The sequence below is a fragment of the Haliotis asinina genome, chromosome 7 (assembly GCF_037392515.1).
Source record: "Haliotis asinina isolate JCU_RB_2024 chromosome 7, JCU_Hal_asi_v2, whole genome shotgun sequence".
Lineage (NCBI taxonomy): Eukaryota > Metazoa > Mollusca > Gastropoda > Lepetellida > Haliotidae > Haliotis > Haliotis asinina.
In genome coordinates, this window is record NC_090286.1 from 62,000,973 (window position 1) to 62,289,330 (window position 288,358).

The following is a 288,358-nucleotide window of genomic DNA, read 5'->3' on the forward strand; positions in this document are numbered from 1 at the left end:
GTATAAGAAGTCAAATTGTCTTATAATTTCAATTCTAAAGTTCGTTTTTATTCTTCTCAGTTTGTATTTTAAGATTAGGATTTGAAAAAAGCATTTCAAATCTGGAAAATACACACTAGTCATAGTAAAGGACTGCTATTGAGGTGAAAAAGGGCAGGGTGCAAAAGTCAAGGGGCAGGGCGCAAAAGTCAAAGGGCAGGATGCTGCGCCCTCCTAAATGTGCCTAGGGGGAACACTAAGTATATACCACAGACTTCCACAACTCTCACTTCGCACATACTAACAACCAATTTAAGCACTAACTATGGGGTCCGGTGGAAATCTGTGCATAGTGACACCATCACCTGACCCCAAGGAACAATTGACGGCAACACAACAATTCGGCATGTCTTTGGTGACGTCAAGAAATCAGGAAAATGACGAGCTTCCTACACATTTTCTATACATTTAACTGAAAATCGTTCCTTCTATGACGTCACTGTAGGGCTCTGGCGACAGAGTTACATAACCTGTCTGCGGTTTCGTTTGCGGGCAAGAGAGAAGCAGACAGTTTTTTAGCAACTTTTAAGCGCTTGGTATTAATTAACCACAAGTTGTTTTTTTTTAAAAAATGGTGTTTCGTTTATGACTAACCAGAAGTCTTTCATATGCAGTGGTGAAAAGAATACCAAAAAATTGAGTTTAGTTGTTCTTTAAATTTTGGAAAGTAATATTTGCATATTTAGAAAGATGTTGATACACATGACTACTTCAACAGATGAACCACAGTACACAATCAGTATCAGTTTTTCATACCATATCCTACCTCCAATAACAGACTTAAGACTGTAGGTAGCTGTCCATATTACACTCTACCCATCTACTCTTTGCAATAACATGACTATCTAATGATGATTTATGAATTATGAATCATTAAATTACTTCGAGTTTCCTAATGCATATTTTGAAAACACATTAATGAACACCAGGGCCTGAAGGTGTGCTAATGTTCAACATCACCAGGTCAGTATTTGGTTACCATAGTAATTCAGATAAACTAGGGGACACAAAAAGTGAACACCATCATTATCATGATCGATAAAATATAGGCAAAATGTGCAATAATTATGGAACATGGTGAATCAACTTTCGTCTGTAAAAAACACTCGCTGCTAATTGTTTTATCAGGTAGTCTTTGCCCACTGTAATCTACGACGACAATATTCATGGGTCACCATGATGTTCCTGTTTTCCATGCAGGTGACGTCGAGCTCCAATACCTGCAGCAGGTGGACGTCATAGCACTGTACCCTGACTTATGACATGTCTTAGGGCTGTTGCTGCTGTTTCCGTTGCCGTGATAAACCAGTTCCGCAAATAAAGAGTATGCAAATGGTGGTCTTCCTATAGGGTTGTCACATGTGGTCTGCCGGGTCGTGGTCTGTCTCGGGTAATGCCATCCTCGATATCTCCAGGGTATACATTCCGAAAAGTCTCCACTATACCCTGGATGCATCTATGCTCATCCCGATAAATTTATTACCTCCCTTTGCTGGCTCCACTTTCTCACAGTAGCCAATCAGAGTGGTCGCCGTTATAACCGAACTTGCCAGTGTCAACAAAGGTAGCAGTTGCAACTGCGAATGTCTGCTCGCCGTGTGACTCACAATTTGGGGAAATCATACATGCAACTTTATAGGTCCGAAACCTTTTTTAAAACATATGCAAGAAATTCATCTACCTCTTTCAGAGAACCTACGCATGGTTTGTTTGCCAAGTTTAATCGGTTAGAGAATTTAAAAAGCGGAAGTGAGTTGTGATTGGTTTGCTCAACTTCCCAGCGTAGACACCTGATTGGATAAAAAGCCAGCCAAGGGAGGTAATAAATTTATCGGGATGAGCCGTAGATGCATCCAGGGTATAGTGGAGACTTTTCAGAACGTATACCCTGGAGATATCGAGGATGGGGTAATGCCAGTCTGCCTCTAACGCTGGAACAGCCTGATGATGGTACCATGTGTATAGTTCATTATCCTGGCCATATGACTGTTGTTGGCGCTCATCTGTATCATACCTATGGATCTGTCTCTCTCTCTCTCAAGCTGCTACCCATTTCCTAACTTCAGTGGTTTTCTGTCACCTGAGTTGTTTGGCCACTGATTTGCTGCCTGTTTATACCATTTCTTGACAAGTATTTTGCAAAATCTCTGAGATGCACATTTTGCCATATTTCTTAAATTCACATGCTTCCACACTAACAGCCTGCTGCATTTGGGAGAGTTGTTAATTGCCTGGGTGGGCCATTTCAGCCTAAAAGGATTTACTAACTTGGAAAACTTTTCCTAAAATTCAAAATAGAAAGTGTTCACTTTCTTTTTCCCATGAGTTTAACTGAAACTCTTAGACTGAAAATATGAACCTCTTTTTTAATGTTTAAAAGACATTGAAAAAATAGAATTTCTAACAATTAATTGGAATGTAGTAATACATGTATTTCATTTGTTGTGTAAATGTTTTTACTTAGCAGAATACAACTATAATTCCGGACTATATTTATGAAGTAAATGAAATAGTAATTCTGAAGTGACTAGAACTGAAGACTTGCTATATATCTATAATGTCTTATTTCCCATGTCTTGGCTGTATCCAGGATATTTCAATCTGAAAATCTACCGGGTAAATCTAAAATATTTATAAAAAGAATTATTTAAAGCCATTTCATAGCTAATGAGTGAGTGAGTTTAGCTTTACGCTACACTCAGCAATATTCAACAGCTCATTGATCAACAGCTTGAGCATTGATCTATTCAGTTGGTGTATGATGACATGTCAACCAAATTAGTCGCCTCATATGACAAGCATGGGTTACTGAAGATCAATTCTAAACTGAATCTTCTCGGATCTTATAGGCAAGGAGATGCTAGTTACACTCTTGATATACTTTTTATAAAGAAAGACATATTTTGTTCAGTGCTTTTTCTTTGAAAATTTTAATTTGGATATCTAAAACTGTCTACATGTGTGTTTTCCTGTTCATATTTATGAGTTGTTAGGATAGTCTCTCTGATCCCCTCAGAATGACCTTCATGTTGAAATGAGGGAAGCAAGGTGTTCAGGTTATTGCCTGATGAGCCTTGGTGTAATGTGCCACATCTTGTCAGGTAGGGCATGATGAACAGATTGCTTGAGGATGTCTTTCATTCGCCTTACCTATTAAGCCTTTCCGTTGATTGTAAACCCTTTCCGTGGGGTGATATCAGTTTGTGGTTCGTAACCAGATACTTTTCTTCTGTAGCTCTCTTGCTCAGTACTGGGACATATGTTTGACAATATTCGAAAACAAATATGTTAAGAAACATAGTTTCTAATGTACAGGGCCCTTATTCTTAAAAAGTTCATAGCCCTACAATTTCTTAACTCTGATTGTTGTTAATGTGTTAAGAATGGACTTCAGAAGATCATAGGGCTATGAACATATCGAAAATGGCTAGCTAGAAATTTTAATGTCTTCGCTATACTCTGCTTGTTTGTTGCAAATTTGAATTAAACGGTTTTAGAGAATGCCAAGCTATGAAAAAGTGTTATTTGTAGAACTATTTTCGGAACAGTCCTAGTGGCAAGTTCTTCTGTGAAGATGTAATTAGTGTCAATAATGAGGAAACTAACCTGTTTGGACTAATGAGATTAAACTAACTAAAATGTGTTTTGAAAGAAATCAAGGTAATCAGCATTCCAGGATCATGTAGTAGGTGACAGTGAAAAAAGATGTTAGCATTTTAAGATTGTCATGAATGTAAATGCTAGCAACTGATTTTTACAAGGCACAGGTGTTGCAAGGGACCAGTTTTATCATGTAGGGAAGCCTGTGTGATTCTGAAGCTCTATTACTGGCTTATCCTTGAAGCCTTGTTGTGTCAAGGCTCTCTCCACATATTGGCTGATACAAATTGTTTTCTGTGTGCACCATGACACCTCTGATCTATCACCAAACTGTGATCTGTGACTTTGAAAAGGCTTTAGAGTTAGTCTGTCCAAAAACAGTTGGAAATGTTTCATAACAAGATCTTGTTAGTCGGCTTATTATTTGATTGACTGTCCATGGTGAATGTACAAAATATGATATTCAAATAATCTTAACTTTTTCCAGATACTTTCCAGTGTGGCTTGGCTAGTTAAACTGAGGTATCACTGAACTCATTTGGAGAAGCCTCAGAGAGGCAATTACTAGAGAAAAACACAAGAGCTATTAGGAATTATGTGTCTTTAGTAAAGGACATATGTCCAGAGAATTGGTGGGGGAAACTACATAATTCATTCAAGAGCTGTCCAGAGAATGCTCCAAGACATTAGAATGATGGTTGGCATTAATGGTGTAACACAGTGACTGGTGGGTCCACACATATCTGAGTGTTTCAGACCCCTATATATCCATGTCTTACAGTCTGACGTCAGGCATATGAGTATCACAAGTAAACATTGAGAAAGTCATGGATGCTGTCCGTAATGATTTTGCTACTCAGGCCCTGGCTGACTATCCAGATCTACTCTAATATTCCCATGAGAAATCTGGCATCAATGTAACTGAAACTGAACATGAAATTTATCAAGTTTCCAAACAATTTAACCTAATAGTAACTCGAAAACATTATGCTTCCGCGAGGATGAATGGATTGAAGGGGAGGCAATTTACTGATAGTTTTATGGGAAATAAATCTCTGGAGCATTCGCTTGACGTTGTCGACTAACTGCACAGTGATTGGATGTTTTTCATAGCGATAAGATAGCCAGAGTGTCCAGTTTGCAGCAGATGAAGACTTTGTTAAGAAGGATAGAAAGACAAGGAAATATAGTTACAGAAGAGAGTATTTGTCAGTATAATCTTGTACATGAAATGAACATGCTTGGCTAAGGCCTGTTTGAGGATTGGCATATGATGAATGGATGTTTAGCTTGGTTGAACCTGGAGGGACAAGGATGAGCCTGGGGGATTGTGCACTGAATAAACTGAGTGCCTTTGACTTGTGGCTGATGACAAATGCAGAATTAATTTCTTCAAATGGAGTGAAAATTGTTAATAAAGAAAGTAGTTGGGTATGAAATTAGGGAGAAAGTTAAAAGCCAGTTTGATTATGGTTTACAGATTTCATGTCACAGTGACCTTAGTATGTGGTGCAGAAAGATCTGCCTGACAGCCATCAATACTCGGTGATTGGAAACTGTTGAAACTATGCTCACAGAATATACAACACTTGAGCACTCTTTGGCAAGCAACCTTAGCCTTGTTGCTATGGAAGCCCTAGTGGAAAATTTGTCAACAGGGACTTTGTATGGGAATATGCATCCTTGTTCCTGGGATAGCCTGGAAATACGGATGACGACTCACTATCATTGTATGCCTTTCTTACTTTGACAGCTTTAAGTGAGTGAGTTAACTTTTACGCAATACTCAGCAATATTCCAGTGGTCTGTAAAAAATTGGGTCTTGACGAGACAATAAAGTGATCAACAGCATGAGCATTGCTCTACGCATTGGGATAGGACCCACCCAAGTGTAAGGCTGAAAATCCTGGCAATTCTACATACTGTGTGAGCTAATCAATTTACATGAACAGTACTTTTGAAGGTTTTCTAAGTTTGGAAAAAAATATCTTCCACAGCTTTTTCTGTTACAAATGTTTGAACCAGGATTGTGAAAGACTTGTCATGTGAAATTATGAAGACTCGGCGAGGAACATGATTGATCAAGTCTAATAAGCTAACTCTGATGTGACACAGCCAAGTGTTCCCATGCTTGAAGCCACAGGTCAGTGAATCCTCAAACCTTAGCTCCAATTAGACCCACCATGAACAGAGACTTATTGTGTTGCGTGCTCCCACGTCCCACCTCTGCTGCAGGTTGCAATGAATTCAAACACAACTGAGTTTACAGATTGATACAGCTGGATAGAATTGTTCTGAAATATTACATCTCTTACAACTGTCATGGTCTTCTACACATACAGATAAGAATCAGGGGACATCTGGGGGTATTCGGGGTCCATGCAGTGTTAGATGGAGTATTCATCCACAGTGCTCATTGTTGTGTGTTGAGGATTCAAGATTTTAGATTACAGAATTCACTGTAATTAATAAGAATCTTAGTTGCCCTAAAGCAAAACTGAGTGTTAGATGTTATCTAAGTGTCACTTGGCAAGGATGCTTGCAGGTAATTAAATCTTAGCATTTAAAGAAGTTAATTCTAACCTAAGAATTATGACTTGGTCACCCTAGCACCAACCAATACAGTCACACAGCCACCATGTCATACAGTCACAATTACAGTTACCTTGTCATACAATCACAATCACACAGTCACCTTGTCATACAATCATAATCATAGCCACCTCATACAATCACCATTACATAGTCACCATGTCATACAGTCACAATCACTCAGTCACCTTGTCATCCAGTCACCATCACAGTCACCAATTTATACAGTCACCTTCACATAGCCCCCTTGTCAGGCAATCATCGTCACGCGGCCACTGTGCGGTACAATCACTGTTCTGAATCATCACTCCTATCCTAACCCTTATCATACAATCACTGTCTTGCATTCTACTTTGCAGGTTTTGCACAAAAAGGAAGTCTTTTTACCTTGTGTTATGTGTTTTCAAGCAATGCAAAGGTTGATTGGATTTATGTAGGCTGGCTGTCACTTACTGCTGTTATCACTTTGTGAGTTTCCCGCTGAAATCTAAAGATTCTCACATGAAACGGATTGCATAAGATTCATCTCATTTTCTGAAAATTAGTTTAATAGTAACTTTAAAGCCTGATGATGCAGAGAGTATGGTCAGATTGGAGTAGAGGCAGTTTACTGATAGTTTTATGGGAAATAAATCTCTGGAGCATTGAGTTGAAATTGCCTACACTGACTGTGTTGTGATTGGATGGTCTTGATGGCGACACAACGGGCTAGAAACTCCAGTACAGTGGCGTTGAAGACATTGTGTGAGACAAGCACCAAAAGTCCTGATAAATTGAGAGCATGGATTTATCAGTCTGCCGGAGGAGAAAAAGATGTTGTATGGAGAGAAGGCTGGTGCCATACCTTTCATGGGCGATGGATGCTGAATGTTGGAATGTTTTCAATGCTCACTCTCATGCACAGATTTTGAGTTACTTGGCATAATCCAATTGTTGAGAGAAAAACATATACCCTGGGCTTCTACACCACATTGAGTCTCAAGAAGTGATTCATTTACTGTGAAAACATTTTCATGTAAATCCCTGCCTGAAAGAAAGAATAGATTTGAATAAGAATATCTTTGATTATACCCTTTTAAATGGATGATATAGTTTTTTGTATTATTTTTGCAGAATAGGATTTCAAATAGACAGCTCTGAGGGAGTGTGTTATGTTTTACGCCATACTCAGCAATATTCAAGCTATATGGGAGCAGTCTGTAAATAATCGAGTCTGGACCAGACAATCCATTGAGCAACAGCATGAGCATCAATCTGCACAGTTGGGAATTGGTGACATGAGTCAACAAGTCAGCGAGCCTGACCACCCAATCCCGTTAGTCACCTCTTATGACAACAAAGTCAGTTATTTGTGGCAAGTATGGATAGTCCCATGTTCGAGGGACTTTGTTTCTTGTGACAATCACTGATAGGTTAAGGTATTTACTGAAACATGGTTTCTGGAACACGCAACAGCATTTGGTCTTCATGTGGCAGGAAACATGAGTCCCAGTTACCTTCCAACATGAAATCTGTGTCTGTGCAATGCACAGTATCTAAACACAAGTTGCAGGGTAAGTTAAGATGCATTTGTTGCCAAATGTAATCAAATTTGAACAATGTTCCTTTGTAGCTCTCAGGGGAAATCTTTTCAACACAGTAAGATTGTTGCCATCTTGCAAAGAAAGAGGAGACTTCTATGTTTTTGTTGTCTTTGTGAAATGGCAAATTCATTAGGAGTCTTGACCGAGTTGTTTCGCTGAAATTCTTCAGGTGGTACAAGTCAATGCTTATACTATTAACTTCAGTCTGCTTACCCACAAGCAAACTTGTGCCTACATTAAATTATCTTCTCATTTCCTTCCAATTACACATAAGGTATTTTTGGTGTATTATGGTTAACAAAAATTACTAGAATTTAAGTAAAATGTTGCTTTTTCAAATTGTACCACACTAGACCAATTATATATGATTGGTTTATTGTGACAAAAAGTGTTAGAGAAACATAAAAATGTTAGAGAAACATGTTACTTGGGAACACATTACTACACATCTGTTGATGGAGCAGTAACTGTTGCCTATCAATACCAGATCAGTTGTACTGAGAAGCATGTGCCAGGAGGGAACTCTTAGGTTCTACATAGAAAACATGTGAAGAAGTGAGTGAAGTTGAGTGAAACACTAATTACTAGCATTTTGGTCAGCATCTTAACTTGCTCACCTGAAAAATGTAAATTACAACCAAGAGTAACGTCCACAGGGTTGACATTGCCTTATGTGTTGATATCAGTAGACAAAGAACACAGTACTGAAGCTGGAACGTCATTCACAGAACATTCTCCCAACACGTGGTAATAATGACAGTTCTCTTACAGGAATAAAAAGTAAATGATCTTGTAACATGACCTCATGTTAATGACAGCATCTTGAACAATGTTTGGATCAGATATTGCCATCTCTTATGGTGTGGTTAGTTTGTTGTTTAACATCACACCCCTCAGTATTCTACTATACCTATTATTGTTGTTTTGTCCACTTGTTATCAAACTGTTACTTTCACACTTTCATTAACACAGAAACATGGTGTACATATTCTACATCCAAGAGCAATGTATCAACAGTTTCATTCAAGTACACTCTGATGACTCTCAGTCCCTTTAATGCAAAGATAAAATCTTCATGTTCGGTTTGTTATTAGCTGTAATTTGTCTGCAGCATATGGATACCAAACCTAATAAGTAATATGATAAAAGTTTTTTTTGATAAAAACATATATTGTGACATTAAGTTTATTTGTAATAGAATGGCTGTATGAGTTTCACACTGGATATATTATGTGTAAGATATATTGTGTGTGAGAGGTGTGCTGTTGGTGGTGCTTGTTTCTCACTGGCAACATCAGCTGTACAAGATGTCTTACCTGCACGACAGGAATGTAGGTGAAAATCTTGTCACCGATTTTCTGATCTGACATGTCTACATCAGACCAAGAAGCATGTTTTTCTACATTCCCCATGAAAATGAAGCATATTTGACTGAGTTGATTTGTCAATGTTTGGAAGTTTCCAGAATTGATTAGCATAAAACAGTATGTTTGTGTTCTTTCTGTCAGTGTGTTGGCTACTTTTGATATATTGCTGCATTGACTCTTCAGTGGAACCTCGTTTCTCTGGTAACCTTGACTAACAGGTTATATCTATATGAAAGCAAGATGTTACAACAATAACTCTACTTATTTACTTTTGTTCATGAGAAAATATTAATCCTTGCACATAACACAACGCAGGATATGACTAGATGCATGGTATACTGGACCTATGTGCTACTGGATGTAGTGTGATTGTCTGTATAAAAAGACAATATGAGTAATGTACAGGATATACTGGATACATTTGGCCATCATTTAGATAAAGAGGTTAACACAGGTGTAATAGGGAATGTCTGCATTTACTGGTAAACACACCCCCCTTTAAGCTTCACTGTCATATGAGACTGGCACCCTGGGACACAACTCAAACAGTATATACAAAACCTTCCCATGAGCACAATCTCAAAAAGGTTTCAGTGTTTCAGATAACAGATGAGAGCTGTCCTATTGCCAGGTGATATATGAATTGTTTAATGGAGCCTATTTATTTTAATGTGTCAACATTACAAGGAGATATGGACCACTCTCTTCAATGCCTTTATTATCATTAAATAGTGGGGCATCGAACCATGGAACCATTTAAAGTGAGAGAAATAGAATCTGTTGATAGCATAGTCTCAAATGAGAAACCACTTATCAGTGTCCGATAGATGTGGAATGAAGAGCAGTTAGCCGAAGTGTGGCTGGCTTCACAGATCTTAAGTGGCAGCCCTCGTACTGTAGACCAGCCCTTGTACTATGGACCAGCCCTTGTACTGCAGACAGCTGTTGTACTGTAGACTAGACCTTGTACTGCAGACAGCTGTTGTACTGTAGACCAGCCTTTGTACTGCAGACAGCTGTTGTACTGTAGACCAGTCCTTGTACTGTAGACCAGCCTTTGTACTGCAGACAGCTGTTGTACTGTAGACTAGACCTTGTACTGTAGACCAGCCCTTGTACTGTAGACCAGCCTTTGTACTGCAGACAGCTGTTGTACTGTAGACCAGTCCTTGTACTACAGACAGCCACTGTAGTGTACACCAGTGCTTGAACTGCAGACCAGCCCTTATACTGCAGACAGCTGTTGTACAGCAGACAACCATTTTACTGTAGACCAGCGCTTGTACTGTAGACCAGCCATTGTACTACAGACAGCTTCTGTATTGTAGACCAGCTGTTGTATGGTAAACCAGCTGTTTAATTGAAAACAAGCCATTATACTGTGGACCAGCCCTTGTACAGTAGACCAGCCTTTGTACTGCAGACAGCTGTTGTACTGAAGACCAGCTGTTGTTCTGTAGACCAGCCCTTGTACTACAGACAGCCACTGTAGTGTACACCAGCGCTTGAACTGCAGACCAGCCCTTATACTGCAGACAGCTGTTGTACAGCAGACAACCATTGTACTGTAGACCAACGCTTGTACTGTAGACATGCCATTGTACTACAGACAGCTGTTGTACTGTAGACCAGCTGTTGTAAACCAGCTGTTGTACTGTAGACAAGCTGTTATGCTGTAAACCAGTAGTACTGAAGACAAGCCATTGTACTGTAGACCAGCCATTGTATTGTAGACCAGCCATTGTACTGAAGGCAGCTGTTGCACTGTAGACTAGCAATAGATGTTATATTGTAAACCAGCTGTTGTACTATAGACATATACATATTTATATTGTAGACAAGCCTTTATACTGTAGACCCATTGGGCTGTAAACAAGCCATTATCACTGTATGGTAGAAAAGCCATTGAATTGTAGGTATATTGTACTGTAAACCAGGAGTTGTACTGTAGACCAGCTGTTGTACTGCACACAGTTGTTGTTGTACTGTTGACTAGATGTTGTACTGTACTCCAGCCCTTGTACTGCAGAGGTCTGTTGTATTGTAAATAACTCATCATATTGCAAACCGGCCATTGCACTGTGGACAGACATTGTACTGTAGACTAGATGTTGTACTGTGACCAGTGGTTGTACATTACACCAGTCATCTTTCTTCACACCAGCTGTTGTCCTGCTGACTGCTGCAGATGCATTTTACTGTCAATGTGTGCACTGTGTGCCAGTTGTACTGTTGGCTGAATATTCTACTGTTTGTTGGCTATACTACTGTTGGCTGGATATTCTACTGTTTGTTGGCTATACTACTGTTGGCTGAATATTCTACTGTTTGTTGGCTATACTACTGTTGGCTGAATATTCTACTGTTTGTTGGCTATACTACTGTTGGCTGAATATTCTACTGTTTGTTGGCTATACTACTGTTGGCTGGATATTCTACTGTTTGTTGGCTAAACTACTGTTGGCTGGATATTCTACTGTTTGTTGGCTATTCTACCGTTGGCTGGATATTCTACCATTGGCTGGATATTCTACTGTTTGTTGGCTATTCTACCGTTGGCTGGATATTCTACCATTGGCTGGATATTCTACTGTTTGTTGGCTATACGACCGTTGGCTGGATATTCTACTGTTTGTTGGTTGGATATTCTGCTGTTTGTTGGCTATTCTACCGTTGGCTGGATATTCTACCATTGGCTGGATATTCTGCTGTTTGTTGGCTATTCTACTGTTGGCTGGGTATTCTACAGTGGACTAGTTGTAGATTATCTCCACATATTCCAGAATCAGATGATCTGATACTTGCATGAGACAGTTTTGACCAGACTGACACTCAGTCTCTAAATACATGTGATTTTGATGGAAACAAAGAATTCCTTTTAAACTGAAAAGGACAAGTGAGATGGGAGATTCAGAACCTGAAGAAATCCAGACTTTCATCATTTAGAGCTTTAGCATTGAAATAAGGCTGTGCAGCATGGAACATAATGTGGTTCAGGGCGTGGAGTCAGACAATGTGTTGACCCCTTCCCCTGTTGATGTGCAACAGGTGATTACAGCCTGGAACTGATGGAGCTATCAGTGGAGGGCAAATTGTGCTGATGGGGTTGTCCAAGGGAGATTAATGTCATTTGTGCTTTATACACCATGAAAAACTCTTCCTCAGACTTGCATTTTGTCCGGCTGATGTCGCACAGACAAATATTAATGTGTAAATTACTGTTCACACAGAACTCCATACTTGTCTCCCAGGTTGTAGGTCAGAATAGGTCTTCAGGAAACTAAGCTATAACGTCTCTTTGTAGACATTCTAGGTACAAATATGTCCATAGCATATGTCATACAGGGAGCATATTGATAATGAGGTCTGTGACATTACTGTGGGTGACCTGATTTTTGGTCATTTTTCCCAGTTGGTATGCATTATTGTTCATGACCCTAAACACCAGTTTGCCACAGCTGAGTATTTGAAGATCTCCGTGATGCAGAAAGACAATTGTTCACATTTGCATTCAACAGTTTAAGTAGGTGACACAGTGACTTGATCCCCAAGTATGTTTCATGACACTGACAAACTGGTAATGACAGAGCTAGTGGTTTAATCCCTGTATCCAACACTGACAAACTGGTAATGACAGAGCTAGTGGTTTAATCCCTGTGTCCAACACTGACTAACTGGTAATGACAGAGCTAGTGGTTTAATCCCTGTATCCAACACTGACTAACTGGTAATGACAGAGCTAGTGGTTTAATCCCTGTATCCAACACTGACAAACTGGTAATGACAGAGCTAGTGGTTTAATCCCTGTATCCAACACTGACTAACTGGTAATGACAGAGCTAGTGGTTTAATCCCTGTATCCAACACTGACTAACTGGTAATGAAAGAGCTAGTGGTTTAATCCCTGTATCCAACACTGACTAACTGGTAATGAAAGAGCTAGTGGTTTAATCCCTGTATCCAACACTGACTAACTGGAATCTGCGATCCATAATGGAGATTGGAATTTGTGGTCACTAGAACTCTCACACAAACACATACACACATACATGCACACGTGCACTCGCACACACACACGCATGCACACATGCATGCACGCACACATGCACACACACACAACATGAGGGAGGAGGCATATCAGTTTGAACAAGCTCAGCTGCTAGAGGGAGAAATACATTCTTTAACCTTTGATAAATCTGTGAAGTCTAAGCAATCTAATTTGCAACTAGGATGACCTTTGTTGAAGTCAATATTCCAAGAAGTTGTACAACTGTCAGCCAGTCATTATGGTATCTGTTCTTATCACCTGTCCCTGGATGGATTACTCTTCATCTTATTCAATCTGACATTGACAGATTACCAAGCACTCCAATAGATGCTAATGGGCTTTGTTTGACTCCATATTTCAAGGTTGTAGAATTGATTGGAAGTGATTTAATTATAGTTTGAAAGTATGTCATGAATTAGAAAGATTTGATTACTGAAACAGAATGAAATGATATGACACACAGACTTATCTAGAGAAGATTGGTGAGTTTGGGAGTCAGTGTTTAACATCTGTATCATCCTTAACAGTTAATGAGAACAAATGATACAGTTTTTTCAGTACTGCATTAAAGTTTGAAACATGAAGCCATCAAGTTACGTTCTGATCAGTGTAATGCATCACTCAAGTATTCCCCTTCATCTTGGCATGTCCTCACTCAAATATTTATAGATCAGGACCATGACTTGATTAAGTTTTCTGGTGTTCACCAAGCACATTAAAATGCCAGGTGTGGAGGACCTCATAATAGCGAGTTGTGATGTCAGTGACTTTGATGATGAATGATTTCATGGTGGAGTAGCTTGGTAGGTACTGTGTCTGGAGTCCGGAATCCAAAGAGTGTGCATTGTCTGAAGTGGGTACATTCCTTGTGTTCTCAGACAGTGATACTCATAAGAGAGAGGAACCCATCACTCACTCAACCATCCACTTATCCATCCACCAAGAATTTTTCACTAAAGAATACGTCCTCACTCACTCACCCATCCACCCACCAATAATGCCCCTTTAAGGAATGTCTCACTAAAGAATACGTCCTCACTCACCCATCCACTCACCAATAATGCCCCTTTAAGGAATGTCTCACTAAAGAATACATCCTCACTCACCCATCCACCCACCAATAATGCCCCTTTAAGGAATGTCTCACTAAAGAATACGTCCTAACTCACTCATTCACTCACTTATGCATCCATCTATCCATCCACCAAGAATGTCTCACTAAAGTTTACCTCTTCACTCACATTATCACCCGCTTACTCACTTATTCACTCACTCACTTGTTAATTAGAACACATTCTCACTCCCTATTAATGCCACACTGACTCATTTGAGCATTGATATCTGCCCAGATGGCCACTACCGCCCACCAGTGTATGCCAGTCCATCTGGCTGTCACAGGAATAAATATATGACAGGTCTTACAAAGCTGATCTGTGTCACTCTTGAAACAAATACTGTTATTGTACAGTTACATTTTCACAGCTATGAAAAAGGATCCAAATGCATTGTAATTTCCATCTGATATATGTGTATCTCTTACTCATGCTCTGTAAAGCTTTAACTGTCATCAGTTGAATAACATGTGTTCCCAGGGGAGATGTGTTTATTAGGTCACCATGTTCAGGTCAAAGTGGCCTTTTACTTTCAGACTCACTATGATCCATTCGCAAGGCTTACCCAAACTTTCATCAAGAGAATGGCTAAACCTTTTAAGACATATTTCATGAGATGAATCTATCACCACTTTCTCATTAACTTTCATGTGATATAACAAAGGCATCTATGAGCATGTTTATCAATATTGAAATAGTTAAATGTACTCAATCAGCACAGCAATGTATCCTTGCCATCCATCAGAGGCTACTTACACTGCAACAGGAGCAGCACCGTTGGCTGTGCACACAAGCCAATCTGATCTTCTCCTCCTCTCAATACAAACCATGGCAATATTTGCACAATGTCATTTAGGTAATTCGTCTTCTCCTGATGATTGCACAGAAATATCTGAACTCTACTGCCTTCATCTTGACCTGTGATGGAAGAGCAGAAGGCATTGACCCTAGCTCTGAGAGGCTGAGGGTGATCCATGGCATTGTGGTCAGGCTGTGGGAAACTGTTTGGGCCTAGACAGTTGGGGTGGCATTGGAAGAACTTGGAGAACCATGAGACAAACAGAATTTCTGTGTGTGTTTTTTTCCACTTTTTTATTTTTCTTTTTTTTCTGAAGTACCAAAGCACCAAGATCAAAGCGCTAGGACCAAAAGTGTCAGGACCAAAGAACCTGTGCCTGAAGTACCAGAACAAAATGTGTCAGGGCCAAAGGTACCAGAACAAATAGTATCAGGGCCAGAGGTACCAGAACAAATAGTATCAGGCCAGAGGTACCAGAACAAAAAGTGTCAGGGACAAAGGTGCCTTGACGAAAGGTACCAGAATAAAATGGACCAATAGGACCAAAAGACTAGGACCCAAAGTACCAGGACCAAACTACCAGGACCATACCTGTACTCATTATTATATCAGTGTCTTTCATTAACAACATCCAAATCTTTCACTGAAGTGCAGAGTAGTGGCATTTGGATAGTCGGCATCCTATGTTCATGGTTCAAATTCCAGTTCACCTTGATATTTGTCTGTAGGTTTGTCTGCACCACATCCTTGCAAAGTGGCAAATGTCTGAGGCTTCTATCACATGAGAGTTTCCCCCACTTTAAGCTGACATGACTGTGGTATAACTGTAGTGGTGTTACACTCACTCATTTACTCACTCACTACAGAATTGGCATGTTTACTGGTCACAGATATATATTGTCAGGATGACAAACACTTCCCAATAGACGATTGTAGCATTTCTATAACATCAAAACATTGCCTTTTATGCAAGTAAGTTGGTGTTAGCAGTTTTCTGGAGCAGAATTTGTGAATTCTCACTGCACAATGCTTTTATGAGCACAGCGTGTGGCCATCTTGCATGTCATATTGTTACAAATGCTAGCTTTCATTGAGGGATATAGCTATACTTCGTACAGTGGCTCCGTTCATTTAATCTGATTAATTTTTCATTGTTTGGTATTTGTGTAAGAGAAGCACTGCATAGTTTATTGGTTGCAAACAAATTTTTCAGGGATAATTGGAAATGTTGTTTGCTTCAGTATATTTGTTTTTAGTTTGGATTGGACACAAATAGATTTAATGAAGTTTCTGTATTCTAGTACAAATATAAGGCAAAAGCCTTTCCTTGGTGTTACGAAATCTTTGTTAAAAGCGGAGTGCATTGAACACTTGAGACAATGTGTGTTGGATTACATGTCTTAGTTTAACAAATTATTAATTTTTGTATTGATAATTTAGACATTTTTACATTTTTTTTTAATCCTTCTAAAGATATTTTATCCACAGAATGATCAAGCATCAATTTCTTTGAGGCGCTGCATTTTTTCAGAAAGCTGGAAGTACTCCCTTAGCTTCTCTGAGTTTTTTATGACAAATTATCATTGGTACTTTGAGTCCATCTTCATCATTTTGAAGAATAGGGTTTCTGATGATTTTGGTTTGTTTCCTTTTCCATGCAAGGAGAAGAGGTTGGTCTTGGAGGTGTTTAATTATGTCAATTAAGGTTTGGTCAGACATTATTTGCAATAATTCTTCTGTATGGCATTCACCTTCACATCATTAAGTCAGTTATTTAAATTGTCTGAATAAGTATAGTATACACTTGATGTATACTGGAAAATAGTGGCATTTTACGAAAGGTAACCTATACACAATACATGCCACTATCTAAACACACAAGGACATAATTAGTATATTTCTTTAACCCATAGGTATATGTGCAAGTCTGTTGAACATGACACTGTGTCTCACAACATTTGTCGCCCAAGTACCTGGATAATTGCATGCCTTAATCTAGTGAGGGCTTATGGACTGCCATTTCATTTGAAATCAAAGCAAATTATATATTCATGATTTACAATGATTAAAATGATCTAATTTTTGACACTGGTGTTGGTCTTAGTGCCACAAGCAAAGACCATGTTACAGGACCATACTGAGGGCATGCCTGAACATGGCAGAGTAGCTGCTGTCCTTAAAGGAGGAAACTGACCATTTACCAAAGGTGCTGATGTTTTCAATGCAGGGTTGCCTCTCATAACACAATGCTTAACTCAACTGGTTGTGAGTTCAAATCCCAGAAATATTTTTAGCCTGGGGACATTAATCAACACAAGGCAAATTTTATGACCCAGACACAACTCTGATACCTGCATGAAATATATTTCCATTAAATAACTGTTTCATGTTTCTTATAGATTCCATGAAACATGGGAGAGCTCTTTTTTTTGTCTGTTAAGCAAAGTGAATACTAAGTTTGTGATGCATTCAGATCCATCTTATTGGTCAGTCTATTTTGGAAGTTTCCATCATGGCATCACATCATCTCCAGAAAGAGGGAGACATCAGTTAAAACTGGGCTGAATATTGAAGCATATTGGTACTCAGTGAGTACCAATATTATATAAGTCACAACATATTGGCTGACAAAATGTGTCCTTGAACTTATCACATTCATCTGCTCCCCATCCAGATCAGACCCACTTTTCCGATATGTCAAAATGGAAGGGACTCTGTTCTATATCACATCCCCAGGGCTTATTTTGATTGGATTTATAAAGTGTAATACAAACAGTCCCTTAGCACATTATTCAGTGTGTATATTGAGCCATGAAACGACTCTCGATATGTTTCCAAAGATTGCTTAATTGTTGGAAATCGTGTGATGTTAGTGACAATAATACCTCAGGCCTTCAAGACATCGGACCAATGTTTGCCCCCATGACGCCCAGCTTCCACGCCTCCAAGGGAGATAATTGTGCAATATTTGTCTTGCTACATGTATGAATACCACATAGAAAGACAGCCAATTTTGTTCGTGTTTATTTACTTATCTTTATACAGACAAATTGGCCTGACGGAATTAGATTTTGCTGGCATTGTTGGAGTCTGGCAGCATGTATGAAGAATCAATAGTGATGTGGACTCATAGGGATCACTCTCTTGGCAATTAGGAGCCCAACAGAGCCAGGATCCCGTCGTGGGGTGAGGGGCGAGCAAGAGATTCTCACGTCATGCTCCACACTGTTGGAACACTTTCGCTAAATTAGTTTCAACACCAGCGGGACTTGGTATAATTTGGATCTTTATTTGGTAATTTAGTTCATTGTTTAAGTGAGGTAGTTCAGTGCATCCTGTCACAAATAAGGGGAGATGTTTTGAAATTACAATTCCAAAGTTGTTGGAATGATCCCCAAGAATGAGAGATTCATGATGTGTTTAAGATATACAGATACTTGGATTCCCACTGGTGAGAATCCCTTGAGACATTTAAAATCTGTTTTCAACAGCCTGATATTTGATTGTGATGATGATCAGCTCATACTCCCAGTAAATACTGGACTTGATGTAGTATAAGATTCCTGACCACTGAATCCCTTGTGTTCAGAAACATTAACTCAACAACCACTTGAGGGGAATTCATTCGAGTATGTGCACATCTATTCTTGGGAATGAAAGTTAGATCCTAGTTGCTCACAACTTGAAAAACGTTCTTAAGTATGAATAGCTAGTACAGCTATGAGATGCCTCCACACAGCAGTCTGTGTTTTCATGAAGTGGATGTGAAATGTATGTGGTGCGGGAGTTGGGGTGTGAAGAAGTTCACGTGGGAGAGTGGTAGAGATTTTTTTTTCACAATCAGCAATATCAGAGTTGAATTATTCTTAAAGTACAAGCTTAGGTAGTAGTAGATGGATGTCATACAGTACCACCCCAAATGTCAGTCTGCTGGTATGACTACCAGGAAGAATCAAGCACATCACTTCTGTGACTAATGGGATCAGGTTGTCTAGCTCGCTGACTTGATCATTAGATTGTCTGGTCCAGACTCAATCATTTACCGACCACTGCTAATTAGCTGGAACATTGCTGAGTGTGACATAATAAACAACAAACAAACAATAACAAGAAACTCAAGATACATCTGGTCAAGCATCAAAATAAGCCTAGTATCCTAGAGGTATATGTTGCTGTGTCTCAATGGTCTAACAAAAAATGTTGCGGCCTAAGTTGCTGAGTTTTAGTGGTCTGTGTTGCTGTGTTTTAATAGTCTATGTTGCTGTGTTCCATTGGTCTGTATTGCTGTGTTTCAATGGACTGTTTGTTTTAGTGTTCTATATTGCTGTGTTCCAGTCATTTATTTTGCTGTATTCCAATGGTCCATGTTGCTGTGTTCCTTTGGTCTAAGATGCTTTGTTTCAAAGGCCTATGTTGCTGTGGCCTGATATTGTGTGGCTGTGGTCTGTGTTGCTGTTGTCTGTTCTTGTGTGTTCAGCATTGCAGCTGCCAGAAACTGGGCCATGGGTATGCAAGAGTTACCTACAACAACCACATGCCCCTGGCCCACAACAGGAACTTGGGGGGATCCAGTAACAAGAGCTCTATTACTGCTTGTCAGGGGCTAATTAGGCCTTGGCTCCTGCACTGTTAGTTCATGTGTTTTTCATTTTGCAAAGGTAGCTACACTTATTTTCCTCAGGGCTGACTGCACATTATATTTAGCAACTTTGTTGTTGTATGACCACAGAATCAACTCTCAACGGGTAGAAATGTCTTCTTGGGCAGGGCCTGTAGGCAACCCCATCAGACACATCACAAACACCTCCAGCAGCAACAAACATGGCCATCACTTGTGTACACTGTACAGTCTAGACTTTAATGTCACTTGTTCAATGCAGACAATCTATAGCATCTTTTCGGTGTATGTCTGTGAGTGGGATAAGAAAGCAAAACATCCAATGATTTATGTGTGATGTAATCTGTATTGATCACATGGTAAGTGAACAAAGCATGTTCTTGAGTTGAGCCTTACTTGGTACAAAGTCTCCCATTGGCTGATTACATACCACTGTGTATCATTGTATCTTGTGACAAAGATGCAGGGAGGATACTGTAATATTAGTTGCGATCAAGTCAACAGACTGTAACTAACTAACACCACTCACTGAACCTTCAATATCTGTCTGTTGTGGGATTTTCAGGGGCCTGACCCATGTTCTTGAGTAGAGGGTTATACAGATGTTCATTGCACATGATCAGCATGTTGTGTGAGATTGGATTATGAATGTTTATAACCAAGATTGTACATGGTAATGATTCTGAATGCATCCACATCTAAAGTTACATCAAAATCCATGAAATTCATCTCTATGGTAACCATATGTGTGACATTTAAGTACAGCTGTTCACTTTTGCTTGATATCCCTAGTGTGCAATGCAGCTAGTCACTACTGTTATTTTCATCAGTTCAATGCAGTGTTTGGATTGACACATGACAGTCAAACTTAAGGTTTTAAATGTCAAGGTATAGAATTTTTAGACACATGAAACTGACTCATAACTTTGCCAAAATATACTGAGGCAAAAAGAAACTTCACTAAATGTAATTTTTAAAAATAATGAATAATTTTTCTCTGATGATGCATCTATGTAACGGAAATGGGATCCCTATCTTTTGAAACGTTAGCAAAACCCACTCAAACCCATCCATTAGTTGTGCAAATGACTTTAGTCCCAAATCAGGTTTTGCCAGTGCAATCGATCAGTTGATCTTCGTTTTCTTCATTTGCATGTTTTTGCATTGGCCTCAAGAATTGAAAACAACATTTTTAAACCACAGTTCTAATGGTACTTTAAATGCCACGATTGTCAAATATGCAACATGAACATGCCATTGGCATGTTGCAAGTGGGACGTCACAAGAGCAATGGGATGCAGCCATCGTACTATGTATGACTTGTGAGATCGTCTACATCAAACTGGCACAACTTCTGATCACCCAAGGTCAGGTCGTACACGTGTGACGTCACAAGCAGAAGACCATCAAACCGTCCTATGTCACCTATGTAACAGATTTCCGCAGGCTACACAAACCAGGGTCCTCACAGACCATTCGAAATCGGTTGTGGGCTGCCAATCTCCATTCTTGATGTCCAAATCGTGGGCCAATATTGATGCCGTTACATCAATGTCAACATCTGCTGTGGGCCCAACGTCACCTCCGATGGACCAAGAAAGACTGGAATCGAGTCATCCTTAGCGATGAATCCAGGTTTACCCTCAGATATGCGGCAGGCATAGAGTCCGGAGACGACTTCGTGAACGGTATGCCCAATGTTGTGTACAGGAGTTGCATGGTGTGGGGTGCTTTCTGTGGAAAGAACCATTCCTGACTTCTGGTCATTCGTGGAAACCTCACAGCTGCTGCTGCTTACTGTATATTCAAAGACACCCTAAACATAAACCGTATATGATCTATTCCAACTCTCTTTCTTGCCTTCAGGCTATTAAAAATATTTCTTGTAAACATCCACTTTTAATCGAAATTATTGAATTGTATAATAATCTTGCTACTGACCAATGTGACATCGTCTTCTGTTGGTTACCCAACCACGCAGGCATTTCTGGTAACACAATGGCAGATCTTGCTGCTGAGGCAGCACTCAACAAATCTGTGACACCGCTTCTTATCCCATACACTGATTACAAAGCTAGCATTAGAACTTACATCTGATGTAAAAGAAGTGGGACACCCAAGGAGGTATAAATAAATTACATGAAATAAAACCGTATATTGGTTTCACCTACTTGGGCTGTCAGTCCAGATTTGAAGAGGTCATCATGCGGCGATGATGGCATCCATTGTGATGAAATAATCACGATCAAGCATGTCTTGCTTGACTGTATCGAATGTTCCATCACGGGGGATAACTATTTCAAATCAAGAACTATGAAGGACCATTTTAGTAACGTAAGATCTCATTTAATTATTGCTTTTTTAAAAGAATTAGATTTGTTGAGTGACTTGTAAATAAATAGGTATTTTATGATTGTAAGTTAAATTCGTAACTGTGATTGTTAGTGGCTGTATCCTCAAGGGGCTGTTGAAGTACTGTAAAAGTATTGTACTCCTTAGAGGGTACGTAAGTCTCAAAACATTTGAAGTCAAATTAAATCTTCCTTCTTTTTAGCTGTAGTATTTCTGTCATTTTAATTTTGGGCTTATCTAGCATATAGTCACCAGCAGCTGAGGGGATTGTGTACATCCAGCTAGGGACCATGCAGGTAGCAGAAATACTGTAAGTCCCCATGGCCTCTAGTATGGTGATCTACCTCAGTTGTTGGTGATCTGTAGCCTGTTGTTATATTGTATTGTCTGAATATTGATATTAGTTTTAACTTTCCACGCTAGTTTATATTCAGATTGTGATATTCTAGTTGTTTTACTGTCCTGCGTTGACAGATTTTACAATATACATATATTCCTGTTCATTGTTAAATGTTTTCGTCATAATATGGCCGAAATATTGCCGACGTAATGTTAAATATTAACTCACTCACTCACTTACCGTGACAGGGTGCTCACCCCTGAACTTGTTCCTTTCATGGCAGCTCATGGCCCAGGTCTACAGTTCCAGCATGATAATGATCGGCCACATACCGCGATGTTGACACAAAATTTCCTTCAAAACGCTGGAATCAATGTCATGGACAGGCCATTGAGGTCCCCTGACCGTAATTCGATAGTGCACGTTTGGGATGCACTTGGGAGAAAGTTTAGTGGTCTTAGAAACAAACTCAGAATTTGCAGGAACTTGGTGCTGCCTTGCAAGAGCATTGGCCCAGAATCCCCAATCACATGTTCACAAGCATCATTCAGTCGATGAGGAGACGGTGTTTTAGCAGTGGTGAATGTGCGTGGCGGCCGTGCACAATGTGAAGTTTCTTTTTTGACTCAGTATATTATGCAAACAATATTGAATAAAATTTTAAATAGCATTGATAAAAAAGTTGAATAATAAAATCCATTTGACACTTTTTCAAGCCACATAGGGTATTAATGGGTGTAAATTTGAAAGTAAATTTGTAGAAATGATATTTCTGACCTTACAGGCTCACAGCAATTGGGATCAAAGTCTCACCAGTTCTCACCTGTTTCAGCTGCCTCAATTGTACAAAAGTTTAAAGCATTTGGTTTTGAAACTGTCAAATACCTGTGACAGTAAAAGAGATACAAAACATGTTGCGAGATAAATAAGTTTCAGTTTCCTTCTTTTGGCAGAGAATCATGAACATTTGGCAGAAAATCTGGTCAGTGTGAAATAGATGTTTCAAAGACATTCCTGCAAGAAAGGAACCTATGAAAATACAACAGGAGAGGAGCTTAACCTTCTACAGGTGTGTGTGGATGGATAATGACAGTGTCAATATTGCTGTAACACCATTCCCAGATGGCACTGCCTTCCCAATTGTCTGCTGACAATAGCATACCATAGGCGCCAAGTTGTTGATTCTACAGCAACATAGGTACACTTGTTAAATATGTCTGCAGTGAGCGGAAATTTATTTCTTCTACCTATCTGGAGCTCCTCTGCTACTCAAATGTAGATGTGTGTTTCCAAGATAATCTATACATGTTGGTCTTATGGAGAGCATTTTGTACAAATAACATATCTGTAGCTTGCATTATGAATAAACACTTACTCAGATAATTTGTTGCTATGACACCATGAAGTTTGGCAGAGAGCTATGGGAAGGAAGGCTACGTTGGCGAGATGTTTCTTGAGCAGACCTTGAAACCATGCAATAATTTAACCCAAAGTTGGCAAATTGATAGGTCTAGTGTTGAATGGGTGCCTTTTGGTAGTTTTGGATTTTGGAAAAGTACATCTTTCTTAAAGGTATGCAGTGACTGAATGCATGAGCACTGACATATATTACAAAAGTTATACTATCTAAATCCATGACCCTACTTGAATACTTGAATCCATAGGGAGTAAAGCTTAACATATTGTCCAGAAATATGGAGGTTGTGATTTTTTATCTATTTTCACTTTCATTACACAACAAATTGATATTTGACATCAGTTTCAAGACAAGCATATGGAGAGGGCTTGGAGTGATATTGACTCTTATACGTGGCCAGGGATAGAGATCGCTTAAACACCTATCCAGACACACAACCCTCACACTCTTGTCCAGGCCTCCTCTCACAGAGCACTAAGGTGATCATAAGCCTCTAAAGTAACCTTTATTCAGTGTTAAAGGATGGGAGTTAAGGTTAACCGTAGTAAAGACTGCTTTGTGAAAGGAGCCCCTGGATAATAATACCTTTCACCACACCCATGTCCACATCTGCACCCACAATGACCATAATGCCAATATCAACAAAAGTACACACAATTACTGTCAACGCACGCATGCACGCACGCACCCTATTACCAGCCACACACCCGTCCACATCTGCACCCACAATCTCCATCATGCCAATATCAGCACTCACACTCACATGTACACTCATACATGCACAGACACACTATCATATACAGTCACACTGTCACACACACACACACACTGTCACACTCATGCCAACACTCACTCCCATATCATTATTATACCCATACCCTTGTGCAGATCCACAGTTCCAACATTGGTAGACATCTGATCATGCACACCAAGACATTCTTTATGATACACTGTAGGCAACTGAATGTTTTGTCTGAATCTAGCCTATACATATTTTTAGCCAACATTTTGACACCTTTATGTTGACATTAAGGAAAAGGTTTGCAATATCCCTCATATTTTGCCATATACATGAATATTCTGGCACTTCTTTTGTATCTGAGGAACCAGAGATCCATAGAGATTGTGCTTATGACATTTCTCTCTGATATGATGAATGTTATTGTAGAGGTGAACTACAGAACCTACTGACTCACTTTTCGATCATGTAGAGGGAATTCATGCAGGCATAGTGGTCACTGTGAGATAACCCTTTTCTATGGCAGTCATTTTATCTGTGACCAGGAAGCTGATACATACTGATACGTAGAATAATACCAAACTGTGTTTGTGTCATTATTAGCCATGCATCACTAGAATGAAGGTGTTTGTCACTGATGTACCACTTGGTGGTAACCATGCATCACTACAATGAAGGTGTTCATCACTGATGTACCACTTGGTGATAACCATGCATCACTACAATGAAGGTGTTTGTCACTGATGTACTGCTTGATGGTAGTCATTCGTCACTACAATGAAGGTGTTCGTCACTGGTGTACCACTTGGTGATAGTCATGAGTCACTACAATGAAGGTGTTTGTCACTGATGTACTGCTTGATGCTAGTCATTCGTCACTACAATGAAGGTGTTCGTCACTGATGTACCACTTGGTGATAACCATGCATCACTACAATGAAGGTGTTTGTCACTGATGTACTGCTTGATGGTAGTCATGCGTCACTACAATGAAGGTGTTCGTCACTGATGTACCACTTGGTGATAACCATGCATCACTGCAATGAAGGTGTTCGTCACTGATGTATCACTTGGTGATAACCATGCATCACTACAATGAAGGTGTTCGTCACTGATGTACCACTTGGTACACTGATGTAGTGAGGAATGGTGTATGGTATGGGATTTTGGTATTGTGGAACAGTGTTGGTATTGAGAAGAAGTGTATGCGGTACCAAACAGCCCTGCCTCTACCCAGATCCTATCACACTAGTAACCAAACACTCATCCTCACTACCAAACACCACACCTTCCTTTCTTCATTACATTCATATACATAGCTAAGACAAATTGCCTGATTAACACAGCATCTTGCTCATCACAGCTGACCAGAGCACACTGTTATCCAAATGAAAGTATTTACCCCATCCTCCGCTGTCTCATTGCTAAATCAGCATACCAACGATATACAGCTAATACAAAGACATTAGGGGCCTAATTGGCCCACTGAGCATATTTCCTTGCCGTAACCTTATATGTTTGAGCTGTGACAGAAGCGGTAACCAAAAGTGCTCTTTCATATTATTTAAGTACAGAAACAAAGAAAAAAATTATATAACAGATCATCTTTCATAAAAAAAAAAAAAAAAATTTAGAAGTATGAAAATGTTATTGAAGTTAACTTGTTGTTTTTCTTCATTCTAGAAATGATTACAGATGTATTGGGTGCACAGCTTACTGCATCATGGAACTTTTCCTGTTTATCCTGGGCTGCTCCTCCAAGCCTACATAGACAGAGAAATTAGCTGTCAACAAAATACCACAGAGCTTACAAAACACTGACGTTTTAGCCTATCTTATCTGACAGGTTTAAAATATTTCACAATCTCCTTGAAGCATGGTCAGCCTCAATCATGTGCAGGATGTGATGGGCCTGTTTGGGAGGTGTGACAGTTTGAGTGTTTCAGCCCTGGCGAGTCTCACTCCACTGTTGTGGAAATGAATGTTTTGTATCTGCAGAAGTAGCACCGAGCATAGGGCAGGTATAAACATCCTGGTTCATGCACTCCATGAACCCTTATGTGGCATATGTTCATGTTGGGCATAATAGTCAGGTGGAAATTGAGAGGAAACTGTTAACTCTGCAAAACCTCATGAGTGAGTGAGTGAGTGAGTTTAGTTTTACGCCGCACTCAGCAATATTACAGCTATATGGCGGCGATCTGTAAATAATCGAGTCTGGACCAGACAATCCAGTGATCAACAACATGAGCATCGATTTGCTGCGCAATTGGGAACCGATGACACGCGTCAACCAAGTCAGCGAGTCTGACCACCCGATCCCGGTAGTCGCCTCTTACGACAAGCTGAGTCGCCTTTTATGGCAAGCATGGGTTGCTGAAGGCCTATTCTACCCCGGGACCTTCACGGGTACAAAACCTCATGAACTTGAGTCCTTCAGAAAATCTTGCATAAAGTACAACGTACAGTTACAGTACAGGAGGGTGACTATCAGTCCATTGTGCAATATAGGGACATTTATGTTGCTTTGTTACTAATAGTCTAGTGCTAAAGAAGAACATCCATGTTACATTGTAGCCTGAAGGAGAGTGACAATAGTAGTCCATAGTGTTATACAAGAACAACATTACATTATAGTTAAAACAGCATGACAATACCAATCCATAGTATTACAGAACAAAACAGTGTTACATTATAGCTTGAAGCAGAGTGACAATAGTAGTCCATAGTGTTATACAAGAAAACAATGTTACGTTATACCTTAAAACAGAGTGACAATAGTAGTCCATAGTGTTATACAAGAAAACAATGTTACGTTATAGCTTAAAACAGAGTGACAATAGTAGTCCATAGTGTTATACAAGAAAACAATGTTACGTTATAGCTTAAAACAGAGTGGCAATAGTAGTCCATAGAGTTATACAAGAAAACAATGTTACGTTATACCTTAAAACAGAGTGACAATACTAGTCCATAGTGTTATACAAGAAAACAATGTTACGTTATAGCTTAAAACAGAGTGACAATAGTAGTCAATGTTACGTTATACCTTAAAACAGAGTGACAATAGTAGTCCATAGTGTTATACAAGAAAACAATGTTACGTTATAGCTTAAAACAGAGTGACAATAGTAGTCCATAGAGTTATACAAGAAAACAATGTTACGTTATACCTTAAAACAGAGTGACAATAGTAGTCCATAGTGTTATACAAGACAACAATGTTACGTTATAGCTTAAAACAGAGTGACAATAGTAGTCCATAGAGTTATACAAGAAAACAATGTTACGTTATACCTTAAAACAGAGTGACAATAGTAGTCCATAGTGTTATACAAGAAAACAATGTTACGTTATACCTTAAAACAGAGTGACAATACTAGTCCATAGTGTTATAGAACAATGATGTTACATTATAGTTTGAAATGGTGACAGTAGTAGTCTGTAGTGTCACAGAAGAACAGCAATGTGATATTATAGCTTGAAAGAGGGACAAAGTAGTCTATAGCACAATCTGTAGAAGAACAATATTTTACATTATTGTTCAAGTTGTTCATTGGTCATGAGGGTATATCACACCATGTTCCTCAAAGGACCTGTGAACAAAATATTTATCTTACCGAACAATGTTAATTTTGAACTGTTTGAAGCATGGGTATCAGATCATACACTTCAGCCAACCTGTGTGAATCAAGTGATTCAATCTTACATCTCCCACAGTTATTGTCTTAGTAAAGTTGCTGTGGTGTAATTCCCCTTCTTAATATTCTAATACTACATTTGAACATTTTGTCAAAATTTATTTATTGGAATGCAAGGCAAATCTTTTCCTAGACATCACTAGATTTTGCAGTCAACACAAGAAAAACAGATTTAGGGTTATCTCCCTTTCATCAATTTGCATTCGCAGAACATCACAAATGTTTGTGCATTATGTGTGATTTAATGTTATTTGAGTTAAAGAAGTTCTACCATGAAGTACCGAATGAGTTGCCATTGGCAGCGGAGTACACTTGTAAGTGGGGTACACTGAAAATAATAGAGAGTGCTTAGCCAATCAGAAAAGGACATTTATGTTTGAGGTGAGATAATTCTGCTTGAAACAGAATGACAATAGTAGTCCATATAGTTATAGTGCTATAGAAGAACAGCAATGTTATATTGTAACTTGAAACAGCTTGACAACTGTAGAAGAATTAGAAGAACAACAATGTTCCATACTAGCTTGAAATAGGGAGAGTGATAGAAGTAGTCAAGAGTGTTATAGAAGAACAACAATGTTCCATACTAGCTTGAAATAGGGAGAGTGATGGTAGTAGTCAAGAGTGTTATAGAAGAACAACAATGTTACATACTAGCTTGAAATAGGGAGAGTGATAGAAGTAGTCAAGAGTGTTATAGAAGAACAACAATGTTCCATACTAGCTTGAAATAGGGAGAGTGATAGAAGTAGTCAAGAGTGTTATAGAAGAACAACAATGTTCCATACTAGCTTGAAATAGGGAGAGTGATGGTAGTAGTCAAGAGTGTTATAGAAGAACAACAATGTTCCATACTAGCTTGAAATAGGGAGAGTGATAGAAGTAGTCAAGAGTGTTATAGAAGAACAACAATGTTCCATACTAGCTTGAAATAGGGAGAGTGATAGAAGTAGTCAAGAGTGTTATAGAAGAACAACAATGTTCCATACTAGCTTGAAATAGGGAGAGTGATGGTAGTAGTCAAGAGTGTTATAGAAGAACAACAATGTTACATACTAGCTTGAAATAGGGAGAGTGATAGAAGTAGTCAAGAGTGTTATAGAAGAACAACAATGTTCCATACTAGCTTGAAATAGGGAGAGTGATAGAAGTAGTCAAGAGTGTTATAGAAGAACAACAATGTTCCATACTAGCTTGAAATAGGGAGAGTGATGGTAGTAGTCAAGAGTGTTATAGAAGAACAACAATGTTCCATACTAGCTTGAAATAGGGAGAGTGATAGAAGTAGTCAAGAGTGTTATAGAAGAACAACAATGTTCCATACTAGCTTGAAATAGGGAGAGTGATGGTAGTAGTCAAGAGTGTTATAGAAGAACAACAATGTTCCATACTAGCTTGAAATAGGGAGAGTGATGGTAGTAGTCAAGAGTGTTATAGAAGAACAACAATGTTCCATACTAGCTTGAAATAGGGAGAGTGATGGAAGTAGTCAAGAGTGTTATAGAAGAACAACAATGTTACATACTAGCTTGAAATAGGGAGAGTGATGGTAGTAGTCAAGAGTGTTATAGAAGAACAGCAATGTTCCATACTAGCTTGAAATAGGGAGAGTGAAAGAAGTAGTCAAGAGTGTTATAGAAGAACAACAATGTTCCATACTAGCTTGAAATAGGGACAGTGATGGTAGTAGTCAAGAGTGTTATAGAAGAACAACAATGTTCCATACTAGCTTGAAATAGGGAGAGTGATGGTAGTAGTCAAGAGTGTTATAGAAGAACAACAATGTTCCATACTAGCTTGAAATAGGGAGAGTGATGGTAGTAGTCAAGAGTGTTATAGAAGAACAACAATGTTCCATACTAGCTTGAAATAGGGAGAGTGATGGTAGTAGTCAAGAGTGTTATAGAAGAACAACAATGTTCCATACTAGCTTGAAATAGGGAGAGTGATGGTAGTAGTCAAGAGTGTTATAGAAGAACAACAATGTTCCATACTAGCTTGAAATAGGGAGAGTGATGGTAGTAGTCAAGAGTGTTATAGAAGAACAACAATGTTCCATACTAGCTTGAAATAGGGAGAGTGATGGTAGTAGTCAAGAGTGTTATAGAAGAACAACAATGTTACATACTAGCTTGAAATAGGGAGAGTGATAGAAGTAGTCAAGAGTGTTATAGAAGAACAACAATGTTCCATACTAGCTTGAAATAGGGAGAGTGATGGAAGTAGTCAAGAGTGTTATAGAAGAACAACAATGTTCCATACTAGCTTGAAATAGGGAGAGTGATGGTAGTAGTCAAGAGTGTTATAGAAGAACAGCAATGTTCCATACTAGCTTGAAATAGGGAGAGTGAAAGAAGTAGTCAAGAGTGTTATAGAAGAACAACAATGTTCCATACTAGCTTGAAATAGGGAGAGTGATGGTAGTAGTCAAGAGTGTTATAGAAGAACAACAATGTTCCATACTAGCTTGAAATAGGGAGAGTGATGGTAGTAGTCAAGAGTGTTATAGAAGAACAACAATGTTCCATACTAGCTTGAAATAGGGAGAGTGATGGTAGTAGTCAAGAGTGTTATAGAAGAACAACAATGTTCCATACTAGCTTGAAATAGGGAGAGTGATGGTAGTAGTCAAGAGTGTTATAGAAGAACAACAATGTTCCATACTAGCTTGAAATAGGGAGAGTGATGGTAGTAGTCAAGAGTGTTATAGAAGAACAACAATGTTCCATACTAGCTTGAAATAGGGAGAGTGATGGTAGTAGTCAAGAGTGTTATAGAAGAACAACAATGTTACATACTAGCTTGAAATAGGGAGAGTGATGGTAGTAGTCAAGAGTGTTATAGAAGAACAACAATGTTACATACTAGCTTGAAATAGGGAGAGTGATAGAAGTAGTCAAGAGTGTTATAGAAGAACAACAATGTTCCATACTAGCTTGAAATAGGGAGAGTGATGGTAGTAGTCAAGAGTGTTATAGAAGAACAGCAATGTTCCATACTAGCTTGAAATAGGGAGAGTGATAGAAGTAGTCAAGAGTGTTATAGAAGAACAACAATGAAATAGGGAGAGTGATGGTAGTAGTCAAGAGTGTTATAGAAGAACAACAATGTTCCATACTAGCTTGAAATAGGGAGAGTGATAGAAGTAGTCAAGAGTGTTATAGAAGAACAACAATGTTCCATACTAGCTTGAAATAGGGAGAGTGATGGTAGTAGTCAAGAGTGTTATAGAAGAACAGCAATGTTCCATACTAGCTTGAAATAGGGAGAGTGATGGTAGTAGTCAAGAGTGTTATAGAAGAACAACAATGTTCCATACTAGCTTGAAATAGGGAGAGTGATGGTAGTAGTCAAGAGTGTTATAGAAGAACAACAATGTTCCATACTAGCTTGAAATAGGGAGAGTGATGGTAGTAGTCAAGAGTGTTATAGAAGAACAATAATGTTCCATACTAGCTTGAAATAGGGAGAGTGATGGTAGTAGTCAAGAGTGTTATAGAAGAACAACAATGAAATAGGGAGAGTGATGGTAGTAGTCAATAGTGTTATAGAAGAACAACAATGAAATAGGGAGAGTGATGGTAGTAGTCAAGAGTGTTATAGAAGAACAACAATGTTCCATACTAGCTTGAAATAGGGAGAGTGATGGTAGTAGTCAAGAGTGTTATAGAAGAACAACAATGAAATAGGGAGAGTGATGGTAGTAGTCAAGAGTGTTATAGAAGAACAACAATGAAATAGGGAGAGTGATGGTAGTAGTCAAGAGTGTTATAGAAGAACAACAATGTTACATACTAGCTTGAAATAGGGAGAGTGATGGTAGTAGTCAAGAGTGTTATAGAAGAACAACAATGTTCCATACTAGCTTGAAATAGGGAGAGTGATAGAAGTAGTCAAGAGTGTTATAGAAGAACAACAATGTTCCATACTAGCTTGAAATAGGGAGAGTGATGGTAGTAGTCAAGAGTGTTATAGAAGAACAACAATGTTCCATACTAGCTTGAAATAGGGAGAGTGATGGTAGTAGTCAAGAGTGTTATAGAAGAACAACAATGAAATAGGGAGAGTGATGGTAGTAGTCAATAGTGTTATAGAAGAACAACAATGAAATAGGGAGAGTGATGGTAGTAGTCAAGAGTGTTATAGAAGAACAACAATGTTCCATACTAGCTTGAAATAGGGAGAGTGATGGTAGTAGTCAAGAGTGTTATAGAAGAACAACAATGAAATAGGGAGAGTGATGGTAGTAGTCAAGAGTGTTATAGAAGAACAACAATGAAATAGGGAGAGTGATGGTAGTAGTCAAGAGTGTTATAGAAGAACAACAATGTTCCATACTAGCTTGAAATAGGGAGAGTGATGGTAGTAGTCAAGAGTGTTATAGAAGAACAACAATGTTCCATACTAGCTTGAAATAGGGAGAGTGATAGAAGTAGTCAAGAGTGTTATAGAAGAACAACAATGTTACATACTAGCTTGAAATAGGGAGAGTGATGGTAGTAGTCAAGAGTGTTATAGAAGAACAGCAATGTTCCATACTAGCTTGAAATAGGGAGAGTGAAAGAAGTAGTCAAGAGTGTTATAGAAGAACAACAATGTTCCATACTAGCTTGAAATAGGGAGAGTGATAGAAGTAGTCAAGAGTGTTATAGAAGAACAACAATGAAATAGGGAGAGTGATGGTAGTAGTCAAGAGTGTTATAGAAGAACAACAATGTTCCATACTAGCTTGAAATAGGGAGAGTGATGGTAGTAGTCAAGAGTGTTATAGAAGAAGAACAATGTACATACAGTCATCCCTCGTAATAATGATCTTTACGAGACTGCAGATTCAGTTAAACTGTGGGTTAGTCTGTGGCTCCCATAAACAGTTGAACTGCAGTCACACCCCGTCATGAAATCAAAAATAGCCCATTGACATTTCTGCTGTTGAGCTCTGGTAAATCACGTAAACTAGCAAAATTCAGTGCGGATGGCAACATATCCATTGTTTTTCAGATGCTTAAAACTTGCAGGGTTAACACAAGGCATCATAACATTGTTATTTACAAGCTGACAACCCAGTTACTCACTCACTCACTCACTGACATACATGCTTATCCGTAACGATATGTTAAAAGTGTGGAAATGTCAGCGCTTACACCTGCTGAATTTAGAATTAGGTTCCCCTGCAGCTTCGTTGTTCTGTTGATATAGAAACAACAGTCTAAGTAAACTTATCCTCAGTACTTTCCTTTACACTCCACTACAGAGTCTAACAAAACCTTATGGGAGATCGCGTCAGGTAACCTTTGAGATTGACCAATCAGAACACAGCTTACCTAATCGTGAAAGTGGACATTCGCACATACCTTTTGAACTTTTTATCTCGAAAAGGTTCGTACCTAAACGATTCTAAATACTAATTAGCGTACGCTCTCTTCCGGCTGATGCACACAGTGTACGTACAACCATGACAACAGTGAGTAAACTGTCGCTGAAAATAATGTTTTTGGCAACATTCAAGGATGTCATCTTGTGGAAATATTAACTTATGGTAACCATGTCAACAGAAACCCCAAACATATATACTGCAGGTCAGTTGTCTGTGTTATATGCTGATATTTGTTTGTGGAGTGATCTGTGTCAGTGACCTAAATATTTTGAAAGTTCCTCCAATCCCTAAATAGTAGCTGTTGTCTGATTGGTTAAATCTATTTAACTGTCTCACGTTTGACTGGACGGTCATTGGTCACTCAAACGTTACCTGACGCGACCTTCTACTTGAGTTTGTTAGACTCAGTGGTGGAGTGTAACAAAATACACTGAGACTAAGTTTAGTTAGACTGATAGAAACTATTTGTGATAGCTTAACCCAATTTGATACGTATGTCAGGCATTTTTCCTAGATGCCTTTTGGGGGTTATACCCAGCACTGTGGTTAAAAATTAGCCATGACAAAAGGTATAAGAAATCCACAAAGAACCGGCAAAATATAACACAGACAAGTCTAAAATATTCAATGATATACACTGATCAAAGAGCAAGATACAATGATTCACAATAGAGGCTTTTAGTACAATCTAGGGTATTTGGTTTTCAGTGAGAAACAGTTCTAAGTGTTTCACAGCTAGCGGTCTTGAATGTAGGTCAAGTGTTGAGGAAGAGGCCCACAGATGTAGGTAGGCCAAACGATGACACGACTCCAGTATAACTCCGGGTATAAGTTCATGTGTGTGTGTGTCCTGTCAACACAACAACCAGCTTTATATATACAGTCACAGATTCTTGAACATTTGAGCACTGTAAAGGCTAAAATCATTATTTTTCAATTTTATGCAAAAATGCTCATTAAGTTCATTTATTGACAAATTTATGTTTTCATTTATTATCACAAAATAGGTTAAATTCAAAATATTTCATTTTCAAATTCATATTTCCAAATAATAACAGTGATCAAGCCACTACCTGCATAATCATAACAAAAGCACATGGCAATGTTTATAAACAGTAGGTCAGGTGACCTAATTTGGTTACCCATGCAGTCAAGAAGGTCACACCATTTTGAAAAGGTTACCAAGTCCATGTGGCTACACAAGATGTGAGTAAAATTTTGTCATATGTCCTATTTAATTGCTTTCAAGAATGTTTAATGTAATGAATATTTGCCATTATTGTCTTAGAAATGTTTCTGGTGTGAAATATGTCATTTGAAGAAAATTTACTGTAAATTTGTATGTTTTTGTTATTTTCATGACTAAGCCTAAATGAAATGTGTAAAATGGTTTTGAAATGTTGTTTAAAGCCCCAAATAAGTAAAATTATGTTAAATAAGGTTTATTAACATCTGCATATGAATTTTGATATTTTTGACATGATCTGTAGTACAGAGGTTCTTTGTTTGTTTTTATTGTAGTTTTTGAACCTCGCCACTCCTCGGCATGAATTGTTCAACGCTATACTTTTATTGTAAACGACCGTACAACGATGAAACGAAAATGATTAAAACCTGTGGCGCGAGTTTCAAGTCTTGTGTTCTTGCTGCTACAAGCACTGTGCCACCACATCGCCATTAACTTCGAACTGCCTCATCCGGCATCGTTTTTACCAACAGTCAAAACACATACTCACATACAGAAGAGCCCCTAAAGGGAGGCAACTCTAAACCGCTACCCTAAGGGGCGTGCCACTAAAATACTATTACCATGATACAAAGTGGGACCCGTAATAACTATGACTCAAAACTGTAAACATTGTGATGCAACAATAACTATTCCTTAATCAATAATAATACAAATTACAGAAGACACACTTTCGTAACAATATGAATTTTATGTTTGTATGGTTTTCATGGAAATATGACTTAGATTGTGGCTTTGAAGATGTTATCTTGTCCGGAATGGATCTCCCAAACTTTAACTGTATCAAATTTTATCAATGTGTGATTGTTTCCTCAATGAAGCTTTAGGCCATCATGTTGACTTTCTCTGTCTGAAGACTGATGTCATTTGGTGCCGGGGGGAAAAAGCAAACGTTTTGAAAGCTTATTTCATTCATACCACTTATAAAAAATACGGTCGGCAACAGAATTCCGATCAGGTTCTCACAACAGAAAAACTGTCTCTCAAACTATTCCTGATGTGAATGACATATTTAAGGGGTTGCTGTTCTCACTCCCCAATTCCTGTAGCTTAACTCTCTAATCCTGTGAAGTTAGATATGTTGACTTTACAATGATTTTGTTTTACAGCATTTAAAACTTTGCACATAATAGGTTTGGTTTTACAAATAACTTGGAACTGTTGGTTGTTTTTTTAACTTGGGCACCACTTAGTAAGTCAATTTGATAATATTACTTAACATTGCATCATACTTTGGTTTCTGAAATGTGATTATAATTCTATATTATAATAGTACTATAATTATAATATTATAATCCTTTCATTTTCAGACTTGATTTACAAGAATAGGGTTCTTTCATCATGGTTTGGGGATGAAATAGACGGCTGGAATAGGCTCTTACCCCATTTGTACATAATGTAAAGATTCCACAGTGCAGGGACAAAGGTAAATATGGCCTGAATTACTACTTCAGTCATCTGGCATGAGGTGATGCTCCCAAAGTCCTTGTGGATGGAATATTATTTATTTGAATTCAGTGCACTTGCATTCTTCACCTTTATGCAAACGTGTACCCAGTTCTCATGGTAATCACAGGTGTATGAAATATCTTCCTCTTTCAAGCTGACAGATGTTTTCAGTACATTTCTTCAGCCCTGTTTTGGTAGCTATATATAAATGTGTAATCAGACAAATATTCAGGTATTGTATTCAGCATGGGCTTTATCAATGTACACAGACTCTTCCCACTCATTTAAGTCAGTGTTAACAGGCAATATAGAGGCATCTGCTCTCGTTCTTCCACTGTATAGCTCACAGAGAGCACTGATTGCGGCTGATTGATGGGGTAGCAAGGATTGGTTGGACAAGATATCCTCAGTTTATGCTCACCATCGGTGCCAGTTTGGTTGCCTTGTCTTCTGTTGTGGCCCCTCTCTGATGGCACTGTTACTACAAATGATCAGGATGTACTGAGTGTGAAGGAAGGTAAGTGGTGCCAACTGTCTGTGTAGTTGGGGTCAGTGTCCTGGCTGGCACAGTACATCATCAAACTGCTCATTGGTGCAGAGACAACCAATTATGTATGCATTGAAAGTCATATATAGAATTCTGTTTCCATAAAATTGCCACACTGATTGTGTTACAATGTCATGATGTTGTCGCAGTGGTTGTGTTACACGATCTTGATGTTGTCATACTGATTTTGTTACACCACCTTGTAGATTCCACATTAATTGTGTTACCCTGTCATGATGTCATGTTAATTGTGTGATATCATTTTGACATTGTAACATTTATTGTGTTATTCCATCATAATGTTGACACATTAATTCTGTTACACTATCATGATATTTTCATGTCGATTGTGTTACACCATACTGGAGATGTCACATTGATTGTGTTACATCACCTCACATTAATTGTGTTACACCATTTTGACATTGTGACATTGTCATATTGATTGTGTTGCATCATTTTGACATTGTCAAATTGATTGTGTTACACCATCTTGATGTTGTCACATGGATTGTGTTGCACCACCTTAGAGATGTCACATTCATTGTGTTACGCTATCATGATGATGTCACGTAGATGGTGTTACACCATCTTGACATTGTCTCACTGATTGTGTTAAATCACTTAGTTAACCCACAAATGAAAACTATATCAGGCTAGACATTAGACTAAGCTACTGTTTCTATGTCTAATGAAGAAAACCACATCTTTCTGTATTTCCTTAGACAAGATGTAATGTGGTGCAAAATGAAAGAAGGAGTGTGCCAGCCGCTGATCTGAAATTAGCCATCAAATGAAGGCAAAAATCTGTACCTTTTGAAATGTAAACACACAATGTAATTATTCAGCAGACACTAGAACTTTTGAATACCAGGACATGGTATGGTATATAAACAGTATAATTGGATACAACCATTAATCCTCCCAGCCAATGTGTTTTCCCATGTGATGTTTTTCTTCAAATGAAATCATGTAAGGTATAATGGGGGCAAGTCTTCTCACACAGATTGTAATGATTCTGTATGCCGTTACACAGGGCTTTTGTACGTTCATAAAAATGTGATGTATTCATTAAGCACCAAATAAGTTACCTGTTACCAGACATTGGATGAGCAGTTGTGTGTATAATAGTACAATCATACTTCACCAGTCATGCTTCACCAAGATTCGGGATGTACCAGACTAATCAACTAATCAGCGATTTGTTATAGCCTCCTACTCATCTGTGTTCCAGGTTTCATCACAATTCTGTTATGCAAAACCTTTCTAAGGCCAGGCCAATGTAAATTCTTGCTTTATGGATCTGCCTGTCATATTTTTTTAAGAATAAGAAAACAAAGTAAACATCATATTTCCTCACTCAAAAAATAAAATGCTAATGATTTTATTAGCCAAATTGCAAAAAATGTCTTTTAGACTGATTCTTGCCCCATATGCACTTGATAATTACCCCAAAATAAATTAATTTTAGCCTATACGCGGAATGTTACTTTGATGATTTTCTTTCATTTATTTTTCCTCCTGTCTTTAGTTTTTTGGAGGACAAGAATCTGTAAAACAAGAACTAAAATTGTGGCCTAATAATGTGAGTATGAGTTTTTGTATGGTGGTGATGTACAACTCCCATAGCATCCCTTCAACATCACCTAACTTGATGCTGGTTCTCACCAAGTTCATCCAGGCATGCTAACTTCAGTCCCTGGTTAGTCTCTGTCACCTGTGATTGGTCCTTCCCACATCAGTGTTTTCATGATACTGACATTCATAACTGCAATTAACTGTTGAACAGTTTCACATTGCACTAATTGCTGTGTCTAGACCACCAACAGTTTTGTGTCCCCACATCACTATCTGCAGTGTCTAGACTACCAGAAAAGTGATTTTGGCAGTTTTTTTGGCTGATATTGGACATTATGATGCACATGAGACATTGTCCAGACAACAAACTATATCATGTGTTTATGAATTTCTATGAAATATTGATGGTGCCAGTTGCTTCCTGAAAGAACAGTGTAATCCCACATAGCTGATAACACCAGTGTTGAGTTGGAGAAGTCTTAAAAGATAATTCAGCAAACTGTGCTGTCTGTCAAAGCATAATGAACAAGTTCAGTGAGTACACTGCTCCAAGTCCTTGCACATGCTGCACGTGAGTCACACACATCTATCCAGTACTCACACAAATAGTGCATTCTCATGAATCTTTTGAATGCCTTCGGGTTGTTTGATAATCTGCCCAACCAGTCACAAAATGTGGAGAGAAGTGATCCGTTCACCTGAAAATATATGTGGTACATGTCAAATTAGGGAATCGTATCAAACATAACTTTTGACACTGATGCTGCAGATTTGGAAAGTTTCTCAAAATGTCTTCTATAAAACCTTTTGGCAGCTTTACTGAGACTTTCAGTGTTGTAGCTTTGATCAAACAATTTTTTAGCAAGAGTAATTTGATATTATTTGTAATCTTGGTAGAAAGAGCATGCAAGATTGTACCTAAACAGTTGTGAAACATAAACACCAAGTATAAACACCAAAGGCTACAGGTGGTAACACAATGCTCTAAGTCAATGCACAGTTGACTACTGATGAGTTGATGTCATTGCTCATGTCATCCAGCCATGTTGGGAGTTGTCTTCCCCTTCTCGCCACAACTAGCAGAAACTAGCACACTGCATAAGGGCTTGTAAGTCATGAAATATCTTTGTGGGAGACCTGAGTTGAAATCTCCATTGTCACTACTACTGTCATTCCTGCTTCATAGTGATACAAGAATCTCTATCTAAATGTTGACTAATGAAATAAACAATTTGCTGTCTGTAAACTGTGTCTACCTGAGTTTTTAGTCTGGACAGTGGTCATTGATTGCAGCTGTGAACAAGTAGTGTAGATGGTAGACTTTTTAAACATATTACTGTCCAAAAGACCAAAAGACAAAGGGTTTAGATGCCAGAACAGCACTTCTTGCCTTTTTCTTAAAGACTATGGTTCGTACAGACTATCTGTAGGGAAACATCCAGTTTAAGTAAACTTGGCCTCAGTACTTTTTGTTACACTTCACTACTGCGTCTAACAAAACTTAGTAGGAGGTAGCGTGAGGTAACCTTTGAGATTGACCAACCAGAACACAGCTTACCAAATTGCAAAAATGGACAATGGCACATACCTTTTGAACTTTTTATCTCAAAGCGGTTTGTACCTGATCGATTCCGAACTCTATTTAGTGTATGCTCGCTTCCGGGAGATGCACATGGCACACGTTACAACCATGACAGCGGTGAGTAAACAGTCTCTGAAAATAGTGTTTTTGGCAACATTCATGGATGTCATCTTGCAGAAATATTAGCTAATGGTAACCATATCAAAAGAAACCCCAAAGCGCATATACTGCAGGTCAATTAACTGTGTTATATGCAGATTTTTGTTTGTGGAGAGATCTGTGTCAGTGACCTGAATATTTTGTAAGTCCCTCCGATCCCCATATAGTAGCCGTTGTCTGATTGGTTAAATCTGTTTAACCGTCTCGCTGTTGATTGAGCGGTCATAGGTCACTGAAAGGTTACCTGACACGACCTTATACAAGGGTTTGTTGGACTCAGTGGTGGAGTGTAGCGAAATACACTGAGACTATGTTTACTTAGACTGGGGAAACATTCTTCTTTTCTTCTTTCAAATACTTGAAATGCAGTATTTGAAAGATCATTTAATGATAAGACTGTTATAATATGTCTCTCACCTTATTGTGTGAATTTCAACTGTCTCTCATTGATATATAGAATTACCAACCATGTATTTGACCAATTTATCATAACCACTGCCAACAGACTTGCACTTTCTGTTAAACATGACCAGAGATGGTAATGAGGTCAGCAAATACTTGTCATGATCTAGTTGAGCTTCATGGGCTGTGGGCTATTTTCAGCAGATCCTATATACTTAGTATTGGTTGTGATTACAGAACAGATTACACCTCCATTGATCTGATGGGCCTGAAGAGTAAGACCTTGGACAAAGAAATCTTTAAGTTTGAACTGGAAGATGGTTGGCTCAATAACTTCAGCCTCAGCCACATAGTCCTGAATGTATCATCAACCTGCCTGTGGCAGACATATTATTTGGAAAAAATAAGTGGCACTCCACATAGTTTTCATTACAACAACTGGTCATTCAATATTGAAGGCACAGTCAGTTTGAGTTTTCTCATGAGTGTTTTCAAAAACCTACCTGCTCATGTCCACCTCATGTCCAGCTCATGTCCATTTTTTTCATTGACTGTCTCCAAGGACAAATCCTGTGGAAATCCGGTGGATAACAGGTATCCTGCTCCTCACTAAGTTTTTGGTTATTGCTTCCTCTGTGACCACTGATGGCATATTTCAACCATTCTGAAATCCAGACTGGCTTTTATCAAGTGGTGAGAGTCTACATCCTCCAAACAAACTGAAGCTGACTGCTGTGATGAAACATGCTGTTCGGAAGTGGCATTAAACCTCCTTCCACTAAGTCACTTGCTCACTTAACACTGTTGTGGTGGAATGGGTGACACTCTCTACCTGTCACTACATATCCGGATCCAGATGACTTTTTGTTGAAAAAACATACTAGATATTTTGGGTCATGTTGACAAAGTGTCCGACTTTAGAACAGAGGGTTCGTGGTTCAAATCACAGGACACAAGGCTGCGGAAGGGCCTTGCGCACAGGGAAGGTGGTGGTGCTTGTGTGCGTGCGCCTGTGTCTGTGCCTGTGTCTGTGTGTGTCTGTGTCTTTTTGGGGTTTGGGGGGGGAACTTCATACCATAACTAATGTTCCTCATATCACAGCTCACTGCTGTTCAGGGATGTTCTTTTTATACCGTAACTCACTACACAGGGATGTTTTTCTTACACCGTAGCTCACATTACAGGGGTGTTCCTTATGTACCATAGTTCACTACACAGGGATGTTCCTCCTATGCCAGACGGTGGGGTAGCCTAGTGGTTAAAGCGTTCGCTCATCATGCCGAAGACCCGGGTTCGATTCCCCACATGGGTACAATGTGTGAGGCCCATTTTCTGGTGTCCCCCGCCGTGATATCACTGGAATATTGCTAAAAGCGGCATAAAACCAAACTCACTCACTCACTCCTCCTATGCCATAACTCACAGCACAGGGATGTTCCTCTCATACCATAGCTCACAGCACAGGGATGTTCCTCTCATACCATAGCTCACAGCACAAGGATGTTCCTCTCATACCATAGCTCACAGCACAGGGATGTTCCTCTCATACCATAGCTCACAGCACAGGGATGTTCCTCTCATACCATAGCTCACAGCACAGGGATGTTCCTCTCATACCATAGCTCACAGCACAGGGATGTTCCTCTCATACCATAGCTCACAGCACAGGGATGTTCCTCTCATACCATAGCTCACAGCACAGGGATGTTCCTCTCATACCATAGCTCACAGCACAGGGATGTTCCTCTCATACCTTATAAACCTCCAGTGACATCACTCTGTTGTTCTCAAGGGAGACTTTTTTCATAATTTCCTACAAACCTGATACAATCTTGCTTCCTCAGGCAATTATCCAAATAATGCCCCTCTGACATGAGCATTATCTTAACAATGTCCCTCTGCCCTGGGCATTATCTTAATAACATTCCTCTGCCACAGAACTTTGAATTATTACTTGTTTTCAAGATTAAAATAACTTTGTCTTGCCATCACTGAATATGATCATAAACTATAATATTATTGACAATTTTTTACATGTTGTGCTGACACCCCGTTTCGAACCCATAACCTTTCGCTTACTGGCTTGGAGGTTTTATCCACTAGGCTATGAGGGATCACCCTTGGACTTTTCCTGCTGGAAGCTGGTTTCATTTTTCAATAACGCCCACGGGTTATGTTATATCCTACCACCCATGAAGGTCCCGGGGTAGAATAAGCTTTCAGCAACCCATGCTTGCCATATAAGGAAACTGTGCTTGTCGTAAGAGGCAACTAACAGGATCGGATGGTCAGTCTCGCTGACATGGTTAACACATGTCATTGTTTCCCAATTGCGCAGATCGATCCTCATGTTGTTGATCACTGGATTATCTGGTGCAGATTTGATTATTTACAGACCACCGCCATATAGCTGGAATATTGCTGAGTAAGGTGTAAAACTAAACTCGCTCACTTATATCCTACACATAGCTCACACCACAGGGATGTTCTTCATATAACATAGCTGACTACACAGGGACGTTCCTTGTATACCACACTACAGGGACGTTCCTTGTATACCATACTACAGGGACGTTCCTTGTATACCACACTACAGGGACGTTCCTTGTATACCACACTACAGGGATGTTCTTCATATAACATAGCTGACTACACAGGGACGTTCCTTGTATTCCACACAACAGGGATGTTCCTTGTATTCCACACTACAGGGATGTTCCTTGTATACCACACTAAAGGGATGTTCCTTGTATACCACACAACAGGGATGTTTCACTCATATCATAGCTCACTTCACAGGTATGTTCTTCTTATACAGTCAAACCCCGTTGTGTCGAACTCATCGGGTCCAAGGGGAAAGTTCGACTTATCCGAGTGTTCGACACATCCGTCAGCATTGAAAAGACCAAGAACCAACACGACCACGTTGCTTAACACATCGTTATTTTGCAGTAGGATACACATACGAACAATATATCTTTGCAATAAACGTTTACGGCAGTATTGATCTTTAAATTACAACATGTACAAATGTAAATCAGTTCAATCACTTTATTCGTCATGGCAAATAAATTTGCATACAAAAAGATAGGAACAAGAATAATTTAACAAACTCACAAGCGATCCCATTTAGTTGACAGCACTTTTTCAGTCAGTATAAAAAGTTGCATAGTTCATACAAACGGAATCCGAATGTACATATGTGTACATGTGGGGAATTTATCTCTTTAAAAAAATCCGAAATTACAGTCTGTTTGGCGTTCGGGCATGGCATCACAGCAGAATTGCTCAAAAAGTTTCCTAATGTATTAAGCTTTTTCTGCTTTGGTTTTTCCACCCGACTCCACAGCTATGACAGCCTCGTATTTTGTCTCTATTGTCTTCACAGATAATTTTCGCTTTTTAGGTGTAACATGCGATCCAGTTATCCCCCCGGGCTGATCGGGTCCTTCGCCGAATTGCTCTGCCATGTTACTAACCGTACTGGTTAAAAAAATTGATCCTACACCTTAAATACTAAACCAAAAACAAAACATCAATTTAGATAATCCAACTCCGTTTTCCTCACTTCTCATTTTGTATTTTCAAGGAAATCACATGACCGCTAACATATGACAACAACATGCGCCATTGTTTGTTTAGAGATATCCTGTCGGTCCGTGATCAACGTGTCACTGGTAACAACTTAATTATGGTTAATTGTTTGAGTAAAGTTCAGTTGGTAAGTGTGCTGACAATGTGTGTGTACATGCATAGTTATACATGTCACTTGATTGTTGAGTCTGTTAATTGTTACTTTTGATCTTTAGGTAGCACGTTTATGAGGATGACTTCCGATTGCACGACTGAAGTTTTCAGTTGCAACAACCAGCTTTGACAGTTCGAGACAAAAGGGTAAATTTGTACTTGTTAGAGCCTTTGGGGACCTTAAAATGAGTTCGACACAACCGGGAATTCAACACATCTAGTTCGACACATCAGGGTAAAAATAATGATAAATATAAGGAAATCGGCAGGGACCGAGATGTCAGTTCGACAAATCCGAGAATTCGTCTCAACCGAGTTCGAGACAATGGGGTTCGACTGTACTTATACCATCACTCACAGAAGAGAGATATTTTATTTCCTGTCATACCATAGCTCACAGCATAGGGATGTTACTTTTATACCATAGCTCACAACACAGGTATGTTCCTCTTATATTATACCTCAGTGGACAGGGATGGTCCTTTATACTATAGCTTACTTTACAAGTTTGGTCCTTTATATTACAACGCAATGCTCATGGATGGTCTTTAAACTGTAACTCCCAGAACACAGATGGTCCTTAGACAATAACTCCCAGGACACAGATGGTTCTTAAACCATAACTCCCAGGACACAGATGGTCCTTAAACCATAGCTCCCTAGGACACATATAGTCTTTAAGCAATAGTACCCAGAACATGGATGGTCTTTATACCATAGCTCCCAGAACATGTATGGCCTTTAAATCATAGCTGCAACTCCTAGGACACAGATAGTCTTTAATCCATAGTGCCCAGAACATGGATGGTCTTTATACCATAGCTCACCTTAGAACACGGATGGTGTTTCAAGCATGCTTCTGACCATGCTGTGTCAGCACCGTTATTGTACATGTAGTCAGCGCACACATCATGTTCTTTGTACCACATGACGGTGATGCTAGTATCCACCTAGAAGGATTTTGTGTAATGAGGAATATAGTGATGGCTCACATTTCATGCTCTTATACTTTATAACATAAATCTGATCAAGACAGCACACCAACTCTGATATTGACAAAGGGTGTAGTTTGTTTATTCAGAAAATATGATTGAAAGGGAATTGTTCCTGAATTTGTGCCACCAGTAGGGTACAGGTTTCTTGCTCAAGTGTGCATTAAAACACAAGACATAAAGAGCTCAATTTGAACATGAACCAAAACTGAAAAAAAACATTTTCTTTCCAAATATATCAAACCTGTCAAGGGTTGAGCATCTTTCCATTATCTTTCATCCTAACCATTAACCCAGCACCAAGCCACAAAGTTTTTCATCACTATTAGAAGTTGTAAGGAAAGTGTTATCTCTGTTGTTTTTTGCAGAGATCTGATATCTTGTATTAGATGCATGTGCATTCTGTGTGTTTAAATCATTCAAAATAAATTGTTATTCTGAACAATCCAAATCTAATGTAGAAATAAATCAAAGCATCTCCTGACTGAGGCAACTGATTGATGGGGAGATAATACAAAAACTAGCTGCACTTATTTTCTTACAAAAGCTCCAGCAGGAGATTAGACTGTGCCATGACAAGTTTGTTAGTGTTGGAAATTAAATCTGATGGAGATAATGTTGAGAGATGTTCAGCAGGAGTGCCTGGTGGTATAACCACTATAGTCGAGGGTTGATTGAGTGTTATTAGCTGTAACACATTATGATGAGAAGGTGTAGGAACGTCTGCCTAGATGAGCTTGTCAGCAGCAGTCCAGGACACACGTTTTTCATCTGCATGTGATTACCTTAAAAGCTTGACAAGGAAGTTCTCCTGTACAGCCGATGTTACTGGGTCCATTCATGTAATACGAGAGAGAAAAGAGAGTGTGGGGGAGGATATATATGTTGTATTATACCAGACTGGCAGTATTCCAGCTATTGGTATTTCATGGTGCCTGAGCCAACATAGGGGTGGTCGGGTAACCAAGTGGTTAAAGCATTCGCCCATTATGCCAAAGACCCAGGTTTCATTACCCACATGGCTACAAAGTGTGACGCCCATTTCAGGTGTACCCCACCGTAATATTTCTTGAATATTGGTGACCCGTGAAGGTCCTGGGGTAGAATAGGCCTTCAGCAACCCATGCTTGCCATAAAAGGTGACTATGCTTGTCGTAAGAGGCGACTAATCTGATCGGGTGGTCAGACTAGCTGACTTGGTTGACACATGTCATTGGTTCCCCATTGCGCAGATCGATCCTCATGTTGTTGATCACTGGATTGTCTGGTCCAGACTCGATTATTTACAGACCGTCGCCATATAGCTGGAATATTGCTAAGTGCGACGTAAAACTAAACTCACTCACTCACTCACTCACTCACTTGAATATTGGTACAAGTATTGTCAAATTATACACACTCACTTAGCTAAAACAACATTCATACAGAATGCCACTCCAAGTGTAAGATTGCTGAGTGCGGCGTAAAACTAAACTCACTCACTCACTAACTCACTCACTCACTTGAATATTGGTACAAGTAGTGTCAAATTATACACACTCACTTAGCTAAAACAACATTCATACAGAATGCCACTCCAAGTGTAAGATTGCTAAGTGCGGCGTAAAACTAAACTCACTCACTCACTCACTCACTCACTTGAATATTGGTACAAGTAGTGTCAAATTATACACACTCATTTAGCTAAAACAACATTCATACAGAATGCCACTCCAAGTGTAAGATTGCTAAGTGCGACGTAAAACTAAACTCACTCACTCACTCACTTGAATATTGGTGCAAGTAGTGTCAAATTATACACACTCACGTAGCTAAAACAACATTCATACAGAATGCCACTCCAAGTGTAAGATTGCTAAGTGCGACGTAAAACTAAACTCACTCACTCACTCACTCACTCACTCACTTGAATATTGGTACAAGTAGTGTCAAATTATACACACTCACTTAGCTAAAACAACATTCATACAGAATGCCACTCCAAGTGTAAGATTGCTAAGTGCGGCGTAAAACTAAACTCACTCACTCACCCAAGTGTAAGATGCAAAATAAGTTGACTTTCTTCATTGACCTTGTAATATGAAAATGAAACATTTTATTTATGACCCACTTTAAATATATGGGTGGAAAAAGATAACAAGTTTGATTTGTTTAACAGAATACAAAATACATGGTAGGAATCTGGTTGTGCGTGAATACGGGTAATTGTGTAATCATGTGCAGTGTTGACACTACTATGGATAAACATTAACAAAATATTACTTTTATTGTGTGTGAAAGCATGACAGCAGTAATGTTTAACACATATACAAACTTCCTAGACCAACAAGTCGTCTCTGAAATGAACATATTTTACAGAAAAAGAGTTCATTATAATAAACAATACAAGATAATGAAAAGGAACCCTGAGACTTTCTTCATTTGCTGTGGAAATCTAGACTTGCCACATTTTCTAGACTTGTATGGGCTTTCTTGGACATGTTTGTTTCTGGGTTTGTATGACTGACTAATCACTTCCCAACGAACGGTAATTCAGGCATATTGTAGTTAGTACGTGGACCATCTGTTAAATACCTAAATATATAAAAGTACTGCTCTTTTATTCTGTTCAGTTGTTAGTTACTCACACCACTGTACAGTCTTGATCTGTCAGATGAATCTGTGTCTTGAGATCAACATGTTGTTCACATTTTGGATGTTTGCATGAAGAAATGAAAACTCAGACTCATTTGTATGATTTGTGTGACATTTGCACCCTTCATGTGATAGTACATTCACTGCATCAAATATATGTACAGATATTTTAAACTGGCTTCGTTTAACTGTGCTCGAGCTCAATTTTAGGGATTGAATACAGAAGATAGTCAAAAGTGTTTAGGTCCATTTCGTTGACAAACATTGATCTCAACGAGTGAGTGACCTCCTTGTCCATTGCTAATGATTGTGGCTCAATTATGAAATGTCTTTAGTTGATCTAGGTGTAAAGAAATCAATACAAACTGGAAGAATGTTGCATGCATATTTTGTTTAAGAAAAGGTCTCTTTATTTTTCTGGATGAGAATCAGATTCCAGCATAACCATATAATTTAGCCTCAGGTTCTACAGAACACAACAGTAGTTCTTTATTGAAAAAAGTTACAAATCTTCACAAACAAATCCTTCAGATCTTTTATAGAATTTTATGTTTTTAAGCAGTGACCCAAAATATATATAGTTTGTAATGAAAATCCAAGGACACACACTTTTTCTGTCTTTTTTTGTCAAATCCAATTTTCAAGTTTATACTTTCCCTTGCCCTGCAGGTTAGTTTGCATCATGATAGTTTTAATATACTCACAGAAATATATGGACACTAACAATTTGTATTCATAGGGAAGAGAAAAAGGTTTGTTGCATGAGCAGTTGTTAGGAAGCCTGCAGGGAAAGCATATAGAATGTGACAGAACAGGCTCCAAGATTTTCACAGAGCCAAGGATAGAAGTAATTATTTTACTTGATGAACATGTCATAGAGGCTACAGTCTGAAAGTCTGTCTCGTCAGATAATCATCAAGATCTCTAGTTCACAATAGTGGAACTTCCCACAGATAACAACACTGATTCCCAACAAGACACTGTGTTTGGGATGTGATTTACCTACAAGTGTTTGTTTTGAGTTTTTCTTAAAGAAAGCTTTAAAGCAATTTAGAATTTATGGAAGAGTATATCTGTGTATAGCAATGTACCAGTATATGGAAGAACAACATCAAACCTGCCATATTTCAGAATACACTTCTTGCCATGCTTTTAGGAGTTTTGGCTTGCTTGAATACCATTTGAAGTAAAGGTTTTTATTTGTGCAGAACATTGGCGCATCTGTATGTTTTGAGTGCTGAGTTGGTGTACATTGTCTGGCAACCAGGGTGAATCTCTTATCTTGAGGTGTATCAAGGTTGATAGTCATGGTTACATCACTTATTTGTTCTCATGTGCAGGTATTGCAGAGTGTTTTTGATGATGTTGATGGTGTGTTTACAGCAATGTTGTTGCCAATGAGGGAAGCTGAAGTGCACAGGTGCTATGTCTGTCTCGGTGCATTCTGTCTGCTACTGGTGTCAAGCTGGCAACAAAGGCTCAGAGAACAGTCATCAGCCCTTGAAAGAAGGCCTGCTAAACCGATGCACCTTACATTTTTTATAGACAGTTTCGATTTAATTTGGATTATTTTTTTTCAAACTTTGTTTCCTGCAAAGTACTGACAAACAGATTTGATACAGATTTGATCTTTGCATTTTTGTCTTAGGATTGTTTTTTACTTGCAGAAGCTATAACTGTGGAACAGTGAGGTTTTTACTGTTAAAACAGAATATTCACCTATATTGAAATTGTGCTGGTCTATGAAAACAGGCATAGTAATTCACCTATTTTGAACTGCTTTGTAGGAATTAGCCGAGGCCATTTGTTTTTCCTAAATGAAACAATATATTTAATGTTCATCTCTACCCTCAAATACAAACCACCATGACTATTGTATTGACTGAAAGATTACTGAACTAAAATATACTTAGAGAACAGTTCATGAAGTAGTATTAATAGATGTTGAAAAAAGAATTGTGATAAAGTTGATTTGAAAACAGATGGAACAAAAACATGTAATATGTTGAGCTACTCAAGAGAAAATGCATTATCTTCCTCAAGATAAATTATCTTCATTCTGAAAAGGAAAGGGCTCAATTACTGTAATTTCCAAACAAAATGATATCTATTAAGACAATGTTGACTGATAACAATCCAATGAAAGATTTGCTGAGAAACTGTAAACTGAAACAATAAAGGCTTTAGAACACAGTAATATCAGTGTTTGAGCAAAGAAATATCATATTTATGTTCCTGTAAATATTAACATTATTGCTGATTTTTATTCCTGTTTTAAGTAACATTATCAAAGGAAGTAAATTAAATTAAAAAATTATACAAACATTAAGATTCCTGTCCTGAAACATGCGTTAGGAGAAGTAGGTTTGATGTGTAATTACAGAGACTTTAGGACTAAAGTGAATGATCTGTCTTCCCAAGAATAAGGCTTTATCTGTAATTTCTGAACATGGACAGCACTATCAAATGGCACAAGATAATTACTGAGAAGAAGATGATGGTGAATCCTGCACCTAGGAATGTGTGTCTATCATGGTTGAAATCTAAAAATGATCGTCAAGATTGCCAGTTCTTTTTTCTTTGGGCAAACCAGGAAATGCATCATCACATGGAATCTTACACAGATCTGTTAAATGAGTTCTGGACGTAGCTTTGTAAATTTGAAATGGTTATATAGTAGCATTGCTTAATAAAGGATCATTATATTAGGTTCAGAATGTTTCCATTTCAACCAGAGGCTGAAAATTGCTGTGGACTAAGAGTGATATTATTTTCATTCGGTATATTTTCTTCTGAAACACTGAGTTTTATTGTTTTTCTGTAACATACTGATTTATGCAAGATGTCACAATGAGGGAAATTCACTGGCGTTAAGTTTTTTCAGCCAGCAAGTAAATGTAACTAAGAAATAATTTCAGCAGTCTGTAAATGTCATGCAAGGAAATCCATGTTGGCGGCAAAATTGTTATTCTGGGTTTTTAAAAACTTGACAAAAGTGGATGCTTATTGAAACTGTAACTAACAAGTGTGTGAGTGGATGTGGTGTGTGGGTGTGGTGTGTGGGTGTGATGTGTGGGTGGGGTGTGTGGGTGTGATCCAGGGGTGGGGTGTATGGATGGGGTGTGTGGGTGTGATTCAGGGGTAGGGTGTGTGGGTGTGATGTGTGGGTGTGGTGTGTGGATGTGATGTGTGGGTGTGGTGTATGGATGTGATGTGTGGGTGTGGTGTGTGGGTGTGATGTGTGGGTGTGGTGTGTGGGTGTGATGTGTGGGTGTGGTGTGTGGGTGTGATTCATGGGTGGGGTGTGTGGGTGTGATGTAGGGGTGGGGTGTGTGGGTGTGGTGTGTGGATGTGATTCAGGGGTGTGGTGTGTGGGTGTGATGTGTGGGTGTGGTGTGTGGGTGTGATGTGTGGGTGTGATGTGTGGGTGTGGTGTGTGGGTGTGATGTGTGGGTATGATGTGTGGGTATGGTGTGTGGGTGTGATTCAGGGATGTGGTGTGTGGTGTGATTCATGGGTGGGGTGTGTGAGTATGATGTGTGCGTGTGGTGTGTGGATGTGGTGTGTGGGTGTGATGTGTGGGTATGGTGTGTGGGTGTGATTCAGGGGTGGGGTGTGTGGGTGTGATTCGGGGATGGGGTGTGTGGGTGTGATGTTGGGGTGATGCAGGGGTGGGGCATGTGGATGTGATGTAGGGGTGGTGTGTGTGGGTGTGATGTAGGGGTGATGCAGGGGTGATGCAGGGGTCGGGTGTGTGGGTGTGATATAGGGGTGGTGTGTGTGGGTGTGATTTAGGGGTGGGGTGTGTAGGTGTGATGTAGGGCTGGAGTGTGTAGGTGTGATGTAGGGCTGGGGTGTGTAGGTGTGATGTAGGGCTGAGGTGTGTAGGTGTGATGTAGGGATGGTGTGTGTAGGTGTGATGTAGTGGTGGGGTGTGTGTGTGTGTGATGTAGTGGCAGGGTGTGTGGGTGTGATGTAAGGGTGGGATATGGAGGTGTGATGTAGTGGTGGGGTGTGTGGGTGTGATGTAGTGTGGGGTAATGTAGGGATGATGTAGTGGGTGTGATGTAGGAGTGATGTAAGGGTGATGTAGTAGGTGTGATGTAGGGGTGATGTAAGGGTGATGTAGCGGGTGTGATGTAGGTGTAATGTAGGGGTGATGTAAGGGTGATGTAGCGGGTGTAATGTAGGTGTAATGTAGGGGTGATGTAGTAGGGGTGATGTAGAGGGTGTAATGTAGGTGTGATGTAGGGGTAATGTTGGTGTGGTGTAGGGGTGATGTAGGGGTGCTGTAGTGGTTGTGAAGTGATGTAGGGGTGATGTAGGGGTGGGTGAGGTATAACAATGGAGTGGATGACTGGGATGTAGGGCTAGGGTTTGCAGTTTTCATAATGTACAAGGGAGAATTTGTTGGTAAAGAAGTGGAAAGCCAAACTTCTTGTGAAGTCTGGATATGAGGGAGTGAGAAAGAGTACAGTTGCACTTTATACTAGCAGTATGAGAGCAGAAAACAGGCTATATACATAAGGTACAGTGTGACATAATGATTTTAATGAACAGATTACCCCACCACCTGTGTGTTTATGCGAAACTATACGAATCATGTGAGTGAGTTTAGTTTTACACCACACAGTGAGTGAGTGAGTTTAGTTTTACACCGCACTCTGCGATATTCCTGCTACATGATGGAGGCCTGTAAATCATCGAGACTGGACCAGACAATCCAGTGATTAACAGCATGAGTATTGACCTGCAAAATTGGGAACCGATGACGTGCAAATCAAGAATGGTCACATGATCACGTTAGTGGCTTCCTTCAACAAGCATCGTCGCCTTTTATGGCCAGCATGGGTTTTCTTGTGTATGAGTTTGACATTACTGAAGATAGGTATAACACATAATGATCGCCTGCACGTATTGTGCGTTCTGTAGTAAAGAGCAATAGACAAGGGATGGGTCAGACTTGTGTTCACTGGTCACTCAGAAGACCCATGTTCAATTCCAGACATAGCAACAATGTATAAAGCCCATGTTCTGTGTCCCCCACAGTGATAGTAATGCGATATTGCCTAAAAGCAGAGTAAACCCCCTTCTCACTAATGACACCATAATTTCAGAGGATTTTAAGCTTTGCTCCATTTGACTGTACACTGAAGCCCTTCTCTTGTTGACCATGGTCACGATTAGGCTATATTGATGGATAAATCAATGATAGGTTTTTATCCCATGATAAAAGTGATTTAATGAAAGATTAGTGCTGTTTTGGGCATGGTGTCAATAGTTTGCTTTGATCCAGCTCTTTATAGTCATCTCCAGAAGGTCAAGGTCACAGTGAAAGGTCACCTATCAAAAGCACTTATGTCACATATGTGAGAATGGTGATGTGTATACTGTCTGTTTGAGAGCAAACTTTGTATGTTGCTTGCTAGGTATGGATACACTAATAACATGTATAATGTACCTCATATGTGTGTAACACCTCATTCCAACATTTGCTCAAGGGGGATAAGTCAAAGGCTCTGCAGAACATGAAAGTTTTGAGATATTTGTTAGAGAAGGGAGGAAACTTCAAATGAGACATAGTTGCCCACAGTGGTGGTCAAGCTGGTATGTTCTGTGTGAGGACATTTGAAGATGAATCTTCACAGAGTGATGTACAAACTGATGAATGTTGAGTGAACGTGGTGAATGCTCTCAATTTTTCAAGTCCATGTTTTACAGTATTATTGGGTAAGTGTGATGTCTTGTGTACAGCACACAACATTGTTGCAGGTGAACCATATCTCCTCTAAATGAGACATATATTTGAGAGTATGCATGGCTGACCAACAAAGAGAGTTCCATGGATATTCAACTTCGCTCGTATAAATATTAAAGAAGTTGTATACCTATGTAAAGACCTCTCATTCTTGTTCATCACACTAACTTCTAAATGCCAATCAAAGAACTTGCATGGCTGAAGTGTCTGACAGCACAGTCTTCTGTAACTTGTTATCTCCAAGTACACGTGAGTGATATCCTCATTGCCGGAAAGTGAAATCCTGGAAGTGATAGATCATCGGGGGATGGAAATGTTGTAACATGACATCAGGTATTTATTTGTCTGTGACTTGTGTCAGTACATGAGTATATTCCCCTGTTTAATACCACTGTGAACAATATTCCAGTTGTCACTAGTTGTAAGTGTGTGCTTTTAGTGTGGCCACTAGTTACATAGATTGTATGATCGTGATGAAATATCCCTTCCATCTCCCTGACATTTCAGTGCATTTAAACACACTGCAATATGTAAGTGTTCAAGTTATGATAAACAACCATTCTCTATTTCTTTATGCCAGGGAATTCCTAGTTATCTGTAGAATACAGATCTTGTAATGTAAGTATGTTTCATTCATGAATATATTCATTGACACCACTGGTACAAGAGTCTTGTATTCTGACAGCAACACTAATGTCAAGTTTTACTAAGTCAGCTGGGTCCTTGGAACATATATTGTGAAAGTGTTCAATTTTCTCTTCGTAACTGTACCATATTTAATAATTTCATGTTCTTTTTTATCAAAAGGTTTTGATACTGAAAATGTATTCATTTCATGTTTCAATACTTTTTTGTTAGTACAGAAGTCTATTACAGATAGTCCTATTTTTAACTGAGTTGTCTGGAAATTGACTATTTAATAAGATTGAAATATGTGGCCTTTTTACAAGTGGCCATGGAGACTCATTAAGATGGTGAAGGGAAATAGGACATGGATGGTTATGGTATTGGAAAAATGCTTGGATCTAGAAGCCGATGCATTTCAAGATGGTGGAATCACATTCACTCCAAATTGTTACAGTAAGATCACTTGTGTAGAAAAAAAAATATTGTCCTCAGTGAAGAGGTTCAATGGTTTTAATCATGTATTTATGTACAAAATCATAGATTATACCCACCAGTGAAGCAAATGTCGCTATAAAGATGAGTCTGGTTCCTCAGGGATGAGAACATTAGAATGTCAACTGATAAGATCCACATAGTAATTGATATTTTGGGACCCTTGGCTGTGAAATGGTTGAGAAATGGGAAACAGATATACCACCATTTTCCTTGATTCACACAATATCTTTTTTATAACCAATGAACGAACATGTATCAGGTTAGGAAACTCTATGCAAAATCTGAAGCAGTGTCACATATTTTTTTAAAATACAATTTACATGTATATGTAGCAAATGTCTTGGTTATGTATTAGTTGTGTTTGTAGAATCCCATTGGAGTTTGTGCCTCCATTGCCTGGCTAGATCTGCTGAATAAAAGTGAGAATTACATCAAATGCTGAGGAAGACTGTCAGCGTGCTATCTCCAGCTTTGCTTGCTGTCCCATGTTTTAACTTATCAGAGAAATTGCTTTCTTCATGAAAAAAAGGTGACTGTTGACAGCTAATGTAGTTGAAGTCTGATCTGGAAAGCTTGGAGGACAGGGTGTCATGTGACATCAATACCAACGTGACACAGACTTGCAGAATGCTGGCCATGCTGACAAAAATAGCAAAAAACAATTGTTTTGAGACACTTGGTAATGAAACCTCTTTCCCTGCTGTCGTCCTGAAACACAAAGTTAGCTAATTTGAGACGATATTGACACTTGTTCTCCTTTACCTGGTGAGAGAGACTGTTCTCAGGGTGGTGATGATAGGAAAACCATTTACACAATCTATGGTGGTTGAGTGCCAGAACACTGGCACCGATGAATGTCTGCTAGAGGTCTTCGATAACTGAAGCAGTAGTATTGCACAAAGGCTTTCATTAGATCACTATCTGGCGCCAATATTTGTCACCATAAGGGGAACTCTCACAGGAGTATTTCAAAGTTACAATTACATATAGCACTGAAGGTCGTAGTTGAAGGTCAGAGGTAAAAAAACTCCATGGTTGTGCACTACAATTGTCAGCCATGTAAGTCTTGAAAGTTGAGAAACACAATGATTGATGCTTGTCATCTCTGTAGATCTATGCTTCAATCACTGGATTGCCTGGTCCAGACTCTATTACACAGTCAAGCATCTTATAGTTGGTACATTTGTAAGTGTAGTATTAAAGGACAAGCAAAGCATGCTGCCAACATCATGGTGCCTTCTAAGAACGTTATTAGATATGATAATAGTGGTACCATATTCAGTTGTCATGGTCAAATGGCAAATTCCCTTCCATTGATTTACTTACATTGACTAGAAATATCTGATCTCCCATGAAGATTCCAAGTAGCAGACCCTCAGTGTGGTATGACGAGGGGGTGATTTAGCTGTTTTCTGTAAGGATACCATGTTTTAGCTTTGCAAGAAGGTCATGGGTTTGCTACTGGTACCAATATACTGTACCGCTCTAGGGAAACTAGGCACCATTATAACATAGCTATGAGAAACAGCTGCTTCTGTTTTCAAGGCTGCAAACATTCAGAAAACAGAAGCAGACCAAGGTAGGTCAACATAGACAAGTACTTCATTGCCGTAAGCTAATATTCCATGAATATCCATGTTAAATAGTAGGCAGCAAGGGGTGTCTAGACAAAGAGGAGGTTGCTGGACAATAGGAAGAGTTAGGTTTTGTATTGATCTAGCAGTGAAGATGCAGGCCCAGTGTTGGACACCCTTCACTTGCCATCAGTGTGCACCTTGGCAAAGGTCATTGCCCCTCCAGGATCAGACTGGCCATCAGACTGGGGTTCCTTGGCAGTGGTGCCTCTGTCAGACATATCTCTTTTATCTTGTTTATTGATTGTTGTAGATTCCTCGATGTTATTGGGACACGGACATATTAGCACTATGTCCTGCTGTTCTTTAAGATTCTTACATGATTTTATTAACGTAACAGACATTCACATGTATGCTAACTAGTCCGAGATTGGTCATGTTTTTGAGAAAGGTCAGAGAAAGTCAAAGTTACAAGTTCGGTTGTTTATTTCGTCAAATGTACCTACTGTATTTGATTTGTTGGAAACAATATGGTGAGTTAAGCGTTTTGTCAGAATAACTGTTGCTGCCCAGTGAGAGTTTTCTTACTATTTATTCTTACAAATTCACAAATAGGACAGTTACACAGAAAGTATTCTAGATTTGTAAGGATATCATTACAAAATAAACATGTATACATTGTTGTAACTAGTCTAATATTAACTTCGTACACTTTCCCTGTAAAGTGCAGAGTCTTGTACTTTTGTTTTGTTGAGTCCCATCTGGGATTCAAACCCACACATTCAGAGTCATGCACCTAATCGCCTGCATACAAAGACAGCTGCCTGACTTGTTTAGCCACTGCAACTTCTGCTTGTCCACAATCCTGGATCGAACTGACACCAACAAAAATACGAGAATCTGTGCTTTACCTACAAAATACAATCCCAAATATAACATATGTTACATCAGTTTGTTCAGGTTATAAGATGGTCCCTTTCTACCCATTTAAACTGCAACTAGAAACTCATCTGTTTAATATGTGTGCCATTCTTCATCATAGGATGATGCCCATCTAATATATAAACACATAGGCTGGTTCAAAGTGTCTCATGGAACTTGACACATCTGAACAATGCTCTTAAACTGATACTTTAATGGACATCCTTGACCAGTTTCAATAGATCCCCATGGAGACTAGAGTGATTACAGCAGCACGTAGCCAGCAGTAAGACTGGTGGAAGAAGGTGTTGCATGTCTACATCACAGGAGCTTATTAGCACTCAATATGTTTTCATTGTCACATAAAAGATTAATTTGTCGGCTCCCTGTCATGTGACTGGGTCATTTGGTTGACTGTCCACTTAAGGTGTGTACCCTTCCCGTGTGTGTGGTGAGATTATATCACTCACTATGACCAATCTCAAGTGTGCGTGAACCAAATGAACATGTTTATGTTGCAGCTCCATAGTGCTGCAGCCTTGAACCACTGAATTTGTGTTTTGTTTGTATAAGAGTTGCATGATTATGTTGACATGTTTAATGCTTTTTCTCTTATTCATCTGTAGAGTATATGTATGTGTAAGGTTAATACTCACACTAATCTGTCAGATATGTCGTGAAATACAGAATGCACAGAATAGCTTCTTTTCTCTTAAATAATCACCAGTTCCCAATGCACAAGTTCTCTTCAAGTACAGTTATTTTGTACCTCCATATTTTGTGTGTTTACAGAGGATCTCTCTCACTTGATTTGTCTCTGTCATCATGTACAACATGTAATCCATCATGAACTGGGACATGAATATCGGTCAGAAAACATACTTCCCCAAGATACCATTCAAATTTTGTATCATATCAGTATTCCGTATTTCTATATGTTCATTATTTATGATCCCAAACTCTGTTCTATGGGAGATATTGCTTGTGTGAGATAAAAATATATCTCCAGGGAGATATCACTTTGACAGTAGATTTTGTACAGTGCCCTGACATTATATGTTGTTCACTGGTCGTGAGGGGTCCATGGGCACATGTATCCTCAAGGTTTGTTTATGATCTCCGAGCTCGCAGCCCATGGACCCCGAGGGACCAATGAAAAACGTATTTATCTTACCGAACACCTGAATTTTAAACTGTTTGAAGCACTTCTGTTGAATGTGATGTTTTTGCGCCATATTGCAGATGACACATGGTAAAAAGATTTACAGTTATCTCCCTTCCATCAATTTTCAATCGCAAATTATTGGTAATTTCTGTGCTTCATGCGGGATGCAATGTTATTCAAGACAAAGAAGTACTGCAGTGAAGCACCAGAAGAGTTCGGAATTCCCAGCAGCATACATTGAAAATAATACATAACCTGTAAGCAGGGTACATTGAAAATAATAGAATAGCACTTAGCTAATCAGAAAGCGACATTCATGTGTGAGGTAAGATAATATCAATTACATGACTCAGAATGCTATGACAAAAAAAGTCTGATGACCCTACAATGCTATGACATCACTGCACTGCAAGTGTAATGGCAGCACCATGTTAGGAGCAGTACATTTTTTGTTGAAAACTAATGAAGAATGACTTTGATGATAAATAAAATCTCAACTTCACGTCATCTGACATCAAATGTATATCAACACTGATTGATAAGGGTAACAATATCCTCATCAAGCCTCACATGTTTGTAACTTCATCAACTCATGGTGATAGATTTGATATCAGGTGAGATTCTACAAATATTTGATGGTTATATTTTGAATGTAAGTAATTTTTCTAGTGTGATGATTCATTCTGCTGATGTGATGTTTGAAAGTGAATGAGTTGGTTTACTGCTGACCTGAACAATATACAGTTGTATTGAATCATAACTAAATGTGGCTGCCATGTTTTTTTACAACCAAAGACAACTTACAAACATTAAATTGATGCTGACAGACTCTAACGTAGTGAACATGCATACATGGTCAGTACTTCGGTAGTTGATCAGAAGTTTTCTCTTGTAGGTTATCTCCCCTTCTCACCTGTAGGCGGACTGCTGCAGACATCTTAGCAATTTTGACTGCTGACATTATACAAGTGTTAAAAACTTTGGATGTTCTGATTGAATAATTCCTCTTCTTCCTGTTTGGCCCACTTTCAAATGATAATTTGATCAAGTTACAAATTTTGTTCTCAGTATAGCAAGTCTTAATTAACCTGTTATCTCTTTGCTGCTAGAGAGTTATGTAAATTGCAAACTCAAATGATTTCACCCCTTAGCAAATTCCTCTGTGAACCTTCCAATCATTGCAAATGTCTTGAAGGATTTTTTCATGACTTTCTGCAATATTCCAAAACAGAGTCAATATTAGCAAATAAGTGCCTTCACATTATGTGTGTCTGCAAAGTGTGACAACCATTTTGTGAGGTGTGAGAAGAATGTTAAAGCAAGCTTTGGTAGAGAGATTGACGTCTCTCAGGACTATCTTGTAATCAGGGGCAGGAAAACACTGCATCCTGAGATTCTAAGTTGAGGAGTTAGAGACGTGACCAACCACTGACATCTTGGCAAAAGGATTGTGGGAATTTTAGATTTGAGCGTTTTTCTGTTTGTTTGGAGATAACACAACATTTACCCAACATTTTGATCTCACGTTGCTTCTTTTGTGTGTTCAGAATAAATTACAATCTTTAACTTGGAATTAAGTTTTTTGTTCATTTCCTGATTTTGTGATCACGAATGGTTGGCTGAAAACCCAAACTGATGCAACTTGGTGAAGATTTGTTTTCATTAGATATGTTTGTCATTCAATTTTCATATCAATCACGATTCGTGATAAAGAACTTCCATCAAAATGCACATGTTCCTATTTATAGCTATTTAAGTCATTTCTTGTACAACAGTAGCTTTGATAATATTGAATTTTAAGTTTTGTTCCCTTGTAATTGAAATGCCATCAGAGAAATTACACGCAAAGATTTCAGACATTTTTTTCAAACTTGCATGAAGTTCATTTTAAAATGACATGTTATGCTAAGTACAGTGATAGGTACAGCAAGGGATTATATACTCAGGGTGGGATGTGCCTTCCCTTATCAGTACCTCAGACGAGAAACAGAAAGTGATGAGACAATCAATTATCATCAGAGAGCAGACGCAGATAATATTTCTGTATTGTATGGGATGAAGGTTGATCCTGTTTGACACGGTAGATTATGAAGAAAGCTCTTTCATTTCTGTCAAACATGTAAATTATAGCCGTAGCTGACATGAAGCCATCTTTGGTTCTAAACTGTTTGCAATGTTGTGCTGGCTTTGATTGTAGTGTCTGTTTAAACTTTATCTGTAAATACTTTATTCATGGTTTCTCTGACGTTTAATTATGGTGTGGAGGACACTGAACACTCACGCTGTTAGATTTCTAGATGTGCGTGTCCCTTATTACATCAGTTGAACAGCCTGCTCTGATTTGATGAGCTCCGCTTTTAATAATTGATGGCATTTCTGGCCAGTCTTCTCTTCTCACAACAATGATACAGGTAATTGTTTGATGGTCAGGCAGAAGATTGCTGGGCTCAGCTAAGGTTGATAATGTTCTGGAACTGTTGAATGGTGTTTTAATTACTCACGAGTAGTATTAATCACATTGAAATGGGATTGGTTTTGCTTTTAAAAATCATAATGGAACTTAATGCTGAGCTGCCAGAACCAATCCAGTCTGACTTGAATGATTGATTTAGCTTGTTGCTTTAGATGCCCATCAGGTCAAGGAGTGCTTTTAAGACACCCAAATCCCACTACTGTTTGATCTCTGTGGTTGAATGTGCACAGCTTTTATGAAGGGATGCTGTTGGATGTGGTTATGTTGTTGTGACAATATCCTCCATGATGGGGTGTACTGTAGAGGGGATGCTGTTGGATGTGGTTATGTTGTTGTGACAATATCCTCCATGATGGGGTGGACTTTAGAGGGGATGCTGTTGGATGTGGTTATGTTGTTGTGACAATATCCTCCATGGTCGGGTGGACTGTAGAGGGGATGCTGTTGGATGTGGTTATGTTGTTGTGACAATATCCCCCATGATGGGGTGGACTGTAGAGGAGATGCTGTTGGATGTGGTTATGTTGTTGTGACAATATCCTCCATGATGGGGTGGACTGTAGAAGGGATGCTGTTGGATGTGGTTATGTTGTTGTGACAATATCCTCCATGATGGGGTGTACTGTAGAGCGGATGCTGTCGGATGTGGTTATGTTGTTGTGACAATATCCTCCATGATGGGGTGGACTGTAGAGGGGATGCTGTTGGGTGTGGTTATGTTGTTGTGACAATATCCTCCATGATGGGGTGTACTGTAGAGGGGATGCTGTCGGATGTGGTTATGTTGTTGTGACAATATCCTCCATGATGGGGTGTACTGTAGAGGGGATGCTGTTGGATGTGGTTATGTTGTTGTGACAATATCCTCCATGATGGGGTGTACTGTAGAGGGGATGCTGTCGGATGTGGTTATGTTGTTGTGACAATATCCCCCAAGATGGGGTGGACTGTAGAAGGGATGCAGTTGGATGTGGTTATGTTGTTATGTCACAATATCCTCCATGATGGGGTGTACTGTAGAGGGGATGCTGTTGGATGTGGTTATGTTGTTGTGACAATATCCTCCATGATGGGGTGTACTGTAGAGGGGATGCTGTTGGATGTGGTTATGTTGTTGTGACAATATCCTCCATGATGGGGTGTACTGTAGAGGGGATGCTGTTGGATGTGGTTATGTTGTTGTGACAATATCCTCCATGATGGGGTGGACTGTAGGGGGGATGCTGTTGGGTGTGGTTATGTTGTTGTGACAATATCCTCCATGATGGGGTGGACTGTAGAGGGGATGCTGTTGGATGTGGTTATGTTGTTGTGACAATATCCTCCATGATGGGGTGTACTGTAGAAGGGATGCTGTTGGGTGTGGTTATGTTGTTGTGACAATATCCTCCATGATGGGGTGGACTGTAGAGGGGATGCAGTTGGATGTGGTTATGTTGTTGTGACAATATCCTCCATGATGGGGTGGACTGTAGAGGGGATGCTGTTGGATGTGGTTATGTTGTTGTGACAATATCCTCCATGATGGGGTGTACTGTAGAAGGGATGCTGTTGGATGTGGTTATGTTGTTGTGACAATATCCTCCATGATGGGGTGTACTGTAGAAGGGATGCTGTTGGATGTGGTTATGTTGTTGTGACAAGACCCTCTATGGAGAGGTGGACTGTAGAAGGGATGCTGTTGGATGTGGTTATGTCGTTATGACAATATCCTCCAATGATGGGGTGTACTGTAGAAGGGATGCTGTTGGATTTGGTTATGTTGTTGTGACAAGACCCTCTATGGAGAGGTGGACTGTAGAAGGGATGGTGTTGGATGTGGTTATGTTGTTGTGACAAGACCCTCTATGGAGAGGGTGACTGGAGAGGGATGTGGTAGTTTTCTTGTGACATGTTCCTCCTTGAGCTAGTCATGGTTCGGCCAACTACAAGGGGATGACTCAAAAAGAGATTTAGGAATCATGCTTTCACTTGGAGACAACCATCCATTTGACACAATAGTGTTGAATTACCTTACTCTCAATTAACAAAGGAAAAAGGCCCAAGATTCTTGGGTTTGAATGAAAATCTACAAATAATACTATTGTGGCCACAAATGTTTATTTATCCCCCACAACAAGTTTTGTGGGGAGTATTAAAATGTACTCTGTTCCTGTGTGTGTCCGTCCGTCTGCACATTTGTCTTTTCCGGAACAGAACTTGAAAACCATTCACTATTTCTTCAGTAAACTTGGCACATAGATAGATCTTGTGGTGTACTGGTGCCCTTTGGTAGTTTTGGAATTCTGAATAAAATATTGTTTTGCATTCCCATGGCAACAAGTTCAACTCTGAATTTGGTAGGTGTCATATTTTCCGGAGCAGAACTGTAAAACCTTTCAATATTTCTTCCTCAGACTTGGCACATATGTTGATCTGGTGATGTGTTGGTGCCTTTTTGTAGTTTTGGAATTCTGAATAAAATATTTTCAATATTCTCCGTCTACTTTGCCCAAACATTTGACATCATTATAACTATTAGATATATTCACAAGGAGATTTTGCCACCACTAACACTGCAGTCAAACATGTTTTATTGTTATTTTGATGGGTTTGCTATTTGATTTCTTTTTTTAATTTTCATGTTATTGTTTTTTGTGCACCAAACCCTTCCTCAAGTACTTCAGTTAAAATGGATTAAGTGTTTTCAACTGACTGACAGACATGCAGAATAGATCTCTCATTGCTTACAGACTTGATGATCATGGGTTTAGAGTCATAGACTAGAAGTGATTTAAGTCCTTGTTTTGACAGCACCATGTTTCTTCTCATTAATGTAAAAAATGGAAACCATCAGATTCATGATTGTTTTAAAACACAGTGCAATACAACCAAGAGACTGTTCAAAGTGGTGTTAAATTCCCTCACTATCATACTTTCTTTGCCTGACTGATAACATTTACACCAAACCTTTGTTTACCTTACTGTTCGTGGAGGAGAGCGGGTCCATATGTAATCACTTTAGTTTCCTATGGATACAGTAAAAGATCTATTATCCATCAGAAATCAATAAATTTTAACTTCATAGTGAACAGCTTCCAAACAGATAATGAATGCTCCTTAAATTGAAAACTGTCAAAAACTTAAGTAATGACATAATATATCAGTTCTCCATTAAGGATAATGTTTATGGCAGTCAGGGAATCAATGGTATGTAAAGGTTAATTAATCTGTAAAACAGTCCTTTCATTTCAGTGTATCATTCTTTCATGAAACCATCCGAACAGTCAATGAATTTACAATACGAGCGCTGCTTTTCTGACTCTGCCATTGCTGTAATGTATCTTTATTCAAGTGACTTGAAGCGTATTTAATGTGTTAAAGATTGGTATACAAATAACATTTTGAATTTAGGTGTATATGGCAACATATCATGCAAACATTAACACCTTCAGCATTATCTGTATGATATATGTTTGTGTTTTGAAGAAATGTGAAAACTTTGTATTTTCTAAGAATGTTGGAATGATTTGTCCTTGAACTTGTACATGAATTATTCAGGAAATATGACAAAGACAAGCATCATGTGGAGGCTTAGAGCATGAGGCAATTCACTGCAGAAGAACAAATGGCTCACTTGGTGCCATTTGAATTTCAAGTTGGCAGTTTTCTTTGATTTGGTGCTTATGACAGCGACTGAATTCTGTTGGAGTTGAAGACAAAACAAGAGCATATTGTCCAGAACTGCTGAGGCTGATTGAAGGGATTAACATAGAGAACAGGCCTCGTGCTATACAACAGGGAACAGGACAGTTCCCATGTTGGAGATGAGATCAGGGAACAGGATTGTTTGTATGTTGGAGATGAGATCAGGGAACAGGATTGTTTGTATGTTGGAGATGAGACCAGGGAACAGGATTGCTTGTATGTCGGAGATGAGATCAGCAATAGGACTGTTTGGTGGAGATGAGGTCAGGGAACAGGATTGTTTGTATGTTGGAGATAAGATCATGGAACAGAATTGTTTGCTTATTCAAGATGAGACCAGGGAACAGGACTGTTTGCTTATTTGAGATGAGACCAAGGAACAGGATTGTTTGTATGTTGGAGATGAGATCAGGGAACAGGACTGTTTGTATGTTGGAGATGAGATCAACAATAGGACTGTTTGGTGGAGATGAGGTCAGGGAACAGGATTGTTTGTATGTTGGAGATAAGGTCATGGAACAGGATTGTTTGTATGTTGGAGATGAGATCAGGGAACAGGATTGTTTGTATGTTGGAGATAAGATCATGGAACAGGATTGTTTGTATGTTGGAGATGAGATCAGGGAACAGGATTGTCTGTATGTTGGAGATGAGGTCAGGGAACAGGATTGTTTGTATGTTGGAGATGAGATCAGGGAACAGGACTGTTTGCTTATTCGAGATGAGATCAGGGAACAGGATTGTTTGTATGTTGGAGATGAGATCATGGAACAGGACTGTTTGCTTATTCGAGATGAGATCAGGGAACAGGATTGTTTGTATGTTGGAGATACGATCAGGGAACAGGATTGTTTGTATGTTGGAGATGTTATGGTTAAATATTGCTGTGAATAAAGGTGTAAGAAATCCCCTCAGAATCAGCAAAATATAAGTCTAAATTTTTCAATAAAATTGTATTCAGTAAAACAAAACCAAGATACAAGAAATCATGGGAGGTTTCACAATTAACTTTTTGCAAAATTTGGAATAAATTTCACATATGGTCTCAAATGTCAAATGAATTCGATCCCGGAGGAGCCCCCAATTTTGTTGGCAAAACTGTAACATAGATGAGGTCAGGGAAAGGGACACTTCACATGTTGGAGAGAAGGTCATGAAGCATCATGAAACAGGACTGTTCATTTGGTGGAAATGAGATCAGATAACTGGACTGTTTGCATGTTGGAGATGAGATCAGGGTTGAGAGTTCATTGCATGTAGGGGGGTGACTGGGTGTTGTTGTTGCAGATGGAGGGTTCAGGGTTGCATGTTTGAAATGGGAACATTATTTGAGGGTACAATGGTGGTCAAGATGGCGTTTGTCATGTTGATGGTGAGGGATATCAATGCACTATGAAGGAAAAGGGCAGTGAGATATTATTATTCAAAAATATGATACACACTTCAGATGACAAGTAGACTGGTGCTTCATTAAAAGTCACTTGTTTGTTTATGACATGTTCAGATTCAAGACTGTGTATGGTTACGCTTATATTAGTTGTGGAATTTACAGCATGTTTATTAATCAGTGAAGTATTTGACACTTTAATACCTCCACCTAAGCCCTCCTTTTGGGCGTTGAGGTTGGATTTTTAGTGGCCCATTGTTCTACAAATAACAATGAAATTGACTTCATTAAATTCAGTTTCTTTTTAGAGGTGAATAAATAGAGTCCATTTCATCAAATATTATTGTCAAATATCATTTGCAGCCCTGAAAGAAAGCACATTTATTGTCCTAGAGAATAATTGTCACCCAGACACTTGTCTATCTCTGAAATATTCCGCTATCAGATAATGATGCACACATCACAGAGTGGTGGCCAGTGTCATTAGACAAAATGACAGGTCACGCCATTCCATGCCCTATATCCTGCCTGGTGCCTACCCATGGTGCCTACAGGTTGTGCCTTCAGGGCTCTTCAGTGAAGCTGAGGCATTGATGTTTGCAGCAAATTGGAGCAACCACAGACTCAGTGCTGCTGGTCACAACTTCCTTGTCATATCACATTGTCAGGCCAATTTCACACGTACTGCTCTCCAGACAACTAGCAATACAGCTTGTTACATTATGAAGGTTTAGCTTGCCTAATATACATCACATGCTTGTGGTTAGACTTGTTGGTGTCCAGTCTTTCCACCTAATTTCCACACATAAGAGCGGCACAAGTAATTAGGTGATGAATCATTTATTTCCATCATAATTGAACTTACACATTTATATTCTTTGAATATTGTGAAGAACAGTTTGATGTAATGAGCAGGTGAACATTTATATAACTGTAAGATATATTTTCTCATTTTATTTTACACCGTTCTTGAAATGCATTTATTTCAAGATATCTTAGAGCCATAAAAATCAGGGTTTGAATTGATCCTCAGTAACCTGTGGCCGTTGTAAGAGGTGACTAATAGGGCCAGGTGGTCATTCTCACTGACTGACACATATCATTGTATCCCAATTGCTGGATTGATACTCATGCTCTCACTCACTCACTCACTCACTCACTCACTCACTCACTCACTCACTCACTCACTCACTCACTCACTCACTCACTCACTCACTCACTCACTCACTCACTCACTCACTCACTCACTCACTCACTCACTCACTCACAAGAGCTCAATAATAACCATGTGATATTGTGTCCAGATCAAGTCTTTCCATGTCATTATAAATGTGACAGACAAAGACAAGTTTAATACATGCCCATGTGCTGGTGCTCAATGACATGGTGATCTGCGGTATCAGGTTATTATGTCATCTGGGGTCTCTTGTTATTTTGTGTGATGTGATGTGATGTGATGTGATGTGATGTGATGTGATGTGATGTGATGTGATGTGATGTGATGTGATGTGATGTGATGAGTAAGGTGGACATCACTTTAACATCTCATGAACCTGTAAGATAAGATTCCAGAGAAATCAGGGATGAAGTTGCTAAGATCTGATTGATAAACTGAAGAGATGTTTTAATGACATTATTTTTAAGTTGGTTAAACTCATATGAGAACATTCTACAAGAAATGAGAAATGGAATATCAGGAAGATCAGATAGAGTTTTTATGCCGTATCTACTCGTTCTTATTATTATTTACAGATTGAGATATATTCATGCAGCAAAGAGGGTTGTGGTGATCCTGGCAGTCAAGCTAGTTAGGCTCATCAAGGCCCCCTTTACATATGAATAAGAACATGAATGGGACTTCTGTCACAAAGTACTACCAGGTCAAACTGACATAGACCTAGCTGATAATGTGTAGATTCACAAGTACGATTTTGAGCATTCTGCTTTCCTAGCATGGCTTTGTTCCTGATACCAAACCCATATTTATTGGCTGGTTTCTATACAGGCCCTTGGCAGAGAATTGTATATTTAATATTTTCCATGATTCTGTCTACATATCTTTATGGATGGACCTGACAGTCAAAACCACAAGTGTGGAGAAAATGGTAATTATGTACTGGAGACCTGCCATAATATTGCTTAAGAAACTATGTTTGTGCTAATGATGTCCTTCCACTCTCAAGGCATTGGACAGTTCCATCAAAGTTATTGCATAATCTTCATTTCATTTCATAGTCTGCATGACTGGTCCTAAGAAGTGAAAGAAAGCCTCCTCATTCACTTATAAAGATTTCACACAAGTGAAAGACTTATCAGGGTTGCTCTTTCTCTCAACACACAGCACATGAACTTGATGCAACAAAGAGCTCAAAGACCTTTCTCATGTAAAACTGATATGGCACATTTGCACTCATTTCTGTACCAACTAGCAGTAGAGAACTATCAACAAAATCAACATTGACGTTGATATTGTGTCCACAGTCCAAGACTCTTTAAAACAACATGTAGAATTGCTGGTTTTCATCTTGAACATGACATGCTTCACAAGATGATCATCAGACAAATCAATGTGTGCACAAGTGCACCATAAAATTCTGTCATGTGGAAGCCTCTCAGTTCATCTCCGCCTCCCAATATAACTGATAAGTGTAAGTGATGGAAGGAAGAGCAAGGCTGGCACCACCTACTTTCAGTGGCACCTATTCTCTGACATGTTTCTCCATGCAAACTGTCAGGATTCTTCCTATTTAATATTATTCCTATTTGTTGTTTTGATCAATAGCAGCCATGTTTTAAAGCCCATTAATGGCTTCTAATTGCCATGGAAGTAGTAAGTAATGGGCCTAACATACATATTACCTTGTTTTGTTGTAATGAATTTGATCTATACTAAAATCAAACTTGGTGGCAAAATGAAATAGCATCCTGCACATTATATGGCAGAGAAAACTGAAAAATAATATCCAAGTTGCCTCAAACTTGATATGGATAGGCTGCATTTCAGCAAATTTGACATTGTCAATCTGTTTTGCTGACCAAGTGAAAATGGTCATTGATTCAGTCTTGGCATCAGTGGTGTGGAATGTAGAATATTTCAAAGAGAGTTCACTTTCTTGTGCCATGTAGCTTGAAAGGTAAATGAACCTGTGACCCTAAATGACACTTAGGGCCAGAAAGGGACTCTTACAGTCAGACCTTGCCCCATGGCCTTAAATGATGATTTTCTTCGGACTTTATCTGAAATGTTCCTAACAGTGTTAGGAACAGCTATTGTCAAGTAGTATTGCTTCTTGTAGTGTTGATATAAATTCGGTATGTTTGGAGACTTGTAGTTCTTGGCACAGTTCTACATATTGGTGGCCATCTTACTGTGACTCAGTGTTATCATCCAATAGCACGCATATAAAGTATCTCAGAACTGGATACATCCAATCATTGCATTCAACAGAGGTCAGGACCCACTTCCTTAAATCTTTAGGCTTGTTTGTCTTGTGCTGGACAAATATGTTATTATCACCCATCAGATCCCTGATATTGCTTGACTTTGACCTGATAACCATTAATGACAATTGTAGATTTCTGTCAGTTTCCCTCCCTGATTGACAGGTGTGCCATGCAGTTGTTAACTGTGCAGCTTCTGGAGTCTTGTTAGCTGTGGAGGTTGGACTGACATTGCATATTGACAAGTGATAGCAAATGCTGGCAAACAGTCGCCAAGAACTGAAAAGATTGGCTGAAAATGCATTATAACAAAAGCCTTATCCTTTGAAGTTATATATGGTTAGAATACTGCTGTGTGCAGCGTAAAATGAAACCCACTTACTCTTTTCCAAAATCCAAAATATTATATGTTTTTCTGCATTGTATTTTAATTACAAAAAGGCATTTTTAAGTAGCAATTTTTTATTTTGCCTTCTTCATATGTGATTTTTAATGATGTCATTTTCTCAAGTTGGCAGAGCATGATAGGGAGTTTTTTCTGTCTAAGTTAAACATTCAAGTATATATTAGGTATTTCAGACATGTTGGACAGAAAAATGCTCACTCCCTTTTATCATTAGCATTTCTGTGATGTTAATAGTTGACCTTCAGATCTACATCTGAATACCTTGTCCACACGACTGTTCAGGTTATTCTGTTAGAAAAGCTAACATGGTAAGGCTGACATGGTGAGGCTGACATGGTGAGGCTGACATGGTGAGAGAGGTAGCTGCTGGATGATGCCATGAACAATTGCGTCATCGGTATGAAAATATACTCCCTGATTTTGCAACTTTTGTTTCAAGGATTCTCTCATGTGTGTAACTCTTTTGCATTTGTCACTTCTAAGTAATTTTTAAATAATTCTTTCCAAGAGATGTATAAAGATGTGAATGGCTGTGTAAGTGGGAATACCCATAAAGTTATGATGTTTTATATCATGAGAAAACCAACAAAACCAACAACAGGTCAGTATATCATCATATATCAAAGATAAAATTAAATGGAGTTAGACTGAATTCATGTCTCACACTACACATCAGTTTGCTCAGCAGCAAGAGAAACATTTTACATGACTGTATGATCACTGCAGTATATGGAACTGGATATTAGGCAATGGCGCCAGAGGCAAAGCAGCGAGAGTTGCAGTTACATGAACAGTGACGTCCCAGGCATCGCTAACATAATATCCTCACTAGTGATTGAGGTGCCACCGCTGAGTGAGGAGGCACTAATGCTGGAAATCCCAAGGTACCAGCAACATATCAGTCTACGTGAGAGCTATGTCTACAAATTTTCTCCTTTAGTGTTGTGATTATGTTGATAGGGAGATGAGGAATCACATGGTGAACCAGTAAATCAAAGTGTATCTCCAACAGAGGCCCTAGCATTGGGGCTAATTCTCATTTCCAATTACAATTTCTCAAATGGCAGTGAATCACTGGATAGTTAGCTATGCCAGATTAAATGTGATTGTCATTCTTATTTGCAGAATGCTATCTACACTGAGTGTTCAGTCACTTTACATGGAAGTATTTGATAAGTTATCACTAGATTTATGGGAGACATCTTCACCATCTTCTGTGTGCAAAGGGTCGAAAGACAGCAGCTGAAAGACTAGTTGGCACTCAGCTTGTTAAGGAACAAAAAGAATAAAGGGAACAAGAAAGTTAAGATAATTTTGTATTTAGGTGTACACTGAAAGAACTGTTTAACCTTCACTCTTCCCCGTAACAGTTTATGAACAGTAATCGGTGGCAGGGTAATTTTATGTTAAAGTAAACTGGTTAGGGACTGGGTATGAATATATTTTCAGTATGACCCTAACATGTTGGAAATGTTAAATACTTTGGCAGAAAACTGAATATTGATTTTGCAAGATACAAAGTCTAAAATATCCATAAACAGTTTTCTGAAAGTACTGATAGAAGTTTTGCCCTCAAATAACAGCCAGTTGTAAATTAGTCCCTTCTTCAACAGATCTATGAATTTCTATGCTTCTGTTGTTATAACGAAGATGTTCTTCGCGATTCGTGTGTTGCCATGTACCCTGACATTAGCAACACAGCAGCACAACATGGCAGCTTGTGATAAAGTAATTCTCTGTTCTGTGATCCTAGGGTTCTTTCTCCCTCAGTAAACAAACCACTGGCTGCATAAATGATAGACTGACCCAGTATACTGCTAAAGGACAGAAAGAATGGGTTTTGTGGCAGTTAAGCGAGGCTGACGTATAGACACAGGTAATCGAAACAACATTGGTGTCACTCCTCTCATTTATGGTTTCTCTCAGAAATAACCACTTACTATTGAGGAATATCCTTTCAGGTTGACCAGAAGTGTAGTGGTGTAAGTATAAACATGGTGAAGGCACCATATTTGACACTTTCATCATACTCATGTTGATCACAGAATGAGGATGTAATTAATGGCACTGACACTCCGACACCTGCGTGTACGTGGTGTCAGATGTCACATGTTCATGCAAGCTCATCTGTGACATTTGTTTGTGATGGGGAACTGATGAAAACAGGAAAGTTACACGCGCCTTGACTCTGGTCTGTTTACTGTTGTCTGATGTCAAGCACTGTAAGATGTATAAATATACATAGGTAGTTTCAGCCTCATGTCTAAGAGAACAATTCATAAGTAGAGCTCTGCTCCTTTGCCATCAGAATCCACTAAGTGTGGGTTTAGTTTTGCTCATTTACTAAAGAGGTAGGTAACATAAAGAATGAAGACTGTTTTATGGATATACAACTTGTTTATTCTGCACAGGCAAGCAATTCATGTCGAAATACTGCTTATACAGAATAATGAAGTTGTGTATCCGCAAAATTGTCCTCATTCTTCATATTCTCAACTTCCAGAATGCAAGTCAAAAAAGCTAAGTAATATCTAAAGATTGAGGTTTTTCAGGAGGCAACTTTTGTGTCTAACAAGTGACACAGTTACTGCATTGCAGAACTGTCATAATTTGGCTTATAGCTTGTGTTGCCTGATGATGGGTATGTTTGCATTAAAAACCTCTATTGTGAATCATTCCTCTCTAGGAAGTTGCAACCTTGAGATGAAAGAGGTTTCAAATGAGATGTTCACCTGTGTAGAATCAGCACCTGTCGTTGTACTGGTTTCACAAGTTGCAAACATATACCATCTGTGATGATGATCACTTGGTTTCATTCCTCCCACCTAAATCTGAAACAGTGACATCAACACTGGTCATTCCATTCACTGTTTCTGCATCACAAGGTGATCCTAAAGCAATGATTCAGAACACAGCTGACATGTTGTCCAGTAGTCAGCATCATCCCCATTGGCTTGGGCTCTTCTTCTCCTAATTCATCATATCCAACAGTTCAAATCACACTCTTTCACTCTGACAAGCTTTAAAGTCTCCAAATTGGAAACTATTAGCCGACTTACTGTTGTGGCAAGTCAAGGTTGGAGATTTCAATTACAAGATAATACCCAGGCTTGGACCAGTGCCTTGTGCCCTATGCAATCGTTCGTTGAAGCCTGACTCCTATCGATACTAACGACATTAATTTGTTATCATAAGGGAGAGTAGTGACCCATGGCTGCTTCATTTTCAAAATGCATGTATGAGTATGGTTTTTTCCATTTGTTGCAAAATTGTTTGAGAGACCAAGTGTTTTACTAATTTCCTCCGGGCCAAGTTATGATTGATTGGCTAATTTCAGCATTCCCTGGCTGCTGTCAAAGGCCTTCATCTCCGTCCTTGTTCACACAATTGGAATCCAATTAACATTAAGCGTATTCTCTGGATCTGGGACTAATCATCCATTTACTGTACTGTCTACTCCACAGTGCTCATAGAGTGGCATTGTGGGCAACATAAGAACAGCATACATTCATAGGGGATGTGTCAGTTTGCAAATATCTCAACTTGCTTCAACCAAATTACAGTTAGAAGATGATCTTCAGTGAAGTTGTAACATCAGTGCTGATATTTAGCAGAATGGCATCAGCTTGTATGAAGTACATGTATCAATAGGTAATACTTAATGCTAATTAACTTACAAAGGTAGTGGCACTTCACCTTATGGCACTAGCTGGATTTTTCAGTAGGACATATTCAAGCTTCTGTACAGTACTTTTAGGATTTAGTGTGAATTTCACTATTGACTCGAAATTCAGAACCTCTTAAGAAAAATGTCTTTTTTTCATGCAATGTCATCACATTTAAATGGTCACTGTTGCCCATCAATATGTTTCTTAAATGGTACAACATTCCCTTGCAAATATATCATGTAAATGGTACGCCGTTCCCCATCAATGTATTACCTTAAAGGTACACTCTTCCCCCGTCAGGATATTGCTCAAATGGCACTTTCAACCATCAATGTTTTGCGTCAGTTGTACTCTGTTCCTCCAGTCAATATATACTTAAAGTGTGCTTCTCACTATATATTAGGTCATCTCTTGTTTTCCCAGAATAACCACATTTGAAGTTTTTGTTTTGGAGGGACAGGTTTTACTTTTTGCTAGAAAGACCTCTTCCCAGGTTTTACTTTTCCTAACTTTATATGAACATCAAATTTTTAACTTACCTTACCATAGGTCTTATGCATATTACCTCAAGCTTCGCTAGTAGAGATCAGACAGACGTTGATTCGCCATTCCCTGAATGGCTACCTCGTATAATCTACGGATGTAGTCACGGAAGTGACGTGATCTCCCTACTCGCGGGAAAGCGAGCCATCCCAAAATTCACTTTTACTTCTAGCGTTCGTCTGATCAGACGTGTTTGTTTCGCTCGGAGTTTTCTATTGTGTTGAATAAAGTTGTCGTTCAACAGGTAGGTATGTCTTGTTTCCCTAGGTGTGTGGTTAGTTAAATTGAATTTAACTTCACTTACCTTGCTACCTCGTGTTGTAAATGTTTCTTTTTTTTCTCACTTCGATGTGGGTTTTCCTGCGTTGTTTGTGAGGTGTCATGGCGGCCTTGGAGGTTCTTTATTCCGTCAGGAATACTTCCTCCATCTGTTCTGCTATTTTGTATGGTATTTCCTCCCGATTTTTGCCGTTTTTCATGTGTTTTTTTTGTCCCACGTGGCATGTTTCACAGGTAGCCATGTTGGCTGCTAGCCGTCGCTGTCGCGAGCTTACAGGCGTACCCACTTTAGGTTGGGGGTGCGCTTTTGCTGCATTTTTTATGTAGGGGTGTTTTTCGTTTCTACCTCTAGCGTTATTGTTTTATTTCACGCTTCGGGTATGTTTTTATCTGTTGCAGTAAACTGTGTATGACTCGGCAGTTTTGTACTGTCTGCAAGGGGCAGAAGTCAGCCAAGGATCCCCACCCCTGGTGTCCGGATTGTGCATCGCAGACCTGTTCCCTTGACAGCCGCTGTCAGCATTGTACTAGTCTTTCTGTGGCGGATTTCAAGACCTTTTTAGCTGTCTGTAGAAAGAGGTTTACTCAGCGGAAGAGGAGAATGTCTTCCCCAGCTTCTTCTTTAGGTTCTTTACAGGACGACCCGGAGCTGCCTACCTTTACAGCACCAACGCCGACGTCTGGTTTGGAGCGCTCATCTACGACGCCGGTTCGATCGTCTCCGGAGCCACTTCGCTCGGACGCCTTTGTTGACTTATCCCGTCCGGACGCCTTAGCGCACCCAGAAGTTCAGAGGCTATTACGGTCTCTCCTGACGCCCAGCACTTCTACTAGAGAGCCAGCGCCGACCTCAGCTACTGTGCCAGCGCCCATGTCAGCGCCTGCCTTGATTCCCGAACTAATTTCAACGTCAACGCCTACGCCTATGCCAGCACCGACACCTACGTCAGCGCCTATGCCCACGTCAGCGTCTACAGCCTTGATGGGGACACCTTCACTGGTTCCAATACCAGCACCTATACCTACGCCAGCGCTTGTTCAGACGCCGGCTCCTGTGCCTCCGCCAGCGCCTTACCGGATCCCCAGGATCTCTCACACGCTATCTAGAGAAGAGGTGCTACAACGTCAGCTAGACGAGGAGCGCGCTCGGCGCTTAGAAGCTGAGCGCTCGAGATGCAGATCATGGTCCAGATCTCCGAGGAATCGGCGCTCCCGTTCTCCTCACCGTAGTCGGCGCCGGCGCTCGCGCTCATGCTCACGCTCTCCTAGACGACGGCGCTTCCGTTCGCGATCCAGATCTCCTCGGCGCTCTTCCAGAACCCGGCGTTCACGTTCACCAGAGGCCTCGCGAGTTTCACTGAAGGATTCTTCTACTCGGACGCCTTCTACCTCTTCCACCCAGCGGCGGGAATCGACTTCAGTCTCTTGGGAAGATTTGGAGGAGCAACACTTCTGCCCTGACTATGAAGAAGAGGCAGGTGTAGGCGAGGATGATGGCACCTATCTACCACTATCGGCAGTGTTTGAGTGGATTGCTGACAGGCTACCTGACTGTCCTTCTCCGTCAGTCGATCCTAATAATCCGGCGTCCATCCGTTTGTCCCCGGAACTACTAATTCCACCTCATCCTATGGTGGCGGAGGCAGTGTCTCTCCTGGACGAGGATTTTGCCAAGCTGTCTCTGAATCCTACGATCAAGGCGTCTAAGTCAAGGAAGTCGGATTACAAGATCCACAGCCTAGACTTCACAGATAATGGTGCAGCCCAGGACGACTCACTCAAGCGCTTGTCAAGTTCTTCACTCTCAGCTTATAAAGTGCAGGACTCCAAATTAGCAGCTATTGACACGGAACTCAAGCGTATGCTTAAACCCATTTCGGCGTTAGCCTCAGCTACTTCAGCGGCTGCAGCAGACCTATCAGAAGACAACGCCTCCAGGGTGGATCATCTCACGACGATCTTCCAGTGGCAGGGCAAAGTTCTTCATGACTTACTCGGTCACTTACGTGCAGCGTTGGCTATGACAACTTCGGTTCGCCGCTCCGGCTTCCTGGATACATGTAATTGGCAGGAGGAATTTAAGCGCCAATTACTTCGGGCTCCCTTCACTTCCAAGTTTCTGTTCGCCGACAAGATTCCAGATATTTACAAGTCGCACGCGGAATTAACGAACACTGAAGTCGCGCTGTCTACCTTTGAGGCGCTTGGTTCTGCCTTTCGTGGCAGAGCCAGAGGAAGTGGAAAGAAGCGCTATATTCCCAGGAGGGAATCCATCCGCTCCTCCTTTGGGAGGGGACGGGGCCGCACCAAGGATAATGACACTCAGCGGAAGCCCCAGGAGCGCAGCCGGGACACCCCCTCGATGCCAGGGCGAGGCAGAGGCAAGCGCCCCTACTCTGGTCGCTGAAGCCGTGGATGTCTCCGACTGGGACCTCCCACCCCCAGTCGTACCTGTCCATCCGACTCCAGTAGGTGGGAGACTAGGGATCTTCTGGCCCAACTGGTCATTCCTAGAGGATCCGTTTGTAAGCAAGATTCTGAAGTCCGGCTACAAACTACCATTGGTCGAGACTCCACCGCTGACATCTACTCCCCAGTCGCGGATATATCCTCAACACCAACTAGCTCTCCTAGAGTCCAATATCGACATTCTGTTATCCAAGAGAGCCATAGAGACAGTGCTGGAACCCCACCGCTCCCCGGGGTTCTACTCACCCATCTTCCTGGTGCCAAAGAAAGATTCCGACAAGATGTGCATGATTCACAACATGGCGGTCTTCAACAGACAGTATCTGGCCGACCCTCCTCATTTCCGAATGACGTCCCTAGAGCAGATTCGAGCCAAATTGTCTCCCGGGGCTTGGCTAGCCAGTCTGGACCTACAGGACGCTTACCTACATGTTCCCATACATCCGCGTCACAGGAAGTACCTGAGGTTCGTCTTCAACGGAATACATTACCAGTGGAGGGTGCTTCCGTTTGGCATTTCTACGGCCCCGTGGCTTTTCACACGCATCACGCTTCCGGTTACCAGGTTTCTTCATCTAAGGGGAGTGGACTTCGATCCATACATAGACGACTGCCTTCTCAACCACGGCAGTCCTCTACTGCTACGCAAACACTTGGACTTCTCCACCCGCCTGCTGCATCAACTGGGTTGGATGGTCAACACCAACAAGTCACATCTGGAACCAACTCAAGAACTGACCTTCATCGGGGGATTATTTTTAACAAAAGACAATCTTGTCAGGGTCCCTCCAGTCTCACCTGCTCCCGCTAAAGATTCTGGCGTTTGCGGATCGAGGTCTCTCTCAACCCATGACCCTCAGAGAGTGGCAGTCTCTGTTGGGTCTTTTGACATCGGCGCAGGATCTTACTCTCAGAGGGCGCCTTATGCTACGGCCCTTACAGAGGTTTCTGTCACCATTCATCCAGATGAACGACCTCAAGTCACGGGTTCTTCTACCTCCACATCTACATCAGTATCTCCGGTGGTGGATGGTAGAATCGAATGTCTGCGTCGGCGTCTGTTTGGAAGACTCCAGTCACGACCACGAGTTGTTCGTGGATGCGTCTCTACTAGGGTGGGGCGCCCATCTGGCGGGCCGAACGACCTCAGGGCTGTGGTCCGACGCCGAAAGGTTGTGGCACATCAACAACCTGGAATTGCAAGCCGTCATTCTAGCAGTTCGCCGCTGGCTACCGATTTTGTCCAACACCAAGCTCCTGGTGGCGTCGGACAACTCCACAGTCGTCTGGGTTATCCGGAATCAGGGCACGACCAGGTCCAAGCAACTTCTAGACCAGATGTTCGTGTTAGCAGATCTGCTAGACAGCAACAGGATCACAATCAGGGTTCGACACATACCCGGCTGCAAGAACATTCTGGCAGACGCGTTGTCGCGCCCAGGCAGACCTTCACCGACGGAATGGATGCTTCATCCAGACGTGTTTCGTCAGATTTGCCTTCGCCACGGGAGACCCTTGGTGGACCTCTTCGCCACCAGCTTCAACCATCAGCTACCAACTTACGTGTCTCCCGTACCGGATCCACAGGCTTGGGCAGTCGACGCTCTATCTCTGTCGTGGGAGGGTCTAGACGCGTACGCTTTTCCACCACCCGTTCTTCTCCCAGAAGTGATTGGCAAGATCAAGCAGACACAGAACCTGAGACTGCTTTTGGTCGCGCCCTGGTGGCCAGCCAGACCGTGGTTCCCCGATCTGCGACGCCTCGTCAGCGGAGATCCGGTTCAGCTTCCAGATTGGCCACACCTCCTTCGTCATCTGCACAGCCAACAACTCCATCCAGATCCGCTGAGATTCCATCTGCACGGCTGGACCATTTACAGAAGGCATTAAGGGCGAAAGGCTATTCCTTGCATGTGGCGAATGCCATAACCCGAGCTCATCGGACATCCACCAGATCCCTCTATGATGACAAGTGGCGCTCATTTGAAAGCTTTTGTGCTCAGAGATCACAGGATCCCATGACAGCTTCCCCACAGTTCGTGGCGAATTTTTTGATGTTTCTACGTAATTCCAAGCATCTCAAAGGGAGTACGTTGGGTACCTACTTGTCAGCATTGAACTCCGTCTTGGCGGTCAAGACGGATCGTCAGATTTCTAAAGTTCCAGAACTGGTTGCCCTGCTGAAGGCGTTCAAGTTGGAGGACCAGAAGGTCAAGTTCCGCCCTCCAGCTTGGGATCTGAATGTTGTTTTGCAACACTTGAGAGGCTCCCCATATGAGCCCCTAGAGGATGCTTCCTTCGAGCTGTTGTCCAGGAAGACGGTCTTCTTACTTGCCCTAGCTACGGCAGCTAGAGTTAGTGAGATTCATGCCCTGGATGTCACACAAGTGCGTTTTGAACAAGCTAGGCATGGTCGAGTCCACTTGGGATTGCTGTGGGACTTCATTGCCAAGAATCAGCTTCCCGGGCAACCAGATAGACGGTTCTCCATCCCGCCTTTATCGACCATCCTCGGACGACATGATACGGAGGAGGAGTTCCTGTGTCCAGTCAGGGCCCTTAGATATTACATCCAGAGGTCTGCCTTGAAGAGACATTCCCGAAAGAGACTGTTTATCCCTTTTTCTTCATCGTGCAAGGGGGAAGTTAATAGAAACACTATTGCTCTGTGGCTTCGTGCGACTATCCTGGCGGCGTACGATGCCAAGAAACTCCCCCATCCGACGGCGAACAACCCCCATGAAATTAGAGCCCTGGCGTCCACTATGGCCCTCCACAGGAACTGTACGGTGCCACGGATTATGGAGGGTTGTTTTTGGAAGTCGTCCACCGTTTTTGCCTCACACTACCTGAGGGACTTGGCTGTCGAGGACATGGAGGGGCTTCAGTCTTTTGGCCCGTTGGTGGTTGCACAGCAACTCACCCAGCCTTCCGCCCATTAGGTAATTGTGTTGTTCTTACCTTTGGTCTTAAGATTAACCTCACCCTCTGGGTGCGTCGGTTTCTCTTTGGAGTTCCCTTGGGTTATCCTTTGTCCTGTTTCCAGGTTTGCCCTGTGACGTTGGCATTGGTCTCCCGGGTCTCCTGTGCATGTGCTTGGTCTGCTGAAGATGTGAAGGTCCTCCGGAGTCCACACCACCGTCCTCTCTGTCGAAGCCATATGCATAAGACCTATGGTAAGGTAAGTTAAAAATTTATTAAAATCTAAATATTTTAGATATTTAAATACTTACCTTACCATAGGGCGGTGACTCCCTCCCAACGCTGGATGCTCCTCCCCACTTTGGACTCATCGGACCTTTCTTTCCTGCTGCCAGTAAAAGTGAATTTTGGGATGGCTCGCTTTCCCGCGAGTAGGGAGATCACGTCACTTCCGTGACTACATCTGTAGATTATACGAGGTAGCCATTCAGGGAATGGCGAATCAACGTCTGTCTGATCTCTACTAGCGAAGCTTGAGGTAATATGCATAAGACCTATGGTAAGGTAAGTATTTAAATATCTAAAATATTTAGATTTTAATAACATTCAAATAGTACATGAGTGTTTGCAATCAACTGAAAAATATCATTCAAGATTAAACTCATAATACAAGTGAGATTGGAACTGCAACTCTTTGATTCGTACGCAGATGCTCTATTGCATGTCCACTGGTCTGACGTAGGTGGTTGGGTTAAATTATCTACTTATAGTTACTGTCATTAAATTTATTTTACACATGCTTCAGTTATTGTTATGTAGCTTCATTAGATGATCATCTACATTGTAATTACCCATCATTGATGTTATATGTGATAGAGAAAACACTTCTCCTTGGTTTTGGTAGACAATGTAAAACCATCGGGGTCAGGAAATCCAACCCCCTCCAGTTTTACATTGTCTACCAAAACCTTGGAGGCGTGTTTTCCCCTGTACATAAATCATATAAATGCTACGCCATTCCCCGTCCTCGGGATTGGAAAGGTGTCATGCAGGTCCTGGGGATAGTTGTGCTGGCATGCAGGTCCTAGGGTAGAGGATGTATCATGAAAGTCCTGGGGTTAAAGGAGGGATCACACCGGTACTTGGTGTAGGGGAGGGGTCACACAGTTGCTGGAGGCAGAAGAGGTGTCACACAGGTCCGGGGGTGGGTGGGTGGGGAGGGGTAAAGGAGTTGTCTTGGGGGTAGGGGTGCTGTCAAGGAAGTCACTTGGGTGGAGCAGAAGTCCTAGAGGTCCCAGGGGCAGGAGAAATGTTCCAGTTCCCCAGGGTCAAGCATGTATATATGTTCTTCAGATAATACCCAGCCTTAGGTAGCTGTCACTTATATCTTCTCTAGCTTTAATATTTGATACTAGGAAACAGACGATGAGACAGATTGCATATAGTTGGCCAGTACTGCTCTACTTGATCAAAATGGTAATAGTTAAATGGCATTAATACAAATTGGAACAATGTTGATCACAGGGGCTTTTTAATCATTTATGGTATCATTTATCTGTTTTGAAATATTTTCAAACTTGGTTGGCTATTTACGTTCATATTCATGAAGTTATTTCTATTTCATTCACTTATCATTCATTCATGTAATGTGTTTCTCCAGTGTGGAACACAGCTGTGACCTGGGTCAGTGTGAGCTTCCTCGCTTAGGTCACTGGAAACATTCATCAAACATTAGGTCATTGTGTAAATACTTCAAACCTTGTTTGACAAGAAGGAATCCTGAAGTGAATGTTAAACATTTTGTGTCAACTAGTCTATTGCAAATGCTGCCCTTGAATCTATTGTGTGTGCAATGTTATGTTATGTTATGTTATGTTATGTTATGTTATGTTATGTTATGTTATGTTATGTTATGTTATGTTATGTTATGTTATGTTATGTTGATAATTCACTTGCCCTTGTATGTGTTTGTGATGTTTCCACTAGCAGAGTATATTTTTCCTGGCATCAACACCCTGGCATTAACACATGCCTACATTCATACACAAACGATGCTTTTAGCACAGATTTTGAATAATATTAGAAAGGGTTTGTTGGTTTTATTTGGTCCATGAGTGGGATTACAAACATCAATTTTGGATTCAAACTCATGAGTGGAAGATTGCAAATTTATTGCCACATATGTTTGAATAACTTTGGAGTTTGTGGTTGTGAATTTCACTGTATAAAGCTACTGCTGAGTATCCCCCATAGGGTACTTTGTGTTGTGTATCCCCACTTTGTGTTGGGTATTCCCCATAGGGTACTTTGTGTTGGGTATCCCCCATAGGGTACTTTGTGTTGGGTATCCCCCACAGGGTACTTTGTGTTGTGTATCCCCACTTTGTGTTGGGTATTCCCCATAGGACTGTATACTGTATACTTAGCCCCTTTTGTGTACACTTAGGACTGTATATTATATACATGACCCATATACTGTACACTTAGGGCTGTATACTGTATATATAGCCCATATACTGTACACTTAGGGCTGTATACTGTATATATAGCCCATATACTGTACACTTAGGACTGTATACTGTATACATGGCCCATATACTTTACACTTAGGGTTGTATATTATATACATGGCCCATATACTGTACACTTAGGGCTGTATACTGTATATATAGCCCATATACTGTACACTTAGGGCTGTATACTGTATATATAGCCCATATACTGTACACTTAGGGCTGTATACTGTATATATAGCCCATATACTGTACACCTTGGGCTTTATATGTAGCCCATATACTGTACACTTAGGACTGTATACTGTATACTTAGCCCCTTTTGTGTACACTTAGGACTGTATATTATATACATGACCCATATACTGTACACTTAGGGCTGTATACTGTATATATAGCCCATATACTGTACACTTAGGGCTGTATACTGTATATATAGCCCATATACTGTACACTTAGGGCTGTATACTGTATATATAGCCCATATACTGTACACCTTGGGCTGTATACTTAGCCCATATACTGTACACTTAGGGATGTATACTGTATACTTAGCCCATTTAGTGTACACTTAGGACTGTATACTGTATACTTTCGGCTGTATACTGTACACCTACGACTGTATACTGTACACTTGTGGCTGTGTGCTGGCCTGGGAAAGGAAACTTTTCTGACAAGACCAATAAATAGCTGTGAAACTTCCCTCAGCGTGGAGTAAACCATGTGATTCATCATTATTACAAACACTGAACCTTAAATGTTGGATATGAGCTGGCCTTGTCCATGTTGTCTGCTTTGGCTGCACCCATGTATTACACTTGTCTCTTGCAATAACCAAGATTCCATCCAAGAGATGTATTGAAGTGGATATAAATGTAACAGCATATCATGTCCTGGTGCCTCTGATTGTCATCAGCGACAACGGGGTCCATGTTTTGATAGTGCTGGTGGTTGCAGCACATATACACATCTGGGTTAATATCATTAAAGGTAGCCTAGGGATATTGAATGAAGCATTGATCTGACAGTGTTGTGAAAATGATTAAAAATACATCATAACCCATTGTTCTACTAGATTATATCTTTGGTATAATGCGTGCCAGGACTTGTGTACTAAATGAAGGATTCATTAGCTAGATTTCAACTGTGATATAACCTGTGGATTGACACCTGGACTAGATAAAAGATGCATTTACTTGATATTATCTGTGGTATGACACATGCATGGACTCTTACAACACTAGATAATGATTGTATTGGTTGGACCACCCGGGGTATGCACAACATGTCTGTAGTGAGCACTGCTGTATTGGGTAGGCTGGCACCATCACCCCATTGAGGACACTAAACATCAGTGAAAGTGCTAGGGAAGATGATTCCATATCCAAGGAAGAATTTGGCTGAGATAATGCAGCGCTGTTTGACGAAGATTCACATGATGTTGTAAATGTCATTCATTTTCCTCCCAGACATGTTCAATAGGCCAGGGTAACACTTAGCACTATTTGGATTAAGATACTGTCATACAATTTGAGAAATGTCTCATCTGAGGTTATTGTTTGGAAATGTCGCTATTTGGATTGAGATCCTGTCGTACAACTCGAGCAATGTCTCGTCTAAGGTAATCATGTTGAAAAGTCACAATTCGTATTTAGATACAGTTGTACAACTTGAGCAATGTCTCATCTGAGATAATCATGTTGAAAAGTTACAATTCGTATTAAGATGCTGTTGTACAACTCAAGCAATGTCTCGTCTGAGGTCATTTGTAATGAAATGTCACTTCAGGTCAGTCCTCTAACAAAAATGTTAAAGTGGTAGGTGGCAAGATCTTGTCTCAGCACCTCACAGCTTTTAAGTTGCCCTCTGTCACAATCACTGGTATTTTTGCTGCAGCTGATATCCATCCCCTGATCACAATGCCACCACATCCAAAATGGTCCCCTTCCAGAACCGATTCTCTGATGTAAGGTCCTGCTGTCAGCTTGTTGGAAAAGGAAACATGATTCATCAATGAAGACAATTCTCTCCCATTCAAATACTCCCCATCATAAGCGTTGTCCACTCCATGGAGATGCCGATGTTCTGGCATCCTGAGTGTCTATGGGGTGGGACATCAATTGTGGATGCGATAGACATGAGATGTTAACTTTCTCAAAGATACACCTCTGTTACCAGATATAGTGCAGGTTGTAAGGGTTGCTGGCTGGTACCTGTGCTAGGGGTGCATGGTTTGGTTCCACCGGGCATTAAAATTAGATGACCACTATGGGGCCAATCAATAACTTGGATGGTTTTGCTGATTGGTGTTTTTGTTGACATTGAATCAATAGTCAGTGTTACACAGCAAGGTACAGATTGAATTTTTCCCACAGCTCTCCATCTGTCACTTTCCCTAAGTCATGGTAAGTCATTCAAGAACAATGAGTACATTTTTTATTTCTGACTTCTGCACTTCTTATGACTGCATTGAATGGAAATGATACGCGTCTGGTTGTCAAACCTTTGAAAGTGAACATTCTTGTTGAATTATCTCCAAAGTTGTCATGCTGTTCAAACATGAACTACATAGTTGCATTTCTTTGACCATTACATCACACTTTTTCTCAGGTTCAAATGCAAAAATTCATTCACAAGATTACCAGTAAAAAAGTACATGCCACACAAACTTTTGCCTTGGATCATAATCGTTTAGTGTGTACTGGGCTTGTGGTGTCATTGACTTGCATTCAGTGGACCTAAAGGTAAAAATACTAATCAAGAAAGGATTTATTTTTGTGTGTTTTCCCACAAACACCATACCATTGGATACAACTTGCGGATGAAACTTGCTCCAACAATGAGGTCACTTTAATTTGGGGCTCTAGGCATGTGTTCTGGCCCAGCTTTTAGCATTATCTTGCAGTTCTGCAGAAACGCTGGAGGATGACTCTCAGTCTTCACATACTTATTGCAACCAATCATGACAACTGTTTGTTTTTTTACTGTTGCTGTGTACTCTCACACAATGATGCATAACATTCACTTGCAAAACACTTTTCTTCCCACTCTTGTTATCATTAAAACATAATACATGAAAAGAATTAACTGAAAACTTTCAGCAGTAGCAACATGCCACACACAGTTTCCTGTTTGATGTTTCTTCTGGGGGGTTTTACTGGTCTTTGAAATTATATCATTTTGTTAGAAACAGACAACTATGTCAAAGTTGAAATGAATCCCCAGTGAGATGGGAAATTCAGAACCTGTGGATGATTGTGAGGTACTAGGTTAGGGTCACAGCATTACTTCCAAGAAAAAGACTGAGTTACCTGAGGGTTTGTGTTCTAAATATTCTGGTTAAAACCAAATATAGAGGACAATAGTATGGTTCAGGGAGGACTGAATATAGAGGACAATGCTATGGTTTCGGGAGGACTGAATATGAAGGACAATACTGTGGTTCAGGGATGTACTGGACAGAGACTACTACAGTGTACAAGGGTTACAGAGTCTGGTGAACTTCAGTTGATAGATGTCCCCTGTATGATATATTCACATTATCTAGCACCTTGCTGAAGTATTTCTGTCCAACATGTTTCAGTAGTGTAGACACAGTTGAATATTCTACTCTGTTAAATGATGTGGGGTTAAAGTTGAAAATAAAACATTTGATAGGTTTGTGTGGAGTAGTAAATGAGACCACAGGAGAATTACTGCTTACTGTGGATGAAGGTCTTTGAATGTCATTTAGAAGTGAAAATACATAAGAATGAAGATTTTTATGGATATCAACTTCTTTATGAGAGAACACAACGTTTCGGAGTTAATGCTTACTCCTTCATCAGGTGATTGAGAAAGGGATACAGAGGTGTATTTATATGTACAGGTAAAACAATAACAAAGTAACAAGTGGAATGAGTTAACGAAAGCTAGTATAAACAAGCACTGATAGGAAGCCGATAGTTAAGATAACAATGATGGAAGCCAATGGTAATGCATTACAGTTGATTGGATATGTTTACATAACATGATTGGGGATAAGGATGGAAGCCAATGGTGATACATTACGCATGATAGGATGATGTACATAACACACGATAGGGGGTGAGCATGTTACATGAGGGTTGGTGATGTACAAACACAAGTATGTACTGGGTAGATAGGCTATACATGAATTACATAGATAGAATGTACACAGGTAGATGAGATTAATTTTTCAATAAGTCCCAGGCACTTGGTAGGTACACTCCTTGGTCGCGGTTGATGGCTGGTTTCTGTCTCCGGATCTCGATGGCCTCTTGCAGTTTCCTTTGGCGCCAGTTGTTGTTGTTGGTAGATAGTATCCTAGTGTCCTCCCATCGAATTGAGTGTTCAGGGTTCTTGAGAATGTGTTCAGAGATGGCCGATTTCTGGTCGAGTTTCCTGACTGAGGTCTGATGTTCCTTCATTCTGGTGTTGATTGGTCTCAGCGTTTCTCCAATGTATAGGTCGCCACAGTTGCAAGGGATCTGGTAGATGCATCCTCTCGGGTTAGGGTGTTCACAGCTGGGTCCTTTACCGTTGGCTTTTAGGTAGGTCTTGATGGTCTTGCCACTGGAGAAGGTGACATCGATGCTGGCTTTGGTCTTGATGAGGCGTGATATTTGATGACTGATGGGGCCAAGGTAGGGTATGGTTACTCTGATGGGTGATGGAGAAGGTTTGGGGCGGGGTTCTCGGTCCTTAAGGGTCTTGTTGATGGTGGCTGTGACGAGCTGGGGAGGGTAACCGTTGAGTGTGGTGAATGTCTTTCTGAGGTGGTCCAGTTCATTGTTTAGGGCATCGGGGTGGCAGAGGGCTTTGGCACGTCTGGTAAGGGTGGCGATGATAGCTTGCTTGATCTGAGGGTGGTGGCAGGAGTTGTAGTGGATGTACTGGTCGGTGTGCGTCGGCTTGCGGTAAACTGAGGTTCTAAGTCCATCGTCTGTGGTGTGGAGGGATACATCAAGGAAGGGCAGGTGTTGGTTGGTCTCAGTCTCCATGGTGAACTTGATTCTTGGATGTTGGTCGTTGAGGTGGTTGAGGAGCTCATTGGGGTCGTTGTCATAGGCGATGGTGGTGAAGGTGTCGTCGACTTTGCGGTACCAACAGAGGGGCTGGAACGGAGCTGTGGAGAGGGCTGCTTCCTCGAAGGAGGTCATGAAGATTTCTGTAATGAGAGGAGAAAGAGGTGAGCCCATGGGGAGACCGTGGATCTGCTTGTATATCTTACCATTGAATGTGAAGTAGGAGGTGTCAAAGCAGCTGCGGGCGAGGTTGATGATGCTGTCTATGGTGAGCTGGGTGTCCAAGTCATCTATCCGGTTGGCTAACTTGCTGCGAAGGATGTCCAGGGCTTCTTCTAGTGGGATGTTGGTGAAGAGGTCCACGACGTCGTAGCTGACCATGGTGCCTGTGGGGTTGGATTCTTTCAGCTGGTTGACAAAGGATGAAGAGTCGCTGATGTAGGACTTGCCATCTTTGCCAAGTGGAGCGAGGAGACGTGTGAGGACGTGTGAACCAGCTGAAAGAATCCAACCCCACAGGCACCATGGTCAGCTACGACGTCGTGGACCTCTTCACCAACATCCCACTAGAAGAAGCCCTGGACATCCTTCGCAGCAAGTTAGCCAACCGGATAGATGACTTGGACACCCAGCTCACCATAGACAGCATCATCAACCTCGCCCGCAGCTGCTTTGACACCTCCTACTTCACATTCAATGGTAAGATATACAAGCAGATCCACGGTCTCCCCATGGGCTCACCTCTTTCTCCTCTCATTACAGAAATCTTCATGACCTCCTTCGAGGAAGCAGCCCTCTCCACAGCTCCGTTCCAGCCCCTCTGTTGGTACCGCAAAGTCGACGACACCTTCACCACCATCGCCTATGACAACGACCCCAATGAGCTCCTCAACCACCTCAACGACCAACATCCAAGAATCAAGTTCACCATGGAGACTGAGACCAACCAACACCTGCCCTTCCTTGATGTATCCCTCCACACCACAGACGATGGACTTAGAACCTCAGTTTACCGCAAGCCGACGCACACCGACCAGTACATCCACTACAACTCCTGCCACCACCCTCAGATCAAGCAAGCTATCATCGCCACCCTTACCAGACGTGCCAAAGCCCTCTGCCACCCCGATGCCCTAAACAATGAACTGGACCACCTCAGAAAGACATTCACCACACTCAACGGTTACCCTCCCCAGCTCGTCACAGCCACCATCAACAAGACCCTTAAGGACCGAGAACCCCGCCCCAAACCTTCTCCATCACCCATCAGAGTAACCATACCCTACCTTGGCCCCATCAGTCATCAAATATCACGCCTCATCAAGACCAAAGCCAGCATCGATGTCACCTTCTCCAGTGGCAAGACCATCAAGACCTACCTAAAAGCCAACGGTAAAGGACCCAGCTGTGAACACCCTAACCCGAGAGGATGCATCTACCAGATCCCTTGCAACTGTGGCGACCTATACATTGGAGAAACGCTGAGACCAATCAACACCAGAATGAAGGAACATCAGACCTCAGTCAGGAAACTCGACCAGAAATCGGCCATCTCTGAACACATTCTCAAGAACCCTGAACACTCAATTCGATGGGAGGACACTAGGATACTATCTACCAACAACAACAACTGGCGCCAAAGGAAACTGCAAGAGGCCATCGAGATCCGGAGACAGAAACCAGCCATCAACCGCGACCAAGGAGTGTACCTACCAAGTGCCTGGGACTTATTGAAAAATTAATCTCATCTACCTGTGTACATTCTATCTATGTAATTCATGTATAGCCTATCTACCCAGTACATACTTGTGTTTGTACATCACCAACCCTCATGTAACATGCTCACCCCCTATCGTGTGTTATGTACATCATCCTATCATGCGTAATGTATCACCATTGGCTTCCATCCTTATCCCCAATCATGTTATGTAAACATATCCAATCAACTGTAATGCATTACCATTGGCTTCCATCATTGTTATCTTAACTATCGGCTTCCTATCAGTGCTTGTTTATACTAGCTTTCGTTAACTCATTCCACTTGTTACTTTGTTATTGTTTTACCTGTACATATAAATACACCTCTGTATCCCTTTCTCAATCACCTGATGAAGGAGTAAGCATTAACTCCGAAACGTTGTGTTCTCTCATAAAGAAGTTGATATCCATAAAAATCTTCATTCTTACTGTGGATGAAGCTTCTCGGGGAAGATGTGATGAATGTGAATTGGTACTATTCCCCTGCGTACACATCATATGGATTTAAGATTAATTACCAATACTCACAGAAATCAGAAAAGGTCTTGCTCCTTTAGTACGTCATATCAGACTAAGGTTAATTTTTTGTGGCCGGAAAATAGATGCATTGATTTTCAATAACTTCCTTTACACATGTTCTTTCCAGGGTTGTAAAAAGTTCATCCATACTGCAGACTGTCTGTGACTCTGTGCCAGTCCTGGGGAAACTAGCTTCTTCAGGTCTGTGTTTTTTAGTATATTGAGGGAAAAGTTTCATTTCTTTACGATTGTATATGTTACTCAGTCAAACAATGTGCAAGCTTATAGCATGTAGTTGATATCGTTACTTCATGCTTCATGACAGACAATTGTTCAGTGTCCTGTCCAGACATATCAACACACTAACATGCAGAATATTGTGTGCAGCAGAAATTATATAGGAACAAAAGTGGACTGTATGCAACAGCACCTGAACAACCTCCTGGATGTATGTATGCTACGTTTACATGGAGCTGTGGCTCACACCCTTCAGCTGCTTGTCACATTGATGAGTCTGGCTTCTGAGTGAAGTTTTGTGTCTATGCTAAGCTTCAATGATTTCCACAGAGCTCATGGTTGGCTGGCTTTGTCTGATGTTATGGCATTAGTGACTGTACTTGGTGGTATCCTGCTGCTGGAACCTGGTGTGAAAATATCAGACACATGTCCTGCATTGTGAACTTGTGTATGTATGTCCTGTATCAGCTGCCCAGAAGGGTCCTTGGTGGTGTCCTGCTGCTGAGACCTAATGTGACAATCAAATAGGCCCGTTATACAGCTAGTCAGGATACTGGTGTACCAGGGCCTCCTCTGTGACTAGCAACTAGACTCGCAGAAAACTCTATAATCTTTTTACAAGACAAACCTGCACTGTTTTCCATTCTGAGGTCTTATCACCAGGTATTTTTAATTTGGAACCATGTAGGATATATGAAGACAGACAAAAAATAGGCATAACACCAGTGAGATGAAACAGATCATACAGAGTATACAGTATATTGGGTTATACAGAGTCAATAACTGCATGGTTGCATCAGTATATGGGGTATACAGAGTCAATAACTACACGGTTGCACCAGTATATGGTGTATACAGAGTCAATAACTACATGGTTGCACCCAGTATATGGGGTATACAGTCAATAACTACATGGTTGCACCAGTATATGGGGTATACAGAGTCAATAACTACATGGTTGCACAGTATGTGGGGTATACAGAGTCAATAACTACATGGTTGCACCAGTATGTGGGGTATACAGAGTCAATAACTACATGGTTGCACCAGTATATTGGGTTATACAGAGTCAGAAACTACATGGTTGCACCAGTATATGGGGTATACAGAGTCAATAACTACATGGTTGCACCAGTATATTGGGTTATACAGAGTCAATAACTACATGGTTGCACCAGTACGTGGGGTATACAGTCAGAAACTACATGGTTGCACCAGTATATGGGGTATACAAAGTCAATAACTACATTGTTGCATCAGTATATGGTGTATACAGAGTCAGTAACTACATGGTTGCACCAGTATATGGGGTATACAGTCAGTAACTACATTGTTGCACCAGTATATGGGGTATACAGTCAGTAACTCCATTGTTGCACCAGTATATGGGGTTCAAGGAGCTCACACTATTGTTTAGTCTCATGTTATCAAGGTGAAATTCAATGGAAAATGTGATGTTTTCAAACTCTTGCTTTCTTGAATCTCTTCATAGAGTTGATTGGTTGTAATTATTGATGGTTCACATCCATGATATATTTATAGTAAACCTATTTTTGTTATCTCCATTGCAAACATCGAAAGATGCTGATGTGGCCAGATTCAGCATCATTATGCAGCAGGGAAAGGGTACGTGTACATAATTCAGCTAATGAGTTATGAATTATTCCATCAACTTCACAGAACTAATTCATGTGTTGATGAAATGCAAACCATATATGTTCTTAACCTTCGTTTCATTTTTCAGTGCATAATTCTGAGAAATATTCACTGTGTGTCTTTACATGGATAGTTAACTGAAATTTCAAATCTACATTTTTTAAAACTTGGATGCCTTGCCCTAAGACTTCACTCTCATAAAAACACTATGAAATAGCATTTAGTTCAGAAAATGCAGCTTTTGGCTGTCTTGGTGACTAAGAGTTTTATTGGTGGCGATGGCTGAATCCATTAAAAGTAATATGCAAAAATATAACTTTGTAAAATTGGTATTTTGGTACTTGTGCAAACTCACATAATTTCTCATGGACATAGCTTTGTTTGTAATCAAGACTTGTGGAATTTCCATGAAATATAATGCTGCCTTTTTCAACACCAATTATCTAGAAAAGATGTTATATTTGAATTGAAGATTGTCACAATAAATTAATCATGACATGTTCATCCCCTCCTGCTTCTAACTGAAAAACTTGGGATTGAAATCTGATAATATATTTCTAACACCTCTCAGTTTCATCTCCCAATCCCCGAGAGACGACAATATGGTAGGGACACAGTGGAGGGCAAAGTGGGTTCCAGCATCAACGGCAAACTTGACCATTTGTGTCTATTGTTGCACACATGCCATGGCTTTGTTTGTCTTCAATGCCAATTGAATTCAACTAGCTTTCAAAGTATGGATTCAATTATTGCATTCATTCCTAAATTAAGACTTTGAAATATTTCCTTTGAAAGTGTACATAGATTCTGTCCTTCAGGGGGCATATCATGTATTTTTAGTCTGATGCCTGTAAAACCCTATTTGTGTTTGTGGGAATGTAAACAACTCGGGTATGGAATTTGGATCACGCAAGCTGAATCTGACTTGTAAAACAGGCATCTTAAAACAAAAAGGTATACCTCAAAGGACGAGGGTTTGTAGCCATATGATGGTAAAAATCAATATGAAAACACCACCTTCTGTGGAAGTGAAGTGTTGAGTGTGTGTCGTGCCATCTTAGATGAGCGTCTAACAGAGCTTCCTTGAAGGCAATGTCGGCTTGATATTTGTGTGTTGAAACTTTAGAGACTCAAATACCTTGTGGGGACCATTTGGTTCCCTTTTCCTGTGTATAGCAGTAGTGACAAAAACAAGTTTTATTGCTTTAGGTCTCCGAGTGGTTTACTGCTTCCTCGGACATTAACAGAGAAATTGCCACCTTATTAGCATACCCGTCTTGGATGAGCTAGAGGCAGCTTGGGATGGGAAGACGTTCTCTTTAGTCTTTTAGTTCTCTATAGTGCAGATCATTAGTCGGTTTTATGAGGAAAGAAATGTGAATGCTCTGTTTGAAATGGAACTATTTATCTGTAGTCTCCATCCATGTCTCAAGGAATCTGATACAAATAGGATTAGAATCTGAACATACTGTATCTGTCAATGTGGAAGCATACCTATCTGTAACATGCAACTGATAGTCCAGCATAGTCTTATACTTCACATGTCTCCTGTCAAGCAATAGGAGAACACAAACTGCATCAAACATAACGTTGCTGTCAAGTAATTGGTGATCACAAACTAGATCAACTTGATAGCTGTCAGACAATTCGGATCCATGTTCCACATCACACATCTTACTGTTGTCAAACAATTAGTGATCACAAACTTGACCAACCTGATAATTGTGAAGCAATTAGGGTCCACGTTACTCACCTTGCTGCTGATAAACAATAAGTGAGCATAAGTCACAGATCAGTTGCCGCTCGCTCACTGGCTTACTCACTCACACATCGTACACTGTTACTGCACCTGACATACACACTATCTGATTGACTGGGGTAGAATGCACTGTTATTGCATGACGGAATATCTACCGCTGAACTGCATGAATCTATCAGCAAGTGACTTTGAAATAGTCACTAGGAAATGTGCACAGATGATACATCATTTCATTTGTAGGAATTGTAGATTTTCTTGTATAAAATGTAGAATTTCTGCAAATTCTTGAAATACTGTCTTGGAATTTGTTCTGCTTATGTATGATATGCAAAGTGACAGTTCTATTGGGTGCTGATTAATCAGGTCCTAATGGCTACCATATGAACCGGGGGTGGGGAAGGGAATAGTGGTCTGCTGCTAGTACAAATATATGTGGACAAACTGCATCTACATCTAAAAAAGGTTCATAGGGGTAGTGTCATGGTTAAAGCATCTCCTCATCTCACTGAAGACCCATTTTTGATTCTCAGAACCCCTTTCTGTTCCCCCAATATTGCTGGAAAAAATGAAATGACTTCGCCATTTAAGCTCTATTTCATGTTCTGCCAGCTATTTTTTTGTCTGTAGTGATTAAGACAATTGTTCATTTTCTCATCAACTGTGTCATTTACAGCAATCAACTGTATGCCCAGATCTCACAGATCTTAGTATAATTCAGTTTACCTTATAATATATGGAGCTCAAAGAGTGCTCTGCTAACTGAAATAATATGTCATTGGCTAATTCAGTCTTGAAATTGTTATGTTCATATAACAGCCAAAGAACCACAGATATGACTCTTAACAACTGAGATTATGGCTTTTATTACATATGTATCCATTCTCAGATGCCTAACATTAAGTTTCAAGTTGTCAGTAACAGTGATCTAATGATTGTTGGTGGAAACAATGGTGAGTTGCTGTCAGTTGTGTCCACAATATAAAATCACTTTAGTCCCCTCTGTTTAAATGGTGAATTTTCATGTCTCAGGTGTTGGTGGATACTGAACCTTTCAACAAGTAAAGAAGCCCTACTGCAGAAACTATACTACTGACACAGTGTCAGTGAAAGTTGATTCCAACGTTCATGTTACTGATGCTTTATTAGTTTTGGTGTCAGTGTATTGCATTCAAGTCACTTAAAGTATCAGGCTGCCCATGGTTTGATCTAATGTTACACCCTTTGTATCCGTCAACACTTAAGTGTTACATGGGTCTGATATCTTGAATCTAGTGTTACATGTTTCTCTACATCTCAGTTTTAAATCTAGCTGGACTCTTATTAGTTTCATAATCATACATGTTTGTTTATGTACTTCTTGACACAAGTCATGAGAGTCTGAACAACATACAAATTCAGTTATCCACCAATCAACACCCATCTCTCTTTCTTTCTCTCTCTCTCCCTCCTTCCCTCTCTCTTTCGCCATCCACCTTCATGACCTCTTTCCTCCCCATGCAATGTTATCCCTACCCCCCTACTCATTGCCCCATCAACTCACCAACCCCATCTTGTTACCCTCCCCCAACCTGGTGAATTCCTCCCTAAACTCACTCAGTCACCCACTCACAAAACTAGTGCACACTTTACACTGTGTCTCATGCTGACCAAGACAAGTATAAGAATGATATATTTCCATCCAGATAAAGCATATAGTAGCATTGCATCCCAGTGACGGTATTAAATCCATATACACAACTTCAGTCTACTCAGACACTGCTCAAATATAGGGTTTTATCAAGATCTCATTGTGAAATGAGACACCATCAATATTACATGGTGGACTAGTGGAAAGATGTCTTGGTTTAATTGGACATTGGACCTTGTCTTCTTTTCTCATTCACACCACAGACATGGGCAGGTTTGAACAGAGGGTAAGGAATACAGGAATGAAAGAATAGAAATATTAAATGATTTTCATCAGAGTATTAAATGCCAAGCTATGGTAAATTATAATGCTTACATGAGTCAAATTGTAAAAGAATATTTTTGAAATCATAGCTGTTCGCTGTGGTGACAGTTAATCAATATTTAGCAAAGATTCAGGTTTCAGATTTTATTGGTTGCAGTTAAAAGTTCTTAGTGTCATCAAGCTTGAAATAGCATCAGAAACATGATTTGTGACCCTACATCTGACAAACTCTGTTCATTAATCACTTGATAACTGGACTGCACGAACTGGCTCACATAGCATGTCTGCTGTCTGACATTGTGATCCTTACATCTGACATTGTGGTCCCATGACATTGTGGTCCTGATGTCTGACATTGTGGTCCTGACATCTGACATTCTGGTCCTGATGTCTGACATTGTGATCTTGATGTCTGACACTGTGGTCCTGATGTCTGACATTGTGGTCCTGACGTCTGACATGCTGGTCCTGATGTCTGACATTGTGGTCTTGATGTCTGACTTTGTGGTCCTGATGTCTGACATTGTGGTCCTGACATATGACATTGTGGTCTTGATGTCTGACATTGTGATCCTTATGTCTGACATTGTGATCCTGATGTCTGACATTGTGGTCCTGATGTCTGACATTGTGGTCCTGATGTCTGACATTGTGGTCCTGACATTGTGGTCTTGATGTCTGACATTGTGGTCCTGACATATGACATTGTGGTCCTGACATTGTGGTCTTGATGTCTGACATTGTGGTTCTGACATATGACATTGTGGTCCTGACATATGACATTGTGGTCCTGACATATGACATTGTGGTCCTGACATTGTGGTCTTGATGTCTGACATTGTGGTCCTGACATATGACATTGTGGTCCTGGCATTGTGGTCTTGATGTCTGACATTGTGATCTTGATGTCTGACATTGTGGTCCTTACATCTGACATTGTGGTCCTCATTTCTCACTGAGTGATAAGGAATACACTATGAGGCTGAGAAATTATGCATTATGTTTATTAATAGTACTGTTTCACTATATGTGAAACATTTAAGTCAAGGAGCATTGTAACATACTCAGAGTTATGATTTAGAGGGTTCCAAGATTCCAATCCTATTGACAAGGCCCCCAAAAGCCCAAGAAACCTGTTCAGTTTCAAAGACTTTTGTTATCCAGTTCAGCTTGAGTGTATGGTATGGATGAAAGAGGTCTCTAATGGTGAATGGAATAATGCTAATATAATAACTGTCTGAATTAGGTAGTAGTTAAAGCTGAATAGTGTCCTGTGATCAAGCGTCATGATCACATGGAACACATCTGCATCCCATGACATACTGTTGAAGTACACTATACGTGCCTGTTTTGGTCATATTCCCTGTGTGTAGAAAGAGGCATATGGCTGTGTGTCAGGCAAGACAGTGTATCAGAAACAGAAAGTGCTGGTGCTGTGTTTAGTGTCAATGTAGTCTTGGTGCGGGTAATCAAAGGTATGTCACGAAGGCATCTACTCACGATATTGCCTTTTAATGGGCATGACATGCTAATGTCCTCTCTTATATATAATGAACACATAGGAACTTAGAGTGGATGTGATATTGTTTCACAGAAAGCTTGTGAGCCAGTGGCAAAAAACTGGGCTGTTCATGGCTGCCAGGATCCACTCCCTGTCCATGGGTTTGCGCCCCAGACTCAGCTGGTTTTCCTTCATTCCTTGTTTTGCAACGTGCTGCTTGATGATGAACAGTGAGTTGTTAAGTTTTATCTGAATGTCAGGAATGGTTTTTAAGTGTTGCCTGATTAAGATCCTTGGTTTGTTAAGTGTTGCTTGATGATGATCAGTGGGTTGTTAAGTGTTGCGTGATGATGATCTCAGTGGGTTGTTAAGTGCTGCTTGATGATGATCTCAGTGGGTTGTTAAGTGTTGCTTGATGATGATCTCAGTGGGTTGTTAAGTGTTGCTTGATGATGATCAGTGGGTTGTTAAGTGCTGCTTGATGATGATCAGTGGGTTGTTAAGTGTTGCTTGATGATGATCAGTGGGTTGTTAAGTGTTGCTTGATGATGATCTCAGTGGGTTGTTAAGTGCTGCTTGATGATGATCTCAGTGGGTTGTTAAGTGTTGCTTGATGATGATCTCAGTGGGTTGTTAAGTGTTGCTTGATGATGATCAGTGGGTTGTTAAGTGCTGCTTGATGATGATCAGTGGGTTGTTAAGTGTTGCTTGATGATGATCAGTGGGTTGTTAAGTGTTGCTTGATGATGATCTCAGTGGGTTGTTAAGTGTTGCTTGATGATGATCTTTGATTTGTTAAGTGTTGCTTGATGATGATCAATGGGTTGTTAAATGTTGCTTGATGATGATCAATGGGTTGTTAAATGTTGCTTGGTGATGATCTCAGTAGGTTGTTAAGTGCTGCTTGATGATGATCAGTGTGTTGTTATGTGTTGCCTGATTATGATAAGTGGGTTGTTAAGTGTTGCCTGATTATGATAAGTGGGTTGTTAAGTGTTGCTTGGTGATGATCTCAGTAGGTTGTTAAGTGCTGCTTGATGATGATCAGTGTGTTGTTATGTGTTGCCTGATTATGATAAGTGGGTTGTTATGTGTTGCCTGATTATGATAAGTGGGTTGTTAAGTGTTGCCTGATTATGATAAGTGGGTTGTTAAGTGTTGCTTGGTGATGATCTCAGTAGGTTGTTAAGTGCTGCTTGATGATGATCAGTGTGTTGTTATGTGTTGCCTGATTATGATAAGTGGGTTGTTATGTGTTGCCTGATTATGATAAGTGGGTTGTTATGTGTTGCCTGATTATGATAAGTGGGTTGTTAAGTGTTGCCTGATTATGATAAGTGGGTTGTTATGTGTTGCCTGATTATGATAAGTGGGTTGTTATGTGTTGCCTGATTATGATAAGTGGGTTGTTAAGTGTTGCCTGTTAATGATCAATGAGTTTTCATCACTCACCTGTTTCATCATTCATCTACGTCCTTTATCATTTTTGATGTTTCTGAATTTGACAAACCATAATGTGATATTATAAAACGACTGAAACTCATGTAACAGTTTTGTATGACTGGAGGTTAGACACATTTTTCACATCTAGAGCCTTTGATCGCAATTAACCCAAAGCTTTTTAGATGAGGGAAGGAAATCATTTTATGATAAATGTTCTTATCATGAGTTGACATTTATTCCTAAAATAGAAGCAGAAGTAGTGGAAATTAATTTTAGCATTCCGGGCAATTTCTGTTTTATGCAGCATGTGGAAGAAAAGCCCAAAAGATCTTCTTTTTTTCTCATTCAATCGATTGACAATTGCAGTGCCAAGATTGAATCACTAAATTCTGGCTTAAAGGAGGCTTTTTCACTTTTTGATCAGGTTGGTATTGCTTTTTGAGTAGAAAGTGGGGGAAATATAAAAACAGCATTTAACACAATTGTTCAAGTGACACTGTGGCCAGTAATGTTTATTCAGATGTGACTACTAAGATATGAAGTTTCTACAATGAAGACAAGGATCAGTTATGTACTGACTTGTTTGCATGGAGAATGACAAATGTCACTTCAATGATGATTTGTGTAACAAGCTTGGAGGATCCAGATGGCACCAATAAGACAATATGTATGTCAGGTGCCATCCCAGAACTTGGATGCTCTAACATGAACTTACTGCTCAAATTAGTTCAAACAACCAAAGCAACTCATGGAATCAGCAACTATTAATAAATGTCTGTTTCAGTAAGAATGAACAGTCAGTAAATTATGTTGTATTTGAGTGTAGATAGGATGCTCTAAGAGATAACTTGACCCTAAACTCTGTATCAAAGTTTTATGTCTGGTACATTAGTGAGACAACCAACCAAGGTACGTCTCCACTGTCAGATCAGATCTTTGGAAATAGAACATCAACAAAACCTTTTTGAATTAAGAAATTCAGCCCTATTGTGACAGTACATGTTCATTGCATATCTTGAATTAGGTTTGTTGTCTAGTTTTTCAATTTTGCTCAGAATTTATAGCACAGCGAAATTTTGTACCCCTGGGATATATGTAACATCTGCTGACATTTTTCACAGCAACAGCAATCTTATTTCAGGTATTCACTCATGAAGACAAACAATAGTGGACAGAAAATGAACATGTATACCATCACAGACATATGTTGACTCGTTAGAATTCATGTTTGTTGCAGCTAGATAATAATATGTCAACAAGCTGTTTTCACAAATGAAATAGAGATTAATGACAGGTCAAATTGTTCCACATACGTCAATAATATTTGAAAATAACCTGAAGTCATGATGCCTAACGTAAGTTTTGATTATAGTTGTTTTAAATCTGTAAAGTAAAACCTGGCTTAAAGTTAGGATTAACACAGTACTGTTTGTTGAAGTCACAGGAAGCATAAAGGCATTTGTAATGTTTTCCCTCTTTGTTAATCACTGATGATGTAAATCAGTGATACAAGCAATAATTCCATGTTATTTTTAGTAAGGAAACACGATTCCATAGACACACTGACTATATGCCCCTAGCCAGAGGGCGACTTCACACCTAGCAGGTCATGTGAGTTGTTTGCATGTTGGCTGCCATGTACTTCTGTTCTGTGTGAACATATCCAGTACAAAGACTCTAATGGTGGCCTGCAGGGTGTTAACTGCTTGACAAACGGCACGCTTTTTGTGGGTCTAAAAGCTATCATTGGTGTGACAGAATTATGGTTACTAGAACTCGTCCTTTGAAGTATGGGTTAGAATGGAATTAGAAAATAAAAAGTATGGCTGCTGCTACAGGCCTGTGATGGAAACTGACAACCGAGTGTACAGCCTTGGAGTGCTGGGAGGGAAAACAGTTGTTTTCACTCTTGATGTGTCTGATGTGATTATTGATGTGATTGCTGATAGGATTATTCATGTGACTGTGGATGATCTTGTGGTTGTTGTGGTTATTGAAGTGATTGCTGATAGGATTATTCATGTGACTTTGGATGATCTTGTGGTTGTTGTGATTATTGATGTGATAGTTGATGTGGTTGTGATTTGATTTTTGGTGTGGTTGTTGATATGGATGTTGATGTGGTTGTGATTTGATTTTTGGTGTGATGTGGCTGTTGTTGCAGTTGATGGCGTAGTTGTGATGTAGTTGTTGATGTTTTGATGTGGTTGTTGATGCAGTTGATGATGTAGTTGTGATGTGGTTGTTGATGCAGTTGATGATGTAGTTGTGATGTGGTTGTTGATGCAGTTGATGATGTAGTTGTGATGTGGTTGTTGATGTTGGTGTGTTTGTGATGTGGTTGTGATGTGGTTGTTGATGCAGTTGATGATGTTGTGATGTGGTTGTTGATGCAGTTGATGATGTTGTGATGTGGTTGTTGATGGTGTGTTTGTGATGTGGTTGTTCATCATCATCATCATCATCATCATCATCATCAGTTCCACTCTGTGATGTATTGATGTTTGGAACATAGACAGCATCTTACTTCAACATTGTTGGTGGAGGGCTGTTGTTTCTGATTGAGTACAGACCTGATTCAGAAAGACATGCTAAATGTGCAGTCAGGAACATAGTTAGGTGAACTCTGGTATCAGTCATTAATTCTCCTGTCAGCCAAGAGACATCCAGTTGGTCAGTGAGTGAGTAATTGTTCACTTTGTCAGGTGACAACTTTTCACTTTTCACATTGTTGTGTAGGATGACTAACTTCTATAGTGTTCCTATAGTTAACCTGTCAGGGTGAGTCTGATTGTCTGTAGTAGTGTGTGAAAAACCTCCTTCACCATTAACCTGTCAGGGTGAGTCTTTTTGTCTGTAGTAGTGTGTGAAAAACCTCCTTCACCATTAACCTGTCAGGGTGAAATCTGATTGTCTGTAGTAGTGTGTGAAAAACCTCCTTCACCATTAACCTGTCAGGGTGAGTCTTTTTGTCTGTAGTAGTGTGTGAAAAACCTCCTTCACCATTAACCTGTCAGGGTGAAATCTGATTGTCTGTAGTAGTGTGTGAAAAACCTCCTTCACCATTAACCTGTCAGGGTGAGTCTTTTTGTCTGTAGTAGTGTGTGAAAAACCTCCTTCACCATTAACCTGTCAGGATGAGTCTGATTGTCTGTAGTAGTGTGTGAAAAACCTCCTTCACCATTAACCTGTCAGGGTGAGTCTGATTGTCTTTGGTAGTGTGTGAAAAACCTCCTTCACCATTAACCTGTCAGGGTGAGTCTTTTTGTCTGTAGTAGTGTGTGAAAAACCTCCTTCACCATTAACCTGTCAGGGTGAGTCTGTTTGTCTGTAGTAGTGTGTGAAAAACCTCCTTCACCATTAACCTGTCAGGGTGAGTCTGATTGTCTGTAGTAGTGTGTGAAAAAACTCCTTCACCATTAACCTGTCAGGGTGAAATCTGATTGTCTGTGGTAGTGTGTGAAAAACCTCCTTCACCATTAACCTGTCAGGGTGAAATCTGATTGTCTGTAGTAGTGTGTGAAAAACCTCCTTCACCATTAACCTGTCAGGGTGAAATCTGATTGTCTGTAGTAGTGTGTGAAAAACCTCCTTCACCATTAACCTGTCAGGGTGAGTCTTTTTGTCTGTAGTAGTGTGTGAAAAACCTCCTTCACCATTAACCTGTCAGGGTGAAATCTGATTGTCTGTAGTAGTGTGTGAAAAACCTCCTTCACCATTAACCTGTCAGGGTGAGTCTGATTGTCTGTAGTAGTGTGTGAAAAACCTCCTTCACCATTAACCTGTCAGGGTGAAATCTGATTGTCTGTAGTAGTGTGTGAAAAACCTCCTTCACTAGCTTCACTAGCAGATGCCAGAATGATGGACTGATTGTTGTACAACAGACATAATTTGTAGATAATACCATCCAAACTACTACTATATTAAGGAAATCTGTTTGTTTTATTCACATTTTAACTCACTTATACAAAATGTGTCTATCTAAAATGCATTTTGTGTAATAGACACAATTTGCTGATATTAGCAGCCGAACAACTGCTAATATAAAGAAATCTCCTTGTTATATTTACACTTTCTTTCTAAAAGAAGATCTATGTAGTTGTCTGAAGCTGTCTTTTGAGAACATCAATGATGGCTATTATCCTGTTGACATCCATTGTGTAATGACGTAGGTGGTGGTGCCGGGGGTGTTGCCAGGGGGTGCACACGCACATGCATTGTGGGGCAAAAGGCCACGTCCGATTCCGTGAGCTTGGTCTGTGAGGGCTCATTTCCGGGGAGTGGTATTGACTGTTTGACACTAACATTGGAAATCATTACAACAAAAATCAAATCTATTGTATGGGAACGCTGGTTTTAAAAGTACAGAAGTGAAGGAATCTGATTGTGTATTGAGGTCTGTGAATCAATGTAGCACATTATGACTGAAGCCTTGTTCTGTTTTTCTGTCTGTTGACAAAAAGCCCAAGTTCAGATAGTGGTAATAGTCCTTTTACCTCTAGCTTCTATGCACAGTCTTGTTCAATATCATCTTTAGAATGTTTTTGTGTTTTCAATAAACCTAGAGTTTATTTATCATTCCATAAATAAGTCCATACATGTGCTCTCCCACAGGAACTGACAAAGTCAAATTGATTTACATAGGAAACTTTTAAGTCTTTTTTATTCAGTGCCATCTATCTTTGTGTATTCTGTTTCAGTAACCATTTGCCAGCCTGTATTTACATAAACAGGATCATTTATCATGTGTGGTCGTTTAGTGGTAGAACTGATTGTTCAATGTGTGTACAGTTTTGTGGGTAATTGTAATAGTGCTTTCTTGTTGATGGTAAACATGAAAACTAATTGATGCTGCTTTGTTGTGTGACATTGATGTTGTGCTGTGTAGTTCCGACCAGGGTGAGACTTGCAGGAGTGTTGATCAATGGGGATGTCGCCAGTGATGTCCCCTACATACCAAGCAGCACCATTGTACTCTCTCAAGACACTGTGTCGGCCCACACCTCACAGATTCTCAAACTGAAACACTTGTCCTGTTGATATTTCTCCAACTTTCTAAAACGATTTTGTAAAAAGTCTTCTGTGATGTCACTTAAGGTTGTATTTCGGAAGTTGATGACGCTTTTGCAACTAAGACGACTACACAGTGAATGAAGCCCTCTTTGCCTGATGCTTAGATCTCTGCCGTTCTCAGTCTGATCAATAGTGTGGGATTCATGACAGAATGGGTAACTGCAAGCATTAACAGTTTACGGCAGAAGCTAATCTTGCCTTGACTGCGGTGTGGTGTAGCAGAGCTTGGAAGTGGTGGCAGGAGACTCTGGTGCTTGTGCCCGAGCTCACTCACAGGAGCAGGTGGAGTACCATCACCCAGACACGAAGGTAGGACCTGGATACCGCTATGTCATACCATCATTTCATACCACCATTGTATATTGCTACTTCAGTATGTGTATGGCAAGACACTGATCTGTTCTCTCAAAGGTCACTAGTCTGTTGGACATGAGGGACACTTGTTGAGCTTCATTAGGTAATGTATTTGATATTTCTTAGAAATTTGTTGCCTCATATGATGCCCTGTCCAGCTAAATATGATCAAGGAAGTGCCTTTGACTGACAATCATTCTGAAATTCATCTTTTGAGTTTGAAGTATTTCTAGGTGACAAGATAAGGGTGATTTGCTCATTCAGCATTCAAATCTGAAAGAAGCGTAATGTTTCTCAATGGTTGAAGATGATGTCCAGCAAGGGGAATTAGCCAGGGGATTAGCCAGGGGATCACACACTATTGTCTCAGGAAAGTGATAGGGAGGGTTAGCAAATGGTAGTGGGGAGAAGTAATGAGGAACAGATCCTCTGACACTTGCGAAGAATATTGGAATATGTTTGTTCCAGTAGGGTGAGGATTACATGCATTGTTGACGTATGTTCAGAGCACTATCACCATGGGAGAAACGCTGTGGTTTTACATGTTGAAATGTGTTAACCCATTTTACCATGTCTTAATAACATTGTAACATTGTTTTACAACAGACCTGTTTTGTTTATTGTCCATTAATGTATGGCAGCATGGGGCTTTCTCTACTTTGTGGAATGATGTATTGTAGTGCATGATGCATTTGATCAATTGATCAATGTAAATGTCTCGTACATTATTCTCGAAAATAGGAAGTGCTGACGTTGAATGAAAAAGACATATGAACTGGTATGAAGGAAGTTAATGACATCCTTCTGGTGTGTGGAATGGACTGTGATATGATCTACTTAGCCAGTGTCTTGTAAAGTGATTGATACGGATTTTAGATGCATAATGGTGATACATACTGTTGATATATATTAGTGATACATGGTGTACCATGATGATTATTCATAGTGACGATACTTAGTGATGATACAATGTAGTCCATAGTGAAGATACATAGTGGTGATACATGATGACACATAGTAATGATACATAGTGGTGATACAATGTTGTAAAAGTGATTATACATAGTAACGATACAATGTGGTACATAATGATGATTCATAGTGATGATACATGGTGTTACCTAGTGATGATACATATTGATGATACAATGTGGTACTTAGTGGTGATAGTGATGATACATAGTGGTGATAGTTATATGTAGTGGTGATACATGGTGGTGATATGTGGTGGTGGTAGATAGTGGTGATACTTAGTGATGATACATAGTGGCCGCACATAGTGGTGGTACATTGTACCGGAGTCCCAGCAACAGCTACAGCATCTGCCTACATTTGTTTCCCTCTGCTGATGAGATGGACAAGAAGGTTTGAATCTAGGATTTGTTCAGATGATTGAATCCCTGATATGTGTATTGTGAAGATTCAATATGATTTTACATATTCTTTGTTCCATTAAGCTCTTAGTGTAACATTGGTCTTATGACAAGCAAATGGAATATGTCTTCTGATATATTTAGGTATTTATCCAGTCTTCATGCCTTTGGTTTGTGACTGCCTGATGCTAAAAGTACACCTCTGATTATGTGAACTTTCACAGGGTACATGCTGAACTTCCTCTTTCATCATGGCCTTCAACAGGAAGAAGAATCTCTGACAGGCAACTCGGAGCAATATTCATCACTCACTTTCTTGCTGTAGAATATTAACTTTGTAGAATACTTATGAGATTGAATATGGTAATCTAGAGTAAGACTCTGTCTGCATGTTACATGGAACAAAGTGTAAATGGCTTACATTATTTGCTGTGTCAGAATGGAATATGTAAATCTCTCATTGACTGTCGATATCTGTTTCTTGCCTACACTACCATACACAAGCTGTATGGATGGTGGAAGTGTAGTAAGCTATTGGTTAACGTCAGTCTTATTGTCCACATTTTGGGAAGCCTTTTTCTGACATATCTTCGCCTTCCTTGCATGTGTAAAACTTTAGCTAGTGGGTCTGCATATCAGAGTTCCAGTGAATCTGTTGCTTGAATGTTGAAGCCACAATCAAGCCACTGGGTCCTCGGTCTGTGACAGATTTGCCTTGACATTGATGGAGGAGGGCCAAAGTTGCTCTCTCCTACACAAAATGGTCTTGTGTCATTGGTGAGAGATTGGATTAAAGGATGGCTTGGATTATTTTCTGACATATGTTTTTTGTGTGTCTGAACCTTCTCCAAATCTTGTGTCCTTTGTTATTTTCTTACAGATTCCTCTAAAGAACATGACCAAGAAACAGGAACATGTTTTTTGATATCTTAGAATGTATTTAATTTTTAAGCATTTTTACAATGGATGACAGTTGAATACATTTGTGTAATCGTCTTGGGTGATGTGTAGCTAAAGCACCATGAATCACGGCGAAAATGTGACAGTATGGTAGGGAAGTTGATCACATGCACCCACCGGGGCTATTTTACACCCATCACAAGAAGCACCCCATGGGCACGCAACATGCTGTTAAATCAACGGCTACAAAAATAGCAAGTCTTTTATTGAGCTTAAATGATGTAAATTCCACAAATGTGATAAATGACTCTAAAGTGTATTTCTTATAAATTGAATTGAGAGGTGATCTGACTGAGGCCACATCATTCACTTGCAACATTAATAGAGCTTTGATGGTCTCCTGGATAAGCCAGGAAGTTGTAAAGCTGGGAGGCTGGGGGCAGCTTCAGTAACTTGAGTGCTCCTTGTGCATGAAGTGTTGCTGAACACATAGTCAACATTTCTTCCATAACTCACCTTCCATTAAAGATTTGATGGATCTTCCTCTTGGTGCCTGAATATTGTGTAGAATGTTTAGTGTGACATATGAGCATCTACTGTATTTGATACACACTGATGTATGTTACATATATGAGGTGGTGAGTTAGTTTTAAATAATTTGAACATTTTGAACTAGAAAGGCATGTGATGCAGGTCACAGATGTTAGCCATTTTTGGTGTCCAGGTGATACAACTGTTCTGTTAATTGTACGTCTCTGCAGTGACCACACATGTCCCCAGTTGCTATGATACTCATGGCTTTCATTACTTAAAATCAACTACATCACAATAACACTGCAACTCTACAGGTTCTTGAATATGTTGCTTTGATGTATTTTGTTTCTTGTCTTGTGGAAGACACTGATGGTCCAGTTGTCCATGCCCTCAACATTTACCATACAGAGTTGCATCCCAGGACCTAGTTATCATGGGTTTTACTCCCTGTTCATCCATATCAGGTTTCAGCTTTGTCAGTACCATAACCATGCTTCAGGATTTCCAGAACCTTAAATGTGACCTGGTTCACTTAGGACTTTCCTGGTGGGATAGCTAACTCTGTCCTAAGACCTGCTTCACTTGGGACTTTCCTGATATAGGTAGCTGACTCTGTTCTAAGACCTGCTTCACTTGGGACTTTCCTGGTGTAGGTAGCTGACTCTGTTCTAAGACCTGCTTCACTTGGGACTTTCCTGGTGTAGGTAGCTGACTCTGTTCTAAGACCTGCTTCACTTGGGACTTTCCTGGTGTAGGTAGCTGACTCTGTTCTAAGACCTGCTTCACTTAGGACTTTCCTGGATGAGATAGCTTACACTGCTCTAAGACTCGCTTCAATTAGGACTTTCCTGGTGGGATAGCTAACTCTGTCCTAAGACCTGCTTCACTGAGGACTTTCCTGGTGGGATAGCTAAATCTGTCCTAAGACCTGCTTCACTGAGGACTTTCCTGGTGGGATAGCTAACTCTGTCCTAAGACCTGCTTCACTGAGGACTTTCCTGGTGGGATAGCTAACTCTGTCCTAAGACCCGTTTCACTTAGGACTTTCCTGGATGAGATAGCTTACACTGCTCTAAGACCCATTTCATTTAGGACTTTCCTGGCAGAGGTAGCTAACTCTATTTTACAACCAGCTTCACTGAGGACTTTCCTTGTTGATGTAGCTGACACTGTTCTGTAATTGAAATGCTGGTCAGTGTGATGAGAAACCCAACTCACCTTCTAGCATGCTTAGCGTGAGTAACAGTACTGCATCCATACTTTGGTTTTGTCATGTCTGTTTTATGTAATATCAGTCAAAACTGTTCGCCATTGTATGGGTGTATGCACGAGATAAGCAGAGCTGTATTTGCATGAGCAACATGAGCTTGTGTTGATCATATGTGGCCATCTAAATGTAAATATTTAAGTTTCCAAATATGATCAAGGCTAATATTCTACAAGGATGGTGTTGTGAGATGAACCTCATGACCATAGCCTTCTACTATTCAGCCAGACAGTGCTCCAATGTCTGCAGCCTTGTCGTCTGTAAGTGCAGCCATAGTCACATCTGCTAGTACAGAGTTACTACAGCCTGTGAATCTGTCAAACCAACGTGACTCCGACTCCCTGTCTCTGATTGCGATCAGCACTTCTCTGACCAAGAGGAAGCAGGAAGCTATATCTGATTCCTGAGCTATGAGCTTCCCTTGTTTTCCCAAGGATTTTACGATGTCCATTTGATGATTAATCTGGCTGTAACAGGATAGACTCAGAGAGCCAGACTCACTCCTCAAGCATGTACCATTATGATTAGCAAATGGAACAGAAAAAATAACTCTGTCCTGTGAGAGATATATGATGAAACGAGAATGAAACACAGTTAAAATATTTTTTTCTCTTTTTTTCTTTTTTTGTGATTTAGTAAGAACTTGAAGTCCACCAATCATGACAACTGACTGTCAGATCTTGTTTAAAATTTCATAGCATTGCATGTCTAACTCCGTAACATCATTACAAGAAGATTCGTCCAGACTCAGATACTTGTATGTACTAGAAAAGAACATGTTCATTTCACATGTAATCTGCAGAATGAGGAATAGTTAAACGCAAGTGTACTTGAAGTTGTAAGAGAAGGTTGCCTAATTTCCTGATATGTGGAGATGGAATTGGCAATGGCGTGTGTAACGTCATCCACAGATTGCTCATACAACTTCCTTCTTTGTGTGGATGTGTCTAACAGTACAAAGATGAAATATGCATCAAGGATTTGAAGAGAGATTTCCTTTGGCCTTAAATATTCAGTGTATTGGACCACTGACCTAAAATACTTGGAATTGGAAAATACAGATCCTTAAAAAAACTATTAGTGTGTAGCATGTTTCCATGCAGGTAAATATGCACATGGACTGTAGATTGAAGATTGTAGCCCAGTTGGCTCATTAGGAACGTCACTGCTGAAGGTGTGAACAGGGCTGGATCAGCAACTCAGGTGAATCAGGTTAACATTGTTGAAGGAACAGAAACAGAAGGTGGTAGCAAGTTAGCCCAGTGATGGAGGTGTTCACTTCTCACATCCCCAGGCTTGAACTTCCATGTAACCACAGTGTGTGAAGGTCAGCCACGGCACTGAGGGTAAATACAACTTAAAGGATCAGAGGCACTGTCTGACCAATTCCACAGTGTGTGTAGCTTGTGGCACATCTGTCTGTGAACACATTCAAATAGATAATAGCATTGGGATACTCCCAGTTTTTCCTCTCAGTTATGTAAACTTTACATGTCAGTTTAATTTTGACTATTCCCTTTGGGATTTGTCACTTTTCTTTGTGTGATGTGAAACAGTTCCATTTTGGATTTTTTTAGGATGTTTCTTGTGAGATGTTAAATAGCTCCATTTTGGATCATGAGATGTTTCTTGTTTGATGTTAGACAGTACCATTTTGGATATCAGTTTGTTCCTTGTGAGATGTTAGGGATTTGCAGACTGTTTGTTTTGTGTATGATTTTAGGAAGTTCCATCTGGATTTTAGTTTATTTTGAAATTTTGATATAAGGTGTCTCTTGTGATTTTAGGATGTTCTTCCATTGTTCTACATGAAAACTGAGATTGTTGTCACCAAAAGAAGTTACATTTTACAGTATCATAAGCATTACCCTGCCTGAACCCTTTACTTCATTTAATAGCATTCATTTGGAAAAGTTGGACTGTTTGTTCACGGTGTCTCGTGTTATGGTGTGAACTGGACTTGCTGATGTGTTCACTTGCTCTTCTAGGTAATAAATAAATTTTCCTTGTGACAGGGCAATCATGTCTGTCTGGTACATTTGCACCAGCTCTATATGTCTGTCTCACACTGCCATGGCAGCCCACTCAGTACTCTTGGAATATTAAAATCTTCTCACTGATGAAATTAAGACATTGTGTTCAGCATGTGTGTATATGCTGCTATAAACAGAGAAACCATGTGGCACATTTATGTTAAAGGTGAACACAGGCGTGGTCTTACATAATTCTACATACACAATTCCATATTAAGGTCAGTACTTTAAATATTTATGTCAACATCAATAACTGTACACAAATGTTCAAATCATTAACACAAAGCCCTGAAGACAGCAGTACAGAAGCAGTGAAAGCTATGAAGGCAGCAGTGCAGAAACAGTGAAAGCCATGAAGACAGCAGTACAGATGCAGTGAAAGCCGTGAAGGCAGCAGTACAGAAGCAGTGAAATCCCTGAAGACAGCAGTACAGAAGCAGTGAAATCCCTGAAGACAGCAGTACAGAAGCAGCGAAAGCCCTGAAGACAGCAGTACGAACCAGTGAATGCCCTGAAGACAGCAGTACAGAGCCAGTGTTTCAGTGCAAAAACAAAACACAAGCCCCACCCTCTCTATTTTCAAACCAATCAAGAAACAGCTGTCTGTCAGTATGAGTGGTCTAATAATGTTTGGTACACAATACAAATGCAATTAGTTGCAAATATTTATGTCTTTTTGTTGTTACACATTTTTATATTTAATCTCCAACTGTCAGTGCGTGAGCTAGTTTATGCCCACAAAAAATGAACAGTAACTAGCACGAGGACCAGCTGCTGACCTGGGTAGAAGGTTTGGTCCCTCCCATAGGGATCAGTGCCAGGTCCTGACTAGACCTTGCACTAGCCAGTAGATGGTTTTCTTTTCAAGTGCAGATCAATAACGACTCCTCATGCATATAGATTCAGTTCGATAGAGAATTATTAGTCAAGTATGATTATTGTACTACATGATGTCTGCTCACTTTCAAGCCACCCAACTGTTCACTATATCTTTGATTTCTTCTTATGGATTATTCATAAATTTTGTTGTGTCTTGTGTCGCCACCAAGTCATGAAGCTGAAAGTGGAAGACTGAGTGACCTCACAGTCATGTTTGTGTTCGATGAGCTATCTAATGTCACCCCACTTAGATTCTTGGTCAGAATACGTCACCAGCTTACTGTGATTGTTGTTGGAAGTGACCAGATAGAAGGATTGGTTGACTTGGGGACATATTGGGAGGAATGGGGTCATTTGTTACCCAAAAACTCAGATTGTTCCTCATAAATATAGTCTCTGGATTGTCTGATCCAGACTCAAATATTGTTGAATGAGGGATTAAATAGCAAACAAACAAAACATTAAGATGAAAATCCGGTCATTTTACCCAAGGACTGTTCACATATGGAGCACATCCACATTTACCAAAGGTTCATCTGAAATATCCCTGATTTGATGGGACAATGTGCCTTTAGCTAAGCCTGTCTGTGAAAACAAGACTATTCAAAAGGATGAGTCTTTCAGTACAACTTGTTCCATGATCAATGTTCTCTTGCATACTCTAAATGGCAGATAGAAATGTGGGATTGGGTGAATTAGTCACAATGAGTAAGTTAACGATTGCTTCCTTCATGTCTGTCCAGGATTGATTCTGATCACATTCATCCCTAGAGGTTAATCTGTAAACCTTTCTGTTGTGTTATTTTTTCCTTCATTACTAGAGAGCTAATACAGATTACCCAAATTAAATACCAGATTGTTACATAGTCACATGAGCACCTTGCTCACGATCTATAGTTTGCATTAAGGTTTTATAAAGATTCACTACATGACACAAAATCATACTTTCAGAAAGGAAGCTGACAAATACATGTCTTCCATTAGTTAGTGAGGCAAATTGATCTGAAGAATGATTTTGAAAGTGAATCTAAAGGATCTCATTATTGAACTCACTTTTATTTCATTAAACAGTCTTGATTCAGTGGAGTTTTCAGGAAGTATATGTGATTGCATGAACTAGTGATATGAGCAAATATCAGAGGTGACAGAAAATGTCTGAGATTCTCAATAACTGATCAGTAATATTGAGAATGGTGCATGTTCCATGTTGTCTGTGTAACTGCATGTTGGAATCAGAGAACAGCGACTCTTTATTACCGAATCATGGCCAATATCTGACATCAGTATACTGCAAGGCATTCTGAAGAAATTGCATGTAAAATGTGAACAGTTTATTCAAGGTTCATATACTAGGCTCATTTGCTTCAGTGGAAGCTGAAGTTAAATATACAGATCCTGATCAAAGCTGCTTCCAGTGTTATTATGCAACTCTGAAGTTTTTGTCAAAGTAGTATTTTACAATAACAGAGATGTAAAAGTGAAATGTCCTTATGCTCAACTGAATGGAATTTGAGATTTTATTTAGGGTTCATGATAGCAGTATTACAGAGATGACTGTTTATGTCCATGAATTCAGATAAATTTGTTTACAGTCTAAATGAAGCTTGAAGAAACACAATCTATATTGGTAATTAAGTTTTTCTTCCACTGAATGTCTGAGATTTGTTTTTAGACAGGATTCCATATGTTGTCATCTGCTTAAACATGTCAAAAGATGATTATTTTCCAGTATAATGATCAATAAATTATTTTGCTTAAAATCTTCAGATATAACAAACGTCATGATAACAGTATTGATTATGGCATTGTAACATTGATGTGCCAATAAAACAGTGCAAACTTCATGTTCTAAACTGTTGGATCAGTTCCTAAATATGTTTAAATTTCCCACTGAAAACCACAACTTAATCATTTCAAATTGTTTTGTCTTATAAATATACACCAAGTATGATGTGACAGTGAATATATACTGATCATGATGTGACAATGAATATATACTGATCATGATGTGACAGTGAATATATACTGATCATGATGTGACAGTGAATATATACTGATCATGATGTGACAATGAATATATACCATGCATGTTATGACAGTGACAGGGAACATAAACAAACATCAAGGGTACATCATACCATGTCCCCCTGGTGACCAGTGATTAACTTATAATGTTTTTTCACCACACTCTTTATCTGTTCTCAGCTTCCTGTGTTTCTTATATGATTATTTGCCATATTCTTCCTTGGTGATTGCTAGGTGCTATATCCCTGATGGCATGTTGTATGGGCAATTGACTGGGCCAAACTATGGTTTCCTGATTCTGTGAATAAAGGAGAGCATGGTTTCTCAATCACCATTGAAAAGCCTAACCCACATGGCTAAGTGAACCACATCCTGTCAAACATTATGTATACAGAGTCACATGTCATGTTCATAGAGTTGTGTCCCCTTCGTAATGGTATCAGTACAGCTGACTGTTCTCCTAGTCGGTCATACAGACCCTGAAACAGATATACCTAATGTAGCCCAAGCAAATCCACAGTATGAAAGTCCCCTCATCAGTCTCTGGACTACTTGTATTTTTTTTAATATAGTGTAGGAACTGTTTATGCTGTTTGTGTTGCCTTAAATATTTCAGTGTGATATATATTTTCCATAACATGAAGAAATTGATCCAGTGATGTTTTAAATAGCTTTTATTGAAAACAAATGAGTTTATCACCATGTAGGCATGCAGTCATGTGGAAGTTTTATCTATCAAGGCAGCATCTGGATGTTGCACTGCAGGGCCTATAGCCACATATTGGATTCATTGCAATTGGTCTGTAGGATTGTCGTGCCAGGATTTTAGAACTTATGTAGAGGCCGTTGAGTGAACCTGAATAGGAAACAATTGGAATATTTATTACGTTAATAGTGTTATGTAGATACAGTATTGTTTTATGTGTGGTGATGGCTATTTATGCTTACTGGGCTTCTCGCATGGCTGTGTCACAGACAGTTTTGGAAGTAGACATTATATTGTTGGTCTTCAGATCAAGGCACAGCTTTCCAGTGCCCATCACGAAAATATTCTTAGCGATGTAAAAAGAATGTATTCTTGGAGATTTAAATTTTTTGTCATGTTGCAAGTAAGGTTCCAAGTAGATTCATATCAAGGTTGTATTTCGAGACATTTCTTTGCAAAGTGCTGGATTTAGGCTATGATGGCAGCTGGCTTTGGCACAGTGTAAAACATCTAATGATTAGTCTTTTACATTTTTGTCAGTATGTCATGTGTTGGTTGTGGTTGAGGTTCAAGAATATAATTCTCAACTAATTATGAGGAAATTGTGTACAGGAAGAGAGGAGTTTTCTTTTTGTTGCCTCGATCTGCTTTGAGAATGTGATGTGAAACCATTGCACTAACATGCTGTCCCTGAAATCATCAGGAGCACCATCATTCCAGACTGTGCAGGAAGTATATGCTTGTGCCTGTGCCTGCGCCTGCGCCAGTGCCTGCACCTGTGCCTGCACCTGTACCTGTACTTGTACCTGTACTTGTACCTGTACCTGTTCAAGGTGGTATTACCTGGTAAGAAATGAGATACATAGTTAAGTATTCAGTTGAGCAATACATTGTAGTGGTGGAGGTGGTAGTGGTTGAAGTAGCAGCTGTTGTGGTACCTTGATGTTTTAACTGTGGTACCAATAATATAAGTGATGGTGTTTTTAACAGTAACAGTAGTTGTGGTTGTAGTAGTAGTAGTTCTGATGGATGTAGAAGTGGTGGTGGTGGTGGTAGTAGTAGTAGTAGCAGCAGCAGCAGCAAGAGTAGTGATTACAGTAGTAGTAGTAGGAGTGAGTGAGTGAGTTTAGTTTTATGCCGCACTCATCAATATTCTAGCTATATGGCGGTGGTCTGTAAATAATGAAGTCTGGACCAGACAATCCAGTGATCAACAACATGAGCATTGATCTGCGCAACTGTGAACCAATGACATGTCAACCAAGTCAGCAAGCCTGACCCAATCCCGTCAATCGCCTCTTATGACTAGTAGTAGTAGTAGTAGTAGCCGCATCAGCAGCAACAGCAGTAGTAGTAGTAGTAGCAGCAGCAGTAGCAGCAGCAGCAGCAGCAGTAGTAGTAGTAGTAGCAGTAGCAGCAGCAGCAACAGCAGTAGTAGTAGTAGCAGCAGTAGTAGTAGCCGCATCAGCAGCAACAGCAGTAGTAGTAGTAGCAGCAGTAGTAGTAGCAGTAGTAGTAGCAGTAGCAGCAGCAGCAACAACAGTAGTAGTAGCAGTAGTAGCAGTGGCAGCAGCAGCAGCAGCAGCAGCAGTAGTAGTAGTAGTAGCAGCAGTAGTAGCAGTGGCAGCAGCAGCAGCAGCAGCAGTAGTAGTAGTAGTAGCAGCACCACCGAGGAGAAAGAAGGCTGGTCACAAAGCAAGCAATGGCAGCGTATGTAGATACAGATGATCCATCATGACATTATTGCCATGCCAGTAGAGTTGCATCAATGCAGATCATGTAAAGACACTGCGTCACTAATCCCCATCCCTGTTATCCTTTCATAACGTATTTCAGCGCTTTGCATGGTTGGAGGGATCTGCTGGATATCTCCGTTATGAAAACCATTACATTAGCACTGTGACCCATACTGGTAGAAGGTCTTGTGTGGGTGGGGACTCTCGTCATCTCCTTCCCCTGGGGTGATTGCTGATACACATGGCCTTGGACAGGTCACTAGGGCTTCTGTGTAATGAGGTACTGTTTTACATTACTAACTTTCAATAGCATAAAACACATAGTGCCTACTGAAGACTTGTGCTGTAAGCACAGCTCAATTGAGATGTGGGTGGTTGGATGTTTGTCTGACAGTATGTCTGATTGATCAAATTATGGATAAAAATAATCTTGGTTTTTTTTTTCACCGCAGTTTCTAACTTACCAAGGGGAATCCATTCCATGATGTAACAATTTCACTGGAAGTATATTCCAGCAATTACATTTTTTTCACTAAATGGTTCACTCAAATGATGTGCCATTTAAAGCCAGAGTTTGAAAAAGAGGACATTCTGTTGTGAAATCAATATCAATTAAACAAATATATTTCCAGCATGTATCCTACAAAGCAGTGTTTGCACTGAAACACTTGTCCCTGATTTCATTGTCTCCCCTTGGCTAATCTCCCTCATTGGCGCTTGTCCTCCTCTCTTAAACATGGGGTCATTGAAGCTGCAGTATTTTATTGACAGTCAGATTGAGACAGGCAGTAAACAGATTAACTTGGATGCAGGCTAACATTACAGAAAATCATTCATGGTTGAGAATCATAAAACTGCCTTCTTCTTTGAGTAGCACTGTGTGGTCAGATTCCTTTAGACTGCTTGGATCACATGTGAAATACTAGAACTCTGTCTGGTTAAGGAATGAAATATACCCATGGATTATCTTCATCTACAACAAGTGAATCAGGGATCACTAATTTAATGATGTGTGACTTAATAAACATTGCACACCCAATGATATGAGACTGGTTAGAGAAGTCAGAGACCACGAAGGGGAAGGGGAATGGGTTGCTATATTGACAAAAGAGGGCTCTTAATCACATTCCCATTTGATCTTTCTACTTAAAGTTACTGTAGTCTTAGGTTTGCAACCTCCAGTGTGCTGAAGGTCGTGCTGTGACAAAGTGGTATGTTCAGCCGATATGAGAGCTGCAGTATCGTAAAAAGTAAATGAGCATGTCAGCAAGATTGAAAGAAATGTTGACTTTTTTCAAAACTTAACTTAAACTTGGGATTCAGTTAGCATATTGTTAATATGAAAAAGAGTGTATGAAGGCAAGGTTTGGAGGATTTCCTTTTGGTTAACATTGTCCTATTGCAGCTATATTTTGTCATTGGTGTTGTCTACCAAAGTGGCTTTGCTATTATACCTTTGTCATTTGGGTTATACCATTGTCATTGCAGCTATACCATTGTCATTGCTTTTTAACCTTTGTCTTCTATTTGCTGTAAACATTGGGACCATTGTTATTATACCATTGTCAAGGCAGCTGTTTCATTGCTGTGATACAGTTTGATTATTTATTGTTGTCACTGTTTATATTTAAAGATGAGACATTATTCCACATTAGACATGCAAGATGTGAGAGATAATGAGGACATGCATAGCTCCTGTTGACGTTGTGTTCTTGATTGGTGAAATTGGTTTGATTGAACTTGGTAACATTTTACAGTAATGCAAGTTGATTCTCAGTGCATAAATGACAGTGGCATTGCAGGCTACCTGTCAACTGTTTCCTTGAAGATTGCAAGATTGCAGTTTAGTGATGCTATTTACTAGCATCATGAAATTCTTAGTGGAAGTAATTGAAGGCAGACTTTTGTGTATAGAACAATTGTTTTGTCCCTTGAAAGTAGACCATTATTATCATTATTATTATTTACTGTTTCTCTAAATGTAGACAGATGAAGACATGCCTTGCTAAAGGTAGCTTTGAGCCCTAGGACAGAACACTGATGTTAACAATACTGAATACTGAGACTTAACCAGTCCTCCTTGTAACTTGCACTTCTCTGGGTTAGGCATTGCCAATTTACTGAAAACAATGTCTGGAGGCAGCTAGCAGTCCACATTGATCTAAACACTGGCCCAAAGTACTTGAGGCTTGATAAATTTATGACATCAAACAGAATTTTGAGAGGCTGGTGTATGGCAAATGCTAAGAATCTATGATATAGGCGATATTTAACATTAAAGCTGATTTTGCTGCCCGTGTTTCAACCCTAGGTCTCATCTCACCCAACTATAATCCTTTCTTGCATCATTAATGATCTCAATCAATAGGCAGTTTATTTCCGATATGCGATCATTGATCATTTAGTACAGAGTGTTTTGTTGTAGTGCCTGTGGACCTATCTGCAAGCTATTATTGAAGATTTGGAAGCAAATCAGAATTGATTGGTAGATACTTAACAAATTTAAAGCCAGAAGCTTTGATATGTGAACTTTGGTCTTTTGAGTAATGCACATCCTGCATAAGATTGAGAATATTTTATGATCAACTTGTTCGAATCATCTTCCTACAGCATGCTCTTGAGGGAAATAATGTTTAATCAATTGCCAAATACACTGCAGATAATTATATTGCTGTGCTATATGGTGCTATGCTTAAAATAGATTCGACTTGAGTCTTTGGCCCCATGACGATGTTTGTGATCTTCCACATGGCTGAACTTGAATCCAGATTAGGAAGATTAAGATGAGTATTTTCTGGAGATTAGTGAAAACATATACAGCATGTCATACCTCAAGCCCACCTCCTACTGTGGGTTTGTTTGGCATTGTGCTTCATTGAGTTTTTCTTGGATTTCTGAGTAATTAAATTATGATCCGCACTAATTAGATGTAATATGTGTGAGGAAAGTATTCCAAGCATTCTTGTTTATACATTTGTGTGTGACCTGGTCATGTCTGGTGATAGGCTGTGCAGTCAGGTGTAGTACAAGTTAGTGATTACCATAGCATGTGGGCAGAAGCAGTCTCCACATCAGGGAGTAAATAAAACAAGCTGTCAGTGGGGTTTTGTCATCATCATCGTCATTGTCATCGTCATCATCTTTCCTTCATTCATGACTGCATTAATTGCTGAATGTACAAGAATATCAGCTATGATATTGATGGGTCATGTTTTATCATCTGTTAATGTGGTTTACAAAATATACAAGGACAGGTTACTTCACGAGATCATGTGAAGGAGTTGCAAACGCCTTGTCTGATTCATGTTTTGTTCTCAACAATCTATTTTCAAGTTCATTTTACCTATTTTGATAGTCATAGACATATTTAGTCAGGAAAGTTTACACCAGTGAGATTTGCTGGCATTAGGAAGTCATTGCTGAAATTGACACAACATTCCCCAGTCACCATTATTAAGCAACAGTGACAATAAGGCAGTGCTTATACAGAAATTACTTTTGATGCTTATATTAATTTTCATCTTTGAAATGCATAAGAATTAGAGAATCTCTACTGATATCAAATATGTCAACACAAGTATTTTTACCTTTATCAACTTTTGCTGATGTAATTGATATCAGTAGACACCAGGGTGAGATTCTATTTTTCATCCAAAATCATTCATCATTAGATTTCAATGAAAAATGCATCTCTGAAAACTGAGCACTGCCATTAGATGTGTAGTGCAGCGATGTCATTGTATTGTGACATCATGAATTTAAAGAAGTCATAGCATTGTCAGGGCATTGTGCAAAATCTACTGTCCAAATGATATCTCCTGGGAGATATGGTCTGATCTCACACAAGCGACATCTCATGTAGAACACAGTTTCGAATGGTAAACTAAGATTTATGGATGACTACCTCTTGGTTGTGAAAATCACAATGTTTCAGAATGTATGCTTGCTTCTTCATCTTGTTTTCTCATATTAATTTACTTATTAACTACACACTGTGACAACACGATGGATCTAACAAACAAAGTGTGAGGAGATAATGTACTGACCCTGGTGAAGGATGAAGGATGAAGGATGCGAAACATTAATAATAAAACATTATAATTACAGTGATGATTTCTGGTTTTGAAATGTATTAATGGCTGTTTCTCATTATTGCTCTCATTTTCTGAACCAAGATTTCAGGAACATCCAAACAGTTTATTTCCGCCTAAAGCACATTTACACTATGCACATCAAAGATGCTTGTATTTGGAATGTTGTTTTCCCAATAGATCAGTATCTAGCAATGAATATTGAAGGTATACATGTAGAGACATAAATGGAAAGTAGTTGTCAGGAATACTTATTCTGTAACAAGTTCTTAATTGGATGACCATGTCAGCTGTATCCCCTTTCCTGAAGAGAACAACTAAGGACAATTTGATGAGATACTATTTCTTTACAACTTCCGATAACATGACCCAAGGAAATACCTTGTAGGAACATCACAGATTTTATTCTGTTTGAAGTAATACGATGTTACTGTGAGCACAACTGGTATTATTTGCTCAAACCGGGAGCTGCAATCATGTGACTGGGATACAGACTGTGCCGCCACACTACTGAATTTCACATACAGAGAAAAAAGGTTGACAGCTACCGCTTACTCCTCGTTATCTTCTTTTGTTCCTCATTCTTTCATGTAAGTGGAAAAATTATTAAAGGAATCAATTTAATCTCATGTGAACCTTCAGTTTGTTTCAGTTTTGTGAATGCTATCGTTGGGTTCCACAGACACTAAATAAACAGTGAATTTGTCTCGTGGTAGTTTCTCATTTTCGTAAGAAACACTTGTGGTTCTGTCTCCTAAAGGTTAACAGCATGTATTGATGAGGTTATATTGTAAGACGGCTATGACACATTGAGGAAAATAGGGTTACCCAAAGATAAGTATGTTTCTACACTGAAACGCTATGCTTTCATCTGTGCTTGAGAACTCTGAGTAACAGAAATACATAAGGCTGAAAAGGTTTTCTGATAATTGTATGAGGTGGTGCAACTGAAGATAAGACTTTAGTGTCTTTGAGATATTCTTAAATGATATATTAGTAGGAAACATTAACAGAATCTGAACAAACATGTTTGATTAGAATTGATGTTTTTCTCAAATACAGATGCCTAAATATGAACTGCATTAATGGGCATGCATGTATATGAGTTACTTACATTACTATCATTTCATTTCCTTCCTGCAGATCTGGAAGATGAAATGATATGTTATTGTATACCCAAATTTGAAAATGTTGTGATCCTGTGATAGAGTACATGAAAGAGATGGCTGGACTGCCACCAGCTCTCCACTTCTGTAATATAGTCACACAGTGAATCAAGACTTGCCACGAAGGATTTCCTCCTGAATTTCTTTAACTGACATTTAGAAGTCGATTTAACATATGAAGGATTGTTATTGTAATGAATTAAATGTAGATATTAGCACAGGATGAAGCAAGTGATGTTGTAGTTGTGTTACATTTAGTGAATACGAACAGGTCATGGAAGGCAACATAAACAATTAGAAACAACAAAACCATTCCTTATAATCTTATACAAGTCTTGACACATATTTGTACATACGTCTGTGCATATTTGCAGATGATGGCATTGGATTTAGTTCTTGTCAAAGGGAATGTTTTTATCAGATGGGGATGTCATCATTTGTTTTGAGGGGATGGGTTCTTTTTCAATCTGTCGTGGATCACATGTTGTCACAGTATCCTCACTTCCATCATCAGCAGCAGATTTTAATCTACAACATCATGAGTTTTAAAGGACACACTATGGTTCCCTTCACATTTGTTATGAGCAAATTCTACTGTTTCACCATGGGAATATCATGGCCTGCTGAACTACTGGAACATTAACTGAACATTACCATATCTCTGAGCAAGAGGTAATGTGTCTCATTTGTTGAAATCCAACATCTTGAAATGAAAAGTCAATTGTTCAAATGGAGTTTTAACTGAAACTACGCAACATGTACCATACAGAGGCTATAAGCAGGTCTATATTGACAACCTGGACTGTCAGGGAGCTAACAAGGTGTTTTTGAAAATGCTGCAACTGATGTTCTCCTAATAGTGAAGCAACAGTGTTGCTGGCAGCTGGAAAAGAAACAACATCGGGCATTTAGCATTAACTGAGTGGAAGAAATGCATGACCATTACGCATTTGTGTAAAATGATTGCATCCCACTCGGATGTGGTCATATGTTACATCTGGTCCCTCTACCTTCCGATGATCTTTATTCTGCTATCACATGAAACATGTTGAATGAGAACGTTACCATTGATGCTCATGTTTAAACTCAGGCATTTAGTGTTATGGCTTACATTAAAATGTTTATGATATTATTTCATGTAATGCAATGTCATTTTTCATTTTATGCATGACACTGTTCTGGATTATTAGTGTATTTGTTATCATAACTTGATCCGAACCAGGCAGTCCAGTGATTGGCATCCTGAGCATCAGACAGTGATGGTATGTGACAATAAAATTGGCAAACCTGACCATGTTTCTACCTCAAGATCCTTTAATGAACACATACAGACAAATGAGTCAAGTATTATTGGTTGACACATCACAAGATGCTGTCAGGTTACTACAGTTATACCCAAATACGAAGAAGCTCAACGTTAAACATATCAGTTTCTTATTACTGTGAACAAGAACTGTATTAAAGTGTTTGAAGTCATTGAGTTGGTGGAGGTGGAGCAATCCCAGAGGGCTTCTTCTGTCTCCCAGTGGTCATCTTCCTCCTTCATTTCCTCCATGGGTCATATCCCAGTATTACCATTGCTGGAAACATTTGTCAGTCACTTGAAGTAGTCCTGCACTTCTTTGTGACTCTAGCCTTGCTGTAATGCATTAAAGCCCCTGTGTGAGTGTATGCATGTGTAGGAGTGGTATTGTATGACATTCCAGCTTCCAATAGATGATGGATCAGTTAAGATGGACTGCCCGGTGGCTTCTGCTGCTTCTGAACTAGCTGATGTCTTATGCTTCTATTACTGGCTTGGGGTTTAGGTAATGTTAGATTCAGATAAATCTGTCTTCTTGGAGGGCAACAGTCTGAATGATTGTAGTCACTGGGTGATCTCAGGCAAGAATAGCTTGCTCCCAAGGGCCCAGTCCAGTCCCATGCAAGGAGAATCACTGATCCATACTTCTGAAGGATTACACACAAAGGTGCTATTATGCACTGGTCAAGTGATGGTTGTTGTCTGTAGTTGCACTATAACTTAAATCATTGTCACACATTGATATATTTCAATCCATTTCATAAGCTCAAAGATACAATAAAACTGAAGTGAGAATAATCTGTAAAAAGAAATGCAATCATTTCATGTATGATGTTGATGTCCATTTTCAAAAGTAGTAACACACTTTGTGCTGTTCTATTCAAGTCCTGTTACTGTCTCCCTATGTCAGCATTCAAGCGTCAGTTTGGAATTGCTGCTTCACTGGCTTAGACTATGCAGTCAGTACACAACTATACTGACTGTTCGTAGGTTTTCTTGAATAGTGGTTAAGCTCACATTTTCATTTTCTATAATCTATGTTGAGAACACTCTGGGAGAAGGCCTTGATGGCCTTGATGGTTATCACATACCCCCGTTCCCACTAGGAGTGTTACCACAAGTAAGATTGATAGAAGTCCTTTTGATGTGTATTTTAAGTTGGTTTTGGAGTGGTTGTAGTTATACTTTCTCAGACTAAATTCCATGATGTTCAATCATACATGCAACCATATATGTCATGTTAGTACTGTAACCTGCTGCTTTCCTCCAGAACCTCTGTGGCAGGTGATGAAAGGAAGTTCATTCTTATCAACAGGACATACCATTTTGATACTGATTTTAAAATTTGAAAGGTCAATTTAGGGGGTCAGTTTATCTATGGAACAACCATTTTGATACTGATTTTTAGGGTCAGTTTGGTGGGTCGGCTTATCAACAGAACCACCATTTTCATACTGACTTGAAGGGTCAAGTTAGGAGGTCAGCTTATTTACAGGACAAACCATTTTGATACTGATTTGTACGGTCAAGTTAGGGGTTTGGCCAATCTATGTAACAAAGATTTTGATAATGATAAGAAGAGTCAATTTAGGGAGCCTCTTATCGACAGAACAACCATTTTGATACTGATTTGAAGGGTCAGTTTATTGGGTTGGCATATCAGCATTAATTTATGGTGCATATCAGGGCTTCACTTGTCTGAAGGCTGCCTGTGATTTATTGACATGTTTGGTTTCTGCAATTAGTGTATTCTTTCACTACAATGATCAGCTATGAGTTCTTTATTCCTTCAGGTATTTCTTGCATTTAGACAGTTCTTTCCATCACTGAGCAAGACTGGCAGAATGTTTTCAGGACATTGAAATCCAATGGTTGATAGTGTGAGCATTAAGTTTTGCTGAGTGGAGGATTTATTCCAACTGTCAGCCTTGTTACCTAGAGGTCTGTGTCCTGCCCAATCACCTGATGGTGGCTTAGTCCTGGTTCCCCAAGGGTCAGCTGTATGTTGACAACAGCGTCCAACTGCAACACCCTACTACCCAAGTGATCCTACTGAATCAATATTAGTGTTTCCTGTCAAAGATGTCTAGACATATGTTCTGAAGAGACCTTCTGTTTTTGAAGACACTGAGATCATTACCCTTTCTGTGTGTTCAGTTGCTATTGGGAATCAACAGCATTGTAACCTAGGTCTTCAGGATGTGTGTGTTCTGTCTGTCTTGTGTTCAGGTTGTCTGCAAGCCATCGATGCCACTACATCAAACTGATGGGGTTCAGGCTGAGTTATGGAGCTATGAAAATGCTGGAACATCTGATACTACCTTTAATCAGGAAGAAGGAGAACATTTATTGCCCAATAGATCCACTTTGGAAACTGTACAAACTGTACAAGAATAATTTGTAACAGAAACGTGTTATGTGTATACACAATGGCATTAGGAAATCTGGGTATAAAATGAAATGACATAAAAATTTGAGATAAATGTGGTATTAAGTTGAGGGAAAGAATATGCATGTTTCAGCATAGAGTATAGAATGTCTTGCACCACAGGGCTCATAATGCTATCAAAGGTGGAACATTTCATGGATCACTGTGCGGACTGGAGATAGCAGAATTGATAAGATTGGATCATATATATTGCAAAAACATTCAATTGGGAAACAGATGAAATATTCAAATGACAATAAAACATTTGGGTTCCTGCACACATAGAGGCATCCATGCTTTTGTAATTACATACATGTAAACACGTAAGAACTATAAAAATGGTGATTTGTAAGTAAATGGGTGCATCTGACAGAATGTCCTCCATGCTATGGAGAGACAGTAGATTGTCCCTGATACCAGCATATTGTGGAGATGACAGAAGGACCTTCTCATCATTCTGGACTTCAAGGTCTTATAGGTGGTGTATGATATGAACATATTCAGATATGTATGTGAGTCCTATGATTTAAAGAACATATATGACTTGTAGACTGATCGTGTATTATTTTTCTTGTCTGGTCTGCCTTTTATTCTGTTGGAGGATGAAGTGAAATAGATGAGGTCCCAGAGCCTTATAGTAGTACTACACCACAGCGAGGACATGGTGTCAAAATACTGGATCAAGTGGTCAGGATACAGGATGCCATGGACAAGGTGAAAGATAAGGTGTTCTAAATTAAGGAACTGGTGGTGTCAACATAAAGCATTGTGTCATGGTCAGAAAATAGGATAACATGGCCAGAATAGGTGGTAACCTGTTTGGAATAGAGGTTAACATAGTCGGAATTGAGGGTATATGGTTGGAATAGAGAGTGTCCAGGTCAGAATAGAGATTATGTTTGGAATAGAGGGTGTCCAGGTCAGAATAGAGGGTACATGTTTGCAATAGGATGTGTCATGGTCAGAATGGAGGATATATGGTTTGAATAAAGGGTATTGTGGTCTGAATAGAGAGTAAACTGGTCAAAATAGAGAGTAACCAGGAGCCCGGTTCACAAAGCCCTCTTACTGGTACAACTTCATGAAGCAGGTTGTAGACCACCTCTTACTTTTTTGTCCCATTTTGCAAAGACTTCATACATTTACACTGTGCTGTAAATAGTCCAAAATTTAGAACCCTGATTGACCTGTCGTAAATACTTTTGGAGCTCGTGAACAATACAAAGATGGTCTCAACGATTATAGTACTGCAAGTGATTGAAATGTTTCTGACAAACGTGCAGGTGGCAAATCAATATACATGATTGTTTTGTCCATAAAATGACACAAACATATTCAATGAACAAGAAAATTCCCATTTCATAAAATGTATCAATAATTTTCATTAATATCATCAGTTTTTGTTCTTAGGTTGAAATTAACTGCTGTTTATGAAGCTGTTCATATGAAACTGCAATATTAGTCCCAGTGTATTGAATATTGTACAGCACAGGAACTGCAGTACATGTTGCAGTTATGGCTATGTGCGATCTTCTAGCACTTGCACACAGGTTTAGAATATGCACTAAATGTGTCAATATCATTTGTACATATTATTCACACAATAAAAAACTTTCAGAGAATAGAATTTGTACTTTACTAAAAAAGTGTTATCCAAAATATGACATATATTATGTCATAAGTGTGGCCTTTATTTTTGACACAATAAAAAATTGCAATTGACAGCATTATTTGCTGTATGTTTTGAAATGTGAAATGATGCCAGTGAAGGGAGAATCTGTTGGGATGTTTTCGAAAATACACTTACACGAACACCGAAGTGCACTTTCCGCCATACTGGATAGTGTTTACAAACTCACATTTAGCAAAGACAGTATTGAGACGCCTATTACATGACATGACCCATGAAGGTCTGGGGTAGAATAGAGCTTCAGCAACCCATGCTGGCCATAAAACGTGACTATGCTTGTCGTATTATTTACAGACCGCTGCCATATAGCTGGAATATTGCTGAGTGCGGCGTAAAACTAAACTGACTCACTCACTATGACATCACATATATTTCAGATTCAGCTGCGACAAACACATCACTGAATTCCCCATACATTTTAGAATCAAATTAAAGATGTTTTTTGTCAAAAAAATGGTGCCTGACTCTGAGGGTGTGGGTTCAAATCCCAGATGGGAGACTACAAAAGTACTAGAATTTGTACTTTACTATGAAAGTGTAATCCCAAATGTGACATGTTACATTTGACCACTTTGTAAATGGCATTGTGTAATCACACATTTATGATGAAGCCTGTATTTTGAAAGGTTATTTTAAGCACTTTAACTTTTTCAAGAATCATGGAATTTCTCATAGAACTTCAAAACTCTGAAGCAGATTTGTATGAAATATTTTTTGCACTTCAAAGTGATGGCTGAAGAGGAAGGACAGATACGTCCTTGTTACACAAAAGGGTAACAGCAATGATTTTTCTCACAGTTATTGCTAGTTCGAATCTGTCATATCAATTTTTTATTTCATATTGTAATTTTTAATGAATATAGTGAGAGAATTCAGTATTATTCATTCATTGAATTTTTACAATAGGTTAACCTTTAGATCTACTTTCAATTAAAAACATCACATTTGCATTGCTATTCAAACTGTATTTCTATTTTTAAATACTTTGGAGAAACAAGATAAGCCTGTTTGGTATCGCTTTATGAGTTGCAGTGCAACTAAATGCCTCTTGTACACTGTGTGACTTGGATTTAGGACCTTGTTGTAGGACATAGATACTACATCTTTGTGAAACCGTTGTGATTGAAGAGGGTCGTAAACAAGGTTGGTATGAGCTACGACCTCCTAAATTTAAGATGCTTTTATGAAATGTGGGCCTGGTCAGAATAGAGGGTAACTGGGTTGGAATAGAGAGTAACTTGGTCGGAATAGAGGGTAACATGGTCATAGTAGACGGTAATGTGAGTCAGAATAGATGGTAACAAGATTGGAATAGAGGGTAACATTTTAGGAAAATAGGACAACATGGTCGTAATAGAGGGTAGCCTGGTCAGAAAAGATGGTAACATGGTTGTAATAGAGGGTAACGTGAGTCGGAATATATGGAAACATGATTGAAATAGAGGGTAACATTTTAGGAAGATAGGATAACATGGTCATAATAGGGTAACCTGGTCAATATAGAGGGTAACAAGGTTAGAATAGAGAGTAACAAGGTCAAAATAGAGGGTAACCTGGTTGGAATGGAAGGTAACAAGGTCAGACTAGAAGGTAATGTTGATAGTATAGGGGGTAACATGGTTGCAATAAAGTTCAGAATAGCACATTGGGTAGGTAGTCTGTCTAAAGGATTGCATGTCACAGATAAGATCAGAATGGCACATTGGGTAGGTAGTCATTGCATGTCACAGATAAGTTCAGAATAGCATGTTGGGTAGGTAGTCTGACTAAAGGATCAGGTGGTCATGCAGAAGTTTGGATGCAGTCAGAATGGATGAGTGGGTGCCATCATTGTCCAGGGGTGAAGATTATGTTTATGTCAACCACTGATTGCAGGCTCAGGTTGCTCATTTGCTCACTCATGAGGTAGTTCCAGCTCCTCTTTAAACCACCTCTATAGGGTAGCGGCTAGAGAGTCACCAAGAGAACCAAAGGTTGCAGGTTCGATCCCCAGCCACATCATTCCAAAAGACATTAAACTATGGTACTTGCTCATCTTGCCATTAATGGGTACAACATGGACTGGTTGGCTCAGCATTGTGTCTGAGTGAGGTTTCATGCTTAAATGCAACATGGTATCTCAGTGAACTAACACTATAAAACCAGCTCAAGCAAGGGCTAGTGCAAGCAGCCACACAAGCACACAAATCATATGAGTGAAATATTCTTAAATGTGACATGAAACTCCATTTCACCTCACCTCACCATCTCTTGAACATGTTTCTCACAAAACCAAGAAACAAATTTTGTATAAGAATTTCCACCCTTTAGATATAGTACCATCTCTTGCTATCTAATTTTCCCCCTGAGAGCCTCTCTAGGATCAAGGTCGATGGCGTGAAACATGGCAGGCTGCATCAAGGTGCTTGAATAGCCACATGCTGACACCGAGTCTAGCTGGTGTGTAGTGTATCCTCCACTGGAATCCATGTCCAGCTTCCCTGTGGCCAGCAAGGAGATTCACTGAGGGCATATGTCATGTGTTGTTGTCCAATTAGAACAAGTGAACATGTCATAGATTGGCCACAGTCCATGTAGAATTGCCTGAGAGAAGATATTAGGTGTCTCTTGGGCAAGACATTGGTGTCAGACTACTTCTGTGTGTCAGCACGACTTCTTTCTGTCTTTCATAAACATCCACAGCCAAATCCCATGGGCAGTGAGCAGCTTGCATGGTAAGGACCCAATCCATCGTTTTTCAGAATAGCAGACGCAGAGTTCCTTTGGGTGTACAACAAGGTCACGGGTCAGTCTGTTGTTTCCAGAGTCAAAGATAAGGGTCTTTGTCACGAGATGGGAATATCTGCAATGTAGTGATTGTCTGAGACAATCATGTGATGTGTGCTATTGAATTCTAATAACCCTGTCACAATACTTTATAGGAGATGGTATAAAAAAAACTTCTCTTTTAGCATACTGGAAGGTTTGTACTGGAAGACATTACAGTTGTCATGAATGGCCATAAACCATTGAAATTACTTTGACTAGAAAAATATTTTAAAGGATAATGTTAAGATGATTTTTCATGACATTGTATAGGAATTCACTAAGCGTAATAAAAGATGAAAAATACTTTCTTTTGAAATTCCCACATATCATATATCATATATCATATATAACATGTCACATCAATCTGTATCACATAAACTACAAGCAAGTAGACCAACAACTTCTGGAAAAATTATCTCCACTTTCATAGTACAGAGCAATTTTGCATTGCTTGCTTAACCCTTTGAAGATAAGATATAAATTGCAAAAATGTTCCATGCAGAAACAGTGCCAGTATTCTATAAACTACATAAACACAATATATAATAGGTCAGAGTAGCAAAACATATATACCAATACAAATGTATATAATGAGCTCGGAGTATTTAGAGATCTCCTATATCATCACAATGCGTTTTTGTGGGGGTATTAAAATGGACTCCATCCATGCATTTGTGATTATGTATCCCATTTTAATCAGCCAAGTCTTTATATTTAGTTTACTTTCAAATTAAGATAGCAGTGGTTCTGTTACAGTGTGATTATCAAAGTTTGTAAATTCCTTTATATTGTGTCATGTTCATGGTTGTTATCATGACACTCTGGATGTTGATGTTCCAAAAATAATTTCTTGATATTGTGCAGTTGTGAAGATCAGCTCTCATAATGTCAGTTGGATTGTCTCATCCAAATTTGATATTTACATACTGCTGTCATATAGCTTGAATATTGCTGAGTGCAGCAATAAACAATGAATCTCCACTAGATCTGTAGACAGGATCCTCATGCACTCAGCAGTTTGAGTGAGCTGTGATGAGATAGGATAAGTTGTTGTAGAAGTACATAGACTAGAGGCTGGTAGCGAAACATATTGGAGGGACAGAAACATATTGGAGGACCACTGATCTATGGCTTCGACCTGGTAGTCTAATGCTGCCATCTTCGTCCTAGCTGCCATGAGATGATTTGCATGTGGAAACAACCAGAGAGACGTGAGACCAGGTTACTTTCTAGAAGGAAAGTGGACATAAAGTTTGACAAATACATGCATACATGCATACCATCAGAGAATGTGTATAATTCTTCAACCTAGGCAAATTAACAGAAAGATGGATGCCCATCAGATGCTGTTATTTGAAAATACATGTGTCCCTCATGGTTCTAGTCTGACTGAAATGAGTTATCCCAGCAGTGTAAGCAGCTTTTGAATTTCTGATGCCTGGATCGTATGATGACTGAAAATGATTCTGATCCCATTATTTATTTGAAGCAGTGAATTAAAAAAAAGTCCCATTTCGCCATTTCTATAATTACAAAATCCACTATGGTACATGTGTATTTATAGTTATGTCTTACAGATTAAAATGAATCTGCAGCAGAGAGGGTTCGGGGTGATCTTAGCATAATCAGGCTGGTAAGGCTCATCATCAGCTCCAGGCCCTTGACCCTCTAAATAAATGCAGCCCAGACAGTGAATGGGACTTCTCCCAAGAAACGCTGCCTAGTAGAACCCACCAAGAACTGTCCAGGGAATATGTACACTTCCCAACACTGCAGCCTTCTGCATTACCCAGATTGTCAGAAGAGGTGTGCTCCTGGTGGAGAACTCAAAGACTTTCCTGATCTGCACCAAGAGATCAAGGGATACCAAACCAGTGGCACAGAGAACAATCGGGAGCTTGACGACTGTATACTTGGGATGCAAGCAAGACATGTCAAAGGCGAGGTCTGCATACTTATCATGCTTTTTCTGAATCTTGCCAGTCATTATGATCTTGTCAATGTTACTGACATTGTTGTTAATGTCATTTATAAATCAATGAAGTTTCTATCATATCCTCAAGACAGAAATGACCCTTTATTAGCCAGTTAAATCATAAAAGCCAATAATTACTCCTCCATTGTTGTCATTCATGTTTGATGGTATAACCTTAGGATCAGTTCATGAATATAAAATTCGCATACTTAGTGGTGACACCACTGAGAGGGGTACACAAAGCATGTGATCCAGATTGCCAATACTGATGACTGTATTATTCACCTTACAAATTCACTGAAAATACAGACCAACCAAAATTGTTTTTGAGGTTCAAAAGTGCATGAAGCATAACTGGAGAACAATAATGCTGGTATTATAAGTAAAAAGATATAGACACATATAGGTGTCTTTCGCTTTCTTTTAATCTTAACACTTTGAGTCACTAAGAGTCACTTCAAAGTGGTATTATTACAAACTAGATGGATCTTTTCTGCCGCCAGTTTGTAAAATAAGTGAACTCTAAAGAGGATAGTGAAGTTTCTCCATTAATTCCAAGACGAAGCAGCAATGGTTGTGAACCAGTCATCAATTCTGGGATGTCATCCAGGTAGTCGCAGGAAAAAAAAACAATAACAAAAGCAACTGCCAGTCCCTAGGGGATTGCTTTAGGTCAGGGTCCTTTTAAGATTCAAAGGAAAAGTTAAAGTACTTACTCATCATGCTTAGAGACTGGGTTCAATGTCCCACATGGGTACAATGTGTGAAACCCATGCTGATTTCCCTGCCGTGATATTGCTGGGATATTTCTTAAAATACACAAATCATGCTCACTCTCTCACTCACTCACTCACTCACTCACTCACTCACTCAGCATTCAAAATATTATGTGAAACCATCTCCAAAATGAAACTTCAGCTCTCCATCTTGCAGAAAACCAGTCCTGGTGAATTGCTGCAGATCACTGAAACATGTTGTACATAATGACATTTATACTACAGTGCTATGGTAGTTATGAGCCATGTTGTCAATGAATGTAGTAGTGGCCCCTCTTCCTACATGATGACTTGGCAGTGGAGGCTGAGTCAGTAGGACTTACAAGCAGTATCACCATCACAGTTGCTTTAGGACATATTGGCTGGAAGTGATAGGTTGCTGGCTGGCTGTAGATGAAGTCTTGCCCCTAATTATCTGGTTTTCTTACATGAATTTTTCTTGATTCCCAAGACACTTGCATTTTGAACCACACAGTATTTTGTGTCAAAGTGGAATGGAAGGTTGGGGATGAACAGAAGTTGGAAACATAGTTGGAACTCTTTAACTAAATGACACATTAGTGTATGTTGTACTGCTTCATGTGATTTTGGAGCAGTGGGGTAGCCAACTGGTTAAGGCATTTCCTTGTCATGCCAAAGACCTGGGTTTGTGTGAAGGCCATTTCTTGTGTCCCCGCCTTGATATTGCTTTAATATTGCTACAAGTGGCGTAAAAACTCAACTCATTCACTCACTCACTCACTCATGTCTCTTGCAGAACATGAGTATATTAGTGCATCTTTCATGGAGTTCAGCATTATGAAATATGTGTGAGCCTTTGACAGTTCGAAACAGTTCGAGTTGTACCATCCTGCCGGTGTAAGATTAAGAACATAGCCAGATTGACAAGCTACCCAGCAGGTACCTGTTCAACATTGACTTAATACCTGGACTCACTTTTCAACATCAGGGGTCTTTTTTTCAACATTGAATAATCACTCAGCAGCTAATGACAATCAACCTGGGTCATGTATTGAAAAGATACCCTGGTTGAATAATAACTCTCACTGCTTCTACACTCTAAACATACTTTAAATATTGAAAAGTCAAGTAAACATATATACATGGCATTATTCAATGAGGGTATCTTTTCAATATGTAACTGGGGTTAATTTTCAAAAATGATTATTCATTGTTGAAATGGACCCCTGGCAATGAAAAGTAAGTCCAGGTAATGATTCAGTGTTGAAAAAGTATCTGCCAGGTACCTTTTCAACACGCGTATGTTTTCAATCTTACACCGGCCAGCTACTGTTTGTTGCAGGTTTTACAAGGTATATATTTAATGGGCTAAACAGTCAGCTCTGACAGGTCCTCACTTCTCCACATCAAGTGGCCCACACTCAGCGCTAAATGCTTCTGTTTTTTACTGCCTTATCTCTGCTTCCCAGTGTTGGCATGATGGAATCCTCTGAGGGGATGGAGAAGATAGTGTAATTGTTAGCAGTTGTTAAACAAGCAGTATATAGACACAGGTGTCATCCCATCACGCAGCACACTAAACCTTCAGACTTCTTCATGTGACCTCCATTACCTAGCCACTTCAAACATGGCTTGAAGTCAAACTATTTCAGACAGCTTACCAGCAGTAAGCCATTTTCCTCTGCTTGAATGATCAACACACTGCCAGATTGGCAAAATAAGACTTGAACTATCTTTAGATCAAATTGGTTTAATCTAATTCAACTGTTTTAGCAGATATTTGATACTGTGGTGGAAGATGTTTGTGTGAAATGAGTGTAGTGCACTCTGAAGGGTATCTTCTGCATGGTCCAAGAAACTTTGGAACATGTCCAAATTCAGGACAAAGTCATTGTTTTCTCTCACATGGCACAACAATGGTTCCATTTCCATACGTTCTTGTATCCTAGGTGGGGTAGCCTAGGTATTGAAGTGTTCGCTCATCACACCAAAAGCCTAGGTTCATTTCCCCACATGGGTACAATGTGAAAAAGAAGCCCATTTCTGGTGTTTCCTGGCATGATATTGCTGGAATATTCCTAAAAGCAGCAATACTCACTCACTCTCGTATCCCCAGTATGAATGTGGTTGCAGTTCCACAGTAACCAGCCCTGGCCTGCAGCTTCTGTCTGGACAGTATGAGGATGGATGGCCAGTTCCCGACTGCATCAGACAGAGAGATGTTGTACTGATGGCACAGAGCATTATTAGGAAACAAAACAGACTGGTCATGTTGGTGTACTGTCTCTGTGCGAGAACTGTGATAAGTGGCTGCATGGTATGATGGGACAAAACGAGCAGCATTAGTTAAGAGAAGTACAAGTTTACACACAAGGACACAAGAACACATATGCACATGCACATACAGACACACATGTAAACATAGGTATATACAGACATACAAACATGGACACACACATGCACATACAGACACACATGTAAACATAGGTATATACAGACATACAAACATGGACACACACATGCACATACAGACACACATGTAAACATAGGTATATACAGACATACAAACATGGACACACACATGCACATACAGACACACATGTAAACATAGGTATATACAGACATACAAACATGGACACACACATGCACATACAGACACACATGTAAACATAGGTATATACAGACATACAAACATGGACACACACATGCACATACAGACACACATGTAAACATAGGTATATACAGACATACAAACATGGACACACACATGCACATACAGACACACATGTAAACATAGGTATATACAGACATACAAACATGGACACACACATGCACATACAGACACACATGCTCACACAGAAACACACTTGTGCTCGCAGATACACATGCCCACACAGGTACACTTGCAAACATACACAGACATATAGACACACACACAGAGTAATCTTGAATATTAAAGCCCATTTACAATATGTATACCGCAAACATCATGATTAACTCCTTCAACTTGATATCTATGAAATAAGAAAGATAAGCTTTCTCTTAGATCCTTTGAATGATATGTTTCAAACTGTGACAGTTTGTTTACATATTGCCTATTGTATCAACAAGATAATAATGATCAAATGATACGGTAAACTTTGTGTTATGACATGGACTTCCATGCTGGACCAGGAAGAGGTTGTTGGAAATACAAGTTATAGCACTACGATGAAGGCCTAGTTATCAGGGCAGGTTTTAGCACCACGATGAAGGCCTAGTTATCAGGGCAGGTTTTAGCACCACGATGAAGGCCTAGTTATCAGGGCAGGTTTTAGCACCACGATGAAGGCCTAGTTATCAGGGCAGGTTTTAGCACCACGATGAAGGCCTAGTTATCAGAGCAGGTTTCAGCACCATGATGAAGGCGTTGTTATAAGGCAGGTTTCAGCACCATGATGAAGGCCCCATTATAAGGCAGGTTTCAGCACCACGATGAAGGCCTTGTTACAGGGCAGGTTTCAGCACCATGATGAAGGCCCCATTATAAGGCAGGTTTCAGCACCATGATGAAGGCATTGTTATAAGGCAGGTTTCAGCACCATGATGAAGGCCTTGTTACAGGGCAGGTTTCAGCACCATGATGAAGGCCTTGTTACAGGGCAGGTTTCAGCACCACGATGAAGGCCTTGTTACAGGGCAGGTTTCAGCACCATGATGAAGGCCTTGTTACAGGGCAGGTTTCAGCACCATGATGAAGACCTTGTTATAAGGCAGGTTTCAGCACCACGATGAAGGCCTTGTTACAGGGCAGGTTTAATCATGGTTTTAGTAATTTAGGTTTTAGTAGTCATGCAGGTGAACCTTTCCATATCAGGGCTTAAGTTTCAGCACCAGAGTGTGTTTAATGATTGCTTGAGCTAATAACTAGGAAACAGTAATGCTTACTAATTCACTACTTCATTTGTTGTGTTGCTCTGAGTTTGGGCCACAATAGGTAGCATACCACTAGGACTTGGGCCACAATAGGTAGAATACCACTAGGACTTGGGCCACAATAGGTAGAATACCACTAGGACTTGGGCCACAATAGGTAGCAGACCACTAGGACTTGGGCCACAATAGGTAGAATACCACTAGGACTTAGGAACAGAGAATGGGAGGATAGAAACATTTATGTGTTTTTGTTTGCAGTGTAAGACATCTTAGTTGTTTTTTTATCTACTTACATGTGATTTCTTAGTTTTACAGAAAGTAAAATTCACAAAAATGTTAAACATTAGCAAAGTGGAACATGTTTTGTGCACAGACAAATTTTGCTGGTTGAAACTCATAGGTAGTCACCCTCTGTGTACACTGAAGCTTTTACAAGACACTGAACATCTGGTGATTTTCATTGATTCTTCAATATCTGTTTCAGTTGTCTTTTATGCCCACTAGAATCTGAGCAGATAACTGAGATTGTTCTTTTGAGTTTCTAATATTTACACAAACTGGACCTATGTTTTTGCTGATGGACTGACATATTTGTTGTCATTTTTGTTGTACAAAGTACTGAAAAATGAATAGGTTGATATAAAAAACTGCTCTCTGTTGTGTTGAAAGTTAACATATTTCTTGAGAGGTCCCCTTTTGTGGTAAGCAACAATATCAGTGTACTTGCTCACAGAACATGTAATTCAAAGGTTACAATTCATTTTCAGTTTCAACAAGATCAGTTTGCAGGCCATCAGCATGTGTATTGGTGGGTGTGGCATTAGATAGTCAGTTACTCTTCATGCATTCTGTATAAGTGGCAGGTGCTTCAGGTAAACCACAACATGCATACCCTGTCTTCAAGGGAATGCTTGTCATTGGCACTGACTGAGTCACGTCATTTGTATCACTATCTGTTTTGGGTAGACAGTCAAGTCATATTGTTCTCTAGGAGTGAGTGAGTGAGTTTAGTTTTACGCCGCACTCAGCAATATTACAGCTATATGGCAGCGGTCTGTAAATAATCGAGTCTGGACCAGACAATCCAGTGATCAACAACATGAGCATCGATCTGCGCAATTGGGAACCGATGACATGCGTCAACCAAGTCAGCCAGCCTGACCACCCGATCCCGTTAGTCGCCTCTTACGACAAGCTGAGTCGCCTTTTATGGCAAGCATGGGTTGCTGAAGGCCTATTCTACCCCGGGACCTTCACGGGTCTGTTCTCTAGGAGTTAATATGAGCTATGCTCCTAGACACACGGACAGTGGTGTCATTCCTATATATTCCAATCAGTGAATAAGTAAACAGTTATCTGATTATGAGCCATGATCCAACAGTTGTTAGGGAATTATTGTTTTATTCATTCCTGTAATTTTTAGTCTTTCTTAGGGGGAGTATTTTTAATTATGTATATGGTTTCTTACAGTACCTGTGTGTACACACAGTCCATTAAATGTGGTAGACAGATATGATATCTGGCATTTAGTTGCATAATTAACTGAAATAAGTTTGGTTAGACCAAGACAACTTTTTGGGTGTGCATCTTTTAAATGTTGATGAGGTGGGTTAGATCCCTTGAGTTAGCTGGAGTAAATTAGGATAAGCTTGCTATGAGACAACTGGGATATATGGTAAGTAATTTTCTCGTTACTTTCTAACCGCTTTACGTTTATATGACATCCCATAGGACTTGTGTTACTCAGCCATGTGTGCAAGTAATACATATGTGTGCCAAATGGTTCTGTAAATTGTCAGCGGTAGAGATGACCTACAGAGATATGTTGTTTCACAGAATGTAATGATGATTATTTGGATCTGTGTTAGTGCCAAGGCAGATCACCTGTTGTATTATATAAGGCTCTGATAGTCATTACCTCTATTTTGAGTGCCACAGACGCAGTATTTTTTGAAGGGTTGTTTACAATATGATGGATGCTTCAGAATTTTTTTTTCTAAATTTTGTAACATAACATTTATATTGATTACCAAGAATGTGACATACAGTGTATTCCTAAATACATCAACCAGTGCAGACCTGTCTACACCGTATCTTTACAGGAGCAGTGTAATACAATTACATCACTGTTTTACAATGAACAACAATGCCACAGAGCATAATTAACTCCTCATATTCATTACCCAGTAATTATTTCACTTCCTAATGCCATGTCGAGGTGTTTAACTTACTTAAACTGATTAACCATTGCCGTACATACAGGCTGATCAAACCTTAGATTATTCTTCCAATACCCACACTCATCTTCCAGTTTAACAGTACTGTTCATGTTGAAGACTGAATTTCAAACAGAGTTCATTAGTATTGATTTAAATGTACTCTGGAAAACTTTTTGCCAGAATATATAAATTTGTGCTGAGTACTTCCCAAAGTGTGGAAGGATGTCCAGGTGAGTGAGGTGTAGTGTGAGTTGTTGGTTAGTATACAATGAAATATGTCTATTGATTCTCCTTATGGGAAAATTATTAAAATTATATTGATAATTTTTGTGATAAGCTCAAACACAAAGGTTTCAAACGCATAGAACTTGCTTTCTAAGTTCTTTGCCCTCTAATTCCTGTCAGTCGAAGCATGAAATTATGCAAGATTACATCCAGTTGGATTCTGTTGTCGCTTATAATGACATTGAAATGTTAACATGTTTTCTAAACATGAAGGGTTTAAGTCAATACTTGACAATGCTGGCTGAGTATTATATGCCCCATGTAGATTCCTGAGAGGTGAGAATCACTCTTATAACGCCCATGTGATGTTTGTACTCCTGGCAGCTCATGCTTCCCTGTGGGTGCTTAAGGTGGGGATTACTGGATGGGAACCCTTGTTTCTAGACTCCTGTGATCGTACATTACTAGTTAGTCCATGCATTTATTCAAGAGTTAATTAATTAAGTATTCATTAATTGAGTTTTCATCTCAAAGTTATCACTCTCTGAATTTGTAAGGAAGAGCTATTAAAGACAAGAGTTTACAAATCTTGGTCTCTAACCATACATTGAATCCTGCAACATATAGTTTTTCTTTCTAGTGCAGTGTGCTTAGTAATGTAATATGAACTCAGAATTATTTGCACATTCGTTTGACAATTACTTTACTTTATGATTCAAATAAGTTTGATGTGATACAAATGCTTTGTTATTGATGAAGGAGACATGTTACCACATGATGTGGTATGATGTTACTGCCAGATTCCAGTGACATCATCTTTAGGATTGTAGTGTCATTCTGTAATGCAGATGTACAAGATTACATCATCTTTATCTAACTCGTTCTTACAAAATGTAAAATGTCTGTTTAGAACACCAAATAATGTTTTGCAAAAACACCATGTGCAGCAGTGTTCTCAGTGTGAGTTCAGTGTCACTGAGGCTACAGTATTGCTCCTCAGTCGTGTAATGCCACAGTATTGCTCCTCAGTCGTGTAATGCCACAGTATTGCTCCTCAGTCGTGTAATGCCACTGTATTGCTCCTCAGTCGTGTAATGCCACTCTATTGCTCCTCAGTCGTGTAATGCCACTGTATTGTTACTCAGTCGTGTAAGGCCGCAGTATTTTTTTTGTTACTCAGTTGGTTTAAACATATTTATATCTGCTACATTGTACAGAACTGGATCGGCAACCAAGCAATCCACGCCGCTTATACTAATGCCTTTCTAGAAACTTAGTTGTGTAAGGCCATGGTATTGTGGTCTGTCCTTGTAGGTCATAGCACTGTTTTGTGAATTCATTGTATGTCAAAGTAAATTGCCAATACTGTTTAATATCCAGGAGATATATTTGTTATTGACATACTGATAGCTATGATGTCAAAGGAGAGTGGATTTGCAGACACCTACAAGAAAACCCAATCAAACATTTACCAGCTATTGTGTTTTATGTTATATTGCGTAACTGCAAATTGAAATCTGAAATAATGTCATCATATGAAAGTATTGATGGCTTCCAGTCTGCGTGAGAAGAAGGAACATGTAGACCTGTAGACATGCACAGGTCTCTTGGAAGGAAAGAATTTCTATATATCCATAGGCTTATCATTCAGAACAGCCTTGGAGCAAGGGACCTAGCTCTGCAACATTAAGAAACTGGATGTGCACTAGCATTGTAGTCCTAATACTATCAGGATACCAACAGCTCAAACACCAGTATCTCCTAATCCTGACGGTGTAGCACCAGAGCTTGTATACCAGTTATGCCACATCCTGATGGTGCTATAAAGCAGAAGGAATAACAGCCTATAATACCAGTACTTCCAAGTCCTGATGGTGTTATGAGCTGATAGGACCACAGCTTGTATACCGCCTATAACACATCCTGATGGTGCCCTAATGATCCCAGTACTGGCACAAACTTACTGATCACACAGTGTGGGCTTCCACAAAGCAGCTTTTGTTGTAACTATGAGTTATCAAGATTCTCTGATAATGCAAACTAGATAAAATCAATGAACATTTATTGAACAGTCTAAACCCATAAAGTTTCAACACAGACATGTGAGAATTAACAATCTTGTCAATTTGTCACCATCAGGAAAGTAATCTGTGTAACTCGTGTCATCACAGGTGATAAAAAAATGTTAGTTACCATTGACTGATGGGGTGGTACATAATTTTTTTGGACAGTTTTCATCATTAAGAAAATAGGTGTGTCCATTGACATATAGACTGTACAGGTACAACAATAACCAGACAGATACAGACACATGTGAGGGCAAAAGACAGGTAGACGGACACAGACTTAGGTGAGGGCAGAGAAGGACAGGTAGACGGGCACAGACACAGGGACAGGTAGACAGACACACATTGTCACATTATGTCACAGAGGACAGTGGCAGATTGGTGTGCAGACAGACACAGACTCAGGTGAGGGCAGAGAAGGATAGGTACACAGACACAGATCGTCACTTATGTCATATAAGACAGTGACAGATTGACATGTAAACAGACACAGACACAGGTGAGGGAAGACAAGGATAGGTACACAGACACAGATCGTCACTTATGTCATATAAGACAGTGACAGATTGACATGTAAACAGACACAGACACAGGTGAGGGCAGACAAGGATAGGTACACAGACACAGATCGTCACTTATGTCATATAAGACAGTGACAGATTGACATGTAAACAGACACGGACACAGGTGAGGGCAGACAAGGATAGGTACACAGACACAGATCATCACATTATATCACAGAGGACAGTGACAGATTGACGTCTATACAGACACAGGTCAGCCAGAGAAGGACATATAGATAGACACAGATAATCAGATGATGTCACAGGTGAGGGCAGAGAAAGATAGGTAGACAGACATAGATAATCAGATGATGTCACAGGTGAGGGCAGAGAAAGATAGGTAGACAGACATAGATAATCAGATGATGTCACAGGTGAGGGCAGAGAAAGATAGGTAGATAGACACAGATAATCAGATGATGTCACAGGTGAGGGCAGAGAAAGATAGGTAGACAGACATAGATAATCAGATGATGTCACAGGTGAGGGCAGAGAAAGATAGGTAGACAGACATAGATAATCAGATGATGTCACAGGTGAGGGCAGAGAAAGATAGGTAGACAGACATAGATAATCAGATGATGTCACAGGTGAGGGCAGAGAAAGATAGGTAGACAGACACAGATAATCAGATGATGTCACAGGTGAGGGCAGAGAAAGATAGGTAGACAGACATAGATTATTAGATGATGGCACAGAGGACAGTGGCAGACACAGACACAGGTGAGCCAGAGAAGGACATATAGATAGACACAGATAATCAGATGATGTCACAGGTGAGGGCAGAGAAAGATAGGTAGACAGACATAGATAATCAGATGATGTCACAGGTGAGGGCAGAGAAAGATAGGTAGATAGACACAGATAATCAGATGATGTCACAGGTGAGGGCAGAGAAAGATAGGTAGACAGACATAGATTATTCGATGATGGCACAGAGGACAGTGGCAGACACAGACACAGGTGAGCCAGAGAAGGACATATAGATAGACACAGATAATCAGATGATGTCACAGGTGAGGGCAGAGAAAGATAGGTAGACAGACATAGATAATCAGATGATGTCACAGGTGAGGGCAGAGAAAGATAGGTAGACAGACATAGATAATCAGATGATGTCACAGGTGAGGGCAGAGAAAGATAGGTAGATAGACACAGATAATCAGATGATGTCACAGGTGAGGGCAGAGAAAGATAGGTAGACAGACATAGATAATCAGATGATGTCACAGGTGAGGGCAGAGAAAGATAGGTAGACAGACATAGATATTCAGATGATGTCACAGGTGAGGGCAGAGAAAAATAGGTAGACAGACACAGATAATCAGATGATGTCACAGGTGAGGGCAGAGAAAGATAGGTAGACAGACATAGATAATCAGATGATGTCACAGGTGAGGGCAGAGAAAGATAGGTAGACAGACATAGATAATCAGATGATGTCACAGGTGAGGGCAGAGAAAGATAGGTAGATAGACACAGATAATCAGATGATGTCACAGGTGAGGGCAGAGAAAGATAGGTAGACAGACATAGATAATCAGATGATGTCACAGGTGAGGGCAGAGAAAGATAGGTAGACAGACATAGATAATCAGATGATGTCACAGGTGAGGGCAGAGAAAGATAGGTAGATAGACACAGATAATCAGATGATGTCACAGGTGAGGGCAGAGAAAGATAGGTAGACAGACATAGATAATCAGATGATGTCACAGGTGAGGGCAGAGAAAGATAGGTAGACAGACATAGATAATCAGATGATGTCACAGGTGAGGGCAGAGAAAGATAGGTAGACAGACATAGATAATCAGATGATGTCACAGGTGAGGGCAGAGAAAGATAGGTAGACAGACACAGATAATCAGATGATGTCACAAGTGAGGGCAGAGAAAGATAGGTAGACAGACATAGATTGTTAGATGATGGCACAGAGGACAGTGGCAGACACAGACACAGGTGAGCCAGAGAAGGACATATAGATAGACACAGATAATCAGATGATGTCACAGGTGAGGGCAGAGAAAGATAGGTAGACAGACATAGATAATCAGATGATGTCACAGGTGAGGGCAGAGAAAGATAGGTAGATAGACACAGATAATCAGATGATGTCACAGGTGAGGGCAGAGAAAGATAGGTAGACAGACATAGATAATCAGATGATGTCACAGGTGAGGGCAGAGAAAGATAGGTAGACAGACACAGATAATCAGATGATGTCACAGGTGAGGGCAGAGAAAGATAGGTAGACAGACATAGATAATCAGATGATGTCACAGGTGAGGGCAGAGAAAGATAGGTAGACAGACACAGATAATCAGATGATGTCACAGGTGAGGGCAGAGAAAGATAGGTAGACAGACATAGATTATTAGATGATGGCACAGAGGACAGTGGCAGACACAGACACAGGTGAGCCAGAGAAGGACATATAGATAGACACAGATAATCAGATGATGTCACAGGTGAGGGCAGAGAAAGATAGGTAGACAGACATAGATAATCAGATGATGTCACAGGTGAGGGCAGAGAAAGATAGGTAGACAGACATAGATAATCAGATGATGTCACAGGTGAGGGCAGAGAAAGATAGGTAGACAGACATAGATAATCAGATGGTGTCACAGGTGAGGGCAGAGAAAGATAGGTAGATAGACACAGATAATCAGATGATGTCACAGGTGAGGGCAGAGAAAGATAGGTAGACAGACATAGATAATCAGATGATGTCACAGGTGAGGGCAGAGAAAAATAGGTAGATAGACACAGATAATCAGATGATGTCACAGGTGAGGGCAGAGAAAAATAGGTAGACAGACATAGATAATCAGATGATGTCACAGGTGAGGGCAGAGAAAGATAGGTAGACAGACATAGATAATCAGATGATGTCACAGGTGAGGGCAGAGAAAGATAGGTAGATAGACACAGATAATCAGATGATGTCACAGGTGAGGGCAGAGAAAGATAGGTAGACAGACATAGATAATCAGATGATGTCACAGGTGAGGGCAGAGAAAGATAGGTAGACAGACATAGATAATCAGATGATGTCACAGGTGAGGGCAGAGAAAGATAGGTAGATAGACACAGATAATCAGATGATGTCACAGGTGAGGGCAGAGAAAGATAAGTAGACAGACATAGATAATCAGATGATGTCACAGGTGAGGGCAGAGAAAGATAGGTAGACAGACATAGATAATCAGATGATGTCACAGGTGAGGGCAGAGAAAGATAGGTAGACAGACATAGATAATCAGATGATGTCACAGGTGAGGGCAGAGAAAGACAGGGAGACAGACACAGATAATCAGATGATGTCACAGGTGAGGGCAGAGAAAGATAGGTAGACAGACATAGATTATTAGATGATGGCACAGAGGACAGTGGCAGACACAGACACAGGTGAGCCAGAGAAGGACATATAGATAGACACAGATAATCAGATGATGTCACAGGTGAGGGCAGAGAAAGATAGGTAGACAGACATAGATAATCAGATGATGTCACAGGTGAGGGCAGAGAAAGATAGGTAGACAGACATAGATTATTAAATGAGGTCACAGAGGACAGTGGCAGACACAGACACAGACGAGGGCAGAGAACTGCATAACAGAATAGCATGTGTGGATAGACACTGTCATATAGACACACAAATATAGACACACAAATACAGGAACACACAGGAGATACAACTCCCTATGTGTGAAATGGTTCAGACAGTAGGAATCCAGGTGCTCCTAAACATCTAACTTAATAAGGTTTATTGTACAAACGTGTCATATATATATATGTACATGGAGGGTTGAAGATATATTGTTATTAATATATTCATTGCCAGCACGCCTGGACATTCTGCACATATTAGAGCAGCAGCCTTGTGGATGGTGTTGTTAAGGTTTGGAAATTAGCATACTATACGTGGCCCATAGCTAGTCATTGCGGTTCTGTTCATTTGTTCAGTTGTCCCAGTGCAGGGTCTTTGTGTAGTTTGTCAGTTACATTATTCGAACATGTACAATGGGCTATCCATGTACTCATTGTCAAGAACAGAAAGAATATATGTATTTGCTGGGTTTTTTTGTTTCATAATTCTAATATTGTTTGTCAGACATTTTTGTCATCAAGCCCACATTAACAGTAGGTATTATAATGAATAATGGATGACTATTGCTGATGACAAAATCCTCTCCACATTTTATCTACTCCAAGTCAGTACTTATATAATAGAAGGGTGAAGGACTTACATCTTCAGTCCATGGGGCCATCTTGTTTTTGTGTGGAACCCCATCTGAGTTGGGTTTGGCAGTACAGTATACCAGATCTATCACAGCATGTTATGTAATGTGTGGGAAGAAGGTTTGAAGTGATGCCGCATGTAGATAAATTTGGTAACTCCTTGTATATTGTAATGACAACTCAGATAGAGCTAACCAGGATTTCAACATACAGTCAAAGGTTCAGGTGTGCCCAAATACTTCAACTCACAAGCTGTTATCCCATCTGTTTATAGCACCTTAGAAGACTGTATGGACATAAGTGCAGTATTTATTGAGATAGTTGAGATTGCTGCCATTTTGAAACATAATATTATCTTGATTTCCAGTGCAGTGTCAGCCACCCATTTGTCACATGCCGTAGGTATACTTTTTACTTTAAACTGGACCATTCATGTCCCTGGTAACAACATATTGTTTGCATTGTTTGTAAACAAACACTAGACGACACAATGTGGTATTGCAACGTTCCCACTAGAGTCAATACTCTTCAGAAATTCATGCCATCACTAAAGAAGAATTGTAATCTTTCTACAGTATACAAAATTCATTCTGCCTGTACTACTGGAGTTACACTATTGTGAAGCATCACTTCAGTGCAGTTCAAATTATGGCTGTCACTGACCTCAAGAGTGTGTCATCTCTCTCAGCTTATCAGTGAGTTGGTCATTCTGGTCACTTCCTTCTTGTTTGATATTAAACTCGGACATGATAAATCTCCATATCAAACTTGCGAACACATGGTAACTTATACTGTTTAATGGCAAATGTATCAATGTAGCCGGGAGATGAGACCAAACTGATGGAGATTTTAAATGTTTCCCTCTTTTCTGCTGCCAATAATTGAGGTATGGAGCTGAGAAGACCAGAAACATGTTTGGGGGAATCAGAGATTCCAACCTAGCATCACATTGTTTTGGCTGTGTGGAATGTTGGACAGGCCGAAACATTGGTGTCTCACTTGGCCACACATAGTGCATAGATCACTGTATTGAGCTAGATCATCCTGGAATCCATTTGAGTTCCATCTGTGTCTTACACCTATCATGCTCTGACAGTGTTTTTTGTCCTGTCTTACTCGAAATGTTTTTTGAATATTGTCCAGTTTTTTTTCTTCCTTTGCCATCTATTTCTACTATTTCTGTACTATTTTTGGCATGTGTCTGCTTATATAAAAAACTCTGATGGTTCGCTTTTTTAAACCAAAGTATGAGAACTAAAGTTTGGATGAATATTAGATTGAATTTGTCAGGTGAAAGTGATAGATTGCCAGGGTTGTCGGTGATTGGCTGTCGGATGAACATTTGGATAATGGGAAGTGATGGACCTGCAGCCAGCAACCTGTTACATGGTGTGTTAGACTCAGGCAGCATGCTACACATTCATGAAATACAATTCATCAAAGCAAATTATACCTTAATGACAGTTTGATCCAATCTGTTTAAATGTGTACAACCATAGTAATCCTGAAGTCTGATAATTTATTTAACATTTAGAAACGTATTTACAGGGAAATGTTTCAAGTAGAGAGTTGTCCCTTGAATCCCAAGGGACCAGAAACAGTTGTTGGACGATATGATCAGATGCTAAGTGTGATTACAGGTATGTTAGTAATGGACTAATGTATTATGTTGGCTGTGTTATATTTAATAACAAAATTTTTTTTACCTGATATTAAAAAAACTAATCTCTTTCCCACTGACTATATATGTTTTGTCAATATGATAATCTAATTATATTCAGTTAGCTTTCCCGATATTTGCATATATATGTATTGCACTGAAGATAGCTGTCATTGAGTTCAGATGACATAAGATAATGAATTGTCACTATGGCTACGTATTTACGTTTCAGCATAAAACAACAGAGACAGTTTGTAGTCAGTTGCACTGGAATGCAAATCCATTTTCAGTCTTGCAACATTTGTGTCAGTAGTGAGCATGTTATTGTGTATAACTGATGTGTGTGTAACTGTGACAATCATACAGTTGTAACACCTGGTCATGGATCAGGTAGTGGAACGTTAGGTGGGTCGTTAATCAAGGTGGCTTCATGCTGCCAGTTTGATGTGTGCCTTCATGGTTGTAGTGTTTGTACATGGTGGGATTCCATAGACTGATGTAGCTTTCTGTGTTAAAGTAGGAGTGTAAAATGAATAAGATGGATTCTAAATGAAACATCCCAAAACATTAGCATAAGAACAGATACAGTCTGTCATACAGACACTGTAGCAAATATATCCAACAAAGCCCATGCAAGTCTAGGAAAAAAAAGTATGTCTTTGGGCCCTTTTCATTATATTGTATTTCTGTAAGATATGTTCATTTCAGAGAATAGTTTTTGGTCTAGAACACATAGTGTCTGTCATCCACCAAGCTGAATATTCTTAGATGCTATGGGGAGCATGATTACCTCCCCTGACAGCATGTACATGACTCAGTGATGTGATAGAATGTTCTCAGTAGCCATTAGGTACAGCACATTACATACTGCTGGATGAGAGTGGATGTGCCTGTGGCTTGCAATGATGAGTGAGTAAGGGAGGGAGGGAGGGAGTAGGGATTCATAATTCATTTGCACATAGGGATAGTATGCCTGGGCTTCACATTATACTATTTGCTGGATGAAGGCTGTGTGTTTGTGCTGAAAACCACACTGTTTGATCATCAGACCATGGCTTTGCATTAATAACTAAGTCGATACTTATCAGGGATCTGTCTACTCAGTTTGTTATTTGAATACAAATGAAGTAACGTTGCTATGACATACAGGTGAAAGTTGCACTGAGGACTTGGTGCTGCATGGCCCTAAGATCAGGTGAAGCAACATTGGTCACAGGGTGAGTGTAGCTGGATGATCACATTTGCCAACTTGACTCATGAGAGGCTTTAAGTCTTTGGTTGGTTGGCTTCCATGTGTAGCACATGCCATGTTTCCCAACACCAATGATTTTGTTGAATATGTCTCTTTCCACCACTCATGAAATGGGTACCTGGTAGGGCGAGATAGCAGTGTAACGTACATGAGTCACACATGCAACTTTGTGTACTACTTATGGAGTTGTGGATACTTAGGGGGTTGAATCAAAACCCCTGAAATATAAGAACTTGCAGAAGCTTATATGTACATATGCTGAGCATACTCATGGCTTGTAAGGAATATGTGCTTGATGTTAGTATTTCATCATGGTCTGCCTGTTTCTCCAGTGATGCTGAAGATGTGAGCTGCAAGCAGACTGTGTGGGGTCTGACAGAACCCTGGGTACTCCACTGGTAGCATTACAGTTTTACCTATGGAGTTATACCTATGGTGTCCATGAAGCATCATCATCATTGTCACTGTCATCGTCATCAACACACAGGTGTGTAAGGGAGACAAGGACCTCTAAGTCATCACAAAGGTGCACAGGGAAGATGGGCCTGTATGTCACCACACAGGTATATACGGGCCTCCATGTCACCACACAATTGTATAGGCAAGACAGGGACATCTATGTCATCACACAGGTGTATCGGCAAGACAGGGACCTCTATGTCATCACACAGGTGTATCGGCAAGACAGGGACATCTATGTCATCACACAGGTGTATCGGCAAGACAGGGACATCTATGTCATCACACAGGTGTATAGGGGAGACAGGTGCCTCTGTGTCACCACATTGTTGCATTGGGGAGACAGGGAACTCAATGTCACCACAGTCATACGGTTGCATAGGGGCGATGGGTCTCTATGTCACCACATTGTTGTATAGGGGAGACAGGTGCCCCTGTGTCACCACACAAGTGTATAATGAAGACAGGACCTCTGTGTCATCACACAAATGTACAGGAGAAACAAGTGTCTATATTTAAACACTTTCTAATAGCCCTGTGATCATTGTAAAATGTATTGTCTTGAATGTAATTGAACCAGTGCAATTTAATAGGTCTTGTTACCAATTTATGAGGTCTTACTGTTACTCGAAACAATTTGATGTGTTGAACTTTTTAGAAACATCAAAGCATGGAGATAATATTTCCACACACATGAATTGGTGGATCCCTGGTTAAGTTACAGCCTATCTGTTTATATTGCAACTGGGGAAGGTAAAACAGGTATAGTGAGATACGGGATATTTCACCCAGCTGTTTTTCTCACTAACTGCTGTAATACATAACAGGCAATGTCTACAGCACATGAAATATGATGACTTTCAAATAGGATCAGCAAGGTTTATCTTTTCCTTAGGGAAACTCCTCACAAAAATCTAACTGTAGTTTGCTGAAACAATTAAAAGAGTATTTATGTTCAATAATTAAATGAATCATGTGAAGGGTCGTTTTTCTTTTGATGTGGTTCAGGGCATGGCAGGGCATGTCTTATGGCTGCAGAGTTATGCAATTTTCAGCATACCTAGGACCTCTTCAGCTGCTGATGTAGGACACTGTATCGTGTTTACGATGTGCACAGAATGGAGAAAAATATTTTCTTCTTTCTTTTTCAACATTAATTTTCCAATTTTTAACAAAATTGGCAATGAATCAGTCCTAGTCTATCATTGTATAATACGTAGATATTGAAGATATATGTTGATGACAAAAAGAAACCAATAAGAAGAAAAAATATTTCACCATACAATGACAACTTGTTGATTTGTTGAAAATATCTACAAATCTTACATATAGTGTCACTAAAACATTTTACATGGAGAAGAATGGTGTCAGAAGGGGAACTAGGACTGCAAGGACAACTGATAATTACTTAGACAAATCAGTTAACCAAAATGCACCAAAGTTCCAAAAGACAGCTATTATACCCACCATAAAACATAGATGTATACCCACCCAGCAGTGTTTCCGCAGTACATTTAGTCAATGTTTATGTTCAAGAGTATCAGAGATATTCCAGCTATATGGCAGCAGTCTGTAAATAATCAAGCCTGAACCAGAAAATCCAGTGATCAACAGCATGAGCATCAGTCTGTGCAATTGGGAACCGATGACATGTATCAGCCAAGTCAGCAAGCCTGACCACCGGATCCTGTTAGTCAGCTCGTACGACAAGCATCGTTGCCTTTAACGGCAAGCATGGGTTGCTGAAATCCTATTCTACCCCGGACCATCACGGGTATGCAGTTGGCTGGCTTGTGCCATGTTCCCACACCCTGTTTTGGGCACATCCCAAATTAGACTAAGAATGAAAGGTGTCTTTGCAAGAACAGATATCACACTGATTGTGGAGCAGAGAGTGATAATTTTGCAGAGTGTTGATAATTTCGTTGTTGTAGAGTCCTCTTGTTATTGTCCAAATATTAGAAAAATGGAGTTTCTCTAACATAAAACATCAACATTAGAAACATGTTGAATCTTGTTGGACATGAGGTCCAAGTGACAGGTGATACCTGAACATACTGAATATAATTGTCATAACATCACATGTGCATGTCGGTGGTTGTAAGCCAAGTATAGGTAGTGTATACAATTGTTACATACAGACAGCTAAGACAAATAAAGGCAGATGAAAGTCTTAAAAAGGCTCCTGACATCATTAAAATTGTTCATTCTAATTCTTCTTACATAACTACCTGGAGATAAGGTTGTTTAATTTGTATTTTAAGGGTATGTGGTGGGGATGAAAAAGCTTTCAGTGAAATATACTCATGGAAACAAATAAGGGGACACATGAAAATACAACTGCTCTTTTATTCTTTTCCAGAAATTCACCCACAGTGCAATACATACCTTGTGATGAAACATGGAAAAGAATAAAGCAACACTTATACTTTCATGTGTTCCCTTATTTGTGTTCATGAGTATGTAATGTGTTGACTGAAACAGACACATTTGGCTTCCAAGTCATCTGCACAATGTTCAACCTTGACTGAACACAAAGTATAAAATGTTTATTGGAACATTTTACATGTAGCAAGAAGGAATCAGAAGTGGAATTCGAAGTTGCTGCAACATCTTGTTGGTCAAAGTTGTGAACCATGAAGAGGCACATCTTTACCTCCATAACTTTTCAATGTGTTGGATAGACTAAGAAAAGTTTATATTTCTATGTCTCACAAGTGAATTTTGATGTCTCTGGAATGTGTTCACTTGTTTTATTCTCTCACGTGACATATTTGCAGCAAATGACCTATGTCTTTCAGACTAAGAATTTTTTAAAGTGATTCTTTTCATCCTTTACTTTTCTGTATGTCATTAAATCAAGTCATTGCTAAGCATGGAGAAATGTTATCATCTTGGACCTCCTTAGGGCAGGTCTCCAACACCATTTGCTAACCTTCTTCACGTGGATGAACTTGTTGCCAAGGGAAAATCCATACTGAAAAAAACAGATTCTCCTTGTCAAGTACTTTTCCAATAATACGGACATGTCCTCCTTCTAGCTTGAGAAACACTATATCCTTTACCTGGAATGTGTTATAATAGCCCTTTGATAATTGTACAATGTGTTATCTTTACTGCTTGGGACCAGTTACTTCCCACTCAGAACCATCAATGTGTGATTGTACATGTGTATGTTACTATGAAATGTAGGATATGTAATGAATTTAGTCTGTCCACCACCTTGGATACCCTGCTCTGACACAGAGGGATAGCAATTTTCTGTGCATCCGCAGAATTTCCACAGATTTATATGCAAATCAATTGATCCTGGTTGCAGTTGGGGGCCTGTGGTCCCACGACCCCCATCTAATTTTCAGCTGAAATCATTTTCACCTCTTGTCTTTTATTACCATGTTCTCAATACCCCACAATATATATAGGGTGTCATGGAAAATGACAGTCATAAAATACTCTGGAACAGGCTTGTACACAGTCTCCGTTGGAAGCAGAAAACAAACCATGTCATTTTCAATAAATCCAATGAAATCATGATTGCACAATGCCATTTATCAAGAGAGTGTAATCCCCAAAATGACATATGGTACAATGAAATTATCTTTATCACTGATTGACAAGATTCAGGAAATACATGGCAAATACGAAGGCCTTGCCCATGCTTACATGTGCTTGGTGCCTAAGGTTTGGTACCTCCAACCTGGGGAACTACCATTGGATGAGACTTGAGTTTCAATGTGGGTAAAGCAGAATGTTGCAGTGTTGGTGACTCTTCACACCCTGATGGCATCATGGTGGGTTCAGCATTCTCTCGATCTCTGGACTGTGCATGGAAGGGACAAGGATGATGAGGATCTTAACCAGATTGATAGTGAGAGGGTCAACCATACCTTCTTTGCTGCGTTTACTCATTTTAATCTGTGTGTAGTAATGATGATGCATATATACATCACTTGACTTCTACCTCAGACAGCCGATGCCTGGTCAGTGAATCAGTATCCACTAGAATTTGATTCTGAGCTTCCTGGGGAGTATAAAACCCAAGCTGGCAATCATGTGCTGGAAGTGACCATTGCAAAACAGATCACAATAATACTCTGAATCCACTGTGTTAATGGATGTAATTATTATTATGTCTGTGCAAACACAGATCACGACTCCTTCATTGTCTGCCTCTACCCAACTCAATATTACCAGATTTTGTGCAGGCCACTGCTGACCAGTCTCTACTTCCTGTATTGGAGCAGCAGAAACAGAGAGCCCACTGTTGATTCGCTGTAATTATTATTGATAGACAGACTCCTGTCTGATACTGGTGCCTGACTCATCAGGGAAAGTTAGCCACCTCTACCTTACTGCCTGATCAGTGGTGCTATTGTTTTACCTGCCCAGCGGCATCAGTCAACAGCACTATCAACCAATCAGTCATCAGCTTCAGTCGATGAATCTCCTGGCTCACGTTCACCGATTGTGCCAACACTTAACCCTTGCCTTGATTGCTATTGCTTCTTAACATGTCCATTTCATAATGGGATTTCCTTAATCTGCCATTACCAGTCTAGACCCAGACTCCTACCATCTGTCAGGGATTCCTTAAGTTGAGTTGCGTTCACAGATGCTGGTTGATCAAATATTAATGTCATAGTAATGAGTATAGTTCGTTGTAGTGAGGTAGAAGTTCAAGTAAAAGTTATTTCCTTTGACAATACTTCAACATATTGTGGAAATCACAAGTGTTCCAATGGGTTAAGGGACCAGTCATTAATCTATACCTGATATTCCTTGGATTTTAAACTAATGTACAAAAGACCCTAAGAATCTTATACTGATTCTGCCAAAATACTAATTGCATGCCCTTCCTCATAAAACACTTTATCTGTAATAAACTTTCAGGCTGCAGCATATTGTTTGTGTAAGAGTGACCCTTTTGAGCCTTTTCCAGTGATATCTCTATTAACCTCTGAAATAAATTAAAATTTGTAAGAGGTCATTTAGTGTATTTTTATCCCAATTAGGCATGGTGTGGTATACCATATATCTTTAAATAAATTCAATGCGAGGAATTGTAAGTTAAGTGCCTTTAAATAAGAGTGATCAGTAAGAACAGCGAGCACAGATGCCACAATCTCTATGAATTGCACTGTGCAGAGTTGTAAATGTGTGAGATCTGCATCCTTATGGTTATCAGGACCTTTATTAGCCACATAAGGTTGGCGATATACTGTGTATGTAACATGGGTCAGTCAGGTGGGGCCCGCATTACTCTCAGAAGCACATCAACACGTATCCTCCCATTGGATCACAAAACAGCAGTCTGTTGTCACTGTCCCTGAACCACATTATTTCCCTGCATTGCTAAAGCCTTAAATGAAGCAAGTCTAGATTTCTTCAGGTTCTGAATCTCTGGTCTCCCTGATGCTCCTTTTCAGTTTATATTACATATTGTATTATGTGTTATAGTTTGTTACTATCATTGTTTCATATGTTCAGATACAAAGCATGATTGCTAGGCTACACAAACAGCTGCTGTGGGCCATACATGATGTGTGATGCTGTCATTGTATCACCCTGCAGACCTAGTCTGTCTCAGTCCGTGAACCACACTATCTTCCCTTCTGTCCAGCCCTCCCTGCAATGCTAAAGCTCTAAATGATGCAAGTCTAGATTCTTTCAGGTTGTGAACCTCCCATCTAACTGGGATTTCTTTGCAATTTAAAACAAATTAGTTTTCTGTCAAAATTGTATTTAGCGTGAGTCTGCTGCATCCCTTGCCAGAAAGTCCATATGAGAACATTCAACTGACTTCCAGTCTCATTGCTCAAAGTTTCATTACTCCAAGTGATATATATCCGTAACCTACATAAGATTCAGCTTACCCTTGACTTTAAATGACACACTATGATACAACTGAAATTCTTTACAGTGATATTTAACTGTCACTCAATGACACAGCTTAGATTCTTTAAAGGGGCATTAAACACAACTCATTTCGGAGGTTAACAGGAAGTTACTTACTAGTTCTGTCAGATCATGCATGGAGTGAGGGTCTGTCTGAGGATGGTCATTGTTGACATTGAGATTCAGTTGTTTGTTCTGGAAACATGTTTGGCATTTCACTGGGGATCACTGATCATTGGTATTTCAAGTGTAATATTATTATTTCATGATAGGGGCTTACACTAGGTACAAGAAATCTGCATTGTCATCATGACGTAGATTTAGTGTGAAACCTTAAAATGGAAAATTGAAATTGTTTTAGGAGCGTTATAGACATTCTGTCAAACTTTACATATGATGGAGCATTAGAAATGTGATTTACTATGTATTAGTTATGTGTTTTGTGTGCCACTTCAAAGGATAAAATTGTATGCACAGTGTGCTGTATTCACCACCACTGTATATTTAGCACAACTGTTTTGCACATGTTGTCATATCTATACTTAGCTGATACAGATTTGGGTCAGTGAGTGAGTGAGTTTAGTTTTATGCTGCACTCAGCAGTATTCCAGCAGTCTGTAAATAATTGAACCTGGAGACTATACAATCCAGTGATAAACTGTGTGAGCATCGATCTACACAATTAGGATACAATGATGTGTCAGCAATCTTGAGCATGATCCAGTTGTTCCCTCACACAAAAAGCATGGGTTACCTCATACAAAATGCATTGGTTACTGAAAATCAGTTCTACCTGAACCTTTGCAGGTAAATACATGTTTGGAGCTGACCATGAAGTTTCTTGCAGTAACCCTGTTCTCCCTACCTGGTTGGTTTCCTAACTTACAGAATGACATATAGTTTAAACATATTTATTCACAATGTGAAAGGGATTGGGGACAACTTCTTTCAACTCATAAAACCCCTCTCTATATCCTGACTAGCACTGTTGTACTTCTGTCTGCTGAGACAGAGGTTGCACCAGTAAACTGTTGTACTCCTGTCTGCTGAGACAGAGGTGGCCCCAGTAAACTGTTGTACTCCTGTCTGCTGAGACAGAGGTGGCCCCAGTAAACTGTTGTACTCATGTCTACTGACACAGAGGTGGCCAAGGTATACTGTGTCTGCTGAGACAGAGGTGGCCCAACTAGACAGTTGTACTCCTGTCTGCTGAGATTGCGATGGCCCCAGTAGGCTGTTGTACTCCTGTCTGCTGAAATAGAGGTGGCCCCAGTAGACTGTTGTACTTCTGTCTACTGAGACAGAGGTGGCCCCAGTAAACTGTTGTACTCCTGTCTGCTGAAATTGTGGTGGCTCCAATAGGCTGTTGTACTCCTGTCTGCTGAAATAGAGGTGGCCCCAGTAGAAATTTGTACTCCTGTCTACTGAGACAGAAATGGCCCAACTAGACAGTTGTACTTCTGTCTATTGAGACAGAGGTGGCCCTAGTAAACTGTTGTACTCCTGTCTACTGAGACAGAGGTGGCCCCAGTAGAAATTTGTACTCCTGTCTACTGAGACAGAAATGGCCCAACTAGACAGTTGTACTTCTGTCTATTGAGACAGAGGTGGCCCTAGTAAACTGTTGTACTCCTGTCTACTGAGACAGAGGTGGCCCCAGTAGAAATTTGTACTCCTGTCTACTGAGACAGAAATGGCCCAACTAGACAGTTGTACTTCTGTCTATTGAGACAGAGGTGGCCCTAGTAAACTGTTGTACTCCTGTCTACTGAGACAGAGGTGGCCCCAGCAGACTGTCTGCTGAGACAGAGGTGGTCCCAGTAGACTGTTGTACTCCTGTCTGCTGAAATAGAGGTGGTCCCAGTAGAAGTTTGTACTCCTGTCTGCTGAAACAGAAGTGTACTTTGATACATTGCTAGTCATCAAAGTTTAGATAATATCCAGACATGACATGTCTCTTGTGTACAATCAATGCTCATTACTAATTGCCTGAGTAGCAGAATCTACAACCATCTGTTCGAATGACCTATATACCCTTGAATCTGGAATTAATTTGATTCTCCATCATGTATTGCTTCATACAATGTGAATGCAAAGGAAGCATGTCAGTGTTACTGTATTAGGTGTACAGAAGGCACTGGGCAGATTGTGTAGGTCGCCAGTGATTGTAATTAGACCTCATGACATTAGGGCATGTCTCCAGAATGTCTTAAAGTCAAATATATTTGAACTCTGTATCCATTAGACAGGCCATGGATGTGTACTCCCTGTAAGGGATAAGGTAAAGATCAATGTTTTTCTCCTTTATTCACAAAATACTGCTCTCTAATGATAGTGGATTTTTATCAGTATTTTATCCATCCTAGTTGTTGTCACCATATCATGACTTTTCCCATTCGCTTACAAATACATTGTGTCCTTGAGTTCTCGTGGTAGCATTGTGTCCTGACCAGAGCATTGTGTCTTAACCAGAGCATTGTGCCTGTAGAGTAGACTTGTGTTTGTAAAGTTAAAGTTAATACTGACAGTATCACTGTGTGCTGACACTGACAGTGTGTATATTATTACCAGTGACATTAATTCATTGGAGTATGACAAGTTTAAATGATCTGTTTCAGGTACTCTCTCCCGCTCCCTGCTACCGAGCAGCACTGACTGAAGCAGCCTGCCTGCCTGCCTCCACACTCGATCCATCGTGTCCCTTGTTATAGCTGTGAGCTTGCTCAGTGACAGTGGAGGAGGGTGAGCGCTGTCTACCTGCACACTGCCTCCACCTTTGCCTAATGTTTTGACACTCTGTTGACGTGGGTTTGGATACGTACACAGCCAGCCAGGGAGGACACCCGGATTAATACTCTGGTGGATGTGGTGAGACGCTCAGCAACACCAATTGGTGAGTCAGTGGTTATGTCATACTTGTCACTACATCTGTGTTATATGTCAGGTCCAGCTGTGTGATACGAGATGTATATCACAGGTTGCCTAACACATGGAGGAGGCAATGTTGGGGGCTAACTGCCAGTTACTCAGTTGTTTGAACTTGTAGATTACAGGTCCAATATCCACGTTTGCTTGGTACTGAGGAGCTTAGCATCTCCTTGGAAGCTTATTTACATTTAACTGAATCATTAATGGGATAACTGTCTGCGGCACATGCTGTTTGTGTTAGATTTTGTAGATGTTGTAGAGGCAGGTGATGGAGGCAGTCTGTTTGATTGGATAAAGTTATTAGTTTCTTTACAAATTAAGTTGTATGTGCAAATTCACTCAATATAGGAGTGTTGTAGACAGGTAATGACAGAGGCTTGTTATCTGTAAATGGTCTCTTGTAATAATCAGGATATAGTGTACACTTTCACCTAGGACAGAGTTTGGGGGATACCTGGATTAAGTATGTGTAACTGTTGAGCCCAGTGTTTGATAACTCCTGTATTGACCAAGCTGCCCATTAGTACTTGGTCCTCCAACCAATCACGTTATATATTCCATGAGCATGTTATATAACTTCTCAGCAACAGTTCTCCCAGAAAACACAGCCCTTCCTTCTTTTCATGGCCATCAGTTCAGGGGGTCCTTTAGAAACAGAGGCATTGTTTGTGATGTGGAGATAAGGAGTAAAGTGTGTGTATTAAGACTTTACTCTTTATGGCGTTGACATTTCTGTGTCCTTTATGGCATAGTGTTGCTATTTGTGATTGTTAATTACCTGACATTACATGCATGGTGCCTTCTGGCTTTATGAAGGACCCCCGTTGCCTCACAGCAGGATTGGGGTGTGTCGTTGAGAGTTGACTCTGGCACTAGTATTGACCGGTGTGTTCTTACAAATCCTTTAGTGATGGGGTAACGCAGGTTGGAGTTTGAGAACGGTTTCTGCCAATGGCTATGCTGAGGAATCATTTAGAGTAACATTTGGGGTTTCATTTTTTATATGGGAGAAGAGTTGGAATTGTTATCATCTTGAATTTTTGGGCAAGCCTCATAAATACCCTTTCATTCATTTTATTCCGGTACATTACACCTATGTATGTGATGGCCTTGCCAGGGATCAGATACACAGGAGGATTTTTAGTGATTTATGGTAGTCTAATAAGTGTTTTCAGGTTCTACAAGTGTTCTAATCACATGATCATCAGTTGACATAATGCCCTAATCAACAGCTTGATCAATGAGCTTTGTGACATAACAAAGTGGATGTTGGGAATTGATGTTGAAATCCTATGAGTGGTCACACAGTGTGATTTGAGAAGGTTCCTCCTCTCAATGTGCAGCAGAACCGGTTTTAGGGGAACATGGACTTGTGTACAGTGTTCAGGTGGAGTGAAGTTTTACTGTCAATAAATGTCATGGTTGAGTGGTCACAGCTTCATTAAACCATGAAGTCACTGAGGCACTGAGTGGCAAGGAGCAGAGGCCATTTCACATGAGGGATCACTCAGAAGACATCGCACCTTCCTTGCTTGAACTGTGTGAAATGCACATGTTGGATGCTTCAGCCTAGACTCAGCTGACATTTTTATCCAGTTTACGTGAAGGTATGTGAAAGTTTGCATAAATGTGATCCTGCAATACTGATAGCAATAGCAGGACTGCTTAGACAAAGGAATATTCAGTATATTGAGAATCACTTAGGTAGAAATATTTATGAAACTGAATATTTTATGTATTTTAGAATTGATTTACACAAATGTAGATCTAAATACACTGACAATTTCGGGACACAAAGATTATCATTACACAAATTGGTTATGTATGTACCCCATATTCAGCACTTTGAGGGTTTAAGAAAAGCATTTGTCTAAGAATGTGAGAAATATGTGTTAGAAATTTCCCCTTTGATGGAACTCCTCAAAAAGTAGGTGTGGGTTTCAAGTGGGTGGTACTTCAATATTTGGAATGAGAAAGTAGCAGAGTATTTATAGCGAAGTGCGTCTGCTTGAACATGCTGGTAGACAAGGTCCTGTTGACTGGCGTAACAAGTGGTTTGTTTAACAAAGGTGTGTTGTTAAGCTGAGCACTGTACTCATTAGCTGCGAGGGAGGGTGTTGCACTGATTCCTGCACAGAACTTGCATGGGGAAAGGGCCAAGTGAAAAATGTTAACTCTTTATCTGCTAGAAGTGAAGGAGATCAGACTGTTACAGTGTTTATGTGCCAGGGTGTCAGAACTTAGCTGAATATCCAGTAAAATGTGTCAAATGAACATATGTTATATCTAGAATTACATTTTCTGGATAAAGTGTTTGTTTTACTGCCAAACGAATTTGAGGTGTATGCTTGTTTGTAGTTGATGAAATGTTTGATTTGAGGACTTGTTCCATAAACAAAACTGCTGAGGCAAGCAGGGAACATGGTAACTCATTCACTTACATGAAACTAATGAGTTACTGAGATTATAGACATAAAACCACTGACATGGTTAACTGAGATAAGTGACAGATTATCTCTGATACGTTAACTGCAGTAATTTGCAGATTAACCCTTTTACTGACATGGTTAACTGAGATTGTTGACAGATTATCTCTGATATGTTAAATGTGGTAATTGGCAGATTAACTCTTTCACTGACAAGGTTAACTGAGATAGGTGACAGATTATCTCTGATATGTTAAATGTGGTAATTGGCAGATTAACTCTTTCACTGACATGGTAAGCTGAGATAACTGACATTACTCCTTCACTGCTGTGGTAAATACCGGTATGGAATTTCAATTCAGACCTCAGAAATCCCCATTCATTCATTTCATTTTGGTACATTACACCTGTGTATGTGATGGCCTTGAAGCCTGGAGATCAGATATACAGGAGTCTTGTGATTTATGCTAGCCTAATAAGTAAATGCTGTTTTTAAGTTCTACAAGTGTCCTAATCATGTGATAACTGTGTTAATTGACAGATTAACTCTTTCACTGATATGGTTATTTGAGATAAAGCGAGTCACTATCTCTTTCATTGTTAATGTAGATAACTGACTCATTCTTACAACTGAGATAACTGACAGATTTACTGTTTCACTGATATTATAAATGTCAATTTAACACTTTTACTTCCATAGGTATTCATGGTCACTGAAGGGCGGTGGGGTAGCCCAGTGGTTAAAGCATACGCTCATCATGCCGAAGACCCGGGTTCAATCCCCACATGGGTACAATGTGTTAAGCCCATTTTATGGTGTCCCTCACGGTGACATAGATGGAATATTGCTAAAAGAGGTGTAAAACTAAACAGTCACTCATGGTCATTGATGTGGTGATATGTTCTCTGATGATGAACTTAAGAAGCCTGATTTTTCCAGGATCACCTAACTTGTCTGTGTAAAGCATGTTACTGTATCCCAAAACGAGCTGAATTCGATGTTCTGGTGATTTTGACGATTGCATTGCTAGCGCTATATCGAGGAAGTACGTGCGCGATCGGAGTGGACAAACAGTTTCAGCAGTAGGGCGGATGCCCAGTTCCTGTCGTGAGATGTATGTAAAGAGCAAATAAACATCAATAGTATTTAACCTGAATCGTTAGTACCACTTCAGATGCAAAGTCAGTTGTCTGTATAACAAAAAATAGCGAGCAAAATTCAACAAAATCAGTCATCTGCAAGTGACAGGTAATGTATGAAACAGGAAGCCACTTGATCAAAACACTCTCTCACAGTGCGGAGGGAAAGGTATGGCTCATCATCGAAAACACATACAAAATACCCGCATGTAGCAAGCAGCTACAGTTTCGCCAATACGATGTCATTGATGCTATTTTTTTTAAACACATGATGCTTTTTTTGTGAAATAGATGAGTATACCTTTATCGCTCAAGGTTAGCAAAATCAAAACTTAAAATTATATGAAAGATAAAAAATATGTTTTTGTCATATATCATCGAAAACCCCTAACACTGGGATACATGTGTACTTAAATGTAATAATTGGAATAATAATAAGAATTCATGTATTTGCATAATAGGTTTATACATTTGAAGTTACACATGAGTACAAGAAATAATTTCTTTTGAATTGTTACAGTTGTATCAGTTGAATGGGATCAACCAAATTTATTCGTCAAATTCAAAACCTTTGACACATCTGATAGGCCCATGGGACTACACTAGCAACTTTATGATAGTCTTTGATGTCTTTGGACTTTGCAAGAAATATTGTTTTAGAAAACATGCTGGAAAGGTTAATTAGCAGTCTTGAAAGTATGTTAGTCAGCAAATAGGGATATGTGTTTTGGAGCGAGGGGTGCAATCAATGAGGGCCAATACAGGCTACCTATCACTGCAAACATCTGTGGCAAGGTGGTTGTATTGATCTTCCTCCTCGCAAGTTTTTGCTAATGTCTCAGGGCCGTGTATTTAAATGTGGCACTGTTCAAAATGCTGCCATCTCCTCCATTCCCTAAAGTCAAATCACTGACACAATGTTTCCCGCACATTTATGAATTCATTCAAAAAAGTTTTGGAAAATAGCTTTTCAAACTGTTTCATTCATACAGAATGAAATGAGGGGATTTGAGCAGTCAAAGGTAGAAGTTATTGCATGGTTTTGTATGGACTTCCGGTGTCTGTTTGCAATGGCCAAGAGAGCGTTATTCACCTCAGTGATTTCTGTTTTTCAGAATACCCTCTGTGGTTGTTGTTGTCATGTGTTGTTGTGACTGTTGTCTCATTATTCAGCCTTCAGCCAAGATCTGGTTCATTGCTGGCAGCTCCTGCTCATGCTAATATTTGGGTGAAAGGAATATGCAAAACTTGTACTTTAGGAGCATAAACTCAGTCATTATGCTATTTGAACTGGACTTGATACCAAAAGGAAATTGATACGTTTGTGCACATCGACAGAGATTATGGAAATTTGTTCTTGGCTGACTGATTGACATGCATTCAGGGACCGATTAGTTAGATGGTTGAATGACTTTAATTTTGAATCAATGTACATAATTACTGATGGTGCCATACACAATTGTGAACTCAAGTTAGTAATCCACCAAATAGCATGTCACACCAAACTTTGTACAAATGCTCTTCATAAAAAGCAGTATGGTGTCTGTTTAGAATAATTTGTATCTTGAATTGCAACTGCTATGTAAATTAAAGAAGTTTGTAGGTTAGTGCAAATGTTACATTGATTCGTAACATTGATTGTTTCATTGGCTGACTTTATGAACAGTTTTTATAAACTGAAAGTATCATACATTTGACAATGTATGATCCAGACGGTAGTTGAAATAGAACTGAATATGTTGTTGTCAGGAGACCTCAATCTGGAAACAATGATGTAAAAACTGTCATACTCCGACTACAGGGAAAATTTCCTGACTCAGTTATACTGCATGGTGCAGGTTTGGGAGTTTTTATGGAGGCATTAAGACGATGTATGTGTGAACGGAAGCAGGTTCCCCTCCCAGCAGCTAGCTCTGCCTGGCAACAGCCACGTTATGGAAGGTGTATTTGTACAGTGGCTGGAGCACATATTGTACTAGAGTTCAAGGTGTTACTTCAGTCATATTGCTGCAGCTGAATAATGTCTAATTAGTAGTCCACCATGCAAGTCAGTCTCATTTACAAACTCATTTCAAAGGAATGAAAGAATTGATTTTCTAAGTCTCATTAAGACCACATTAATATTTCAAATACATGTATATAGAAATTAGCTTATTGGATGATTGGATCAATGCTGCTTTTATCAATCTTCATATTTGTATGAATTCCTTTTGAAGAGTTATATTTTGGAAAACTAAACTTCAACCAAACCTTGACGGTATCTTGTTTAATAATGTATCCCAGTGTCTTGACCAGTGCAACTCATGAAAATTGTGAATAGTGTCCTCAATAATGCATTGAGTGATGAGCTGTATCTGGCAGAGATTTTAATGTAGATATATGACAAACAGTTTCCATTACTCCGTTCTACAAATATTAGAATTCCAGTGGCCTTTTGTCACCATGACTGAAACTTTGCTGTATATGGCTAAAAAGTATAATTCACTCACTCACTCACTCAAGAACTGTTGTGGTGTCCATATAACAGGTCAAGAAGAAAAACATGGCTTAGTAACCACGATTCCATCTGTTGCAATGCTATAACACTTTAGTTGCCCACTAGCTTAATAGTTCACAAACTATGTAAAGTTAAAAAAAATGGTCAGAAAGTGGACGGATTGTTGGTCCGAAACAATCCTATAGCTTTGGTCCTGCAACACATTTTACCCGTCCCTTGTATTTTCTCCTGAAGATCCATGAATGAATGGGTACATTGTGGTGTTAGATGATAATGTGAACATCAACCTTCAAGGGCAGTTTTGTTGTATACTCCTCAAGGAGCTGAGAATCAAGTAATCACTGATACACTCACTTGGTGTTCTGAGTTTAGCACAACATGAAAAGCCTTTGGTATAGCTGATTATAATTTCTGAGTAGAATCCACTGCTGTCTTCAGTAGAAGCTTGATAATGAGGCACAGTTATTAAGACCTCAGTGATGAAAATACAAGGTACGGTGTTAGCTTTATTAAAGCCAAGGATACAATGTACGACCTGCTTTGTAACGTTATTTGTCTAGTAGTGGCTTGACTGGCCCCAGTTAGTAACATTTTACCTTTAGCATGTCAAAATCAATCTATTGATCATGATTTAGTGTTGTCCAGATATAACATTAAAGACATCATTTTGCAAAACTAAGCTCTTCTGATCCTTTATGTTCAAATTTCCTCAATCTCCCAGTGTGTCATGGTTCATGTCGTTATATCGTGAACAAAGTATTATGACCTTGTAACTGTACAGTGTGACAATCACCTCCCCCTGCAACAGGAAGAATATCTGATATTAGTAACTGGCAGATAAATCCTGCATTGTTCAGGATATTCCCTGAATGTGGATCACATAAAGCTTGTTAAGGTACTGGGTTATTTGGGATAATATAAAACTACATTTGAAGAAATGTCATTCCCCATGCATGAGATAACTACAATCAATGCCCTGCAAATGTTGGAATTACATGACTGTCAGGAACAGTTAGAAGTTCAGTCATCCACAAATCTTTCTTCAAACCTGCAGAAATCTCAAATTTAGATCCCAGTACCCAATAATTCTCTTTTTGGATGCATCTGTGTGCAGAATAGGCACCATGTACCTCACATTTGTCATTAAGTGAACCTGCCAGACTAGCTGCCCTGTCCCCCATCCTTGTCTGTGTGTGAGAACACCAGACCAAATCCTGCTGTGTGCCATCATAGTTACCCTTAAACATGTACCCTTTTTATCATCCTTGTCTGTGTGTGAGAATGGCTGGGTGCCATCATAGTTACCCTTAAACATGTACCCTTTTTATCATCCTATTCTGTACACCATGGGCTTCAGAGACCCAGTCGTACCATATTTCAGGAAGTAGACAATTCTAGTAGTCTTTATATAGTGTCATGCACATGTGCTTTGCAACGTAATTATATGGCGTGACTTGAACAAGAGGTTGTGTCCAAAGGGCATGTAACACAATGTTTAATTGGTATTTTGATGAGTAATTTGTCATTTTCATATCTAAGTCGTGTGTGTGTGTGTGTGTGCGTGCGTGCGTGCGTGCGTGCGTGCGTGCGTGCGCGGGGTTGATGTGTGTGGATGTATGTGTGCTGTGTGTATCTGGTGGATGTGCGTGTGGTGGATGTATGTGTGTACGGGATGTATGTGGGGCATGTATGTGCATTCTGTGAGTGTGTGTGGTGGATGTGTGTGTGTGTTTGTGGTGGATGAATGTGTCAGGGGGATGTTTGTGTGGAGTGTGGGGGAGATATGTGTAGTGTGTGGTGGATATGTTTGTATTTTGTGCAATAGTTTGCAGGAAAATGCATCTCATAGTCCTTATCTCAGTCTCCATTCTGTATGTGAAGCTATGCCAACCAGCATCTTTTGCTCTTCTGAATTCTTAAATTTCCGTTTTGTCTGTATCTGTCCATTCCGTATCGCCTGTCCCCTCATGTGTTATTACTATTTTTCCGTGAATGTAAGAAAATTTCACAATGTTGTCAACCATGTTTCCTGAAATATACCTTGTGAACAAGTCATCTTCATGGGCAAGGTTGTAGCATTGATTAATCTTTTGGTATTTCCTTGAGGAATAAGACTAGATCCAGGAGGGGTTTTCTATCATCTTCTTAAGTTTTGTGCTGGATAAATTTCTTTGTCTTATGAATGAGATGTTTCTGAAGAATCAGAATCTGTCAAGTGAATCATCTGAAGAGTCCAAATGAAAAAAATCATTTTTTGAAGAACTGTTGTGAGAAAGGAAACTATCACGACCTCAACGTTACTTTACCTGATCTTCCGCTGTGCTGATTGTGAAGTGCTACTGACCCAAACACATCATATGGCAGATGGACCGTTTTCACAGTCCTTTTTCTTGGACCTCTCAGGCCAAGGGTATACTTCACTGTTATTAAAAATTTTTTGCTAAATAATTTAAAAACGTTTTATATCGGCTGCCAATAAATTTGAGAATTATAGATTTTGGCCTTTTATAGGAATACATGAACTGAAAATAACATGAGTCTGATATTAAGGTTTTTGTATACCCAGTGTATACATTTGAGGGTTAAGTAATTGGTGACTACAAGGTATCACCTAGTTGATCTGATGTCTTCCATATTGTTGATGGTTGTTGATGGAGTCCACCAGTGCTTTGTAGATCCCGACTGCAAATACCATAAATATATACAACAATCATGGTGAATCTTCTGGCTACATGTCATAACATCTATTTTCATAAGACTGCAGTCTTCCTTGTCATGATATTGTTTCATATATCTCTGTATATTGGAGCGGTCTTCTTTTGAGATTGTTGAACAATCCAGTTCATGTTGGGTTTTTTTCATGAAGTAAATATGTTTAAACTGTTTCCAATCTGTATTATTGACAGGCAGTTGTATCAGTGCTGCACTTCACAAAACTCATTCCTTCCCAGATTTCGCTGTGGTTTCTGGAATGGAAACCCATAAGTGTCTTTCTACAAGACCCCTTTATTGCCTCAAAGTGTCACTCCTGTCTGTGAGGTTGCACTGACATTAACACCCAGTAGTCGACATCAGATGGCTTACCTCCCACATCAGGTAGTTAAGGGATGACTCAAGATTTGGGGATAAATGCTTGTAAAAGAAACATCCATGGGCTTATTACATGATGGGGTATTTGTATGGGCAGCTGACATTGCATCTGTGTTTGTAGTCATTTGGTGTAGCAGCATATGCCTATACTGGTGTCGTGACTGGAGAGAGAAGACCCTGTCAAGATCCTTGAACTCTGGTAGGCAGCAGCCATGTTTGCTGTAGCAGCATATGCCTATATTGGTGTCGTGACTGGAGAGAGAAGACCCTGTCAAGATCCTTGAACTCTGGTAGGCAGCAGCCATGTTTGCTGTAGCAGCATATGTCTATATTGGTGTAGTGACTGGAGAGAGAAGACCCTGTCAAGATCTTTGAACTCCGGTAGGCAGCAGCCATGTTTGCTGTAGCAGCATATGTCTATATTGGTGTAGTGACTGGAGTGAGAAGACCCTGTAAAGATCCTTCAACACTGGTAAGCAGCAGCCATGTTTGAGACTGCTGACATGACAGAGGACTGTTGTGTCCATCAGGTAACCTGATCAGTATGTCAGCTGTATACATCTACATGCATGGGAATAGTCAATCCTACCTGGCTTCATGTCTTTTCTCTCTACTTATCATTAATGTTTTGGTATGTCTTAGATAATTGTTTGGTGATATTGATAGTTACAGGTGATTGAGACATGAAGAATGGTTTGCACAGGTTTGTCCAAGAACATTTCATTATGGGAGAAAAGTTATATGGGAAGGTTTGTATTAAAGATAAGGATAGAATGATGCTTTAAAAGTATAACAGTAAAAAGACAGGCAACAACAAACATGTTAAATTTTAATGAAGTACATGGCGTTTTTGCTTCTTAGTTCTGCTTACAAAGAGAACTTGATTCTTTTATGTTGTTTCTACAACTGACACCTCAGACCTGACTAGGACTCTTACAGAACTACTCTGGGAGTTGAAACATGGCCATCTTTAGTACCCAGCCATTACCAGATAGCTCTTTGTCCAGAATTATATAATCAGGATACTACTTCTAAAGGGTATTGTGATCAAGGTAATTCTAGGTACATGCATTACTTGCCACTAGCATGCTTGTGTGAGTATCTTTTGTCAGTCCAGAATATTTGGCTCACTTTAATATATCTATTGACATCAAGAACATGTTAGCATGACGTCATGATATCATTTTCTTTGTTGTCAGTTGGATGGTAAAACTGTGTGTGTCCTTTCTTGTCTGTTTCAAGGTCGAGGTGTGTTTGAGAGAGTGTTGTGTGAGGTAACATGATAGCCAGCCTACCTCCAGATGCTGTGGGAGTTTCTCCAGCCATGGGTTACGGATATTGTAGCTAAGAGTTAAATTTATTTAGCCAGTGACTTCTTGCAAGGTTGAGCAGGTTAGAGAGACGTTGGTGCAGAGTGCAGTTTCAAAGACTGAATGGATAACACACACTGAATGATCTGTTTGGTTGGCACTACAGTCCTTTATGGATAACAACTTCTTTATTATTATATGATGCAACATTCCGGTATGGCTTCTTATACCATTTTCAAACATGTGTGAGGTACTACAGCACAGACTTAAATACCTGACCAGGGATAAAGTAATAACAACAAGTAGGTTTGAATAACAAAGAATAAATAAATAAGTAATAAAGAAGTGGTTATCCATAAAGGATTGTACTTTATTACAGACTGAATGGATGAACTACTCTACAGTGTTTGGCCCATGTACAGAGCATGTCTGCATAATGTTGTTGGTTTGTTGTTAAGAGTGGCTCACACCAATATTCCTGCTATTTCAGCTGATCAGTTAGTTGCTATCTGGATAGAACATCCCAGGCATGGATATCCCAGGCATGGGATCCTAATATAATATGGTCACTAAGTCGTGAAGCCTGATCATCTAATCCTTTCAGTTGTCACTTACAACCAGCATAGCTGTCTAGAGGTCAGTAGATCCTTACCATGAAACCATTGTTCATGGTCTATAGATCCTTACAATGAAAGAATAGTTCATGGTCAGTAGATCCTTACATTGAAACCATTGTTCATGGTCAGTACATCCTTTCCATGAAACCATTATTTATGGCCTGTAGATCGTTACCATGAAACCATTGTTTATGGTCTGTAAATCGTTACCATGAAACCATTGTTCATGGTCTGTAAATCGTTACCATGAAACCATTGTTCATGGTCAGTAGATCCTTTCCATGAAACCATAGTTCATAGTCTGTAGATCCTAACCATGAAACCATTGTTTATGGTCTGTAGATCCTTACCATGATGCTATGATGTAGTTTGAGCAAATCTTCATCATCACATTGGATTTTGTGGTGCCATTCTTTATGACATATCAAGTAAGTACATGTGCAGGCAATTGTTGTCATTAATCTGGTGTAAACTGATTCTTATAAGACGTCTATGTTTATCTTTGTATATGATTAATTCTGAGCTTGAAAAGTCATCCAGGACTGGTCAAAAAGAGACATGTTGATGATATCATTTCGAGATACGATCTTTAACCCCTACAGGCTCAATCTGAAGGCCATGTTTGTTTATGAGAATAATTCAGTCTTTCAGGAGGTTCATTCCCTCAAGTTCACTTGCCCTGGTCAACTACTGACACTAGAGGTGGAGATGTCAGCTTCTCCAGTCAACAAATGATTAAAATATTTTTATGCATTTGAGTAGATTTTACTGTCGATCAACAAACAAAAAAAGTGACAGCTGCAGTTCAGTGCGAGGAATGTGTATCATGATATGAGGTAGAAGCCTTAAATTCTCTGCAGAGTGTAAATGCCACTGGCTCTGTGAATGTTTTATACACAGGTACGTTACACTTTGCTGTGCTGGGAATTAATCCTTTCAATTATGGTGTGACTGTTGGAATGTCTCAGTTCAGAGGTTAATTTTGCAGTGTCTGACTTGAATGTCAGATGCCAAGGTCAGGTGGGGCCAGGTTGCCTGAGGTGACGCACATACTGTGTGGAGATGCTGTGACAGTAAACCACCAAGAGCAGGGTGACCAGACTTGCTGTCTTAGGTTCCAGAGTCACTGTGCAGAAGTGTTGTTGTGAGCAGATACACACAGAGGTCATGACTTCATATTCTACAGTGTGCACTGGATATGATGGCGATGGATTTGCCATATTTATTGCTTTGTACAATTTGGGACGGTGGGGTAGCCTAGTGGCTAAAGTGTTCACTTTTCACTCCGAAGACCTGGGTTCAATTCCCCACAGGATTACAATCTGTAGTGTCCCCCACTGTGATGTCACTAAAAGTGACGGAAAACCATATTAACTTACTCACTTTGCACAATTATATTAAAATATTGTTTTGGTATCAATTAATCTGAGGTGTAATGATCCCTTATATCTTAAAACATTTAGTTGTCCACAAACAAATGAAAGGTTTGTGATAGACAGGGGTGAAAATAGTATGTATGACTAAGAGTTTCCTTTGTCTGTCCTACGACCTCAAATGGAAAGGCCATGATAACTGAATTACATTCACATGGTGTTTTAAGTCGTTCATCCACTCATGTCACATTACCAGCTGCCTTGTTTAGGATGGCCAATTAAAGCGAAACAAGGAATGCTATTAAGTGCTTAATAGCCTCTGTTAATTTGCCATATTAATGATGTATGCATTCTCTACTACATACTTGTTGCAGATTAATTTACAACAAAGTATTTTTGTACTATTCTGACACCAGTGACAAGTCAGTGTCTCTCTTCCGAGAGTTTGTATGTGAACAGACATGAGTTACGCTTTTGGAATTTTATGAGTTTTGTTAGTATAACACTCATGGACATTATCTGCATGGTGGATACAGGATACAGGAATGTTTGCTGTTTCATGTTTAAAACAGAAATATTAAAATCATTTAAATATATACTGAGGGAAAAAATAAGGGATCACTTGAAAGCAAAAGTGTTTCTTTATTTCCCCCGTGGTTTCTTCACAAGCCTTGTATTGCACACTGAAACCTGAAACAATAATCTAACACTTGTACTTTCATGTGATCCCTTATTTTTTTCCTTCAGTATATCACACCAATGTATGGTGTATATCACGTTACATGCATCAATAGATCAAGCAATAGGCTTTGTCTTGCACAGTGTCACTGACTTTCGTAGGTAATGCCCTGTGTATGCAACAGTATTGCAGGTGATAAAGAATTGTACACAACAGCATTGCATCAGTCTGACTTCTATACCATTTGTTTCAAATCTAACTCTACATCTGATGCTCCTTCATGAAGATTCACTTGACACTAGCAGACAAATGTATTGATAGTAATCAAGGAGATCGTCTCAGAATTTCTGCAGGTTTGTGTCAGGAATGCCGGCCTTGTGTGATTTGTACTAAAAATTGAATAAAGCTGAGATGCCTCCAACAAGTCTATCTACGAATCTTGATTGGGACCAAGGGAATCGGAGACAATAAATGTGTATTTTAAGACCATTGAAGCAGGAAACAGGCCTTTTGAGAATTTCAAAGTAATACTTTGCTAGAAAGGTGATTCTATCAAGGAGCAAGTGTTACTTTGATGGCTTTCGAGTGGAAATTACTTTTCAATACTGAACATTATGTGATGGAGCTGTGTTTGCTGAGACAAGATACTTGCAATGTGTCTTTGATGTACTGGGTCAAGATAGTCTCAGCTTTCATCACTGATGTTAGATTCACATCTATATTAGTTTGATGACCTGCCAAGTGATTGTTATGTAATGATGTGTGATCATATGGGCCCTGCATTTATGCTGAAGTAAGTGAGTGAGAAAAGTGAGTACGTTAGTGCATTGAATGAGGGGGTTCAGTGGTCAAGCCACTCATTTCACTATTTAGAGTTGCTCCTCTTGTTCACCAGGATCTACTGCTGTTGTTTCAACCCCTTATTGGCATTTGGAGGACAGTTTCTGCTGACACACCATGAAAACATTTGGACTGTCATTAATATATCTGAATTCCGATAATAGAACTGGTCCTCCCTTCCACATCCAGCCAACAGAACATAATAAAACTGACACTCTCTTCCACATCCAGCTGACAGACCATAATAAAACTGGCCCTCTCTTCCACATCCAGCCGACAGAACATAATAAAACTGGCCCTCTCTTCCACATCCAGCCGACAAACCATGATACAACTGACCCTCTCTTCCACATCCAGCCGACAGACCATAATAAAACTGGTTCTCCCTTCCACATCCAGCCGACAGACCATAATAAAACTGGTTCTCCCTTCCACATCCAGCCGACAGACCATAATAAAACTGGTTCTCCCTTCCACATCCAGCCGACAGACCATAATAAAACTGGTTCTCCCTTCCACATCCAGTTGACAGACCATAATAAAACTGGTTCTCCCTTCCACATCCAGCTGACAGACCATTACAAAACTGGCCCTCCCTCCCACATCCAGCTGACAGACCAAAATACAACTGACCCTCTCTTCCACATCCAGCTGACTGACCATAATAAAACTGGTTCTCCCTTCCACATCCAGCTGACTGACATTGCATTGGTCTTTCTTCCACTTTTCATTGTATTCAGTAACATGAGTATTTCCATATGTATTACGCATGTTTATACCCTAATCAAAGCCTGATTTTGTTGGTATTTGTTGGTTGTAATGTGTCATGGATCTTTATGGTTCAGTGCTGCCTTGATAAAGAACAAAAAGTGCCTTCAACTAGAATACTTGTTTGAATAACAAGCCACATGTTTTAAGTGTGTTTTGTATCGTTCAGCTTCAGGTTGAACATTTTGCATTGTCAGTCATGATAAATATAGCCCTGTTCATGTGCCATGTGTTGTCCAGATGTAACAGGTGTATGTATCTAATGCCATTAGTTTCAAGTATTACAAACAGATATTAACTATTATCAATTACTTTTTTTAAATTGTCCATTGTACATTACTATATTTTGTCAAATTTTGGTAAAAATACAGTGGTAATCAGAATAAAGAACTATGGTATGGGTGAAATGTGTAATCATAGCAGTATGGGGTAATCAAACAGGTGTTTCAGGACATCTTGACCTAGATAGTTTCCTGTTCTCATTACATTTCATCATAGTATGATAGCTTGACAGAATTAGAAGTGTAAATTTACATGACATTGGGTTGTGTGTTGGGACACGACCTTGCATGTCTTAAGGCTGTATCAGGTCTGTGTTGGACCTAGCTTGTTGGGTGTTGTTGTATAAGTTGTTTGGGTTGTGGGTTGGGACTCAACCATCCACATCTTCAAGGCTGCATCAGGTCCATGTTGAACCTTGTGGCCGTACAAGTCATTTCAGTGCAGTGCCACCCAACCTTAGGAACATGCTGAACTATTCTGGGTGAACTCCCCAGACATATTGATACTGTCACCAGTGTTTGATGAGATGCACTTACAGTAACAGAGAGCACTTGGTAACTTAGAGAAGAGGTCTAGTTATAGGTGTAGACCAGTCAATACCAGTGTGAGGTGGTCCTATGGAGAGGCGTATGATGTATAAGTTGGAAGTAATGGAGCAAATTCTTCATCTTGAAAATGATCAGCAGGATGAGTCTTGGGGCTGCCCATACAAGGTCATTAGGTCTGAGTACTAATTACACCCCACTCATTGGCGTGAGCAAGCAGAAGGATGTACGGGGTCACAGGAGGTGTGGAGGAAGTGGACATACTTGTTTAAGTGGTCAACTCTGGAAGAGGATGATACAGTTTACCCAGAAACACCCAACAGAACTGAAGTGGAACGAGTGCAGCTCTTTGATGATGGAGATCATGTGTGTTAATTGTGACTATCTGTATTTTCAGTGTCATAAGTCCAGCTGTGAACAGACTTGTGAGTCAATCCTTACAAAGCAGTAAGGTTTGAAAAAGGATTCTTTTGCCCTGAACTATCCTAGTTAAAGACCAAGGACACTATATAATGCTATGTGTGATATATCATCCCCATGGCAATATGAAGGTCTGTATGGAGAACAAATAATTGACAGTAGATATGTATTTGTGTTACCTTTTGTGATTATAAGTGTGCCTGTGTGCTGTGAGATACAAAAGTCTGGTTCTTTGATTCACCACCCCAATGCCAGATCATGTCGATCCAGGATCACGCCAATATTAGATCACAGCCTACACAGAGGTTGACTTAATGGTACATACTGAAGACTTATGAGGTTGCACAATGATGGACTTAAAGGTACACACTGAAGACTTATGAGGTTGCACAATGATGGACTGAAGGGTACACACTAAAGACTTATGAGGTTGCAAAATGATGGACTTAAAGGTACACACTGAAGACTTATGAGGTTGCACAATGATGGACTTAAGGGTACACACTGAAGACTTATGAGGTTGCACAATGATGGACTAAAGGGTACACACTGAAGACTTAGCCTGTTGCACAATGATGGACTTAAGGGTACACACTGAAGACTTAACCAGTTGCACAATGATGGACTGAAGGGTACACACTAAAGACTTATGAGGTTGCACAATGATGGACTTAAGGGTACACACTGAAGACTAAGCAGGCTGCACAGTGGTAGAGTTGGGGTGTTCACAATGCAGTGCATTGCACAATGGTCGAATTAGCAAGTAATCTGCAGCCTGCATGACATCAAGGTTACCTTTCAGTGTGTATAAGCTGTTGGAAGGAATGTAATGTTTATTTTATCTACAATTTCCATTAATTCCTACATAGATTTATCACAAAGTCAATACAGACACAGCAATCATCCAGTACCTCACTGGATGTGAAATTGATCCACCGATGAGAGTTTTATGTACAGAATCCATATTTTTCATCAGGCTGTTTCCCCATATACACATGCCATATGAAACTGCAAGGACAAAGCATTTTACTCATCAGCAATACAGGTGGTATGATTACTGTGGATGTACTGTCCTTCAGTAGAAGCAAAGTTGTAAGTCATTGTCATGAACGTGGCAATGATATGTAAATGAATCTCATGTACAGGACACCTGGTACCTCATGCACACTGGGTCGAGTACAGCTGTATCAGCAGCTGGTCATGACATCCAGCTGAGATACCACAGCTGTAGAGTGTTTCTAACCATCAATGTCATCAAGTTTTTAAGTTACTAACCTAATGGTGGACTGGTGTGCATTACCCTTGGCTTGTGTCAACTGGTCTCGATCTGTGATATTGGTGATTTGCATTCCACTCCACCCTAATGTCTTGGCTAACTGCATGCCACTCTGCCCCAATGTCTTGGCTAACTGCATGCCCCTCAGCCCCAATGTCTTGGCTAGCTGCATGCCACTCTGCCCCAATGTCTTGGCTAACTGTATGCCTCTCTGCCCTAATGTCTTGGCTAACTGTATGCCCCTCTGCCCCAATGTCTTGGCTAACTGCATGCCCCTCAGCCCCAATGTCTTGGCTAGCTGCATGCCACTCTGCCCCAATGTCTTGGCTAACTGTATGCCTCTCTGCCCTAATGTCTTGGCTAACTGTATGCCCCTCTGCCCCAATGTCTTGGCTAGCTGCAAGCCCCTCTGCCCCAATGTCTTGGCTAGCTGCATGCCACTCTGCCCCAGTCAACACACAATAACTTATGTTCACCTAGCATAGCTCACAATGGCTCATGAAACAAGCAGCATGTACTGAAAACCTCTCATAAACAATGAATTGAGACCATAATTACTTACAGGATCACTTCATATCAGTTTGTTTTCTTGTGCCATAGATGAGAAGATGACTATACCTCTTATGGCATGAAGGTCTTCATTATTCCCTCAGCGCTTTTTGTGGGAGGTATTCGAATAGACACTGTTGATAGACATTCCACATTTGGCAAATAGAGAGGACTAGTGATGAGCAAGTGCCTTTTGATAGTCTCGGATCTTTCAAAAACATATCTTTAAGAGTTTTGTAGCAACAGTTTAACTTAAGCTTGAAACAGAGTCCACCACTAGCTCAAAACTGTCTCCTGTAAACTTCTGAAGTATTGTCTTGTAACGTCCAAACATGACTATTTTGATGCACTATTTGCCAACCTTCCCACTAAATCAATCCCGAAACTACGAGGAATCCAAAATTCTGCTACCAGATGTATCACACACACTCCTAAACATGACCATATCACAACAGTACTTTAGTCTCTACACTGGCTTTCCATCCTGGCTAGAATTTCCTTTAAAATACTCATTCTGGTGGCTGAGCAGGCTAGGTGGCTGACTTTGTGTGCTGGCGATTAGGTGCCTGACACTGAGGGTGTGGGTTCAAATCCCGGATGGGACTCAACCCCAAAAGTACTTCAAATTTGTACTTAACTAAGAAAGTGAAATTCCAAAGCGATAACTTCCCTGACTATCTCAAACAACTTGTCTCCATGTATGTACTTCATTGCAGTCTCCAGTCCTCCTCTGACTCTATCTTCCCCCAATACATATCTCCAAAACAACTGTCTTATCATGGTTTCTGTTTTGCCAGCCCTGAACTGAGGAACTGTCTTCTAAAGGAAATCAGGAGCACATCCTCAAAAGAAACTGTTAAATCCCTGATAAAGACTCAACTGTTTACTGGTGTCTTTGCGTGATAGCTGTATGAACTATAACCTTCCCCAGTACTGTCACTACACCATTAAGCGTCTAGATGGTGGATATTAGGCACTCTCTAAATACATTATTATTATTTTATTATTGTAACTTAAGTGTGCACATCGTTAGGACTAAGACTATAAGCTTTTGAGTTTCTGGTTCAACAACTGTTACAGGCTGAAAGTCATGTTCTTCTGACTGGACCCATATCTGTGATTCTTCTCTGCTTTTTCTAGATGAGAGATAGTTGTTTTCATCTTAGCTTAGGTATATTAAGGATGTGCAGCAAACAGTTGCATTACAGTTTATATGCAAATGAAGATCACTCACCATGCATGATTCCGGGCTAACTGCTGCCATGTTGCTTTCCAGTTGAAGAAGACATTTATCATATCTCTCCCAATGCTATTCAAGTGATGTCATGTGTCACCCATATTGATGTCACACATTGTGTAGTGGTGTGCAAACCTCCAATGTCTGAAAAGTGATACTTTGCAGACTGAGTAAGCTAAAATTTAATGTCATATGGACGTTACTCTGGCAATAAAGCTACGAGAAGCATTCACATAAAAGTGAAGAAGTTTATGAATAGTGATACCAAGCAGAGATTGAGTGAGAGAGTTTGTGTTTAGACTGCTTTTAACAAGATACCTGCAATGTCACAACAGGTGACACCAGAAATGGGGTTCACACATTGTATGCGCGTGGGGAATCAAACCTAGGTGTTCAGCGTGACAAGCGAACAATTTAACCACTAGGCTAACCCACTCCACCACCCCAGAACTGAAGTAATACAATGCAGGTATGAAGTATATTAGAAAATATATAATATCTAAAGCCAGTATAATAGGTAGTGAAGATTGAAAACATGATTCACATATTGTGAAGAAGTTTATGAAGGAAAATGTTTTTATCATCTTTTTCTTGTTGAAGAAAATGTCTCCTTAAACAGTGTTTGATCTTACATGTGATCAGCTTAACTAGGTGATGTTTTCATCAATAACTTCATCTTCATGTTAAAAAAGTGGTCGTAGCTTGAATGCAGCCGTAGTCAAAAACACCAAAAACTGGCATCACACTTTTTGGGAATCAAAAGAGTCCATTTGTCAGATGGGTCGAGGCTTGAGTCAGTAGACAGAGTACTCCTCTTAGTGGAATATGAGTATCCTGCTTATGCATCCTCATCAGCTTGCCATCATGATGCTGACCGTGTCCTGTACACCAGAATGCCTGTCCTCTGTGAATCAATCTGTCATCTCCTTACTTTTCATATTGTCCAGATAGTTTTTCACTTTCTCCAGTTAGTTAACAGGCCGGGAATGTAATGAAGAGTCCATACAGTGTGTTGCTTACCTCCGCCATTGATTCCAGCAGCACTGCTGATCCATGCTTCAGCATCGTGCCCCGTACTTCCTCAGTTAATTCGTTCCTGTAGGATTATCGATGTACTTACTGATGAAAGGCAATGAGGGGTGTGCAGTGGGCTGTTTTAGCACTTTTAAAGACCACTGTCCATGTTGTTATCAGCCATAATTCATGCTTTGCAAAAGAGAAATTAATTTAAATGAGAATATATGTAGTACAGACCATTTGCTCAATTCACCAGGTTTAGGAGTTATTGAAAGGGCTCAATTTAGTTTATGATTCTTTATTCATTATCTATAATTCATTTATGTATGATATATTTGACAATCCTCAACATCAAAGAATTGTTGTCAAAAATAATTTGTTTTAATATCTGTTTAGTAAGCTTTCTGTATGAGACCTCAGCATGTTTTCACACTATAGACTATGTCTACCTTTACCACGGTGTATCACAGACAGCAGTCATCTGTCTTCATGATGACATTTTGTTTAGAAATATGGAAAACATTATTATGAAAATGAATGGAATTGGTACAAAAATTATGTTGTCTTCATTTAACAACTTCCAGGTGTCTGTGCTTATCTGGACATGGTCATTGTTTCTCCTGATTTGGAACAAATGTCAGATTGCAGTCATGCGATAATTGTATAATAATAGCTTCAATTTCAATTATGACTGACACGAAACAGGATTTGTCAATTTCCAGTTTCTTTGAAATTTTCATCAAAGGAATTTCATGTTTAGCCAGCCAAAACATTGTACCCCAAAGTCTTGTGACACCACCAGAGATGTTTGTCCTCCACCTTGCTGCAGCGGCCTTTCATGTTTAATATCTTTGGTTCACAATATGCAATAAAATGTCTCGTCAACACTTCATTTATAGTGCATGTTAAGGTTCTGAGTAGGCACTAGCAATTGATTTTCAATTCAGTTTTAATGATTTCAGAGCCAATTTAGTAGAGGTACTAACTCCATATCAGATTTCAGATTTTATATGAAACCGTTAATGTTGTTCTAGGCAAACTTTGCCTCCTTTGAAGTGAAAAATCTTCAAGAAATTAACATCTGTACATTGCTCCTTGCTTAATGTTGCTTAACTTCTTCAAATGCTTCATTGTGTTTCTCATCATTAGTAGTTTTAGGGATAATATCATCTGTTGTCTTCAGCACAGATTATTCATCTGAAAATATCTGTAAACTTTTGCTTTAGTTAATGATAACCTTTATTTCTGATCCATAATATACACTGAGAAAGGCAAGTGTCAGCTTTCTTTGTCTTCCAATGTAATGGTTATGGAGTGTACCATTTGTTCATTACACGCCAATTATTTATGAAATGCGCATGTTTGTAATAAAAAACGTGTCACATATCTTTATCAAAAGTATAAGCTTGAAGCTGTTGCTTGCTGAGCAATAGACGACGACGATGATGATGATGACACCAGTGATGATGATGACAATGATGATGATAGGATATTTATATATCCACACAACTAGTACATGCTCAAAGAGCTTGATAGTTCCCTTGATCAATGGAAGTTTCTTTTTCTGTCATTCTTTTAAGCAACTGAACTCCTTTGGGAGTATTCAACACATGCAGTCTACTTGTAGCAAGTTACTACACAGCCTCATCCTCATGAGGTACGCATTGTCAGCTTGGTGAACTGGGACACATAGTCACAGTATTTTGCCCACTCATACGGCATGTAACTATAGCCGCAACTAGGTGTTAGTGTTTCTACCAGTCTACCATCTGCTCACCTATCATCATATGAATGGGTTCTTTTAATGCACAGGGTAGTGTATGGCTCACTAGGCATTGTGACAACACTGCATATAATAGCCTTGCAATTAATAAAGGTGTCACCTCACTGGAGTTTGAAAGTTCACAGATACCTTGCAGATTGAATATGTCAGATTATATTAAATGCTGAATAGACATCAGTCCCACATACCTGAACACAATTACCCATTGTCACCTGTAACAATGAACTATTATGTCTTGTTTAAGAGCTGTTTTCCTACCAACAGTATTAAACACCCTCATGCACTGATGAACTGCAATTTGCAAAACAGCTGATTTAATTGTGATGGTAATTGATAAAACTCTTGTTATCTTAAATACATTATCCAGGACACCATGTCAAGAGGGCATGTTGTCAGATTAGTAACATGAATACACAGGAACTTTCAGTATCTTGGAAGTTTACAGAAATGTTTACAGCTAACTGAAGTGGTAGATTGATTTCTGTACTTACAAGCCATGTGATGGAGTTTCAGGCATGGAGGCCAGTTATTCAATGCACAGCTGTTACATAACAATAAATAAGAGCAAAAACATCAAAATTAGATTTGAGGAAATTCATTACAAATTAAGGAAAACGCAGCCAGCCAAACACTGCTGCTTGAAGTCCTCCAAACATCTGTGACACCTACATGAAAAACACAACAGTCCGATAACCAGCTTTGTTTGGCTTCATTTCACCCTCCTTCACACATTCTTTGTTTTGCTTAGCAGTTTATTGCACGATGTAATGAATGCTATGTTCTCCAACATCACCAGTTGACTGGTGCCTTGTTGCGTTACATAATGCTCAAGATCACCAGAGTCTAGAGTTGTGAGTTGACTAGCCTGGTGCCTGTTGTGTTAGCTGAATAGCGTGAGTGGTTGTACCAGTTAACTGGCCTGTTGGCAAAAGAACCTTCCTACAATGTCTGCGATGATGGCTAGCGGTGATAACACTATTATACAAACTGCCAGACAGCTGAATAAATTCATATTTGATTGCCATAGTATATGCACATTTGTGTCCAGACTGCATCCTCATTCCGTTTCCTGATAATGACAGTATTGTTGCTGGATTAGCTACAGATACAAATCCTCCATTTCTTCATCATAGTTAATCTGGTGGAATTAATGATGTGATTCAGCTAAGGAGAAAGTCCATTTCAGGCATTGTGAAGAAACTGTGAGCATACTGATCATTCAGCACTATCTGGCTACTGTTTGATGATCTGATGCTGTCTGGCTACTGTTTGTTCTGACACTGTCTGGCTACTGGTTGGTGGTCTGATGCTGTCTGGCGACTGGTTGTTGATTCGAAGCTTTCTGGCCACTGGGCAATAGTCTGGCACTGTCTCATGACAAATTTAGGCTTTAGGTTCAAAACCTACATTTCTGTTAACTGCTATTATAAAACAGTTAGTCATGGAATCTCACAGGTTGAGAAACTGTAACAAATGTAGATATTACAAGTGTTCTTGATGTTTGGCCATGAATAATAAAAGTATTCTTGATGTTTGGCTGTCAGTATTACAGATGGTCTTGATGCTGACATTGCATTTTTTATAATATGCAGAGATGCCAACCCATACAATTTTATCATTTTCATTATGAGAATTAAAACAAGTAGTAAAAATATGTGAATATGTATGAAGTACATATAATTAAATTACCGAATATCATACATACCATACAACATATGTCATATTTGGGATTTCACTTTCTTAGTAAAGTACAAATTCTAGTACTTTTTTCGGTTGAGTCCCATCCGGGATTCGAACCCGCACCCTCAGAGTCAGGCACCTAGTCGCCAGCACACAAAGTCAGCCGCCTAGCCCGCTCAGTCACCGCGACTTCCGAAATGAAAGTCGGACAACTGGTAGTTTAGACTGCGTACTTTGTGTACCCCTCTGATGAGTGTAAATTGGCACGGCTCCCACGGCTGAAAGCTATGATTACACGATGCCATTTAGAAAGTGGTCAAATGCAACATATGTCATATTTGGGATTTCACTTTCTTAGTAAAGTACAAATTCTAGTACTTTTTTCGGTTGAGTCCCATCCGGGATTCGAACCCGCACCCTCAGAGTCAGGCAACTAATCGCCAGCACACAAAGTCAGCCGCCTAGTCGCGGTGCCTGACTCTGAGGGTGCAGGGTTCAAATCCCGGATGGGACTCAACCGAAAAAAGTACTAGAATTTGTACTTTACTAAGAAAGTGAAATCCCAAATATGACATATGTTGCATTTGACCACTTTCTAAATGGCATCGTGTAATCATACATACCATACACAATAAATTTCAATCACATTCAGTATCAAGCAATATGTGGATACTTACTAATGATTTAGATGGGCACAATGTTAATAACAAGTTCTTAGAACATTTAAATAGGTTTTATCAAATATGAAAATTCTTTGGAAAAGGTAATGTTAAGTTTGGCCTTTAAATGCCAATTTTGGCATAATGTTTTGGCCAAAATACTAACTGGTCTAAATTGAGATTGGCATCACTGAATATGTGTTTGCTTTAGAAACACAATAGTAGCGAGGTTTCTGTATGTGGAGTATGTGCTACAGTTGCTGTATTTCAGTGGAGCATGTGTGCTGTCATGTGTGACGTTATGGAATACTTTCAGTAAGTGCTGACACTCTGATGCTGTCACTGAGTGTATGTGGTGTCAATGGACCAGTCAAGTGTAGATGTGTTTAGTAATCATGAAGTTTGTAATGTTTGTGTTTGTGAACAATTGTGTGCTGGCAGCCATATAATTGAGAATCATGAACAAATAGTGTGCACTGTGATGTGAAAGGTTCTGACAATGAAATCAATTAAATGAATTATAGAATATATCACCATCAGGTTCTACAATGTTGAAACCTCATAGTTTGTACTGACAAGAGGCAGAAATCTTTAACTTGTGTAATGTGTTTGTAGAAGAAGGTTTTATACATAAAACATTAGCAGAGTTGTGCATTAATCATAATATTATGTCAATGGTTTGATTATGAACACGTTTTTATATATGACTGTATTTCATTGCTAGAGTGGTGTAGTGCTTGCTGCAGCATGTATCACAATGGTGATTTGAGGTAACAATTGGTTGTAACCAACCCTTTCTTGGAAGACTGCATAAATCAGAGCGGTCAAGATTTTTTTTTTTTTTTTGACAGATTGTTAGAAAGGCATTCACAGTATCAATCACTTGATTGTGCAGTTCATTTGTCTGCCACTATATATAGCTGCAATATATACCAAACAAAACTCTGTCTTGTATGAAGAATGTATGACTGGATAGCAGGATAATGACTGGATTGTACAGGTACTGGTCAAATGTCTGGTCTTATATTCCAACACCTGTAATTGTTAACATACCAGATGTTAGGTTCATTAGTATCCTATCTTTGTGTAGTGCCACAAAATCTTTTGAAGAAGCCAAACAAAAACAAACGAACAAAACAAACACCTGTTTCCGTGACTTGCACCAATTGCCCAAATACTATAATTGATCTGTTGTTTGAATATATACCTGACTGGTGTCAGATACGTTACTTAATTGCAGGTTGAAGCAATTATGGTATGGAGAAATGTTACTATTATTTCATGTTATTTCAATTAGTATCACTCATTGGACCAGATTATGCTACCTTAGGGTGTAAGATGTACAGAGTAAGTGAGTGACTTTAGTTTTATTCTGCTTGTAGCAATATTCCAGCAGCATCATGGGATTCACACATTCTACCCATTTGTGAATCGAGTGGGTGAGTGAGTTTAGTTTTACGCCAGACAACAATATTCCAGCTATATGGCAGCAGTCTGTAAATAATTGAGTCTGGACCGGCCAGTCCAGTTATCAACAACATGAGCATCGATCTGCACATTTGGGAACTGATGACGTGTCAACCAAGTGAGCGAGCCGGACCACCCGATCCCGTTAGTCGCCTCTTGCGACAAGCGTAGTCACATTGATGGAAAGCATGGGTTGCTGACGGCCTATTTTACCCCAGGACCTTCACAGGTCTGATCCTTTGTGAATCGAACCTTGCATGGCATGATGAGTGAATGCCTTAGCCACTATACTACCCCATGATGTAAAGAACAGACCACAAGCTATGGTGTTTCTAAAGTACTGATATATTTCTTTAGAAAATTTTTCATTCATTCAACCATATAAACTTTCATTTATTGAGAATGTGAGCACTGAACGTGTCATGAAAGTTTTTAGGGATTTTGAACCAGTCCCAAACATATAAAGAAAAATACATGAACATCTCTCAGAACCCCAAGAACAATTCTCACACAACTCTAGAACGACATGACTACCTTGTATAAGATTATGAGGTCACTGTTTTTACATAACCTCAGCCTTGGAACAACATTCCTTCCAGTCTTTTCCAAGCCTAAATACCATCACAAAACAGCTCTATCACATTCAGTTGGGGATTGCAGGCCCCTGTTCCATACTGTCAAACAGACCAACCAGAGGTTGTAGATACTGGCAATACAGAAGCCAACAGGAGAAAAACATCTTTGGGCTGACCTTGTGACTTATATTGTCCTGTCTGATGGGCGGCCATCTTTTACTGATCTGTTGGGCAATTGACATCATAGACTAACAGCTAGTCTCTGAAATGAACATATTTTACTGAAAAAACGTCCATAGTGAAAAAAAAATAATATAATGAAATGGAGCCCTGAGACTTTCTTCATTTTTCAGAGGCTATGGAAATCTAGACTTGCCGCATTTTCTAGACTTGTGTGGGCTTTCTTGGATATTTATACTTCAGGGTCTGTACGACAGACTACTGATATCACTGAGAAGTCCTTTTTCTGGGAATCAAATTTGCCTTGATTAGAAGGATCACAGAGATGACTGCCTGGGAGCAATAAGACAGTCACACCTCATTCAGTCCAAATTGGAAACATTTCACACCAAGGAGACAATCTAGACACTAGATGTTCATATATTCATCTGATCACACTTGTCAGATTCTTTGATTAGAATTATGAAATATTTGAGAGGCAGCATACCCTATGTCCACTCTGTGAATGTATGTGACAGTTTCCCCATTCATACCTGCTGATATTGATACTAACATGTAACAGTGTAAAATATGGGACCTATACTGGCTCAGGAGCATTGGTATTGGGTCTCTGAATATTGTTAATGACAGACCAGTGCCCAAAGAGATGAAGTTACTATTTACTGACAGGGATAATGTTGGGCTGTTTCTTTGAAATGTCTGAAGAATGTGGAACTGTGTGTTATCTATTCGGTGAAGGTGATTGTAAGAGGCTGATCAATGGAGGCTGGAAGGAAGCAAACTTGTGACCACTACTTTGATGTTGGTAAATTATGCTTGGAGGTTACAGTGTGTTAAATATTTTATCAATTTATATTGATGTTGCATTAGAAGTGTATTTCTATGCATGGCTGCAGTGTCTGACTCCAGCAAAGCACAACATAGTGAAGTTTCTTCTGATTTCCAAAGTTATCTTTGAGTATTCTTTGTTAATTGATTAGGAACCTATCTTCGAAGTCTGCAGTGAGAGAGAGATTGTCTGACTGGGGGATCACCCCTCTGCCTGAATCTGTACTGTCTACAGGGTGTGTCGCACGAAAGGTCTTCCCAAAGAAACATTGAACGTGTGGACCTAGCCTGGAACAGACGGACATGATGACTAATTACTGTCACGAAATTTGATCATTCTGTGCATGAAGTTCACTCAGGATCACTTTGATCATGTCTGTCACATGTGTCCTTTTTCAAGCTTTCTTTTCTCAAAATCTTGAACAGATTGATCTTTCCAATCTCTTGGGCTTGGTAACGTTTCAGAAGTTTTCAGGGCTGATCCTCATAATGGTGAAGTATATTTTTAGGCTTGAAGTGAAGCCAGTCATCATGTTTCAGTCATGTCAAACATACACTATGCAGGGATAAGGGAATCAAGAGCAGGCCTTGTAAACAACTATAATTTCAATGCTTGCCTCATCTGCTTTTTAAGAATTGAAAATCTGCTCATGTCCAAGATCAATAGCATTCATCAGTGACTCTAGATATGGAGAAAATTGATTTATTCTCATCAGACAGATATGAAGATCGAAGAAAGGTTACATTTGTGCTTCAGTGTATATGAAAATAAAAACTAAGAAAAATCTCTTCATTGAGAGTTGTATGGATCTTTTACTATCGCAGGACCTTTTCATATCTTCCTGCAAATTGTATGGATTTAGCAGATCTTAAGTTGGGATGGATGTGTAAATCAATGCATATTTGTGGAATCATTTTTGAGGTTTAGGGAAAAATATGTGGTGAGGTTGTGGTAAGCTGCTTTGCCTAAGGTGCTTCTTCAATAAAAAGAAGTTTGGCTCATGTCTCATGGAGAATAATTTGCCTAGCAGAAATGAGAGTTTTATGTGATTTTTCACGCTTAGTTTGTTTACATTTCATTTCATTCCTGTGGCTCTAGTCTCTCTCCTGTGCAGAATACTATAAGGAAACACTGCAGAAGTCAATAATGTCTAATGTCAGCATTGATTTCAACTAAAGATTTGGACACACAGAAAGAAATTTTCCTTTTTAACCAATTTTCATATTTGAGTAGTCATTGAACACCCTTTATGTTGTCGATTATACTGATGAATTCTGAACACAGTGTTACCTATGGATAGTTTTTACCTACAGCTTGCTAAAACTTTGAACTACTGTTTCGATATTTGCTCATGTGTTACATTTGTCAATGGAAGAAGCAATGTTAAAGAACCAGTATAAACACTCAAAACAATATGTATTGTTTTTCACTGGTAGTCTTGTACTGCAGTATATCAGCTGTACTCTCTCTATGAGCCTGTAAATAAAGTGGACTATACAATTCTGTGACTGCATGTGTGAGCCCTGACTCTGGAGATTTGTGGTCACCCACATAAGAGTTAAATGACAGAGCTGGAACTACCATTCCCTGTTGTAGTTAGCTGTTATGATAAACATGGGGTGCTGATTACAGGTACCCTGTCTCTCTGGGTACCTCATAAATATAGCATGCATACAAGACTCAGTCTCTGTGTAAGATAAATCATGGGATTGTAAAACCATAAAGAAAACTGATGTAAAGTAGAAACAAAACTGGAGTTTTCTTTCAGTTATTCATTTGTCTCTTGACAAAAACAGATGTCAAGCTATTTTTTCATCAATTAAATGAACACAAATTAAATCACCCAGATATGACAGCACATTACCATGCACAGTTAATTTACCAAATATGCAAAACCAACACAATTTATTACACACTTGAGTTAATATTATATAGTCTTTCCTAACTATAAGTGTGGTCTACTTCACTATAGGTTGAGGCGTCTCTAGTAACACTCACAGTGTGTTGTTGAAAATGAAACCTTATTTCCACATGGAAGAAGGAATATGTCTTGCTCATTGTTGATAATATTAATAGTTCCACACAGCACAGTTTTAACTGGGTTACACTCAGCCACATAACACAGCCATGAGGCTCTCTGGATGTGAGACACATTCTTCATGTGATGGGTCAATACAGGAGTTTTTTTTTGTTACTTTAAACAATTTATGTATTCAACCCATTTGTTTTTGTGTTGTTTCCAGCCATCATGGTTCTGTCTCAGACTTAGCGTCTCATGAAGCTCACACCTGACATTCATATCTCCACAGTTGGTAATCGACTTGGTAGCCATTGATATTCAAACATGGAACTTGGAGTCAAGGCTGTGTACATGATAGCTACATCATAAGGCCGCCACTGCTGTGGTGGACACAAAACTTTCCTTGAAGAATGTGTCTGTTCAATCGGGCTTCTGTTCACAAAAATTGACTGGAGATAAGAGTGAAGATTTTATGGATATCAACTTCTTGTTGATATTATAACTGTCGGGTTCCAATCAGCGCTTGTTTATACTGGCTTCCAGCTTTCGTTAACTCATTCCACTTGTTACTTTGTTATTGTTTTACCTGTACATATAAATATAGCTCTGTACCCCATTCTCTATCACCCGATGAAGGAGTAAGCATTAACTCCGAAACGTTGTGTTCTCATATAAAGAAGTTGATATCCATAAAGTCTTCACTCTTATGCATTTCATTTCTAAATGCCCTTCAAAGACTTGACTGGAGATGACAACAAATGTCCTTAAAGGCATATCTATCCTCTGTGAAGGTTGTATCAACTATCATCCTTAACTCTCGAACTGTGTTGAATCGATGTGTTGAGCGGATGAGGACAAATTGGTCATAAATGTTTCTGGCGAGTACACAGTGATGTGACCTTGCTGGTCCATCACAGGGAATAATGGGTTTGATTCATTGCCGAAGGTTATAATGTCTTCTTCATGTGTGAACCCAAGCCATGTTGTTCACAATCGTACCCATCCACGAGAGCAGCAGAAGCAGGAGCTGTGTATCAGCATTGATCTTGGTGCCCTTGGTTTGGTACCTCCTGAACTCTTGGCATAGATCAGGAGAGTGCACGGGTTCTCCACTGGGAGCACAGCCCTTCTGACGATCTGGGTAATGCAGAAGGCTGCAGTGTTGGGGAGCCTTCATATTCTCTGAAGGGTTCTTTGTGGTTCTACTAGGCAGCGTCAGCTGGGAGACATCTCGTTCGCTGTCTTGGTGCATGTGGAGTGGGGGCAAGGGCCCTGAACTGATGATGAGCCTTACCAGCCTCACTGCGATCCTGTCCTGACTGTGCCAGGATCACCCAAACCCTCTCTGCTACATTTTCATTTTAATCTGTAAAACATAATAATTAAAATACTTTATTACCAGACAAAGGAATTCTGTTTTAAGACTAAGAAGAGAGATGATGCCCTCTTCATGAGTCCTTATCTGAAAGGCTACCATAGATGAGGAATCCTTATTCTAAAGGGATGAAACAGATGAGATCCTTCTTATGATCAAGGGTATTGCAGATGAGAGTTTTCAAGTACATGCTCTTTGTTCAGCAGAGGCAGTTAACCTGCATGTTCCAGCTGCAATGTTTTACTGTACAATGGATGTGAGCATGATTTAGTCCTGGTTATTTCTGTACTTGACAATTAGTGACTACATTGCACATTAACAAACTTGTTAATGTAGTCAGCACAGAGACTTATTAACCATTACAACTGATAACATTGCATAGACACTTCCCAGTTTCCAGGAATATCCTATCTGTGAGGGATGGGCAATTTCCCCATTTAATCAATAGCATCAATGGTGTAGTCACTTTTCACCCTGAAGCAGGACTGGGTGTTTAGTTGAGAAGGCCAGATCAGTATCAGTTGTCTAAACATGGAATGTCTCCTCATACTTTGTGGGAATTGTCACACAGTTTTTCTCCATATCCTGTATGTCTGAATAGAAGTATTATTTTTTTTAATGGATACAAAATTATGTTTCAAGACAAAAAACTTCTTTTGTTACTGGCATTGTGATGAGCATTGTTCCGCGAAGTGTTAACAGTAGTGTGTTTTACCCATGTGAAGGTACTCAGCTGTCAGTCACTAGAACAGGTGTTTTACCTATGAAAATGCATCATGGACTCGTATGTACATGAGCCAAATGTTCAACTGATGCAAACAAGTAGCAACTATATTTCATTGCTGTTTGTTGGAGGAGGCTAGGCATATAACCATCTCCCCAACAGTACACACCTTCATCAACAGCAGTGACACTCAGCATGATTAATATGTGCAGCATGTTCCAGTCTCATGTGGAGAGTAATGGAGCCTTCCATTCTTGACCTTTTTCACCCAAAAGCTCAACTGGTACATGGTCAATCCGTAAAACATACCTTCCTTTACTAAGGTATAGCCATGGATCCAGTGTATTGCTGTACTCACACTATAACATCTTCACATTTTCAACAAAAGCAATCTACACTGTCAACTATCCACAATTAGTGGTGCAAACAACAGAATCTAGTGGCAACAATGGAAGAATTTCTGGTCTCACAGCATATTACATCCTGTGACCTGATCAGTGCAGCAACTTAAATAGGTTGTTAACCAGGAAACCCTCACAATGCAAGAGCACTACTATCTATCTATACAACATCTCACTGCACTCTGGAGGATTATTGGACTAATCTCAACTGCAACATATGTCATATTTGGGATTTCACTTTCATAGTAAAGTACAAATTCTAGTACTTTTTTTTGGGGGGGGGGGGGGTGTGAGTCCCATCCAGAATTCGTCACCGAACCCTCAGAGTCCGGCAACTAATCGCCAGCACACAAAGTCAGTCGCCTAGCCTGACTCTGGGGGTGCGGGTTCGAATTCCAGATGGGACTCAACCAAAAAAAGTACTAGAATTTGTACTTTACTTAGAAAGTGAAATCCCAAATATGACATATGTTGCATTTGACCACTATCATAATCTCAACTGGTTTTGATCAGTTGCAAAACAAAACTAAAGTACATCAGAGTCTTTGAATGGCATTTAGAGGTGATACACATAAAGGCAAGAATTTTATGTGTGCATCATAAATAAAGATGTTGACACCCATAGAATCCTTGCCTTTATAGTACATCAGGTAAAAGTACAGACTCAGATTCAGAAAGAATCTGTCGGCCCATATCATGAGCACATTGCAGCATAGATAATTCAATAATGTTTGTTCTAGACTTCCTTTGGGAATCCTGATTTCAAGCCTGTATGTACTGACATCTTCATGAATATACATGATCAGTCATGCAATGTATGTTATTTGTAGGTCTGATTTACTGAGATTGGTCTCCATCCTAGAGTACCAGATTTTAGTGAAGTTATAATGGTTCTGCGTGACAAGAGAGGCCAGCAACCTCACAGGCAGTCTCATGTTAGAAACCAGTAATACTATACCCTTTCACTTATGGTAATATGTTTCTGTTAATTTTGACTAAGCTTTGTGTCTGCAACTTTCACAACTTTTATGGTACAATGCTGTTCTATGAATAATTCTTTTAGCATCATATACAGGTCTTGTCTAATTTACAATATAAAACTGTCAAAATGTTTATGGTAGATATTTCCATATTTGATGCATCAGTAATGAATGCAAAACAATGCTATTCACTATTTGGACCATATTTTCTATACATGTTTTGTGTTGAACATTTAAATTGGCTTTGCATGTGTGCCACCAGAGGGATAAGCTAACTTTTTGTTTTCAACAATCGTCATGTACATGAAATGGACCGTGAAGATGTCTGATATTTTTGATAAGGGTTTTGTTGCTTTTATTATCTCCTGCTGAACGTTTAGCTTGAAGCGGGGATATAGTATATTAGGCTCTGTCCATCCGTCTGTCCATGCATACAAATTGGAATATCTGAAGAACCGTTGACTAGATTCCTTTCATATTTGGTACCTGTGTTCAGCACAGTACGAGAAAGGCCCCAGTCAAGTTTGGTGACCTTGACATTCCTTTCATGGTCACAAATTGACTTTAAAATTTTAACATTTATCAACCGTTCACTGGATTTTCTTCATACTCAACACAAAGCTTTATCTAGGATAGGCACAGGGCCAGTTGATTTTGGTGACCTTCACATAATTTTCAAGGTCACGACAACTTGAAGATTTCAGTATGTTAAAATGCATGTGAAGCTTGTCTGCAAAATATCTCAGAACCATCACAGATTTCCTCTAATTCACCACCAAGATTCATCTAGAGAAGGTGCAAGGTTCAGTTGATTTTGGTCACCCTCACATAATTTTCAAGGTCACGGTGACACTTCAAAGATTTCAGCATAATAAACTGCATGTTGAAGTTGTAAGCTGATATCACAAGGTAGATTCTCTGAGTTTTCTTCATGGACTTTCAAGACTTCCCTTAAACGATTTTCAATAAGCATTTTCTTTATTAGTACTACTTTTGCATATTTCATACACTAATGTCAAGGTCAAAGTGTGTGTTAAAAATGTTTGTGTGTTTCAACATGTACAGAGCAAGATGTCAAGAGAGGGTGACTTGTCATGTTTTCATTGACATTTAAATTCTTCTTAAATTATGACCTTCACTTTCATCACTTTTTAAGTTTGATTTGATAATTTACAATGACAATGCTTGTTTCTGTTCATATAGGTCAACCATTGACTTTGCATGGTTCAGGATTTGTCAGTTCTTCAATATTTTGAATGTTTTCTTTTCATGTTATGTAAGCACTTATTATTAGGCTAAATAAAAAAGTGAAATGTTTCTCGGGATCGGCACGTCACTTTTATTTGTGCAAGTAACCATTTTTGGTTGCCATTTTCAGGCCCCCCTAAGTAATTGAAGGAATTACAGCAAATTTGAAGGAATTGCATCTCAAATGTAAACAAACGCAGCCCACTCGCGAAACAATTGCAGCGATATCGGTAGTTTAGCGGTAATAACAGAAATACATCGGCCCCGACAACACCTCATACCTAAAGGCATTCAACACAGGTGGTCAAAGATGGATAAGTATAAAAATGTAATAGTAGGAACTAAAAACAAATCTCACCGAGACGGGTGCTTGTTCCAACGACGCCATGTTTTGCTGCGTGAGTTTCCGCTCGCGACCGAATAATCTCCGAAGATGGCCGATCGTGTTTCCTGTATTACCGACATTGCTTCCGATAGGGCCGATGTGTTTCTGTTATTACCGCTAAACTACCGATATCGCTGCAATTGTTTCGCGAGTGGGCTGCGTTTGTTTACATTTGAGATGCAATTCCTTCAAATTTGCTGTAATTCCTTCAATTACTTAGGGGGGCCTGATTTTGAAAAAAATAATGCTGACTTTGCAGCATCCCGCTTGGGTCCATTTGTTCACTATAGAAATGAGTGTCCTACCGCCCTCATCATTTGTGAAAAAACGTGCCCAAGAAACATTTAATTTTTTTTCTGCAGCCTTAGTATTAGGGAGCTGCACTACAGGCTGGTGTCATTTGCAGTCAATGACAACAAAGTACAAAGAAATTTATCATTGTTTGCATTGTTTGATCATTTTCCTGCTGAATTTTTCCTGCTGAATTTTGTGAAAGATCTTTGGATGTTTATTGTCCTCTTTGTTTTCCATCTGCAGGTTCCCACCTAAATATGTCTTGTGATCCTGTTAATGAAACAGTTCCCAATATAATGGCAGAAAGCGTGACTTATTAATGGTAGCGCTCCCACCACATGAAGAAAGTGTAGTCCATAAACTTGGTAGTCAGGTTGTGTGTCTGGCACCCGCTGCAAGGCTGATCAGGAGTGGACCAACCACCATTGTTGATTCAGATTCATTGCTTGATGCATGCACGCTTATCATATCAGGTATGCACCATATTGGCCAACTAGCAGCATATATCCACCATTTTAGAAAAGCTAGTATTAGATACTCTACATTTTAGCCTTTTGGCATCAGATAACTGAAGTGTATTCAAGATCAAACTAGGCCCCAACTATTCTTCATACTCATGAAAACACTAAAATTAGGATGCTGGGGGTTGTGAGTAATTGTGTATCAAAATGCTTTGATGTTGAGGATCGGTGCATTCAGTCACCGGTTTGTCTAGTCCAAGCTGATGTAACTGTTAATGATCAAAGGTTTACATGTTTGTGTTTCTCATCAATCTTTTAGGGGGCATGTCAGGCCTCAGTGGCTAGACACTGTCACTGTTGCTTGCTGTGGTTCCAGCGCAGACATAGATTTATGTGCAGAACAGTTTGAAAAACTATTGCTTAGTCACCCAGTCTGATTTATACATGGTTCTTAGTACTGTTGAATAGTTTTATTTAGATAATTTTTGCATTCCTGTATAAAAATGTTTTTAAGATTTAAGCTATTTCTGCTGCTTTTTATATTGTGTTATTTTTTAACCACCCGACAAAGCAGTGCAAGGATGTATCGAGTGTTGTGAGAATGTCCAGGTGTGTTTATCGATTCAGTGATAATTCAGTAAATGAATTAAGTTTGTCTTGTTCAGTAAGATGTTTACCTAGCAGTGAGATAGCTCAATAGTCTATCATCTCTATAACAGAGTACATAGACCGAAGATGGACCAAGCCCAGGGACCTGCTGGTGCTGGTCTGTTTCCATAGGTATGGTGTTCCTTGTGTAAATGTTGGGCAGTGTGGACATTCAGCTGATGGAAATAGATGATAAATGTAAACAAGCTGCAGAAGAATAAGATTTGTAATCAATGGTTTCTTTATCATCAATTAATCATCAATGATGGTATTCATGTGTTTTTCCGTATTGTTATCTTTATCGATTTTCATAGTCAACAAACTGTTAAATAGTATGCGTTGATATCTTGTTTATAAATTTCATGTGATTCCAAATATTATTCTGGAAGGAGGACCACTCTACTGGTGATGTGTGTTTTGTTCTTTATGCCAATATTGTGAAGTCCACTTGAATTAGAGTGAGACATTGACATGAACAACAGTTACTAGGAATACTGACACTATTCCTTGATTGTGACCCATCCAACAGTTCCTGCTCTCAAGTGTCCCCTTTTCCTATGTTCGAATCCTGGTTTCACCCAGATTTTGCTCCCAGAATTGTCAGGACCACTCCACATGACGATTTACCTTTACTGTTATAGTATGTAGGTAGCTTTGGATACTGAAATAGGCCACCACTTTCTATCCTGCACTGCTTCCTGTAGTCCAGTGGTTACAGCATCTTCTCGTTATATTGTGTGGTCATGTTGACTCCTACATCTGTAGCTGCCATGATAGAATGGAACCACTGTTCTAAGTGCTTTCAGTCCAAGTCTCCCAAGTATTCACTCCTGCATGTGAGTGAACCATCTGTGGCCTAATGCCTCCGCTTACAGCATTGTACATTCTCAGCCCTCTACATGTGACAGACATAATGTGTAGGTGTGTGGTATAAACTGCTCGTATTTATTCATTGAATCATGTTGAAGAGACAGTGGTATTATTTAGGTTTATTCCAAGATTCACCGCTGACTGATGAGACTAGTGTCCAATGGCCCCATGGGAAGTGTTTACTTATTGTTGTCCGTGAGTTATCATCATTGCTGCTGGCTGTGCAGTTGGTTAGACCAGTCAAGAGGAGGAAGATACAATTATTATAGCCCAGGAGATATCAGGGTTTCACAGGATGAAAAGTATGTGTTCTGGACTTAATGGACATTGTTCACTGTTGCTCATTGTAATTACAGGACATGACAGAGATGACTCCTGCGTCTCCTCAGTGGGGAACCTACAGTCATACACTTGTACATTTGTTGACTGTATAGCATGTCCCGACATCATTTCTTTTGAAACAAACACCATGAAATTGAAACATCACAACTGAAGAGTCCATTACTAAGTCCATGTAATGACTTACCAGTAACTCATATAGTAGGCAACATTTTTTCTCAGGGAAACTTTCAGAAGTCATTAAAACATATTATTTCCTCTTATGTTCAGCCATTATGTTCAGTAATGCTGCCTGAGTTGTGAAGGGGATGAACACAGGCTGCAAGATCTTAGATGGGATGAGTGTAAGCTGCAGGATTGTAGATAGAGATGAGTATAGGATGCTAAAGGTGAAAAGGAGACAAGTATTGGCTGCTAGAGGTGTAAAGGAGACAAGTATTGGCTGCTAGGGGTGAAAAGGAAACAAGTATTGCCTGCTAGAGGTGAAAAGGATACACGTATTGCCTGCTAGAGGTGAAAAGGACATGTGTATAGGCTGATAGAGTTGTTTCTAGGATTCAGTGCAACTTCACCCAATGATTTGGGAGGTAAATTCAGCATCACTAGCCTGTACTCAGCTTGTTTTCAGCTCCAAGGCAGTCAGTCATCCCATTCGCACCTCAGGGAGCCTGGAGTCATCCCTTCTCAGTTCTTGGAGCTAGTAGTATTCATTTTCTTAGTTCCAGGAGACAGGAGCTGTACTCATTTTCTTCTCAGCTCCAAAGGCTTGAGCTCATCCGCTCCTCAGCCGCAGGAGCTTGTAGTCATCACCTTCTCAGTTCCAGGAGCCTGTAATCATCACCTTCTCAGTTCCAGAAGCCTGTTGTCATCCTCATTCTCACCCCAACATATGGAGGTCTTTCCACTTCTCCACCTGAGACGGATAGGAAGAAGTCTGATGTGTACCCAAAACATGTTTGAAACTTAAACTGTTAATTTCTTCATGACGTATATTTCTGAGCAGTAATAGTTGCTTTTAAGGAATTTTTGTAACTTTGAAGGACCTTGCTAATCTACTTTTGTTCTCTCTGCATATTCTGATAGATGACATAGATGTTTAGCTCTTCAGGGTCCCCTCAGGCAATAACCCACATGCTTTCTTCATAATGTAGTGATAACACTAACAGCGAAGTGATAACAACTAGTTCCTGCATCTCTGCAGAGGAGCTGTCACAACAGCTTTGACAAGCTGTGAAAGCAAACTCTGATTTCAATTTCTAGCCAAACATTTTTAAAGGCTTTGTTCAAGCCATACAATTCTAAGAAATATAGTAATTTTAGTTTTGAGTTTGAAACCAGCCGATATCAAAACTTGTTTGTACTGAATTTTTAATTATTCAATAGCGAGAAATAACCTAGGATTTACAATCATTACATGTTCACTTCTGTACCACTATCAGCCTTGTATCTACCCCATCCTCCTCCACACTGAAAGCCTTCAGGGGATTTCACAAGAAATGTATATCATGAAGTAACAAGAAATGCTCTGAAAGATTGCCTGCCTGCTCTAAAGCTGGATGAAATCAATTCTTTTGTGTGATTTAGATTTTTGGTTTTTAACCATGTCAACATTTTGGAAGTACAGAGTTCCATGGATGGTGGGTATTAAATCATCCTAGTGATGAATGTGGGGAGAGTTCCATGGATGGTGGGTATTAAATCATCCTGGTGATGAATGTGGGGAGAGTTCCATAGATGATGGGTATTAAATCATCCTGGTGATGAATGTGGGGAGAGTTCCATGGATGGTGGGTATTAAATCATGATGGTGATGAATCTGGGGCCATGGATCATACTTCCTTCAAATGTAGGATTCAAATTTCAATTTGGACATGAAGTCTATTAGTACATGATCTTGCTTGCTCATTTTACAAAAAGAGTAGGTTGTGTAGGAAATACCTGAAATGGTCATTTACATGTCTGTCTTATCTGACAGAGATTGCCAGTGAGAGTTTGGCCCAAGTATGTCAACTTATCCTCAGATAGCCACACTGATTTTAGTGATGAGGTTTTGTGCTGCAGGGATCATTGCTCATGTTTTCAATCACTGGTTTGCTCGGTCCAGACCTGGTACACTACTGAAATCTGCCGCACTCTTTTCCTTTGGGTCAGTTGCGAATCTTTTTTTGCACTGTGTCTGTAACAAAAAGATGAAGTTCTCACATCTGCATGTGAAAGGATGGAAGCTTCGTAATGTACTATGGTAGCACCTGGATGCCTACTGTAACTGCCTACAAAAGTGTGATAGCTTGTGTAGCATACGTGTCAGGTAGCACTGCTTCAACGCAATGCTGAATGCCCAGACACCTTCCACAAATTGAAGATTAGGAAGTCTTTGTGGAGAGAAAAACATAAAAATTTGGTTCATAATTTTTGGTGTGATCCTGTAGCTGTCAGTACAATTAGCATTATCATTTATCAAGTGGAGCAAATTCCAAGTTGCTATGTTCATTATCTCTTTCTGAAGACAACAAACATCCCCTAAACATCTTTTTCAAACTGGTGATTTGCTTAAAATTTTGTTCCAATGAATATATTATTGATTTCTGTGTAAAAGGTGTGGTGCTTTGGTTGAGGAAGCTCGACATACAATCTGTGTGTGGAGAGATGGTGGGTCATTGACTTGAAGGAAAGTCTTGTATGTCTTCTTTCAGAAGTGGGGACAGCTATGGATGCCCAGTCATCTGAGGTGCTACAATGTACAAGAAACTTAATAGCTGACATCTTTAGAAACTTTTCTTTGGAACACAAGAAACTGATTGATATAAAAATGTCCAGCCACCGCAGAGTGGCAGTTAGTGGTAATTAGCAACTTAATGAACTTTTCCAAAGCGTAAAATGATGCAGAAACAGTTTGATTAAGTTCTCCCAAACCTCTGCATAATTGTTTGACTTACTGATCATGTGGATTATATTCCTGTTTTACATGCATATTTAGTTGATTTGAATTCGATGCCTGCTCTCACTGATGTTTGTCCTTGGTGGAAGGCAGAGTGTTGCTTGCGCTGTATCTTGCTGTGCTTGTAATCAACATGGCAGTACTAACAGGCAACCACCATTTTAATGCATAATAACAAGTTGTGTAACTGGCTGCTTGGGTTTACCTCATTGTCTCGTAAAGGTGACATATTTCCCAGAATATTGATAGGAAAATCACATCATGATGGGAAGGCGTAAAAAATGACCTTGTAATGTAATGACAAGTCATGTAATCATTTCCTGTCACCACTAGGGTATTAATGCTTATCCATGGAATGGTTAAGTAATTTCAAAATACATGCCTTGCATTTGTGATATTGAACAATGATGATTGTGTAGCTGTGATATGTTGACCTGTAAGCCTGAGATTTCTTGCTTGGCTTAGTTATTTTAATTTGTTGTATGGATAGTAGTATTCTAAGTGAGCAGTAATCAGTTGAAAATGAGGTGATTATGTTCAACTGACCTAGGTGATTGGTACAGCTGTTGCAGAAAATTGTAATTAAATACCATACAGTTTGCGTCAGGAAGGGCTTGGTTTTAGACATAATGCCCATAATTGTCTGTCATAGTTGCAGATTGATGGTGATAGGATTGCTGGTGTCGCAGCTTGATGACATGGAGTCTTTTACACCTCTCAGTCTTTCTGTCTTGCAGTGAGCTGGTCATATCACAACAGGTCAACTGCAAGGCCACAGACCTTCGACATTTATTGTAGCAACTGAATGATAGGTGAATAGTGATCATAGTATATAATATATCATAGTGTTGATATGAACAATCAGATTGTTAGCAAATCTATCACAAAAAGATGACATTGGGGGAAAAGTGCTGTGGTGGTGGCAGGGGGTATTGACTGTGCTCACAGAGGCAAGATAAGGGGTAGACAGAGAAAAGTCATGTGTTCACCTGCATCTCAGACATTGCAACTCTCTGAACTGATAACCCATTTCAGCATCTCACTTACACCATGAACAACACACATGAGTAGACCTTTGTCATCAAACACAACAGACGGCCTTTTTAGTCAGGACAAGATTGATGTTGTTTCAACTTGTTTCCCGAATAGCTGTTGATCCAGCCAAAAAGTGTCCATCTGTAGACTGAACATTACAGCACAAGTCAAAGAGGAGATATAGATTGGAAATTGCACAGCCTCAAAGAAAATGGTTTATATTTAGGCATGAGTCTTTCTGTCTTGCAGTGAGCTGGTCATATCACAACAGGTCAACTGCAAGGCCACAGACCTTCGACATTTATTGTAGCAACTGAATGATAGGTGAATAGTGATCATAGTATATAATATATCATAGTGTTGATATGAACAATCAGATTGTTAGCAAATCTATCACAAAAAGATGACATTGGGGGAAAAGTGCTTTGGCTTTGTTTAATGAATAATGAACAATGATGGTGAATGTGTAAAAAAGTCTCCTGCATATAATCAGTGTCCCCTGAAACATGTTTTTATGGTAAGTCTATTTTTTTTTTTTAATAATGTATTGTCCAGAGATCATGAAGGAACCCTAGACAAACAGGGCTGATGTTGACTTATTCCTCCATGTGATGGACAATATTCATCTGCAGGTAGTCATATTGTTCCTGAGATAATGTAGGGAGCAAGCAGTGGTACTGAGGTCTTGTTCTTCTGTGTAATGCCAAGAGGAGACACGCAGAGGTAATCAGATCCACATAGAATGTGTTTCAGGTTTTGCACATATAAATATGGTATGGAGAGGTTGTGAAGAAAACATCATTGAGTTAGAGAGCAGGGGATGAAGACATGTTGTCATTGTCATAGGAGATACAGAAGAGTCCACATCACATGGAAGTGTACATCTGCTCTCTTGTTGCAGGTCGATGACCAGAGGCGTACCTTCAGGCCAGGATGGGATGCTGCAACTCCAAGAAACTGCCAGATGAGGACATTGAGTTCCTCGTGTCCAACACCAACTTTGAGAAGGGTGAAATTCTCAAGTGGTACAAGGGCTTCATGGTAAGTCTTGAATAAAATAATGACAGAGCTATAAGTCTTTAATACATTTATGACAAGACTGTAAGACTTGAACACAATCTGCCTCCTGACATGATAGTGTTGGAATATTGCAGTGCAAAACCAAACTCACTCACTCACTCACTTGAGCACATTCATGACAGGACTATACACCTTGAGCACATTCAAGACAGGACTAGACGCCATGAGAATATTCAAGACAGGACTATACACCTTTAGCATATTCAAGACAGAACTATACACCTTGAGCACATGTTGGATCTGAGAACACACAGTATCACAGTATCACTTTTCCAAATGATCAAAGCCCTCGCTTAAAAGTATCAGTAGTTTTGCAATTTTTTTACAATTTTGCACACTGGTGGAGTAAAGTAATCTCTCCATTTTCAGACCCATGAAGGGGTAGAATAGGTCTTCAGCAACCCATGCTTGCCATGAAAGGTGACTATGCTTGTCATAAGAAGCGACTAGGGTGGTCAGGCTTGCTGACTTGGTTGACACATGTCATCGGTTCCCAATTGCACAGATCGATGCTCATGTTTTTGGTCACTGGATTGTCTGGTCCAGACTTGATTATTTACAGATCGCTGCCACATAGCTGGAATATTGCTGAGTGCAGCATAAAACTAAACTCACTCACTTACTGTCCATTTTGTCTGTCTTTATGCAATCTTGTTTTGTCGGTTCATGTGTCTACAATAGACAATTGAGTATATTTTCTTCATAAAGTTGTGCACATGCAAAGAAATAGTTGGAAACTACTGCCTTTTCCTCTTCAGAAACTTTTAGAATTTATATTTTTATCTGTAGCAACAAGTTTAACCTACGCTCTCAAGACAGCAATGTTTGTTTTTTCTTAGTTTTAGTAACATATCTCTAACACTACTGGTTTTCTTCAGCATGTTCACACAATGACCCAATTGTATGGTGGGGCTTTTAGCTCCTGACAGAGTTTCAGTTATTGTGTTCCATCTCACAATTCCATTATAAAGTTATAACTCTGTACATATGGTACTCATGTATACAGACAGACAGATTAGATAGGAACAATCTCATGGAATTTGACTCTCCTCCAGAACAATCAGATAGCTCGTTCTTCCTAATTTGTTGGGGCCAGGGGGATTTGACATTTTCTGATGGTTCTTGCTTTAAGCTGTGTATAGGGAGTAATGGCTTTCTGCATTGAGATGGTTTTCATTACAGTAAAGGGTTTCAAGGTTAATGACTTTGTGAGTATCTTAGCATCTGTTTCATTTGGAGGTATGTATTGAGAATGTCATGTTGACAGCTGATATTTCAAATACAACTATCTACTCAACATTGTGTAGAAAATTATCTTAACCCACACTAATTCATATGGGTTGTGAGCCAGCCATTTGACTTCGTAACCATGTCAACCTGGCCATTAATAGCTCCAGAAACATGAAGCTTCTTCATGAACACCTTAGTGAATGACTGGTCAGAATACAAGTGTTGATGAATCTTAAACTGTTCAGCGTCAGGTGCTGTGTGTTAGTTAGTTAGTACTCTGTATTGACGGCTTATTAAGCTGACATCCTCCTGGGACAGTAACCAGCTCAATCACATCCTCCTGGGACAGTAACCAGCTCAATCACATCCTCCTGGGACAGTAACCAGCTCAATCAGCTCATCACTACTTGGAACAGTCAATGGCTCACAGTGCTGTCTATGGGTGTTACAGGATGCCTTAAACCAACATCAGGGTTTCCACAAGCACAAGGCTATCATGTCATTGCATGCATTAATGGCTGACTATTATCTTGGGGAAGTAAAATTGTGTTGACAGACATTGTGTATAATATATGAAGTGAAAAATGATTGAGGAGAATACTGATGACAGTTGTCTGAGATTACATTTGTCCTCTGGCAAGCATGAGATCACACAGAAAAATCTGGTGGCAAAAATAATATATTCAGTGTGAAATAAGTCAGTAGTATGACTAGTTCATATGAAAACAAGTCTTTATGAGACTGTTCAATATGACTAGTTCAATAGAATGTGTGGTGTAAACGTGCATTTTGTACATGATACATTTCACGACAGCAGAGTAAATTACAATACTTCTACTATATCATGGTTATCCATAATTAACAGTTTTTTACTTCACAAAACTATAAATGGAACTAACCTGTATGAAAGTAAACTGTAAGTGGTGAAAGTCTGTAACCCAGGTGTGTTGTGCCATATCCAGCACTTTCAACCCTAAGTCTGTAACCCATGTGTGTTGTGTCATATGCAACACCTTCAATCCTCTGTCTGCAACCTACATGTGTTGTGTCATTTGCAACACCTTCAACCCTCAGTGTGTAACCTACATGTGTTGTGGCATACTCAACACCTTCAACCCTCAGTGTGTAACCTACATGTGTTGTACCATGCCCAACACATTCAACCCTCAGTGTGTATCCTACATGTGTTGTACCATGCCCAACGCCTTCAAACCTAAATCTGTAACCCATGAGTGTTGGGCCATATCCAGCACTTTCAACCCGCAGTCTGTTACCCATGTGTGCCATATCCATCACTTTAAATGCTCACTCTGTAACCCAGGTGTGTTGTGCCATATCCAGCACTTTCAACCCTCAGTCTGTAACCCATGTGTGTTGTGCCATGTCTAACACCTTCAACCCTCAGTGTGTAAAGTAAGTCTGATGACTGTGTAGGTGTGGTATTTGCGAGGTGGTATCAGAGCTATGAGGTGACCAGGATGTGGAACAGTAATGCATACATGATGAGACTATTAGTCCATGGTAGCATCACTATTGATCTGACACTAGCACAAAAATGCTCCCAGTTTCATCTGATGGCATTGCAAAATTATACAAAAACACAGCTGCTATCCTTGGACATAATTAGTCTCATTTATGAAATGTGTGGCCATGACAACAACTGAATGTATTGGATGTTTGTAACTATTTTACATGAATCATGCACATATATTAATGTTTTACTATCATCTGCTGCAAACTTGATTAATTAGAACATAGATGATTTATTCATTATGACTTAAAACTGTAAAGTGTCCTGCATGCTGTTGTTGGCTTTTGAAGCTTTCATTCAGGTTTCCTTTTAGAATCTTTAAAACCAAGAAAGAGTCACATGTTATTAGAACATCAGCTAAATAGACAGTCGTGAGACAGGTTACATTAAACTCATGGGAAAACCTCTGTTCCATGTTTTAAAAATCAATTGAATACCCCAAAATAACCTGCCTTCTTAAAGTGAACCAACTGAATTGTATCATGTAGATATTAATGTGCAATATTTATCGACATCAGGTTGATGAATAATTTTGTTTTTATTGATCTGGGGAAACAAATCAAGACATGGCCTGATACACATGGCAGATCTATGCCCTGGCACCCTTGCCATATGTTTACAGGACAGCAGTAGACAGTGACAAGAGACAAATATAGAATAATTTCCACACATATACTGGCTCAGTGTACAGTGATACTAATTGCAAACAGGACCTGAGGTTAACTAGGTATCACTGACGTCTGGGGTCACAGGCCCAATGAAGTTACAGTCCCTGCCTGTCATCACGTCAGCTGTGGTGGTGGCAGGGGGTATTGACTGTGCTCACAGAGGCAAGATAAGGGGTAGACAGAGAAAAGTCATGTGTTCACCTGCATCTCAGACATTGCAACTCTCTGAACTGATAACCCATTTCAGCATCTCACTTACACCATGAACAACACACATGAGTAGACCTTTGTCATCAAACACAACAGACGGCCTTTTTAGTCAGGACAAGATTGATGTTGTTTCAACTTGTTTCCCGAATAGCTGTTGATCCAGCCAAAAAGTGTCCATCTGTAGACTGAACATTACAGCACAAGTCAAAGAGGAGATATAGATTGGAAATTGCACAGCCTCAAAGAAAATGGTTTATATTTAGGCATGAGTGGTGCCTGACATGCATGACAGGGTCTGGGAATGAACCCAAAGATGAGCATCGAGGGTTGAGAGCAGGTGCTCTTAGTCTGTTGCACTAACAGCTATTGTTGTAATAACTTGTTAAAGGACAATATAGGTCAGTAAATACATTGTTGGCATGCTTTGTCTGGTGCACTGAATATTCCATTTATATGTTACAAAGCCAGTATCCTTAATCATTAGTGAATCCTGTGAAATATACTGCTCAAAGAACTTACGGACTACCCAAATCTTTTATGCGTTAACAGATGAACTATGGAAATATGAAGGTATTGTTGGGAAGCCCTGAAGTGCTCTTGAGTAGTATACCATGCTGCATAGGCTATATACAGCCTTGGTCTAGACACAGACATTAATATCACTTACCTAACTTTAACACTGTCTCTCTGTGAAGGGGTAGTCATGCACTGCTAAATTGGTATAGATAATGAAAGGTTCCCAGAAAGGTCCCACTTTACAATAGCGCTCTGCAGTATAAACCATCGTGGGCCAGACAAACCAATGACCATCTACACACTGTTTTGAAAGATCCTCACTTGGTGTCTGTATGACAGCACTCTGCAGTATAAACCATCTTGAACCAGACAAGCCAGTGTGGGTTTACAGGCTGTTCTGAAACACCCTAACTTGGCGTCTATAATAGCACTCTGCATTATAAACCAATCTGTACCAGGCAAACCAATGACGGTCTACTGGCTGTTTGGATAAATCCCGACTTGGAATCTAAACACTGTTCTGAAAGATCCCCACATGGAATCTTTATGACAACACTTTGTAGTATAAAGCAATTTGTTCTGATAGATCCCTACTTGGAGTCTATATAGTAGCACTCTGCAGCATACACCATCCTGGACCAAACAAACCAATAAGGTCTACACACTGTTTTGAAAGATCCCCCTTGGTGTGTATATGAACCATCCTAAACAAGAAAAACCAATGAGTTTCTACAGTCTGTTCTGAAACATCACAACTTGGAGTCTATACTCAGTCAGTATCATGTATCTGAATTATGTATTTGTGTTAGACTGCATGGTAATCTGTTAACTCAGCCTGCCCTGTATTGTCCAGCAGTCACCCACACTCATGCACGTTGCTGTACAACTGACTACTTTGACTGTCATATGAAACCCCATTTCACCTGACTTCACCTATAATGTGATGCAGTATGTTGTTGTACTTGTGACCAATAATGTAACCTGTGTATGTCTCAGTCTGAAGTGATAACCTGTTGAATCCCAGTGATAACCCATTTGAAACAACTCCTACTATCTCACACAGAGGTTTTGTACAAACTGATCACTGCATAATGATCATTGTGTTAGATCCACAAATCTGAAGCAGTTCAAAAAGAGGCAGCATGAGAGTAAACCAGTACAACCAGATAGTGACCTCATCACACGTCTACCATCCCTTCCTGCCATGATAATCTACAGCAGCTGTCTTGGTGTTTGTATTTTATTGGAAACTCCTATGTTTTTATCAAGCAAGTCATTCTGATGCAGACACATCTGATCCGTCAGAAGGTCTTGGACAACCCTTGCCTGGGTTTTTACTTCAAATACTGGGCATAATTCATCCATCTTTGACTGCAGAATGTGTTTGGGAGAACCAGCCACTGCCGACAGATTGGTCTGGTGGTTCCACTTAAGTCAGAGAGATGTCCAGGGCCATTTAACAGTGCTGAGTAGAGAGTTTACCAACAGGAGACACATCTATATTCCATCGTGTATGGCAAGCTGATTTCTGATGCATCTTGGGTAAACCTAGGTGATCAGCTCATTTATCACATATGATGCGGAGACTTGCTCGTTACATGTGCTATTTTGTTCTGCTAATATCTTTTTTATGACGCCCATGTATGTTAACATACGTATCAAGTGGGTTTTGTACACTCGGCTGGTTGTTCAAGTCAGATATAGTCAAGTCTTTATATTCTAGTGGTCAGTTAACTCCGAGACCACATCCCTAATATTTGAGGGATCATATGAGCTGTAGTTGGTATGCTCTGCAGCTACATTCCATCTATTTCAAATGTATTCAAAGTGCTGCATTTCACTGTGTGCCACATGTTTCAAATTTCATTCAGCACCCATGTTTCACCATAAACATCAAAATAAACACCAAATAATATTCAAATAATATCAGACCACTCTCACTAAGTCATTTCTGATCAGTCATTGTGGATGATTATTTTATTTTTTTGTAATTGATAAGAAAACCAGATAACTAAGGGCATGTATCTCTCTCCCTGACGTCATGACATTGCCCACATGGTCATATCGGAATTATTGTTAAAAACTGAAAAACATTTGGAGTGAGTGAGTTTAGTTTCATGCCGCATTCAGCCATGTTCCAGCTATATGGTAGCAGTCTGTAAATAATCGTGTCTGGATCAGACAATCCAGTGACCAACAACATGAGCATCAATCTGCGCAATTGTGAACTGATGACATGAGTCAACCAAGTCAGCGAGCCTGACCACCCGATCCCATTAGTTGCCTCTTACGATAAGCATAGTCACCTTTAATGGCAAGCATGGGTTGCTGAAGGTCTATTGTACCTTGGGACTTTCACCTGTCTGAAAGGATTTGGAAGGGGTTAGCCTGCTTGTTAGTGTTACAAAGGGCTTACTCCTCACACAAGGGCCTGGGTTTCACACCCCGTGTGGGTGCAATTTATGAGGCCCATTTCTGTTGTCCCCGACCATGATATTGCAGGAATATTGCTGAAAGCTCTATCAGTTAGTATAAGCAGATGGAACAGATGTCACGGCTGTCAGTATGGATGGAGTGTGCTTTTTATTAATATATATTCATATTGCGCCATTATCCAGATCACCTGCTCAAAGGCACTTTGTTTTCCCCTCGATCATTTTATATCAGTCTCATACGGCACAGTTCCCAATTTCAACTTGCTGTGGAGCATACAACTCTTGCAGCCGCTAGGCACACCGAGTTAATGTGGCTTTCCCATCCTTACGAGGTACCCATTCACAGCTGGGTGGACTGGGACTCATAGTCACAGCACTTTGTCAAAGTTTACTGCACGTTGCAGTACCCGCAACTAGGTATGTGCATGTATTCATGTGGCCACCATCTGGTCAAATACAGACAGATTTGTGGGTTCTTTTAAGTGCACAGGGATGTATACTGCACACTAGGGGTAACACTGGAAGGGTCTGCACACAAAGTTGACTCAAAGGTTTTTACACTCGAGCACAGGTGGGCTTGACCTTGAGTTTGCTGGATCTCTAGCCTGGCACTTTAACCAGCTCGCCCACCATGCCCCCACCAAGAATTCTTTGTCCACATGTTCATTTAAAATGCATATCAAATTACATGGCACAGTAACTACAATAAAATGTTATATTTCATGAGATAATGCCAGTAGCCATCAAGGATTTGCCCTACATCAGTATATATGTCATTTCTGTGCTGTGACATGTGTCACTATGAGACATCAATGCAAAAATTCCTAGTCATGATTATTCACTGAAACATATTCAGTTGTGTCTAAATGACCAAAACCCACTGAGAATTATGACTGGCTCACTGAAGACCATTGCTGACATCAGACATCTAACAAAAAGGGTAAGCATATTTGAGATGCTTTGGGATTGTCTATCAATGAGAGCATTAATGTCTGGAACAACTTTCTGGTCTCTTGTCGAAAGTGTGATTCCTGTTTTAAAATTGATAGAGATTTCAAAGGCTCAAAAAGTAGATTTAAGTGCATGTGTTTTGAATAAGTATAGACTAGAAGTATTAAGATGAGGAAGAAAGTAGAGTTTAGGCTCCAGTGTTGGAAATACAGTTGACTTTTAGTGGGAAGAAGAAAAAACTGTAGTAAGTATTTGATGATGAAAGTGAACTGAGATAATTATTACAGACTACTAGTGATACAACTTCTGATTTTTAAGTCCAATATATTTTATAGTGACAAACGTCTTTTTCACTAGTCGCCAATGATTGCCAGATGGTTTTCTTTGTGGTATAATGACCCTGTCAATGAAAATGTATAACATGAGAGATCACCTGCAGGATGGTATTACTGATTTATCAGTTAACAAAGGGGAAAAGGTTACAGTGTGTTTTCCACCACCCCAGGGTAGGATATCTGATAGTTATCAGTGTGTCAGTGAATAAACAAACACTACAATGTGCTATTGGCTAGACATTAAACAAGGAAAAGATTGGATTCACTGATTAACATCTGTTAGTGTCAAGCATGTTATCTATTGCTAGATTATGGGCATAAGAAAGACTAGGGCAAGAGGAAGGACCTGCCATTGTAGTGATGGCTTCTCTGATTTCATACACTTCCCTTCTATATCTATCTATATACAGATACTATGTAGGTCATGGTAAATGTCCCTTAGACAAACTTCAGGAACAATCAGCATATAATCGTATTTTGTATCCTGATATAGAAAATGCTGCATAGTAGAGGTTTATGTAGTTGCATAGTGACTATTTAAAACATGATAATAGTTTCAACACTGTTGAAACTAAGTCTGTATGTTTCTACAGTATCATGAACATCACGTTGCATGTTTCTAATGAGCACAGGTCCACTCGTGAATTCTGCAACTGTCCCTAGCACATACTGTGGCAGAGATGGTACTGAGTGAAACACTTCTTCAATATGGACATCATGTATCTCAGGAGTGTATATGCCAGGCAATACAAATGACTGTTTATCAAATCGAGTAACTTTGGAATTTGTATTTTAGGAAATACTGGTTAACTTAACAGTTAAGCAAATGCATGTGGACCAGTATGTTGTCAGTATGAAACTCACAGGAGGTTGTTTAACATGTCCATATACAACACAGCCTTTGTGACTTTAGAAGAGGCCAGTGGAATTCTTGGTGGAACATTGATTACTGCTGGTAGTTCCACAGGTTCCTACATTCACCCACTTTCAGTTTACAAAAACAGTGCTTGGCATCCAAAACATAACACAAATCAGACATTTTAATGTGTGTAGACATTCTGAATAATCTTTTCTTGAATGTACTTTGTGACATTTGATAAGTTTGAGTCCGTGGCCAGTATTCAGTCCATGATTTCTGTATACAATCTTTGTATTGTTCACATTTCAACAATGATCATGTTTCTCTGGAAGTCATATTGTTTAATAAAAAAAGGTTTATACATTGGCTGTTTATTCAATTTGAAAGTTTTAATCATGCTTGCATGCTAAAAAAGGTAAGTCCCCAGATTTGTTCTCTCTGGGTATTTCTGTGTTATATTCTCCACTGATGCTTTGAATATCTGATTATGATCCTATGTCTGTCGACATCACCAGCCTGCTTTGAAATGACGTGCCATAATATAACTGAAATATTGTTTAAAGCAGGATTCAAAACCCAGCTCACCCCATTATCTTTGCCACTGCTGGATTCCTATTAAACTTTAAAGGTTGTTGCTCAGTGTTCAAAGGGCAGGTAACTCCCAAGGCGAGATCAGGTTATTGGGGCTATTTCTGGAGGCATAGGACTACCACAGAGTCGCTGCTTAAATTACTTTTAGTTGAATTTGCATTTATAGCACATTAGCCATGCTGTAAAATGCATCAGTCAAAATGTCATTTTAAAAGGGGATAATGAAATAAAACAGATTTCTACAATAGAGAACACCCTGATCATCCTCAGCAATGTTTGTTTCATAATGAATTAATATCTTTCACATATCTGATAACAAGTTCAGTTGGACAATTCTTTTCAGTTCTGGCAGGTGGTTATGTTACTTTGAGTAAGAAACAGTGCTTTTGTGGCTCATTCATACCACTGGGCACTTTTGTTCCAACTGTCCGAAACATTTACGTCAAGAACAGATGCAAAAGTTTTCACTTTGCAAGTATGCAGTATTTGTGTCACTTAATCCATCCATTACACTTGTTGCTGGCAGCTTGAGCTTGATGTCTGTCCATTATACCATTCCAGTAATGTTATATGCAGAAAAGAAACGCCAGCAATTCTATATGGCATTCATAACCGATTTGTTGAACATATGCATGCTTGTAACTTTCATTGGGATTACAGTGTATCTAATAAGATGTCAAAGAAAGAACACTGTCAAATTCATTTACTCATTTAAAAGTTAAATATCTCCCTTTCCCTGTGTGAATAACAATTGAGAATAATAATAAAATAGAGATCTGTTTGTCCAGCAATATAGGAATTTTTGTCTCATGTTCTTTTACAATATGCATTCACTGATGTCGTAGACATATGCAGTGAGACAAGATGGTGTATTCAACCCTGTCTGACATTGCAGTGAGACAAGATGGTGAATTTGCCCCTGTGTGACATTGCAGTGAGACAAGATGGTGTGGTTCGCCCTGTCTGACATTGCAGTGAGACAAAATGCTCTGTTTGCCCTGTCTGACATTGCAGTGAGACAAGATGATGTATTCGCCCTTGGGTAACTTTGCAATGAGACAAAATGGTGTGTTAGCCTTGTCTGACATGGCAGTGAGACAAGATGCTGTATTTGCCCCTGTCTGACATTGCAATAAGACAAGATGGTGTGGTTTGCCTGTCTAGCATTGCAGTGAGACAAGATGCTGTATTTTCCCCGTTTGGCATTGCAGGGAGACAAGATGCTGTATTTGCCCTGTCTGACATTGCAGTGAGACAAGATGCTGTATTTACCCCTGCCTGGCATTGTAGTGATACAAAATGATGTATTCACCTCTGTCTGGCATTGCATTAAGACAAGATAGTGTGTTCACCCTGTCTGACATTGCAGGTGGTAAGTACAAACTGACAGTCTCACAGGAACATGGTGTCAGAAGCTGACATGTACCAGACACCGTGTGGAGCTCATGGTGTTATACACCATGAGGATTAGGACAGTACATTATCTGCAATGTCCGAAGTGTTCGCCCTGCCTGTAGTATCCAGATGGGTTATGATGGCTCCGGGAACTCAAGGGACCTCTGCCCATCACAGCATGTTCTGCTGAGTGCAGCTTAGTGCACTGTCACAGGCAACATTGTGGATTCACTGACAGGCACTGCCATTATCTGCAGAACTGAAGGATGAGGAAGATGACATGTGATCACTAGATTTGTGATAATCTAATAAATATGTGCACTCACTGTGTAGGAAAATTCTTGTATAGTTCTTCTGTTTCAATGTGATAAATTTTAACTGTCAATGATTGCTGTTGTTGTACTTTCCATCAGCATGTAATGCTACCAGTTTTGATTACATTTAAGAGTTACTATAACCAATACATGCAGTTTGGGCTCCGGGTATTCATCTGAACTTTGCATGGTTCAAACTGTGACAGTACCCTAGGTGATGTTACAGAGAAATATGGGACCACCTTGATTCAATCCCAGCCCAGTTTGTCCAGTTACTTCCTTCCTTTGATGTATTGCATGCTGCTTGTTTACTCTACTAGAGGCTACGAAAACCTGCTCTTTTTCTAAAAGAAAAACGAGAAATGAAGGAAATTGATGGAGACTTGCCGACTTCCCGTCTAAGGAACTACCTTCTTGGCATGGGCACACCTGCTGAACTAGTGTCAGACAGTGTAGATGGATTGCCTCGATATACCGGATTTGTTACCCAGATGACTGTCCCACAGCCCAGTGTGCTCATTCTTACTTATTATCACAGGTTGTTTTCTGCACCCACAGTTTTTGTTCAGTTTTTGCTCTCCGTGACAATTAAATATTAACGATCCATATGCAATTGTAAGGAAAATGTTTAGGAATATCTGAACTTTCTTTCCTAACTGCAGTCCAGTAGAGCTGCAACTCTGAGTGACTGTGAATATTTTTAATACAAATATATTGGGAGACATCTTCATGAACAGAATGTTGGAGATGTTGTTCAAATATTGAATTTCATTCCCAAAGTTATTTATTAAATGGACATAAAAGATGCTTGTCAGTTTAAGGAATGTCCACTTTATGGAATTGGATTTGAAAGTTTTATGCCAGCAGATATTCAGTGGCAAAACAGAATCTGTGTAAGGGTTTTTGTATTATTGATAAATGTCTCTGTAGGATAAATGATCTGAGTTTACAGAGTTCTATTGGCTTTTTCTCCCCTTTGTGGTCAATTTATTTGAACCACAGAACTGGTGTGTACCTTGTATATGTACAGGGTCAAATACCTTCTTGTTTTGTGTGTAAAGTTCCACTGACATTCAGTGTCATAACCCCTTCAGTATGAATGCACCCAGATGAACGTATAAATGTATGCAGCTACCCTTGAAGATCCCGTCGGTTGATCCTGATGGTTCATGGTCTGTGTCAGTGCATGTTCTTGTCAACTCACCTATCTCAAAAAAGATGATTTGGGTTGCTAACTGACTAGTGTAAGATATGGTACATGATTAAAGAATGTTTTCAGTGAATATTGCTGCTAATGCCCCTTGTCTTTATTTGCAGGAAGACTGTCCCGATGGACAGCTGTCAAAGGAGAAGTTCAAGAACGTCTATGCTAACTTCTTCCCTGGAGGTAATCCAGATGCCTTTTGTGAGCATGTGTTCAGGTCCTTTGACCGTGATGGAAGTGGGTCTATAGAATTCAAAGAGTTTCTAATGGCGATCAACATCACATCACAAAAAGGAAAAGCAGAGGACAAACTCAACTGGGCGTTTGACATGTATGACATTGATGGTAATGGAACCATCGAAAAGAATGAGATGGAGAGCATTATTGAGGTAAGGTGGACAGTTTATACCAAGACTATAATAGGTGCATTGCAGAGATAATGTGAATATATAGCAAGGGTAACATGCAGGTATAGCATAAGTGAACTGATCACATACTCAACAGCAAAAGAAACATAATTTACAGAAAAAATGATTATCTCATGAAAGTAAGCATTAACGTTTATGTCTTCTATTTGCCCCCCCCCCAAAAAAAAAATAGTTGCATTTCTTTTGCTGTACAGTATATATCAGAGTTGTTGATATATCTAGGGTGAGGCAGATGGAGATGTGTCAAGGTTGAAATAGATTTGTAGAAGTGAAATGCATATACTGGTTGAATGGAGTTGGTGAGTCAGTGAGTGAGTGTGGTTTCTAAGTCACTTCCAGCAATATTCCAGCGATATCATGGTGGGGACACCAGATATGGACACATTGTGCCCATTCAAGGTCTACATTGTGATGCCTTAACTATTAGGCCACTAGGCTACCCCACCAACAAAGGATAAAGTTGATATATAGCACTGGTGCACGTGAGATAGATCTGTAAAGGTGAGATTGATACAGTGACTGAGGTAGATATATAGCCAAGGTGGAGCAGATATATTTGAGGAGAGACATGGAGGGTGAGGGTGATGTGCTAGTGTTGTCTGGTGAAGTGAGCAGAAACTAATTAAGTGTCTGTTTTAGGACAGTTCCTTTGTTTTGTGAGCCATCAGTATCAACAGCCACGACCTCGCTGTCACAGATGTAGACGTTTATCAGATAGCCAGGACACATTTGTTGTGATAGAGTTGTCAGCTGTGTGACAGACATGATGGCAGGTCAGGATGGGGGAATGCAGGTACACTTCAGGGAAGGACTTCTTGATTGACACTGGTGCCACTTATTGACATAATTTGTGTGATCCGGTGAAGCAACACAAGTTATTTTTAGTTACACCAGTAAAGTCTAGACTGTGAATAATCATGGAAAGCAGTATATCACAAGCAGCAGACAAAGATCTCTCATTGTGATCCTCCAGAAACACACAATATCTCCATATATGGAAGCATTTGGTGTAGTACTAGCTTGTTCATTGGTTCTAGACTCTGTAATACCCAGGATGCTCAGTGCCCAATGTCACAACATATTCATCATATTGCATGTATGACATACACATACTGAAATCTAGTTGATGAGTTATCTAATCATCAACTGAATGTTGTCAGGGCACTGAGCTGCCATTATAAAAAAAATCTGGCTTACACCTGATTTTTGCTATAAAAGTTGGACAAGCTCAGACTTAATACTATCTAAATATACAGCTTTGAAACCTGCTAGACTGACATGCAAAAACATAGCTTGTACGCGTATGCAAACACAAAATGATGGGATTCAGTACTGTTTTTAGACTCCTTGATCATGGTGTCATCATTAATTATTGTCACAAAAATCTTAGTTTTCACTAGAAACATGTTCAGAAGAAGATCGTCCTACTTTGATTAACACAAATATAATTTCTATTGCACTGTGTGGCCTGCATTCATATCAATCCCAATTTTTATGTCCTTTGAAACATGTCATATCACTAATACGTCATGAAATGAACTAAGTGTAAAATTGACTTATTCAATGATTGCCTCGCAAACTGAATCAGGTTTGCCATAACTGTTATTTGTTGCCATGTTATCACTATATCACATGATGGAGTTGATCCCAATTGTCTTGTTGTAACTGAGATGGAAGAACCATGCCAGAATATAACATGATTATGGATGATACAGTTAGTATGAACGGGCTGATAGTAATGCTTTAACCTAGTTATGTCCATATATGTAAGTGATCGCTAATATTTATTGTCTAAACCATGTGTCCGGATATTGTTTGTATATGGAGGTTGCCAGATACAAATAGGGATGCCTTGAGTTCACAAGCAGTAGGGGGTTGATGTACCCTTAATATTAGTTTATGTGCACATAGCCCTGTACTGTCTATGTTGATTGAATCTTTTATTCCTCAAGCTCTGTACTGCCTATGTTAATTGATGGTCTTCAAGCCCTGTACTGTTTATGTTAACTGATGGCCCTCAAGCTCTGTACTGTCTATGTTAATTTGATGGTCCCCAGTCCCTGCACACCCCACACACTCCACACACCCCACCTTTTTTTCCCTGAAATTCTGTTAAATGACCATTGAAACTGAGGTGAAAATGAAGTGTGCACTCTCCTTTTCTCAATACTGTTCACCCCCCTTTCTCAAAAAGCTGTATGCGGCCCTACAGTCTATGTTAATTGATACTCCTCTACCCTTGTACTCTCTGTGTTAGTTTGTGTTGAACAGGCATGTACTTTGTTGAGGTGTAACTGTATAAATTGTCTGTTCCATTTCTAGTGTGATCAGTTTATGTGCTGTACTGCTTTATAGAATCTCACTGGACTAGTGATCTATCATCTCAGGGTCACTGAAATAGCAGAACTGTGAGGCTTCTGCAGGTGGTACTATATTTGATATCAAACAACACAAGGCAAGATTGTATTTATTTTCCAGTATATATCCGAAATATGAAGTACTGTAAGAATGTTTTTAATTGGAATATCAAATTCTGTTTGACGTCATGTAATGAGGTACATCATGATGGATGAAAATATTGACATTGACTACTTTCTTCTTCCGGGTCATGTTTTCGGAAAACATTCCACTTACATGTACACGGTCTGTAGGAAACAGCATCCCCTTTTATGCATAGATATATTCTCTGTATAGAGAAACACAACTAAATGGCGCACATGCGGCTACTAACTTCAAGTTGAAATTGGTATCAGGGATCACGCAGGGGAGAAAAATCTTAGTTCAAACATTAATGTAACTACAGTTTAGTGATAAAAGCCTGCTATGCAAGATGATTGACAACTTTGAATTGTATTTTTACAGACAGGCTGAAGTGTCTCAAAGCTATAATCAATATTTTCTTGTGTGATTTTGTCTTTGATAACCTGTAAATAGTTAGTGCATTGTTTTACCACTGCTTCTCTACTCTACCTGGGTCCTGGCTATGGGTGAACAATATCATTACTTACTGATTCTAAATTCACTTTTATAAACATTTTCTGTTAATTAAATTATGAATAAGATAAACAAATTACATGTAAGATTTAAACATATATATGCTTTTCAGGATATATAGGAACAAGATTCATGGCTGTACTTCATACTGTTCCTTGCATTATCTATTTTAGTGGTAGTGCATTTACATTGTTTCATTTTCGCCAGTTTTGGAAATGGCCACTGTCCTGTTAGCCTGGGGCATTAAAAATCCAACCTGACCATACAATCTCTGTAGTCCCTGGCCTGACTGGCCAGTGAATTTTCATGGGGTCATTTTTTAAAATAGATCACTCTCTTAAATCATCTTATACTTTAAATCATGCAACATTATGGCCTGATAAATGATGGCACTTTACCTGTTTTTAATCTGTTGCTAAGTTTCTACAGTTAGTTATTCGCTAGTAAATTTTTTATCTTTTTATTTTTATCCCCTGGCATGTAATGCGAGGGAATATAGTCGACGCCTCGTCTGTCTGTCCGTCTGTCCATCTGTCCATAATCATTTTGTTTTCGGAACATAACTCAGAAACTGTTAAATATTTTTGGACCAAACTTGATAGATATAATAATCTCAACCTATAGTTGTGCCTTCTGCTATTTACACAGTTTGGGCATTTTTAATTTTTTTTTGTTTTTCCATGGAACATTTTGGTGTTAGTCTAATGGTGGGGTGGTTTTCATTTCCAGAGCAGAACTCAAAAACCACTCAATATTTTTCTCCAAAACTTGGTAGATATGTGTGGCAGACCACAAATTGGTGCCTTTTGCTATGTACAGGTTTTTGTGATTTATTGTTTTCTCGGTTTCCATGGAAATGTTTCAGACTTAGTCTCACAATAGAGGAATAGGCTTCATTTCTTGAGCATGACTCAAAAACTGTTTAATATTTTTCTGCAAAACATGTTACATACATCAGGCAGAACCTAAAGTGGTGCCTTTTGGTACTTACAGGATTTTGTGATGTATTATTTTCTCGTTTTCCATAGAGACGATTCAGGCTTTGTCTCAAAAGTGACAGGTGTGTTTTGTTTCCGGAGCAGAACTCAAAAACTTCTTAATATTTTCCATGAAAACTTGGTAGATATGTGTGGCAGACTCCCAAAGTGGTGCCTTTTGCTATTTACAGGTGTTTTTTAATTACATTAAAACATTTCAGACCTAGTCTCAAAATGGAGGGATGGCCTTCGTTTCCGGAGCAGAACTCAAAAACCATTCAATATTTTTCTGAAAAACTTGGTAGATATATCAATTGGAACCTAAAGTGGTGCCTTCTGCTACTTACAGGTTTTTGTGATTTATTATTTTCTGGTTTTTCATGGAAACGTTTTGGACTTAGTCTCAAAAGTGAGAGGTGTGTTTCGTTGACTGAGCAGAACTCAGAAACTTCTTAATATCTGTCAGTGTAACTTGGTTGATATGTGTGGCAGATCCCAAAGTGGTGCCTTTTGCTATTTACAGGTTTTTGTGATTTACTATTTTCTCGGTTTCCATGGAAATGTTTCGAACATAGTCTCAAAAGTGAGAGGTGTGTTTTGTTTCCGGCACAGAACTAAAAAATCGTTCTATATTTTTCTGCAAAACTTGGTAGATATATCAGTCAGAACCTGAAGTGGTTCCTTTTGCTATTTACAGGATTTTGTGATTTATTGTTTTCTGGGTTTCCATGGAAACATTTCGGACTTAGTCTCAAAATGGAGGGATAGGCTTCATTTCCGGAGCACAACTCAAAGATTTCTAAGTATCTTTCTGCAAAACTTGGCAGATGTGTAGGAGATACCCTAGAGTGGTGGCTTTTGTTATTTACAAATTTTTGTGATGTATTATTTTTCCAGTTTCCATGGAAACGATTCTGACTTAGTCTCAAAATGGCAGGATGGGCGAAGAGATCTGTGCAACGTGCATGTGTATGTGTCACGTCAATACCGTTTACAGCACGACTATGTGATTTCTTTCTTAAAGTATCGGAAGGCATTTGGTGTGAGTTGATTAATTAGCCATCAAAACACTAGTGACGCGTGTCACTTGGGTTGTTCATTAGGATTTGGCGCGCATAAGAAGATCTCATCAGTAACGAAAACACATGTTAAGTAGGATTAAGGTAAACTACACTGTAATTGTACTGTATAGAAGACTTATAAATCGCCCCTGCTATCTGTCACGATCCAAGTTAAAAATAACCTGCCACATGATCTAAGTCATATGATCCCGTCCGGAAGTTTACTTTCTGCAGACAGCATAAGTTTGACACAATGTCATGTTTTAGGACATTTATAATTCATATAATAGGGCATATCTGGGACAATTGTACATCTAAACAATCACGGATATTAGAAAGCTTACATCTTGATGCCTTGAGAATGATCTGTGGTGCTGTGCGTGGTACGGGCATGAAACTGCTTTGCACTTCTTTTTCATCTGTGTTAATTATTCACAATTAAGATCTGTTACGTAGTTTTATTCGGCAGGCTACAACCTCAATACCGTCATGAATGGCAAGCAGGAACTATCATCGTTCAAAAACCAAAAAATATTAGAATCTGTTCACAACTATATCTTCTCATCACAACACTTCAAACTTTCCCTGAATACATAATGATCCACATCTATTATGGTCTGTAAGACACACCAAACTGAGACAACATTTAACACTTTATTGATGTGTACTGATTAAGAATGTTCACGTCATATTTCACTTCTGTTCTGTAAATATAAGCCATATGGCTTGTTCGACAATCCACAATTCATTTGGGAAGTAAAAATATGTTTAAACCATTCAAAAAAGAATATACAGTTGGCAAAATAGAAACTTTTTGTCATCGATTTATGTTTTTCATCTAACTTACCATCTGAAGCTCCACACACTATATCATAACATCCGAGACAACCTAACAAATAGTAACCTGCATTCCGCCTTCCATGTATTATCAGTACACTTATATGTTGTGATGATTCACAGTTATTACTATTGACTGTTGATTTATTGATATGCGTACTTGAAATTTTCTTTTGCTTTCACTTAAGTTTCATGCTTTGTTTGTTTGATTCAGTTAATCAGACATCTCGCTATCTGGATGATTTTCGAGTGAAACCAAAATGTAAATGTACCACGCACCTCCATAACACAGTAGTTTGGCAGTATTTATTCATTAATCCAAGATATATTATATACAAACTGATGGCATAGGCTCAACTGCTGGCCCCTAGAATAATGAACTTAGTATTCAATATGGTTCTCAGCCATAACACCCAGCTGTTGTAGAGTCTGTGAAGCTGTGTGGATTGCAGATTGAAACCATGCAACTGAAATATAGAATATAGTGAGTTGAATAATATAAAGGGAATTACCTCACCAAAGACATAGGTTAAATGTTTCATAGTTGTATGTTTCAAAGTAAACTGACAGAGCATGACGGTGAAAAAAGAACAACTGTATTTATCACATGAAAAGAAGGATCCTAAATGTCATACTAATGAAATGATAGTTTACTGTGAGTGTGTAGTCAGACTGGGAGGTGTGTGTAGTCAGACCGGGAGGTGTGTGTAGTAAGACTGGGAGGTGTGTGTAGTAAGACTGGGAGGTGTGTGTAGTCAGACTGGGTGTGTGTAATCAGGCTATGGGGTGTATAGTCAGACTTGTGATGTGTGTAATCAGACTGGGGTGTGTATAATCAGGCTATGGGGTGTATAGTCAGACAGAAAGGAGTGTGGAGTCAGACTTGGGTGGGTGTAGTCAGAGTTCAGTGTGTTAGGTGTGTCTGTAATCAGACTGGTGTGTGTAGTCAAACTTGGGGATGGGGTTTAGGGTGGGTGGGTTAGTCAGACTGGGATGTGTGTAGTCTGAGTAGGGGTGGCGTGTGGGATGACTGGGGTGTGGGTCATCAGACTATGTGTGTGTGGGTGTAGTCATGCTGTAGTCAGACTTTGTGTGTGGATGTCATGGTTGGTAGGAGTGGGGATAGGAAGGGGGAAACCTAAATTCTGCCACTTCAAAATAATTTTAGTGTAAAAATTACATGGATATCACAATTAAGCCATCATATACATTAAAGTTGTTTGTTTCTCTTTTTCAATGATGAATGAAAGCTGAAACAGCCAGTGTATATTTGGAAGTTATCTTTATCAAGTTTGTTCAAATCAGCTTTATCAAAAGAACCTTCTGGCTCTCACTGCAATTATATTAGAAATATTATTTTTGGCCATTTGATGCTCATTTAAGTAGTTAGTATGGTTGTGTTTGCTATGTGGCTGGCATGTGGTGGGCTTCATCATGACAGTGTGGTATCCCAAGAGTGTTATGTCATCATTCACTCTCCACTGCAAAGGGTGCTTGGGTGAAGATAATCTGCAGAGCTCCCAGCTATCTCTTCTCTTGGTCAGTGATATGACGTCATGCAGCAGACTGCTTGTTTGTAATTATGAGGGTGATATTTCAGTTTTCCTTAAGCTGTAGTTGAAGCTGCAACGTACTTGTTATTATACAGAATTTGAAATGAGGCAATCACTGGGAAGTGACAGCTGGTATACTCCAGAATACGGCCTAAAAACAGCATCAAAGAAACTCTGATTAGAAATCTGGTTTAGAGTCAGCTTCACAATGATTCCTTCATATCTGATTTTTTACCCCAGAAAAATCACTTTCCAAATTGCCTGTGTACATCGCAAACCATAGCAGGTCATTTCGCATCAATAACAGTTGAAGCTATTGCCAAATCTGCCATCTCAATGATTAGTTTACCAAATGTGTAGCCTCCTTCATCCTCGAGTTATGCCTTAGTATGTACTGTCGGTGGAGAGTCAGCCCCTTCATCCACTAATAATTGTCTCATAAATATAGATAATGGTTCCCTATCTATCCTGGACTGTTATATTCGTCCCATGTTTGCCTACATGATCTGGGTCACCTTGAGGTTGAGCGTTATTTCAGTCATGCTCATAATGATTCACTAAAGGAGACATCTAATTGAAGGCCATCACTGTTGCCCCCATTTCATCACTAATAATGTTAATAGGCCCTCAGACTGAAGAGCAGAATGATGTACCTAGATTTCTGTTCCTGTGACTGTCAGTAAAATCTTTGGTTAGGCATACAGTGTTAACCAGTATTTACTCACTATCATACTACCATTTTTAAGTCAGTTTTCTGCTGCTTTTAATGTAATCAGTAGTAATGTGCATATATATGATGTATCAAATCTATACACCCTAAAGCTTTCATTATTCCTGCTGAGAATGGATCATTGTGCACTTAATTGTCATTTTTATCTCCATGGGGGGTATACAATCCAAGCTGTCTAATTAGTGTCTAATCATCTCATTCTGCAAGGCTTATGTCCGCAACTGGATGAACATCAGCATGTTTCAAGCAAAGTCTTATGTTTACTGTCACCCCAAATGTAACAGGTGTCAGTGGATGCCGAAACAACAAAGACACTGTCTGGCGTAAAGGTGTCAGGCGTGGCCACCTATCCACCGACACTTTCCCCGACCAACTTCACCCACCAACTTCACCAACCTTGTGGTCTGTACACAGAACCACATGCCACCACTGTTTAAATTGTGTTCAGCTGACTGGAGCTTAAGAACAAAGGGGCAGTTGGGAATAGAGTGCAGACTGGCAAAAACAGTGGGTACTATGCTGGGATTTAAACCCACAACAAGATCCTTGAAAGGCTAAGAGAGGCAACTTTGGTCTTACTGTATAATGGTTTAAACTGGCACTGTTCTGGAGTATTTGATTGAGCTTCCACTTCAATTAAAACTTGAATGTTTTGATAAAATTAAGATTTTTTTTGTTGGATTTCATATCAGATTATTATGTATCTTTTTCTTTCATATTGCAATTCCTTTTCAAATGGCATAAGGATCTATGTTTGTCTTATTGAAATATTGACATTTTGGTTTATTAAACAGACAGCTGAAGAGCATTTTAAGGTATTTGCTCCAGCCTCGATATCACATTGTGGAGTCAGAAGTGGGTGTAATTGTATAGTATGTTGCATGAAGGAGAGAAGCAGATAGGAGTGCTGCTTCTACTGGGATTGTGCCATTTCCATAGAAAGTGATTCTGGAATCTTTATGTTCACAGGCTTGTCAAAGCAGGATGTCATCCATTCTGGCAAAAAATCATAGACTGATCTCACTGAGAATGTATCAAGTTTTGCTCGGAGTTGCACGAGTCTTCTCATGTACAACTCTTGACATTTTCCACCTCTTAAACCCAGGGCAGTGCTGCATCCCTGCCTTTGTGAAGGATTCTCTTTGTGCCAATTATGTTCCACCAGTTCCAATCTAACAGAAAATTTGGTGGTTATTCATTTCAAGAAGGGGTTTTACACTCACTGCTGTCATGACAACGGACGTCATAAGTATTACATGTGTTCGTGTAGAGAAATATCAAGTTTTGTCACACATAAAAAAAGATAAGTTTATGAAAGGTCTAAAAGTGTTGCATTCATCTCTTGACAGTCCAAGATCAATATTATCCAATTATACTGTGCTGTATACAGAGATGTTCCACTGCCAACCCTGGCACCAGGGCATCAGGCGCCAAGAACTATATCACTGTCAGATATTGGTATAGCTTGCCCAATTACAGTAATTCACATGGGCCAAATTCTTGTCCACACTCATGGTAGCAACATTATTATGTCTTAAATGCTCTTTAGCATTCAACATGTTAGTTGGTATTTCTGACCATAGATGTTTTTTGTAATATTTGAAATTGCTACAATCAAGTCTTGTTATTGTTGCAAGAATGACCTTTTCTACTGCAGAGAAATGAGATCCATGATTAGTTTATGAGAGATAGAGAGCCATCAGGCTTTGATATTTAAACATGCTTCTAACCTCAGCCACACAAAAAGAAAATCACTTTACAGTCGCTGAAACTATTTCAGAGAAAGTGCGTTTGGTGTCAATTCAAATGGAAAAATATAATTTTCAGAAAACAGAAATTTCTATTATAGGTAACTATTCTCAGCAAGGTTGGGCTGATGTTCAGATTCCAAACATTTGGTTTCAGTAAAGTCACAAATCGACCTGTATGTGGTTTAATTCCTTATCACAATTTTTGTTATAACTCATTCATCCTAATCATTTAATGGTCTTATCTAGACAGCCACTGTAAGAAAGTTGACTGATTGCCAAAACAACTACAGAGTAACTGTGAGGGAAATAGTTTACTGGTTTAAACACATATTTGATTAGTCACTTTTGGGAAATTTGTTGCTCAGTGGGCTAAGGTATTGCTAGTGGTACAGTTATTTGCTTGAAAGAGTGTAGCATCCCTTAGTTCTACAAGGATTTGATTGTAGGAGTGATTATTCGTTTCAGCTGTGATCCTTTTTCTGTTAACACTGTACTCAATTTCATTGGATCTTAATTGTCTGAGTCCTTCATGATTATCTGCTGGCTAACTAAACCAAAACCAGCAGTATTGTTCAAAGCTACTGAAAACCCAGTGTGTTCATTTTCTCACTCACTAACTCACAAATACTTGATCACACCGACGCGTGAAGGTCACGGGGTTGAATAGGCCTTCAGCAACCCATTGTTGCCATAAAAGGCGACTATGCTTGTCGTAAGAGGCGACTAACAGGATCAGTGGTCAGGCTCGCTGACTTGTTTGACACATGTCATCGGTTCCCAAATGCGCAGATCGGTGCTCATGTCCACACTCGATTATTTACTGTCACAGTATAAATGGAATGTTGCTGAGTGCGGCATAAAACTAAACTCGCTTGCTCACTCACTCACTCACTCACTCACTCACTCACTCACTCACTCACTCACTCACTCACACCAAACTGTTGAGGTTGTTCTGTGTATAAATATAAGACCAGGAGGATCTGGACCCAGTGTCATTTAAACTGGGAGTCCCATTGTAATGCAGGTCATGTGGTCTTCCAGCCTTGTTTCCTTCAAGGCTTTCCATGATTTCTAAGTGTATGGACTAACTTGCAAGATCTCCACCAAGTGAAGCCCAGCTGACTAATGTAATCCTCAATCTCATGAAAACCCTAGAGAAATCTGCAGAGCCCTGATCTGTTACCTGAAAGTTACACTTGACACATGAAAACAACTGCTTCTCAGAATAGCCAGGTTTTGCCACCACTGAGACCAGCTAGGGTTCACTGCCATGTGAGACTGGTCCCCTGTCCTGCTCCATGACAACATCAGGTTAACATCATCTGTCATATTTCTCACCAGCCACTGCACCTGGTGTCAACACCACTGACAAATATAGAAATATTGCTCACGTGTGCACTCACATGTGCAAATCCAACGACTTGCCATGTGTGGATGAGTGGAGAGATAAAGCATTGTATTACACCAAGCTGATCCACTGCCAGCTTTCTGATGCAACATCAGGAACGACAGCCTTTTCAGCATGGTATGAGAATGTGATCACACAGCAAAGCACAAGGTTTTTTTCATTTCACTACATGATTTTCTCCATTATTGTTGAAGGAGAAACATTGGTCATTGAACAAGCGGATAAGCAGGGGAATAATAGTATTGGATTATCACTGCATGTTGTGTAGTTCTAAATGAGTTTTCTGAGGGCTGCCTGGGTCTTGAACACAACAGTTCTTGAACAAGAATAGTGTCATTGAACTGTGGACTTGTATTACTGAACTGTAGACTGGTTCATTAATTTGTGGACAGAGATTGTTTTTTAATGTTTCATATTAGTTGACTATCTGTTGGAAACATGCACTGTGTTGAACACACACACATACACAGTGTATAATGTTGGAAAGACAATTAGATGAATTTGGAAAGTTTTTCTTGTAAGAGGTGAGAAGAAAACAGAACATCTAGAAAGCAACAGTCAATCATTGTGCAGAAATGGAATGCCAAAGAGTGGCATGGAACTAGAATTACCAACACACATTTGTGAAATGATGTGATTGAAGGTACAGATGGCCACAAGAGGCATTTATGAAAAGTGCAGACCCTATAGACACTTCTTTGAATTAAATGCCTAGGTGTAATTTTCAGAAGCTGTAATCTCTGGTTTTGCTCTGAAATATTCCAAAATGTCCTGAAATGTGTTCAACCCCTCTGTTCTTGTTGCAGGCCATCTACAGCATGTTGGGGAGCCATCTCTCGGAAGATGTCACAGACTCGCCAACAGTACGGACAGAAAAAATATTTGACACAATGGACGTGAACAAAGATGGCGTTTTGACAAAGGAGGAGTTTATTAAAGGTTGTATGGAGGACACGATGTTGTACCAGATGCTGACAGCAGATGCAGAAGCCTCAAAGGAGTAATACCACACTCTCATTCCACATGCCTCACCAGGAAAATGGGCCTTAACATGCATTTTTAAATCAAAAGATATATGTATTGGATTTATGCAAGGGAAATAACTCTGTGCACAGAGCAAGATTAGTAGGTGAGACAAAGGTCAAGGTCAAGATCATTCAGAGGAAGTGATTCTGTAACAACTGATGTCATTTCAAGAATTATAAAGAAGCAAACTGAATTCAGTGAATACAATTATTAGCTTACAACTAACACAAACACTTATTCTAAGTATGTCTTCTAGCAAAAAGTACTTTTGAATATAATAGTACCAAGATTGATCCAGCCAATGTAGTATTGCAGTCAATGAACAGTTTTGAGAGAAATTGAGGGTAATCATACAGAAGCTGTGTACCTTACCTTTTTTTCTCTGTATGTATAAAGATATGTGGAGAAAATGTTTTTGTCACAAAGGTAAATCTTACCTGATGCAGATGGATAGCCCAGAGAAAGAGCCCACAACAAATTCATGTAATATGGACCAACTTCATATCACCATGGCAACTGTTTGTAAGAGTAGGGCCCTGTCTTTGTGGTGGAATCATCATGTTTGTATGCAGTGTATGCATGGTATCATGCATAGTGCATGTGTCAGTGCTTTCTGTAGTAAGAGGATTCACCTGTATGTATCTGCACAGGTGCAGCTGAACATGTTCTAGAGCAGCTTCTGGTGACCTCAGCCAGTTTGCAGCAGCAGCTATTAGCATGACAGTAGCTTTAAAGGGGCTCTGTGATCATGGTCTGTCAGCAATGGAGTAGATAAAGAATAAAAGTTCTTCATGCTTGAAACAAGATTGGAACAACAGTGGAAGTCCTTTACAGTCATTCAAAGAGCCCCTTTAACATTTTAGGTTTCACTACTCACATTCCCAAAACAGCAAGATTTGTGTTGTTACCCCTCCCATTAGGTTTGGTCGTACATATGTTGACAGATAGACCAGGATAGTGGTTTAGTTGTGTCTTACTTTAAACACACTTTATCACGATAGGAGAACCAGATAATGGTTTTGCAACAAATCTTTAAATGTGACTTTAGTCTGTCTGCCCTTTGCAAAGATACCAGTCCTTTATACAAGGGGAATACTCACATGATTTTATAAACAAATCTTTCCTTATACATCATACAACTCAGAAACCAGTATGAAGTTTCTCGTTAATAAGGTCCCTATCTGAATCTGATCTTGCACTTTCAGGGCCTTTGTTAAGAGAATTTTCTGCATCTACATTCTCACACTTTGACAAATATGAAGCCAACAAATAGTGTGCCATTGCTTCCATACGAGAGTCTGCATGAAGTTGTCAAACTGGTTTTGTGTCGTATTTCCCCACCTGGACAGGTTCCTGGTTTAATTGTACCAGCTCATGTCACTCAACTTGTGTCCTTTCCGGAGGAGGTACCACATCATTCATCCTTTCAATACTCTTTGTTTCCAGCCCCAGAGCTGGTGTATGTTCACATTTTGCTTATCTATGTCCACTACCCACCAGGAGAAGGAAGGAATAGTCTGTGGAGACAGAACTGCACATATTGTGTCCGGAAAACAGAATGCCATACTCTGCCTTCAAGAAACAGAGTGGCGTGTTCTGTGCTTTGGTGTTGAAACACCCAGTAGGATGTTCTGTGTTCTGGAGATGAAATGGCATGTTCTGTGTTCTGGAGGTGAACATCTATATTCTGTGTTCCGTGTTCTATGGTTGTACGGGATTCTTGTGGAGGGTGATTAGCCTGTTTGTGGCTGGTGGCCAAGGCAGATGCCACCTTAGAAAGAATGATGTCATCTTGACACTTTGTCAAACCGTTATCACATTTCAACTGAATATATCGTATATTATATATATATTACTTGTACTCTCTGTGGAGTTTATGTACATTTCAAATGCCTGTTGATGATTGTGTTAGCGAGTGTGTGAGCACCACACTGACATGAAGAGTAAACAGTCCACTATCTCAGAAACCAACAACATTGGAATATCATACATGCATAAGAAACAAATTACATTCACTGAAAACACCTGCAGATGGCCTGCAGATGGCCTGCAGATCTTTTCTCATCATCTCAAACTTTTCCATGTGTTTCAAAATGTTCATAACATATGAGCCAAAGCTAGATTATGACCGATGCAAGAAAACAGTGTCTGATTACAAAGGAAATGATAAGTTCCTCTTCTTGAATCATAATCTGGCCATCTTCCCTTAAGGTTTTGGACCTTTTACGAATGCTTCAAAGTTCATTGATTCTTCAGAACACATCACTATCAGTATTGTATGAGTGCTTCAGGGCTGTTAAGATGCTCTCCCATTTGCTGATGAGCCTGATCAGTCTTTGGATGAAGGGTAGCTCAATTCTGCTGTTTGTTACCGGCATTATTGGGGCCTCCAGATGGATGCATATAGAGTTTGTATCTGGTGTGTGTTGTTACCATTGCCCACAGCAGGCTTGTAATCTGAAATATATCACCTCCATACCTGCAATTAATCAGTCACAATCACCTACCAATTCTCATTCCATACAACACATAATTGCAGCGTACATTTTAAGGAAACTGAAGTAGGACTGTGCTATATTTACTCTGCCATTTGGTGATTTTCTTTGACCTGAATCTGAAAAGGAAAGAAGTTAAATCAATATTGACAGATTTGCTGACAAATTTAATATGTCAATACAAACACTTATGGTGCAGTGAAGCATTTTAATGTTTGCTTCAGTGATCATTTGTGAAAAACAGGATCTGTTGGAGGCATTAGTTGAATTCTAAATGTATTAAAAGCATTTTTATAATGGAGTCAGATATTTGTTTCTTCACAAAGAATTAAATGATACAGTAGATTAAGTGCTAATACTGTATGCTAGTTCCTCTGAGCTTAATGAACATTTCAGTATCTCTTGCTTCATGTTGAATATGTGTGAGGTTTGCTTACCTGAGTCATGTAAAAAATGTGCCCCCTCCCCCAGGCTGATGTCAGTAAACTAATTTGATACTTTCTTGCAAAATGCAATGAAATAATTGTGAATGTTGGAATGAATCCTTTATTAGTGCACTTGTCAATGCTGTGTGTGCTTCAGTGTACTCCACCCGCCCAGTATCAACCAGGTAACACTACTGGTATTCCAGCTGACTGCATCAACTGTGAAAGGCAAGAACTGTCCATCCACTGTATTGAGGGTTGCTTTATCTGCTTCCTGTGTTAGCACACTTCACTCACCAATCACGTACACCCTACATCATCAAACCGCTTTATGAAAACCAGAAGATAACTATGGTAGGTCTTCATTAATCAGGAACTTGGGAAATCTGAAACAAAACTGAACTTGGTGTATCCTGGCAAAATGTCTTCATACATTTTTCCATACCAATTGTCAGAAATACTGTTTTTTCAATATGCTAAGCATCAATTGAAATGTAAAACTGGCTAAAGCATAATCCCAATCTGTAAACAAACACCAAGGTCATGACCTACGCAGGTATATCAAATTACTCATTCATGGGTGAGGTGATTATATAGTTTTCATGACATATCGATTAACGCACATTTTGACTGTTGTCAAGAAAACGTTACCTCCATGTAGGTTATAAACCAGGGAAACAAGATAAGATCATTTGAGAATATGTTTGTAAACACCCTGGGGAAGACATCACAATATTTTCTGTCAGAAGTTGCCAGTGGTTTCCTTGCACTGTGTAGTGTGCTTTTAAGATAACGTTTCCAGTATCTTTGATATTGTTTTGTGTCTGTGGTTAAGTGTCTCACTCAATTTGTAATCTGAGAAATCAGTGGCAGCTTGCAGGGGAGGATTGTGACAGAGATGGGACACTGGCAAAATATGTGTTTTTTGTGACCCCTTTCTGTATTATGTGATGGAAACTATATATTATATATATACATGCCACACTGGTCTGTTACCAAAGATCATTGGTTGTACCACCAGCTGGATAGAGGAAGTTGTCTGTTAGTCACCTTACAGAGATTGGGATTTTGCAAGAAATCTTTGAAATAGGAAAACAGTATGTTGAAATTTTGTGAATCATAGTTCTTTTAACATCATCTTGATGGACACTTCATTTTGGGTGATTTTTGAACTGAGACAAAATACACAAGTTCATGTTTTTTGTTTTTGTGGAAAATACCAGTTCCTTGGTGTTTTGACCCAGTGACATATCTATGAACTGGTGAAGAGAAGTTGGTTTCAGACATACAAGCTGATACATATCTTTACGCATTGTCATACTTCAGTCAGTAAACATCAGTCCATTGATTCTCATACCAGTAATACTTATGACTGACATGCACTTCATTGGGCAATTCAGCTCCTGTGTGGAGCATATAGCTGGTGTCAGATTGCGTGATTGCAGTGCTAGGAAAAATCAGAGCATTGGCTTGATGTTAATGGAACCAGGTTTTGGCAGATATATTAGACACAATGTAATTAGGTTTCTGTAAGAAGGCAAGCTTAAAACACTTCCTGACAAGAGAGTTACCATGTGTTAATACTTCCTGATAACTGCTCAGACTGAAGGAAAATGTTCTGTATTTGAATTATGTATCAGATTTAGCATCCAAACTTCACACTTTATCATGCTTTAGTTATTTGAGAAAAGACTTTTGTTCATATGAATTGTTTCTTGCCTAATGATCTTTTACTTTAGGTAGATTTGTGAACTTGAACCAAACATATACATCCCATCTCTGACATTGTAAATTCAATTTATATTTTGGTATATGGGTCATCTTCATGTCAGTGTGAGTTGCACAGAAATGTGAGATGTCACAGTTAAACTGTCAACCCATCTGTGGCTATGCCACATAGGCAGTTCTTTGCTAATGGGGTAAATGTGTAGTTTTCAAGATATGGAACTATGCATCACACATGAGCTTCCCCACACTGACCCTGCTATCACACTGTTATAACACAGTTATATCAACAAAGGCGGGTCATTATGAATGAGTAATGCTAAACAATTCCAAGTAAGAAAATCATTGTGGTGAGCAAATGATTGGTTCAGACAATTTGTTCGGTAAAGTTATTTAAATATCATATACATGTATATACATACATGGATTTTGAAACAAATCTCAATACATCTCTAAACAACTTGTTGCAAAGTGATGCTGTGTTTGTATCCACTGGGATAGTTGTTTGTAAATGAAAGTCTGACATTTCTTAGAATCTCCTGTTATTAGTTTTGTTTTGGGACAATTACTGACATGATATGGTTTGTATTTCATCTGGTGGACAAATGTAAATTTGTTGACTGTGTTCTTGTTTAGTAAGTTTATAGGTCATTACAATTTTTTTGAAGACGATGTATGTTTTCCATTGATTTTGACTAATGTTTATATTTTGTTATAATACTATCCAGACATGTATGTTGACAATGGTCAGTTCTGACAGTGTATTGTCCTGTGTTCCATCACCATGATTGTACCCACCACACCAGGTTATACAATAGCATATTACCGTGTTCATAGTTTACTTGTATATTTGGATCCAGTCATCCTTACATTTTGGTGATGGGTAGGTGTTCTGCTACTGGCTTGTTAGTAATCTTACTGTAACTTTTGTAGCAACTAGAAACATTTTGTCAAGTGCTGTTGAGTCAGATGCCATATTCAAAATCCAAACAAACACTGTCAAACAAATGAATTCTCCACAAAAAGCAACTGTCTAGTAATGTGCACGCACTCAGATTGATTGGCAGTACAGTAGAATGGAGTTCAGCGTTGCCATGACAGTGACTCTTTGGTGTTTGTAGGGCTTTGACTCAAAACACTGCCCAAGAATGATTAGCTATATATAAGAAGGATGTCATCGAGTTTCAGGGGGAATCTCATTTTGTCAAGCGGTATTTGATGCATGTGACGTTTGTTACCACAGTTTCATGGGAACAGTTCATATGTATGCATCCTTGGTTGTTACCAAGCATTTGAATGTACTTGCAGACATTTCATGACATTCCTTCTCAATAGTTTGCTGAAGCAGACTTGAAGTCTTTGGCTATGACTAACTTGCCTTGTACAATTAGCAGTACCTGTAGATAGTGTCCTGTACCACTTACTGTCCCACATGCTCACATGGCTGCCTGGTGGGGCAGGGAGGGGACTACGAGGAGTGGGAGGGGGGGCAGTCTTGATGCTGAGAGGCAAGATATGTTGGTAGCATTGAGGGTAGATGAACCTTGAATATGGTTGCGGATGGTGGACCTTCAGTTTAGATGAGGATAATGGTGGACCACAGGAGTAGATTGTGGATAATGGTGGACCATGGCAGTAGATGGTGGATGTTGGTGGATCATAGGAGTAGATGGTGGATGTTGGTGGACCATAGGAGTAGATCGTGTAGATCGGTTGCCAAGGAGTGTAGATGGGTTACATTAGTGGTCCAATTTTGTGCAGATAGTGGGCTTTGGGTGTTGTCAACAATGCTTGGTTATGGATGTTTCTAATGGCAGACCAGGGGTGTAAATGGTGTTCTTTGAGTGAAGATGTTATGCATTGGATATGGATGATGGGCCTATGGTGTAGAGGGTTGACTGAGGGTGTAGATGATGGACCTACAGTGTAGAGGGTTGACTCAGAGTATAGATGATGGGGCTATGGTGTAGAGGGTTGACTCAGGGTGTAGATGATGGATCTAGTGATTGATATAGGCAGCCCTGCAAGAGAGAGGAACATGAAGTGTAGTATGGCCAGGGTTATTTTGTTTGAACATGACCATAATGACTACTCCCCTTACCACCAGGCAGCCAGTTGAGTCAGGACTTTGCTGTTTTGGGAAATCCTTGTTACCTTGTTTGGGCATCATCAAATCAAGGGTGCACTTGTCAGAGGATATCAACTGCAATAAACATTCGATGAATAAATCACAATAACAACAATGTGAAGAGTTTTGTCATTGTCTGCAGCTGTGTGTGGTTCAGGTTTACATCTTCTAGACTTCTTGCTACAGGCATCCAGGACCATTGAGCGCGAGCAGTTCAAGGTATTAAAATATTAATATGATGTTACAGCTGAAGGGGGATACACAGTAGTCAACACAAGAGGACAACAAATCTATGTTACGAGGTATGTTACATACCTGCATAACTGGATTCCACTGGTGTAAGATTCAAAGCAATATGTAAGGACAAGCTTTATGGATAAACATCTTCCTTGTTTGGGAGATACAACGCATCAACACAGATCCTTGTATTGTTGTGAAGCAAGTAAGCAAGCACTCATACTTGCTTGATACAAGAATGCGTATCTCCTGAATAAAGAGCTTGTTCCTTAATAAAAATTCTGATCCATATACTTCTTAGTATGCCACTCAGAGAAGTCAGTGAGCACATGTATGGGTTTAACAATGACATTTAAGCAGGATGTGCATGATTCAGTTGTAGAGCAGATGATCCCAAGGGAACTGATGCGGGGCAAACATCAAGGTTGCTACATGTAACTGACAACAGAAGAACACAACATTTAGTTAATCTATGCCAGGTGTGAACATAGGTATCAGTGTAATCTTTTGCATGGCCGATGTTGGTCAGCTCCCTCCTGATCAAACACTTAACATCAAAACTGGTTGTTCTAACATGGCAGTTTTATTTTCACACACAAACAGCAAGAAAGGATTTGGGAATCATTGTTAAATTCATGAATCCAAAAATGGTCATACTTACTTGGTCATCCTTACATCCTACATCCACATGGCACACTCTCAGGATCTCTCTGGCCACCCCAAATCCTACCTCCAAAGGGAATACATGGCACACACTCAGGATCTCTTTGGCCACCCCAAATCCTACCTCCAAAGGGAACACATGGCACACACTCAGGATCTCTCTGGCCACCCCAAATTCTACCTCCAAAGAGAACACATGGCACACACTCAGGATCTCTCTGGCCACCCCAAATTCTACCTCCAAAGGGAATACATGGTACACTCTCAGGATCTCTCTGGCCACCCCAAATCATACCTCCAAAGGAATACATGTCATACACTGAGGATCTCTAATCAGGTCTCCTCATGGATGTATAACTGTCTTTTTTAAACAAGTAAGTATTGATGAGTACTCTAGTAATGTGATCAAAAACCAATTCAAATTAAGGTACACTTCACCAAACTAACAGTGTTACAACAATTACCATTGTTCTTAAGAGAATACCATGAACAAGTAACTGTCAGAACAATAGCCATTTCTTTGCTAAGTGTCAGTTTAGCTAGTATTTACATGTCATACAGGACAGCGTTAAACATGCCTGTCAGGACTTACAGCAGTAGAGTGCCACTCTTGAATCTGACAGCCTTCCCACAGAGCGGCTTATTTGCACTCTCTCGGAATCACAGCTCGACTTATTTCTGTTCTCATTCGTTTATTGCATAACCAACAGACATAATTATTTCAACAAAGTGAGTCTTCTCCTTCATTCTGAATCAGTTCCAACATCGGCCTACCCATCAGTGTTATAGAATTACAAACTGGACTTGATACTTACGAAAAACGCCGATAAAAGCGAAGTTGGACAACGCGTGTAGCAGGCGTACAGCCACCCCACATATGACATCCTTACATTGCTAGCGTGGTTACCATCTTTGGACATGTGGACAAGGCGTCAAAAGGTCCGTGGTTCGAACTTCAGCATGGGCCTGGGACTTCACAGAAGCAGTTGTATTCGGGAAAAGTATGGTTCTGCAAAACTGTCCGTTTCTAGTTGATCGCAGAAATAAAAATATATTTGTCTGGTACATGTTTTTCAAGCAGTTTTGAGATCCATAAATGTATTCGTCTTGCGTTGAAGTGCTCTAACGGAAGATGTCGGAATGGGGAACGTCAAATATACTTGTATTAGACCTGTGAATGTTTACCGATATTGCTCACATGACCTTTTCTTGTATGAAAGTGTGAGATTACATTTGATGGTGCGCATTTCATGGTCTGAAATATTTTTCTCAGTGAGTGAATGAGGATGGATGGTTTTACGCAGCTTTCAGCAATATTCCAGCAATATCACCCGGCTCTTTGGGGTGACGAGCGATCGCTAGAACCACTAGGCTGCCCCATCGCCATCAATTTCAGTGAATGACCACTTTAAATGTTGTAGTAATCAGCGCATGCTGACGCTAACATTTGACATTACGTGTCATATTATGACATTTGTACGAGTTCCTTGTCTCTCTATTTTTAAAATGAAACGTATGGATGACGGATGTATTCGAAGTAAAGGCGACAGAAACAATTCCTGTTGTCACTGGAACTCTCTGATAAAACGGTAGATTCTGCCATTCCGACAACGTGTATTTATAAATCACTTTTAAATAATGATGAAGACAGGTGTTCTGTCCTATCGCACCTGTCATAAACACATGGAAAGACAAGTCAATTATTCACCTAAATTACCACGGGAATGATGTTACTGGTGAAAATGCGGAGGTACATCCCCCTTGTCTCAAGCGCTTTGTTGCCATAGATGATTCGGGACACATGGGTAGATTGACAAGCATGAAACATTTTGGTGTGGACATGACGTCATGGGGGTATATTCGCAAACTCAACGGGGCAAAATGGTTGAATGTGACTGTCCAGGACAGAGACCTTTGTGCAAACCGAAAAGCTGGAGTAACGTACAGAGATCCAGTACTTGCAGGCAGAAACAAAGTAAATTCATACAGATACACGTAAAGCACCGTGGAAGGATGCCGACGGTGGGGTTTAAAGCCTTGAAGGCTACCTTGCATTGGAACACCGACAACATCAACAACATCAGAAATGATTCACAGACTACGATGTATGGAGTTGGCAGACCGCATAGTCACATTGCTAGCTCAGTAGACATTTAACGAGGGAACTGCTTATCACTACAGACAAGTTGGCAATGAACATAGAGTCCAAGGGCGTTTGTTTTGCTGCTTTCAGCAGTAGTTCAGGATGGTTGACGCCCGGAAGACCAAAGTCAGGCGTGAAGTTAAATGACGACAGCAGCAATGTTGGTACCTGGAAATATTTGTACTTGAGAGATACGTTAGTCAATAGTTATCAACAGCGGTTCATAGTAGATGTGATTTCTGACGTTATGAAGGTCAGAATTTATCCCAGAAGTACATAATCCAGCGCGTCAAATGAATACGTTTCTCGTTGTAAAACCTGAGAACCTAACAATTTTTTCAATTTTTGGCCATCATGGATGTACGCACGCACGCACGCAGGTTTGCCTATTCTTTACGTTAATCAACACATACAGCTATTTTGCTTTCTCCCAGAACATAGTTTTGGTCACATCTTCATTGCGCTCGAAATGTTGTTTGGAGGCAATGTTTAGTCAGTATCTACCACGTGATCAGCTGATGCCGAGTTTATACAGAGGACACGGTTACACAAAATACAATCGATTATTCCATTTGTCGATTTTAAAAATAATTACACAATCATTCTCGCCACCATCTCCAGGGCAATCTGTTGTTATTACATCTACCTGTTTCTATAAATAATGAACTGGATAAAAGTATCGTTCAGGCAACCTTATCTCGATAGCTTTTCTTCACCAAGTGTGTGACACAATCGGTGATGACGTACATCTATTCTTTTTTCTGTTATGACAAGCGTTTGATGACAAAATCGGTGATGACGTATATCAGTTATTCCTCTGTGATGTCAGGGCAATTGTCATGGTGTCAAGCGTTGGATGACACGATCGGTGATGACGTTTTTAGCTATTCCTCTGTGATGTCATTACTATTGTGATGGTGTCCGTTGTTTGATGGCACAGTCGGTAATGACACACACCCATTATTCGTCTGTTATGTAAGCCGTTTGATGACACAATCGGTAATGACACACACCCATTATTCGTCTGTCATGTCAGCCGTTTGATGACACAATCGATAATGACACACACCCATTATTCGTCTGTCATGTAAGCCGTTTGATGACACAGTCGGTAATGACACACACCCATTATTCGTCTGTCATGTCAGCCGTTTGATGACACAATCGGTAATGACACACACCCATTATTCGTCTGTTATGTAAGCCGTTTGATGACACAGTCGGTAATGACACACGCCCATTATTCGTCTGTCATGTCAGCCGTTTGATGACACAATCGGTAATGACACACACCCATTATTCGTCTGTTATGTAAGCCGTTTGATGACACAATCGGTAATGACACACACCCATTATTCGTCTGTTATGTCAGCCGTTTGATGACACAATCGGTAATGGCATTTATTACTCGCCCGTTGAAGATACTGCAGTGTAATATTTTCACTTCAATATTACACTAGTGTAATACCGCTTGACGTATGACGTCAAAATGGTTCAAAGGTGTGACGTCACAATGCTAATGTTGATGTCGCGATTTTACTAGACCTTGCTTGACTTGAAAGCTGAGAGTCCTCACACTGTAGGCAATTTCGCCGCAGTTTCTGTCAATTTATGTTGGCGAGTAATAAACAGAATACTAAACTCGCTTCCGTGAAATACCATTTTCATTCAACTCGTTAAAGATTTAGTATCAAACTCGCTTTCGCTATTCTGATACCAAATCATTAACTCGTTTGATAAAAATGGTATTACACGGAAGGTCGTTTAGTATCCTCTATAATATTAGCTATTCCTCTGTGATGTCACGATTGTTTAAAGTGAGTTTAGTTTTACGGTGCTTTTAGCAATGTTCGAGTAACATCATGGTGGCGGCACCAGAAATGGGCTTCACACATCAACATGGGTCTGTCGCGGGAGGGGAGAACGCTTAACCACTGGGCTATGCCACCGCCCAGGATCTCTTAGATGAAACACATGACAAGACATCACTTTATTTAGAAATTAATGAAGCCGTAGGTAACAATGTGTGACAGACCTGTGGTATGTCCATGCAGGGATAGTCTACAACTATATAGTTTCCCTGGACATGTAGGGCCTGCACAGGTTAAACGCTTCTTTCACTTTTCATGTCGGTGATGTACCTGTTAAACAAAATGTTTAAAGCCAAGTGAAAACACTGTGCCCTGTTCGACATCTGTATTTCTATTGGAACTGCAGAGCTCATGTCTTATGAGCACTATATTCTACGATGTAAACAAATGTATTTATACTGTCTCACATGTAAACAAAAAGCAAAAACAGAGAAGCACTATGAAACGTTTTTAACATATCATATTATAGATATGAAACATTGCTCAAACATGGTTACGAGCTTAACACATACTGTTTGCAGAGATTTTCATGCATTTCGAATCACTGTCTCGCGTTTATTATGCTACTGAATAACTGTTTAATTGTTTTTGTCGAATTTGGTGAGATACCAGATATGAAAGATACTTTATGAATGACAAATTCTTTATATTATGATGCGTCGTTTCGGTTTAGATTCTTATGACCTATACAGACAACAGTTACTGTGTAAGCACCTATACAGAAATGCAACAAACCATAATAAATTTAAGAAGTTGGCATGCATAAAGTTCCTAAGCTTTTTTTTGTCTATACGTCTAGTTGAAGACATTAGATCTATAGTCGGTCTATTCAGACATGCGCAGTTGATGTTATTGCTTCGGCTCAAAGGCGTGCGAGAACGTGGGAGTGATGTCACAGGTAGGCTTGACCTCAGATGCACGGAAGACATAAGTTTCTCCACTGTTTAAAACAAATATTCATTTTGGAGATCGTACACCACGAGGATGATCATTCGTGCGTCTGCTGAGCATGTGTCCCTATTCCTGAGCGGAGGCTTAACCCTCCCCGAATACTGGTCCAAACCTCTCGGAAGACACCCAAACAGAGGCTTGTATTGCTGAAAATTATACGTCCTGGGTCCAACAAGCGTACACTGATATCATAGAAAGAAGGACCCAGGACGTATTATTTTCAGCAAACCCACACACTGGCAGTAGTGACATACGGTTAACGATTGTGTTTGACAGCATATAGTATTTAGCTCGGAAGGGGAACTATGTTTGTGTACAGTTTGTGAGTAGTATAATATTTCAGTGTTGGAGTCATATCAAGAATTAGTTGGTCTTCCAGAGCATAACACTTCAAATATTTTGGTAATGCTTGTCGCCTTGTTAGACAAACAATGTATCTTGAGCCAAACATTATGCCTCCCTCAGGTATCAACTACTCTGACGATTGTCATTTCCAACTGAAATCTATTTGTTTATTGTATGAAATTCCACAGACCCTTATACATGAAGGTGATGTGCATATGCTACAGTATATCAACTCTTTAATAAAAGATTCACATTCCACTGCTTGAAGTGTAACGTATCAGATTTTAAGTTGCAGTATTTGAAGCAGCTGTAAAATGAACATTTATTTGTGATGTATCCTTGCCTGATTCATAGCTTGTAGGGTGAAGCAACTCTTCCAAGCTTAGTAATTTTCTAGAGCCTGTCTTGCTCAGCTTTGCACAAATGAAAAATGAGTACTACAAACTAATACTAACACCCGTTCAGACTGTATCACTGACCTCAGCTGGAGACAGATTTTTATAAGAGTTAAATCTTTGATTCCACGTGGCTATATGCACACCTTAGAATCGAATTAAAGGGTGAAAAAATGGTATATAACACATGATGAATGGGGGGTAAATTACTGCCACTAGAACAGGATTACACAGTTGACTTAAAGGTAAATGCCATGTTCAATGTTAAGTGTTGACAGCCTGAAGTAAGGTAGCATCTAATCTCTAATAACTATTTCTCTGTCTGTTGGCACAGTGTAACTTAATAATGAGTTGAGGCATGCGATGCCAGGGTGAAATGCTCAGAGATATAGCATTTCTGTTGGAAAAGTGCATATGTATTATCTATAGGCCTGCACAGAATTACTGGTATACATGTATGTCACAACACGCTTTTCAAACGATGCATATTGCAATATTATTTTTGAGAACTGGTATATTGGATAGAGAACAGGCATTTTTTTGGTGTGATTATCTTTATGTTTAGTATTATAATTTCAATCACAACAATATTTTCCTTCGTTCCTCAGTGACAAAATGGCATACTGTGATACTGCAAACTGTATAAAACAAGAGAATAGAAACCCTGACTATGCAACTCAATCTTGAGATTGGTGTTATCAGAACTATGATATATATGATTACACGATGCCATTTAGAAAGTGGTCAAATGTCATATTTGGGATTTCACAGTAAAGTGCAAATTCTAGTTTTTTTTTGGTTGAGTCCCATCCGGGATTCGAACCCGAACCCTCAGAGTCAGGCACCTAATCGCCAGCACACGAGTCAGCCGCCTAACCCGCTCAGCCACCGCGATTTCCACAAAAATGAAAGTCGGACAACCGGTAGTCTAGACTGCATACTTTGTGTGCCCCTCTGATAAGTGTGAATTGGCACGGCTCCCATGGCTGAAAGCTATGATTACATGATGCCATTTAGAAAGTGGTCAGATGCAACATGAGTCATGTTTTGGATTTCACTTTCTCAGTAAAGTACAAATTCTAGTACTTTTTTGGTTGAGTCCCATCTGGGATTCGAACCAAAAAAGTACTAGAATTTGTTCTTTACTGAGAAAGTGAAATCCAAAATATGACATATGTTGTATGAAATATATGTTAAGGAACTTACAATGTAGAAAACGGGATTGGCATGTACAGTTCATGGTACTTACTGTCAATATATCACAACATATATCGCAATATGGCTGCCTGAAACGCAATATACTGCAATACAATTTATTTGCCAATACACTGCCCTAAATATCCTAATACTAGAGCTGTTGCCTGTAGCACTGGCTGTGTGATGCTGATGCCAGAAACTTTAGTTGTAACAGTGCCTAGGTGTTATTCTATTACCTGAACTATTGGTTGTAACAGTGCCTAGGTGTTGTTCTATTACCTGAACTATTGGTTGTAGCAGTGCCTAGGTGTTGTTCTATTACCTGAACTATTGGTTGTAGCAGTGCCTAGGTGTTGTTCTATTACCTGAACAATTGGTTGTAACAGTGCCTAGGTGTTGTTCTATTACCTGAACTATTGGTTGTAGCAGTGCCTAGGTGTTGTTCTATTACCTGAACTATTGGTTGTAGCAGTGCCTAGGTGTTGTTCTATTATTTGAACTATTGGTTGTAGCGGTGCCTTGGTGTTGTTCTATTACGTAAAAGTATTGGTTGCAACAGTGCCAAGGTGTTATTCTATGACCTGAACAATTGGTTGTAGCAATGCCTATGTGTCATGTTTTTTCGACGACTTATGTCTTTTGTGCTTTCCTCGGGAATGTGGATGACTGAGTGGCACTTGATATGACTTAGGGCATAATTTCTGTTTTTGACCCTACTATGGCTTCTCACTAAATGTCAGTGCTCATCTCTCACAAGGAAGACTCTAAAATATTGTATGCATAGTCTTGTTCTTTATTATATTTGAACTTTGACTTTGTTGAGCATTTCATAAATGCACCCTGGTGAGTTATTGCTTAGGGAGGACTGAAACTCAGCATGGTAAAAGGGTTTTGAAAAACACAAAATGGGTAGCAGCAAGTCTGATTAACAAAATATTGACTTTGTTGAGGCCTTACTGATACGCACACAGTATCTCAAAATGAAAATGGCCAGGAGCAAATGTGAAGCCAAGAATGACATCACAGTGACTGCCAAAGAAGTAATCTTTCTAATGGTTTTGTTGCCTTGAGGAAAACGTTTTCATCACTTCCAGTCACAGTCTTCCAAAGTATTTGTCAGGTGTATTTTTTATGCAAGAGGTGATGAAAAAGAGATAGTTCAACTGCATTGGTAGGCATCTGCTCTTGTGCTGTGAGTCTTTTTGTTTTCAGAACACACTGAAACAACTTACTAGTTTATCATTTTTTGAAAAATATGGATAAAATTCCTTGACCAAAAAGGAAATGAGTTATTCAAAGAGTGAGAATAATATCCTAATAGAAGTGTAATATTAAATGAGGTTAAGAAAGACAGAATAATATTAAATGAATGAAGGAGAATCTCTATCTTTGTTTTCTCCCCCATTCTTGTAATAATATATGGTCTTTTTACCCCATGTAATGTTACATTGCAGCCAAGATATTTTTCTCATTCTTAATCATAAATCATTCCTTTATTGTTCAGGAATTTTATCAATACTTTTCATGATAATTATTAATATTTGATGTGAAGTTCAATGTCAACTTGAAAGGTCACTGTCCAATATACACATGTGATAAAGTTACTGTTCTTTTGAAATAATTCTCACCTTTCGCATAGTCACTGCAAAAAAAAAAAAACCCATTTGTTTGCTGCTGGTAGATGATTGTCAGGATTTAGCAGTTTTTACATCTTGAACCATTGGTGTACTACCAAGATATCTCTACTCTCTACTACTACTATGTGATTGTTTCATCCTTTAAAATATGACTGATCTTGGGGAGATGTCTGCAAGTCTTTGTAGGACATGTGTCATAATTGTCAATGTGTGTACACTGGTTCTTTAATTGAGTCCTGATAATGACTGACATAAATGAGGAAAAGCCACTATGTCATGTTAGTTTCAAACTTTATTCTGACTGTCTCAAAACGATGTTACACTGACAAGCTCTGCTATCTAACTGACCCCCACGGGCAGTCACGTGTCCCTTTGTCGACGGTTTCCCCACGAGACGCATATGCTGTTTCGCGAAGCAAAGTGTGTTTTCTCAAGATGTCACTAGGAAATGCAACGGGTGCGCTTTGGCGCACAAAATCTCATGAACATACCCCCTCTTTGGCAGGATACTGGCAACTATAACTGGTATGCAACATTCTTACTAAACCTGAAAATGTAATGAAGACATGTAACAATTGGTTAACACTTACCAATTGGCAAACAGTCAGTCGATGATAACATTCCCCATACACTGCCCTTGCTGTGTCATCTATGATCACATTTTGGCAGAAATTTGCATAATATAATTCACATATAATTCAAACTAAAACGAAAATCTTCAATAATAGTCCATACTGAATTGTTCAAAGTTCACAGCTACCTGAAACAAAATTTCACAAGTCACATTCTCCGCTGAAATTCCCAGTTAAGAATATCCATTAAACAAAAGAATCACAACTCACATTTTCCACAGAATGTTTCCCTGGAAAACACCTGAAATAAAGTCACAATTCATTCACTAGTCCTCTGCAGAATATTCCAATGGGCACATCTTGTTCACCGGTCTGGTTAGAATAGTCTGCCCTACTTGTACGTCCACAACTCTGTCATGTCTGTCACTTCCAGGATCAATCTTGATGATTGTTCCTAGGGGCCAATGTCCTCTTGCTGTATCTGGGGATATCAACATCACGACGTCGCCGACTCGTAGATCCTTGCACAGAGTGGCCCACTTCTTTCTTGTATTGAGGCTGGGTAGCCACTCACGCATCCATCGTCTCCAAAAATGACGTACAAGCTCCTGAAGTTGTCTCCTCTTCCTAGGGTGGTAATCCATCTTGTCTGTCGATTCTGGTGCAAACATCCCTCCTATCTGTCCATGATTCGGTGTGAGGGGGTTGACTTCAAGAGGATGAGCACTTTGATTTGTTAATGGGCGTGAGTTTATCAGTGCTTCTGCTCCTGTGAAAACCGTGCTAAGTTCGTCATCTGTGACATCACTCGTGCTTAAAATGGCACATATTGCACATTTTGCAGACTTAATCATAGTCTCAAACACTCCACCAAAGTGTGGTGCATAAGGTGGATTAAAGAGCCATTTGATTCCCTTGCTGGCCAAAGACCCGAGTGATGGCTTTTTTATCCAGTGCTTCAAAAACTTGCTTCAGTTCCCTGACAGCTCCGACAAAGTTCGTTCCATTGTCAGAAATGACGTCAGATGGTAGCCCTCTTCTGTTCACCATCCGAAAGAATGCATTAAAAAATGCATCTGTATCCAGACTGTTAGCCATTTCAAGATGAATAGCTCTTGTTGACAAGCAAGTGAAAAGACATAGATAGCGTTTGTTACGTGCTTTTCCTCTGCCTTGAATGGTGAGGAACGGACCTGCAAAATCAACGGCTATTTTGCTGAAGGCACGAAGTGATACTTGAAGCCTGAACTTAGGCAAAGGCGCCATAACTTGTTGAATTGGCTTTGCTTTCATTATACGACAGCGGGAGCACTCCCTTTCCCATTCTCGTATAACCTCTCTGGCAGAGATTAGCCAATACTTTGACGACAATGTTGCTAAAGTCTGATTTTCCCTGACACATGATGGCCATCCTCGTGGTACGATTTCACAATGAGTTTTGTTAGCCAACTTCTCCGAGGTAGAATTATTGGAAATTGTGCTGCATAAGGCAAACATTCTGCATCGGTCAACTGACCACTTAACCTCATCACTCCATGTTCATCTAACTGTGGGTGAAGAGGTGCGATCTTTGAAGAACCTAGTATTGGTTTCTTGGATATCAGCGATGAATATTCTTTTGAAAACTCTTCATGTTGGGTTTGACCAATGATTCTGTTTTCAGCATCCTCTAGCTCTTCCACAGATAATTCCCCTGAGACCCTACTATCTACTGGCGCACAACAGTTTGTTATGAACCTGAACACCCACGCATTCACACGGGTAAATCTTTTCCAGTTGGAATATATTGTAGGTTCAAGCCTCCAGTTTGGATCAGGATCCACAACTGCAACCATAGTAACTGCCTGTGTTTTCCTTTCCCTGTCATCAATATCACATACCAAGCTTTTGTCTGTTGGCCATACAGTTTCATCTTCCATGAGAAAGGGCGGCCCTGACCACCACAACTGATTACTTTTTAACTGTGAAGGTGAGACCCCTCTTGTTAAGATATCTGCAGGATTGTATATGGAGGGAATGTATCTCCATTATGATGGATTTGTGGCGCAATGAATCTCTCCAACTCTGTTTGCCACAAAAGGTTTGCATGTTCTGCTGTTGTTTCTGAGCCAGCACAAAACATTCACTCTATCTGACCAAAAAGTTACTGTTTTGACATCTACCTTAAGAACACTGCTGATTTCTGAAACCAGTCTGACACCAACAAATGCAGGCATCAGTTTAAGGCGAGGTATGCTTTTAGATTTCAATGGAGCCACTCGACTTTTTGCAGATACCAGCCTACTGGAAACTTTGTTGTCCTGGTAAGTAGAAACAGCATAAACAGCAGCGCCGTATGCATCCTGGGAAGCATCCACAAAGCAATGCAGATGCATTTTTTCTACATAATTCGTCAGACGGAGACATCTTGGTATTTCAAGAGTTTGTATTTCTGTCCACTGTTCTAACCATTGTCCTATTTTGTTTTGCAGATGCTGTGGGAGACATTCATCCCAATCCTGCCCAGTTAACCATATTTCCTGAAGGAGTATCTTAGCTTGTATAATGAAAGGGCTTATTAGACCAAGAGGATCGAAAAGTCTGGAAATATGACTCAGAAAATCTCAATCCAAGTGTTTTTATTGATGTTAAATGCCCTTTGCTAAGATCAATCTCTGCCATCCTGTCTTCCACAGGAATGTTATCAAGAATTCTCAAAAAGTTTGACAACCACTTCCTGGCATGCATAGCAGCACCTGACCACAGTTCATTCAACTGCTTGTACAGCTCAAAGCCCTCATCCTCATTTTCAACCGAGTCCATGCTGTCGTCCATATATGTGGACTCTAAGACAGTCTCTGCGGCTCAAGGAAGATCTGTCTGATGCAGTTTAGCATGTTGTTGGGATACAAATTGGGCTAAGAAAGGAGAGGAAGTATTGCCAAATACTACTCAATTAAACTGATATACTTCTGGAGTGATGGTTGTATTCATAGACCTCCATAAGAACCTATGAAACAGTCTATCGCTTGGAGCAAGTTCGATCTGTAGAAACATCTCTGTTATATCACAGATAATTGCAATTGGATACCTGCGGAACCTCAACAACACATGAAAAAGCTCACTGCGAAGCTTGGGATCAGAATCGATCGTATCATTGAGTGAAATATCCTTGTGTCTCGCTGATGCATCGAACACTATCCTGACTTTTGTTGTAGCCTTATCAGGATGCAAAATTGGAAAGTGGCAAATACCATTGGGATTCATCAGAATGATTCTGTGATACTTTGGAAATGTATCCCTTTTTCTCATATTCAGAGATTATTTTGTCATACTCCTGTGCAATCTGGTTGTCTTTCTTCAACCTCTTTTCAGTGCTAACGAGTCTGCGGAAAGCTATGTCATAATTATTTGGAAGACGTGGGACCTCTTGTTTCCATGGGATTCCTACCTGATAACGGCCTTTCTCTAACACAAGTGATAGCTGTGCTCTCTCTAACGATTGTTTCTCATTGGTGCTCAGCATTTGTTGAGGACTTTTGACCTCCTCAGTCTCCCAAAAGTTCCACACCATTGGCCTATATTGCCAATACACGTCCACCCAAGAGGAGTCCTTCTGGCGATGGGATCACCCGCTTGACCTGGAATGTCTTCATATGACTGGTGAAGCTGTAGGTAATCAATTCCAATTAAGAGATCTACTTTTGGATTCCGTCCTATAACGAATGTTCTACAAACGATACCACTTACCGTGTGATAATCTTACACTTGGAACCAATGTGAGTATAACCAAGACACCGAAAACAGGTACTGTGCCTTTTAGCGGTGTCCCATCTATCAGATACACTCATGTTCTTGAATTCTTGACACTTCCACAACTCATGATTATCACCACACACATGAAGTGCTTCTTTGAGAGGTGGTGCTTTGATACAACTGAATAGTGACAAATGTACATGAACTTTAACTTTTGTAATCTGATGCTTTACCTTTTTGTGCTATGCCATGCACGGTTTCGGAAGCTATAGTCTGATACTCAGACTCTTGTAGTATCCATTCCCTCAAAGATTCTACACTTTCTTGGCGTTCACCATCGTGAAGCCATCTTTGATACTGTGATATTGTTTCGGTCATTTTCTTTAGCAGAATGTTGTATAGCAATCCATTGCCCAATTCCACAATCCTATCAGCCTCTCTGAGGTTAGCAACTGCTGTATCTAATACATCTGCAAAATTCTTGAGGTCCTTAGCACAGCCTTGGTGAATGGGTTTAAAATTACTCTGTGTTTCTAACTGTAAGGAAATCTGTCGTCTCTTTCCTCCATACTTCCGTTCCAAATGTTCCAAATGTTCCAAAGCCATGTAATCAGAAGAGCACTGTGCCCTAACCCTTTAATTACTTTCAAAGCACTGCCTGATAAGTATTGCCGTAACTAAAAGTTTACACTCTGCAGTAGCTGGTGAAAGATCGATACATGTGATAAATGCAGCTTTCCAGCTTTCATACAATTTGTCGTCACCAGAGAACACTGGAATTGATACCCGTTTAAGCTGCTTCCACATATCATTTCCTATTGCTGTACTGGGTGACTGTGGCATAAAACTACTTGGCACTTCACTACAAATTGGTTGTCTCTGCACTTTGGTTGGGGTTCATGGGTGGGCTCTACAGAAACATTACTTTTGACATCATCTTTTGTCCTGTCATTAAACAACCTATCAATTGTGTAAGCGGACTTCGATGTGTCATCTTACCTTTGTTCTAGGTGCCTTTGTGCTGTCTGAATAACCTCAGCAGTTTCAGTTTCAAGACAACTGATTTCATTTTCAATTTGTTTTACTTTCTCACATAAGCTCGCGAAAGCTTTACCATGACATCTATGGCATTGTTCTGAAGAGAATTTATTTTGTCTATGCTTTCACGAACAGTCCTCCGAGAAGGTAAATCCTCAGTCTCTATCAAATTATGTACGCTATTCTTAACTTTTGTAAATGCAGACTTAGCATTTGCTTTCTGTTGCTTCAATATCAGAATGTGCTTTATCAAAGACCATTCTTTGTCTACAACATTCAACTTCTGTTCATTGACCTCAGTCCCTATTAAACTGTCACTTGGTTTTCCAGCCATACTGTTTGAAATGCTAACAGACACAATGTTGCATTTCCACTTACCTTCCACTATCTAACTATCTAATACTCTATCAAAGATACAAAGAGACTAATGAAATAACCACGCTCTGCTACCATTGATAATGAGGAAAAGCCACGATGTCATGTTAGTTTCAAACTTGATTCTGACTGTCTCAAAACAATGTTACCCTGACAAGCTCTGCTATCTAACTGACCCCCGTGGGCAGTCACGTGTCCCTTTGTTGACAGTTTCAACACGAGACGCATGTGCTGTTTCGCGAAGCAAGGTATGTTTTCTCAAGACGTCACTAGGAAATGCAATGGGTGCATTTTGGCATGCAAAATCTCACGATCAAGTCCTGTGTGATGGATGTTCATGCTGCAAAAATTCCTCCCCCAAACTGCCGGACCAGAATGTGACAACAAGCATGAGGTCAGTTACTTTCAGGGGCTACAAGAATTCCTCAGGTTTGTTTGGAAGCAATCTCTAATACATTTCCAGTTAAAGTCTTTTGTAGGCTTGCAGATATCCTTTGCATTCAGTATATGGCTGTTTCCTTATCAGGGAATAGCATGGCACTGTGTTTTAGCAATTTGGAGTCTCTTGTATTTCCATGTACACTTACCTGATTAAAGGTTGATTCATTCAAGTCAAACACATTAAACCATTTCAACCTTTAGTCATGGTACTTGGTGTACTATCAAACATAGACATGAGGAAAGTCCTCAAGTCAGCAGGCCTACATACAGCTCTGTGTCTGAGGCCATCATGTGATAGGATTCATGGCTGTTCATGTCAGAGGAGTTTCTCCTGCTTTCTCCCTTCTGAAGTTGGTCAAGCTACTGATTCATCTTTCTTAAGAGTGCTAAAATCAGAAATAAGCAGATATTTTTGGAACAAAAGAGACTTTTGTAAGGACGTGAAGAACATCAAGCACGAATGTTCAATAATTACACAAAGGAAGCCTTCTAGAGTCATCTTTTTGCTCTGTGTTCACGTCTGCCAATTGCCAGTGATTTACAAATGCTCTAATTTTGCAGACCAGCCAATTTGCTTGCTTTACTGTTGTTCACAAGGTCAGTATTACATATTTCAGCAGCCTCTTCACTTTTCTTTTTCGTTTTTGGACTGTCGGTATGAAATATATACATTTGCTTCAGTTGAAACTTAACTGGTTGAAGCAGATCCTTCTCTGAATCTTGTCCTTGTGTGTTGGCTGTAGAATAGATGGGCATTGTTTTGTACTTTTGTAGCTACTGCTTCTTAAGAACCAGTCTTTATTCAAGCACCATGAAAGTTCACTGATATTATATATGGCCATGGACTTTCAGGACTGACTAGATCATTACAAGTCATCAAGAAGATAGATGTGAAAAAGTACACAGTGGTATAATAGAATCGTGGTATGGTGCCTTTGATATACCTTATGCAATAAGAAAATTCTATATTTTCAGTTTTCTGCCATCATTTTGTTAACCTTTTAAAAATGTCTAAAAATTGAACCTTTTTGTCAAAATCAACCTTGGTTTTGCCCTTGCCAATTTTCTGCATTATGATCGTACCTCATAGACCAAACCAAAGGCCATGTATGGCAGTATATAAAGTACTGTATTGTGGTTAGAGGGTACTATTTACCCGTACAAGATCACCTTCTTCATGACATTAGGCAGATACAGCATGGACAAAAAGAGGCTCTTTAAACTTAGTAACATATTACACAAAACTGCCTCTTTTTTGAGGATAGCTAAATCTGTACTGACTGACAGAATTTCTTTTTGAGATAATAGATTCAATAAATGCGATTGCTTCAGCGTTGGTTCTGTATTTGTGTTCCACATCCACATCAACACATTCCAATAACTCAGTTTTGTTTCAAAGTCCCTGAATTGTTTTCTTTAGAATGCAGCATGGAAAGCAGTAATTAATAATCTGTCTATTTGTTGAATGTATAGTTGTCAGTTGACTTGTAAGCCTTCAGTATTGGCATGGCTTTGTTTGCAGTCTCAGAGACATCTAAAGTGTGCACAGAGGCAGTAATCAAGCACCACCCACCTTTGTTATATGGTGCAAAACAGTACTTGTTATACATACTGTTGAAAGAGAAATTTGGTTACAATGTATTTATAATAGGTGAGGAATACAGTACTTCATGTAGATAGTGTTGGCCACCAAGGGTTTCTGAGTGTTTCCACTGATTGATGTTCATGTCGTTGGTCACTGGATTGTTAGGTCCAGATCTGATTATTTACAGACTGCCACCATATAGCTGGAATATTGCTGAGTGCGGCGTAAAACTAAACTCACTCACTCACTGTTGTTCAAGTTAGCACTGATGTTGCAACAGGACATCTGTGTGCCCTGGAAGCCAGCAACATGCTACCATGTCTTTTCAGAATGTCTAGTCAGGGCAAGAAATGTTATGTTTTAGATTGGTGTCTTTGTGATTGTTGCTTTCACAACATATGACCATATGGCCCCTTTTTGAGATTTTGTGTAAAGCATACATTTAATAACCTTGTATTCAGGTAATGCATAATTAATGCTGATGTTTATAGGTGCAGAAAAGTGTGTATTGCCTATCTTTGTGAGTCTCAGACTTGTGACTTTTAAGAACCCTTACTGCAGCCATCAACAAACAAATGTTTCTGAAGTTTGCATTAACTCTTGGATATTGCTCTCAAAGCTCACAATACATTGTGTTGTTTTTATTGGCAAATACTACCTATGGCACGTTAAAATTGAAATGAACAATTTAGTTGTTTGACATAGAAAGTTGACTTTACCTGGGAGTTGGGCAGTTAACTTTGTATCCATTAAGATAGATCAGATCTATTTCGAGTATAAATATAAAATATAGATGATGCATACTTGTCTCAGTTTTCCATTTGAATGTTGAATTTTCTGACACTAAAACCTTTGGCATTTTGAAACATTTATTATGTTTCCTTTCAATTTTAATGAATAAATTCCTAGAAGAAATACTATAGAAAGCAATGTAACTCACTGTTGTCTCTTCAACAATTCTTCTGAATGTTTGTATTCAAGATGACTGTTTCCAACATCCCTTTGATTTCTTATTGAATGTACTCGCAAATGTCAAGGTAATAAGATCTGAAAAAGAACTGATCAGAGGAGCAGTAAGAGTACAAGTGCCCACACTAAGCTCTATGTAAATTAATTCCACTTAAATGAAGAAAAATGGTCACTGCTTCTTAAATGTCAAATTTTCGTATCAAATTTTCCATAGATGAGTTTGAATACCCTCTGTTTTTTTGTTTGACTTTCATTCATAGTTTCTGTGTGAGCTAACTAACATTCATGTTTATGTACTCCTAGAACTTCAGTTGCTGCTGCAGTGTGGCAGGGTTATGAGCAAAGAAATGTGCTTGCCTTGATTACCAATGGTGCTTTTAATGGATGACAGGTGTTGATGTAGGTATCATCAGTCTCCACTGAAGGCGGCCCAGGGACCCAGTGGAAGATGTAACAGGACACATGCTCACATCCTGAGCATGTGAACCTGTACCTGAACAACATGCTCCCATGTGGTATGACAGCAGCACAGATAATTCATTGTTTCTGGAGAGACCCAGATGCAGTTACAGTTGCTTGCTTATATAGCCTGTGTTCGTCTTCACTGCTGGCTGACTGGTTTACCAGCAGTGGTTCGAGTGGTCTTGAACTCAGACATGCATTCATAATCAGGGTTATAATGACGGCAGCAGAATGATGACAATGCTTCTTATGAAAAAAATCATAATATTCTGATTTTTTAAAGTTGGTGGTGCTCTTCCTAGCCTCTAAAAGACACCATAATTTATCCTTTGAATAAATTTCTAATCACTATGCTCTTATACCTGTCCCCGAAAGTAATGTGTTCCCCAGCAATGGGAAAAAGGCTGGGCTCATACCCTTAAACTTGTTCTACTAGCACTTGTCTTGCAGCCCAGACAAAAAGTGGCACCAGTTTAAGCACTGTTTCTAGGCTCATTTTGCATTTAGAAGTGATACTCATATGGAGAAGATGTTGTTTTCAGGTGATGAAAGAGTAGAAGTGTATATACTCAGATATGTTTTCTTCCTCAAAATAAAGATGACAATTATAAAATTTTCTTCCTGAAAGCACATGCATTTATTCATGTTTTCAAATGCAACATCAGCAAGTACGAGAATGGCTGGTGAAGTTGGTAACGTATTTTCAAAGATGTCATTGCAGGTCAATGGCCAGCTATAAGGTTTCCAAGCATGAAGCAATAGCAGACATTCAGACTACAGCTGGATGTTGGTGCTTCAAGTTTCTGAGAGTGGCTTGACGTAGGTATAAAAATAGATTGAAAGTATTAACAAATGAAGAGTATTAGACACAAGTGAAAACACTGCTTATTCCAGAAAAGCCTGCAAAGAGTGTTTCAGAAGTATAGCACATTCTATTTTAGAACAGAAACTTGTGTTTACCTGTAAGGATAATACTTAAATTAATAAACCCTCAATTCTGAAGTGCTGAAGCAGTTCATATTTCTTGATGGGTGTTTAGTTGATGGGTGTTCTTCATGTGAGTTTAGTTTTATGCTACACTCAGCAGTATTCCAAGTATATTGCAGCAGTCTGTAAATGATCAAATCTGGAGCAGACAATCCAGTGATCAACAGCATGAGCATCATTCTATGCAATTGGGATATGATGACATGTGCTCACCCAAGTCGGTGAACCTGACGATCCAATACTATTAGTCACCTCTTGCGACAAGTATGGACTACTCAATGTAAATTCTATCCCAGCTCTTCATGGATCAGTGGTCATGTGACAACAGAGTTATGAGGGACTCTTGTAATGGCAAGCTGGTGTATTGTTTGTGCATTATGAAGTAGATTAAAGATTTGTGAACTTATTGCCATAGTTTAGCCTTGAGGTGATCTTTCGGGACAAATTGCTGAAACTGGTAGTTTTGGAGCAGTTGCTTTCTGTAGTCATGCACGCACGCTCTCTCTCTCAACATTACAGTTGTTACAGTTGATTCTTAGCACATTTACGTTAAAAAAGTAAAACTGAAGCAATTTAAGGTCAATCAAGGGCAAAAATACAAATTTTATATCAAGCATGTATTAAGGCAGAGAAATCACAGCCTCAGAATGAATTCTCCATTACATAATTAATGTTTATTAGAAGGTTAAAAAATATTGACAATGGAATGGGAGTTAAGTAAGTATACAGCTAACATTAATTAACATTAATTAGGATTAGCAATAATGGTATTTTTTCTTTTATGTAATTGGCAGGTGCTTGTTTCAGGACATTATCAGTCAATCTCACTGATGGAAATTGTTTCTGTATGAAAAGCATCAGGTTAGTTACTGCGATGTAGTGAAGGAAGAATTCTGATAATTGATATAAAAATAGATTTGATATTCTATCTGACATTAGTGGAGAATGCAGCGAACTAAATTGTGACAGAGGAAGTCAGGAGATGGTATTTGTACTGCAATTACTGGAACATAATTGTTAAATGAAGTAATTGTGGTTATATGACTCCATATCCTTGTCATTGTGTGAACCATGAAGTGTTCATTGTGGCTCAAGTTGGGGAATTAGAGCTGATTTTAATTGTGCAAGATTAGTACATATTGTCCGGGATTGGATCATGTTTATTTGGGTCGTTTGTTGTTCGACTGTTTATTCAGACAGTAGCATTTAGGGACTCATTGTCACATAAATTAATGGCCATTTAATTAGCTGCAATATTTCCATTGTTTACTAAAGTAAACAGTGACATTTTGGCACACACCATGGAGTGCTGAGTGCACTGCCCTTGCATGTGCCAGGATTTGATCATGCCTCTCAACTTGTCCCATCTCCTATAAGAATGATTTGTATGTTTGTATAGTACTAGAAAACACTTTTGTGTTATGACAGGTTTTATTTCCACTAGTATAACCAATCCCACATGGTTCCTGTTTCCATGTGTGTAACATGGGATAGGTTGTATGTTCACAATGCTCAAACACTGTTAATATTAGGCCCGAAGCAAACGCACATTCACTCAAAACGTTGCACTGTTGAAAAAGGACCCTGGCCAATAGGCCTGTGGCCAACATACTTGTTCCTGGGCTGATTTTAAGCTGTTAAACTTTGTAAATGAATCAAAACACTGACATCGCTTTGTAAAACAGGGACTGGCTTCAAACAAAGCACTCCATTTGACCAAGACTAACTGAAAGTAATGTAAACACAATAATGCCATAGTTATGGCATCTATAAAAGTAAAAACTATGGTAAGTGTCAAAGTGACAAGACAAAATAATTATCTTGTTCATATTTGTAGAACATTGTGTCATGGGGTTGAAGAAAATAAACATGAGAAGCTTCGATTACTGTTGTGCTCAGAAGTCCAGGTTTATATCAACTTGGTAAAATTGACTTTTTAAGAAAGCAAAAGTGGTGTTTGGACCAATATGAATGTATTGATTAGACGCTAATGGATGTACAACTAGCAAATTCTGTTTACATTAAATGAGCTTAGTTTGTGATAGTCTGGGTAAATGTTGCATATAGTATCTCTCATATATTTACGTTATCTGGCTTCAGCATATGGAAGGGCTTGGTTGATCAGGATTCTGTTATGTTTAGGATCACCATGTTTACAGTGTAGTGATGGCTTTTCTGCAGGGACAATACAGAAAACAACAATATATTGGAAGTTAAGATGTCTGTATGACAATGCCCTAAAGTCATGATATGATATGGACGACAATATGACACAGTGTCCCTCCAAAGGCCTTGGTAAATATATATATGCATTTGTGTATTATTTTCTTACGTATCAGTCTAAGTAAACTTGGTCGCTAAACTCTAGAATTTTTATGAAAAGAAATTACCTAATGGTTACACAAAATCAAATATTTTCCTACTGTCGTCTATAAAAAACATTTTTTAACAGAAGACATCTTAGATGTTCTCTGCCAATCTCTATGGTTCAACAGTAGCATACAGATAGATGGAAAATTTGTTTATCTTAACTATATGACCAAAAGGGGAATAAGATTTGTTAACGATAGCATAGATAATAATCGGAATTTCTTACAAAAAGCAGATATAGAAAAAAAATATGGAATACTAGGTAAGCTTTCTGCATCTTAAAGGTATAAAATGTGCTGTGTTGGCTTATTGCAGCTCTAAACATATACATGGTATAGGAAGTACCTGTTCTGAGTTTCAAAACCCAATATTACCTTTTAACATCCTGTATTTATGGAAAACACCAATGGAGTAAAGACTTCTATAATATATTTTTGCCACAGTGTCAAGTGTGCTCATGACTCATGATCATTGAAAATGTGCAGAAGTTTATATTATAAAATATATTATGTTTACTTCTTAAAACAAGCCTTGCAAATGTGTATTAGAACCTTTCAGGACTCTGACCTTGTAAAGTGTAGCATGTGTATTAGAACCTTGCAGGACTCTGACCCTGTAAAGAGTAGTATGTGTATTAGAACCTTGCACGACTCTGACCTGGTAAAGAGTAGCATGTGTATAAGAACCTTGCAGGACTCTGACCTTGTAAAGTGTAGCATGTGTATTAGAACCTTGCACGACTCTGACCCTGTAAAGAGTAATTTGTGTATTAGAACCTTGCACGACTCTGACCATGTAAAGTGTAGCATGTGTATAAGAACCTTGCAGGACTCTGACCCTGTAAAGAGTAATATGTGTATTAGAACCTTGCACGACTCTGACCATGCAAAGTGTAGCATGTGTATAAGAACCTTGCAGGACTCTGACCCTGTAAAGAGTAATATGTGTATTAGAACCTTGCACGACTCTGACCTTGTAAAGTGTAGCATGTGTATTAGAACCTTGCAGGACTCTGACCCTGTAAAGAGTAATATGTGTATTAGAACCTTGCACGACTCTGACCTTGTAAAGTGTAGCATGTGTATAAGAACCTTGCAGGACTCTGACCCTGTAAAGAGTAATATGTGTATTAGAACCTTGCAGGACTCTGACCTGGTAAAGAGTAGCATGTGTATAAGAACCTTGCAGGACTCTGACCCTGTAAAGAGTAATATGTGTATTAGAACCTTGCAGGACTCTGACCATGTAAAGTGTAGCATGTGTATAAGAACCTTGCAGGACTCTGACCCTGTAAAGAGTAATATGTGTATAAGAACCTTGAAAGACTCTGACCTTGTAAAGTGTAGCATGTGTATTAGAACCTTGCAGGACTCTGACCCTGTAAAGAGTAATATGTGTATTAGAACCTTGCACGACTCTGACCATGTAAAGTGTAGCATGTGTATAAGAACCTTGCAGGACTCTGACCCTGTAAAGAGTAATATGTGTATTAGAACCTTGAAAGACTCTGACCATGTAAAGAGTAATATGTGTATAAGAACCTTGCAGGACTCTGACCCTGTAAAGAGTAATATGTGTATAAGAACCTTGAAAGACTCTGACCTTGTAAAGTGTAGCATGTGTATTAGAACCTTGCAGGACTCTGACCCTGTAAAGAGTAATATGTGTATTAGAACCTTGCACGACTCTGACCATGTAAAGTGTAGCATGTGTATAAGAACCTTGCAGGACTCTGACCCTGTAAAGAGTAATATGTGTATAAGAACCTTGAAAGACTCTGACCATGTAAAGAGTAATATGTGTATAAGAACCTTGCAGGACTCTGACCCTGTAAAGAGTAATATGTGTATAAGAACCTTGAAAGACTCTGACCTTGTAAAGTGTAGCATGTGTATTAGAACCTTGCAGGACTCTGACCCTGTAAAGAGTAATATGTGTATTAGAACCTTGCACGACTCTGACCATGCAAAGTGTAGCATGTGTATAAGAACCTTGCAGGACTCTGACCCTGTAAAGAGTAATATGTGTATTAGAACCTTGCACGACTCTGACCTTGTAAAGTGTAGCATGTGTATTAGAACCTTGCAGGACTCTGACCCTGTAAAGAGTAATATGTGTATTAGAACCTTGCAGGACTCTGACCATGTAAAGTGTAGCATGTGTATAAGAACCTTGCAGGACTCTGACCCTGTAAAGAGTAATATGTGTATTAGAACCTTGCACGACTCTGACCTGGTAAAGAGTAGCATGTGTATAAGAACCTTGCAGGACTCTGACCCTGTAAAGAGTAATATGTGTATTAGAACCTTGCACGACTCTGACCTGGTAAAGAGTAGCATGTGTATAAGAACCTTGCAGGACTCTGACCCTGTAAAGAGTAATATGTGTATTAGAACCTTGCACGACTCTGACCATGTAAAGTGTAGCATGTGTATAAGAACCTTGCAGGACTCTGACCCTGTAAAGAGTAATATGTGTATTAGAACCTTGCACGACTCTGACCTTGTAAAGTGTAGCATGTGTATAAGAACCTTGCAGGACTCTGACCCTGTAAAGAGTAATATGTGTATTAGAACCTTGCAGGACTCTGACCATGTAAAGTGTAGCATGTGTATAAGAACCTTGCAGGACTCTGACCCTGTAAAGAGTAATATGTGTATTAGAACCTTGCAGGACTCTGACCATGTAAAGAGTAGCATGTGTATAAGAACCTTGCAGGACTCTGACCCTGTAAAGAGTAATATGTGTATTAGAACCTTGCAGGACTCTGACCATGTAAAGTGTAGCATGTGTATAAGAACCTTGCAGGACTCTGACCCTGTAAAGAGTAATATGTGTATAAGAACCTTGCAGGACTCTGACCTTGTAAAGTGTAGCATGTGTATAAGAACCTTGCAGGACTCTGACCCTGTAAAGAGTAATATGTGTATTAGAACCTTGCACGACTCTGACCTGGTAAAGAGTAGCATGTGTATAAGAACCTTGCAGGACTCTGACCCTGTAAAGAGTAATATGTGTATTAGAACCTTGCACGACTCTGACCTGGTAAAGAGTAATATGTGTATTAGAACCTTGCAGGACTCTGACCCTGTAAAGAGTAATATGTGTATAAGAACCTTGAAAGACTCTGACCTTGTAAAGTGTAGCATGTGTATAAGAACCTTGCAGGACTCTGACCCTGTAAAGTGTAACATGTGATGTAATTGTATATTATAACTTGTAAAAGTTTCAGCTTGTCTAGAAATGTGTACAACACGCGGATGGGAGATAAAAATTCTTACAAAAAAGTGTGCTTGAAGAAATTAACAAAGATTTCAAGAGCTATTACAAATACATGTATGCATAGTGTGGCCTTTAAGAAGCAATAAAAATTTGAAGTATGACCACCTCAGCAAGCTTCTTTTAAAAGTACAAGAGGCAAACAGACCCAAATCCACTTATGCACAAAATGTCAACAGGTTAAAAATACCCGTGGTCACAGTCAGCACAAGTCATCATGTTGAAAATGCCTTAGAGAGGCATTTAAGAAGATGTATAGGTGAAGGACTTGCATGCATGGGTAGGTCTACCTAGATCATCTGAACCCAAAATATGAATGACAAAAATATAAAAAAATCTTTAAAACTCAAAGGTAATTAGGGCTTTGTGGTGGCCTAGTGGGTAAAGCATTCTCTTGCATGGCCAAGATCTGAGTTTAAATTCCCATTCCCCCCCCCCCCCCCCCATACGTGCATGCAGTATTGCTTTGACACTTATAGCATGATGTGCTTGAGACTGCTCAACTTACATCCCTGCATTCTTTGAATATGTTTAACACTCAGTTGACTATGAGTGTTTGGTGGATCATCTATTGGAGGGCCAACATGTGTGTGTTCTTTCATTTACCCTCAAAATCAATTGTATAAGCATAATTTATATTAGCTGGTGACATAGCAATTTTGAATGCTATCATATCACTGATGTGAACTTGGAACCTTAATGCTACATTCCACAAGAGTCAGTGGGTATTATGTTCATGTACTCTCGTTCTGCGCACTGAAAAACTGCACAGTAAGGCACTGTGAGAAATATCTAATGAATGAGTCTGACTGTGTGATGGAATTTGATAGTGAGACTCAGTGGTGCCTCAACTGGACAGGGGCAACTTAAATGTACTATATGTACCTGAGTGTCCACCAAGACCCACAGCGTGTAAAAGGCAGTAGTGTATAGTGAAGCGAAAGAAGGATGCTTGATTACACATTTTCCTCATCACACTTCAGACCGGCTTGTGGGAACACACATTGGATATGAAAGCTTCTGTTTATGCTGTTATGTGTCAAGATACACCTTCCCAGTTACCAACAGGCATTCTACAACCTCAAAATAGTGTTATATTAAATGTCAAATCATAATGAAAACAGCAGATATGTTTTGTGAAGAAAATGTAACTAAACATATTTTAATATCATATAAGTGCAAATTAGTGCATTGTTTTCAAACAGAAATAATTGATCATATGTAACATTGTTTACATTGAGTTAGAGGCTTTATGACGTGCTGATGTCCACAGTAAACACTTGTCATACTCATGGCAGTGGTGATTTTATCCTAATTTGTTGCCAATTGCATCAGTTTCAACCTGCCAGGTATTCAAGGCTCTAATCAAGTTTGCATTGTGGATGAGGTTTTTTTAAAAGCTGAGAAATTCGGAAATATAGTTGTGATTCCACCTGTTTACAGCTTGTTCGCAGGTATTTCCACAGATATTGGTAGAGGTGAGGCCATTCTCTTCCCACAGTGGTTACTTGTCATACATTCCCACGTAACCTCTGTTCTAATACGACCCTTTCATGGTGCAAGTGTTCAAGACTCGTGATTGGAGGCAATCAGATTTAGTAGTGCAATCAGCGACCTTGTTTCAAAAGACATCGTTCGCAAGGTCTTGGTAATTTCCGGATGCATCGTGCAAACTAGAACCTCTTCCTGAGTGAGATACTCAAATGTTTCTTCTAGACAGAACTCATTCATGTCATATTTGTTTCTCCACATTGCTTGCATTTGTCAAGTTGAATATAGGTCAATGTAACACGTTTTCTGATTGGACAGAAAAAACGGGAAATATATCTACCGCCACTTTACCGCCTTTTTGTCACTAGGGGATTTTATGAGAACCGCGACTTATGGCCATATTAGAACAGAGGTTCGTAGGAAGATATGACAAGTAACCTCTGTAGGAAGAGAATGATGTGAGGCAGAACTAAGTTGGTTTTGTAAATAATGAAAGCATTTTAACACAAGAGTATATTAGCTGCTCAGGGATGGATGTCAGTTTAGTCATTTAGACTGAATTGCTCTCTTAACATCATCCAGAAAGCTGGTCGTATCAGAACAAACTTTAATAACAACTATTGTCGATAAGGTCAGAGGTTCTGTGACTGCTTGAGCGTATAAATGACTGAGAGGCAGGTTCACCCAACATTGAGTCTGGACAGGATTCATTTTGTGCTCTCTCCAGGAATGTTTCTCTTCAGTACATAAATGTGGAGGATGACTCCAAGTTCCCACTTTTGTCCATGGGTCGAGGTAGATCTTTTTCTGGAGGGTCGAAGACTTTTTCCAGGTGTTCTGTATGTCCAAATGCTGTCAAGATTTGCTGATAGACCTCTATTCAAGACAGCTAGATATTTAGTTTAGTAAGTGCAAGATCGAGGCCAAAAGTCTGGATTTTAGGGGCACATACCTGCATATTCCATCACATTCAAGATGCAGTTGCTTCAGTTTGCAGTAAACAGCTGGAAGGAGATGTTGGTGGTTCAGATAACGTCTTGGCCATTCATGAGGATTACAACCTATTACATTGGTTTTGCTCGTCTGTGTGTAATGAAGGACATTTTTGAATTTGATACACCAGTGACAGAAATGATGTCTGAAGCAATTGCTATTTTGATTTGTACCATATGTTCCCTAATTATTTCAGTTGAACAAATGACTTAATTTTGCATATGTTTGAATTCTTTTTAAAGGCATTTAGGAATTGGTGTGGAAAGGCATGACAAATATATGGATAACAACTTCTTTAGTTGTTTCTCATGATATTTGTGGGCTAGTTCTTGGCCATTCTTCAGTTGGATATCCATTTTTTGTCTCGTATTTGCATGTGTTTATGACAAATGCAACTCTTGAAGCAGGATATGCCCAGCTTTTTGTGAACACCTTGTATCATTATTTAGTACTGATTCATATACACATGCTCTGTCATATTGCATGGTGACAATCACTGGATTGTCAGGTTCAGAGCAGATTTCTTGAAACCTTTCAAGCTAAATTTTGTAAATTTGTTTTGAGCATTGGCTACAAATCTACCAATGTTGCTGTATTAGGCGAATGTGGCCGTTATGGTATTTATGTAGATACATATGTCAGATGTATAAGATACTGACTCAAACATCTAAACATGTCTCAAAACAGGTACCCCCAACAGCGTTACGATATGTTGGTAAGTTCAGATGCAGCTGGTAGAGAAAGTTGGGTTACTCACATTAAGCATTTATTGTATTCACTATGTTTTGGAATAGTGTGGCAATTGCAAGGTGTTGGTGATGTGGATTGCTTTATGTTTGAATTTACGCGTCGGGTTAAAGATTGTTATACACAAACATGGTATTCTGAGATGTCAAACTGTTCCAAACTAAATTTTTATGCAGAGTTCAAAGTGTCACTCTTTCCTGAGCTATACCTAAACAGTTTATGTAAAGAATATGCACGCATGCTTACCTTGGTTAGAGTTCCCAGAACTCGATATTATGCAAAATACAGGTAGAAGGCAGGGTATGGACAAAAACATTCGTTTTTGCCCACTTTGTAATTTAAATGCTATTGAAAATGAAATTCATTTTATTTTTGTTTGTCTTGTCTATCATGATATACGTCTTAAATATTTTGCTACTTTCATGTATGTACTATTAATCACAGAGAGACTCTTGTAAGAATGTTACAGTCCTCTGATATCTCACTGTTAAAAAGCTTGGCAAATTTTGTTAAAGATGCGGTCGGTGTACGATCGTCATATCTTTAAAATTTATTAAATGCAGCACCGATTGTAAATATTTGCATGTAATATGTACGTGGGCCTGAGGCCTTATTGCTGAAATAAATGAATTATTATAATACAGAATGCTGCTGAGACAAATACGTGCTCATGATATCATCACAATTGTACAGTGAACTTTGCTTTAAGCAGAGATTTCCTATGAATGTTTTGTTGCTTTCATTATATAGTTTCTCATTAATTTTGTCCCTTTCCAAAGATGCAATATCAGAATTAAGAAGCAAGAATTCCTGGAGTCTGCAAACTTCTCAGGTCAGTAAACCGTCTTCACACCGTTTTCCATGTTAAGCTGATCATTCGTAATGGCTGGGCTCGTCATATAGATCTGTGAGTTCTTGTGGTTTCAAGGTGTTTCTTGTATCAGCATTGTTATCGGTACTGCAAAGTGAACTGGAATGGAAGTCTTCAAGTGTAATTCAGTTTGGGTGAAAAACAGAAGTGATGTCTGCCATCATACAGTTACAGTCACAATGTCAACTAAATGAAACAGGATATAAAGTCATGGTAACTTAAAGCAAGGTCACAGATTTTTCTGAAAAATCAGATATTGAGCTCTTTACTGTCCGTTTCTTCTTAGTGTACACTTAAACTGAGTAAATGCCCCGGTGGTGCTTACATGACTACCATAGGCAACATAGGCTGTAATTCCCAGTATATTTCTTCTAGTACTACAAACCTGTGAAGATCTGGGGTATAATAGGCCTTCAGCAATCCATGCTTGCCAGAAAAGGCAACTATGCTTGTCTTGTTTGGCACATGTCATCAGTTCCCAGTTGAGCAAACCGATGCTTGTGCTGTTGATCACTGGGTTGTAACATAGGCTATAATTGCCAGTATATGCCTTTATAGTACTACATGGCCACATATTGTGACATAGGTTATAATCCCCAGTATATGCCCCTTTGGCTATATTTTGTGACATAGACTATTATTACCACCAGCACTCACTGAATAACATCGACACAAAGTGTCACATTGGCTATAATCAACAGTCGTTATTGCTTGATCAATAGTAATTTCTTTTGCCACAGAAAAGTGGACCCCTATCATTTATTTGTGATTATTAAGCATATATTGATTCGGTGAGATAGCGGTGAAACATTGCTGTACAGTATAATGATGGAATTCAACCACCTGCCAAATTACATGCTGCTTAATTTGTATGTTTGTTTTGTTTCTCTCATGTTAATTCTGGCAAGTCAGGTTTCACTGAAGAAAGTACTTAGTAGTGACTCAGCTTACCAAGAGTAGAATTCAGTCTGAATGTGGATTAGTATAGCTGAGATGGTAGGAGTGGCTTGCACTGAACACTGCGCAAATGGATGAAAATTGTTTGCATCAATTAATAAGTAATCAATCCCTAAACCTGTTTGATCCTTTCAGTGTGCAGTATTGACATATCTCACTAATATTGACCTCCAATAAGCACATACACCTTGACAGGTGCTTGCAGGCTGCTCACAGCCTAAATTTCTTTCCATTTACTATATTTTGAGCCACAGGCACCTTTCCATTGATTACAGACCTAAATAAATGTCTAACCTGTGAACGTTGATCACACATCATGTGTTGCCATGGGCAGCTTTCATCTGATCTGCCTCTATATTATGTGTATCTTTGTGGAGAATACAAGACCTCCACTATTGCCTCTGTCCTCTTCCGATGGAGTACGGACCACAGATCAAAAGACTCCATCAGGAAAATATTATCTTCAATAGAGGCATATTATCAGCCACCAGGAGAACAGTATCCTATGAATAGAACTTGTACTGAATCACTTGGGCCTCCCAGACATGGGATGCAGCTTATTGTGTGTCATCTTCACTATGAGATGTTCTCTATTAAGTCCATTGGTCCTGCTGTACAAAGTAATCACTGCCTTGTTCATATCACATCTTGTCCATTTCACCATTGACTGATGTCAGTCAGTATATTGGGATCCTTTTCTGAAATGAAGCTCATATCTCTGCATCCTGTTCTTGTAACCGTTTGAAACCATGGTTATCAGTGTTTCATGCCCTGTGAGGTTCCAGACCTCAGCACCCTATGGTGATAAGAATGAGGCTGATATTATTATTCTTAGTGACCCATGGCTGTGATTCTGGATGTCATGGCCGTGGTAGAGTTCACAGCTTTCACTGCTGATGTCACATTGGGACTGGACGGAGGGACATGGTAATCTTGCATATTGGAATAGATCGCATCGAGAGCCCAGTCTAAATGGTCCTCAGCAAATTCTAAAGACACCCTCCATGTGATGACATTCAGATGTAAGATTAAAACATTCTGTATTGGACGCAGGGATAACATCCACTCATCAGCCTTGGTATGAAAAGGAGCTGTTACTCTGTACACACAAGTCATTTGGTTGTGCTCAAGTCCTGGTGTACTGAGACCACATTCAACACTACATTAACCTTCTGTGAACCCATCAGAAGATGTACTGCCTGTGTGCTAAACTGACTAACATGGAGCACATGAGCAGACTTTGTAGAGTGAAACTGTAGAGTTTGGAAAATACAAATTTTATTGCTAACAACTTGTTTTGTTTAATATGTGTGACATTTCGATACATATTTGTACCATATTGAACAGACTTTATGGATAACGACTTCTTTATTTCAAGGAGTCCTTCTTTCGGTATAGATTCTTGTACCGTCATAATGCCATACAAAGAAAAAGATTTGTTCTGTTGTCAAGCAATGTCTTCCTCATTTTACAACTTCTTGATAACAGTCCAAGGATCTGTTTTGAAATGTTGCATCTATGAAACAATAGATGTTGTTATCCATTAAATTTCTTGTGTTTGCCCCAAGTTACATGATTGCATTTTCATGGCTTTGATTGGTGTAGATGTTTACCTGACTGGTATCCCTGATCCAAACTTGAACACAGGCTGCCGTGATAGTAATGGAACATGGCTAAAAGCAGAGTTAAATAGTGCTTACTCATTCATTATTTCTCATACAAACTTTGCTTTGTAGATGGAGAGAAACAGTGTCTTACAGTATGTTCCAAGAATATGTTTGGGGCAGGATGTTATATTTCAGACATTTTATTTTTCTGAGCATGTTTACATATCCACTCTGACTTAAAACAGATTCAGGTGGACTACAGTAGCCAAACACTATTCTTATTTCAGGTGAAACTGATAACGTGTCGATTCAGTGGAAGTATGAAATATTACTTGTGTGACAGCTCTTCCTGACAAGCATCTAATGGTAGACCCAGAATATAATCGTAAGAAGTACATATGTGTCATCGAACAGTAGACCGAGAATATCATCATAAGAAGTACATATGTGTCATCGAACAGTAGACCGAGAATATCATCAAATGAAGTACATATGTGTCATCGAATGGTAGACCGAGAATATCATCAAATGAAGTACATATGTGTCATCGAACGGTAGACCGAGAATATCATCAAACGAAGTACATATGTGTCATCGAACGGTAGACCGAGAATATCATCAAACGAAGTACATATGTATCATCGAACGGTAGACCGAGAATATCATCAAATGAAGTACATATGTGTCATCGAACGGTAGACCCAGAATATCATCATAAGAAGTACATATGTGTCATCGAACGGTAGACCGAGAATATCATCATAAGAAGTACATATGTGTCATCGAACAGTAGACCGAGAATATCATCAAATGAAGTACATATGTGTCATCGAACGGTAGACCGAGAATATCATCAAACGAAGTACATATGTGTCATCGAACGGTAGACCGAGAATATCATCAAACGAAGTACATATGTATCATCGAACGGTAGACCCAGAATATCATCATAAGAAGTACATATGTGTCATCGAACGGTAGACCGAGAATATCATCATAAGAAGTACATATGTGTCATCGAACAGTAGACCGAGAATATCATCAAATGAAGTACATATGTGTCATCGAACGGTAGACCGAGAATATCATCAAACGAAGTACATATGTGTCATCGAACGGTAGACCGAGAATATCATCAAATGAAGTACATATGTATCATCGAACGGTAGACCGAGAATATCATCAAATGAAGTACATATGTGTCATCGAACAGTAGACCGAGAATATCATCATAAGAAGTACATATGTGTCATCGAACGGTAGACCGAGAATATCATCAAATGAAGTACATATGTGTCATCGAACAGTAGACCGAGAATATCATCAAATGAAGTACATATGTGTCATCGAACAGTAGACCGAGAATATCATCAAATGAAGTACATATGTGTCATCGAACGGTAGACCGAGAATATCATCAAACGAAGTACATATGTGTCATCGAACGGTAGACCGAGAATATCATCAAACGAAGTACATATGTGTCATCGAACGGTAGACCGAGAATATCATCAAACGAAGTACATATGTGTCATCGAACGGTAGACCGAGAATATCATCAAACGAAGTACATATGTGTCATGTATGATCCAGATGAAGTAAGTTGTGCAACTTTAGAAAATTACCTCCTTGGAAATATCATCTGAGATGAAGTAGCAATATACAAGACATGTATGTGGGTTGAGAAGTCAGGGTTGATGGTGTGGGATGTACTTTATGACCTGTTCTTCAATTTAAGTGTTGAAAATCCACTCGTTCAAAGTAGACCCCTGTTTGCTGATTGCATGGGAAGTGATCTCTTTAAATGGACCTGGATGGAATTGTAGCATCAGTTTCAATGGCCACCATCACACCAAATCGCTAGTGTAAGAGAGTCCCATGACTAGTCGGGAGTAATGCTTTGTTCCCATCTCCCACGTGGGAAATGATTCTCTGTTTATGTGGCAAGAGCCTCAGACTGTGCTCTCTCAAGCCTCCCCTTATTGCCAAACTGCTTGAAGCTGATTGCAGCATTCATAGATCCATGTTGGTTGTTGTACATAGAACATTACTTAGAGGCAGCAGCTGGGCCTTGTGCTAGTGCACTGGTCTGTGTGGCAGTAGTTTGTGCCTCGTAGGTGACCAGGTACTCCCATTTCCAGTCCTACTAGCAGAGCCAGTTAACCAAAGCTTTCTGTTCACTTCCGATGAGATATTTACTCATGGAATGGGGGTGTAAACTGTGAGTAATCAAGAATAAATGAGTGACTCTGAGAAAATATGGCCTCCAGCCATGGAACCTTCACAGACAGTCACAGCTTCAGACTGCAAAATAGCATAGAAGGTCATAACTTTCCACTGAATGTCTATGAAAGCCCTGATTTGATAACAGGGATGTTATGATTTAGTCACACATGGAACCGAAAAACTGTTTTTGGTATTTTTACCTCATGAATCAAACTTCTAGATTGTTTGTCAGTCAACACAACATACATTCCCTCAGTAAGACTTTTCAAAGTTATTTCTCAACACTGTAGAAGTGCTAGGAATGATGGCTGTGGAATTTCAGTGTCTTGTATTGTATGTTGCGTATAGTAGTCTAAAGTACACGCATTTTCTTTCAGTCGTCTTTTGTTCGGAAGAAGATGCATAAGAAAATACAGAATAAATTAGATCAGAAACTTTTATTGTTTCTGGAAAAGTGTGTTCAATTGTTTGATAAGTATGATAATGGTTACTGAAAGAAGTGAAAAACAGAAATATCAATTAAGATTTCAGTTTGATGTATTACTGGTTGTGTTCTGTGTACAGAACAGTTTCACGAGTTAGCACATGAGATCAGCCAATCAGCAGTTGCAACAGGAAACCTCTCTTTTCACTCCAAAAACTCAACCGACAACAAGAAAGAGCCAAAGAATAACATTTTGTGTAGATGTAACCTTTCATCAGCAACAAAGGTTTGTTTAAAGGTTAAAGTAGAGGTAATTTGATGTGTTGGTAATATGCCCGTCACTTGACAATCTGTATTGAATATATTTAACTTGTTATGTTACAAGTAGAAGGCTAAGTATACAATATGTATACAACACTTTTTGTTTCCAGGTAGTATAATAACAGCACTAACATGAGTACTTCAGTATGGATTTATTGACTACTGTGTCTTGTGCTTGTTCTCATGGCAAAGAAGTAAGGAAAAAAATCAGGACTTATTGTACATGCTCTATTGCTTGTACTGTTGCACACACCTGGCCGAAAGAAAAGTCTGCTACATTGTACTGATGCTGAACATGACTGTTTGCAGACTGAAAACTCTGGAAAAATGATTACATATAAACAGAATCTCATCCTTGTGTCTTTGACTTCAAACATATTGGCACACGTTTATGTTAGTCAAAAGTTTTCAAACTTTAACAGTACATATCAATTTACTTGAAATGAAAATATGTGTAAGTGATATACTTGGGAATTTGTACATTCATGCCAGCGTAGCTATGTATACCTTGGAGTCCTTTTTATTATTTATCCACACTGGGCACATGCTAACCATCAGCTTAAAACTGTTTCCCTCCAGAGTCTGAAGTTTTCATTTGCAAAAATGCCCTTTTCTGTTATATGATTTCCACTGTGAAATGTCATTGTGGACGTTCTCTTCATTGGTGAGAAGGGTTGGATATATCTGTCAGCGTGGGAGAATGGATTGGTCTGAACGTAGGACCACTACCAGATATCATTCACTTCCATTGTTGTCTGTATTAAATTTACATATACATCATGATTGAACAATGAATACAGTGACTCCTGGGATTGGCCATGTATATTGGTATATAATAGCATTGATTGCCCAACCGCTTTCTGCAATGCCGAGGGAATTCCAGCTTGGTTGGTAGGCCTGAATCCTGCCAGAACTTGGACTGCCGATCATTCATGGGGATGGGGACAGATTATTTGTTTGAATACTTTATGTTATGAGTAAAAGTGTTTGATTGGTTATATTTTGAGGAATGATGAAACAAGGACATTACTGCTTTGCCAACATTGTAATTGATTGGTTGGAATGGTCATGTGATTATGCTAGTCTGCTTGGCAAGCACAGACATCTGAGAAAGCATGGCCAAACAGAGGGTATTGATCAGAGCTGGCAGAGAGCTAATGTGTTGGCCTCAAAAGCTTCCCATCTATTTCATATTTAAGCATATATCGATCAGAGCATTGGAAGTGACTGAGGCAAGTGGAGCTTGGTTTGAAGTTAATTTAGGTATTTTGTGAGGTGAGAAATCATCGGCTTACGACTGACTCATGTCTACATTGTCATTACTAGCGACAGGAGATACCTATATATAGGCCAGTGGAAAACGTCGGCCATGGAATTCAAGCTAGGAAAATGTTCCTTAATCAGTATACATGTCTGCAGCTATGTTAATTAAACAAACAATTTGCTTACTGAGCAATAAAGTTCTCCATTTGGTAGATCTTTATCTCTGTAAATCAATATTTATGTTTGTGGTGTATATGATTAAGGATAGTGGATGCTGAGCTGTATCATATGGAATAGCAGGTGATGTGTGTGTTTCAGGGAATGCAAAGTGTGTGTTTGAAGGAAAGACATTAAATCTGGATGGTATCACAAAGAACATGTTATACACCAGTACCAGTCCAAAAACTTAAAAAATATAAGATTTAGAAAAATACATGTCATTGCTGCAGGGTTTACTTGCACTAGCATCCATTAATTGTAGTTTAAATCTCTGATCATGATCCTTAGAGTGCCAACACCAAACCTGTACTCCTTTGTGTTGTGTATTTGTGGAAAATACTGTTCCAGACATCAAACTGTTCATCTGCAATCTTTCTTTCTGAAAGAATTTTGCATTCTCTACATCACAAGGGTGGTACATAGCCAAGTGGTTAAAGTATTTGCTTGTCAAGCCGAAGATCCAGGTTTGATTCCACACATGCCTATGTAAAGGCCTTTCCTGTTGTCCCCCATCATGATACTGCTGGAATATGTGTATAATTGGTTGATACTCTTGGCCACAGGTTGGTCCAGATATTGATGCCTCTTGGCTGACAAAATATGAAAAATTTAGTGAAAAAAATGAACTATTTTCAAATATTAAGAAGTCTGAAATTGCAGTGGATAACTTGAAATTAGATTTTTTTTTCTTCCCCGTTTGCACCCATAAGCCATGTGACATGGTCCAGGTGATCAATGATGCTGTGATCTGGGGTCAAGATTTTGGGGAGAGATTGGGACAAATCTATACTTCTTCACTTTCATTCATGGATAAAACATATTCCTCAAGCCTCTATTGAATCTGCATACACTTCAGCTAAAATTGATAATTTTTTAACTTTAAGTTTAAAAAGTGAATATTTGAATGCAAGATAAAAACTGTAGCCACACATAGTTAACAGTGTCTTGAAAAAAAACAATCTCGAGTTGATAAAGTAACATTTCAAAGTGAATGGGTTACTAGGAAAAGTATACAAAGGGGTTAGGACTACTGACCAAATTTAGTTGAAACTGAAAGAAGTTGATGAACTATTCTGATTCCCTCGTTGTGCTGTTCTTTATGATTGAGTTTTCAAATCATAAAGGTCTTCATGCAAAGTGAACTGAAACAAACTTGGACTAGAGGACCATTTGAGCCAAATTGTCAGTAAATATTGGTTTGTGATTGACCACCTCATGGATTTTCTCTTGTAAGTGACCAGTGGATCATTATAGTGATTCCCAGATGCCATCTTCTCGCTGAAGTGACAGTTGGGCCAGGAAGATGCTTCCCATCAAATTATCATGACTGACATGGCTACAGACAGGTGCTTTATTTGCTTTTCCCGATCAATTACAAATTATGGGCAATGCCCCTCTGCAGAAACTCGGTCTTGAAATGAGTCCAGTTTTGGATGACACTGTTTCCATCTTGGTAACCAAGGTTGTGGTCATTTGAGCTGATGCATTATGGTGAGTTTAAAGTCCGCCTCTAGCCAACTTCATGGTTTGTACGGTATTTCCACAGTCACACCAAGATCTTTATGGTTGTCCAACTTCATGGGGCAGCATGGGTAACAGTTGTCTGGTTTGCCTGTCACATTCATTGTTTTTGACCAGCATGTATCCTTTGGGGTTCTTAAAGACCCAAGACATATAATAAATGAAAGAAATGACTTGTATCTTGTCCAGGGTATGTGTGGATGGGGGTGAGGGGGCTACTCTTGTTTGTAAGGTTGAGGTTATACTAGGAAGGTGATGAAAATTGTGATGAAGCTTTGAAGTTTGTCACTGATACTCTCAACAGTGTGGATACCTGAATATCTGCATTGCTACAAGACAAAAGTAAGTGAGTCTTGTGGTATACAGGGCTCCAGATAAAGTTTTCAACATGAGGAGTAAGTACAACTTATTTTTTCAATGTAAGAGTACTGGGAAAAGTCTGAGCACTGAATGGAATTTAATGGAGTGTAAGTAATCTCGTGTTTCATTTCATATATGTACCACAACATTGCTGCTATTGTGTAAACAGGTTAATAAACAGTAAAGCAGTACTTTTTCAGATAAATACGTAAGTAAATGATTCTAAGACCGTACACCATTGCTGTGGTGCATATCTGCTATGTTTTCTGATTTTTTTTCCCTACCGTATGATGCATATTTTTTATTCATATATACACTGATACGGCCCTTATCTGGAGCCCTGCATATTTATGCACCACCATATAGCTTGCCAAGTGCAACATTAATTAATCAACCAACCAGCAAACCAATCAAAACCTTTGTACTCCACAAGTACACAGATTTCATAATTTCAGAGACTTTTGAACTGATCTGTGGTGTCTTGTGAGAATAGGAAGGGTCTGGTATATAACCTGCACAGTGCTGCAATTCACCAAACAGCTGATTATCAAATGAAGTCGTGTCTCCACATCATGTTCTTGCACAATGTGCAGTGTCAGCACATTTTTAGCATTGATGGTATTTTCCATGAGTAATAAGGCATTTTCTGTGCATTGTAAATGCAGACATTCTGATAACATACCTTGGTTTTGGAAGCAGTGTTTCAAGTCTGCTAGGTTGAACTGATTGACTGTCCACTAGTCAACAGGCTAGGAAGATTTACTAGCCACCAACCTAGCCACCCACCCAAGGGCTTTCATTATGGGGCCCTTGTCTGGGCTCGCAGTCAACCTCCAGTCAGCATTGACTTAAACTCATGCCCACGGCTTGACAGTTTTATGTCAAAGTTGCCATCATAATTAGTGAGTGTTGTATTTCTTGGCCTGGAGACATTTTAGGAGCGTCTTTATCCATGATTCTGGTGACCATGGCGTCGGGTTAAGATGCCAACTTGCAGAACTGACATGAAAACCAAAGTCAGCATAATTCCTTTCTTGAGAAGCTTTCCTCTTGCACACGCTTGTAACATGCAAAAACATTAGGTTCTGTAATAGTGGCAGCTTGTGATAAGTTTGTTTTCATTATGAATTAATTCTTTTTTGGGGGGAACTTATGTTTTGGGATGTTGTGTACATGGTGACCATTCTGAGAAACACTTCTATCAGTTTTCCTTTAATGAATGTTCTGCGGCTCACTGAACAGATTCCAGCAATATTTTCATACCTGAAAGACACAAGTGCTTCTGTTCACACCCAGTGTTTAAAAGCCATCGAAAGGGGCAACCTTTAAATGCAGTTGCATCAACATTCTTTTGTCTCAGCTTCTAAACTCATTGCAACATTAGACTGTGATAGTGATAGTCCATTGCAACATTAGACTGTGATAGTGATAGTCCATTGCAACATTAGATTGTGATGGCGATAGTCCATTGCAACATTAGATTGTTATATCGATAGTCCATTGCAACATTAGATTGTTATATCGATAGTCCATTGCAACATTAGAGTGTGATGGCGATAGTCCATTGCAACATTAGGTTGTTATATCGATAGTCCATTGCAACATTAGAGTGTGATGGCGATAGTCCATTGCAACATTAGATTGTTATATCGATAGCCCATTGCAACATTAGACTGTGATAGTGATAGTCCATTGCAACATTAGATTGTTATATCGATAGTCCATTGCAACATTAGAGTGTGATGGCGATAGTCCATTGCAACATTAGGTTGTTATATCGATAGTCCATTGCAACATTAGAGTGTGATGGCGATAGTCCATTGCAACATTAGATTGTTATATCGATAGCCCATTGCAACATTAGACTGTGATAGTGATAGTCCATTGCAACATTAGAGTGTGATAGTGATAGTGATAGCCCTTTGCAACATTAGATTGTGATAGTGATAGTCCATTGCAACATTAGACTGTGATGGGGATAGTCCATTGCAACATTAGATTGTGATATCGATAGTCCATTGCAACATTAGATTGTTATATCGATAGCCCATTGCAACATTAGACTGTGATGGCGATAGTCCATTGCAACATTAGACTGTGATATCGATAGTCCATTGCAACATTAGGTTGTGATAGTGATATCCCATTGCAACATTAGATTGTGATAGCGATAGTCCATTGCAACATACTATTGTGACCAAATATTTCAATACTATTGCAGTATTGTTTTTTCTCCTTGAATTGTCTCATTTAAAGTCATTTTCCAAATGAATGTATTTTTCATATGAAATAAAAACAAGTTGAAATAGTTGAATCTTTTTCAATAACTATCAAGAAACTTGAAACGCAGATGAAGAAAAATGTTAAAAGAGACTCAATGAAGGTGCAAGTCTGCCTCCAATCATCCTGTATTTTGTGCTCTGCATTTATCAACAGAAGTCAATTCTTATATTACCGATAGTTGCACATACTATTGATGTATTGATAGTTTTTCATTTCTACTATCGATTACTCGCTATTGGAGACTCAACAGTTGCAATCCATGCATAGTTTGATCCATCAGTAGAGCTCTGACCAATTCCCTGAATTGCAGCAGAAGTAGTATGGTCATACAGTTGCAACATTGTCATAGCAACAGCAACAAAGAATGCTATTTCTAAAGGTTTGTGGTGTTCGCATGTGTTTTGGTTGATATCACAATGTATTCAGTTTTAGAACTAATGGTGGTTTGTCATTGCATCAACTCTGCCATTCGTTCACAAGGTATACTAAATTTGTTTTTGGTTTCTCCATCTAAAATGATATGGAAGATTTGAAATGGAGGTGAGAGGGTACTTTACAACATTGTCTCATGTGTTTCTCATGAAGCAGCACTTTAGGGCCATCCATATTAGTTTGTCTTCCTCTCACTATGCTTCTGGTTTTGCAGGCCAAGATGGTCCTACATTGAACTCAGGGTATGGTACAAGTATTATAGGTTTGTTTGGACCAGCCTTGAACTCAGGGTATGGTACAAGTATTATAGGTTTGTTTGGACCAGCCTTGAACTCAGGGTATGGTACAAGTATTATAGGTTTGTTTGGACCAGCCTTGAACTCAGGGTTTGGTACACTTGTTAAGGTTTGTGTAGTCCAGCCTTGAACTCAGGGAACGGTACAAGTGGTAGGGTTTGTGTAGACCAGCCTTGAACTCAGGGAACGGTACAAGTGGTAAGGTTTGTGTAGACCAGCTTTGAATTCACAGCACAGTACAAGTGGTAAGGTTAGTGTAGTCCTGCCTTGAAGTCACGGTACAGTAAAAGTGGTAAGGTTAATGTAGTCCTGCCTTGAACTCAGGGTACAGTACAAGTGGAATTGGTTTGTGTTGTCCAGCCTTGAACTCAGGATAAGGTGCAGGTGCAACAGGTTTCTATAATCCAGCGACCAGTGAAAGCCTGGGGTTGAGTAGGCCTTCAGCAACCCATGCTTGCCATATAATGCGACTATGCTTGTCGTAAGAGGTGACACTAACGGGATTGGGTGGTGAGACTGACTGTCATTGGTTCTCAATTGCGCAGGTCAATGCTCATGCTGTTGATCACTTGATTGTTTGGTCAGACTTGATTATTTACAGACTGCCACCATATAGCTAGAATATTACTGAGTGCTGCTTAAAATTAAACTCGCTCACTCACTCACTCACTCTGTAGTCCAGCCTTGAACTCGGGTTACCCTGCAAGTGGTATAGGTATGTATAGTCCAGCCTTGAACTCAGGGAAGGGTATGGGTTTGTGTAGTCAAGCCTTACAACTCTATCTGTTACTTTGACTCCCTCCCTCACATATGAATTAGTTCCTAAGGAGACCTGTGTATTGGGCTTAGTGTGGTCACAATGCACAATGTTGCAAAGTTACAGAGTAAACTGTCAAGGTTAAGGTAAGGAGTAAATTGTCAAGATTAAGGTAAGGAGTAAATTGTCATGGTTAATGTAGGAGAAAACTGTCATGGTTAAGGTAAGGAGTAAATTGTCATGGTTAAGGTAGGAGTAAATTGTCATGGTTAAGGTAGGAGTAAATTGTCAAGATTAAGGTAAGGAATAAATTGTCAAGATTAAGGTAAGGAGTAAATTGTCAAGGTTAAGGTAGGAGAAAACTGTCATGGTTAAGGTAGGAGGAAATTGTCATGATTAAGGTAAAGAGTAAATTGTCAAGGTTAAGGTAGGATTAAATTGTCAAGATTAACTCATTAAGCCCTGGAGCCGCTCCACTGCCCAACACCTGGTACCCCTCGCTGACTGCCTGATTGCTGCGACGAGGCTAATTAGTGCTAATCATGCCTGATTTCCCTGGCAGGTCTCGGATATGACAAGAAACTGTCTAGTCTCACAAACAAGTACTGATTATTTAATTGTCTCGTAAAGATGGAAAAGAGGCCGATGTGAATACATATATTACAGCATTTCATGTAATTTATTACATGTGTCTCTTATACCCCTTGGCCAGTGTGTGCTGTATTTTTATCAACACCTACGCGGTCTTTGTACGTACGAGATGAACAAATATACAAATTCCCCCTGTCTCTCTCATCGTATTGACTGAATTATAATATATTATTTATAATAGAGTTTAAAAAGAGGGGGGAACTTGCATTATAATCGTCTACATTTTTTGCCAATACATTGCTCGTGCTTACTGACTATTTCAAGGAAAGTATCAATAGGTGTGTAAGTAACATGGAGCATATAGAAATTTATAGTTTGTCACTTTGTTCATCTTAACTTAACGCTGTAAACATACATCACCATTCATACACATACATACTGCATGATACATTTATCATTACTCGATGCTAAACAAAGCTTCCCGTCACGTGATGGGATAAAATATCACGAATGTAACGCATTATATCTCACTTACTCATTATATTGGCTGATACTTTGACCAATCGTATCGTGAGAACCTGTCACATAGGAAGGGCAAGGTGGTGGGGCGTGGCCTAAATTTCTGAAGAGCACGTTTGGTCACTCAGATTGGATACATTGATTTTTTATTGTATTGTTGACCAGTGGATATGTTGTGTTTTGGTTGTATATTCTAACTATCATGTATCAATTTGTGTATTGTCTGATATCGTATCGCTATCAAGGTTCATCAGATTGCACCCATGTGTGCATATACAGTACAGAGAATGAAGCGTACGTAGCACCATCAAGTGGGTTGTCCGACAAAATAACAACACATGTTTATTTTGTGCTTATCCCGGGACAGTCCGTTCAATAAGGGAGTAGGGGCGTGGCTACGTATAAATTTTACCGGAGACTGTTGTTTCAAGACCAATAGTAGCGCTAAATAATCTTATTACTGTAGTCTGAATGATGATACGTAAGGGTATCAATGCCATGACTAATATGCTATCCTGCTTTTACTGATGATGGATCAACGGAATTAGTTGTTACATGTGATAATTACAGAGAAGTGTCAAGAAACTTTCAATAGCACACAAAGTGAGGGATTATGTAAGTGTGCCTTTCTTCACACATGTTTGGAATCTTTGTATGTAAGACATACTTAAACCAAATTATGTCCCACTCATATCATTGTGTGAGATTAAATTGTTCAAAACATCTATGGCAATGGCAGTAAAGACGAATTTACGCACATGCCTAATAATCAATGAAAGAAGCGTTTTCGCTGATACATTGCTAGTGTTTACTGAATATTTTAAGGAAAGTACTAATAAGCTAGTCTGTGACTTACATATAACAGATTCACAGTTTGTCGCTTTGGTTCATCTAGATTTAACGCAGAAAATATACGTTATCGCACGAACATACATGTATGCATATTGTATAATGTTATTCCTTGCACATACATAAGACAAAGGGTCATGGGGTGGGCGTCATCAAAGTTCCCGAATAGGTCGTTTTGTATCTTAACTGTTCAATATACTCCCTGATTTGTTATCTATGACCAATCGTATCATGAGATACCTGTCACATTGGAAATGACAGGTGATGGGGCGTGGGCTAAATTTCTGAAAAGTACGTTCGGTCACCAGACAGCTTGGATACAGATTGACTATTGGTTTGATCGTTGACCAATCGATATGCTAGATTTTGGCTTTATCAACTCTAGCTATCATGAAAAGTTTGTGTATCGTGAACATATATAATCGTAAGGATGCCTGAAATGTACACGTAGAACTAACAAGCACTTTGACGAGTTTATTTTTCTTTGAAGCGCTCAAAGCGCTACAATCCGATTATTTTTACCCCGGATAACCCAATCCAACTCTTGAGTAGAGATGGTATTTATTTGCATATACTTTTTGCGTACACTACGTGTGCATCAAACATAATGGTTCGCTGAACATTTCAATATTTTAATCTGCACATTGTTACAAATAAATACCATAATTCAAGTACATATAGAATTTTGAAAAAGTAACATGATACTGATTTATTGTGATGTATACACTTGAAGTTGAATCTCCCCAAATATTTATGAAGATGGACATACTTATATTTGTTTTGAAAGCAAACGATGTTCAGAAGATTGACAATGGGCGTGACTCCACAAAACAGGTTGTCCAATGATGTAACAACGCATTAGTTTGTTTTACACTTGTCACGGGACAAAAGTTTACCTGGACATGCTTTCGGCCAGAGGCTGTTATTTTGAGGTTGAAAGAGGTGTTCACATATCTCATTTAGTGTTGTCTGATTGAATGATTATACACATCAATTCCGTAACTGATATATTATCCTCCTTTTATTGACGATGGATCTGATACACGTGATCATTACACAGGATAAGATAATTACAGAGATCAATTGCAAACGTTTCTTACACAATGCTTATGTAAATTGCATTGAAAAATCACATTTCAAACAAGCATGAAACAGCTTGAACAAAATACCCCAGTTACCTTTGTATGGTGTATGTGTACTATGTATGTATACTATGAGTAGATGCAAGAGTTATCACTTCATATTCGATTATGTATTATTGTCAACTTTAAAAATCAATAGTCGCAAATGAATTAGGTCTAAATTAGTAACTTGGTTTATTTCAAATCAACACGAACATGAGTGTAATACAGTATTGCTATTTATGTCTACGATTCATAAATATATATTAGTCCATTATATGGACTATTACAACGAATGAATGATTTAATTTAGAAGATGGTTTTGTAACCTTGTCACCGTTAATTCAATCAATGTGCAAACATAGTATCTTAGTATTCACTCCCATTGACGAGTAACATAAACGTACCTCCTGTAACAACATCTCATAATCCCTTTTCTCGCAGACGTGTTCATTTGCCAGTATAAGCCCCTGACATTGCAAGCAATTGTTATCAAAACACATTAATAGTTCTTCTGATTAACAGAGAAAGTAACCTCTCTCGTAAGAAAAGCTAATCTTTGGTCATTACTGCTAAACTGATTGAAATTATAGGTACAGTACGAATTTAAAATGTAACACCCCCAATACGCGGCTCTCGCTGAATGAGAGGTGCTTTTTATTACCCCCAATAAGCAACTCTCGCTATGAGAAGCTAATTAATTTGACGCATATACGCGACTCTCGGCCTTAATGAGTTAAGTTAAGGAGTAAATTGTCATGGTTGAGGTAAGAGTAAATTGTCATGATTAAGGTAAGGAGTAAATTGTCATGGCTAAAGTAAGGAGTAAATCGTCAAGATTAAGGAGTAAATTGTCAAGATTAAGGTAAGGAGTAAATTGTCATGGTTAAGGTAGGAGTAAATTGTCATGGTTAATGTAGGAGAAAACTGTCATGGTTAAGGTAAGGAGTAAATTGTCATGGTTAAGGTAAGGAGTAAATTGTCAAGATTAAGGTAAGGAATAAATTGTCATGATTAAGGTAAGGAGTAAATTGTCAAGGTTAAGGTAGGAGAAAACTGTCATGGTTAAGGTAGGAGGAAATTGTCATGATTAAGGTAAAGAGTAAATTGTCAAGGTTAAGGTAGGAGTAAATTGTCAAGATTAAGGTAAGGAGTAAATTGTCATGGTTGAGGTAAGAGTAAATTGTCATGGTTAAGGTAAGGAGTAAATTGTCATGGTTAAGGTAAGGAGTAAATTGTCATGGTTAATGTAGGAATAAATTGTCAAGATTAACGTAAGGAGTAAATTGTCAAGGTTAAGGTAGGAGTAAATTGTCAAGATTAAGGTAAGGAGTAAATTGTCATTGTTGAGGTAAGAGTAAATTGTCAAGATTAAGGTAAGGAGTAAATTGTCAAGGTTAAGGTAGGAGAAAACTGTCATGGTTAAGGTAGGAGGAAATTGTCATGATTAAGGTAAAGAGTAAATTGTCAAGGTTAAGGTAGGATTAAATTGTCAAGATTAACTCATTAAGCCCTGGAGCCGCTCCACTGCCCAACACCTGGTACCCCTCGCTGACTGCCTGATTGCTGCGACGAGGCTATTAGTGCTAATCATGCCTGATTTCCCTGGCAGGTCTCGGATATGACAAGAAACTGTCTAGTCTCACAAACAAGTACTGATTATTTAATTGTCTCGTAAAGATGGAAAAGAGGCCGATGTGAATACATATATTACAGCATTTCATGTAATTTATTACATGTGTCTCTTATACCCCTTGGCCAGTGTGTGCTGTATTTTTATCAACACCTACGCGGTCTTTGTACGTACGAGATGAACAAATATACAAATTCCCCCTGTCTCTCTCATCGTATTGACTGAATTATAATATATTATTTATAATAGAGTTTAAAAAGAGGGGGGAACTTGCATTATAATCGTCTACATTTTTTGCCAATACATTGCTCGTGCTTACTGACTATTTCAAGGAAAGTATCAATAGGTGTGTAAGTAACATGGAGCATATAGAAATTTATAGTTTGTCACTTTGTTCATCTTAACTTAACGCTGTAAACATACATCACCATTCATACACATACATACTGCATGATACATTTATCATTACTCGATGCTAAACAAAGCTTCCCGTCACGTGATGGGATAAAATATCACGAATGTAACGCATTATATCTCACTTACTCATTATATTGGCTGATACTTTGACCAATCGTATCGTGAGAACCTGTCACATAGGAAGGGCAAGGTGGTGGGGCGTGGCCTAAATTTCTGAAGAGCACGTTTGGTCACTCAGATTGGATACATTGATTTTTTATTGTATTGTTGACCAGTGGATATGTTGTGTTTTGGTTGTATATTCTAACTATCATGTATCAATTTGTGTATTGTCTGATATCGTATCGCTATCAAGGTTCATCAGATTGCACCCATGTGTGCATATACAGTACAGAGAATGAAGCGTACGTAGCACCATCAAGTGGGTTGTCCGACAAAATAACAACACATGTTTATTTTATGCTTATCCCGGGACAGTCCGTTCAATAAGGGAGTAGGGGCGTGGCTACGTATAAATTTTACCGGAGACTGTTGTTTCAAGACCAATAGTAGCGCTAAATAATCTTATTACTGTAGTCTGAATGATGATACGTAAGGGTATCAATGCCATGACTAATATGCTATCCTGCTTTTACTGATGATGGATCAACGGAATTAGTTGTTACATGTGATAATTACAGAGAAGTGTCAAGAAACTTTCAATAGCACACAAAGTGAGGGATTATGTAAGTGTGCCTTTCTTCACACATGTTTGGAATCTTTGTATGTAAGACATACTTAAACCAAATTATGTCCCACTCATATCATTGTGTGAGATTAAATTGTTCAAACCATCTATGGCAATGGCAGTAAAGACGAATTTACGCACATGCCTAATAATCAATGAAAGAAGCGTTTTCGCTGATACATTGCTAGTGTTTACTGAATATTTTAAGGAAAGTACTAATAAGCTAGTCTGTGACTTACATATAACAGATTCACAGTTTGTCGCTTTGGTTCATCTAGATTTAACGCAGAAAATATACGTTATCGCACGAACATACATGTATGCATATTGTATAATGTTATTCCTTGCACATACATAAGACAAAGGGTCATGGGGTGGGCGTCATCAAAGTTCCCGAATAGGTCGTTTTGTATCTTAACTGTTCAATATACTCCCTGATTTGTTATCTATGACCAATCGTATCATGAGATACCTGTCACATTGGAAATGACAGGTGATGGGGCGTGGGCTAAATTTCTGAAAAGTACGTTCGGTCACCAGACAGCTTGGATACAGATTGACTATTGGTTTGATCGTTGACCAATCGATATGCTAGATTTTGGCTTTATCAACTCTAGCTATCATGAAAAGTTTGTGTATCGTGAACATATATAATCGTAAGGATGCCTGAAATGTACACGTAGAACTAACAAGCACTTTGACGAGTTTATTTTTCTTTGAAGCGCTCAAAGCGCTACAATCCGATTATTTTTACCCCGGATAACCCAATCCAACTCTTGAGTAGAGATGGTATTTATTTGCATATACTTTTTGCGTACACTACGTGTGCATCAAACATAATGGTTTGCTGAACATTTCAATATTTTAATCTGCACATTGTTGCATATAAATACCATAATTCAAGTACATATAGAATTTTGAAAAAGTAACATGATACTGATTTATTGTGATGTATACACTTGAAGTTGAATCTCCCCAAATATTTATGAAGATGGACATACTTATATTTGTTTTGAAAGCAAACGATGTTCAGAAGATTGACAATGGGCGTGACTCCACAAAACAGGTTGTCCAATGATGTAACAACGCATTAGTTTGTTTTACACTTGTCACGGGACAAAAGTTTACCTGGACATGCTTTCGGCCAGAGGCTGTTATTTTGAGGTTGAAAGAGGTGTTCACATATCTCATTTAGTGTTGTCTGATTGAATGATTATACACATCAATTCCGTAACTGATATATTATCCTCCTTTTATTGACGATGGATCTGATACACGTGATCATTACACAGGATAAGATAATTACAGAGATCAATTGCAAACGTTTCTTACACAATGCTTATGTAAATTGCATTGAAAAATCACATTTCAAACAAGCATGAAACAGCTTGAACAAAATACCCCAGTTACCTTTGTATGGTGTATGTGTACTATGTATGTATACTATGAGTAGATGCAAGAGTTATCACTTCATATTCGATTATGTATTATTGTCAACTTTAAAAATCAATAGTCGCAAATGAATTAGGTCTAAATTAGTAACTTGGTTTATTTCAAATCAACACGAACATGAGTGTAATACAGTATTGCTATTTATGTCTACGATTCATAAATATATATTAGTCCATTATATGGACTATTACAACGAATGAATGATTTAATTTAGAAGATGGTTTTGTAACCTTGTCACCGTTAATTCAATCAATGTGCAAACATAGTATCTTAGTATTCACTCCCATTGACGAGTAACATAAACGTACCTCCTGTAACAACATCTCATAATCCCTTTTCTCGCAGACGTGTTCATTTGCCAGTATAAGCCCCTGACATTGCAAGCAATTGTTATCAAAACACATTAATAGTTCTTCTGATTAACAGAGAAAGTAACCTCTCTCGTAAGAAAAGCTAATCTGTGGTCATTACTGCTAAACTGATTGAAATTATAGGTACAGTACGAATTTAAAATGTAACACCCCCAATACGCGGCTCTCGCTGAATGAGAGGTGCTTTTTATTACCCCCAATAAGCAACTCTCGCTATGAGAAGCTAATTAATTTGACGCATATACGCGACTCTCGGCCTTAATGAGTTAAGTTAAGGAGTAAATTGTCATGGTTGAGGTAAGAGTAAATTGTCATGATTAAGGTAAGGAGTAAATTGTCATGGCTAAAGTAAGGAGTAAATCGTCAAGATTAAGGAGTAAATTGTCAAGATTAAGGTAAGGAGTAAATTGTCATGGTTAAGGTAGGAGTAAATTGTCATGGTTAATGTAGGAGAAAACTGTCATGGTTAAGGTAAGGAGTAAATTGTCATGGTTAAGGTAAGGAGTAAATTGTCAAGATTAAGGTAAGGAATAAATTGTCATGATTAAGGTAAGGAGTAAATTGTCAAGGTTAAGGTAGGAGAAAACTGTCATGGTTAAGGTAGGAGGAAATTGTCATGATTAAGGTAAAGAGTAAATTGTCAAGGTTAAGGTAGGAGTAAATTGTCAAGATGAAGGTAAGGAGTAAATTGTCATGGTTGAGGTAAGAGTAAATTGTCATGGTTAAGGTAAGGAGTAAATTGTCATGGTTAAGGTAAGGAGTAAATTGTCATGGTTAAGGTAGGAGTAAATTGTCATGGTTAAGCTAAGGAGTAAATTGTCATGGTTAAGATAGGAGTAAATTGTCATGGTTAAGGTAGGAGTTAATTGTCAAGATTAATGTAAGGAGTAAATTGTCATGGTTAAGGTAAGGAGTAAATTGTCATGATTAAGGTAAGGAGTAAATTGTCAAGATTAATGTAAGGAGTAAATTGTCATGGTTGAGGTAAGAGTAAATTGTCATGGTTAAGGTAAGGAGTAAATTGTCATGGTTAAGGTAAGGAGTAAATTGTCATGGTTAAGGTAGGAGTAAATTGTCATGGTTAAGCTAAGGAGTAAATTGTCATGGTTAAGATAGGAGTAAATTGTCAAGGTTAAGGTAGGAGTAAATTGTCAAGATTAAGGTAAGGAGTAAATTGTCATGGTTGAGGTAAGAGTAAATTGTCATGATTAAGGTAAGGAGTAAATTGTCAAGATTAATGTAAGGAGTAAATTGTCATGGTTGAGGTAAGAGTAAATTGTCATGGTTAAGGTAAGGAGTAAACTGTCATGGTTGAGGTAAAGAGTAAATTGTCATGGTTAAGGTAAGGAGTAAATTGTCATGATTAAGGTAAGGAGTAAATTGTCAAGATTAATGTAAGGAGTAAATTGTGAAGGTTGAGGTAAGAGTAAATTGTCAAGATTAAGGTAAAGAGTAAATTGTCATGGTTAAGGTAAGGAGAAAACTGTCAAGGTTAAAGTAAGGAGTAAATTGTCAAGGTTCAGGTTGGAGTAAATTGTCAAGATTAAGGTAAGAGTAAATTGTCAAGGTTAAGGTAGGAGTAAACTGTCATGATTAAGGTGAGGAGTAAATTGTCAAGATTAAGGTAGGAGTAAATTGTCAAGATTAATGTAAGGAGTAAATTGTCAAGATTAAGGTAAGGAGTAAATTGTCAAGATTAAGGTAAGGAATAAATTGTTATGGTTAAGGTAAGAGTAAATTGTCAAGGTTGAGGTAGGAGCGTTACAGAGAAGACAAAACAAGCAGGTTGTAGCTGCCAGTATCTGTTGGTATTTGTAATGTGGATGGTGCATTAAATGGATGGTGACAGATGTTTTTAGAAAATTACACTGTTAACTGCTGTTGCAAAACTCTACCATGAATACATGAATATTACATTTTCATGTATAGATATACCTGTGATATAAGGCACTGTCCATGCACACCTTTCCTATCTAAATCTAAACATATTTTGTATGCTCAGTCTCTGTTAACTAGGCTGCTGTAAACTGAACTGTGTTACATTTCTGTGTGTTCACTTTGTCAGTGATCAGATGATTGCAGCCAATATGGCTGAACCACTGAATGATTCCATATTGTGAATGATTATTGCTATAGCCTGGGTTAGAAATGATTTTCAGTAACCAATATTTGTAGTAGGAAGCGGGATCGGGGGGTCAGGCTTGGTAACTTGGTTGACATATGTTGTCGTATCCCAATTGCATATATCAATGTTCATGTTGTCGATCACTATATTGTCTGGTCCAGACTCAGTTATCTACTCCCTCATAACTGGGATATTACTGAGTGAATTGTAAAACCAAACGCATTCACTTATGCACTATTAAAGCTCACACAATCACTATTGACTCCTAAAGACAACCGTATTATGTGCTGTGTCATAATTGACTAAGGGTCAGGAATATAGCCAAGTAGTCAAGGCATTGACTCATCACTTCAGTTCCCCTCATTGGTACAATGTGTGCAGCCCATTTCTGGTGTTCACCTGGATGATATTGCTGGAATATTTCTAATAGCTGTATAAAACCATATTCACTTACTCGCTCATAGTTAAATAATTAATATATTTCATGAGACTGTAATTGTGCATGTTTGTCTATATGCTCCATTTGCCTGCAGTGCTGTAGAATTGCTTTGCAGACAGCACAGCACAACATCCATTGAAACCACTTTCTGTTCTTCCAGATATTGTTTAGATTTAGAAATATATAACCTACAATGTTCAGGTTCTAAATAAATCAAGTTCTTTGATAAATATTTCAGAGCAATTGTAGACTCTCCAACTACAACCTTTATGTATGACATGCCTTTGGCTGCAAGATCCGTTCAGGAGAGATAAACGAGAGCCACAATATTGTATATTAACAAACAGTAGTGTTCTATGGAGACAGGATATTCCCATGTGTGTCCTACTGCTTCAGTGTGAAGGCTGAAGACACAAATCTTGGAATCCAGTTGCAAGACTTAAGGAGACATCACAGATGATCTTGTCTAAAACAAGCTTTTCATTAAAAATTCAAACTCACATCGATCTAAACTGAGAGAGGTTTTCATTTGGAAATGTGATATGAGGAAATAGAAATAATCTTCAGATGTAGAGGCTTCTTGGTAACTATGTTGATAGAACAAATGGGTACACCTGTATATCCACCAGGGTAGTGTGTAGGAACAGATAGTTGTGAGGTGTTCTTCAGGGTAGTGTGTAGGAACAGATAGTCCTGTTACACCCATCAGGGTAGTGTGTTAGAACTCATAGTCCTGATGTGTTCACCCGGGTGGTGTGTAGGAACAGATAGCAGTGATGTGTTCACCAGGATAGTGTGTAGGAACAGATAGCAGTGTTGTGTTCACCAAGGTAGTGTGTAGGAGCAGGTAGTCCTATTGTGTTCATAGGGTAGTGTATAAGAACAGGTAGTCTTTTTGTGTTCACCAGGGTAGTATGTAGGAACATATAGTAGTGGGTGCTCACACAGGTAGCGTGTAGGAACGGGTCATCCAGTTGTGTTCACAGGGTAGTGTTTAGCAACAGATAGTCTAGTTGAGTTCACAGGGTAGTGTATAGGAACAGATAGTCTCGTTGAGTTCACAGGGTAGTGTATAGGAACAGATAGTCTCGTTGAGTTCACAGGGTAGTGCATAGGAACAGACAGTCTAGTTGAGTTCACAGGGTAGTGTATAGGAACAGATTGTCTCGTTGAGTTCACAGGGTAGTGTATAGGAACAGATAGTCTCATTGAGTTCACAGGGTAGTGTATAGGAACAGATTGTCTCGTTGAGTTCACAGGGTAGTGTATAGGAACAGACAGTCTAGTTGAGTTCACAGGGTAGTGTATAGGAACAGATTGTCTCGTTGAGTTCACAGGGTAGTGTATAGGAACAGATAGTCTCATTGAGTTCACAGGGTAGTGTATAGGAACAGATTGTCTCGTTGAGTTCACAGGGTAGTGTATAGGAACAGACAGTCTAGTTGAGTTCACAGGGTAGTGTATAGGAACAGATTGTCTCATTGAGTTCACAGGGTAGTGTATAGGAACAGATAGTCTCGTTGAGTTCACAGGGTAGTGTATAGGAACAGATAGTCTCGTTGAGTTCACAGGGTAGTGTATAGGAACAGATTGTCTCGTTGAGTTCACAGGGTAGTGTATAGGAACAGATAGTCTCATTGAGTTCACAGGGTAGTGTATAGGAACAGATAGTCTCGTTGAGTTCACAGGGTAATGTATAGGAACAGATTGTCTCGTTGAGTTCACAGGGTAATGTATAGGAAAAGATTGTCTCGTTGAGTTCACAGGGTAGTGCATAGGAACAGATTGTCTCGTTGAGTTCACAGGGTAGTGTATAGGAACAGATAGTCTCATTGAGTTCACAGGGTAGTGTTTAGCAACAGATAGTCTTGTTGAGTTCACAGGGTAGTGTATAGGAACAGATTGTCTCGTTGAGTTCACAGGGTAGTGTATAGGAAGAGATTGTCTCGTTGAGTTCACAGGGTAGTGTATAGGAACAGATAGTCTTGTTGAGTTCACAGGGTAGTGTATAGGAACAGATAGTCTCGTTGAGTTCACAGGGTAGTGTTTAGCAACAGATAGTCTTGTTGAGTTCACAGGGTAGTGTATAGGAACAGATTGTCTCGTTGAGTTCACAGGGTAGTGTATAGGAACAGATAGTCTCATTGAGTTCACAGGGTAGTGCATAGGAACAGACAGTCTAGTTGAGTTCACAGGGTAGTGTATAGCAACAGATAGTCTTGTTGAGTTCACAGGGTAGTGTATAGGAACAGATTGTCTCGTTGAGTTCACAGGGTAGTGTATAGGAACAGATAGTCTCGTTGAGTTCACAGGGTAGTGTATAGGAACAGATAGTCTTGTTGAGTTCACAGGGTAATGTATAGGAACAGATTGTCTCGTTGAGTTCACAGGGTAGTGCATAGGAACAGATTGTCTCGTTGAGTTCACAGGGTAGTGTATAGGAACAGATAGTCTCATTGAGTTCACAGGGTAGTGTTTAGCAACAGATAGTCTTGTTGAGTTCACAGGGTAGTGTATAGGAACAGATTGTCTCGTTGAGTTCACAGGGTAGTGTATAGGAAGAGATTGTCTCGTTGAGTTCACAGGGTAGTGTATAGGAACAGATTGTCTCGTTGAGTTCACAGGGTAGTGTATAGGAACAGATAGTGTCATTGAGTTCACAGGGTAGTGCATAGGAACAGATAGTCTTGTTGAGTTCACAGGGTAGTGTATAGGAACAGATAGTCTCGTTGAGTTCACAGGGTAATGTATAGGAACAGATTGTCTCGTTGAGTTCACAGGGTAGTGTATAGGAACAGATTGTCTCGTTGAGTTCACAGGGTAGTGTATAGGAACAGATAGTCTCATTGAGTTCACAGGGTAGTGTATAGGAACAGATTGTCTCGTTGAGTTCACAGGGTAATGTATAGGAACAGATTGTCTCGTTGAGTTCACAGGGTAATGTATAGGAAAAGATTGTCTCGTTGAGTTCACAGGGTAGTGCATAGGAACAGATTGTCTCATTGAGTTCACAGGGTAGTGTATAGGAACAGATAGTCTCATTGAGTTCACAGGGTAGTGTTTAGCAACAGATAGTCTTGTTGAGTTCACAGGGTAGTGTATAGGAACAGATTGTCTCGTTGAGTTCACAGGGTAGTGTATAGGAAGAGATTGTCTCGTTGAGTTCACAGGGTAGTGTATAGGAACAGATAGTCTCGTTGAGTTCACAGGGTAGTGTATAGGAACAGATAGTCTCGTTGAGTTCACAGGGTAGTGTTTAGCAACAGATAGTCTTGTTGAGTTCACAGGGTAGTGTATAGGAACAGATTGTCTCGTTGAGTTCACAGGGTAGTGTATAGGAACAGATTGTCTCGTTGAGTTCACAGGGTAGTGTATAGGAACAGATAGTCTCGTTGAGTTCACAGGGTAGTGTATAGGAACAGACAGTCTAGTTGAGTTCACAGGGTAGTGTATAGCAACAGATAGTCTTGTTGAGTTCACAGGGTAGTGTATAGGAACAGATTGTCTCGTTGAGTTCACAGGGTAGTGTATAGGAACAGATAGTCTCGTTGAGTTCACAGGGTAGTGTATAGGAACAGACAGTCTCGTTGAGTTCACAGGGTAATGTATAGGAACAGATTGTCTCGTTGAGTTCACAGGGTAGTGCATAGGAACAGATAGTCTCGTTGAGTTCACAGGGTAGTGTATAGGAACAGATAGTCTCATTGAGTTCACAGGGTAGTGTTTAGCAACAGATAGTCTTGTTGAGTTCACAGGGTAGTGTATAGGAACAGATTGTCTCGTTGAGTTCACAGGGTAGTGTATAGGAACAGATAGTCTCATTGAGTTCACAGGGTAGTGCATAGGAACAGACAGTCTAGTTGAGTTCACAGGGTAGTGCATAGGAACAGATAGTCTTGTTGAGTTCACAGGGTAGTGTATAGGAACAGATTGTCTCGTTGAGTTCACAGGGTAGTGTATAGGAACAGATAGTCTCATTGAGTTCACAGGGTAGTGTATAGGAACAGATAGTCTTGTTGAGTTCACAGGGTAGTGTATAGGAACAGATAGTCTCATTGAGTTCACAGGGTAGTGTATAGGAACAGATAGTGTCATTGAGTTCACAGGGTAGTGCATAGGAACAGATAGTCTTGTTGAGTTCACAGGGTAGTGTATAGGAATGATAGTCTCGTTGAGTTCACAGGGTAGTGTATAGGAACAGATTGTCTCGTTGAGTTCACAGGGTAGTGTATAGGAACAGATTGTCTCGTTGAGTTCACAGGGTAGTGTATAGGAACAGATAGTCTCATTGAGTTCACAGGGTAGTGTATAGGAACAGATTGTCTCGTTGAGTTCACAGGGTAATGTATAGGAACAGATTGTCTCGTTGAGTTCACAGGGTAATGTATAGGAAAAGATTGTCTCGTTGAGTTCACAGGGTAGTGCATAGGAACAGATTGTCTCGTTGAGTTCACAGGGTAGTGTATAGGAACAGATAGTCTCATTGAGTTCACAGGGTAGTGTTTAGCAACAGATAGTCTTGTTGAGTTCACAGGGTAGTGTATAGGAACAGATTGTCTCGTTGAGTTCACAGGGTAGTGTATAGGAAGAGATTGTCTCGTTGAGTTCACAGGGTAGTGTATAGGAACAGATTGTCTCGTTGAGTTCACAGGGTAGTGTATAGGAACAGATAGTCTCGTTGAGTTCACAGGGTAGTGTTTAGCAACAGATAGTCTTGTTGAGTTCACAGGGTAGTGTATAGGAACAGATTGTCTCGTTGAGTTCACAGGGTAGTGTATAGGAACAGATAGTCTCATTGAGTTCACAGGGTAGTGCATAGGAACAGACAGTCTAGTTGAGTTCACAGGGTAGTGTATAGCAACAGATAGTCTTGTTGAGTTCACAGGGTAGTGTATAGGAACAGATTGTCTCGTTGAGTTCACAGGGTAGTGTATAGGAACAGATAGTCTCGTTGAGTTCACAGGGTAGTGTATAGGAACAGATAGTCTTGTTGAGTTCACAGGGTAATGTATAGGAACAGATTGTCTCGTTGAGTTCACAGGGTAGTGCATAGGAACAGATTGTCTCGTTGAGTTCACAGGGTAGTGTATAGTAACAGATAGTCTCATTGAGTTCACAGGGTAGTGTTTAGCAACAGATAGTCTTGTTGAGTTCACAGGGTAGTGTATAGGAACAGATTGTCTCGTTGAGTTCACAGGGTAGTGTATAGGAAGAGATTGTCTCGTTGAGTTCACAGGGTAGTGTATAGGAACAGATAGTCTCGTTGAGTTCACAGGGTAGTGTATAGGAACAGATAGTCTCGTTGAGTTCACAGGGTAGTGTATAGGAACAGATAGTCTTGTTGAGTTCACAGGGTAGTGTATAGGAACAGATTGTCTCGTTGAGTTCACAGGGTAGTGTATAGGAACAGATAGTCTCATTGAGTTCACAGGGTAGTGCATAGGAACAGACAGTCTAGTTGAGTTCACAGGGTAGTGTATAGCAACAGATAGTCTTGTTGAGTTCACAGGGTAGTGTATAGGAACAGATTGTCTCGTTGAGTTCACAGGGTAGTGTATAGGAACAGATAGTCTCGTTGA

At 39.4% G+C, this 288,358-nt stretch overlaps 1 protein-coding gene across 3 annotated transcripts; it reads left to right on the top strand.

The window, feature by feature from the left end:
• Window positions 1-103,507: 103,507 nt before the first annotated feature.
• Window positions 103,508-230,630, top strand: LOC137291716 (neuronal calcium sensor 2-like). Of its 3 annotated transcripts, none has more exons than XM_067823174.1 (5): window positions 103,508-103,578; window positions 156,392-156,666; window positions 198,560-198,699; window positions 211,091-211,366; window positions 223,523-230,630. In XM_067823174.1, the coding sequence occupies exons 3-5, from the start codon at window positions 198,592-198,594 to the stop codon at window positions 223,718-223,720; spliced, it is 582 nt and encodes a 193-aa protein (XP_067679275.1). In that variant the 5' UTR covers window positions 103,508-103,578; window positions 156,392-156,666; window positions 198,560-198,591; the 3' UTR covers window positions 223,721-230,630. The 3 variants fall into 3 exon arrangements, with proteins under 3 accessions (XP_067679275.1, XP_067679277.1, XP_067679278.1); XM_067823176.1 differs by lacking the exon at window positions 103,508-103,578 and adding an exon at window positions 147,352-147,384; XM_067823177.1 differs by lacking the exons at window positions 103,508-103,578; window positions 156,392-156,666 and adding an exon at window positions 158,155-158,308.
• The last annotated feature ends 57,728 nt before the right edge of the window (window positions 230,631-288,358 follow it).

Excerpts from the sequence above, each read along its gene's own strand:
- LOC137291716 (XM_067823174.1), top strand. The coding sequence starts at position 198,592 with ATGGGATGCTGCAACTCCAAGAAACTGCCAGATGAGGACATTGAGTTC. Across the intron at positions 198,700-211,090 it reads AGTGGTACAAGGGCTTCATG|GAAGACTGTCCCGATGGACA; the intron begins GTAAGTCTTGAA and ends CTTTATTTGCAG. Across the intron at positions 211,367-223,522 it reads AGATGGAGAGCATTATTGAG|GCCATCTACAGCATGTTGGG; the intron begins GTAAGGTGGACA and ends TTCTTGTTGCAG.